Source organism: Podarcis tiliguerta (genome assembly GCF_965153285.1).
Source record: "Podarcis tiliguerta genome assembly, chromosome: 2".
NCBI classification, from domain to species: domain Eukaryota; kingdom Metazoa; phylum Chordata; class Lepidosauria; order Squamata; family Lacertidae; genus Podarcis; species Podarcis tiliguerta.
The window spans coordinates 11341868-11595558 of record NC_139535.1 but is presented as its reverse complement, the minus strand read 5'-3'; the positions used below and the strand labels follow the sequence as shown (position 1 = coordinate 11595558).

Here is a 253691-nt window from a genome sequence, read left to right as displayed (position 1 = left end):
CACAAAGAGGACGCCGTATTATTTGCCGCGTTTCTTAGTTGCTGTGTACAGAAACTTGGCTCTTGGAGAGGTTATATCGGCTAAAATCCAGGTGTAAACACAAAGCAAAATCGCTTGCGATAGGAAAGTCCTAAAACGCTCATCCGTCAACACAAATAAGAACAGGTTGCGGCCAATCGTGGGAAGTACTAAAAACGGCGTGGATGGCGCAGGAATTTTTGGGAGCTAGAAATCTGAACCCTTCATTTCATATACAGGTTTTCTATAGCTCACTCGGGTCGCGGAAAGAGACCTGCTGTCCCGATTCTTTTAAAGAATCGTCAGTGATGACCAGGAAGGACAAAACCGAGGCCAGGGGGGAAGAACCACCGTCATTCATCTTCCCATCACTAAATAAAGCCCACCCACACGTGTCGTGTACACGTGACGACATCCCCGCGCAAAGGGCACGGAAATGAACCCTCAGCGTTACGCGCGACCTTGTTGAGCCATAAATCTCGCTCAACTCCTTGATCGGGGTCTGCAAATGGGGTCGGAGAAAAAGATTACCTTTATTTTTCCGAAATCGGACAGAGCAGAGATAGGGAGCAAATGAAAGAGAGGGGGATATCACAAAACTAAAAGCCATTCACACGACCGTGTACACGTATCTTCCGCGCAACATGCTAGGAAAGGGTCCTGCCGGGTGAGGCGCTCCTATAGAGCAATGAATCTCTCTCACCTTAGAGATCTTGAGGGACGAGATCGGTGAGCAAAGCGGATCCGAGCCGGAGATTCCTTCCGTCTCCACGTCCGGCCAAAGCAGGAATTCGTAGCGCTCCTAATCCGGCGGAGAGAGGAGCAAGGCGACCCCTTTTTGCCCGATCCGGAGCAGTTCAGGTGAGCAGCAAGAGGAGGAGCCGAATCAGCAGGCAACGAAATCAAAATCGCCGCCGCGAGAAAAGGAGCCAGTCAGAGACTGCAACTCTGTGGATGAATGGATAATGGTTGTGAATGGAGAAGCGGAGGCGGGCCAACGCCGCTTCACTTGGCAGCCAATCAGCTCTTGAGGGGCTCCAAAATGCAGATCTGCGATTCTTATCTCTATATATGGAGAATTGAGGCAACTGTAACCAGGGAGCCAATCAATTCAGGCAAGGTCGCATCCCTGCTCTTACTCTGCATTCAAACAGGGGTGCGTGTCTGCATTTCAGAAAAGCATTTTATTGCATGATGTTCACATATAATAGATATAATTAAAAATGCAATCAGAAACAACCCTAGCTTCTGGTTATCATTACTTTGTGGGGAGCGGGAGCGGAACAGCAGCTTAAAGTTAGAACCGATAGTTCAGAGCATGCTTATGGGGTTTGCAGCCCAGAATTTCGTTGTCAGCAATATGCTGATGACACTCAGCTCTTCCTGTGAGGCAGCGCGTGTCCTGGACTTAGAAATGGACTGGATTAGGTAAACCCCGACCCACATAATCGATCGCGCGAAACAGCACGCGCACACCATTTGAAGGGCAGCGTCCACCAACTTTGGGGCTGGCCGCCTCAAATATTCTATATTTTATAGGACTTGGCTCCTATGCCGGAGACAAACTTTGCAGATTTTGATCTTATCAGGCTGGGACTCCCTTAGGCATTGGGAGAGGCTAAGCATCTGCAGCCCTGGAGGCATCCCCGCCCCCCTTTTTGCAAAAGCATTACCCCCGCGAGTGGGACTATGATTGGATCTTCTACTCGTCAACAAAGCCACTTGCAATTGAATGAGATACGCTTATCTCTTGCATGAAGCGACTGCCTTTCTGTCTTGCCTTGCAAGAATCGCTGCCCTGCTCCAAAGGGTGTGTCTAAATGAAGGGAAGGGAGGGCTAGGGGTTATTGTTCTAATGTAGACAATGGAGATAAATTTTAATTTATTTTTTTAATTGTCCAGTAGCACCTTAGAGACCAACTAAGTTTGTCCTGGGTATAAGCTTTCGTGTGCATGCACACTTCTTCAGATACACTGAAACAGAAGTCACCAGACCCTTATATATAGTGGGAAGGTGGGGAGGGGGTGAGTGGTTGACTCAGTGGGTATGGTAAACCTGTTGACTACTGTTAACGACTGCAATTACTCCTACAGGAAAAAGCAAGGGATAGTATAAAGGTAAAAGGATCCCTGACCATTAGGTCCAGTTGCGGACAACTCTGGGGTTGCGGCACTCATCTCTCTTTACTGGCCGAGGGAGCCGGCGTACAGCATGACTAAGCCGCTTCTGGCGAACCAGAGCAGCGCGCCGAAATTCCATTTACCTTCCCGCCGGAGTGGTACCTATTTATCTACTTGCACTTTGACGTGCTGTCGAACTGCTAGGTTGGCAGGAGTAGTTGCAGGAGCAAGTCGTGGGGATTCAAACCGATGACCTTTTGATCGGCAAGCCCTAGGCTCTGTGGTTTAACCCACAGCGCCACCCGCGTCCCAAGTCCAGTAGCACCTTAGAGACCAACTAAGTTTGTTCTTGGTATGAGCTTTCGTGTGCATGCACACTTCTTCAGATACACTGAAACAGAAGTCACCAGACCCTTATATATAGTGAGAGGGTGGGGAGGGGTATTACTCAGAAGGGTGGTGGGAATGGGTGATTAGCTGGTAGGTGTGGTAAACCTGTTGAGGACTGCAATTGGTCTTACAGGAAAAAGCAAGGGGTGAGATGGCTAAAAATAGCTTTATCATGTATAATGAGATAAGAATCGAATGTCTCTATTCCGACCAGGTCTCTCCATGGTTTTAAGTTTGGTAATAAGTTGCAATTCAGCAACTTCTCTTTCCAGTCTATTTCTGAAATTCTTTTGTAATAAGACAGCTATGAATCGTTCGAATCCCTGCAAAGGGGTGAGCTCCCGTTGCTTGATCCCTGCTCCTGCCAACCTAGCAGTTTGAAAGCACGTCAAAGTGCAAGCAGATAAATAGGTACCACTCCGGTGGGAAGGTAAACAGCGTTTCCGTGCGCTGCTCTGGTTCGCCAGAAGCGGCTTAGTCATGCTGGCCACATGACCCGGAAGCTGTACGCCGGCTCCCTCGGCCTGTAAAGCGAGAGGAGCGTGCAACCCCAGAGTCAGTCATGACTGGACCTAATGGTCAGGGGTCCCTTTACCCTTTACCTTTAAGATAGCTACAGTACTTTGAGATCTTGTATAGAATGTCCTGGGAGATTGAAGTGTTCTCCTACTGTTGGTCCAAATCTTCCGATGTGAGCAACCCTAGAATATATGCATACAGCATCCTTGGTTGGTTGGACAATACTAGGATCAAAATATTTGAAATCTCAGGTGACTCTGTAAACAACTAAACCAGCCTGGCGCTCAGTTCCATGTCTGTCTATTTACAACATGACCTACTTTTATAATGTTTCGATCCAAGCCCTGATGTTTCATCCACAAGGTCATTTAAAGTCACACTGTGTTGTGCACTTTCAAACAGCGGACTTGCACCTGCAGGTTTATCTCATTGGTTTTCTGCATTCTGACTGCGACTGCAAGAGATTTTTGTGGGCTCTAAACATTACACTACACTGGCTTAGAGTCTTGTCCTCTGGGCAGCCACAGCTGCTGCCCCTGTTCTCTGAGCTGCCCCCCTGCCCCATGGAGAGGTGCCTCCTCACAAGCACCCCCTTGGCCAGGACCTGAGGCACCATTCGCCTGGGGCGCTTGTAGCCAGGGCTGCCTACAAAACAACCCCTAGGCACCCTCTTCCCTTCTTTTAGACCAGGGATAGGCAACCTAAGGCCCGTGCCTTCTCAATCCAGTCTGGGAATCAGTGTCTTTTCATATGAGTAGAATGTGTCCTTTAACTTAAAATGCATCTCTGGTTTATTTGTGTGGGGAAAGGAATTTGTTCTTGCAAGGCATGCCAGAAGGCAGTTGCTTCATGCAAGAGATAAGCGTATTAGATTCAATTGCAAATGGGCTGTTCAAGAGTAGAAGATCCATTCCCACTCCCGCTGGTAATGCTTTTGCAAAAAAAGGGGGAAATGAGTCAGCATGGGAACCAACTCCTATAAAATATAAAATATTTGAGGGGGTCAGCCCCCCACCCTAAGTTGGTGGATGTTGCCCTTCAAACAATGTACAGTGGAACCTCAGGTTGCGAACGTGATCTGTGCGGGAAGCACATTTGCAACCCGCAGTGCCGTGTCTGTGCGGGTCACAATTTGGAGTGTCTGCGCATGTGCGAGCGCCGAAACCCGGAAGTAACCCGTTCTGGTACTTCTGGGTTCGGCGCAGTGCGCAACTCAACAACACGTAACCTGAAGCGTCTGTAACCCGAGGTACCACTGTACATGTGCTGTGTCATGTGATCAGTAATGTGGGTCAGGGTTTACCTAATCCAAGTCCATGACATTTGCTGCCTCACCTGCAGATGCTGTGTATTATCTTCTTTCTTCTTCTTTGGCGACCACCTGTAGCCGAGTAAGATTGTCTTCCATGAACACGGCCTTAACAGTGAGTCTGTAAGGGCCAGTTCTGGACCCACACGTCCTTCCACAGTGGGGACCTAGGTTTCCGGGCGGTAGTTGATCACGGTGAGGGTTTGCCAAGTGTGCCTTCCTTTTCCCAAGTGTGCCTCCCTTTTGTCCTGAGTTTGATCATCTTCAACCCCATGACACCTTTAGTAGAGGCTGTTCTCCAATTGCAGCGCTCACAGGCCAGTGTTTCCCAGTTGTCAGTGTTTATACTACATTTTTTTAGATTTGCCTTGAGTACTGTTACATTGCAACAAGAATAAGACGAGCAATGATGACAGCAACGGAGTTAAAATTGCAAACATCGAAGGAACGATAATAAACAGTAGTGACATTTGAATTGAATCCTTAAAACCTTAAAAGTCGAAACCTGGTCATAAATATAAGTACCAATTTTGTGATTCGGCCATATCTCCACTGTTATCTGTAGTACAATAGTACTTATATTGTCATATTTTATTTTATAAATTGCTTGCTGGTCACTGACCGTATTAAAGATATTTGATTTGATTTTGATTTGCCTTGAGAGAGTCTTTGAACCTCTTTTGTTGACCACCAGCATTACACTTTCCACTTTTAAGTTTGGAATAGAGTAGTTGCTTTGGAAGACGATCATCAGGCATCCGCACAACAGGACCAGTCCAACAAAGTTGATGTTGAAGAATCAGTGCTTCAACACCATATTGCTGTTGAATCATCATATTACTGTTGAATCAGCATATTGCTGACAACGCGCTCCAAAACTCTGGGCTCCAAACCCCATAAACATGCTCTTTGTTCTAACTTCAAGCTGCTGTTCTGCACCCCGCTTCCCCCAAAGAAAGGACAGACTAGCAGCTATGGTTGTCGTTGATTGCAAATTATGTTTTTTATAGGCAGTGCTTTTTTCCTGGGGGGACGCATACCCCTATACATTTTGTGAATCTAAGTTTGGCCTCATTAAGGGGCAGTATTTCAATATGAGTAGGAAAGTGAGAGTACCCCTAAACATTTTTTTAAAGAAAAAAGCACTGATTTTTGTGAAAATGCAATAAAATGATTTTCTGAAATGTAGACTCGCCCCCCCCAAATGCAGAATAAGAGCAGGGATGAGACATGCGCTGCCTCACCGGCAGATGCTGTAAAGGAGACCCAGAGCTGGGTGTCATCAGCATATTGCTGACAACGAAATTCTGGGCTCCAAACCCCATAAACATGCTCTGATCTAACTTTAAGCTGCTGTTCCGCTCCCGCTCCCCACAAAGCAATGATAACCAGAAGCTATGGTTGTTGCTGATTGCATTTTAAATTATATCTATTATATGTGAACATCATGCAATAAAACGGACAATTTTTATTTTTCAAAATTTCTATTGATTTTCCAAAATTTTAAACAAACAAACAAACAAACAAACAAACATAAATCATAACTGAAATTGATCAATCTTAGTAACATTGTTAAATGACTTCCTCAAATCCCCCTAGCTGAATTTCAGTGTATATCACTGTAACAGTTTTCCAAAACCAATTTTTCTCGTAATATTAACTTATTCACTTAACATCTTTCTTTCTTTCCATTTTGACTTTAAACATATTATTCTCTAACATCACATATTTAAATCCTAAGCCTATCTGATATTTGCCAGTTTTTCCAATTAAGTTATCTTAACATATTTAAGTGAATAGTCTTTAAATTTCATCCATTCTTCCTGGTACTCCTCCTCCTTCTGGTCTTAGACTCTTCCAGACAGGTCGGCTAGCTCTGAAAAGTCCATCATCTTCATCTGCCATTCCTCTAAAATGGACAATTTTTAAAATAAAATTTTGATTTATTTCCACTGTCTACATTTCAACTATAACCCCTAGCCCTCCCTTCCCTGCATTTAAACACACCCTTTGGAGCAGGGCAGCGATTTTTGCAAGGCAAGACAGAAAGGCAGTCGCTTCGTGCAAGAGATAAGCGTATCTTATTCAATTGCAAGTGGCTTTGTTGACGAGTAGAAGATCCAATCATAGTCCCACTCGCGGGGGTAATGCTTTTGCAAAAAGGGGGGCGGGGATGCCTCCAGGGCTGCAGATGCTTAGCCTCTCCCAATGCCTAAGGGAATCCCAGCCTGATGGGATCAAAATCTGCAAAGTTTGTCTCCGGCATAGGAGCCAAGTCCTATAAAATATAAAGCATTTCAGGCGGCCAGCCCCAAAGTTGGTGGACGCTGCCCTTCAAATGGTGTGCGTGTGCTGATTCATGCGATCGATTATGTGGGTCGGGGTTTACCTAATCCAGGCCATTTCTAAGTCCAGGACACGCGCTGCCTCACAGGAAGAGCTGGGTGTCATCAGCATATTGCTGACAACGAAATCCTGGGCTCCAAACCCCATAAACATGCTCTAAACTATCGGATCTAACTTTAAGCTGCTGTTCCGCTCCCACTCCCCACAAAGCAATGATAACCAGAAGCTATGGTTGTTGCTGATTGCATTTTAAAGCATGCAATAAAACATCATGCAATAAAATGCTTTTCTGAAATGCAGACACGCACCCCTCTTTGAATGCAGAATAAGAGCGGGGATGCGACCTTGCCTGAATTGATTGGCTCCCTGATTAAAGTTGCCTCAATTCTCCATATGTAGGGATAAGAATCGCAGATCTGCACTTTGGAGCCTCGCAAGAGCTGATTGGCTGCCAAGTGAAGCGGCGTTGGCCCGCCTCCGCCTATCCATTCACAACTATTATCCATTCATCCACAGAGTTGCAGTCTCTGACGGGCTCCTTTTCTCGCGGCGGCGATTTTGATTTCCTTGCCTGCTGCTTCGGCTCCTCCTCTTGCTGCTCACCAGAGCTGCTCCGGATCAGGCAAAAAGGGGGTCGCCTTGCTCCTCTCTCCGCCGGATTAGGAGCGCTACGAATTCCTGCTTTGGCCGGACGTGGAGACGGAAGGATTCTCCGGCTCGGATCCGCTTTGCTCACCGATCTCGTCTCTCAAGATCTCTAAGGTGAGAGAGATTCATTGCTCAATAGGCGCGCCTCACCCGGCAGGACCCTTTCCTAGCATGTCGCGCGGGAGATACGTGTACACGGTCGTGTGAATGGCTTTTATTTTGTGATACCCCCCTCTCCTTCCTTTGCTCCCTATCTCTGCTATGTCCGGACTCGGAAAAATGAAGGTAAATTTATTCTCGGACCCCATTTGCAGACCTCGATTAAGGAACTGAGCGTGATTTTTTAAAAAAATTAATTGTTATTTCCAAAGCAAAAAAGAAAAAGAAAAATTACAACCATCAAATTCAGCATTCATATTCGTTTCCTAACATAATGGAGTTGAGCGAGATTTATGCCTCAACAGGTTCCCGCGTAACGCTGCGGGCTCCTTTCCGTGCCCTTTGCGCGGGGATGTCGTCACGTGTACACGACACGTGTGGGTGCGTTTTATTTAGCGGCGGGAAGATGAATGACGGTGGTTCTTCCCCCCTGGCCCCGGTTTTTTCCTTCCTGGACATCACTGGCGATTCTTTAAAAGAATCGGGACTGCAGGTCTCTTTCCGCGAGCTGAGTGAGCTATAGAAATGAAGATGAAATGAAGGGTTCAGATTTCTCAGAAATTGCTGTTAAGTTAGAAAGAAAAACGGGGCGGGGTGGGGGGGAGAGGCAGATGAATTTCTCAAGAAGCCGGAACTTCAATGTGTGTGTCCGTCTTCTCTCATCTGCTTTGCGTGCAGAAGGTCCCGGGTTCGAATCCTGCCACCTCCAGGTGCGGGTTTTTGGGGCGCGCGGGTGGGGGAGTTTAGCTCCCAAAAATTCCAGCGCCATCCACGCTCTTTTTCGCACTTCCCACGATTGGCAGCGACGTGTTTGTGTTGCTGGATGTTTGTGTTATTTGTGTTGCTGGATGAGTGTTTTAGGACTTTCCCATTGCACGCGGTTTTGCTCTCTGTTTGCACCTGGATTTTAACCGATTTACCCTCTCCATCTTTTACCTTGCTAGTTGGATAGGAGCGAAGTTTTTGTACACAGCAGCTAAGAAACGCGGCAAATAATACGGCGTCCACTTGTAATCTACATCATGGGAACCATCCTCATGATTTAAAAAAATGAAGTTAAAAGTGCCTCTCTCACTTCCAGCCCCCGGTTTACCTCCTTTCCCATGTCGTTTAAACATAAACCTTTATTGTCAATTGCCTAGAGATTTTATTTTAAAAAGTGGTGTGTGTGTTAAATAAAATAAAATGCAAACGAAGCTGTTTCTGGACCAGGGATTTTCCAACAAGCTTCAGTGGCAAGCTTAAAAATATCCATGTTGATTTTCGATTGTATTTTGTGAATTACTTGGAATGCAAATGGCAAACATTAAAATACCATTCAAGAAAAAATATATATGAAGGAACAAAATGCAATTGAAAACCATTGAACACAGGAGGAATCTGTCCCCCTTTGTGATGAGATCTGCCTTTCCTAAATACTTGAGGGAGCGTGATCTTTCTTTCCAGGATGTAGGAGATGCATTTCCAGGTGCGGGTTTTTGGGGGCGCGGGTGGGGGAGTTTAGCTCCCAAAAATTCCAGCGCCATCCACGCCCTTTCTAGCACTTCCCACGATTGGCCGCGACCTGCTCTTATTTGTGTTGCCGGGTGAGCGTTTTAAGATTTTCCTATCTGTTTTGCTCTGTTTGCACTTGGATTTTAGCCGATTTAACCTCTCCATCTTTTACCTTGCTAATTCGATAAGGGCCACGTTTTTGTACACAGCAGCTAAGAAACGCGGCAGATAATACGGCGTCCTCTTGTGATCTATATCATGGGAACCATCCTCATGATGATTTGTTTAAAGGAAATTAAATGTGCCTCTCTCACATCCAACCCCCGGTTTACCTCCTCTCCTATGTCCTTTAAACATACGGTAAATCTTTATTGTCAACTGCCTAGAGACTTTATTTTAAAAAGTGGTGTGTGTGTGTTAAAATAAAATACAAAGGAAGCTGTTTCTAGACCAGGGTTTTTCCCACAGGGTGACAAGCTTAACTGATGTGGCCACTATTAAATATCCATGTTGATTTTCGATTGTATTTTTTAGTGCTGTGTTTTTTACATTTTTATTGCATTAAATGTTGAATTACTTGGAATGCAAATGGCAAACGTATTAAAATACCACGCAAATATATATATAAGAAGGAACAGAATGCAATTCAAAACCATTGAACACAGTCCATTGTTAAAACAAGCAATAAAATAGAATCGTAGAATTGCAGAGTTGGAAGGGACCCCAAGGGTCATCTAGTCCAACCCCCTACATTGCAGGAATCAAACCAAAGCAAATCATTAAGTGGTCTGCCAAGACCACCGGCAATTTTGCAGCTGTCCATAGGGGAAAACATTGGGCAATTGCAGTTCAGGTTGCAGACATGGGTCCCTCCCAATCCTTCCTGGAGATTTTAGGAATTGAGCTAGGACCTTTGGTCTACAAAGCAGACGCAGGACAAAAACCTTATACGGAAGGAAGACGGGAAAAACCGGAACAGCTGGCACGCGGCAAAGAGGAAGTTCCCCAGCGTTGTCCTGCCTTAAATAGGGCAGGCCACGCCCTCAGAACCAGCCGATTGGCTGGCCAGGGGGTGATGCTGCAGGGAATCCCCCCAATCGCGCGGGGGCTGTGATACCCACTGAGGAACAGACCCCATGGCTGTTCTGGGGAGGAGGAATCTGTCCCCCTTTGTAGTTCTTGTGATGAGATTTGCCTTTCCTAAATACTTGAGGGAGCGTGATCTTTCTTTCCAGGGTGTAGGAGATGCATTTCTTTGATCCCACATATAAAATGTAATAAAACGTCAAACATTAAAAGCTTCCAGATACAAGGCTGGCTTCTGATGTCTTCTAAAAGTTGTGTATTTCTTTCATCTCCTTGGCATCTGATGGGAGGGCGTTGCACAGGGCGGGTCCCACTGCTGAGAAGGTCCACACGGATGGGGCAGGGCTTTCATTTCCCATTTCAGATTAAAGTTCACAGGGATCCTAACTCTGCTCCATCTCCCTTCCAGGTGCGGCTGCTTCTGGAGAAGGAGAGTGGTCCCTCACAACAGGAGTGGAGCCATGGCTGATGGGAGGTACAGGAAGAGGATCCGGAGTGAAGTCACCTGCTCCATCTGCCTCAGTTACTTTACTCGTCCGGTGGAACTGGGCTGCAGGCACAACTTCTGTGAAAGCTGCATCTTGAGCTGCTTGGAGGAGTCTGGTGAGAAAACCAGATGCCCTGAGTGCAGAACGGTTGTAAAAACAGACTACAAGCGAAACAGGCTTCTCACAAATATGGTTGGAATCATCAGTGATTGGGATCATTCTGAGGAGAGAGAGGCTCAAAGGAGGCGCTCAGAATGTCAGAGGCACCAGAAGACCCTGGACCTCTTTTGCCAGGACGACGAAGCCCCCTTCTGTGGGGAGTGTGACATAGCTCAAGGGCACAGCGGCCACAGGGTGGTTCCTGTGGAAGAAGCCTTCCAAGACTACAAGGTAAGAATGAACCATTAATAGAAACGGCTAGTATATATGATGGGAATTAAAATCATAGAATTGTAGACTTGGAAGGGATCTTGAGGATCATCTAGTCCAACCCCCTGCAATACAGGAATATGCAGTTGTCCCATAAGGGGATCGGACCTGCAACCGTCATGTTATAAGCACCATGCTCTAACAAACTGAGCCATTCAGCAATCAAGGTTAAAGGCTGTCCACAAACCACTGTCTCCTCCGAGTGAGCGTTTATCCCTCTAATCCTAGGTGTGAGGGATGCAGCCTGCTGTCAACTGACTCTGCACATGCTCAGGAGGCCTCTCATCTAATTATATTTTACACATCCTTGGAAAGATTCTGGCTTTTATGGGACTATGGCTTCCTATGCCTCATAAGACTCTATTGCATATGCATATTAGCTATGATCATGCACAAAAATAAGAGCTGATCTGGAAAGATTGAACGCTGTTAAGGTGGCCTTTCTAGGAAAAATAAATGCAGCTCAAATGAGTACAAACTGAATTTCCCCTTTCAAAATCTGATAATACTAATAGCAGAGCAAGCATTGAAGAAATGGAAAGAATTAATACCGGCACATCAATTTATTTGGGATGGAAAGAAATGTACAATTGCTTTTAAAAAGGCAAGCAAATAATAAAACCTAGAAGGCTGATGTTTTGGGCATCTCAGAGATGCTTGCTGTTTTAAAGGAAAAAATATATTGTGATGGCTCAGAGGTGAAGTTTTCCCTTCTTGGTTGTATTTCCATGTCAGTAATTCTATTTATATATACAAGTACTGCCCTTCAACAACAACAAAAAAAAACATTAGAGGCATAAAACAACCCTCCTTACTCTTGTTGCCAGCCCTAAACTATGCAAAGAACTCAAGAGTCATGAGTTTTAACCCAATTGTGTTAATGTAGGACTGCCACTGGTGTTTGATCTTAGGCTTGTAGTGCAAGCGGTGTATTCCAACAGCTTTAACCAACCCCTACCGGCCCCAATGCTGCAACAGTCAACTAACCCCCACAATTGCATTCCCTAAAAAAAACAACCCACAGGGTCTAAGACCTTCTAGCAATCCTAGACTGCAGGGTTGTCACAAACTCTTCCACTCCCTGCATGTTAGAATATCAACAATGCTTTCCAGGACAAACATGACTTAACACTTTCTCAGCCACAATACCCACCCTGCAGTACAGTTTCATTTATTTGCATTAGTGGGCAACTTGTTTGAATGATAATTTAAAAAGAAGGAAATCCAACCTGTGATAGAAAGAGAATGACATTTTCTGGAAATGGGGCTTTCTGGGTCTTTTCTCAACATTTCTCCATAACACTCATCAGTTGCATCTGTCGTAGGCTCAATACTCTGGATGGCGGAAGCAGGCTCTGCAGTCTCAAAACCGGGGGAACATAATTCAACTGTCCTCTCTCTCTTGTTTTCTTCTCTCTGTCTCAATGATGATTTTGATTGTTATCTCCAAGAAACCTCTCACCAGGACCCAAATGACAACTTTGGTTTTTCTTTTCAGGATCAGCTCTGCGGGTTCCTGAAGACTCTGAGGGAGGAGGAGGTAGAAATTTGGGCGAAAAAATCATGGACAGGAAAGGAAAGTTTATCCTTGATTGTAAGTGTCGCTCTTACTGGGAAGTAATCAAATAAGAGAAAGAATTAATGCTTGGGAGAGAATTAAAATAACATCCTGAAGCCATCAGGCAGCTCCACTCTTTTAGATGTCTATTTGTTTGGGGACGCCTGTTCTGACTGGAAGGAAAATTTTCCTTTGCTTGAAAACTGACGCATCCTCTGTGAAAATCTAAAAATTCAGAAGCACCCGCCCTGTTCCCCTGCAGTAATACTCAAACCCTCTTTATGCTGCAGAAGGAGTGGCAATGTTGCTAACAGCCTGTTTTTCTTTCCACATGTTTCTTGCAGAGAAAAATAATATCAGGTAGGGAGAAGATGAAGGGTGAGTTTAAGCATCTACATTTGTTTCTGGAAAAATGGGAAAAGCAGCTGCTGAAGGAGATGGAAGAGGTGGAGAAGGAGATTACAAGGAAATCGAATGAGCAGCTGGGCTTGCTCTCCAGAGAACTTGACTCTCTTCAAAATATCATCCGGGAGCTGGAGGAGAAGCTTCGGCAGCCCCCCAGTGAATTCCTGCAGGTAATAGAGTGGCATAAGCAGCCCAAGCTTTTCTCCAGGTCAAGGCCACGACCAGCCCAGTCTCTGCCTCTATCATTATTCACAAATCACGTTGCTTGGTTTTGTGGAGCTGGTAGCTGGTTCTCTTATGTTAGGTGCAGGAGCATCTAAGAGGACAATGAAAGAATGCTCACCTTAATTTGTTACTTAACGATGATGGAATCAGATGTTTTCTGCTCTTGGCTGGTGGTGGGTCTGCTGCTGGCTCCCAAATTAGCGATGTTGCCTTACTGGCCTGCTTGTGGACTGGGTGGATCCCTTGGCCTGATCCCTGCAATGAACAGAGCCCTATTTTGTGCCTTTTAAGGTGTGGGACAGTTTGTCATTTCAGGGCTTCTTTTAAGAAGTTTTCCCTTCTGTGGTTATATTACCTGAGTTGGGCTGAAAATAGGTGGACCCTTGGTCTGATCCCTTACTGGTCCTCTTTTGTTCCTGCTCAGGGCTTCATTTAAGAGGCTGTGTTCTGATTTTATGACATTACCCTGCTTGGACTGAGGCATGGGGTGTGGGCTTCGATGTATGGCCAGTCGTGGATGCTGAGTTCTCTTCTTTTTCTCTTTCCCCTGCAGGATATTAGAAGCACTTTGCAGAGGTAAGCAGATCCCTCTTCTGTTCCTTTGCGCTTTGTGGTTCTGTGAAGGATATGGACTGCAGGAAAAACACCCGTTGTTCCCAAGGGGACAGTATGGGTCTTTGTGACCGCCCACTTTTAACAAATCAATAGGGGCCCACTTTTTCTAAAGTTCCTATTTTCACTTCCAAACTTCCTTTTCTCAGTTTCTATCTCTCGTTTAATTCTGATTCTCTTTCCTTTCTTTCTGTTTCCACCTGGTAGTCTCAACCGTCTTCCAAAACAGGGATGTATCTAAGAAAGCAACAAACCATTGTTCACACTTTTATTCCCTGCACTGCTTATTTCAATATACGTTTCAGCTGTCCTCTTATTATTCACCTTGAATCTGACCAGCCAGTTTTTTGAGACCTTTGTGGTCCTCTCCCCTCTCCTCCTATTGGTTCCTTTGGGAATTTGGGGTTGGATGGAGAGCCAGCTGGCATACTTAAACCTTTTATTTCTCCACAGGCATGAGGAGAGACAGACATTTGAGCCTCCCCAAATTTTCCCTCCTGAATTGTTGTGGAAAGTTTGGGACCTCCATGATATGAATCCATTTCTGGAAGCTGTCGTAGAGCAGTTCAAAGGTAATGGCTGCAAGAATTCCATGCTAGATATTTAATTGGTGCAAATGGGGTTGAGGAAAAACTCAAGGTGTCCTCCGTAATGCTAGGAGAGCCAGAAAAATTGAACTTGAGGGTCAGTAGGGAACGTAACTTTAAATTTCACTGAGGGGGAAAGGAGGTCCTGCAACCACAGCTCAAAATGCCATTTGCTGAGACTGCCTCTCTCAGCCTGGTGCCTTCTGTTTGTTTTGGACTCCAACTCCCATCAGCCCAGCTGATAATTAAAGTCCAGCTTCCTCCTCTCTGGTCTACATCATCTAAGCATGAAGGCAACATGTTTATTTCTTCAGCAACAGTGTCTCACCCACAAGCAGATTTATGCAGGGACACTTGAAAAAACTCACACACTTCTGTGGCTGAAGCTTTGTATGACTTAAGGCCCAACCGGGGTGGGGTGGGGGAGTGCAAGAATATAGTGAGTAATATAATGATCAGTTTGGTGATTTTTATTTTTTGTAAATATTTTTTATTCATTTTCCAATAAAGAGGGGGGTTCCATATTAATAAAGAATCAAGCCACATCTTACCACATTCAAAAACAAAAAACAATACAGCCAATTATAGAGTCCGAATTACTTAATTTCAATTGCCCATGTTCTAGATTTCAAGACCTAAATGATCAGTTTGGTGGTTTCAGTGACACTATGTCATAACACAAGTTTGGCCAGGCCTTAGTCTCCAACGCTTTAAGGCAGTAACCTTAAGAGGCAGATTTCCAAAAGCAGGTAGTTGTTGTTGTTTAGTCGTTCAGTCGTGTCCGACTCTTCGTGACCCCATGGACCAGAGCATGCCAGGCACTCCTGTCTTCCACTGCCTCCCGCAGTTTGGTCAGACTCATGTTTGTAGCATGTTTGTAGCTTCAAGAACACTGTCTAACCATCTCGTCCTCTGTCGTCCCTTTTCTCCTTGTGAGTAGGTAGGTAGTAGTTATCTTCAATTTACAAGAAAGGGGATTATGACTATAATCTGCTGACCCCTTTTCTGTACTATAACATTCATTAACAGCAGGATGGTGTGATGCTTAATCTCTCCTGCTTTCCCTTTCACAGGCACTCTAAGATCAGGACTCTCTCTGCAGAAAGGTAAGCTGAGGAACCTCCACCAATCAATCATAGTTATCCGTCGGGGGGGAGCTGTTGCGGCCAATGTACCGATAGCTGGTGGGACCACAGTGGACAGAACCAGAGTCCAAAGTCACTCCTTTTCTGAGATCCCAGCTTTTTTATTGCTCTCCTCCTTCGTCCTTGGCCAGTTGGCTATTGGGAGAGAGAATGGTGGCTTCAAAGAGTTTTTGAAATTGGACAGAGGGCCACAGTCCAGTCAATGATCCCTGGAGTGGATCTAAGCTCACAATGTCTATCCTCCCAGCTGATTCCTCTTTTCTTTTCTCTTCCTTTCTCTCCTCGCAACGCCAATAGCAAGTGTAACTCTGGACCCGGACACCGCTCATCCCAACCTGATCGTGTCTGAGGATCGTCGAAGCGCAAGGTGGGAAGAGGCACATCAAGAGCTGCCGGACAATCCCGAGAGATTCAGCGGACGTCCCTTCGTGCTGGGGTGTGAGGAGTTTACAGCAGGGAGGCACTGCTGGGAAGTCACCATAGGAACTGACGACATCTGGGGTGTGGGGGTCGCCCGGAAGTCTGTTAGGAGAAAGGGCTTGGACAGCTTTTACCCTGGTGTAGGCATCTGGGGAATGGGGCAGACAGGTGGCGAGGACAGGTCTGCCCGCCGCTCTCTGCCGCCTCCTGCGCCAAAGCTGAGGAGGTTCCGGGCAACTGTTAACTACGCAGGTCGCCAAATTCTCTTTTTTGATGCTGATACCGGAGAATTACTCAAGACCTTTGCAAACGCTGAATTCTCTGGGGAGCCCCTTCTGCCCATCTTTTGCATGGGACCAGAAACTTGCTTTGAACTGCCTCCGGTGACACACTAGCCTGGCCACCCCTCCAGAAAAGGAAGAGAAATGTGTGGAAAAGTAACTCGCAGATCGTTTCTTGATTTTTTAAAAAATCAAAGGATTGTGTGCGCTTCTGTGTGTAGATGGCATTAAAGAGATGACAAGTGCTAGAATGTGTCAGATTTTTTTATTTTTCCATTGTATATCTGCTTGGCTTGCCTCACCTCATGATCTAGGTGCTTGAGGCTAAATCAGGCATCCTCAACGACTTCTGGCCTGGGGCACCTTTGGCAATCCTGGAAACCGTGGCAGGGAGCACAAATTACCAATTTCACAAAACAGAAATATTCAGCTTAGATATATAAGCGAATCGCCAAATGTGACCTATGTTACAGTCACCACAATGGAACGTATGGGCGCCATTTTGGGAGAGGCAATGACATTTATTATTATCGATCCTATTCATTTTGTTTCTATACCGCTTTATATTTTAAAGAAAAAATCTCAAGGAGGTTTACAGCGCATTAAAACATTGATAGATAATCTCTTTTGCATACCTCCTTAAGAAAGCTAGAGTGGCCAGAGAGGAATGGCAAATTAAGCTGTTATAATATGCCAAAATGGCAAAACTGACCGGAAAGCTCAGGAACCAAGAAGACAATAATTTCAAGAAAGAATGGGGAAAGTTTATAATTTATTTAGGGGGCCACTGTAAGCAGATGAAAACATTAGCAGGATTTTAATAACACCTGTAATGTAACTAATATGATTGATATTACGGACAGATAGAAAATATGGATTATGTAATTATATGTAGTTGAAAATGTAGACAATAGGGCCGATGGAGAGGAAGGTGGGAAGTCGAGGGATTCAGAGAAATCTCTCTATTTGGTAATGTGATAATCTTTTCTCTTCCTTAGTTTTTATTTGATTTTACAAGTTAAAAAAAATAATTAAAAAGAAGAAAACTAGCTAGAGAGGCCATCCAGAATTCACATAGTCACAATTGGACCTGCGCCAGTTGCAAAACCTGCCTGGGGGATTTCTAACACTGCAAACGGGATGATCACACAAACCCCCAGAAGGAGGGGAAATGCCTAGAACATTCTTATTTTTCAAGAGACAAAAAAGACCCTGGGCACCCCCTCTCAAAATACAGGAAGCCCCCCTCCCCATCCCATTCATTAAAATAGAATAAAGTAGGGGTGGTTGTACCCAGGGGTGTGTCACTGGGGACTGCAGCACCAAACTGTTATGTACTGAAGTTCTCACCCTGAGCCAGCAGGGGGATACTGTAGATAGTTACGCAAATGAAGGGTCGAAAGTGACGTTCAGTGATTGGATAGTTTTAGAAAGTTGCAACAGTTACTTTGTTCTGGAGCTCTACATAAGCAGGCTGACTGAGCTCTTCAGTTCAGTTCTGTTCTGGCCTCAGAATAAACAAGAGCTGCTTGAAGAATCACTGTGTCGTCTGATATGTTCACCCACAACTTAACACAAACGACAACCCATAAATCTTGTCTTTTTAAAAAAGAGACAAAGCAAACCTTGGCAACCCCCTCTTGGGGGTGCGTAGTATTGTGTATCCATTTACAGTGGTGCCTCGCAAGACGAAATTAATTCGTTCCGCGAGTCTCTTCGTATAGCGGTTTTTTCGTCTTGCGAAGCAACCCTATTAGCGGCTTAGCGGATTAACGCTATTAGCCGTTTAGTGGCTATTAGCGGCTATTAAAGGCTTAAGGGATTAGTGGATTAGCTGCTAAAAGGCTATTAGCGGTTTAGCGGCTTAGAAAAAGGGGGTGGGGAGTGAAAAAAAATCTCAAGACTCGCAAGACATTTTCGTCTTGCGAAGCAAGCCCATAGGGAAATTTGTCCTGCGAAGCGCATCGAAAAACGGAAAACCCCTTCGTCTAGCAGGTTTCCCGTCTTGCGAGGCATTCGTCTTGCGGGGCACCACTGTATTTCTGCAACAATATGAGAGATTTTACTGAATCTTCAAACAGCGTATGGGGGTGTATAATCTGTTGTAGGAAAAGGTGCTTCAGACCCCAAACCCAGCCGGATGGGTCGTGTATGAATAAAATTATTATTGTTATTACTACTATTAACTTAATATTTAACTGTACCCCCCGAAAAATTGTTTCTAGGCCTGAGCGTATTCAGGTTTTTTGTTAGGCTAGCAGGTCTTTTGGGGGGGGGGGCAGAAGCTCTGTTTGCTATGTATATTTACCCTGCCCCCCTTGGCTACACCCATGCTTCTAGGACTCATTCATTTCCAAGTCCTAGTGATACTGACAAACAGGTGCTTTCAATTTCTGTTTCTGCTTTATAGACCAGAAGTGTTTTCCTCTCCTTCATAATCTCCAAGCGGCTGCTGATCTGTTCATCAAAACAGTCATGTAGAGCAGGAGGTCTGTGGAACCATTGGCCCTTATTTATTAATTAGGTTTACATACGGTTTTCCCAGTAGTGATGTATGGAAGTAAGAGCTGGACCATAAAGAAGGCTGATCGCCGAAGAATTGACGCTTTTGAATTCTGGTGCTGGAGGAGAGTCTTGAGAGTCCCATGGACTGCAAGAAGATCAAACCTATCCATTCTGAAGGAAATCAGCCCTGAGTGCTCACTGGAAGGACACATCCTGAAGTTGAGGCTCCAAGACTTTGGCCACCTCATGAGAAGAGAAGACTCACTGGAAAAGACCCTGATGTTGGGAAAGATGGAGGGCACAAGGAGAGGGGACGACAGAGGACGAGATGGTGGGACAGTGTTCTCAAAGCTACAAACATGAGTCTGACCAAACTGTGGGAGGCAGTGGAAGACAGGAGTGTCTGGCGTGCTCTGGTCCATGGGGTCACGAAGAGTCGGACACGACTGAACGACTAAACAACAACAACCACCCTTTATCAAAAGATCTCAAGGGACTCCCTTCAGGGGCCATTAAACCAAACTCCCATTGCCAATGCTTGCTGGGAATTATGGGAATTGTAGTTCTATTCATTCATTCATTACCCCACCCTTTTCTCCAACAAAAACCCTGTGATGTAGATTAGGCTGAGAGGCAGTAAGTGGCCCAAGGTCACCCAGTGAGCTTGAAGGCTCAGTGCGAATTTGAACCTGGGTCTCCTACTCCAGTACAGTACCTCGGGTTACATACGCTTCAGGTTGCAGACACTTCAGGTTACAAACTCCGCTAACCCAGAAATAGTACCTCAGGTTAAGAACTTTGCTTCAGGATGAGAACAGAAATCATGCTCTGGCGGCGCGGCAGCAGCAGGAGGCCCCATTAGCTAAAGTGGTGCTTCAGGTTAAGAACAGTTACAGGTTAAGAACGGACCTCCAGAACGAATTAAGTTCTTAACCCGAGGTACCACTGTACTCTATCCACGACACCACAATGGCTTTCAGCATCAGGAGGGTTAAAGATTCCTCTCACTTAGTCTAGAGAATGGGTAGGCAACCTAAGGCCCGGGGACAGGATGCAGCCCAATCGCTTTCTCAATCTGGCCTGCAGACGGTCCGGGAATTGGCATGTTTTTACATGAGTAGAATGTGTCCTTTTATTTAAAATGCATCTCTGGGTTATTTGTGGGGCATAGGATTTCGTTCATTTCCCCCCATATAGTCTGGCCCCCCACAAGGTCTGAGGGACAGTGGGCCGGCCCCCTGCTTAAAAAGTTTGCCAACCCCTGATCTTGAGAGAGAAAAGCTGCAGGTGAACAGGTCCACGGAGGGAGGGAAAGCCAAAGGCTTCATTGCAAAGAAAGAGTTCTGTGGAGATGCTGAAGAGACTTGGGGAAGATGGAGGAACCGCATAAGCCTGGCCCTGAGCCCTGCTCACACTTCCCTGCAGTTTGGGGGCCTGCTGCCTCTGTCAGGGAAGGGAGAGTGCAGCCATGGTAGCTTTTGATCATGTTCTCTGTGAAGAGAGCAGGGCCTGAGGCAGGGGTAGGCAACCTAAGGCCTGGGGGCCGGATCCGGCCCAATCGCCTTCTCAATCCGGCCTGCTGACGGTCCGGGAATCAGCATGTTTTTACATGAGGAGAATGTGTCCTTTTATTTAAAATGCATCTCTGGGTTATTTGTGGGGCCTGCCTGGTGTTTTTACATGAGGAGAATGTGTGCTTTTATTTAAAATGCATTTCTGGGTTATTTGTGGGGCCTACATGGTGTTTTTACATGAGAATGTGTCCTTTTATTTAAAATGCATCTCTGGGTTATTTGTGGGGCCTGCCTGGTGTTTTTACATGAGAATGTGTCCTTTTATTTAAAATGCATCTCTGGGTTATTTGTGGGGCCTGCCTGGTGTTTTTACATGAGGAGAATGTGTGCTTTTATTTAAAATGCATCTCTGGGTTATTTGTGGGGCTGCCTGGTGTTTTTACATGAGTAGAATGTGTCCTTTTATTTAAAATGCATCTCTGGGTTATTTGTGGGCCTGCCTGGTGTTTTTACATGAGGAGAATGTGTGCTTTTATTTAAAATGCATCTCTGGGTTATTTGTGGGGCATAGGAATTTGTTCATCCCCCCCCAAAAAAAATATAGTCCAGCCCCCCACAAGGTCTGAGGGACAGGGGCTGAAAAAGGCCCACGGCTGAAAAAGGTTGCTGACCCCTGGCCTGAGGCACACAAGGGAGAGATGGCAAAGATAATTTGCCCAGGGCTAGAGTTCAAATTCAAGGGGAAAGGCCCAGGCAACTGAAGCATGCTGCCTGGGCAGGGTGTAATGTGGCTCCTGCGAAGCGAACTGTGTCTTTCCACGCAAGATAGCAATAAATAATATTAAGAGGATGCCAGAGTTACTCTGTATTTTCTGGGCAGCCTTGAGTGTGGACTACAAACTGAGGAGTGAAGTAAGCTCACCCCTCAGACTGATGATGCCCAAAGGACTTTATATTTATGGTGCTGTTTGGTGGTGCTGGAGTCCCCAGTGACGCCCTCCTGGACACAACCACTCCTTCAGACACCTTGTTTCATGCTTTTCGTCCACCACGATTATATTCTATTTTAATGAAGGGGGGGGGAGCATCTGTGACGGAAAAGTTTGTTTACTGAGCCGGTTGAGTCACCTGGTGTGTTTTTTCCCCCTCCCTGCCTGCAAGGTTGCCTAGCAACAGCTCCTGATTGGCCAGAGTTCCAAGGGAGGCAGTTGGAGTGAAGTGAGAGAAGGTGTGAGGGATTCATGGGGTCTTTGAGAGGGATTCTTCTTCTGACAGGGGGTAGAGCTGAGGAAAGCCAGATAACTGACAGTATATGTTCACAGGTTCTGAATCACAGAACACTTAAAATAGAAAAGACACCGTCCCACGGTGTTTACAGGAAAAAGGGTCCTCAGAGGGATGTGGCGTAGTGGTTAAGAGCGGTAGCCTCATTATCTGGGGAACCAGGTTCGCGTCTCCGCTCCTCCACAAGCAGCTGCTGGGTGACCTTGGGCCAGTCACACTTCTCTGAAGTCTCTCAGCCCCACTCACCTCACAGAGTGTTTGTTGTGGGGGAGGAAGGGAAAGGAGAATGTGAGCTGCTTTGAGACTCCTTAAAGGGAATGAAAGGCGGGATATCAAATCCAAACTCTTCTTCTTCTTCTTCTACTCTGACAGGAAAGGGCAGTCGTGATTCTGAGGCAAAGGAGGATTTGGGGGTCTGTAAGGAAACAGTCCAGTCGAAATCCTAAATTCCTGAACTGTGTGGGGAGAAGTCTGATCTATGGAAGATGTGTAAAAGAAAGTAACCTTAAGCCTGAACAGCATACAAAACGTGAAACCGTACTCATTTTCATAAAAAACAGCAGCACTGGTTGTTACACCCTTGTTTGTAAACTCCTTGTTTACACCTGTTATAATCAAGTTTGTTTGCAACCTGTTTTCCCAAAAGAAAAGCCCACTGTCGCTCGTGATTCGTTCTCTACTGGGGATTTCACCTGAGGGAAAAGGAAACAGAGGGCTGGCCTAGGGAGAGAAAGTGCCGTTGCTCCAGTGCAGTTTCCTATATTTTGAAAGGGGGCTGCCAGGTGTTTTTTCTGTTTTCTGTTTGTTTGTTTTTGTCTCTTAAAAAGAGAGAGAACGTTCTAGGCATTTCCCCTCTCGTTGGGGGTTTGTGCGATCATCCCGTTTGCAGTATTAGAAATCCCCCAGGCAGGTTTTGCGACTGGCACAGCTCCAGCTGTGACCATGTGAATCTTGGGTGCTCCTCTAGCTATAATAAATTATTATTATTAATTCTACCCTGCCCATTTGCCTGGGTTCCCCCAGCCACTCTTAAGCTTTCTTAAGGAGGTATGCAAAAGAGGTGATTTATCAATGTTTTAATGTGTTGTAAACCTCTTTGAGTTTTTTTTCTTTAAAAAGCAGTATAGAAATGAAATGAATAGGAATAATAATGATAACGAATGGCATTGCCTCTGCCAAAATGGCGCCCGCACATTCCACTGTGGTGACGGTAACATAGGTTTAAGGTGCCATTTGGAATTAGCTTATATATCTAAGCTTTCTACCACTGTGTGTTTCTGTTTTGTGAAATTGGTAATTTGTGCTCCCTGCCATGGTCTCCTGGATTGCAAAGGTGCCCCTAGGCCAGAAGTCTTGGGGGATGCCTGCTTTATCCTCAGGCACCAAGACCATGAGGTGAGGCAAGCAGATATGCAATTGAAAAAAAAATCTGACACATTCTAGCACTTGTCGTCATCTCTTTAATGTTGTTTACACACAGAAGCGCACACAATCCTTTGATTTTAAAAAAATATCAAGGAACGATCTGGAAGTTACTTTTCCACACATTTCTCTTTTTTTTCTGGAGGGGTGGCCAGGCTAGTGTGTCACCGGAGGCAGTTCAAGGCAGGTTTCTGGCCCCACCCAAAAGATAGGCAGAAGGGGCTCTCCAGAGAATTCAGCCATTCTAACGTAGGATGACTTGCCTGTATCAGCATCAAAAAAGAGAATTTGGCGCCTTGCATAATTGACAGCCACCCGGATCCTCCTCAGCTTCACAGCAGGCAGGCTATGCAGTTGCCTCAGTCCCCAGATGCCTTCCTCAGGGGTAAAGTAGAGCATGCCCTTTCTCCTCACAGACTTCCGGGCGACCCCCACAGCCCATTCACCCGAAATGTCCATGGTGACTTCCCAGTAGTGTCTCCCTGCTGTTAACTCCTCACACCCCAGCACGAAGGGATGTCCGCTGAATCTCTCGGGATTGTCCGGCAGCTCTTGATGTGCCTCTTCCCACCTCGCACTTCTACGATCCTCAGACACGATCAGGTGGGGATGAGCGGTGTCCGGGTCCAGAGTTACACTTGCTATTGGCGTCGCGAGGAGAGAAAGGAGGAGAAAAGAAAAGAGGAATCAGCTGGGAGGATAGACATTGTGAGCTTAGATCCACTCCAGGGATCACTGAAGAAGGGGGTTACTTTCCTGACTGGACTGTGGGCCTCCTTGCGGCTTCACTGCTAGGCTGCTAGGCCCAGCTTTGGCCCTCTGTCCAATTTCAAAAACTCTTTGAAATTCTCTCTCCCAATAGCCAACTGACCAAGGACGAAGAAGGGGAGTAATAAAAAGGTTGGGATCTTAGAAAAGGAGTGACTTTGGACACTGCTTCTGTCCACTGTGGCCCCACCAGTAATCGGCACATTGGCCGCAACAGCTCCCCCAATGGATAACTTTCCCCGCTATCCTTAGTTAATGCAGTGGTGGTTTCAGAGCCCGCTAGCAGGGATGATGGAAGCAGAAAGCTTCCTGATAGAGCACACATTCCCTCCTGGTTCTCTGTCAGACCATCTTGACCGTGAGCCCTTGAAGACCTGCTCCCTGCCTTGCAAGCCTATTCCCCCTGGCCAGGACTGACTCCAGCTACAAAAGCTGAGGCTGTGAAACAGACTCTTGGGTTTGGGCATCTGTTAGGGCTTTTGCTGCTATTATGTTACTTCTTTATTTTAGATCTTATGATTTAGGTGGAAGTTGTTCAATTTGTTTGTGTACTTTTTAATGTTTTATTCATTGCATATGACTATTTTGTGTTATTATGTAATTATTTATATGTCACCAGCCCCCTTGAGCATGGGCTTAACTTTGGAAAGGGGAAGTGCAAAAAAAAAGGATTGATTGATTGATTAATTGATTGAGGCTCCTCAGCTTACCTTTCTTCAGAGAGAGTCCTGATGTTAGAATGCCTGTGAAATGGAAAGCAAGAGAGATTAAGCATCACACACCTTTGTGGTGTTAATTAATGTTATAGCACAGAAAAAGAGTCAGTTTGTCAGGGAACTGCCATCAGTGTCCAAGGGAGAGAGCAAGCTCCAAAGGGATCCCAGAGAACGTCCCGGCAGCCCGTCTTCTGGGGAGGAGAATCAACGTGGCTCCAGTGGAGAAGGGGGGCAGATGGGGAAATCGGCGAGGTGGTCCCATGATTCCTTGCCAGGAACCAGCGGGGAGAGGAAGGGTCCTCCGCTGCCTACGCCCTCCTTGCGCAGAAGGCTTCCGCGCAGGGAGAGTAGGAGGTGACTTGGCGTCAAAGAGCTTCTTTGCTGGAAGAAGTTTAAGAAATGCCCACTGACGGATTCTGCCAGCGATTGAGACAGCCACGGGCGAGTGGCTGCCCGGACAGGAAAGGTTCACTCAGGTAACCCAGCCAGAGGTTGGGACAAGCTTACGCACGAGCGACCCCTAGAACCATTACACAGTTGATATCATGGTTTGAGTCCTACCCTCCAGAGCAGGAGAAGACAATCTTACATGCCCTTACATATTTGAAGATGGCTATCATATCGTCCTCTCAGTCTGCTTTTTTCCAGGCTAAACATGCCTAACTCCCTCAACCATTCCTCGATTTCCAGAACCTTGTTTGGCTTTTCACTTGTTTCCAAATAATCACATTTGACTTCTGCTTATGACACCTTTTGCCTCTCAGCATATGCAGGGATAGCTGCTGTCTGCTTTTGAAAATCTTAGCAAGCTGCCTCTTAAGGTTATTGCCTTAAAGTGTTGGAGCCTAAGGCCTGGCTAAACACGAGTTGTGACAGAGTGTCATTGAAACTACCAAACTGATCATTAAATTCACCACAATATTCTTGCGCGCACACCCCCCCCCCCTCACCAAATTCAGTGGGCCTTAAGTCATACAAAGCTTCAACCACAGAAGTGTGTGAGTTTTTTCAAGTGTCCCTGCATAAATCTGCATGTGGGTGAGACACTGTTGCTGAAGAAATAAACATGTTGCCTTCATGCTTAGATGATGTAGACCAGAGAGGAGGAAGCTGGACTTTAATTATCAGCTGGGCTGATGGGAGTTGGAGTCCAAAACAAACAGAAGGCACCAGGCTGAGAGAGGCAGTCTCAGCAAATGGCATTTTGAGCTGTGGTTGCAGGACCTCCTTTCCCCCTCAGTGAAATTTAAAGTTACGTTCCCTACTGACCCTCAAGTTCAATTTTTCTGGCTCTCCTAGCATTACAGAGGACACCTTGAGTTTTTCCTCAACCCCATATGGACCAATATCCAGCATGAAATTCTTGCTGCCAATACCTTTGAACTGCTCCCCAACAGCTTTCAGAAATGGATATATTTCAATAATGTCCAAGATTTTCCACATAACTTCAGGAGGGAAAATTTTGGGAAGCTCAAATGTCTGTCTCCCCTCATGCCTGTGGAGAAATAAAAAGGTTTCAGTATGCCAGCTGGCTCTCCATCCAACCTCAAATTCCCAAAGGAACCAATAGGAGGAGAGGGGAGAGGACCACAAAGGTCTCAAAAAACTGGCTGGTCAGATTCAAGGTGAATAATAAGAGGACAGCTGAAACGTATATTGAAATAAGCAGTGCAGGGAATAAAAGTGTGAACAATGGTTTGTTGCTTTCTTAGATACATCCCTGTTTTGGAAGACGGTTAAGATTACCAGGTGGAAACAGAAAGAAAGAAAATCAGAATTAAACGAGAGATAAAAACTGAGAAAAGGAAGTTTGGAAGTGAAAATAGGAACTTTAGAAAAAGTGGGCGGTCACAAAGACCCATACTGTCCCCTTGGGAACAGGTGTTTTTCCTGCAGTCCATATCCTTCACAGAACCACAAAGCGCAAAGGAAAAGGAGAGGGATCTGCTTACCTCTGCAAAGTGCTTCTAACATCCTGCAGGGGAAAGAGAAAAAGAAGAGAACTCAGCATCCACGACTGGCCATACATCGAAGCCCACACCCCATGCCTCAGTCCAAGCAGGGTAATGTCATAAAATCAGAACACAGCCTCTTAAATGAAGCCCTGAGCAGGAACAAAAGAGGACCAGTAAGGGATCAGACCAAGAGTCCACCTATTTTCAGCCCAACTCAGGTAAGATAACTACAGAAGGGAAAACTTCTTAAAAGAAGCCCTGAAATGACAAACTGTCCCACACCTTAAAAGGCACAAAATAGGGCTCTGTTCATTGCAGGGATCAGGCCAAGGGATCCACCCAGTCCACAAACAGGCCAGGATTGGAAGGCAACATCACTAATTTGGGAGCCAGCAGCAGACCCACCACCAGCCAAGAGCAGAAAACATCTGATTCCATCATCGTTAAGTAACAAATTAAGGTGAGCATTCTTTCATTGTCCTCTTAGATGCTCCTGCACCTAACGTAAGAGAACCAGCTACCAGCTCCACAAAACCAAGCAACGTGATTTGTGAATAATGATAGAGGCAGAGACTGGGCTGGTCGTGGCCTTGACCTGGAGAAAAGCTTGGGCTGCTTATGCCACTCTATTACCTGCAGGAATTCACTGGGGGGCTGCCGAAGCTTCTCCTCCAGCTCCCGGATGATATTTTGAAGAGAGTCAAGTTCTCTGGAGAGCAAGCCCAGCTGCTCATTCGATTTCCTTGTAATCTCCTTCTCCACCTCTTCCATCTGCTTCAGCAGCTGCTTTTCCCTTTTTTCCAGAAACAAATGTAGTTGCTTAAACTCACCCTTCATCTTCTGCCTATGAGACCCTAGTTTCTCCTACAAGAAAGATGAAAAGAAAAACAGGCTGTTAGCAACATTGCCACTCCTTCTGCAGCATAAAGAGGGTTTGAGGATTACTGCAGGGGAACAGGGCGGGTGCTTCTGAATTTTTAGATTTTCACAGAGGATGCGTCAGTTTTCAAGCAAAGGAAAATTTTCCTTCCCATCAGAACAGATGTCCCCAAATAAATAGACATCTAAAAGAGTGGAGCTGCTTGATGGCTTCAGGATGTAGTTTTTTATCCCCCAACCAAACAATAGTTCTTTTGATTATTTGCTTACTTCCCAGTAAGAGCGACACTTACAAGCAGGTTTTGAACGGTGTCTTCTCTTCTTCTCTTATACCTCAGGTTTTCTGCCTTCACCCCCTTCAGAGTCTCCAGGCCCCTGCAGAGCTGATCCTGAAAAGAAAAGCCAAAGTTCCCATTTGGGTCCTGGTGAGAGGTTTCTAGGCAATAACTATCATAATCATCCGTGAGACAGAGAGAAGAAAAGGAAAGAGAGAGGACAGTTGAATTATGTTATTGTTCCCGTTTTTGATATTTAAGAGCCTGCTTCTGCCATCCAGAGTATTGAGCCTACAAGAGTTGCAACTGATGGGTGTTATGGAGAAATGTTGAGCTATCTCTAAATTTATTCTGGCAGGGGAAGAAAACCAAGAATAAAGTATAAATTGTTAACAAATACAGTGATACCCCGTTTTGCATCCACTTCATGTTGCGTCTTTTCAAGTTGCGTCCCACAGCAACCCGGAAGTACCAGAACGGGTTACTTCCAGGTTTCGCTGCTCGCGCCTGTGCAGAAGAGCCAAATCACACTGTGTGCCTGCACAGAAACGGCAGTCTAGTTGTGGTTCTTTCAGGATGCAGCTGGGCCTCCGGAATGGATCCCTTTCGTAACTGGAGGTACTACTGTACTAAGGAAAGATGTGGCTTCTCCCTGCCAGATTTGAGAATATACTATGAGGTGTCCTGTCTATGCTGGTTGCAGGACTGGATTGATTTAAAGAATGTGGATATTTTGGATTTAGAAGGTCATAACAACAGATTTAGTTGGCATGCATATTTATGGTATGAAAAGACAAAAGTGCATAAAGGTTTCCTAAACCACATGGTAAGAACATAGATCTACCAACTGTGGGACAAATAAAAAGAATATTGGAACAGAAACATCCTGGTGGCTCTCACCACTGGAGGCGTTATCTGTGAAAAAACTTAATGCAAAAAGTGAGTGGGTGACTTATAAAGAGTTGTTATTTGAAGTAGATGATCAATTGAAAATAAAAAATGGAGGACATTTGGTAACATACTGGCTGCAATGCCACCAACTAAATGATGTGTTTATGAAAGATAGAAGGAATGGTTTTAATACAGAAACTTCAAGGTTCAAAAAAGAATTATCTTAAATTTACGCCAGTATGCCAACTACTGCACAACTCCCACTTTATAACAGCAAGCATCTCTGAGATGCCCAAACTGCCATCTTCCTACATTTTATTATTTGCCTTTTTAAAGCAATTGTACATTTCTTTCCATCGCAAATAAATAAATGCATTAGTTATTTCCTGACTTGCAATGCTTGCTCTGCTCTTTGAATTAGATCCTGAAACAGGAAAGGCAGTTTGCAAAGTGCACTCATTTGAGCTGCATTTATTTTTCCTAGAAAGGCCACCTTAACATTGTTCAGTCTTTCTAGATCAGCTTAATTATCATTTTTTTACAGAATCATACCTAATATACACATCTAGTGGAGTCTTATAAGGCAAAGCAAGCCTCAGTCCCATAAAAGCCAGAATCTTTCCAAGGAATGGAAAATATAATTAGATGAGAGGCCTCCTGAGCATGAGCAGAGTCAGTTGACTCTGCATCCCTCACACCTAGGATTAGAGGGATAAACACTCACTCAGAGGAGACAGTGGTTTATGGACAGCCTTTAACCTTGATTGCTGAATGGCTCAGTTTGTTAGAGCATGGTGCTTATAACATGAAGGTTGCAGGTCCGATCCCCTTATGGGACAACTGCATATTCCTGCATTGCAGGGGGTTGGACTAGATTGTCAGGATCTTTTCCAAGTCTACAATTCTATGATTTTAATTCCCATCATATATACTAGCCGTTCCTATTAATGGTTCATTCTTACCTTGTAGTCTTGGAAGGCTTCTTCCACAGGAACCACCTTGTGGCCGCTGTGCCCTTGGGATGTGTCACACTCCCCACAGAAGGGGGCTTCGTCGTCCCGGCAAAAGAGGTCCAGGGTCTTCTGGTGTCTCTGACATTCTGAGCGCCTCCTTTGAGCATCTCTCTCCTCAGAATGATCCCAATCACTGATGATTCCGACCATATTTGTGAGAAGCCTGTTTTGCTTGTAGTCTGTTTTTACAGTTTTTCTGCACTCGGGGCACCTGGTTTTCTCACCAGACTCCTCCCAGCACCTCAAGATGCAGGCTTCGCAGAAGTTGTGCCTGCAGCCCAGTTCCACCGGACGAGTAAAGTAACTGAGGCAGATGGAGCAGGTGACTTCACTCCGGATCCTCTTCCTGTACCTCTCCTCAGCCATGGCTCCACTCCTGTTGTGAGGGACCACTTTCCTTCTCCAGAAGCAGCCGCACCTGGAAGAGAGATGGAGCAGAGTTAGGATCCCTGTGAACTTTAATCTGAAATGGGAAATGTAAGCTCTGCCCCATCCGCATGGACCTTCTCAGCAGTGGGACCTGCCCTGTGCAACACCCTCCCATCAGATGCCAATGAGATAAAAGAAATACACAACGTTTAGAAGACATCAGAAGGCAACTATTCTGGACAACAGCCATACAAGAAATATGTAAAATAACTAAGCAAGTAATAGACATCACCCCAGAATTGGCCCTACTAAACATCTTCCAAGACAACAATGCCCATTTACACCACAAAGAACTCATAACCCACCTACTCTCAGCAGCCAGAAACACCATAACCAGACACTGGAGAGACCTGTCAGGAGTAAGCATGGACCAATGGTACTGTTACGGTAGAATCTGGGTGCGAGGCTGCTCTGCCACCCAGCTCGTCGGACTAAGTCCGCGGGTCCCTGCGGAGGAAAATGAGCTCAGCCGGAGACAGGAGCAAGCTGCAGAAGATCCCAGTTTATTGCGCAACAGGTTCAAGGCGAGATTGAACAGCAAGAAAGGGGTGACATGAACTTTTGAAACTTCCCTCCATGTCCCAGAATACAGTGCAAAATACATCCCAGTTACATCATGAATACATGAAGAAGAGGTTGGGTTACACAGGATTAACATATGGAGGAGGGAGGGGGGAATATGCAGAGCTGGAGATATGCGCAGATAAGCACATCCTGAGCACCGGTGATGAGAAGACAATGGTCCATGTATGCATAGTCTGCCACCTGGCATTGCCCAGAGGAAAGGCCAGGCAGAGTGATTTGACAGGATTAGGGTCTTGGCACATTGCTTGAGGGATTATGGAGGACAGGGGAGGTGTCATGGAGTCCTAGAGAAATTGAGCAAATTGGCACGTTGATTTTCTATGAATTTTATAGATTTTAGTCCCTTTTGACATTGACAATTGGAAATAAATGGATATATTGTAGCGAAGAAGGAGGTGAAGAAGACATGCCCCCCCTTCCGTATCAGTACCAAATAGTATGGGAAACAGCCCTACTAGAAAAATTAACTAATAAACTGAAACTGACACGGGGACAAACAGAAGAAGACGCCTTCACCCCGGTATGGCTCCCCTTTATCACATACACAGCCCAACAGGACAATGGCAATAATCCACCAACAGCATACAAATCAATATCGCTAACCTGATCCAAAACACTCACCCACCTCACTCACACACGAAAACAAAGATCACCACAGCCAATCACAAGCAAACAATCACACCCTAGGCCAACCCCAACCTCTCTCACCACCAAAGGAACACAAGTGAACAACACAAGCAATGCTGACACCAAACTCTACATACATTAAACATAATAGAAACACCGCCACCCGACCCCACCCCCATCCATCTTCCCTCTCTCCATCCCCCTTTCTTTTTTCTTTTTTTTTCTTCTCCCCCTAATGCCTCAACAAATGAAATGGATTTGTAAAAATGTTACATGGGGGAAAAAAATACGAGGCATTACACTTACTTCTGTAAAACAAGAAAATCCTTAATAAAATATTTTTTTAAAAAAGAAGGCAGCCCTGTATTGGGAAGCTTTTAATGTTTGACGTTTTATTACATTTTATATGTGGGATCAAAGAAATGCATCTCCTACACCCTGGAAAGAAAGATGATCACACTCCCTCAAGTATTTGGGAAAGGCAAATCTCATCACAAAGGGGGACAGATTCCTCCTGTGTTCAATGGTTTTCAATTGCATTTTGTTCCTTCATATATATTTTTTCTTGAATGGTATTTTAATGTTTGCCATTTGCATTCCAAGTAATTCACAGAATACAATCGAAAATCAACATGGATATTTTTAAGCTTGCCACTGAAGCTTGTTGGAAAATCCCTGGTCCAGAAACAGCTTCGTTTGTATTTTATTTTATTTAACACACACACCACTTTTTAAAATAAAATCTCTAGGCAATTGACAATAAAGGTTTATGTTTAAACGACATGGGAAAGGAGGTAAACCGGGGGCTGGAAGTGAGAGAGGCACTTTTAACTTCATTTTTTTAAATCATGAGGATGGTTCCCATGATGTAGATTACAAGTGGACGCAGTATTATTTGCCGCGTTTCTTAGCTGCTGTGTACAAAAACGTGGCTCTTATCCAACTAGCAAGGTAAAAGACGGACAGGTTAAATCGGTTAAAATCCAGGTGCAAACAGAGAGCAAAACCGCGTGCAATAGGAAAGTCCTAAAACACTCATCCAGCAACACAAATAACACAAACATCCAGCAACACAAACACGTCGCTGCCCATCGTGGGAAGTGCGAAAAAGAGCGTGGATGGCGCTGGAATTTTTGGGAGCTAAACTCCCCCACCCGCGCGCCCCAAAAACCCGCACCTGGAGGTGGCAGGATTCGAACCTGGGACCCTCTGCACGCAAAGCAGATGAGAGAAGACGGACACACACATTTAAGTTCCGGCTTCTTGAGAAATTCCCCGCCCCGTTTTTCTTTCTAATTTAACAGCAATTTCTGAGAAATCTGAACCCTTCATTTCATCTTCATTTCTATAGCTCACTCAGCTCGCGGAAAGAGACCTGCTGTCCCGATTCTTTTAAAGAATCGCCAGTGATGTCCAGGAAGGACAAAACCGAGGCCAGGGGGCAAGAACCACCGTCATTCATCTTCCCATCGCTAAATAAAACGCACCCACACGTGTCGTGTACACGTGACGACATCCCCGCGCAAAGGGCACGGAAAGGACCCCGCAGCGTTACGCGGGAACCTGTTGAGGCATAAATCTCGCTCAACTCCATTATGTTAGGAAACGAATATGGATGCTGAATTTGATGGTTGTAATTTTTCTTTTTCTTTTTTTGCTTTGCTTTGGAAATAACAATTATTTTTTTAAAAAAATCACGCTCAGTTCCTTGATCGGGGTCTGCAAATGGGGTCCGAGAATAAATTTACCTTCATTTTTCCGAGTCCGGACAGAGCAGAGATAGGGAGCAAAAGAAAGAGAGGAGGGTATCGCAAAATAAAAGCCATTCACACGACCGTGTACACGTATCTTCCGCGCAACATGCTAGGAAAGGGTCCTGTCGGGTGAGGCGCGCCTATTTAGCAATAAATCTCTCTCACCTTAGAGATCTTGAGGGAGGAGATCGGTGAGCAAAGCGGATCCGAGCCGGAGATTCCTTCCGTCTCCACGTCCGGCCAAAGCAGGAATTCGTAGCGCTCCTAATCCGGCGGAGAGAGGAGCAAGGGGACCCCTTTTGCCTGATCCGGAGCAGCTCTGGTGAGCAGCAAGAGGACGAGCCGAAGCAGCGGGCAACGAAATCAAAATCGCCGCCAAGAGAAATGGAGCCAGTCAGAGACTGCAACTCTGTGGATGAATGGATGATGGTTGTGAATGGATAGGCGGGGGCGGGCCAACGCCGCTTCACTTGGAAGCCAATCAGCTCTTGCGAGGCTCCAAAGTGCAGATCTCCATATATATGGAGAATTGAGGCAACTGTAATCAGGGAGCCAATCAATTCAGGCAAGGTCGCGTCCCTGCTCTTATTCTGTATTCTGCATTCAAGTGCGTGTCTGCATTTCAGAAAAGCATTTTATTGCATTTCACAAATAATGCTTGCTTTTTTTTCTAAAAAAAATATTTTGGGGTACTCTCATTTTCCTACTCACACTGAAATACTGCCCCTCAATGAGGCCAGACTTAGATTCACAAAATGTTTAGGGGTATGCGTACCCCTGCGTACTCCCAGAAAAAAGCATTGCAGATAATAAACATAATTTGCAATCAACAACAACCATAGCTGCTAGTCTGTCCTTTCTTTGGGGGAAGCAGGGAGCGGAACAGCAGCTTAAAAGTTAGAACCAGGAGCAACAGCAATATGCTGTTGAAGCACTGATTCTTCAACCTCCAACTTCGTTGGACTGGTCATGTTGTGAGGATGCCTGATTATCATCTTCCAAAGCAACTACTCTATTCCAAACTTAAAAATGGAAAGCGCAATGCTGGTGGTCAACAAAAGAGGTTCAAAGATTCTCTCAACTCCCATCTCTTCCAGGGGTGCAATTAGTGCCAGCATCGTCCGTTAAGAGTTTGGGTGTAATCTTCGATACCTCCCTCTCCATGGAGGCGCAGATTACAGCTATAACAAAGGCGGCATTTTTTCATCTCCGCCAAGCTAAGCAGTTGGCTCCTTATCTCTCTCGCCCTGACCTAGCCACTGTGATCCACGCGACGGTAATCTCCAGACTGGATTATTGTAACTCGCTCTACGTGGGGCTGCCCTTGAGACTGACCCAGAAACTCCAGCGGGTGCAGAATGCCGTGGCGAGACTCCTTACGGGGTCCTCGCTGCGAGATCATATTCACCCGGTACTATACCAGCTGCACTGGCTCCCAGTGGAGTAGAGGATCAGGTTTAAGGTGCTGGTTTTAACCTTTAAAGCCCTATACGGCCTAGGACCCTCGTACCTACGGGACCGCCTCTCCTGGTATGTCTCACAGAGAAATTTACGGTCTGCAAATAAAAACATCCTGAAGATCCCAGGCCAGAGAGAGGTTAGGCTGGCCTCAACTAGAGCCAGGGCTTTCTCGGCCGCGGCTCCAATCTGGTGGAACGCTCTGTCACAATAGACTAGGGCCCTGCGGGACCTGACATCTTTCCGCAGGGCCTGCAAGACAGAGCTGTTCCACCAGGCCTTTGGTCAGGGCGCAGCCTGACCCCCTCCTCTGGCAATCTGCACAGAATTTTGCTTAATGGTTGCCATCAATTTGATTTTAATTAATTTTATAATGAATGTTTTTAGAATGTTGGATTATTTTGATTGTTGTTAGCCGCCCTGAGCCCAGCTTCGGCTGGGGAGGGCAGGATATAAATAAAATTTTATATATATATATATATATATATAATTATTATTATTATTATCAAGGCAAATCCCCCCAAAAATGTAGTATAAACACTGACAAGTGGGAAACACTGGCCTGCGAGTGCTGCAGTTGGAGAACAGCCTTTACCAAAGTTGTCATGGGCTTTGAAGACTCTCGAACTCAGGACGCAAGGGGAAACGTGCTAAGAGGAAGGCATGCTTGGCAAATCCACACCGTGATCAACTCCCACCCGGAAACCAATGTCCCCACTGTGGAAGGACGTGTGGATCCAGAATTGGACTCCCATCTTACTTACAGACTCATTGTTAAAACCGTGTTTATGGAAGACAATCTTACACAGCTACAAGAGATCGCCAAAGAAGAAAGAAGATGACACACAATATCTGCAGATGAGGCAGTGGATGATCCCACCCACATAACTGATCACATGACACAGCACACGCACACCATTTGAATGGCAATTTCCATCCACTTTGTGGGGGGGGGGCTGGCCCCCAATAAATGTTTTATAGGAGTTGGCTGCTATGCCGGAGCCAAACTTCGCAGATTTTGATACCCTCAGGCTGAGATTCTGATAGGCATGGGGGGAGTCTGTGCTTCTAAAGCCTTTGAGGAATTGCCCTTTTTTGCAATAGCATTGCCAGCGGGAGTGGGACTTTGATTGGATCTTCTACTCAGGAAGGAACAAACCCATTTGCAATTGAAGTGAGATACGCTTATCTCTTGCATGAAGCAACTGCCTTCTGGCATGCCTTGCAAGAATAGCTGCCCTGCCCTGCTCCAAAGGGTGTGTCTAAAAGGGAAGGTGGGGTTGGGATTGTTGACAATGGAATGCGCCTCCAGGGGTGAAGCCAAAAACTGTTAATAACAGGAGCCAAGTGACTTCTGAAGGGCACAAGCCTGGGAAGTGTGTTTGGAGGTCCTGGGCTGCCCAGAGGATAAGAAACACACACCCCCTCTCGGCCTCACGGATGTGGTACAAAAGAAAGCAGAACAAGAGGTTTAGCACCAGCTGGGCTGCAGCAGTTGCCAAGGAGGTGCACAAAACAACATTCAATGTTTTAAGGATGTTAATATTTTGTTGGAAGCCGCCCAGAGTGGCTGGGAAAACCCAGCCAGATGGACAGGCTATAAATAAAAAAATATTATTATTATTATTATTATTAATTTTTTATTAAATACTTTTAGTTTGCTTCAAACAAATGCATATAAATAAAGACAATCAAAATTACAAAAGAAAATTCCTTAATAATAATGAAAAAAGCTAAAAAACTACAAAAAATATCAAAGTCTAGGTTTATCATTGCTTTCCTCCCAAGAAGCAGGCGTCTTTTAATTTCGTGACTGCTGTCACCATCTGCAGTGATCATGGAGCCCAAGAAAGTAAAATCTCTTACTGCCTCCATTTCTTCCCCTATTTGCCAGGAGGTGATGGGCCCACAAAGTACATGGCATAAAACATAAAACATTATGGGAAAGGAAAAAGGAAAAGGAAAGGAGGGGGGGGAGAGAAAAAAGAAAAAAGAGGAAGATGAGCCAAAACACAAAAAGGCTCATCTATTGTACGCTTGAAGGACAGATCGTGAAGCTGAGGCTCCAATACTTTGACCACCTCATGAGAAGAGAAGAGTCACTGGAAAAGACCCTGATGTTGGGAAAGATGGAGGGCACAAGGAGAAGGGGACGACAGAGGATGAGATGGTTAGACAGTGTTCTTGAAGCTACAAACATGAATCTGACCAAACTGCGGGTGGCAGTGGAAGACAGGAGTGTCTGGCGTGCTCTGATCCATGGGGTCACGAAGAGTCGGAGACGACTGAATGACTAAACAACAACAACAATTGTACGCTTCCATCAAGGTCACAACAGATCATTTTTCTTATCAATTCTCTCTATCTGCATTCCAAAGAATCCCTCATCTTGGTATCAGGGAGTATTTCTCTATGCGGTATCATTCTAAACATAACCAGGTCTTTCTTGATGAACCCTTGTCCCCTAGGTAATTATTTAAACATTCCCATGCTTCTTTCACCATCTTTTAAGGTTTATCTCTTATTGCATCTGTCAGCTTCGCGAGCTCCAAGTACTCAAGACAATTTGACTACCCATTCATCTTTAGTGGGTGTATTTTTAGCTTTCCAGTGTTTTGCCACTATAACCCTTGCTGCTGACGTCACATACATAAATAACCTGGTCTTATTTTTGGGAATATTCTTCTTCTTCTTTTCTTTTCCTGAAGATGTCCCGCAAGGCAGCAGAGGCTTAGTATCCGAGTTTTCCTCCTCCTCGATGGACTATTCCCAGGTGGAGGAGCTCCACCTGTCTCTTGGGCTAGGGATAATCTCGCAAATAATATGCAGAAACACAAACAGTAAAAAAAGCGAAGCAGCCAGATGGAATAGTTTGTGGTGAAAAACCGACACCTTGTGGCCAAATGTGGAAATCTAATGTTTTTTGTACACAGAAGGCAAAAACAGCTGATTGTAGCATGCAACCCTTTATTCCTAATTCCCAGTTACATTGGGTTACATAAGCGTCAGGTTACAGATGCTTCAGGTTACAGACTCCGCTAACCCAGAAATAGTACCTCGGTTTAAGAACTTTGCTTCAGGATGGGAACAGAAATCACGCAGCAGCGGCGTGGCAGCAGCGGGAGGCCCCATTAGCTAAAGTGGTGCTTCAGGTTAAGAACAGTTTCAGGTTAAGAATGGACCTCCAGAACGAATTAAGTTCTTAACCTGAGGTACCACTGTACTTATTTGACAGAGATGCTGGGGGGAAACTACAGCTTCCAAGATGCTTCAGGAAGGAGTGTCACACGCTTTAAATGTGTGTTAGATCCCTGGCCACTGACAATGCTGGCTGAGGCTTGTTTATTTATTTAAATTTACACCCAATAGTTTCCTCCAAAGGACCCCAGGGCTTTGGGAGATGGCAGTTCAATAGCATCCAGATCAGAGGGCATCCCGTTGGCTACTCCTGCACTAGACTTTAGAATGTATGGCTGATTGCTTACTCACTCAGGAGAGACAATGTCCCTGTGATTCTGGACAAATAGAAACAATAGAGCATGTGCATCTCCAGTGCCTATATTATAGAGACATCCATATCAGCCTCATCTCCCCACTACTCCATAAGTACCCAGGGCCCACAGGACAATTCTTGACCTACCTGCTGCTTTCATATACCAATCCTGCTACAACATACAACGTTGCCAGGTTCTGCATAAAAGGTAAAGGGACCCCTGACCATTAGGTCCAGTCGTGACCGACTCTGGGGTTGCGGCGCTCATCTCGCTTTACTGGCCGAGGGAGCCGGCATACAGCTTCCGGGTTATGTGGCCAGCATGACGAAGCCGCTTCTGGCGAACCAGAGCAGCGCACGGAAACGCCGTTTACCTTCCCGCCGGAGTGGTACCTATTTATCTACTTGCACTCTGACGTGCTTTCAAACTGCTAGGTTGGCGGGAGCAGGGACTGAGCAATGGGAGCTCACCCCGTCGCGGGGATTTGAACCGCCAACCTTCTGATCGGCAAGTCCTAGGCTCTGTGGTTTAACCCACAGCGCCACCAGCATCCCATAGGTTCTGCATAGCAGCGTTCAAAATTCATCGGATTATGACCTGTGCCACAAACTAGATTTAATGAACACTTATATCAGAGTGCTCTGTAAACTGATAAGCCATAGCCTTTTATATACACTGGGATCTTGGTTTACGAACTTAATCAGTTCTGGAAGTCCGTTTTTAAACCAAAACCGTTCTTAAACTGAGGCGCACTTTCCCTAATGAGGCCCCCCGCCGCCAGTGCCCTTCCACCATTCAGCTTCCATTTGTAAACAGAGGTAAAGTTCACAAACCAGGACACTATTTCCAGTTTTGCGGAGTTCGTAAATCGAATAGTTTGTAAACAGGGCTGTTCGTAAACCAAGGTACCACTATACTAACCTTTTATGCTCTTCCACATCCATTTAATGCTCCTAACCCTTCTTTAAGATTCTTAGTCTTTTATATATACAGTGGTGCCTCGCAAGACGAAAAGAATCTGTTCCGCTGGTCTTTTCGTCTTGCGGTTTTTTCGTCTTGCGAAGCAAGCCCATTGACGGAGTAGCGCTATTAGCGCTATTGGCGATTTAAGGGATAAAAACGGCTTTTTAAGGGGTGGGGGATTAGCGGTTTTGCTGCTAAAATGCTTTTAGCAGCTTAGCGATTCAAAATAAGGGGTTTTGGAGCAAAAAAAATTTCAAATTTTTCCGTCATTTTTCGTCTTGCGAAGCAAGCCCATAGGGAAATTCGTCCTGCGAAGCGCATTGAAAAATGGAAAACCCTTTCGTCTTGCGGGTTTTCCGTCTTGCGAGGCATTCGTCTTGCGGGGCACCACTGTACCTTGTTTTAATACTTTTTAGCTTTCCAAACTGTTTTGCGGATTTAAAATGATTGTACCCCACCCTACTTATGCTGGCCTATGGCCGTAATAAAGATTTGACTGATTGATCCAAGTGTGCTGAGGCAATGAATCATAATGACACCGTGAGCCGTGGGATGCAAAATCTCACCTCAGGCAGGAACTTTGATCCATTTTATATTATATGCAACTCTCTGGACTTTTAACAAACTATAGTTTCCAGGTTTCTTTGGGGAAAGCCACGGCTGTATGGTTCAGTTTTAAATGTATGGCGCAGACAGACATAGCTCAGTTATGGTTACCCAGTGGTGGCTGGTGGCTGTTGGAACTGGTAGGGTGAAAAGCTGGAGGCTAACAGTAGGTGGAGCTAGAGAGCCAATGACAAGGCCGAGCTTTTGCCCCCATCCTCTTCCTTGCTTTCTCCAAGGGCAATATTGAGACTAAGGAGGAGGCAGCTGGCAGTCTGTGCCAGGTAGGTGGGGGCTAGCTGAGGGGAGACTGGCATTGGTGGGGCAGTGCCCCATTCTGTGTACGCCTGTGCTATAGAGAGCAGGCTGAAAATATAACTTAGCCCCGTACTTTCATCATTCACAGATGACAGAACATTAGAACTACACCTCTGCATCCCTGGGTAAACAAAAAGCCAAGTTTCTAAAAGTCTTTATTCAATATGTTAGATCTTACGACACATCTGCAGCTAAACCAAGTGTTCTTCCACACAGCTACAAAAACAAACGTGCTCTAGAATTGATGAAAATGTTCGAAAAAGCAGATCTGGAAGTTGAAGTGGGTGGCAATTAGTCTTCAGACTATGAGATGAAGCTAGGAAATTCAAGCCCAGGAAAAGTTTGAAATATTGAAATGTATTCACAACAGCGCTGTTAAGTCCAATACTATAGATCATTGGGAGAAAAAAGATCACTGGTGCTTTATTAAATATTGCATGTATTATTTCTGTCTCTGGTGTGGGTTTCTGGGTCACGTCTGTGCCTTAACGTCTTCCGTATCTCGTGACACACCCAACCCTCACCTTTCTGATGCTTAAATAAAGTCTGACGAGCATGAGAAGCTCCTTTTGAGGCTTTTCAAACATAAAGGTAAAGGTAAAGGGACCCCTGACCATTAGGTCCAGTCGTGGCTGACTCCGGGGTTCCGACACTCATCTCACTTTATTGGCCGAGGGAGCCAGCTTCCAGGTCATGTGGCCAGCATGACGAAGCCGCTTCTGGCGAACCAGAGCAGCGCACGGAAACGGCGTTTACCTTCCCACCGGAGTGGTACCTATTTATCTACTTGCACTTTGACGTGCTTTCGAACTGCTAGGTTGGCAGGAGCTGGGACTGAGCAATGGGAGCTCACCCCGTCACGGGGATTCGAACCGCCGACCTTCTGATCGGCAAGTCCCAGGCTCTGTGGTTTAACCCACAACGCCACCCTCGTCCTTTATCTCATATGAATTTTTTCATGTCTCCTCAGGTATACTTGATTCTTGAAAGTTTTGCCACAGGTGGAACACGAGTGTGGCTTTTCGGCCGAGTGGCTTCTCTCATGTGAAGTAAGGCTTGACTTCTGCTTGAAGTTTTTCCCACAGGCCGAGCATGAATATGGCTTCTCTCCCGTGTGGATTCTCTCGTGGATAATCAGGTGCTCCTTCCGACTGAAGCTCCTGCCGCAGGCTGAGCATATGAACGGTTTCTCTTCCGTGTGCATTTTTTGATGCTCGGTATAGCTTGTCCTGTGCTTGAACTTTTTCCCACAGTGTGAACAAATATATGGTTTTTCCCCTGTATGTATTCTCCCGTGTATAACCACCTGTGACTTGTTACCAAAGTTCTTCCCACAAACCGGGCATGAATATGGTTTCTCCCCTGTATGAGTTCTCTCATGTCCGAGAAGATGCGCTTTACAATTAAAGCTTTTGTCGCAGGCCAAGCAGACATAGGGGGTCTTTCCCGTATGGATTCTTTCGTGACTGGTGAGATTTGACCTTCGCTTGAAGCTCTTGCCGCAGGAGGAGCATGTGAAAGGCCTTTCTTCTGTGTGGATTTTTGCGTGTGAAATAAGGCTACATTTTTGACTGAAGCCTTTCCCACAAACCGAGCATTTATGTGGTGTCTCACCCAAGTGGACTTGCTGATGTCTGATAAGGCTTACTTTATGAACAAAGCTTTTACTACAGACTGAACAAGCGTGTATTTTTTCCGCTGTATGCATTTGTTCATGTACAATGTAGTACGATTTTTCACTGAAGCTTTTACCACAGAAAGAGCATGTATACGGCTTCTCTCCCGTGTGGATTCTTTCATGGATAGACAGGTAACTTTTCCACATGAAACTCTTCCCGCAAACTGAGCACATGTATGGTTTCTCTCCGGTATGGATTATCTTGTGTCTAATAAGGTAATCCTTACGACTGAAGCTCTTCCCACAGACAGAGCATTTGAATGGTTTATCTCCTGTATGAGTTCTCTGGTGTTTAAGAAGATATGCTCTATCTGTGAAACTTTTGCCGCAAACTGAGCACGGGTATGGTTTTTCCCCTGTGTGGGTTCTTTCGTGGCTAACCAGATTTGACTTGTGGCTAAAGCTGTTCCCACAGATTGAGCACATATATGGTTTCTCCCCTGTATGAGTTCTCTCATGTTTAATAAGGTGTGTTCTGTCAGCGAAACTTTTACCACAGATTGTGCATGAAAATGGTTTCTCTCCGGTGTGAGTTCTTTCATGGCTAACAAGGTTTGATCTATGACTGAAGCTTTTACCACAGATCGAGCACATATTTGTTTTTATTCCCGTATGGCTGACTTTGTGGCTGTTGAGGTTTGATCTTCGTTTAAAACTTTTGCTGCAGAATGAACACGGGTAAGGCCTTTCTTCCGTGTGGATTCTTTCATGTGAAAGGAGGTTACATTTCTGACTAAAGCCCTTCCCACAGTTTGAGCATTTATACGGGGTCTCTCCTGTGTGGACTTGTTCATGCCTCCTAAGGCTGACTTTATGGATGAAGCTCTTATTACACACTGAACAAGTGTATGTTTTTTCTTGCGTGTGCATTCGCTCATGGACAGCACGGTACGACCTTTTGCTGAAGCTTTTACCACAGATTGAGCATGCGTACGGCCTCTCTCCTGTATGGATTCTTTCGTGGATAATCAGGTTACTTTTCCACTTGAAGCTTTTCCCACAGACTGAACAAGCATGAATTTTTTCTCCTTTGCGGCCTTTGCTCTGAGAAAGCAGGCAGTAGCTCCCATTCATTCTCTTCTCACAACCTAATTGTTTGTAATGTTTCTCTCCTGTTTGAAGAGTTCTCCCATACTTGTGAATTTTCTTTTGCATTTTGGTTTCACTTTTTTCACCTCCCCGACAAGGTAAAGCCCTTCCTGGTCTCTCTCCCAGGTCATTTCTCTGATGCCGCTCTTCTCTGCCTCGGTTCTCGGCGATATCTTGGTACTGCGAAACGCTCCCTTCGGTAATTCCTAAGGATATTTTGTTTGCTACCACTAGGTGAGCGCTTCCTGGAAGAACCTCTTCTCCTTTTCCCTCACACCTGCTGCCTATTAAGAGAAAGATAGCAGTACTAGTAATCACCATCATCATCAATGCTTTTTCGGGGGGGGGGGTGCAGGGGTACGCATCCCTCTAAACATTTTATGAATCTTTGTACAGTGGTGCCCCGCAAGACGAATGCCTCGCAAGACGGAAAACCCGCTAGACGAAAGGGTTTTCCGTTTTGGAGGTGCTTCGCAAAACGAATTTGCTATGGGCTTGCTTCGCAAGACGAAAATGCCTTGCGAGTTCCTGCGGGGTTTTTTCCCTCCCCCCCCCCTTTTCCCAAGCCGCTAAGCCGCTTAACAGCTGATCGCTAAGCCGCTTAACAGCTGATCCACTAAGCCCGCTAAGCCACTAATAGCCTTTTAGCAGCTAATCCGCTAATCCCTTAAGCCTTTAATAGCCGCTAAACTGCTAATAGCGCTAATCGGCTTATGGTCTTGCTTCGCAAGACGAAAAAAACCGCAAGACGAAGAGACTCGCGGAACAGATTCTTTTCGTCTTGCGAGGCACCACTGTACTTTTGTCCATTTACTGTATTTATTTTTCCCCAATTTGAACTATAAAATGGTGATTTTCGTGAGTCAAAATGAGAGCACCCCTAAACATTTTTTAGGAAAAAAGCACTAATTAATAATAATAATAATAATAATAATACATTTTATTTATATCCCGCCCTCCCCAGCCGAAGCCAGGCTCAGGGCGGCTAACAACAATCAAATAATCAAACAATCAAATAATCCAACATTCTAAAAACCTTTTAATTAAAAATTAATTAAAATCAAATTAATGGTAACCGTTAATCAAAATTCTGTGCAGGTTGCCAGAGGAGGGGGTCAGGCTGGGCCCTGACCAAAGGCCTGGTGGAACAACTCTGTCTTGCAGGCTCTGCGGAAAGATGTCAGGTCCCGCAGGGCCCTAGTCTCTTGTGACAGAGCGTTCCACCAGATTGGAGCCGCAGCCGAGAAAGCCCTGGCTCTAGTTGAGGCCAGCCTAACCTCTCTGAGGCCTGGGACCTTCAGGATGTTAATAATAATAATAATGATGATGATGAAGATGATGACGACGATGATGATGATGTATTATTTATACCTTGCCCATCTGGCTGGGTTTCCCCAGCCACTCTGGGCGGCTCCCAATAGAATGTTAAAAACACAATAAAACATCAAACATTAAAAACTTCCCTAAACGGGGCTGCCTTCAGATGTTTAAAAGTCAGGTAGTTGTTTATTTCTTTGACATCTGATGGCGTTCCACAGGGCCACAATTGATTGTGATTTTATGTAAACTGTGTTACTTTCATTGTTGTTAGCCGCTCTGAGCCCGGCTTTGGCTGGGGAGGGCAGGATATTATTATTATTATTATTATTATTATTATTATTATTAATGGTCTGTGGTGCTATAAGGCAACTCCCTACATTGCTTTAAGAGAATATGGTCTCCTTTTTTTTATTACAATCGGTGTGAATATCATTGGCCTGGAAAATGACAACCAAACTAGGTTCAAAACATATTGACTGTGGATCATGAGCTACTTGAACCCAGCTCTTACCTGGGTGCACTCCCAAAACAGATGTGCTTCCCACAAGTGTTTGGAGCACAGGGACGAAGGGTTCCTCTTTCGGCTCCACCTTTATTATCACACCAAGAAACCCTGAGTCAGAGGAAAGAGGAGAATGTGAGGTGTGACCATCTAGCTTTTTTTTTAAAAAAAAAAAAAGACACCAACTTTTCTTTTGTTGCTATTAGAACAGAGCGTGAGGCCCCATCTGCACTATATCCATTTGAAGCAGTATCATGTCATTTATAAAGTTGTGGCTTTTCCCAAGGAATCCTGGGAACTGTAGTTGGTTACGGGTGCTGAGAGTTGTTAGGAAGCCCCCGTTCCCCTCACAGAACTGCAATTCCCAGAATTCCCTGGGAAGAGGGATTGACTGTTAAACCACTCCAGGAATTGAAGATGAACTGCTCCCTCACCCAGCTGGTCGCCAGCAGCAATGGGCCGTTTCTCAGTTCTCTCATCATCCAAGACGCCTGATTCCTCTTCTCGCTCTTGCTTTATTAGAACGCCAGGAAGTCCTGAGTCAGGATAAAAAGAGGCGGGACAAACAGAGAAGGTGATGGCGTCATGTAGAACAGAGGAAGCAGGTAAAGAGTTTTCCTCCCTCTCTTTTAACACAAGAACTTGCGGCATCCTGTGAAGCTGAACGTTGGAAGGGTGTAGAAGAAGTAAAAATGGAGGCGGTGAGGAAAGTGAGGTGCAAAAACAACAAGCCGTGATCGCTGCGTTCCAAATTAAATATATGTAAATATAGATTCCCCCTGCGATCGCGGACACCGTCCAGTGGAGCACTATTAATTGTCCCCCATGTTTCGGAAGCCCGAGTGGCTTCAGCTAGGATTCGGACATTTAGTATTGCTGGCCCCATACTGTGGAACACTCTTCCTGCAGAGATGCAGCAGGCACACTCAATCTTTTTATTCTGAAATATATTTTAAAAATTTAAAAAATTGTCCCACTTGGTATTTGAACAAACTTAGTTGGTCTCTAAGGTGCTACTGGACAATTTTTTAAATTTTTTTAATATATTTTGACTGTGTCAGACCAACATGGCTACTTACCTGAATCTTTTTAAGTCAACAGGCCTATTCAGTGGTTTAAATCTTTTCAAGGTGAGCTGATCATCTTTATGCCTATTTTGTCCTGTTTTTATTGAATTTTGTATGTTATTCTAATTGTACATTTTGTTGTACACTGCTTTTTTTCCATGAAAGGGCAGCCTGTGAATACTTTTTCCAAAATAAATAAAAATGTTTACGAAATGGCTACAAAGCAGTGTGACAACACAAACATCCTGTTACAGTGGTACCTCTGGTTGCGAACGGGATCCATTTCGGAGTCCCGTTCGCAACATGAGCAGAACGCAACTCACGTCTGCGGGTCGCGATTCCCGCATCTGCGCGTGACGTCATTTTGCGCATCTGCACATGCGCGAGCAGCGAAACCCGGAAGTAACCCTTTCCAGTACTTCCGGGTTGCTGCAGGATGCAACCTGAAAAAACATATCATGAAGCAGATGCAACACGAGGTATGACTGTACTGGAATAATGTTGATAGCAACAACAACAACAACAACATTGCACAGGCTTCAGAAAAGTTAGTCTCAGCAGAAACAATATTGCAAAAAAACAAGAGTGTTGGGGAAATGTGCAGAAATGTCCCCTTGAGGCAAAATTACTTACAGCTGTTCATTTAACATGGAAAAAATCCAGACAGGTAAAGAAAGGTAGATCTTGGTACCTGCGAAGGTGTTGGATTCCTGCTGATTCAGGTTCCATGGACCCCCTTCTTCCTCCAGCTTTATTATCACATCAGGAAACCCTGATCAAAAGAAAAGTGTAAGAAAATTGGCATTCAGAGGCAAAGGTCATGCAAAGGTTGGCTTTCTGACCCAGTAAGAGAAGAACTAGATTTGGTACAAATCTCCGGAGTTTTCGCATGAATATATACTTTTTATGAGTTCTGTTTTTCATTCCCTCACCTGTGCTTTGTTCTGAGGGAGCCTCTGTCTCCTCCAAACCCAGCCGTTCTGCAGACCATGGCTCTTCCTCAAGCCAGGAGATCAAACCAGGCTTGACAAGTGGAAATCCTGATCAAAGAGTTTTTAAAAAGATGTTATTGAGTAGAATTTCGGGCTTTAAGTATAGATCCATGTTGTGCTAGTGATTCCTCCACATCAAATTCGTTGGACTGGTCGTGTTGTGCAGATGCCTGGTTATCGTCTTCCAAAGCAACTACTCTGTTCCAAACTTAAAAATGGAAAGTGTAATACTGGTGGTCAACAAAAGAGGTTTAAATACTCCCTCAAGGCAAATCTTTAAAAAATGTAGTATAAACACCAACAATTGGGATACACTTGCCTGCAAGCGCTCCAATTGGAGAACAGTCATGGGCTGTGAAGACATTCAAACTTAGGACGCAAGGGAGAAACATGCTAAGAGGAAGGCATGCTTGGCAAATCCACACCATGATCAACTCCCACCCGGAAACCAATGTCCCCACTGTGGAAGGACGTGTGGATCCAGAATTGGCCCCCACAGTCACTTTCGGACTCATTGTTAAAACCGTGTTTATGGAAGACAATCTTACTCGTCTACGAGTGATCGCCAAAGAAGAAGATTAATGGATGCAATCTCTGTTCAGATATTCCTAACAAAGGGGTCCTTACCTAAGGAAGCGACATGATTGTAATTCTCTTGCATGACTTCCCTGTACAAAGCTCGTTGATTCGGATCCAGCAAAGCCCATTGCCCCTGCGTGAAATACAAGGCCACATCTTCAAAAGTCACCAGCTCCTGGGGAAACATAAGCAAGCCGTGTCCAAGCACCTCAGATGCTTCACACACATTATGTCAGCAGTGTTTATACCATCCCGTTGAAGGTAAGCCTGGATTATGAACCACAACGGAGAGCTAGTGATCTAAGCAGAGATGTGAACTTTGACTTTGAGGAGGCCACAGCTCAATACAGTGGTGCCCCGCAAGACGAATGCCTCGCAAGACGGAAAACCCGCAAGACGAAAGGGTTTTCCGTCTGCAGAGGCGCTTCGCAAGACGAATTTCCCTATGGGCTTGCTTCGCAAGACGAAAATTGACGAAAAATTTTGAGGTTTTTTTTTGCTCCAAAACCCCTTTTTCTGAATCGCTAAGCTGCTAAAAGCATTTTAGCAGCAAAACTGCTAATCCCCCAAGCCTTAAAAAGCCGTTTTTAGCCCTTAAAGTGCCAATAGCGCTAATGGCGCTAATCCGTCAATGGGCTTGCTTCGCAAGACGAAAAAACCGCAAGACGAAAAGACTCCCGGAACGGATTCTTTTCGTCTTGCGAGGCACCACTGTATTAGTGTTCACTAGACGGAACCATTTGAGTTAAAAAGGATCCAGTGTAAGGTAACAGGGAAAACTGCCGCCTCAAACCCCACAGAGCTGTTTGGGATTGAAGGCCTGGAACCAACACAGTGAACTGATTTGGACTCCACAGCTGTGCTATTATTATTATTATTATTACTCTGGGAGGCGCCCCACAGAATTCAAAGCACAATAAAACATCAAACATTACAAACTTCTCTAAACAGGGCTGCCTTCAGATGTCTTCTAAAAGTCAGGTAGTTCTTTATCTCCTTGACATCTGATGGGAGGGCGTTCAACAGGCCAGGTGCCGCTACCGAGAAGGCCCTCTGCCTGGTTCCCTGTAACTTGGCTTCTCGCAGTGAGGGAACCGCCAGAAGGCCCTCGGAGCTGGACCTGGAGCTGTCCGGGCTGAACGATGGGGGTGGAGACACTCCTTCAGGTATACAGGACTGAGGCCGTTTAGGGCTTTAAAGGTCAGCACCAACATTTTGAATTGTGCTCGGAAACCTGGTTGGCCATTGTGTGAAATTGGATGTTGGAAGGGATAGGTACGTCTTATTTTTGAGCTGCCAGTCAGAGTAGACAATACTGGACCAGCCAAGGTGTTTTGGCACCTGAGGCTGAAAACTGAGGAAGGGCTGCAGTTCAGTGGAAGTGCCTTGTATGCAGAAGGTGTCAGGTTCAATCCCTGGTTATCTCAAGGTAGGGCTGGGAACGTCCCCTAGCTAAAACCCTTAACAACCTCTGCCAGTCAGTGTAGACATAATGGCTTGATAAACCAACGGTATGACTCGATATAAAGCAACTTCCAATTGTTCCTAGACTCCCACGAACAAGTCTCCCTTCCCCTGGAACTGAAAATGATAAATCAAATAATTAACCACTTGCTGCTCTTTCATGACACTGAAGATCAGCTGCCGGCAACGAGGGAGGATGTCTTTTGAGATGAAGGTAGCGCAAGAAAGAATGAAAGGCATCTATTTCTTCCTTCTGTTGGTGGTGTCATTAGTGGGTCAAGTGGGCTGCACTCTGACAGCTGGGAAACTATTAAGGACAATGGCACAGGTGTTGGGAAACTTGGCCTGCCTCCCCAGATCTTGCTGAATTTCAGCTCCCATCATCCCTGGCCAGTAGCCAAGCACTTCCCTCATATTCTTTAAGGGTGGAGGGAAATCCAAGCTACTAGAAAATGTTGGCAGCCTAAGAAATTCCAGCAGCTCAAAGAACTGTGCGTAGTATCAACTGGAAGATATTCTGATGCTCTAGGTGATGAAATTCAGCAGTTTATCTGTGGATATTTGTCACAGAATCATAGAATTGTAGAGTTAGAACGGACCTCCGAGGGTTATCTAGTCTGCAATGCAGGAATTCCAAAACGTGGTCCCCCATCCAGTTTGAAACCAGACCAGACCCTGCTTAGCTTGGTTTTATTGCTGCACATTCACAGTTCTCCCTCAAGACAGCAGAATGTCTTCTTGGGTGAGCCCAGCCTCCATCAACATACCTGAGGCCCCCCTGTCGCAGCCATTTCCACTTTCCAAGGATCTGTACATCTAGCAAGGATCTTGAATGTTGTGCCGTACTGAATACGGGGAAAGTGTGCGGGGCAAAAGTACTCAGGGCTTCAAGTCAGGATTATGTCCTTTACAAAGAAGAAAGAGAGAGAGAGAGAGAGAGGAGTTTGCAATCAGAGAGCAACAATGAGAAAGGAAGACGAAGGGACAACAAAATCGTATGAGGAGAAAGCAAGAGAATCTATGCAAGCCACTTTAGAAGTTCTATTCCAAGACAGCTACCATTTTAAAATACAATAATAATTTATTTATTTATTTATTTATATGCCACCCATCTGACCGGGTTCATAGAATCATAGAATCATAGAGTTGGAAGAGACCACAAGGGCCATCGAGTCCAACCCCCTGCCAAGCAGGAAACACCATCAGAGCACTCCTGACATATGGTTGTCAAGCCTCTGCTTAAAGACCTCCAAAAATGGAGACTCCACCACACTCCTTGGCAGCAAATTCCACTGTCAAACAGCTCTTACTGTCAGGAAGTTCTTCCTAATGTTTAGGTGGAATCTTCTTTCTTGTAGTTTGGATCCATTGCTCCGTGTCCGCTTCTCTGGAGCAGCAGAAAACAACCTTTCTCCCTCCTCTATGTGACATCCTTTTCTATATTTGAACATGGCTATCATATCACCCCTTAACCTCCTCTTCTCCAGGCTAAGCATGCCCAGCTCCCTTAGCCGTTCCTCATAAGGCATCGTTTCCAGGCCTTTGACCATATTGCTTGCCCTCCTCTGGACACGTTCCAGTTTGTCAGTGTCCTTCTTGAACTGTGGTGCCCAGAACTGGACACAGTACTCCAGGTGAGGTCTGACCAGAGCAGAATACAGTGGCACTCTGGGCAGCTCGCAATACAAAATAGTAAAAGCACAATACAACATCACACACTAAATCTTCCCTGAACAGGACTCCCTTCAGATGTCAAAATTGCCTAGCAGTTCAGAATCCAGCCACTTAAACGAAGCAGCCGGCTGAGTAAGAATGTGAGGTTTAATTTGGTGCTGGACTTTCTGGGATCTGAGGCTCACCATCTTCTTTTTTTAAAAAATCAGTATCAGCTCTGAGGCCTAGGAAATATTTATTTAAAAGTTTTATATCTCTTGCTTTAATATTATGTTTAATATAAATTAAGACAAACAGCAATGCACCTTTGGTAAAATCACAGGCACAGCTTTATAAAGTTATTCCAGGTGTGCCTCAAGTTTATAACCTGTGAATCGCAGAAACCCTCTGATTTTAATGATTTGTTGTTTTGCATTCGTCACAGGCTTATTGGGATCAGAGTTTTTGCTTTGATCTTAATAACCCCCCCCCCTTTAAGAATCAAAGCAACAGGAGCTCTTTATAAGGGTTCCTTTTTGTACTTCAAGTCATTAATCTTCAACTATTGGGTTGAGTTGCAACTTCATTCAAAGGTGGGTTACAGCAGCAGCATGCAAATATATATGTCAGAAAATGAACAAATGTTTCACCAGGTACATGTCTGAGTTACAGCTGTTAGAAATTCAATCAGGCCATCTTGGTGAGTATAGTTAGTACACACCAATATATTTTTATATTCTTCCTCTTTTCTTCTTCATTTACTGTTGTTCTACTAACCTGGCAGATTCCACAGAGCCTGAGAGAGATCCTAAACAGACTTTGATCCTGTTTCTCCTCCTCTTCTGCTCTTACCATTTATATTTTGCAAACTGCCAACGCTGGAGGCAGACCACAGAAGGGAGAAGAATCCCTCTATGTGAAGAGATGGAGAAGAGATGGAGAAGAATTGTTGTTTTTCAAGAGAGTTGAGAGCAGAACGCAAAAAACAAAAAGGGGAGCCTGAAGCCCTTTCCTTCAAAGCCAGCTATGCCATCTGTGCTAAAATCCTTTATTGTCTGGCCCTTTAGGGGTAAGACAGACAACCAAAGAATTAACGGTCGATTGTAAGAGAAGGTTTGTCCCTGATGTGTAAACACGTCCCAATTCTTCCCCTATTTTTCACTTCCGATAACATGGTAAAGGGAAAAGGTAAAGGGACCCCTGACCATTAGGTCCAGTCGTTGCCGACTCTGGGGTTGCGGCACTCATCTCGCTGACGTACAGCTTCTGGGTCATGTGGCCAGCATGACTAAGCCGCTTCTGGCGAACCAGAGCAGCGCACGGAAACACCGTTTACCTTCCCGCCGGAGCAGTACCTATTTATCTACTTGCACTTTGACATGCTTTCGAACTGCTAGGTTGGCAGGAGCAGGGACCGAGCAACGGGAGTTCACCCCATCGCGGGGATTCGAACCGCTGACCTTCCGATCAGCAAGTCCTAGGCTCTATGGTTTAATCCACAGCGCCACCTGCGTCCCGAGATAACATGGTAGTCTGCAGAATTTTGGGGGTGGGGTGGGGGAGAAAGAAGCATTTTCCAAGAAGAAGGAGAACCATCTCAGGTTCTACAAATGCTAGAAACTGTTGTTGTTGTTTTAATGAAGATGGGGGGGGGGCGCTAACTAGATCTTGCAGGCTTTTGTATCAATAGGGACCCCTGACCGTTAGGTCCAGTTGTGGCCGACTCTGGGGTTGTGGCGCTCATCTTGCTTTACTGGCCGAGGGAGCCAGCATACAGCTTCCGGGTCACGTGGCCAGCATGACTAAGCCGCTTCTGGCGAACCGGAGCAGCGCACGGAAACGCCGTTTACCTTCCCGCCGGAGCGGTACCTATTGATCTACTTGCCCTGGTGTGCTTTCGAACTGCTAGGTTGGCAGGAATCAATAAATCCCTGCAAAGCCTGTTTATCTAGAGGCGGCCAGTGGGACAAAACAAATCCGCGTCCCCTAAGAAATAAACCCTCCCTCCAACCACTTCTGAGCCCCAGATGCTTGTCTCAGTCGCCGCCGCCCCCCTTTCTTTCTTCCCCTTCCCCAGCAGACCCCCTTTGCCCGCTGTCTTCCCTGCCCAGGGGGCTCACTCCGCTTTCCCCACCTACCCTTCCTCTCGTCCCTGGATCTTTCTTCTCCAACTCGATCATGCACCATTTGCATCATATGCGCGAGAGGCGCTTTGGTTTTGGGGCTTCCTTTTTTTCGCCAACAGACCCGGCTCGACGTTGCACCCACCGCAGCTGCTATTCTCTGACGGTGGGGTTTGTGTGTGTTGGAAGGGGGCGGGGGGGGTGGAAGCTTTCCCCCCCACTTCCGCGTCATGTGACTGAAGTCGGGACCAGACTCCTGGCAAAAGGAGGCACCATCCTGAGTCTTGCTGCCTGAGCTCATGGATGAAAGGAAGGGAGAGGATGGATGGAGGGGGGTGGGGGGTGCTGTCTGGAGTCAGGGTCTGCAATCTTCCTCTCTCTCCGTTTCTTGCTTTCCAGAGTGAAGCAACCTCATCCCCTGAGACTGAGCAGACCTGGATATTCCTCCTTAGAAGGAAGTTGGCCACTAATAATAATAATAATAATAATAATTTGTTTATATCTGCCCACTGTAGGCGGCTTCCGATTTGTTTGCTTAGTGGGACTGAGTCATACCCCATAGTCACCTTTGACTGGACTTAACCATCCAGACAATGACAAACCTAGACAGCATCTTTAAAAGCAGAGACATCACCTTGTCAACAAAGGTCTGTATAGTTAAAGCTATGGTTTTCCCAGTAGTGATGTATGGAAGTGAGAGCTGGACCATAAAGAAGGCTGATTGCCGAAGAATTGATGCTTTTGAATTCTGGTGCTGGAGGAGACTCTTGAGAGTCCCATGGACTGCAAGAAGATCAAATGCATCCATTCTTAAGGAAATCAGCCCTGAATGCTCACTGGAAGGACAGATCCTGAAGCTGAGGCTCCAAGACTTTGGCCACCTCATGAGAAGAGAAGACTCCCTGGAGAAGACCCTGATGTTGGGAAAGATGGAGGGCACAAGGAGAAGGGGACGACAGAGGACAAGATGGTTGGACAGTGTTCTCGAAGCTACAAACATGAGTTTGACCAAACTGCAGGAGGCAGTGGAAGACAGAAGTGCCTGGCGTGCTCTGGTCCATGGGGTCACGAAGAGTTGGACACGACTAAATGACTAAACAACAACAACAACCGTCCAGAGGTCCTTTACCTTTTTACCTTAGTAGCTGAACCAAAAATACCATATAATAATAATAATAATAATAATAATAATAAATTTTTATTTATACCCCACCATCCCCGGCCAGAGCTGGGCTCAGGGCGGCTAACACTAGTAAAATTACAATAAGAACATAATAGGATAATAGGGGGAGAAAACAATTTAAAATACAGGTTAAAAATACAATTTAAAATGCAGCCTCATTTTAATAGTAGCCCATAGATCAAAACTATAAGGGTCGGGAAACATAAGGGTCAGGCTGAGTCCAAACCAAAGGCCAGGCGGAACAGCTCTGTCTTGCAGGCCCTGCGGAAAGATGTCAAGTCCCGCATGGCCCTAGTCTCTTGGGACAGAGCGTTCCACCAAGTCGGGGCCAGTACCTAAAAGGCCCTGGCCCTAGTTGAGACCAATCTTGGGACCTCCAAAATGTTGTCAGTTGTGGACCTTAAGGTCCTCCGCGGGGCATACCAGGAGAGGCGGTCCCTTAGGTACATGGGTCCTAGTTCTGTGTTTTCATTATCATAGATGAAAAGGAGGGAGAATCCCAGACCCTCCAAGTGCCCCTATTTTCCAGGGACGTCCCTGATTTAAACAAGCTGCCTGGTTTCTGATATGATCCTGGAATGTCCCACTTTTCCTTAGGACATCCCTATTTTCATTGGAGAAATGCTGGAGGGTATGGAGTTATCTGACCCCTGAGCCGTCTGAAGGCAATCCTGTATATATTGGGAAGGCTTTTTTAAACATTTAATGTTTTATTATGTTTTTATATATGTCGGAGGCTGCCCAGAGTGGCTGGGGCAACCCAGTCAGACGTGTAGGGTATAAAAAGTAGAATTATCATTATGGAATGGGACCTCCCTATTTTCATCAGAGAAATGTTGGAGGGTATGCAAGCCACAAATAATCAGGTCAAGAGGAACAGTTGAGGAGATGGGGCTGCTTAGCCTGGGTAAGAGAAGACTTAGAGGAGAGAGGATCTAAAGATTAAAAGGGCTGTCACTGGAAGATGGAGCTAGCTTATTTTCTCCTGCAAACCAATAGATTCAAGGAGCAAGAAAGGAGATTCCAACTAAATGCCAGGAAGAACTTTCTGACAGTTCAACAGTGGAACTGTCTCCCTCAGGAGGTGGTGGGCTCTCCTTCCTTGGAGGTTCTTAAGCAGAGGTTGGATGACCCTCTGTCATAGATTCTTCAGTCAAGATTCCTGCATTGCAGGGGGTTGGACTAGATGACCCTCGGGTCCCTTCCAACTCTACAATTCTATGAATCTATTCTACAGTGGCTGGATCACAAAACACATAATTGTCAAACACTTTATTTAATAAGTTACATAAGAGACTCCAAGATAGATTTAGTCAAAGTAAAACAAAACAATGCTGTTTTATAAACCCTACATCAGAATATTTTATAGCTAAAATAAAAAGCTTCGAGAATTCAGTGTTAATAAACAGGGCAAGAAGCAGGATTTGTTATTAGAAGGGTGCATACATCAAATAGAAATTTTGCTGTTATGGAACAGTTCATGGACCACAAATATTATCAGTCCTGAAATGTATGTACAATTACACTGTAGGCACAGTACTGCAGATCTCTTTGGGGGAAATTTCATTATTTAATATGGTATGTATCATTTCAGCATATGCCTTTTTCTGCATCCTGATTTTTCCTCTTCATACTTTGTCCTAACATTTGCTTTTTATTTATGGAACATGAGATACGGTTTTGAGATAAATGAGATTTATGGAACATGAGATACGGTTATGAGATTTGTTGCAAACCTTGACATTTTTTTGTATTTGCTCCAGAGCTAATGCTCCAAGTTGTTGCCAAAGAGGCAGGATGCGACTGATATTTTTGCCACAGCTGGGGCTCTTATATTCACTGGCCTGTGTCACACATAATGCCAAACTATAGTTTAGTGTTACGTGCACAAACTTTGGGGCTCACTGCTTTCCCCCACCCCTCTCCTCCGGAGCAGCCACAAGGAGAATCTGAGAAGCTTTCCTTCCATTTTCAGCTGAGGTAAAATTTGAACCCAAGTAAACTGTGGTTAATCTTAACTGGTTCAGGGAAATAAGCTGACCAAACTGTGGTTTATGATCTTGGCATATCTCCCTAAAAACCATAGTTAATATTATGCTAAGGACATAGTTAAGAGCTAACAGTTCTTGCCTTGGACAAATTAAGTAACTGTGGGCAGAAATAACAAACAAAACCAGAAGTGTAATTTTCCAAACGCTTTTTGCCGGCCACACAGACTCATTCCTATAGTGCTATCCTGTGGTTTAGAGTTACATATATATATATAATTTCTTTCTCTTTAACCATCTTTTACCAACTTCAATTTTCACTCCCCATATCGCCGCCCCACCTCCCATACTGCCTTATCTCGCATGGATTTTCTCATGTCTCCTCAGGTATGCTTTACTCCGGAAACTTTTATCACAGACGGTGCATTGGTGTGGTTTTTCTCCCGTGTGAATTCTCTCATGGTGAATAAGGTTTGATCGTCGATTGAAACTTTTACCGCAGACTGAGCATGTATGTGGTTTCTCTCCTGTGTGGCTTCTCTCATGTGAAGTAAGGCTTGACTTTTGCTTGAAACTCTTCTCACAGACTGAGCACGAATATGGCTTCTCTCCGGTGTGGATTCTCCCATGAATAATCAGGTGCTCCTTACGACTGAAGCTTCTGCTACAGACTGAGCATGTGTACGGTTTCTCCTGCGTGTGGATTTTTTGGTGTTCGGTGTAGCTCGTTCTGTGTTTGAATCTTTTCCCACAGACTGAGCAGGTGTATGGTTTTTCCCCTGTATGAATCCTCTCGTGTATGACCACTTGTGATTTATTACCAAAGCTTTTCCCACAAACTGAGCACGAATACGGTTTCTCCCCTGTGTGCGTTCTCATGTGTCCAAGAAGATTTGCTTTACAGCTGAAGCTTTTACCGCAGACTGAGCACATAAAGGGAGTTTCTCCAGTGTGAATTCTTTCGTGGCTCGTGAGGTTGGATCTTTGCTTGAAACTTTTACCACAGAATGAGCAGGCATAAGGCCTTTCTTCCGTGTGAGTTCTTTCGTGTGAAATAAGATTAGTTCTCCCGCTGCAACCTTTCCCACATACCGAACATTTATAGGGTGTCTCTCCAGTATGGACTCGTTCATGTCTAATAAGGCTTACTTTGTGAATGAAGCTTTTACCACAGATAGAGCACGTGTACGTTTTTTCTTGTGTATGAGTTTTTTCATGGCTAAGAAGATTGGATCTTTGGTTGAAGCTTTTCCCACAGATTGCACATATATAGGACTTTTCTTCCTTATGGCTTCTCTCATGGACAGCCAGGTAACTTTTCCAGTTGAAGCTTTTCCCACAGATAGAGCACGAATATGGTTTTTCTCCCGTATGGGTTCCCTTGTGTCCCAAAAGGCAGTCTTTACGACTGAAACTTTTCCCGCAGATAGAACACTTATACGGGATCTCTCCTGTATGAATTCTTTCATGCTGAAGGAGGCCGGAGCACTGGCTGAAGTTTTTACCACAGACTGGACATGTATATGGTTTTTCTCCCATATGAATTCTCTCATGTCTGATAAGGCTTGCTTTGCGACTAAAGCTTTTCCCACAGACTGAACACGTGTATGGTTTCTCTCCTGTGTGGGTGATCTTGTGCGCAACAAGCCCAGAGCTCTGACAGAAGCTTTTACCACACTCAGAGCACTTGTAAGGCTTCTCTCCCGTATGAATTCTCTCATGTCTTATAAGGAGTGCCTTACGACTCAGGTTTTTACCACAGACAGAGCATGGGTACGGTTTTTCCCCTGTATGGGTCCTTTCATGGCTAATAAGATGGGATCTTTGATTGAAGCTTTTCCCGCAGACTGAACACGTATATGGTTTCTCCCCTGTATGATTTAGCTTGTGTCGAATAAGATGGGATCTCCGAAAGAATCTTTTCCCACAGACTAAGCATGTATATAGTTTCTCTCCTGCGTGGCTCTTCCCATGGGTCATCAGGTAATATCTCCAACCAGATCTCTTATCGTCATCTAGGTATTTATATGGTTCCTCTCCTTTTTTAAGCATTCTCCCAGACTTATGGATTCTCTTCTGGAGTTTGGTTTCATTGATGCCGCTTCCCCCATGAGATAAAGTCTTTCCCACTCTCTTTCCAGAGGCATTTCCTTGGTGCCTCTCTGCTTGGCCTTCTTTCACAGAGACCTCGGCCTTCTTTGGATACTGGAAGATTCTCTCCTTGGCAGTTCCCAAGAGTGTCTCATCCGTTGCCACTTGATGAGTGCTTTCTGGTGGGAAGTAGCCTTCCTCTTTCATGTACCCATTGCCTGTTCGGATAAACAGAGAATTGTGATAGCAGTAAGAGATATGTTGCCTTAGTTTGTCTCCTGAGGAAAGAAGTCATCAACCAAAACGTGTGGAAATTCACTGTTTTGTTTACTTGATAAAGATATGTACCGTATTTTTCGCTCTATAAGACGCACCAGACCACAAGACGCACCTAGTTTTTGGAGGAGGAAAACAAGAAAAAAAATATTCTGAATCTCAGAAGCCAGAACAGCAAGAGGGATCGCTACGCAGTGAAAGCAGCAATCCCTCTTGCTGTTCTGGCTTCTGGGATAGCTGCGCAGCCTGCATGCGCTCCATAAGACGCACACACATTTCCCCTTACTTTTTAAGAGGGGAAAAGTGAGTCTTATAGCGCAAAAAATACGGTAATTTGGCTTCCATAAGGGACAACCAGACCAGTACTATTTTTATAGTAAAAGAGGTACCGGAACTCATCATGAACACCTCCCTTGTTTACTTATAATGGCAATGGTGCCCAACTGAGAGAAGCCAGAACCAAGTTCTGGCGAGTTCCAGCTGAAAGCAAAAGCCCCAAACCTGACCAAACAGGGATGGTTATGGATATCCTTTCTGTACAGCTTTTCTACACCTTATGAGCAGATCTTTAGAGAGAACCAGTTTGACTGGAGCTTCCAAGACAAAAAGGAGGTGGAATTCTCTCCCCAGGGAGGCTCACCTGGCACCTTCATTATACAGTCATACCTTGGGTTAAAGACGCTTCGGGTTAAATCTTTTCAGGATATGTCCCGCGGCGACCCAGAAGTAACAGAACGGGTTATTTCCGGGTTTCGCCGCTCGCGCATGTGTACGCGATGAAGGGTTGCATGAAAATTTAATAAACAAAGAAATAATAATAACAATAAAAGGGCATAGCAGATCTTCTCCCCTCTCTGCCTCAGGGCCCTGGCACCCAAAAGGGAAATGGCACAAGGATGGTATGTCACTTTAGCTCAAACTTTTTCAGCAGGGAGCCGGTCCACTGTCCATCAGACCTTGTGTGAGGGTTGGACTATATTTTGGGGAAAAAATATGAACGAATTCCTATGCCCCACAAATAACCCAGAGATGCATTTTAAATAAAAGCACACATTCTCCTCATGTAAAAACACCAGGCAGGCCCCACAAATAACACAGAGGTGCATTTTAAATAAAAGGACACATTCTACTCATGTAAAAACATGCTGATTCCTGGACCGTCCGCAAGCTGGATTGAGAAGGCGATTGGGCCGCATCCGGCCCCTGGGCCTTAGGTTGCCTACCCCTGCTTTAGCCTTTTATTCGTGTCCCAGGCACCGTCCTTTTATCTGGCAAGTGGAGACTAGCTTCCTGCCAAGGTTCTTCCTGTTTCCTGCTGTTGGCACTGTGGTTTGCCTCACCTGAAACAGTTGCCCTTTCCTCAGTTTCTTGGAAATCTTGGGCCCAGGTCTCTCCTTTCAGTTCCAGCTTTATTATAATACCAGGAAATCCTGTTTAGGAGGAAGGAGATCAGAGAAGGTATTATAATTTTTTAAGACTTTTATTTTTAAAAAATAAATTTTATTAAGGCTTACAGAGAAAAATACAAAACTTATTATTGTCCCCCTTTTTAAAAAACAAACCAAGACTTTTATCTAGATACAGTAAAATCACAAAAGGGGTGGGGGAGAGAAAGAAAAAGAAAGAAAATTTAAAAAGTAGAAAAGAGGGTAAAAGAGAAAGATAGGAGAATAAGATATAGAAAATAAAGAACTTCTTATTCTTCATCCGTCCGCTATGTAAAAACAATATTCACTTTGTCCAATCCAATATAAGACCCAACAAAGCCACTTTCTATAAACAAACATTATATTCAATCCTCATTGTCTTTTTCACACAAAAAGTCTAAGAGGCGTTTCCAATCTTTAACAAAAGTGCCTTTTCTCTCTGTACGCAACAACGGCAGCAAGAGTCTTAATAGCACAAGGATGGAAGAATGAGGAAATTCCGATGAAAGAACGGTGGCAAGAAAAACTGATGGACTATGCGGAATTGGCAAAACTGACACACAGACTACGTGACAAGGATAACTGTGATTTTAAAGATGAATGGGAACCTTTTATGAAATATTTGAAGAAGCAACAAAATGAACTGGACTCTGTGGCAGGTTTTGAATAAACATTCACAAACTCTTTATTGTAATATATAGATAGATAATTTGAGGATCTTTACAATTTTATAACATGCAGACAGAAAGATGTGTTGAGAAACCTAAATCTAAAGGAGTTGAGGGAAGTGGGGGTGGGGGGAGGTTGGGCTTTTTGTTTAGTGGGGGGAGGAAAATGGAGGGGGGAACCAATGTGGATGATGTATTTTTGTTAAAATTATTGTGTTGAAATTTCTAATTTATTTTTTTTAAGTGCCTTTTCTCTGATCAAAGACATCAGCTTCGCCATCTCAGCTAAGTCTGTCAGTTTTAACAGCCATTCTTACATTGTTTAGTAATGATGTGCCCTTCCATTTTTGTGCATATAAAAGTCTGGCGGCCGTGACTTTTAGATCAGGTTTGGTTCCTAGGCCAAGCTCCAGTCTGGACAGTCGTGCTGGCAGGGGCTGAAACATCTGGACAGTTCCAGGTTGCAAGGACCCAGCAGGGCCTGGTGCGAAAGGCAGTGGCGTAGCGTGGGGGGTGCAGGGGGGGCCGGCCGCACCGGCCGCAACATCTGGGGGGGGCGCTCGCACTCGCAGCTCTCTGCCCCCTGCTAAAATCCACGGGTTAGGGGGCGCAAGTTACTTGCCTTGCCCCGGGTGCTGACAACCCACGCTACGCCACTGGCGAAAGGGACTGTACCATCCCAATCTTTATGCAGAAAGTTCTCAGGTACAGTCCCAGTCATCCCCAATAGGTCTGAAAAAGAACCCAGGCTGTGGCCCTGGAGAACTACTGCTGGTCCAAGGAGAAAATACTGAGCCGATCTGAGTTAGGATCAGGGAGAAGCTTGCTAGGTTCCCATGATCGCCTTGTGCACCTGCAGAACAGGAGCGAGGGCCCTGGGGAGAAATGCCCACATGAACCCTTTGAAATTAAAGATCATGGAGACTTGGTGGTGAACCCAAATCAGATGAACTGTTACCACACCTGACTGATCTGCAGCAGCATGCGCATTTTTGTCAGCTCCTGGGTGTTCCGGGACGCATGGCTCCTCTTCCTGTTCCTGCTTTATCACGAGGTCGGGAAATCCTGAATCAAAGGGGGTAGGGAAAGGAGAGGTAAAACGAAGTGTTCGGGTGCATATTCCAACAGCCTACCTCAGATGTAGAGCACAACTAGAAAATCATAACAGAACTGTAGAGTTGGAAGGGACCCTGAGGGTCATCTATGTTGGGATATTGCCAGGGAGACAAAGTCCATCATGACTCCACGTCGTCTCCGGACGTCCATTGATCTCCTGTAGACACGCAGTATCAGCAATTAGCGACACGAGCTCCAGAAATAGCTTGCCACATTCCAGAACCGATGCACGCTCTATCAGCAGATAATGCACAGCGAAAGATGCACTCAGGAGAGCATTATTTACAAGTTTATTTCTGCGTTGATCAGAACAAAGAAAAACATGACTGCCTGCTTCAGTGTTCCGGCATAGAGAGAGAGAGACGAAAGCAAAGACACAACAGAAACATCCTGTGAAACAGGAAATACGCAGGCTGTGACACAAACATCCTGCTCCCTTTTAAGGTGGAACGGAAATATCCTAACAATCTAGTCAAGCCCCCCTGCAACGCAAGAGTCTTGTTCAAGAGTTACTTATCATTTGACTTATCAGATCAGTCCCCTGATTTGTAATCTGGTTGTAAGCTGCCTAGGGAAGTTCATCTTCCCCCTTCTCAACGCTGTAGCAGAAGGTCATCAAAACTTTCCAATTTGGCCTTTGGAGGATGGATGCAATTGCTATCTGCTTGGCAGGGGGTTGGACTCGATGGCCCTTGTGGTCTCTTCCAACTCTATGATTCTATCTTACCATAACTATTTGTGGTCCTCCAGGATTTATTTTTGTTTTTTAACGCTCACTATTTTATTATTTTTTAGGATATTGCTTATTGTGGTTGCATTATTATTATTATTATTGGTTTTCATAGGTGTTTGTTCATCTTAAAGGTAAAGAGACCCCTGACCATTAGGTCTAGTCGTGACCGACTCTGGGGTTGCGGCGCTCATCTCGCTTTATTGGCCGAGGGAGCTGGCATACAGCTTCCGGGTCACGTGGCCAGCAAGACTAAGCCACTTCTGGTGAACCAGAGCAGTGCACGGAAACGCCGTTTACCTTCCTGCCGACGCAGTACCTATTTATCTACTTGCACTTTGACGTGCTTTGGAACTGCTAGGTTGGCAGGAGCAGGGACCGAGCAACGGGAGCTCACCCTGTCGCGGGGATTCGAACCGCCAATCTTCTGATCGGCAAGTCCTAGGCTCTGTGGTTTAGCCCACAGAGCTACCCGCGTCCCTGTTTGTTCATCTTGCATCCTCTTTATTATTTGTATCTTGTTAAAGCAACGTGCCGTCTGGCCATCCTCTTGGTCCTAATTTCCACCCCTCACCTGATCTGGCAGTACCTGGGAAGGACTTTTGCCACTGGTGGTCCAGAACCCAAAGCTGCTCCCCCTCTTCTTCTTCTTCTTCTTCCAGCTTTATTATCACATCAGGAATCTCTGGTTCACAGGAAATATGTGAGAAAGAGTATGGTTAAGAGGGACATTTCATCACTCTAGACAGGAGCAGAACCCAAAATTGTGTTCCAGAGTTTAGCCAAATGTATACTGGATTCAGGGACGTGGGTGGCGCTGTGGTCTAAACCACAGAGCCTAGGGCTTGCCGATCAGAAGGTTGGCAGTTGAGCTCCTGTTGCTCGGTCCCTGCTCCTGCCAACCTAGCAGTTCGAAAGCACGTCAAAGTGCAAGTAGATAAATAGGTACCACTCCGGCGGGAAGGTAAACGGCGTTTCCGTGCGCTGCTCTGGTTCGCCAGAGGCGGCTTAGTTATGCTGGCCACATGACCCGGAAGTTGTACGCCAGCTCCCTCGGCCAATAAAGCGAGATGAGCACCGCAACCCCAGAGTCATCCGCGACTGGACCTAACAGTCAGGGGTCCCTTTATACTGGATTCAATGTGTATTGGGGTGGTGTCTCAGCTTCCCCACCTGTGTCAGGCTCCAAAATGATCTCCTTTTCCTCCACAATTGGCTGGTCTGGGATCCAAGGGTCTTCTTCTTGCTCAAGCTGGGAGATCAAGTTGGGTTTGACAACTCGAAAACCTGTCCCGGGAACAGAAGAAACTCGAGTAATATGTGGGGCTGCCCAGAGCATGATAGTCAGAACATATAACACCAATTTTGGCATGACTGAACGGGCTACCAAATACTTCCATATAAAAACTGACGAAAAAATAAAGAAGAAGAAATTGCGGGGAACTAAGGATTTGAAGTCAGCACAGGGCAAGTTCACTCAACGAGCCTGTATATAAAGCTTCTATTGTTTTTTATGAACTGTATCTTAGTAGATATTTTTTATATTACAGTTTATTATTTTAATGATTGTCTTTTATGTGTTTCCCCCCCAAATTGTTTTGATTGAATTTCAAAACATTAACAAATGCAAATAAGAAAAGTAAAAGTAAAAAAAAAGCAACTAAGAGCTCATCCACCCCCAAAAGATATATTTTCAGTGTTAGGAACTGAGTACAGTGGTACCTCAGGTTAAGAACTTAATTTGTTCTGGAGGTCTGTTCTTATCGTGAAACTGTTCTTAACCTGAAGTACCACTTTAGCTAATGGGGCCTCCTGCTGCCGCTGCGCCGCTGCTGCACAATTTCTGTTCTCATCCTGAAGCAAAGTTCTTAACCTGAGGCACTATTTCTGGGTTAGCGGAGTCTGTAACCTGAAGCGTATGTAACCTGAAGCGTATGTAACCTGAGGTACCACTGTACTAATACCAGACACATTATAATAATTTGCTTTCTATGCTGCAAGATATGAGTACCTCTCTCCTAGAGCAAGTCCCACACCATCAGAAGTGTGTGTTGAAATGAATTTCTGAATGAAAGGGGTGGAGGGGAGGGAAGAGAATTACATTTCTTATCAAAAGTTGAGAAAAAGGGCACTTACCTAAAGAGGCAACATGCCCATAATTTTCCTGCATGACGTCCCGGTACAAAGCCTTTTCATGTATGTCCAATAGAGCCCACTCACACTCTGTGAAATACACAGCCACATCCTCAAAAGCCACACAGCTCTGGAAAGAAAGGAAATAGCAACATTTAGGAAAAAGTGTGATGCAAATACTAAGTTCCCTGTTGCTACAGATAACTAAGACTTGGGATGCTTCTGGGCTAAGGTTACCAGATTTTTCTCAATGAATCCGGGGACACTTTTCAACTTCCTACTAAATAAGATGGATTTTGTCAGGAAACTGACAAAATTTGTAAATCTGGGGACTGTCCCCGGGAAACGGGGACATCTAGTAACCTTATTCTGGGTGGCTGCTATTTGTACATGGGATCCAATCACATACAGTCGTACCTTGGATCTCAAATGCCTTGGCTCCTGAACAAATCGGCTCCCGAACGATTGAAACCCAGAAGTGAGTGTTCCGGTTTTCGAACGATTTTCAGAAGCCAAACGTCCGGCACGGCTTCAGCGGCTTCCAATTGGCTGCAGGAGCTTCCTGCAGCCAATCAGAAGCCACACTTTGGTTTCCAAACGTTTTGGAAGTCGAACGGACTTCCGGAACAAATTCCGTTCGACTTCCAAGGTACTGGTAAATTCAGATTGCGCAATTGTAGTTGATTGGCAGGTCCTGCAGAAAGACCTGGCTTCGCCCAAAAGAACAGATGTTTTGTAATAAGGAAAAGGATGGGGAAAATACAGGAAAGTGTGGGATTACACTTGCTTTGATGGGGAATGCTCATTAAATAGCCCACGTTGTCTAATCTTGCAAACAGATCAGGAGGCATGCTTACTAAACAGGCTGTCTGGAAGCAACAAGTGTTGGTTGGTTTTCGAGATTTTTGTGACTTTTGCTTTAAATTGTACACCACACTGAAAGTCCTTTTGCAGAAGGGCAGCTTATAAATTGCCTAAATAAAAACAGCCAGGCAATCTATGTCCAATGGCCAATATCCACTGTTAGTCACACTCAGAGGAGACTGACTGATATCGATGGATGAATTCGCTGACTTGTACCCTCAAGATTGACTTAGTTTGGTTTCACCCATTTCCTCTGTAATCCTTACAACAACCCTGTAAACTAAGCTTAAGAAGAAGACAGACCGTGGGGTTTTTTGAGGCCACTGAGCATTCAAGTAGATATCAGAATAGCATGGCAGACCTACAACTGGGTCTCCTACAATTTTTAAAAAATGAGTGTTGTTGCCTGCAGCTGCCAATTTGGATCAGGATGGCAGTGCTGGGGGAAGGTGGGATTAACTCCTTAATGTCATTGTCCTAATATCACCCTGTCTCCCAAAGTTACCCTCAGGGCAGAAACGTACCAAACATTTTGAAACCCCTTCCCTCTGCCCCACGGTCCTTTATTTGGCATGGGGTGTGTGTATGCTTTGGCTGCTATTGCAACACACCCCAAAATCCAGCACAAGAATCTGTCTATGAACTGCCCAAAGCACATTTAGCTCAGCCCTATCCTGAGATTTTTGGGACACGGATAGCGCTGTGGGTTAAACCACAGAGCCTAGGGCTTGCCGGTCATAAGGTCAGCAGTTCGAATCCCTGCGACAGGATGAGCTCCTGTTGCTCGGTCCCTGCTCCTGCCAACCTAGCAGTTTGAAAGCACGTCAAAGTGCAAGTAGAAAAATAGGTACCGCTCTGGCGGGAAGGTAAACGGCGTTTCCGTGCGCTGCTCTGGTTCTCCAGAAGCGGCTTAGTCATGCTGGCCACATGACCCGGAAGATGTACGCCGGCTCCCTCAGCCAATAAAGCGAGATGAGCGCCGCAACCCCAGAGTCGGCCACGACTGGAACTAATGATCTGGAACTTTACCTTTACTTTAGCCTGAGATTTAAATTGGGGCTTTTATTTCCCGCTCTTATTTCAAACTTCTGTTACATGATCTCCAGCTTCCAGAAAACGAACAACACTTTGCTGTGGTCTTGAGCAATAAATCAAGTCAACATTGATTGATTGATTTTGCAGGAAGCAGGTACCAATTGCTGTCCCATCCTAGGCAAACCTGAGGCCAGTCCTACTTCTGCATCCCTTTGACTGTAAGAGATGCTTTGGAATTTGCCAAGGAATTTTGCTTCCCGGATGCTGAAGCTGAACGATGGCAACCCCCCTCTCAAACTCAGCCAGAACAGAGGAATCTGGGCCCTGAGCAATCTCAATACAGGAGTTGCCCCTCTCCCAGGTACCCCACACCCAGCCCCAGACCCGCCCCCCCCCCGTACCTGAGGCAGCTGTGTGTCCATTGCTGCTTCCGCTTCCCTCAGAGGTGGGGACGATGCTCCTGCGAGACCTGGAAAAGTGACAAGGTTACACAGGACTGTGCCCTCCCATAGATATAAAAGTGTCAACCCAAATGGACGGTGAGGAAAGTGAGGTGGTCGTATTGTAACAGGGACCTTGCAACAGGTGATGAGTCAAGCTTGAGTCCATGAGGAAAGGTGAAAACAACGGTCAGGGATTCTATTCCAAGGATGTTGGTTTTTTGAACCATGGCAGTTGGGAGCAGTTAAGGAGGCAGACCGCAGGGCTTCACTGGAGCCTGAGCTCACAGGTCTTCAGTTCCCGCATTTTGGGGGGGGGGGGGGCTCAGGCCAAGGATATATAGAGCAAGCAGCTATACATAGGCCTCTGTGCATGTGCAAAGCGCTTTTCATTCTTTAGTTGATGTGCTGTCTAGCGCCAACTTAAAAAAAATGAACACCAGTCAAGGTTTCTTCAGGGTTGGCAACCCCTGCCTTAGAGCATGGGCTCGGGCATAATACACACACACACACACCACACCACACATCTACCACAATGTGCCTCTAGTCTAGTCCAAAGTGGAAAAAATATAAATGCAGAGGAGGACATTTAAAATCCTTTTCCCCTTTGAGACAGAAGCCTCAGAAAATTATTTTTCCAATGCACAAATTTACAATATTGGGGGTGTCTAGATATGTGGATCTCTCCTCCCCCTCCCCCCCCCCCCCCGTCCACCACACTTCACCCCCTTTTCCCTCTCTCACCAGCAGATCACTCCCTGCTCAGCTTAATCCCTGCTCAGCCGGTCCCTCTTTTCTGTTTCCCCCTCCCTCCCCTTTCTCTCTTTCTTCCTCCTTCCTACATCTGCAGTTCCTGCTCTTCTCGGCTTTATGCCTTCCAGGAGGGTTTTTATATATATATATATATTATTATTATGCGGGCTGATGTTTTGGAAGTGCCCCTTTTGATGTTGCACCGTTTCTCCTTCTCCTGCCTGCTTTTCCGCTTCCCGCCATGTGACTGAGGCCAAACCAGATCCCTGGCAGTGCAAATCCATCTTCTGTGCGATGTCCTCAGACGGAGTGCCTCTCAGCGGCAAGGCTCATGCTAGGCACACATGCATTTATTTCAGTTACGAGGGGCTTCCCATGAAATATCCTGAAGCAATTAAATTTTTGTTTGTTCTTTTTTTTATTAAAGATTTTCTTGTTTTACAGAAGTACGTGTAAGGTCTCGTATTTTTTCCATGTAACATTTTTACAAATCAGTTTCATTTGTTGAGACATTGGGAGGGGGGAAGATGGGTGAGGGTGGGTCCTGAAGCAATTAATGATTTTTTTAAAACATACGTTTTATCCATCCATTTGTTTCATTTATGGGCTGCTTCCTATATTGCATCTCAAAGCGATTTCACAAGTCCATTAAAAACATATTTTTTAAGTATTACATATTGAAAATAATTGCATTTTTTAAAAAAATCATTACATCTATAATAGCAGTTAGAAACCAAAGGATCAACAATACAGTGGTACCTCGGGTTACAGACGCTTCAGGTTACAGATGCTTCAGGTTACAGACTCCGCTAACCCAGAAATTGTACCTCAGGTTAAGAACTTTGCTTCAGGATGAGAACAGAAATTGAGCGGCGGCGGCGGGAGGCCCCATTAGCTAAAGTGGTGCTTCAGTTTAAGAACAGTTTCAGGTTAAGAACAGACCTCCAGAACGAATAAAGTTCTTAACCCAAGATACCACTGTAAAAGCATATAATAGGTAAAGTGAAAAGGTAAAGAACCCCTGGACGGTTAAGTCCAGTCAAAGGAGATTGTGGGGTTGCAGCACTCATCTCATTTTCAGGCTGAGGGAGCCGGCATTTTTCCACAGACAGATTTCTGGTTCGTGTGGCCAGCTTGACTAAACCGCTTCTGGCGCAATGGGACGCCATGATGGAAACCAGAGCGCACAGAAATACCGTTTACCTTCCCGCCGCAGCGGTATCTATTTATCTACTTGTACTGGTGTGCGTTCGAACTGCTAGGTTGGCAGAAACTGGGACAGAGCAACAGGAGCTCACCCCATTGTGTGGATTCGAACCACCGACCTTCTGATCAGCAAGCCCAAGAGGACCAGTGGTTTAGACCACAGCATCACCTGCTCCCTTATATAATATATGGATACATATGGATAGCTCAGTTGATTAAAGCATGGTGCTGATAGTGCCAAGTTTACAATTTCGATCCCTGTCTGGGACAGCTGCATATTCCTGCATTGCAGGGGGTTGGACTAGATGATCCACAGGGTCCCTTCAAACTTTACAATGCTATGATTCTGTGATATAGAGGAATAACATGGAACAATGCAAACAACAAATAATGGGCATCAGTTACCAGGTACAAAGCAAAATGCAGTTGTGAAGTGCAGAAGGCAGAAAATAACAGGGTTCATTCTCCAAGAAGCTCAAAGCCAGCCTGGATTCGACCCCACTGCCTCTCTCTTTTTTTAAAATCTATTTTCTATTTAATCTATTTTTATCCTGCCAAGTCAGGATTCAAGGTGGCTTACAACATCAGTTATAAAATACAGAATAACAACAAACTGGTTAAAAACAATACTTAAAATGCATCACAGTATATCTAAAACCAGCAATTAAAATATAATTTGAACGGACAGCAGCCCAGTCATCAGCATCCTCTGCGCCTTAGTTTCCAAATACATATATTCTACATATATTTGCCAAAGTTAGGCTGGATGAATGAGAGCAGGTGGCTCTCTAAGTCACCTTTGCGCAAGAGCCAAGGAAGGGAGCAGAAAGGGGCGGGGGCAAAAAGATCAGCAACTCAATCCTGCGTGCTTTTACTACAAAGACTCACCGAGTTCAATGGCTTACTCTCGAGTAAGCGCGCAAAAGATTCGGGGCGCGGGCAGCCGTGAAACCCAGCCCTGTGCATTTGCCTGGGAGCAAACCGTCAACTCCAGAGTTTAGAACAGGGGTCAGCAAACTTTTTGAGCAGGGGGCCGGTCCACTATCTCTCAGACCTTGTGGGGGGCCGGACTATATTTTGGGGGGAAAATAAGAATGAATTCCTATGCCCCACAAATAACCCAGAGATGCATTTTAAATAAAAGGACACACTCTACTCATGTAAAAACAGGCTGATTCCTGGACCGTCCGAGGGCCGGATTTAGGAGGTGATTGGGCCGGATCCGGCCCCCGGGCCTTAATTTACCTACCCCTGGTTTAGAACCACGGAGTTAGAATCATAGAATAATAGAATTATAAAGTCGGAAGGGAACCCAAGGGTCATCTAGTCCAATGCAGGAATCTCAACTCAAGCATCCATCCAACCTCTGGTTAAAAGCCTCCAAAGAAGGAGAGTCCACCACTCCCATTCCACTTACTTCAGAGTAAGCCTGCATATATGATTGGTGGTGGGTTTTACCAAACAAACAAAATTGCAAAGCCGCCCCCGTCCGTCCCCCCCCCCCCCGGCAATGAATTCAAGCAGCCCCAAGGAATCAATTGCCAAGCGCATCCACCCTCGCTCCATCCATGCGCTCAGGTAGCCAAGGGGGAGGATTGAGGTTTGCCTTGCAAGAGGGTTTTCTGTGTGTGTCCCCCTCCCCTCCTCTCGGCTTTCCTTCGATCACATGGTGGGAAGCGGAAAACAAAGAGCAAAGCCGCCAGCTCTCCCCATTGAGCGATCTGGTGGTGGAGGAGAAAGGGAAATAGAAATAAAATAAAAAAGACAAGCGCGCAGGAGACGGTGGTGGTGATCGAGGAGACGCAGTAGGGATTCCTGGCGCAAACGCGAGAGAAAGAGAAAAGAGAGGGATCGGTTGAGGATCCCGCTTCTTGAAGGATTCCTGGTGAGGGTGCCTTTCAAGCCAGCAACGGGAGAGCAGAGAGACTGAGGATCCTTTCCGCCAGGGAAGCGAGCCTAAGCGTAAGTGCAACGCCTCCCCTAAGCAAAGGTGCCACACAATTGTAAAACGGTGTCCTGTAGTGGTTAGAGGGCTGAATTAGGAGCGAGGAGACCTAGATTCAAATTCCCACTCAAGGCATGAAGTCAGCCTTTGGACAGCCCCTTCTTTTATTTCATAAACCCTTGCAGGGTTGTTGAGAGGAGAAATTGGGGGCGAGGGTGCAATGTCGCCCGCCTTGAGCTTCTTGCAGGAGAGCAAGATTAGAGACCTAATAAGTAAATTTTGTCCTTTAGTCGTGTCCGACTCTTCATGACTCCATGGACCAGAGCACGCCAGACACTTCTGTCTTTCACTGCCTCCCGCAGTTTGGTCAAACTCAGACTGGCAGCTTCCAGAACACTGTCCCACCATCTCGTCCTCTGTCGTCCCCTTCTCCTTGTGCCCTCCATCTTTCCCAACATCAGGGTCTTTTCCAGGGAGTCTTCTCTTCTCACGAGGTGGCCAAAGTATTGGAGCCTCAGCTTCAGGATCTGTCCTTCCAGTGAGCACTCAGGGCTGATTTCCTTAAGAATGGATAGGTTTGATCTTCTTGCAGTCCATGGGACTCTCCCACCCACTGAAATGTCCACCTTATCTCATTTTCCATCATTTCTGTTTTTCTCTTCTGCGCACGTCTGCAATCTTTTATCTCTCTTCTGGGTGAAAATTATTAAAAAAAACACCTTTCAAGTTCTCACCACCTATTAATTTAAACATTCTCCCCTCTATCTTTTCTTTCATTTATTTTTTAATTGAATTTTTACACTGCCCTTCGTCGGTAAATCTCGGGGCGGTTCACAACATAAAAATACAAAGAAAACGATCATGTTAGCATAAAAGGCAGCTAGTCAAATTAAAATGCAACATATATTGAAATCACATTACTAACTAAAAAAAAACCCCAAACAAATTGGAAAACATCCAGCACTAAACGTTTTAAAAACAACTCAGGGCTTTAGTAAATAGACTGGTAGTAATAATTAAAAACAGCAGCATGTGAAAAGTCTGATAATATTTGGGAAAGTCATTCCACAATTGGCGTACCATAGCAGAATACTGGACTGTTGGTCTGATCCAGCTGGCTCTTTTATGTTCTTGCGTTCTTGTATAGAAACCAGCTGTATTCCTTCCTGCAGCTTGCAGAGGTCGAAATCTCTCTCCTCAGCACTGTCGTGCCCCCCCCCCCCCATCTTTCTCCTACTCAGAAGCTCCTGATCTGACAGAACAAGAGACGGTACAGTGAATTATAGGAATGGAGAATGGCAAGACTTCCTCAGCTGCCCACTCAGGTGAGAGACAGGTGCACAGAGAATGTGTCCTTATAGACCAATAGACCAGTTGTTCGGGGATTTGTTACAATGCTTCTGCTTAAAATCATTTTACCAGAGTAATCCTGTGGCTGTTTGATCAAAAGCTATTGTAGAGCTCCATTGGCAGCTGGTATCCATCTGATAGGGATGCGGGTGGCGCTGTGGGTTAAACCACAGAGCCTAGGACTTGCCGATCAGAAGATCGGTGGTTCGAATCCCTGCGACGGAGTGAACTCCCGTTGCTCAGTCCCTGCTCCTGCCAACCTAGCAGTTCAAAAGCACGCCAGTGCAAGTAGATAAATAGGTACCGCTCCGGCGGGAAGGTAAACGGCGTTTCCGTGCGCTGCTCTGGTTCGCCAGAAGCAGCTTAGTCATGCTGGCCACATGACCTGGAAGGTAGACGCCGGCTCCCTCGGCCAAAAAAGCGAGATGAGCGCCGCAACCCCAGAGTCGGTCACGACTGGACCTAATACGTTTACTTTATAATCTGCCTTTCGCCCAAAAGTCCCAGGGCAAGGAATGTTATACCACCCAAAGCAAAACATTTTTAAACCATAGGATTGAAACAGTGTAGGAAAAAAACAAAATACAGAATCCGCTTACAATAAAACCACCAGCAGCGACAGAAATTCAGGGGCTTCATCTCACCCACCCCAAAATCCTGCGAACAGAGATGCATCTTCACCGGCTCATGAAACGACAGCAATGTTGTGATGAGGTGTGCCTCAGAGGGGTTGGTGCTCCAATGGCAAGAGAGAGCCCTGCGCATGCGACTCCATCCCACAAGTGTCATTAGGTGTGTGGGCCACTAGCAGACCTTCCTCTCATACAGATCTTAATATGTGGGCAGCTCAGAATGGGAGGAGGCAGACAAACTGCCTGCCACTCATGATTGAACCATCCTCCTGTGCCTCACCTTCTGACGTTTTTCTCTTGATCAGAGTTCCCTGACGTGAGGATAAAGGAAGAGGAGGAACCATGGGCCCTGAATCATCAGACTTCTGAAGAAAAAAGCACTTCCCCAATTGCCCAGTCAGGTGAAAGATCTAATCGAGAAACTGGGACCCATTTAGCTAGGGTTGCCATTTTGTGGTACCTCGGTTTCTGAACGTCTCCGTTGACAAACATTTCGGTTTTCGAATGCCGTAAACCCGGAAGTAAATGCTTCAGTTTTCGAACACACACCTCGGAAGTCAAACATGCCACACGGCTTCCACTGAGTGCAAGATCCTGAGGCCTAGCTGTTGAGTTTTTTGTTTTTGAATGTTTCAGAACTTGAGCAGTCTTCCAGATTCAAAAACTGAGGTACCACTGTATTTCAGAAAGTGAACATACGGACCTTTTTTTGGCAAAGTTGTTGAGGTTGTTTTTTATTACAGTGGTACCTCGGGTAAAATACTTAATTCGTTCCGGAGGTCTGTTCTTAACCTGAAACTGTTCTTAACCTGAAGCACCACTTTAGCTAATGGGGTCTCCTGCTGCTGCTGCGCCGCCGGAGCACGATTTCTGTTCTCATCCTGAAGCAAAGTTCTTAACCTGAAGCACTATTTCTGGGTTAGCAGAGTGTGTAACCTGAAGCGTATGTAACCCGAGGTACCACTGTATTCTTTTCGGCCAAAGTTGTGCAAAAGCTCAAAAATGAAATTTGGCAAAATCTAGAGTTTTGACATATGTCCGGATTTCCCCAGCCATTTCAGTGATTTCTGCTTCCAACTGCTGTATTCCAGCTATGTCCGGGAAATTCCAGATGTATGGCAACCCTAATTTTCCCATCATCTGTGGGCAGGCCTCTTCCTGGTTTCCCAGCATTCCAGTGGGGTGGCCATCTTCATCTCTGGCAGCAATAAACAACAAAGGGTTTTGTGGCTCCTGGAACGCTGAAGGATTTATTGTGGCTTAAGCTCTTGTGGATCGAGGCCCACCCCACCCCACAACAACTCCATATGCGTAGCCAGCAGGCTGTGGGGCTTCCCACGAGACCCTTCACAAACTTTGGAGGTACACGTGGGGATTGAAATGAACACCCCTCTGGTGCATTTTGCATTATTCCCTACGTGATTACGTCGGCGTCTTCTGCACTTTAGCAGAAATTTCAGTTTTCAAGCCCGAGTGGGATTCCTGGATTTTAGTGAGGAGGAGAGGCGGCTTGGGTTCTGTAGCACAAAATAAAGAAGGGAAGAAAATGAGGCTCCAGGCCACACCACTGGTGAGGTAATGGAGAAGCCACCTCATTTGAAAGCTGTTGTGTACTGAGGGAGGTGAGAGGAATTTTTCCACAGAAAACTAGCTGGCACTCACCTGTTGCCTTCCCTGTATTTATCAGGATTCCCTGAAGTAATGGTAAAGATGGAAGAAGACGAACCTGATAGTGGAGGCATGGAGGAAGACAAGGCTGTTGGGGCTTCCTGCTCAGGTGAGGGGTGGATTCACAGGTGACCAGAAGCAGCTCTCCAAGTGGGCTGGACCCACAACACCAGCACCTCAGCAAGTGTGTTGTAGGGTGAGGTGGCAGGGGGGTTGGTGCTTTGTGGACCCACAGAAACACCGGATTTGCTCTGCCGTTGCGCTTGCCCTGCTGCCTTCTCCCCTCCCTCTCCCAGTGACTTACTCTGAATCTGCGGCACACCTCTTTTCTGTCGATCATCCCCAGGTTCCGCACATTCTCCCCAACCTTGAAACACCCAAGATTTGAACGTTGTGGGAAGAAAACCTTAATAAAGGCTGGCTTTGGCATTGATGTGTAGCTTTGATCCTTAGAGAGGAGGATAGCACAGGGGCAGAAACGAACACACACACCCCCGCCAGTGGTTCTGTAGTCTTGGAATGTTCTAGAAGCCAGGAGAATGCCCCATAGCGTTCTTCGTGTCTGCAGCCCCATTGTGTCTGTGATTCCAAAGTAAGCTTGTCTGCTGAGCTGGCCACCTCGTCTCCCCTCACATTACTCAATCAATCAATTAAATGTAGATGTCGATTTTTTTCAATTTCGTTGTTCTGTATGGGACAATGACAATAAAGATTATCGTATTGTATCGTTATACACCGCTCTACATCCAAAGATTTTGGAGCACTTCAAAAGATGAAAATACTGGGTGGAAGCACAAAACAAAAAGTTAAAACAAAACAATAAGCCACTCCCACAAACATATTTAAAGGCTGTAGAACAGGGGTGTCAAACTCAAATTCATCGGGGGGCCGCATCAGCAGTTTGGTCACCCTCAAAGGGCCGGTTGTATCTGTAGGGCTATACATCATATGTACTTACAGTACAGGAGAGAAGGGTTCAGGCAGCCGTTGGATCTGTCACATCACAGGATGGCATGCGCTCAATATAAAAACAAGTGGAGGTTTCCTGAATGCACGTAAAGTGGAGGTTTCCTGTGTAGAACGGCCGGCGCCACTAGAGGGCAGACGTTCTCTGGCTTGTAGACTGCCGCGCATGCGCTGAAGAGGCGGCTTTCTTGTGTAAAAAAAAAAAAAAGCGAGAATAAAAGGTGAAGGCTGGTGGCTGGCGGCAGCTACACGGGCCACATGATGAGGTCTGGCGGGCCGGATTCGGCCCGCGGGCCTTGTGTTTGACACCCGTGCTGTAGAATATTAATCAGCCTGGCTAAAGAGGAACAGAACCGGCTGCCCTGTGAAGGAAGAGACAGTCTGAATGCAAGGCTGTGTCTTAGAGGGAAACACAGGCAGCCCGCAACAGCAGAACCACCTGGTGGTATGTGTCTTATAATAATTGTTGCCCAAGATTGCCTTTTTTCCTCCTCCCTCTCAATCCCATTTCCTTTTGTGCCATGTCTTATGGAACACAAACCCAAGGTCCTATTTTCGGCTGAAGTGCAGGATTCAATCCTTAAAAGAAAGAATATGATTAAGACGAGGTTGTCCGGAAGATGTGTCTTTCCGGAGATCCTCTTAGATCTCTTTCCTCCCTCAGGGCTTCCTACGGTGACTGTGAAGGTGGAAGAAGAAGAGGAGGAGCCCTGGGAGTCAGATCATCAAGGCTGTGAGGAAGGTGAGGCCTTCCCAAGAGAGGGAAGAGTCTGGCTGTGAGATGACCCCCACATCTCCTCTCGCAATACTAAGAAGCAGAGTGGTGGGAGACTCAGGGTGGACAAAATGAGGAGGCCCTTCTTCACAGAGCACAAATTATGAAGTTCACAGCCCTTAAGATGTGATGGCTGCCAACTGAGCTGGCTTTTAAAAGGGGATCAGGCAAATCTGGCTATTGATTAATAAGGCTGTCAGTTGCACCTAAGCATGATGGTGATAGACTACTGCCTGAGTCAGTGCCAATACCTCTGCCCCTATCAAGTTATGACTGGGGGAGTCCAGAGGGTGCCCTCCAGATGCAGTTAAGACTACAACTCCCATCATTCCTAACTGTTGGCCATGCTAGCTGAGGCTGATGGGAGTTGGAGTCCAGCAACATATGCAGCCCTCCCCCCCACAGACACACTTTGGCAGTCCTTGAGCCAGAATTTCAACACCTGATCTTCTCCTTCTGCTCCTCCAGGATTTACTGGTGTGATAATAAAGGTGGAACCAGAGGAGGAGCCCTGGCTCTCCAGTCTCCAGGCATCTCAGAGAAGTGCGGCTGTCTCAGGAGTCCAGCCAGGTGAGGGATTCAGTGATGATGTAACGAATTCTTGGAGCACTTCCAAAGCCATCAAAATGGTGTACAAGACCCAAACACGAACACATAAAAAGACCCAAAAAACTATAAAAACAATAAAGCCATCCTCACAAATTCTAAAAACAACAAAATAGTTTTAATCGGGTATGGTATTATTCCATAGCTAACTGAGTCATCCTTCAGGGAAACCCATCTTAAAACAAAAATGTCTTCAGACGGCACCTAAACATCACAATACAGTGGTGCCTCGCAAGACGAAAAGAATCCGTTCCGTGAGTCTCTTCGTCTAGCGTTTTTTTCGTCTTGCGAAGCAAGCCCATTAGGGATTAGCGTATTAGCTGCTAAAAGGCTATTAGCAGCTTAGTGCCTTAGAAAAAGGGGGTGGGGAGCGGGAAAAAAACCCCAGAAATCGCAAGATATTTTCGTCTTGCGAAGCAAGCCCATAGAGAAATTCGTCCTGCGAAGCACCTCCAAAACGGAAAACCCTTTCGTCTAGCGGGTTTTCCGTCTTGCGAGGCATTCGTCTTGCGGGGCACCACTGTACTAGATGCCTAGAATATACTTTTCCCTGCTGGGCTGTATGCACGCACCTGGAGACTGTGCCTGCATGGAAATGTCCTCTGCTCATCCCTGTTCAATCCCCTTTTGGTTCTGGGAGACAGTGGTGCTGGAGAAGGTGGGAAAGCACCTGCCTCATCACTTGCCTCCTGACCTGCCTCTTCCTCTTCTTCCAATCCATCCTGGGTTCCACACTCCAGCTCTGAAACTTCCCCTGCCTCTGACTCTTGCCTCCTGACCGGAATAGTAAAGGTAAAGGGACACCTGACCATTAAGTCCAGTTGTGACCGACTCTGGGGTTGCGGTGCTCATCTCGCTTTATTGGTCGAGGGAGCTGGCGTACAGCTTGCGAATCGTGGCCAGTACAGTGGTGCCTCGCAAGACGAAATTAATTCGTTCCACGAGTCTCTTCGTCTAGCAGTTTTTTCGTCTTGCGAAGCAACCCTATTAGCGGATTAGCGCTATTAGCGGTTTAGCGGCTATAAGCGGCTTTTAAAGGCTTAAGGGATTAGCGGTTTAGCTGCTAAAAGGCTATTAGCGGTTTAGCAGCTTAGAAAAAAGGTGGGGAGCGGAAAAAAATCTCAAGACTCGCAAGACATTTTCGTCTTGCGAAGCAAGCCCATAGGGAAATTCGTCCTGCGAAGCGCATTGAAAAACGGAAAACCCTTTCGTCTTGCGGGTTTTCCGTCTTGCGAGGCATTCGTCTTGCGGGGCACCACTGTATGACTAAGCCGCTTCTGGCGAACCAGAGCAGTGCATGGAAAAGCCATTTACCTTCCCGCCTGAGCAGTAGCTATTTATCTACTTGCACTTTGAGGTGCATTCGAACTGCTAGGTTGGCTGGAGCAGGGACCGAGGAACGGGAGCGCACGCCGTCACGGGTATTCGAACCGCTGAACCTCTGAACCCACAGCGCCACCCTCGTCCCTTCCTGACCGGAATAGTTCACCACAAGTCACTGGCCCCAGCTCTCGAGTCAAACTCCAGCCCCATTTCCGCTGACACACACTTGTCAGCATCTTGCCAGTCCCTGCCAGGAACTTGTAATCAATACATGAAGCAGAAGAGTTTGGATTTTGGATTTGATATCCCGCCTTTCACTCCCCTTCAGGAGTCTCAAAGCGGCTCACAATCTCCTTTCCCTTCCTCCCCCACAACAAACACGCTGTGAGGTGAGTGGGGCTGAGAGACTTCAAAGAAGTGTGACTGGCCCAAGGTCACCCAGCAGCTGCATGTGGAGGAGCGGAGACGCGAACCCGGTTCCCCAGATTACGAGGCTACCGCTCTTAACCACTACACCACACTGGCCCACACTGGCAAATGAACGATCATTGCGCAGGAATTGATGTGCGGTGTCCTGATTTCCCTGTTGCTTCTGACAGGCAATGGTGGTGCCAAAGAAGAGGAGGATTTTCTGCCTGGGAGCATGAAGCCCACGGAGCCCACGAGGGCATCGTTGACGGCGGCCAGAGGGAGTGTTTTCCGGAGAGCCAGTCAGAACAGAGCAGAAAGGCAGCAAGGAAGCCAGGCAGGGAAGAGAGTTTGCAAGAAGCCCTACAAATGCTCCAGCTACGGGAAGGCCTTCGTCTGGAGAAAATACTTCCTCTCCCAGGAGCGAGGCCACGCAGGAGAGAAACCGTACGCCTGCTCCCACTGCGGGAAAACCTTCAACGGGCGCTCGTACCTCCTCGCTCACGAGAGAACCCACACGGGGGAGAAGCCCCACAAGTGCTCGCTCTGCGGGAAGGGCTTCAACGTGAGGTCTTACCTCCTCGCTCACTGGAGAACCCACACGGGGGAGAAGCCCCACATCTGCTCGTTCTGCGGGAAGAGCTTCAGCGGGAGGTCCAACCTCAACCGGCACCAGAGGAGCCACACGGGAGAGAAGCCGTACGCCTGCTCCGCCTGCGGCAGGGGCTTCAGCCACAAAGCGCACATGACCCGCCACGAGAGGATCCACACGGGCGAGAAGCCCTACAAATGCTCGCGGTGCCCGAAGAGCTTCGGCCAGAGCTCCACCCTCACCTCCCACGAGAGGACCCACACGGAGAAGCCCTACAAATGCTCGCACTGCGAGAGGAGCTTCGGCCAGAGCGCCAAGCTCGCCGCGCACGAGAGGAGCCACACGGGCGAGAAGCCGTACGAGTGCCCGGCTTGCGGGAAGGGCTTCAACCACCGCTCCGACTACGTCATCCACGAGAGGACCCACACGGGCGACAAGCCGTACGCGTGCGCTGTCTGCGGGAAAGGCTTCAGCGGGAGGTCCAACCTCACCAGGCACGAGAGGAGCCACACCGGCGAGAAGCCGTACCTCTGCTCGGTGTGCGGGAAAGGCTTCTGCCACAAGGCCCACCTCCTCCGCCACGAGAAGATCCACACGGGGGGAAAGCCCTACAAGTGCTCCAACTGCGGCGAGAGCTTCAAGCACCGGACGGACCTGATTGGCCACCAGAGGAGCCACTCGGGAGTCAAGCAGTACACCTGCACGGCCTGCGGGAAGAGCTTCAGCGGGAAGTCGAACCTTAACAGACACAAGAGAAGCCACACGGGAGAGAAGCCCTACACCTGCCTGGTCTGCGGCAGGAGCTTCAGCCACAAGGCACACCTGATTCGGCACGAGAGGATCCACACCGGGGAGAAGCCCTACAAGTGCTCGCACTGCATGAAAAGCTTCAACCAGAGTTCCACCCTTACTGCTCACGAGAGAACCCACACGGCAGGGAAGCCGCGCAAAAGCTGAGCTCGGGACACGGCAGGCGTCCGTTTCGGAGTGCAGATCCTAAACGAGATTGTGTAGTGATTTGTGCGTGGTGTGCTTTTGAAGTTTGTGTGTCACCTCAGTCTACTTTCAGGAAAAGAGGGTGTGGGTGTGTGTTTTTCATTTCAGTCGTATACAGTGGTACCTCTGGTTGCGAACGGAATCCGTTCCGGAGGTCTGTTCGCAACATGAAAAGAGCGCAACCCGCAGTGGCACGTCTGCGCACGCGCGGGTTGCGATACGCCGGTTCTGCGCATGATGTCGTTTTGCGTTTCTGCGCAAGCAGCGAAACCCGAAAGTAACCCTTTCTGGTACTTCCGGTAACTTGAAGTGGACGTAACATGAGGTATGACTGTGTATGTGTGTGTGTATGTGTGTATATATATATATATATATATATATATAAAATTTTAGTCTCAGAATGTGAGGGGCACATGGCAGTGGCACTCCAGGATTTCTATGAACTGAGGATTTTCCTTCATTCTTCCCTCATTATCGATTTGGGAGAGAAAAGAATACAGTGGTACCTCTGGTTACGTACTTAATTCGTTCCGGAGGTCCGTTCTTAACCTGAAACTCTTCTTAACCTGAAGCACCACTTTAGCTAATGGGGCCTCCCGCTGCCGCCACGCGATTTCTGTTCTCATCCTGAAGCAAAGTTCTTCACCCGAGGTACTATTTCTGGGTTAGTGGAGTCTGTAACCTGAAGCGTATGTAACCCGAGGTACCATGGTACATAATCCTCTCCCCCTCAGCAAAAACAGAATTACCTGTCATGAAAGAAGATTGTAGTGCAGCGATATAGCACTTAGCTTGCTGACAGAAGTTTAATCCCTGGCATCTTCATTTTAAAAAGGGGCGAGGACAGTCACAATGGCCGAGGGACTGCCCAGAAAGCTCACAGAAAGGCTTTTTAGATTATAGAAAAGGCAAGTAAGACAGGGTGGGAAGACATGATAAGAGGTCTGTAAGTTTATACAGTATGGAGAAGGTGGTTGGGGAGACGTTTTTCTTGCTCTTCTCATCATATTAAAACCTCAGGACACCCAATGAAGCTAGAGGGCAGGAGATCTCGGACCAGCAAAAGGCGAGGCTGCTTCGCAAAGGGCATGCTTAAACTGTGGAACTCACTGCCCCATGATGCAGTGATAGCTTCCAACTTGGGCAGCTTACGGTGGGTTAGACAAATTCACGGACGTCAACGCTATCAGTGGCTACTAGTCATGATGGATATATACTACCTACAGTAGCAGAGGCAGCCTGGGAGAGTGTTATTGTGCTCTCAGAAGCATCTAGCAAACCTCTGGGGGAAGTAGAGAAAGCCGGGCTAGAGAGACCTTTGGTTTAAGAGGGTGAGAGACACTCACAGAGGTGTGCGAAGAGCCAAACAGAACATCCATGTACAGAGGCATTGTATCTGAATATCAGGTGCTGGGGTCAAGTATCCCTCTGTCTGACAAAAATGGGTCCTGGACCATGAAGATGAATGTCACAATAAATCTGTTGGCCGGACATTGTGGATTTTTATTTTATTTTAACTGAATCCAGACTAACGCAGCTGCCCCCCCCGCCCCCCAGACCCATGATGAAAAGAAAACACACACAGTGCAGTCCTGTACACATCTAATCAGACATATGCCCTATTGAGTTCAATGAGATTTAGTATGCAGTCCTGGAAACTACAACTAATCCAGAATGCGGCAGCTAGACTGGTGACTGGGAGCGGCTGCCGAGACCATATAACACCAGTCCTGAAAGACCTACATTGGCTCCCAGTACGTTTCCAGGCACAATTCAAAGTATTGGTGCTGATCTTTAAAGCCCTAAATGGCCTGGGCCCAGTATACTTGAAGGAGTGTCTCCACCCCCATCGTTCAACCCGGACACTGAGGTCCAGCTCCGAGGGCCTTCTGGCAGTTCCCTCCTTGCGAGAAACCAAGTTACAGGGAACCAGGCAGAGGGCCTTCTCGGTAGTGGCGCCCTCCCTGTGGAACACCCTCCCATCAGATGTCAAGGAAATAAACAACTATCTGACTTCCAGAAGACATCTGAAGGTAGCTCTGTTTAGGGAAGTTTTCAATGTTTGATGCTTTATCGTGTTTTTAATATTCTGTTGGGAGCCACCCAGAGTGGCTGGGGAAACCCAGCCAGATGGGTGCCATATAAATAATAAAATTATTATTAGTAGTATTAGTATTATATGCACTTAGGCCCCTTCTACAGGGTACATTCAAAGCAGGATCATGCCACTTTAAAAACATGGCATCCCCAAAGAATCCTGGGGCCTGTAGTTCCAAAGGGTGCTGAGAGTTGTTGGGGGGACCCTCTCTTCCTCTCACTGACCTACAATTCCCAGAGTTCTCTGGAAAGTGGGCCAGGTTGTTAAACCACTCTGGGAATTGGTGGGAATTGAGAGCCAGTGTGGTGTAGTGGTTAAGAGCGGTAGACTCGTAATCTGGTGAACCGGGTTCGCGTCTCCGCTCTTCCACATGCAGCTGCTGGGTGACCTTGGGCCAGTCACACTTCTCTGAAGCCTCTCAGCCCCACTCACCTCACAGAGTGTTTGTTGTGGGGGAGGAAGGGAAAGGAGAATGTTAGCCGCTTTGAGACTCCTTAAAGGGAGTGAAAGGCGGGATATCAAATCCAAACTCTTCTTCTTCTCTTTTTCCTCACGACTCTCTCCTGAGGCCATTGCTTCCCTTTGCCTAATGACAGGGCCAGCCCTGCTCACCTGCCCCACGGCTCTACCGCCTGTGATTTGGAAAGTTAAAGAACTTGAGGCTCTGGGAATCAGCCTGAGTACACACAAACCTGTTTGTAGTAGCACAAAAAGTCCCTGTCCTCAATCCAGAACCTTTCATGCTTGTCCTCAACACACTGCTTCCAATCTAGATTGATTCTAGATCCTGCCGTCCGCAGGGGTGGGTGAGCTTAATTAATACAGTGGTACCTCGCAAGACGAAAAACTCGCAAGATGAGTTTTTCGTTTTTTGAGTTGCTTCGCAATATGAATTTCCCTACGGGCTTGCTTCGCAAGACGAAAACGTCTTGCAAGTTTGTTTCCTTTTTCTTAAAACCGTTAATACCCAGGGTGCATTGCTTGAAGAGGTGCAGTTGCGACTTGACTTCGAGGAGCAACTCATAGCACGTGGTGTGGTAGCCTTTTTTTAAGGTTTTTGAAGACTCTGGTGATTTTTGAAGCTTTTCCAAAACTTCTTTTGCAGCCATTTGGTAAGTTAAACTTTTAAAACTTTTTTGGGGGGGTTTGGATTTTGGGTTGGGGTGTTTGGAATTCAAGGACTTGGTGTTGGGGAGGGGTTTGCAAGAATCTGGAAGCTTGTGTGCTTTTTTCTGCATTTTTATGATTTTCTGTGACCATTGGGGCACTCTTCTGTTGTTGAAAAAAAAGATTTATGGGTTTGGATTTCTGTGTGGTGGGTGGCTGGGGGGTTCAGGGAATTGTGTTTTCTGGGAGGTTTAGTGCTTTTGAATTTTTTGGATGTGAAGCACTGATTTATTTTTGGGGGGGTTGTGAAGGTAGGAGCTGTGCTGCCATGGGGCCCAAGAAGACTGCTGCTGCAGAGGCCGACGAGAGGAAGAAGGAGAAGGTTACAGTGGAAATGAAGAAGGAGATCATCCGGAAGCACGACAGTGGAATGCGTGTGACAGACCTCGCCAGGGAGTACGAGAGGAATCCATCAACCATCGCGACCATCCTGAAGATGAGGGAGAAGATCCTTGCGACTGACGTAGCCAAGGGAGTCAGCAGGATCGTGAAGAACCGCCCAGCTGTTCTGGAGGAGGTGGAGAAGTTGCTGCTCATCTGGTTAGAAGAGAAGCAGCGTGCAGGGGACACAGTGACTGAGGCCGTCATTTGTGAGAAGGCCAAGGTCTTGCACGCGGACCTCGTCCGGCAACAGCCAGGAACCTCAGGCGAGCCAGAAGTCTTCAAGGCAAGCAGAGGCTGGCTTGACCGGTTCAAGACGAGATCTGGAATCCACAGCGTGGTCAGGCATGGAGAGGCTGCCAGTTCTGATGTTTCTGCGGCTGAAGACTTTGCAGCGGAGTTCCTGGAGGTTGTGAAGACGGAGGGCTACGTTCCACAGCAGGTCTTCAACTGCGACGAGACCGGGCTGTTTTGGAAGAGGATGCCCAAAAGGACTTTCATCACTCAGGAGGAGGCCAAGTTGCCTGGCCACAAGCCCATGAAGGACCGTCTGACCCTGCTCTTCTGTGCCAACGCAAGCGGCGACCTGAAGATCAAGCCCCTGCTGGTGTACCACTCGGAGAACCCATGGGCCTTCAAGAAACGCAAGGTCGACAAGGAGCAGCTGAGTGTCATGTGGCGATCCAACAGTAAGGCTTGGGTCACACGTGTGCTGTTTGTGGACTGGGTCAATCTTGCTTTTGGCCCTGCTGTCAAACAGTACCTGCTGGACAACGACCTGCCGCTGAAGGCTTTGCTTCTGATGGACAATGCTCCTGCTCATCCTAAAGGCCTTAAGGAGGACTTGTTGGAGGAGTTCAGCTTCATCAACATCATGTTCCTGCCACCTAACACCACGCCACTGCTCCAGCCGATGGATCAGCAGCTCATCGCCAATTTCAAAAAACTCTACACCAAGGAGCTTTTCAGGCGATGCTTCGAGGTGACTGATTGCACCAACATCACCCTGCGGGAATTCTGGAAGGACCACTTCGACATCGTCACCTGCTTAAAGATGATCACCACGGCCTGGGACGGGATCAGCCAGAGAAATTTGAATTGCGCTTGGCGCAGCCTGTGGCCGGACTGTGTGGCACCAAGTGACTCTGATGCACCAGAGTCAACAGTGGTGCAGGACATTGTTTCCTTGGGGAGGACCATGGGCCTGGAGGTCACAGAGGAGGACGTCCGCGAGCTGGTGGAGGAGCACGACCACGAGCTGACCACCCAGGAGCTGGTCGAACTGCAGGCAGAGGCTGCGCAGGAGCAGGCCTTGCTGGAAGAGGAACAGCTGTCCTCCAAAGAACTGAGGGACATTTGCCAGAAGTGGAAAGATGTGCAGGCTTTTGCACAGCGGCACCACCCTGACAAGGACCTGACACATGACCTTGCGAACACTTTGGATACGAGGGTCATGTCGTCTTTCAGGGAGGTGCTGAAAAGGCGAATGAAGCAGCAGACCATGGACAGGTTCTTCAGCAAGAAGCAAAGAGTGGAAGAGGAACCTTCTTCGAGTTGTCCCCCAGGGTCTTAGAAAATGTACAGTACACTTTGGTGATTTTTAAATGCTTTTCTGTCATGTTTAGAAACTTACATTATTATTCCTTCAATTTTTGAAATGCTCTTTACAGTATGTGTGACTTTAAAGAGCACTTAATAAACTCTTCTTGTACCAAATTTGGCTTTGTTTGGACTTTTTTTGACCATAGGAACGCATTAATTGATTTTCAATGCATTCCTATGGGAAACCGTGCTTCGCAAGACGAAAAATTCGCTAGACGAAAAAACTCGCAGAATGAATTAATTTCGTCTTGCGAGGCACCACTGTGCATGCTTGAAAATCCTTGATTCGGTTTCCTTTTCCTCCCTGCACATGCCCCAGGTGAGTGAAGTAGGAAGTGGTGATTGCAATCTCGGTACTGAAATAAAAAGAATTGAAGTCTTATATATAATAAATGTTCATAATCTACCAAGCAAACACGTACATAAATATATAAACCACATGTCTGAAGCAGCACAGGAGAACAGCCACGAAGCCATTTTTGACTCCCAAACAGACCAGGTGTTTTCTCTGCAAAGTCAAATGGAAAAGTCTCCCATTGTCTTTTCCTTCACAAATCCTGTCTTAAGGGTATGTCTGTGTGTGAATAGGGTGTGAGCCTGTGACTTGGCTCAGGAACTAAGTACAGTATTTACCATTGCAAAAGACTGGCTAGGCTCCCCAGGGTATCAATCCAGTAAGCATTAACAGGTAACTTGCCAGACAGGAGGTAAACAACCCACTCAGATTTCTGCTGTAGATCGCCCTTTCTGTGATGTATGTATGATGTTTCTGGGGGTGGTCTTGAGCTCTAGGGCAGGGAATTTAAAAGGTCTATATAAGGGCAGGCACACCTTGGTTCTGGGTCCCCCACCATCCTCCTGCGTGTGAAGGGGGCACCCTGTTGCAACAGTTCAGTAAAGATCAGGCTTACAAGGTGCTTTGCTTCTCAATATTCTCTGGTTGGCCTCTGTTCTTTCCTCCGACCGATGGAGAACCTACAAAGGACTCCATGAGGGCTCTTGTGTCCCCCATAAGGGAATAAGGGCAGGTTTTCGTTTATTACAGGATGTTGCTTTAGCAAGAAGACCCTTTGCATTTCCCTGCTCTCTGGAGCCCCTGTGTTTGTAACCCCACCGACTCCCTCTTCTTGCACCAGTCATGGGGCGGGTGTTCTTTCTTCTACCACCCCAGACCCTTCAGATATCCCCTCTTCTGCTACCACACACCCACTTTGTCCAGCCCCTTCCGGGGGCCAGGATCTGCAGCCCACAATTGCACCAAAAAGGCATTTCTCCCTAAAGGGGGAGGGACAGGAAAAAGCCTCCTGCTTCGTTCCTTTCCTTTCCCTCTTTTTTATTATCGCAGCTACCCAATCACACGTTTCCTGCTTTCTCTCTCTAGGAATTCCAGCTCTGCTTGTTTAACCGTTTGAGCATCTTTTCCTCCCCCCAGGGAACTGAGCGTGTGAACAAGGTTGCCAAGTGGCTAAACAAAAAACAAAAAAACGCACCGGCTGACCTGCTGCTGTATCTTTTGATCTGGGTGTGTGTGGGCGTGTAATGCCTTTTATATGACCTGGAGCTGGAAAGAAACGCTCACTCAGGCGATGCAAAAAGGATAGGGAAAGCGCCCCGCGCAGTTATCCGAAAGGGTGGGAAATATGATGGGCGCTTTCCCACGGTGATGGAGGAGGAGGAAGGAGGAGTTGGCCTCGCCTTCTTCAACTCGGTCTCTCTAGGAGCCTGCGATCTCTCTGGCCAGCTTTCAACCCCACCCACCTATCCGAGAGAGAGAGAGAGAGAGAGAGAGAGAGAGAGAGAGAGAGAGAGAGAGAGAGAGAGAGAGAGAGAGAGAGAGAGAGAGAGAGAGAGAGAGATCCCTTTCCTGCGGGGAGTGACCTGGAGGCGCCCGCGCGCTGGACCTGCGATGCGCGGGGGGCGCACAAGGTTGGGGAATCTCGCCAGGTAAAGGTGAGTGGAGGAGCCCGGGAGGGAGGTGGGACCCCCCCCCCCCCAGCTGCAGCAGCAGCAGGAGGGAGAGGGAGAGGAAGCCGCCAAGCAGGAAAGCCGTGGCCGTGGACGGATGGAGCTGTATCGGCCAACCACCCGGGCTGGGGACTGTCTCCAAAGAATTCTTCCCCGTCCTCCTTTCCCATCCGCGGACCGTGCAGCAGAGCAAGGTGCACGGATGGGCAGAGAGAGGGGAAGGCGAGGGGATTGGTTTGGGGCGAAGAATCGCGGGATTGTAGAGTCGGAAGGGACTCCAAGGGCCATCTAGTCCAACCCCCTGCAATGCAGGAATCGTTTGCCCAAGGTGGGGCTCGCACCCCCGAGCCTGAGGTTAAAAGTGTTCTGCTCCACTGACTGAGCTGCGCACGGATATTTCATAAACGGCCCACCCTGGTGCGTCTTTACTCCGAGGCAAGGCTGCCAGCCCGAGCCTGCTCACATGGAACCAAGCCCCGTTGAATTCGGTAGGAGTAGACTTGTGCTGCGAAAGATGGAGGGCACAAGGAGAAGGGGACGACAGAGGACGAGATGGTTAGACAGTGTTCTCGAAGCTACAAACATGAATCTGACCAAACTGCGGGTGGCAGTGGAAGACAGAAGTGCCTGGCGTGCTCTGGTCCATGGGGTCACGAAGAGTCGGACACGACTGAACGACTAAACAACAACAGACTTGTGCTGCAAGGCACTGCTTGGTGCTGGTCAGCCTGCATAGGATTGCAGAAGCGCCTGGGGAGCCCGCCATTGAGTTCAATGAGACTCACACAGGGTGCGTTTGGTGGACTGCAGCCCATGTACTCATCTGCCTGGGAGTAAACCCATTGATCTCAGTGGGGTTTCCTTATGGGTATGTGTGTATGGATGGGGTGAGAGAATTGACTTACGGTGGTTTTGTGGTTGTGCTGAGTGGTGGATTTCCTCCCCAGCCACCCGCCAGGGAGAACCAGCCAGTTTTTCAATCCCTGCTCTTAGCCACAAAGCTCACAGGGCCAGTTGCAGTCACTCAGCCTGACCTACCTTGCAGGGTTGTTTTGTGGGTAGGACCTGAACTCTTTGGAGGCAAGGCAGAATAAAAACGTACTAAATGGGGAATATGATTGCGAAATGGCCTCCCCCAGAGCGGCTTGGCTGGCTTCTTCTCTGAAGCCTTTTCTGCGCCAGGCAAAGACATTATTGCCCTAACCAACTGAGCTAGCCAGCCAAAGCCATTACTTCAATAAAAAGAACTGGTTAGGCAAGTTTTCTCCTTATAGATTCTACCCCACAGATACAGGGCTGAAAGGGACCTGGGGATACCACCCAGACTGTTCCTCCCTGCCCCAAACATATAACAATATACAGTGTGAAATAAAATCACATCTTAAGATACGGGTCATGTATACTTATTCTTATATAATTTATTAACAATAAACCCCCCCTCCCATCTCCGCCCCTGCCCCCAATTTGACAGTGCCCTGAGGCCAGACTAGCTAATTTTCCAGCCAGGCAAGTCTTCCCCACAGGGTTGCAGAACAAGCAGGGGCAAGTTTGGGTGCCAGCCTACCAGGAGTGGGGGGGAGGAACCCAAAACTGGTTGGACTGGTTATTTCACTTTCAGGCTACTTGAAAGGAAAGGGGCAAGGCTGGCTCCCCCCACCCCCATACTTCATAGTTTTACCTGTACACGGCAGGCAGATTTTGCACCAGGTTGTGTCCCAAGCATTGCCAAACGCAGCTGTTTTCTGCGTCTCTCCCCTTCACCCACAAACAGGTTCTGACATTATATGTTTCAAGAATCGGAAAACCCAATTTACAAGGTAGCGTGTACGATTGAATTCGGGAGACTTCATTCCCAGGTAAATAGGAGACTTTGTGCTCCCATTTTTGGCACAATTACTACTCAAGTAGTAAGTATTTTGCTGGGCTCAGTGGGGCTTACTCCCAGGCATGGGCGTAGCCAGGGAGGGGTAGCTACCCCAAAAATAAATAAATAAAAATACATAGCTAGCTGATGTTCTGCCCCCCCCCCAACAAAAATCCTGGCTACGCCCCTGAGGGGGGGGGGAGTAAGTGTGCATCTGGGTGGGTCGAGTCCCAACCCTGCGTGGCTACGGAAGTGGAAAACAGCTCCGAAAAGGATACTCCTGAAAGCACATTAAAAACCGTAGCAAGGCACAGCAGCTCCTAAGAGTTATTTCTCTACTCCTTGCACTTAATGGAAATAGTTTGCATTATTCAGAACTGAGTAATGACAGCCACAATGGCCTGGGACTTGCTTATGAAGGTGCCAATCAAAGGGCCATGAGCTGTGATAGCCACCTTCCCCAACAGTCAGTCAGCATTCCATGGCCTCTGAGCATGTTCAGAATTCAGCGGAGTATTTCAGAAGTGTGCTTTTTTCCACATCCTTTTTTTTTAGCTGCCTGAATATTTTCGAACCATTTGCAAACCTTGGGGTTTCCTCAAGCCTGCCGATATATATTTTGGGCTACGTAAGGATTGACACTTGTGCTTTGAACGTTGGGAATAGAAGGCGCAATGGCTGAATGGAACCTCCATGGGGAAGTGGGAGGGACGGACGGCGACAGCAGCGAAGTCCTGTCATATAGCCGGCCTTTGCCGGGAAGAGAAGCTCTGGGCCAAATGGACTCTTGGTTCGATCCATTTTGTGGGTGGGTGGGTGCTTTTATTTGATTCTCATTTCAACTTCTTTCAGGACAGGGTGCACGGCCAGGAGTAAAAGTGGCGGACCAGAACGTCGCTTGTGCCAGTTCTAGGGGAGAAAATGGAGGAAGGAAGAAGAGACCCTCGTCTTGGCCAGGCTGGGAGGTTTCTGTCTGGTGTCGGCACACAGCTGGTTAAAGGGGAGCTAGATGAAGACTTGGTCCAGCACTGGGAGTGGCAGAAATCCCAGGAGGGAACTGGCTTAGAAAGAGACAAATCCCAGGTGCCTGGATTTGTAGGCCGGGACGACGCAGCATCGCTGAAGGCCATCGCCGACGGCAACCGTGGGCCAAGAGGAAAGTTGGAGTCTCAGACCTTGCTGGGTCTCGTTGGGAAAGTCCCCAGAAGTCAGGCTTCTTCACTGAGCGTGGAAGGAGGGGTTCTGGAAAAGGAGAGGCAACGCCAGCGATTCAGGCAGTTCTGCTACCGGGAGGACGAGGGACCCCGGGAGGTTTTGCGGAAGCTCCAGGGCCTGTGCCGCCAGTGGCTGAAGCCTGATTCTCGTACGAAGGAGCAGATCCTGGAGCTGGTGATTCTGGAGCAGTTCCTGGACATCCTGCCCTTAGAAATGCAGGGCTGGGTTAGGGGCGATGGCCCTGAGACCTGCGCCAAGGCGGTAGCCCTGGCAGAAGATTTCTTGCTTTGGAAGGAGGAGGTTGAAATGCAGGAGCGTCGGGTGAGGAAATTTTGTTAACTTTGGCCGTCCCAGGTGACTCTGACGAAACGCCGGCAGCTCTGCCTTCTTTGGTGGGATAATAATAATAATAATAATAATAATAATAATAATAATAATAATTTATTATTTGTACCCCACCCGTCTGACTGAGTTTCCCCAGCCACTCTGGGCGGCTTCCAACAAGGATTAAAAATACATCAAAATGTAACACGTTAAAAACTTCCCTGCCTTTAGATGTCTTCTAAATGTCAGGTAGTTGTTTATCTCTTTGACATCTAGTGTGAGGGTGCCACCACCAAGAAGGCCCTCTGCCTGGTTCCCTGTAGCTTTGCTTCTCGCAAGGAGGGAACCGCCAGAAGGCCCTCGGCGCTGGACCTCAGCGTCCGGGCAGAATGATGGGGGTGGAGACGCTCCTTCAGGTATGGAGTGGCATTGCTGAAGGTTGGGTTTTCTATAAAACTTTGAACCAGAACATGATTTCAGGGAGGAGAGGGCTATCGATGGCGTCTAGCCAAGATGGCTATTGCTTGCTGATTTCTCACAGGCATCTGGTTGGCCACTGTGAGAACACGATTCTGGACCATCGGCCTCATCCAGCGGGCTCTTCCTGTGTTCTTATGGCCTCCCTGTGTCTCATTTATTATTATTATTAAAAAGGATTAATTGCTTGCTACCTTCAAAGACTCCAAGTAGCTTACCTCAAGATACGTAGGCATAAATTTATTTTACCACAGAAAAGAAAATTCATGCAAAACCCATGCAAGGTGTAATAGCCCACAATACAGCCCCGCCCCCTTCCCTCTTAACAGCAATAGAAAACTTTGGCGATGCACTAATGATCAAACCGCACTTCCACCCACAAACCAGCAGCTAAAAGAAGCATGGGAATGTTTAAATAATGACCTAGGAGACAAGGGTTCATCAAGAAAGACCTGGTTATGTTTAGAATGATACTGCATTGGGAAATGTTCCCGGATACTAAGATGTGGGATTCTATGGAATGCCTCATCTTCTTTTTTTCTTCTTTTTTCTTCCCCCCTTTTTTACTTTTTCTTTTTCTCCCCCCCCCCTTTCCTTTTCCTTTTTTCCCTTTTTTCTTTCTCATAAAGGCTTATGTTCTGTGCCATGTACGTTGATATTTTTTGTAGTTTTTTAGCTTTTCCATTATTACTATTATTAAGGATTTTTCTTTTGTAATTTGGGTTGTTTATCTTTATCTGTATTTGTTTAAAGCAAAATAAAAGTATTTAAAAAAAGAAGAAAAGAAAGAAAGAAGCAGAACTCAAACACCAACACTCCCCTCCCTCGCCTGGAAGTCAGCCATGGCAACCCAATGATTTTTTGTTGCTTGGTTTGATGATGATAATAAGAATAAGAATAATTTATTATATATACCCCTGGGCTTCCCCAGCCACTCTAGGCGGCTTGCAGAAAAATATTAAAATACTGTAATACATCAAACATTAAAAGCTTCCCTAAACAGGGCTGCCTTCAGACTTCTAAAAGTCTGGTAGTTGTTGTTCTCTTTGACATCTGGTGGGAGGGCGTTCCACAGGGAGGGTGCCACTACCGAGAAGGCCCTCTGCCTGGTTCCCTGTAACTTGGCTTCTCGCAGGGAGGGAACCGCCAGAAGGCCCTCGGAGCTGGACCTCAGTGTCCGGGCTGAACAATGGGGGTGGAGACGCTCCTTCAGGTATACTGATCTTCCAACCCAGCCAAACGGCAGCTGCTACAGATAAGGGCAGAGGGCAGGAATCAAAGCTAAGGAGCCTCTCCATCCTCTGCTTATAAACATCCCATCAAGGAGAGCTCACCCGTTTAGCTGTCCTTGTTGCTGCTGTTTAGGATCCTAACCCACTTTGCTGACTACTGCTGAGATCACAATACTACTAGGTCTCACGGATTATGGTCCTAATCCAGGAAGGCCTTTCCCCCCCCAAACAGTCTTAAGTCTTCCAGATCTTCTTACCATGCCCTGCACTGTGTTTCAGATTTCGGAGCCATTTAAGAAGGCAACCGGTCCCCCCAAAGCCAAACTCGCCTCTTCGGAGATTACGAAGGCACAGCCCTACATGGAAGTGCAGCCAGTGGGTGATGGAGCCCCCCACCTGCCACTAGGTAATGCTTCAGAGCCCCCACGCTGCTCACCTGCCCACCCCCTGGCATCACAAGGATGTCCGGTGACCCATTTTTGCTTACATGGTCTGAATTCGAATCCTGCTGGCAGAAGGCATAGCGTTTTGCAAGTGCCAACAATCAACGCCTGTGGATGGGTGGGGAATTGCAGGGGATGCCAGTCAGCTGATTGGTGGTGTTTGCAAACCCACCCCCTTATTGGCTCAGCCGTGTCTTTCCCCGCCCACACCTGATGTCAGGCATGATGATGCGTGCAGGGCAGGTGGGTGCAGCTTGGCCCAAACTGCCTGATGGGTCAAAGGAGGAGACCTCGTGGGCCTGATCAGGCCTGCAGGGCAGAGGTTCCTGACCACTGGCATAGGCTTTGATTGTAACTGGAGCACCCGGTAAAGTACGTTTATTTATTTATTTAAGGCCGCTTAATTATTGGCATTTCTAAGCAGTGTGCACAAAAAGCAATAGACAGAAAATGGGGCGATCAAACAATAAAAATGTTTGAAAGAAGCAAAAACCACCTTCAAATGCCTGGTTAAACAATAAAGTAGTAGTAGTAAAGTTAAAGGGACCCCTGACCATTAGGTCCAGTCGTGGCCGACTCTGGGGTTGCGGCGCTCATCTCGCTTTACTGGCCGAGGGAGCCGGCGTACAGCTTCCGGGTCATGTGGCCAGCATGACTAAGCCGCTTCTGGCAAACCAGAGCAGCGCATGGAAACGCCGTTTACCTTCCCGCCGGAGTGGTACCTATTTATCTACTTGCACTTTGACGTGCTTTCAAACTGGTAGGTGGGCAGGAGCAGGGACTGAGCAACGGGAGCTCACCCCGTCGCGGGGATTCGAACCACCGACCTTCTGATCTGCAAGCCCAAGAGGCTCTGTGGTTTAACCCACAGCGCCACCCAGTAGTAGTATTTATTAGTCATGCACCTGAAGTTCAGCAGGAAGCATAAGAAGATAATAGAAGAAATCATTAAACAGGGAATGAATTAGCAGTGGAGTTTTTGGAGACTGGTGAAGGGGGACACCTTGAATGGGGAAGACAGCTATGTCTGCCCTTGTACTTCCTCAGCACCCTTGCTGATTGGGCAATCTGCAGTGGCAGGAAGCAGTAGTGGGTTCTGGGAGTTGTGGTTTGTTAAGGGTGCTGAGAGTTGCCAGGCGATCCCTATTCCCCTCACACAGCTACAATTTACAGAGTGGCTTGACCATCCTTCTTCACAAGGAACTCTGGGAATTGTAGTTTTGTGAGGGGAATATGTGAGGGAAAATGGTCTCCTAACGACCCTTAATGGACTACAACTCCCAGAATTCTTTAGGGAAAGCCATGGCTGTTTAAATTAGCATCATAATGCGTTAAAGATAGGGTGTGAATATGGCTTCCACAGCAGTGTCACTCATGTCAGATTACGTTCTCTTTCTGTCAGGGGACAGGCAAGTGGCCAAAAATGAGGAGAAGCCTCTTGAGCCAGGAGCATCAACGCAGGCGGAACTTTCTGGTGACTCATTGGACAAAGCCAAATGGGATTTCCCCCCATTTCCTCAAGTGGAAAATGTGCCGAAAAGTCAGCAAAGGGCAGACAGGAAGGAGGGAAGCTACCCAGGGCGGAGAGGAGGAGGAGGAGAAAAACAGATTTGGGAGAGAGATGGTAACAAACTCCTAAATCACAACACCTTCCAGGAGAGAGAGCACAAGGACAAGAATACGAGGATGAACCCTGGCTGTGGAAAAAGCTTCAGCCAAGCCCTTGATTTCCAGAACACACAAACTGAGAAAAAGCTATGCCAGCGTACAGATGGTGCAAAAAGTTGGACATCGACCCCTCAGCAGGAGAAGGTCCAAGCAGGAGAAGAGTTGTATATGGATTGTGGAACCAGCTTGGGTGGGAAAGCACATCTTAGTGATCCTCAGAGAATCCCTGCAGGAGAGAAACCCTATCAGTGCTCTGAATGCGGACACAACTTCAACCAGGGCTCTGATCTTACTGGAGACGGTCTTCATATATGTTCCAGTTGTGGGGAAAGTTTTATTTCCAGCTCAGCCCCCAGAAAACAAGAGGGAGCCCAGACCAGAGAGAATCCGTCTAAATTCTCAGAAAGTGAAAAAGAATTCCCACAGCCCGCCGATCCTCAACAGGAGGAGAAGCCGTATGTGTGTACAGACTGCGGGAAAAACTTCAGCTTTAGGTCAAGCCTTGTTCGTCACCAGAGGCTTCACACTGGAGAGAAACCGTATAAGTGTTTAGACTGCGGGAAGAATTTCAGCCAGAGCTCGAACCTTCTTAATCATCAGAGAATCCACACGGGAGAGAAGCCATACAGCTGCACAGACTGCGGGAAATCGTTCAGCAACAGCTCGAGCTTGACGTCGCACGAGAGAACACACAGAGGAGATAAACCTTACAAGTGCTCCAGCTGCGGGAAGAACTTCAGTTGCCACTCGGTTCTTAGGATCCACGAAAGAATTCACACGGGCGAAAAGCCGTACGAGTGCCCAGAGTGTGGGAAAAGCTTCAGCCGCAGAGAATTCCTCATCGGCCACCAGAGGACTCACACGGGCGAGAAGCCGTACGAGTGTCTGGAATGCGGGAAGAGCTTCAGCCAGAGATCAAACCTTATTAATCATCAGAGAAGCCACACGGGAGAGAAACCGTTTGAGTGCACAGACTGTGGGAAAAGGTTTAGTCATAAAGCATCCCTCCTTAAACACGAGAGGAACCATCTACATGGTCTGACAATGGAAAGGGGTTCAGCCAGAGTCGAAGCCACCTTGCACATGGCAGAAAGCACATAAGGAATGGAATCATATACTTGGTGAGGCAGAAATGAATGCAGGAGAGATTGTGAGAACTTACTACTTCAGTTTTAGGGCAGGTCCAACCTGAGAGAACCTGTGTAACTGCTTCGACTAAGAGAGAGCATCGCTGATGGGCCACAGAACTTCGCCTCACACTTTCTTTTTTCTGTTGCTGTTCACATCTTCACAACTTAAGGCCCAGCCTTCCCAGTTCCACATCTACCCTTCCTAATCTCTTCAACATATTATATCATGGGTAGGCAAACTAAGGCCCGGGGGCCGGATCCAGCCCAATCGCCTTCTAAATCCGGCCCGCAGACAGTCCGGGAATCAGCGTGTTTTTACATGAGTAGAATGTGTCCTTTTATTTAAAATGCATTTCTGGGTTATTTGGGGGGTCTGCCTGGTGTTTTTACACAAGTAGAATGTGTGCTTTTATTTAAAATGCATCTCTGGGTTATTTGTGGGGCATAGGAATTCATTCATTCCCCCCCCCCCCCCGCGCCTCAAAATATAGTCTGGCCCCCCACAAGGTCTGAGGGACAGGGGACCGGCCCCCTGCTGAAAAAGCTTGCTGACCCCTGTATTATATTCTGGCGTCGTTCCTTAATGTGATCAGCACCTCACACAGATTCCTGCAGATCATTGGCCTAAGATATGTCGCTCAAACTGTGGCTGCTGTCGCCACACAAGGTGTTCATTTCGTGGTGTAGTGTGGTGGTTGCAGCCACAATTCTGCAACCAATTCACATGGAAAACAAGGTGTGCTCTTTAGAAAGGGCCATGACTCGGTAGTTGAGCATCTCCCTTGGGCACAGAAGGTCTTGGGCTCAATCCTTGGCCTGTCTAGGGATCTGAAACCCTGGAGAGCATCAGTGTCAATAATACTAAGCTAGAAGCACAAATGTTCTGACTCGGTATAAGGCAGGTTTTCATGCCCCTGCAAAGTAAACCAGCCTGGCCTTACACATCCAGCCAAGACAAGGCCTCTCCTTATTTTTCTCCACAAGCATCTTTCTTTCCCAAAGCACATTTTAGGTGCTTTGATAGTGCTTTAAGCTGTCATGGCTTCTTCCAAAGAATTCTGGGAGCTGTGGTTTTCTGTGGGTATTGAAAGTTGTCAGGAGACCCCTATTCCCCCCTCACAGAACTACAATTCCCAGAGCGGTTTCATAATCCCTCTTCACAGGGGACTGGGGCCTCCTAACAACACCTTTAACAAACTACCGTTCCCAGAATTATTTGCGATGTGACTAGCCTGTACTGTGTCCTTGCCAGAGCCTCGCCACACACAAGCCCTCCTTTCAGTGCAGCCGAGGATTGCAGCTGTAGGATTTTCATTTAATTACGTTTTCCTTAGCCTATCATTCTTCCAATGAGCTCTGGGTGCGAGTCATGTCTCTCTTCTGCACCCTTCCCGTTTCAGCCTTGCAACAGTCCGGCGAGGTAGTTTGGTCTGAGAAACAGCAGCTGTCGCAACAGATCCCCCCATTCCAGCTTCGCCTCTGCCACAGATTCACTCAGTGGCCTGAGGCAAGCCATTTATTCCTTCATCCTCGACCTGCCCTCTGCTGCCACATTCAGTGCAGAGGGCGATAACACCGACCGACCTCACAGGATCGTAAGGTTGACCAAGAAGTGCTTTGACTACTAAAAGCACAGATTTAGGTGCCAAGTAGCTCAGCGTAGCCAATCCAGAAATTTCTTTTTCCTCCTCAAGAGTGGAATGGGGGCAAGTTCCTTTCTTCATAGCCTTCTTCCAGCTTCTGGCAAGAGAGCAATGGACCAACTCAGTACAGTGGTACCTCAGGTTACAGACGCTTCAGGTTACAGACTCCGCTAACCCAGAAATAGTACCTCGGGTTAAGAACTTTGCTTCAGGATGAAAACAGAAATCGTGCTCTGGTGGCGCGACGGCAGCAGGAGGCCCCATTGGCTAAAGTGGTGCTTCAGGTTAAGAACAGTTTTCAGGTTAAGAACGGGCCTCCAGAATGAATTAAGTTCTTAACCCGAGGTACCACTGTACATTAACCAAATGTTGCTGAGGAACACACACAGTGAGAAGAAGCACTTTTAAACATAAAACAAGTGAGCATCAGAACGTTATATTCTGGGCCACACTGGCTGTAGGCATCCAGAGAATTTAGGCTTACCAAGTTTCTAGTCCTTCAGAGATTAGGATTAGTCTAAGTTGGTCGCACTGAGTGAGATTTCAGGGCCCTCCAATGTTTGGTGCAGCGACTTGAGTAGCTCTTTGTCTCTCCCACCAGCTTAGTGGAGGCGGAAAAAATTGTGCAGACTAGCAAGAGTTTGCGAGCTTTTTGGGGGTTGAACTGCAAACTCGACCAACTTAAACTTCACTTACATTCATCACCAGGTGCCAGTGTTTATCAGGCAAATACAAATTGCTAAAGGGGCTTGGAAATTTTTTGGAAGCAGTTTTCATTCTGTTGTATTACTGTATCTGTGAATGAGAAAGATTAAACGTCGTATTTCAGCAGTGTCCTAGCTATTGCTTATTAGGCTGTAGACTTTGTTGCATTCAAAGGCACCCTATGAAGTCAGTACGGGTGATATCCAACAAAGGTCCCATCTGTACTGTACCTTTAAAGCAGTCTTATGTCACAATAAACAGCCATGGCTTCCCCCAGATTATCCCGGGAGCCGTCGTTTGTTTAAGGGTGCTGAGGGTTTTCAGGTGTCTCCTGTTACAATTTTTTCCAGAGTAATTTAGCAATCAACCCCTCTGCCCATGGAATTGTGTGGGGTTTGGGCGCATGAAGGTCCCCCATCCGTAGGAAATACCAGGCTGGGTGGATCAGTGGTCTGATTCGATGTAACGCAGACCCTCTTCATTTACAAACACGAACCTCTTCTTTTACCCCGCCCCCCTTTTGCACCTTCAGGAAGTCTGCACTGCCCAGTATAGAATTATAGAATCATAGAATTGTGACCTTTTTTGGAGAAATACACCTGTAAGCTTGGATATTGTCGTCTTTTTGCAGTGTCAAACTGATGTGGACATTGACTGTATGGGCTACAGGCAGGCTTAACCTCATTGTTGCTGTTTGTTAAAAGATCCAATAAAAACTGATTTTTAAAAATATGAAGTTATGTGCGTATTTTATATAACACACAATTGATTTTTTTTTTTAAAAGCACCATAGAATTGTAGAGTTGGAAGGGACCCCACGGGTCCTCTAGACCAACCCCCACAATACAGAAATCTCAGCTAAGGCATCCATGCCAGGTGGCTATCTGACCTCTGCTTAAAAGCCACCAAGGAAGGAGAATCCACAACCTCTCAAGGGAGACACTGTCAAACAGCTCTCACTGTTAGAAACTTCTTCCTGGTGTTTAGCAGGAAGCTTCTCTCTTGTAACTGGAAGCCATTGGTTCGTGTCCTACCCTCCGGAGCAGGAGAGAACGAGCTTGCTCCTTCTTCCATGTGGCAGCCCTTGATTTATTTGAAGATGGCTATCCTATCTCCTCTCAGTCTCCTCTTTTCCAGGCTAAACATACCCAGCTCCCTCAATCAACCATTTCTCATAAGACTTGGTTTCCAGACCCTTGATCATCTTGGTCACCCTCCTCTGCATGTTCCAGCTTTTTAATACAGTGGTACCTCAGGTTACATACGCTTCAGGTTACAGACTCCGCTAACCCAAAAAATAGTGCTTCAGGTTAAGAACTTTGCTTCAGGATGAGAACAGAAATCGTGCTCCGGCGGTGCGGCAGCAGCAGGAGGCCCCATTTGCTAAAGTGGTGCTTCAGGTTAAGAACAGTTTCAGGTTAAGAACGGATCTCTGGAACGAATTAAGTACTTATCCTGAGGTACCACTGTATCCTTCTTATTTTGCTTTTTTCCCCCTGCTGTCATTGCCCCACTTTGCCAGGAGGGGGCGTGACAGGGGGGAAATGTAGCTGGCAGTCCTCTTTTCCCTCACTACAACTTGTCTAGGACTGCGAACAGTTGCAGCACTCTGTTCCCTTAACTCATTAAGTGCCTTTCTGGGTCGAGAAAGTGAGCGGAGGTGGAGGCTATTTGCAGAGGCAGAGTAAGGGCATTCTGGCCATTTTCAGCCTCATCTGGGTGCCTGGTCTGGGTGCAAAGGAGGGCGCCTAAAAGCAATGCACCTGAAGAAGCGTTGCATTTCCAAAAAGGGTGCAATTTTCCAGCTGCAATTGCTCAGTTTTTTAGTTTCAGATCTCTGCTTGGGCAGGCTTGGCTCCGTATGCAACTCAAGCAAGGAGCTCTGGCTTTGCTTCGGTCAAGGGATATGGGAAGCGGATCAGACCGAGGAAAGAGAAGTAGCTTGAACCAGACCGCAAACCTCAATATTTATCTAAAAAGCTGCTGCCATTATTGCACGCTAGGGGCTGGAGGAAAAGTAAAGAAAACTCGCAGGAGTGAAGGTGTACAGTCTTTATTTATGTTCAGCCCCACAACAACCCTGTGAGGTAGGCTCCGGGGGGGGGGGGGGCTATTCCCATTTTCCAAATGGGTTAAATGAGGCTAACTTGGACAAGACAGAAAGGCTACATATGGGCAGGACATGAAGCCAGAACGTCCACACCCAAATTAAAGCCTCTTATCTACTGAGGCATCCGATACAACAACAGAGTGATAAGGTTACTCAGAAAAATTAACGTTCAGGCTTAAAAATTAAGGCTAGCACTAGAATTTTGAAAAGGGTGTGATACCGTGATTAAGAAATAGACTTGAAAGGCCTGAGTCGATGCACGCTTACTCATGAGCAAGTCCCGAGGGTGGAAAGTTAAATGTGCATAGGACTGCCACCTTAAATGAGTTTAAACAAATAGAAAGAAAATACCAGTGTGTGCGTTAATTTAGGTCTCCCATTTGCTATAAACAGGGGAGGACTTTTTTGTTTACCAAATAATATTCTTTACGTGTATAAACAAAGATGTCTGCTAGCATTTCTAACCGAGGCAACTAAGAATACTTTTAACATGGCAGTGATCACCTCCATCTGATGTCGCCTTGTGTTTAAGAGCTTACCTGGTCGCCACAGGCGAGCAGGAATTCCACGCAGGCAAACAGGCAAACTGGAGAAGGGACAGATTGCTCCACAGAAAGGAACAGAGCAATTCATACCTTCTCCGCTAGTCCACTTTGGTGCAATAATAAGAAACTTAGGTTTCTATGTTGACCATGGAGGAGGGAAGAAACCTAAGTTTCTTATTATTGCACTTCCCTCCTCCATGGCCAACATGGACTTGCAGTCTACTTGCTTTTAAGTAGGCATATCAGGTCCAGCCTGAGCCATTTGGGCTGCTTAGGGTGGAACAAATGGCAGCCTCTCAGGTCACGGTGCGTAAAAAGACAACAGCATAAAACCATTTGCTACACTTTCATGACACCCAAAATTAGTTGCCTGAGGCAGCCGCCTCACACTGCCTAACGGTTTGGCCAGTCCTGAGGTAACTTCTGTGGTTTTTATTTACAAGGCTACTCTAAGAACATAGAAGATAACAAAACCCTTTACTGGACCAGGAAACTGATGATTCTCTGGTTCAAATCGCCTGATCGTTCCAGCAACAGGTTCCTGCCTCGCTCCTCCAGGTTCTCGTTGGGAAATTCTCTGTTGAGTAAGGAGCAGTTGCCTCGTTTTGAAAGTTTTCTCCCAGGAGGGAATCCTCCCATGTACAAAGAGAGCTAAACATCAGAAAACCTTGCCGCCAGGCCTGCAACACACACCAACCACAGCCTGTCAACAGTGGCGGCCATTTTGTCAGCCTTGTGCGGACTGTGAGAGCAGTGGACTTTTGACTAGTATCTAGCTAGGCGTCAGGGTCCAGAGTTGCGCATGGCCTGAACCAAACACGTGCGGTATTAGACGTGGGGAAACCTATGACTTTCCTAAAAGTTGCTGAACTCCAACTTCTTCCACCCCCAAAGAGTCGGAGATGGCAGACATTGCAGCCCAGGAACTCCAGAAGGGCCGCAGCCCCACAATTTCTGACTTCGCACGGTTTCAGCGCCAACGAGCTTCATGCCTTTCGACCTTTCCTCAACGGAGCAAGGCTTTTTCACAAGGCCTCGCCGACGTGGGCTCTCACGGCGTCCAAGCGCTTGCTGGGCTCCGGGGGTTTTGCGAGGCTATTCCTCGCATGGGCTCGCTCGTGCTTGAGTAGGCCCGAGCTCTGCTTGAAGCGCTTCCCGCACTGGGGGCACTTGTAGGGCTTCTGCCCCGTGTGGTTCCTCTTGTGCCTGGTGAGGCTGGACTTGTTGCTGAAGGTGTTGCCGCACTCGGCGCAGCCGTAGGGCTTCTCTCCGGTGTGGATCCTCTCGTGCTTCACCAGGTTGGAGCTCTGCGAGAAGCGCTTGCCGCAGACCGAGCAGCTATAGGGAGTTTCCCCCGTGTGAGTCCTTCTGTGGACCAGAAGACTGGAGCTTTGCTTGAAGCTCTTGCCGCACGCCGAGCAGCGGTAGGGCCGGAGCCCCGTGTGGTTCCTCAGGTGGCGGATGAGGCTGGAGCTCTGGCTGAACCTCTTGCCGCAGTCGGGGCAGCTGAAGGGCTTCTCGCCCGTGTGCTTCCTCTTGTGCCGCGTCAGGCTGGACTTGTTGCTGAAGCTGTTCCCGCACTCGGCGCAGCCGTAGGGCTTCTCCCCGGTGTGCGTCCGGTCGTGAGTCAGGAGGGCCGACCGCTTCTTGAAGCCCTTCCCGCACTCAGAGCACTTGTAGCCTTTGTCACCCGCGACAGGCCTCTCGCGGCTCGGCGTGCCGCCAAAGCTTTTGGCGTAGAGGGGGCAGTAGCGCGGGGTCTCTCCCGGGTAGATCTTTCCGCGCTCCTCGCTGCCTGGAACAGAAAAATGGGCCGTCAGGTGTCAGGAGCAATCGGGCAGTAAAATCACACCCTGCAAGTTCGTCGTTAACTCTTTACAGTAGTACCTCTGGTTGCGAACAGGATCCGTTCCGGAGCCCCGTTCGCAACATGAGCAGGACGCAACCCGCGACTGCACATCACGATTTGCTGCTTCTGCGCATGACATCGTTTTGAGCATCTGCACACGTGCGAGCAGCGAAACCCGGAAGTAAGCCTTTCCGGTACTTCCGGGTCGCCGCGGGACGCAACCTGAAAAGATTTAACCTGAAGCAAACGTAACAAGAGGTATGACTGTATTAGTAAGAATGTGATCTGCACAGACCAGGCAGTGTGTCAGGCCTAGTGAGCACAGCAGTCCATCCCTGGTAGGTCTTGCCCCCATGGATCTGTTGCCCAGACTGAACCCCCCCCCCCGTCTCCCCACAGCTAAGTCTCCTCCTCTCCAGAGTTTTCCCCAAGCAATCAGAGACTGCGCCTGCATGCAGCCAACCTCTCCTCCGCCCTCTTCAGGCCTAGACCTGCAAGGCCACTCCAATCGTCTGGGCATTTTATCTATGGCACAGCACCCTACAGAATATCATAGGGCGGTGACCCAAAAATGGGCATTTTTCACTATTACCCCAGGACTATGGAATGACCTTCCCTGTGCTAGACATGAAGCAGCCACCGTCAGTAGCCTATTTTCCCCAACTGACTCCTCAAAACCTGCTTTTATTTGCCAGAGTTCCCTGAATTAATTTTTTATGCTACAGCTTTACTGTTTTTTTGGTTTTAGAGCTGTTTGACTGTGGAACAGCCTCAGGAGGTGGTGGACTCTCCTTCCTTGGAGGTTTTTAAGCAGAGGTTGGATGGAGACACCTGTCATGGATGTTTTAGTTGAGATTCCTGCATTGCAGCGGGTTGGGCTAGATGACCCTCTGCACCCAGGATAGTAGCCAAGCAGGAAACCAGAGAGAGGAAACCCCTTTCCCCACTTCTTTGCCTGGCACAGAAATGCAGCATGAAGCTGTGTGTGTGAGAGAAATTAGATCGTTATAACAAAATAAAAATATCTCTATGGAAAATCGCATTTTCAAATTAACTGCTCTCTGGCGCCATCTGGTGTTGCATGTTTATAGTGCATTCAAATCAGTGTTTCTTTACTAATGTACCGTATTTTTCGCCCTATAGGACGCACCGTCCCATAAGGCGCACCTAGTTTTTTGGGGGGGAAATAAAGGGAAAAAATTATTCCCCCCCCCAGGCGCGGGGTTGGGGAAGCTCGAGCTTCCCTCGACCCCAGCCCCCAAACAGGCAGCTCTCTGCAAGCCGTGGGAGCCCAGTGCTGGCTCCCGCTGCTTGCGGAGAGGTCCGCGAAGCCTGGACGCGCTGAGCTCAGCGCGCGCAGGCTTCAGCATGCAGGCACCTCTCCGCCAGCAGCGGGAGCGCTCCCGCTGCTTGCGGAGAGGTCCGCGAAGCCTGGACGCGCTGAGCTCAGCGCGCGCAGGCTTCAGCATGCAGGCAGGTCTCCGCAAGCAGCGGGAGCGCTCCCGCTGCTTGCGGAGAGGTCCGCGAAGCCTGCATTCGCCCCATAGGATGCACACACATTTCCCCTTCATTTTTGGAGGGGAAAAAGTGCGTCCTATAGGGCGAAAAATACGGTAGCTAAGTGCAGAGATTCAGGTCTTGGTTGGCTACTGTGAGATCAGGATAATGGACAAATGGAAGGCCTCTGGCCTGACCCAGCAACGCTCTTTTTAAGTCTGGAGGGACGGAGCTCTTCGCCATCTCCCAAACAGGATAGCAGAAAATGAAATAAATGGCAGGCTAGTAACTTTTGTGGGCTCGTTTACACGGGCTATTTGAATGTTTTAAAAGCAAACACCGTAAGGACAAAAACATACAAGCAGAAAACCCACACGCACCACAAGCAAGCATGCAGCTGATGACAAATATTATAAAGAAAGCCAGGGGCTCTATCAAACGCATCCTTACCCAACAAGATGGCGTCGCCACCGTCATCTGCCTGCATGGTGTCTCCCGATACAGCTCTTGGATATGAATCCAGCAAACTGACTTGCTCCCCTGGGAAGGGCAGTCACATCACCCACATGGAGAAAAACAAAGTTAAAATATAATATGTATTAGTCCATTTGGGGAAATGTTCTGGGTGGGTTTGAGCATGGAGTCTTCACTGGCCAGGTTAAAACTGCACCAGCCAACACTTTACCTCCGCACTCAAAACAGGGTTTTGTTTTTCCTTTCCTCTCTCTGTATTTAGGGTATATGCAGCACCCTAACCAGACAGGGGGACACTTCATATATCTGATAAAGTTGTCTTAGAAGCCCAGGGAGCCATCTGCAAGGAACAGTCACAGATAGCGCATGCTGGCATTAGTAAGGTGCTTAACGCATGCTGTATAATGTTTAAAAAATCCTTTGTCTTGATTTAAACCACAAGGGACAGCACTAAGCATCTTGATCAACATCTTGATTTTTATTGATGTTAAAATCACCAACCTGCTGAGGCACATTTGAGCTTAATGTGTGGAGAAAATGGATAGAAGGGGCTCTTTGCAAGCTTTTAGCTGCTATAAGATCCGCTATCCTGTAATATTACATATGGTATGTAAAGTTGTTTATGGTTTTTTATATCAATTTTGCTGTAAACATGTGTGAGATTGCGATATTGTATTTATTTGCATTACCTAGAGCCTGTTCTACTGATGAAGCATAGGATGGCGAAACAAGGCTAATATTCCGGCAATCCTTGTCTTATCGACTCTGCAAAAGGATTCTGTGGAACTGTAACAACCCTTCATGTGGATTGTTGGACTCTATGAACAGACAGGTGGAATAGACACTTACACATATATGGACCTTATGCATGAACTGACTAGAGAATGAACTGATCCACCGGGTCTTCTGCTTTTTCGTTGAACTTTATGAGACTTCCGTTGAAATCTACAATTTGATACAATGGATAATATATCTTATTTATTCAAAAGTACAGCCGGTTACGTCTCGTGTGTTTATTGAGTATGTTTTACGTAACCATAGGTTTGTTGTTGTTGTTTTGCTAATGTTAATACCAGAGCAGGAATTTCAAGCATGAGAGGCAGTGGGTTGGCAGAGAAGGGAAGCCATCCCTCAACTCTATCTCTCCTTCTCCAATCTCTTTAGTAGAAGGCTTTATATATATATATAATTATCCTGTAAAGAGGCTGAGGCTGCAATAGGAACCCCATTTACCTGGAAGTAAGCCCCACCGAAGGGACGCAGGTGGTGCTGTGGGTTAAACCACATAGCCTAGGACTTGCCGATCAGAAGGTTGGCGGTTTGAATCCCCACGACGGGGTGAGCTCCTGTTGCTCGGTCACAGCTCCTGCCAACCTAGTAGTTCGAAAGCACATCAAGTGCAAGTAGATAAATAGGTACCGCTCCGGCGGGAAGGTAAACGGCGTTTCCGCGCGCTGCTCTGGATCGCCAGAAGCGGCTTAGTCATGCTGGCCACATGACCCAGAAGCTGTACGCCGGCTCCCTCGGCCAGTAAAGCGAGATGAGCGCCGCAACCCCAGAGTCGGCCACGACTGGACCTAATGGTCAGGGGTCCCTTTACCTTTACGTTAAGCCCCACCGAATTCAATTGTAGTGAGTAGGCTTAGAACTGTGCCACAGTATGTATTGTTTTATTTAACAGATATTTATGTTGCTTTTCAGGCCCCAAGGTTCTTTCAACGCACCCTCCAATTTAAAAAAACCCTAATAAAAATAATTGCAAACCAGCACCACAGTCTTATCAGTACATAATTTACATGAAGGAAGGTCCACTCCCTTTTCTATTGCAGCTGGCATAGAAAAGCAGAATGTTAGCCTCATAACAGGCCAGTTTTTTGTTTTTTTAAGGCAGGTAACCTTTGTAGCCTTATTTACAAAGCTAGGTTGCACCTGGACACTGATGCATGCCTCCTGCAATAAATTTCTGGTACTTTGAACTTTATTGCCCATCTGCCTTTAATATACCTACATGGTGGGGGACGGGACTTGCACCTTTAGCAAGCTACACCTGTGAAAAATTATCAGCTCTAAAGGTAAAAGGCAAAGAGACCCCTGACCATTAGGTCCAGTCGTGGACGACTCTGGGGTTGCGACGCTCATCTCGCTTTATTGGCCGAGGGAGCCGGCATACAGCTTCGGGTCATGTGGCCAGCAGGACTGAGCCGCTTCTGGCGAACCAGAGCAGAGCACGCTGGAGCGGTACCTATTGATCTACTTGCACTTTGATGTGCTTTTGAACTGCTTCGGCAAGTCCTGGGCTCTACACATCTCTTAAATGCAAGAGTAGGAATGTGCCTTATAGTGAATCAGATCATTGGTCCAATCGACACGGGCTGGCAGCAGCACTCTAAGGTTTGAGGCAGGTGTCTCTCCCAGCCTCCGGGAATTGCACCTGGCGCCACTCCATCGCTCTTCTTACCTGTTCAGACAGCAGCCTCTCGGGCAGATTTCTTCTTCTCCTCGACCAACAGCTCGTTGACACTCTTGACTATCACACGTACTTTCTACCCCGCGTCAATCAGTTAACACGAATCTCCGGCACGCGGCTCCATCCTCGCCGCCGTCCAGGTGGTGCGCACATGCATTCATTTGAAAGAACCGCGGCTGCGTGCTCGGAATGCGGAGCCCGCCAAGGGAGGCAAGCAGCCCTGCAAAAGCGTCCAGACGGGGGCCACTAATCCGAATTAAGGGAGCTCCGGCGAGCGCGCGCGCCCGGCAAAGCAGTTTATGGATTGAACGAGGGCGCAAATGGAGCTTTTTTTTAGGAGCGGGTGGCTGGAGGAACGCAAAGAAGCCTCGCTCAGCTCCCCCTTATTGTTGTGCTGGGTTTTGTGGGTTGCTATTTCCACCCCTCCTCCCGCTTCCAAAGGCGGGTTTTCCTTTTCTTTCCGCTTCCCATCATGTGGTTGAAGCCAAGCCAGAAGATGGGCAAGGCGAAGCCCTCACCAATCGGCTGTTTGAGCGCATGGATGAGGGAGGCTGGAAGGAGGTTTTGAAAAGAGATGCCTTGGGAAAGACTGTCATCCTGGTCATTGCCACATATATATTTTTATTCACCCATGCTTATCATTTGCTTTCTTTATATTTAAGCGGTGGATACAGCATGTTAAATTCTAATACAAAGCAGCCCTTCCTTCTGGAATAATGCACTTTACAACAAACCGCCAAGGGCTGCATCTTTCAAACAAACGTGCTCCACTTCTCAGTAAGCAAATTATTTTGCTTCCGACCCTCGCTAGCTCTTGTTATTTTTTTGTTTTTGTTCTTTTCATTGGCATGTCTTTATTTCACACTTCAGAATCTGTTAAACTCTTGGAACAGAAGTTGAGTCCATCTGCAAAATAACTTATATTTTCTGGCAAAAATAGAACAGAAGGTACTACAGTGGTACCTCGGGTTACATACACTTCAGGTTACACACTCTGCTAACCCAGAAATAGTGCTTCAGGTTAAGAACTTTGCTTCAGGATAAGAACAGAAATCGGGCTCTGGCGGCGCGGTGGCAGCAGGAGGCCCCACTAGCTAAAGTGGTGCTTCAGGTTAAGAACAGTTTCAGGTTAAGTACGGACCTCCGGAACGAATTAAGTACTTAACCCGAGGTACCACTGTACATTAATTGGACTCAATAGTGCTCCCAAGCAAGTAAAGTGAACATGATGAAAAGAAATGTTCAGGTAAATTGTAGCCTCTGTGTTTTCTCTAGTCCTTCACTCACGATGCTGATGCCTCCAATTGATTTAATAGAAGCTGCATTGCAGATAACATCCCATGAAAATCAACGCAGTGATGAACCAATTCATTTGGTCATAAAGCAAGAGGGAAACTCAGACTTCACACAGATCTACTTCATTCACATCGTTTCTGCTATGTAGGAGGCTGTGGTGCCATCAAATCGATGTCTGTTAATTTTCTAGCTACCCAAACTCCCACTGCAAAGAGACCCAGGTTAACTATGATGTTCCTGTGAAAGTCACTGCCATCTGTGGCAAAGCGGTAGGCGCCCCAGATCCAGCCCCACAGCCCCTCGGGCGTCACCACGCTGGAGCTGCTTCCGCCACTTGCCCACCCCGCTCCATCGTCGCTGCTTCGGAACCTCCTCACTCTTCTCAGCTCTTGTTATGTTAACTTGCCCATATACCGTATATGCTACGAACCAGAATGCCACAGTCCACGGGAGTTCTGTGTTTATGCTTATTCAGGGGTGTTTTTGTAAAAAGGAATAGGATTATGAGTCTATAATGCTAAACACTTGCGTGTGCCCCAGAAATGCCAGCAGTGGACTGTGCGCTGTGAGAGGCGTCGACAGTGAGTCCTTGGGATAGCAAGGTTGGGACGCCTTTGGAGCAGAGGTTCTCAAAGAGAGGATGGCAGGAGAGGTTGGCAAAGGTGGTGGCAAAATTCAAGGACAATCAAAGGAACATTTTAACATTTCAGTGTAGCATAATAGATATTTTTATATCTTGCAGAATACAAACCTCTCATCTGTTTGGTGAAAAAGAACCAGCTGGGTGCATATCTGTTATTTATTTTCTTAAATATCTATTCTGCCCTTCCTCCCAAAGAAGCCCAGGGCAGCAAACACCAAAACTTTTTTAAAAAATTACCGTATTTTTTCGTGTACAGTCATACCTCGGGTTAAAGATGCTTTAGATTAAATCTTTTCAGGATGCGTCCCACGATGACCCGGAAGTAACGGAACAAGTTCCTTCTGGGTTTTGCCGCTCACGCATGCACACACGCTCAGAATGACGTCACATGCATGTGCAGACATGGCGAATCGCGACCCGCGCACACACAGATGCAAGTTGCATTTTGCTCATGATGCGAACGGGGCTCCGGAACGGATCCCATTCGCATCCAGAGGTACCACTATATAAGACTATATTTTTTCCTAAATTTTTGAATTTTAAATTAGGGGTTCTCTTATACATGGATAGCGCATAGTGCATTTTCTTAATTTTGAGTCCCCAAAAATAGGGGGCATCTTCTATATGGGGGCGTCTTATACATGGAAAAATACGGTATATACAAAGTGTATTTTAAACATTTTTTAAAAAAATTTGAAAACCTGGACACATTAAGATTAAAAAAAACCTGCATGCCCTCATAACGAATAATTTCAAGGTTGCCAAGCACATTATCTTTTGACCATCAAATACCAAGGTGAATAACCATATTCTGACTGAAAAGTAGAATCACTACCACCTCCTTATGCTCCCAGACTCTCAAGCAGGAGGCAACTCGGAACTGCAGGAATGAAACTGAGGAGGGAAGTACTATTAGGAAGTCACCTGGTTTCTCACAGGAAAGGAGCCATACCTGTGGTTTACCTCTCCTTAAGACAGGGATGGGGAACCTTTAGCCTTCCAGGTCTTGCTAGGACCAAGAGCTAGTACAAACCCTCCAACATTTCTCCGATGAAAATGAGGCCGTTCCATTCCATAAATGATAATTTTACTATTTATACCCCACACATCTTACCGTGTTGCTCCAGCCACTCTGGGCAGCTTCCAACGTATATAAAAAACATAATAAAACATTAAACATTTTTTTAAAAAACCTTCTCTGTACAGGGCTGCCTTCAGATGGCTCGGGGTCAGATAGCCCCATACCCTCCAACATTTCTCCAATGAAAACAGGGACAACCTAAGGAAAAATTGGACATTCTGGGATCAAATCAAAAACCATTATGGCTTCTCAAAATCAAGGATGCCCTTGGAAAATAGGGACACTTGGAGGGTCGGCTAGTAACCTTGGTATTCAATTCTTGCAGTGTCTGCTGTGTGGGGCTACTTTTGTGCCTGGTTAGGAGGTGTCACTGGTGGAAAGCACTGTGGATAGACCGTTGATGGAGGTAGAGTCTTGCTGGCACATCACTCTGACATTCAGAAGTCCGCAATGACCACCAACATGCTGCCGAGCCAGGTTCGAAGTTCTTCTATTGATCTACAAGGCCCTTATCAATTTGGGTCAAGTATCTGCTCCCTTACCTGCTCATTGAGGTTTTTGGATGCTCACAGAAGCCATGCGCTCAGGATTGTGAGCTCAATTTTATGAAACACCCTTCCTGTTAATTTAGATCTGAATTAAATGTGTGGACACAACTCTGTTGACCTTCTGGTGCCTATTGAGGACTTTTTATTTTATTTTTTATTCCAGCAGGTATTTTAACTTATGTCTGGTTTTAAAGTTTTAACTGATTTTTATATTTGTGGTTAGGTAAACCTCTTAGAGATGCAGGTGGCGCTGTGCTGTTAACCACAGAGCCTAGGACTTGCCGATCGGAAGGTTAGCGGTTCGAATCCCCATGACGGGGTAAGCTCCCACTGCTCGGTCCCTGCTCCTGCCAACCTAGCAGTTCGAAAGCACGTCAAAGTGCAAGTAGATAAATAGGTACCACTCTGGCGGGAAGGTAAACAGTGTTTCCATGTGCTGCTCTGATTTCGCCAGAAGCGGCTTAGTCATGCTGGCCACATGACCCGGAAAAACTGTCTGCGGACAAACGTTGGCTCCCTCAGCCAGTAAAGCGAGATGTTGACATGAGCCAACCGTGTGACGCGGCAGCTAAAAAAGCCAATGCAATTCTGGGCTGCATCAATAGGAGTATAGCATCTAGATCAAGGGAAGTAATAGTGCCACTGTATTCTGCTCTGGTCAGACCTCACCTGGAGTACTGTGACCAGTTCTGGGCACCACAGTTCAAGAAGGACACTGACAAACTGGAACGTGTCCAGAGGAGGGCAACCAAAATGGTCAAATGCCTGGAAACGATGCCTTATGAGGAACGGCTAAGGGAGCTGGGCATGTTTAGCCTGGAGAAGAGGAGGTTAAGGGGTGATATGATAGCCATGTTCAAATATATAAAAGGATGTCACATAGAGGAGGGAGAAAGGTTGTTTTCTGCTGCTCCAGAGAAGCGGACACGGAGCAATGGATCCAAACTACAAGAAAGAAGATTCCACCTAAACATTAGGAAGAACTTCCTGACAGTAAGAGCTGTTCAACAGTGGAATTTGCTGCCAAGGAGTGTGGTGGAGTCTCCTTCTTTGGAGGTCTTTAAGCAGAGGCTTGACAACCATATGTCAGGAGTGCTCTGATGGTGTTTCCTGCTTGGCAGGGGGTTGGACTCGATGGCCCTTGTGGTCTATTCCAACTCTATAATTCCATGATTCTATGATTCTATGAGCGCCGCAACCGCAGAGTCGTTCATGACTGGACTTTACTTTTAAACCTCTTAGAGATTATGATAAATAAGCGGAACAGAAGTTGTTTAAATAAATGAATGAATGTTCCTGTCATCCCTCGCCATTGACCATGCTGATTGGGGCTGATGGGATTGCAAGAACAACTGGTAGCCAACCAGGGACACCATCCCTGCCCTAAAAGTTTGTTGTGTGATCCAAAGGGAAAGAATCAATCCGCAGGCTAGGTAAAAGATCAGTCAAAGCCAGGGTTCAAATTAACAATAACAACAAAAATGTTTAATGAAGTTCATTTACGGTTCCAAACATAATTTATAGAATCACAGATTCTGAAGGGACTTTTGCAACGCAAAAAAACCCCCCACCTCAACACAAAATCCTTCATTCAGTTTGAAACCATACCAGACCTTGCTTAGCTTTGCAAATGTACTAGAAATTTTATTGCTGCACTGCTAGGAGGACATGTTGTTGTTGCCCTGAGCAAAATGAAATTCATGTGGCACCCAGTGTTGCAGTTATGGGCAACTTCAATTACCCTCACAAAGCCATCTTCACACAATACACTGAGAGCACGATGGATTTATTTAGGGTTGCCATATTTCAAAAAGTAAAAAAACGAGGACACCCCAAATTGTTGAGCTTCAATTCCGCCTTGGAAATCCCAGTAATGTCCAGGAAAATCCAGACAAATGCCAGCCCTAATTTATTAAAATCGTTTATATATCACTATTAAAACCAGAAGTTACCAAGGCGATGTATAACAGCGTAGCTTAAGGAAGTCCACCAAAACACCTTTAACACTCTTAAGACTATAATAACATACACCTGCTGTATCTAAGGAACAATGCAAACTTCTTCTCAGCCTTGGGTTTTGTAATCTCAGAAGGAACTTCTCCAGCTGTAGTCTTCTGCAACACTTGTGCCTCTTGTAGGGCTTTCCCTTTTGCGTGGATTCTCTATTTATGAAGAAGGCCCAGCCTTTTGTCACACACATGTCAGTCCCAGGGCTCTCTTTCCCATGTGGCTCCCATGAGGCCTTGCCAGGCTTAGCTCCTAGCAAACGGCTTTTCATGCTTAGCGCTGGAGTGCTTCTTCCTTGAGTCATGGGCTGCAATGAGAAACAGATTGCAAATTACTGAAATCAAAACAAGGGAGAAAGAAACGAAACCTCTGTCACTAGATGTCAATTGCTGGCATCTATTGTTCAAGGTGCTGGTTGTTGTTGTTATAATATTTGTATCCCACCCATCTGACTGGGTTGCTGCAGCCCAGAGGCACCAACTTCTGTTAATGATTAAGAAGACCTGCCAAGATGTTCTAGCGTCGCACGTGCAACAACCCACAACATCCTGGTGTCCTGTGCATGCTAAACACCCTCAGAACATTGAACATTGAGAAGGACCTCCGGACCCCCAATTCCCCTCACAGAGCTACAATTCTCAGAGTGGTTTAACAGTCAGTCCCTCTTCACAGGGAACTCTGGGAATTGTAGCCGAGAGGGGAATAGAGGAGCCTCCTAACAACGCTCAACACCCTTAACAAACTACAGCTCCCAGAATTCCTTGGGGAACGTCATCCAAAAATAGCTTAGGCCTACCATTGCCTTTGTAGTTCCATCATCCTTAACTGGGTGGTATAGGAGAATGTTTGCAGGAACAGCCCAATAAAGGATCTCAGGTAAGAGGGCCCAGGAAAGAGTCTCTACCTGAGCCTCTGGAGATCCACTGTCAGAGTAGATCATGCTGAGCTAGCTGCACTAATGGTCTGATTTCATTATGAGACAGCTTCAGGTATTGTGGAGTGTCTCAAGTACCTCAAACCAAGAATAGATTTTTCTCTCACACATCCACTCCATGTTTTTGAAACATTTGGGTACGCAGTAAGACATTTACCAAATACTGAGGATTAATAAGTTCTCACCTCTGTGGGTTCTCTGGTGTCTGGCAAGGTTAGTTTGTCGAGCAAAGCATTTCCCACACTCCAAGCATTGAAAAGGTTTCTCTCCTGTGTGGATTCTCTGGTGATCTGCAAGGTTTGTCCGCCGAGCAAAGCATTTCCCGCACTTGATACATTTAAAGGGTTTCTCTCCTGTGTGGACTCTCTGGTGTCTCATAAGGACTGAAAGATACGCAAAGATTTTCCCACACTCTGGGCACTGGAAAGGTCTCTCTCCGACACGTGCTCTCTGGGGATCCACAAGCTTTGCCTGTTGAGCAAAGCATTTCCCACACTCCAACTCTTGAAAGGGTTTATCTCCCATGTGGATTCTCTGGTGTCTTGCAAGGTTTGTCTGTCGAGCAAAGCATCTCTCGCACTCCAAGCACCGGAAAGGTTTCTCCCCTGTGTGGACCCGTTTGTGATCCACAAGGTTTGCTTGTCGGGCGAAGCCTTTCCCGCACTCCAAGCACCGGAAGGGTTTCTCTCCCGTGTGGCTTCTCTGATGTCTGCTAAGAACTGACTGATAAGCAAAGCACTTCCCACACAACAGGCACGGAAAGGGTTTTTCTCCTGCATGCACTTTCTGGTGCAGCCCGAGGTCTGTTGGGCGAGCAAAGCATTTCCTACATTTGGTGCACTGAAAGGGTTTTTCTCCTGCGTGCACTCTCTGGTGGAGAGTGAGGCTCGTCTGTCGAGCAAAGCACTTCCTACACTCCAAGCACCGGAAGGGTTTTTCTCCGGTGTGGATTCTCTGGTGTCTCGTAAGGGCCGAGCGATAAGCAAAGGCCTTGCCACACTTCAGGCACTGAAAGGATTTTTCTCCTGTATGCACACTCTGGTGTAACGCAAGGCTTTTTCGGTGAGCAAAGCATTTCCTACACTCCAGGCACTTGAAGCTTTTCCTTCCTGTGTGGATTCTCCGATGACTATCAAGGTGCAACGGATGAGCAAAACGTCTCCCACAGTCTAGGCACGGAAAAGGTTTGTTTCCCGTGTGCGTGCTTTGGTGTAGAAGGAGGTTTGTTTTTTGAGCGAAGCATTTCCCGCACTCTGGGCATTTAAAGGGTTTCTCTCCCGTGTGGATTCTCTGAAAACTGTCAAGATGGGACCGCTGGATAAAGCCTTTCCCACCCTCCAAGCCCTGGAAGGACTTCTCTCCTGTGTGGATTCTACGGTGGCTCACAAGGTCCGTTTGATTAGCAAAGCATTTCCCACACTCTAAACACTGACAAGATTTCCCTCCTGTGTGGATTCTCTGGTGCAGCATAAGGGTCCGTTTCTGAGTAAAGCATTTCCCGCACTGAAACGGCTTCTCTCCTGTGTGGATCTTCAGATGCCCCACAAGCTGCGAATTGCGAGGGAAAGCTGTCTTGCAGACCAATGGTTTCTCCCCTTTGTGGACTCCCTGAGGTCTAGGGAGACGTGATGTTTTCGTAAAATGTCCCCCAAGCTCTGAGCAAGGTTCCTTTCTTGTAGAGTTACCTGCTCAGGGAAAATAAAATACGGGCAGGGTTCACTCCTGTGAGCACAGAAAAGAGTATACACACTCACCCAAACACACATATATGCACACAGGTGTGTGCGCACACCCCGCCCACCTCCATGTGGCAAGTATATTAAGATGCGTGCTGGTAGAAGCATGAACAGTTGTGAAGTTCCCAGGGGATTTTCTTCGCCTCCCCTCGTGGTTTAACAAGCTGCTCTGTGAAGCCGCCTCCCCTTGCTATAAAAGTGAGTGAAGTTTGGGGTGAACTGTAAGGGGAGGAGAGGGGCTTAGGGCGAGTTGTGAGGGGATTGGTCAAGGTGTAGGTGAGGCATAAAGGGAGAGGGGTTTGGTCAGCACATCCTCAAGGGCCCCTATTTTCCAGGGACAGCCCCGGATTTACAGAAGCCGTCCCGGTTTCTGATTTGATCTCAGAATGTCCCGCTTTTCCTTAGGACGTCCCTATTTTAATCGGAGAAATGTTGGGAGGGTATGGAGTTAGCTGGCCTCCAAGCCATCTGAAGGCAGCCCTGTACAGTGGTACCTCCGGTTGAGAACAGGATCCGTTCTGGAGGCCCGTTCGCAACATGAAAGGAGCGCAACCTACAGCAGCGCATCTGCGCACTTGCGGGTTGCGATTCGCTGCTTCTGCGCATGACGTCATTTTGCACGTCTGCACATGCGCGAGGGGCAAAACCCAGAAGTAACCCTTTCCAGTACTTCCGGGTTGCCACAGGACGTAACCTAAAAGAATATAACATGAAGCAAACGTAACATGAGGTATGACTGTATAGGGAAGTTTTGTTTAATGTTTAATGTTTTACTACGTTTTTACAGTATATATGTTGGAAGCCGCCCAGAGTGGCTGGGGCAACCCAGTAAGATGTGTGAGGATATAAATAGTAAAATTATCATTATGGAATGAGACGTCCCTATTTTCGTTGGAGGGCATAGGTCAGGTGTGGGCGAAGGGCACTTGGCAAAGGGGTTGGTGGAATTGATCAGTGAAGCAAGCAGGGCTGGCAGCCCCTCATATTCAAATATTTTAATATCATACTTAGATTATTATTTTTATAAAAAAGATGCTTTCAGGCAGTTCATAATTATGTGCTTGCAGATGGTTTGCCAATAACAACAACAACAACAATAATAACAATAACAACAACAACTTTTATTTAAACCAAGGCCGGGCTCAGGGCAGCTAACAACCAATAATAAAAACATGTTGAATGAATACAACTTTAAAAAAAGATTAAAATACAACATTAAAAAATTCAAATGCAGCCTCATCCCAGGTGGAGAAAGGAAAAAAAAGAGAGGGGGAGGGAATCAAATTGACAACTCTGTCTTACAGGCCCTGCGGAAAATGCACAGGCATGTACAGGCACCTAAGATACGCCTCTTTCTTTTACCTTGGCCTGATGGGGTACCAGTGACCCCCCAAAAGTCTGGCACCCATGGCTCTTCTCCTCGTTCCAGCTGGACAATGAGGTCAGGCTTGGAGACTGGAAATCCTTTTAAGGAAAGACAAATAAAAGGCAAACAAGACTGCCAGCAGGCAATTGGTACTTCCAAGTCCCTTCTCCAGGTCCCCCCCTTTACTGGTTTAGCTGACATAGCCCAAAAGATGCTCTGCGGAAGGACGATCTTAAGATCGCTTCACCAATATTTTCATAGTTCCGTGTCATGGAGTGGTTTGACACAGAGGAACCAGCTGGGGAACCCCTAAGGGAATAAAGCTCAGGGCCCAGAAAGTGGTGGCAGGACGATGATGAGCGGTCAGAGGGAGAAGACTGGGAGGAGGAGCTAGGTGTAACAGGGCTTAGTGAACTGGGAGAGTGTGGCAGAGACAAGTTCAGGAGCCGAAGTGGAAGCAGGAGAGGAGAAAGGCCAAGAGGCAGAGAGGAGTCAGGTTGGTGAAGAAGCCAGGGGGTCTCTCCCTCCTGCTGAGACAAGCTCCCCGTTCCCCTGGTCTCCCAGAACCAGTAGAGGCGTGAAGAGGGCAGAGGAGAGGTTGGCTTCATGCAGGCGCAGTCTCAGATTGCTTGGGGGTAACCCTGGAGAGGAAGGAACTTAAAGACTGTGGGGAGGTGGGGACTTTCAATCTCACCAAACTGATTCATGGGGCAAGACCACGAGGAATGACCTGCTGCGCTCACTAGGCCTGATGCTCAGCACATCTAATAAAGAGGTAGCTCAGGTGGCTGGCTGGTTCCTGCTACTCCGTTTTTGATTATTATGATTTCAATATTTCTGAAAACACAAGGGACTTAGGGTGGGGTGGGGGGAAGCATAGCAGGACCCTTGAGCATCCAATGGTTCTCACTCCAGTTAATAATAATAATAATAATAATAATAATAATAATATTTTTTATTTATACCCCACCCTCCCCAGCCAAGGCCGGGCTCAGGGCAGCTAACAAGCAATACTAAAAACAAGTTGAATGAATACAACTTAAAAACAAGATTAAAATACAACAATTAAAATATTGAAACATTAAAATATTAAAATGCAGCCTCATCGCAGGAGGAAAAATGAAAAAGAAAAAAGAAAGAGGGGGAGGGAATCAAATTGGCACCAAGCCAAAGGCCAGGCGGAACAACTCTGTCTTACAGGCCCTGCGGAAAGAAATCAGATCCTGCAGGGCCCTGGTCTCATGAGGCAGAGCGTTCCACCAGGCCGGAGCCAGTGATGAAAAGGCCCTGGCTCTGGTTGAAGCCAATCTAACTTCCTTAGGGCCCGGGACCACTAGGGTGTTGCTATTTATGGACCTTGAGGCTCTCCGTGGGGCATACCGGGAAAGGCGGTCCCGTAGGTATGAGGGTCCTAGGCAGTTGAGGAAGAAACGTTCTTACCCAGCGAGGCAACGTTCTTGTAGTTCTCCAACATTACGTCCTTGTACAGCTGTCTTTGTCTGCAGTCCAGCAGAGCCCCCTGGACCTCCGTGAAATACACGGCCACATCCTCAAAGGTCACTGGCCTCTGTGAGAACAAGGAGCCCGTCCTTCAGTCTCTCAGGAGGTGACAGTGACCCTCTCCCCAGGGAAAATAAAAGAACCCTCGATTGAGAGACACAACCATTTTGCCTAGGAACATTCTCATGCATCCCACAGAGGAGAGAATCCAAGGACAAGCCCCAGAATGCAGAATCAAATGGTTTATATCCACGGGCATCCAAAAGGGGGTGGGGTAGGGGGAAGAAGGCAGGTTTGTCCCCCACATGCTGCAGCGAAACCTCAACTCCCTGATTCTCAACTTTCGTTGTGAGGCAAAGAGCAAGTTTCTAGCATTTGTTGAACCCTGAGATGTGAGACAAGAACATACAGTGTTACCTTGGTTCTCAAACTTAATCCATTCTGGAAGTCCGTTCCAAAACCAAAGCGTTCCAAAACCAAAGCACGCTTTCCAATAGAAAGTAATGCAAAAGGGATAAATCCGTCCCAGACTTTTAAAAACAACCCCTAAAACAGCAATTTAACATGAATTTTACTATCTAACGAGACCATTGATCCATAAAATGAAAGCAATAATCAGTGTACTGTACTATAAAATATTTTTTGTTTAGGGAAGCCTATCCACACATGTAGAATGCTTGACACGTGTTTTAATCTGTTTTTTGCCGTATAATTGATTTTTATTACTTTTTGAATGTTTTAAACAGTTTTTGACTTTTTTTACTGATAATTTTATTGCTTTATTCTTTTTGTAAAACATTTTGAGGTTTTATTACAATTGTAAAGGTAAAGGTACCCCTGCCCGTACGGGCCAGTCTTGACAGACTCTAGGGTTGTGTGCCCATCTCACTCAAGAGGCCGGGGGCCAGCGCTGTCTGCAGACACTTCCGGGTCACGTGGCCAGCGTGACAAAGCTGCATCTGGCGAACCAGTGCAGCACACGGAAACGCCGTTTACCTTCCCGCCAGTAAGCGGTCCCTATTTATCTACTTGCACCCGGGAGTGCTTTCGAACTGCTAGGTTTGCAGGCGCTGGGACCGAACAACGGGAGCGCACCCCACCGCAGGGATTCGAACCACCGACCTTTCAATCGGCAAGCCCTAGGCGTTGAGGCTTTTACCCACAGGCATATAAATTTTGTGAAGCTAATTAAGTAAAGAAATAAACAAATCTTCCAGCTGTTACCTGGTAACTTCCTACCTGAAATGGTTCCACCGCGCCCCATTTCTTTGTCCTAGAAGGGAGGGGCAATAGGGACTGATTCCTTGTTGGCATTCTATGCAAAGTCCTTCCGCACGTGGGGGGGGGGGACAAGGAGGGGAAAGAAAACGAAAGGGAGAACATTTCAGTAAAATACGGTACATTTTCAGCAACAGATTGTATCCGAGAGGCAATGTGGTGTAGTGGCTAGAGCGCTGCGCTAGGACCTGGGAGACCAGGGTTTGAATTCCCACTCGTTTATGAAGCTCGCCACCTTGGGCCAGCCACAGTCTACCTCACAGGGCTGTTGCGAGCATAAAAACGGGGTAGAGGGAAAACCACATATGCCGTCGCCTCGAGCTCCTTGGGGAAGCTGGGGTAGAAATCTAATAAATAAATGAGAGGCTGTTTGAGATCGCCTGGCGTGAAAAGACTGAGGTGAGGGAATGACACTGAATTAGCAAAACGATTGAGGTTTTAAATGACAGTTTTAGGTTACATTTTAGTGATAAAGATTTAATATATATGTTTAACTGCGGCTATATCTGAATTGTCTCTGTTATACCCAGTTGCAATTCAATGTATTCCTGTTGTGTTTTATGATTTTCCTGATATTGTAAGTGAGCCGGAACTGGTCTGTGACCGTAATAATAAAATTCATTCATTCATTCCATTCATAGAATTGCTGAGATTCAAAAGCAGCTCCAAAGGGAAGGCGCTGGGCTGCCGCCGGAGCATGGCGAAGGCTAAATCCAGCTGAGATTCTTGCATTTCAGGGGGTTGGACTAGATGACCCTTGGGTCCCAACTCTCAAGATTCTATTATTCTTTCCTTTACCGCCGAGATCTTTTAATTATACCCTGATGAATTTTGAAAAAGCAGACTAAATCGGTAACCAAAACGGCCCTCTCTCATTTGACACCCCGCTTTCTCCCGCTGCCAAAATGCAAAGCGCACCTTTCCTCCTCTGCAACGAAGCGTGCAAAGCGAAAACAAAGGAATCCCCCACTTCTGGCTGTCAGACGCGCGCGCTGCCGGGGTTGCGTTTCTCTCCCCCTTGCAAGACCAGCCGCCCGCCGCGCCTCCTTCAAGACCCATTAAACCGCGCGCGCGACCCCTGCGCCCACCACCCACCCCCTTCTTACGACAGGGAGGCAGCAGGCAAAAAACCTCTAGCGCAGCGGGGAGTTGGTGGTCCCGCTTTCGCCTTTCCAAAACGCAAAGGCTTGTGGGCGTTGTAGTTTTCTGGATGGTTGCCGCTTTGTTCAAACCAAGGGGGTCCCCGCCCCTTCAATCGCTGCAAGGGATGGCAGGTAAAACTCCAATTGCATAGCAGTGGTTCTCAACCTGTGGGTCCCCAGATGTTGTTGGACTACAACTCCCATCATCCCTGAGCTCTGGCCTTGCTAGCTAGGGGTGATGGGAATTGTCGTCCAACAACATCTGGGGACCCACAGGTTGAGAAAGGGTGGCATATGGGCCAACGGAGATGGCAAAAGCTGGGAATGTTTTGAGTGCTGCTCCCTATGGTGTGTGTGTGCGCACAGAAACTGTCATAAAGAAAGTCCTTTTAATTTTTCTTCTCTTCTATTCTCTCCCCCTTTTCTTCTTTTTTTTGGCATTGCTTTGGTGTGTGTCCCCCCCCCCCTTTCTTCGTTTTGGTTTAGTTTCTTTTATTTTGTGGTATTATGAAGACAGGAGTGCCTGGGGTGCTCTGGTCCATGGGGTCACAAAGAGTCGGACATGACTAAACAACAACAAATTAAAATCACATTTTTTATTTTAAAAACTGACCTTTTTGGAGAAATACACCTGTAAGCTTGGATATCGTCGTCTTTTTGCAGTGTCAAACTGAGGTGGACATCGACCGCATGGGCTACAGGCAGGCTTAACCCCAATCATTGTTGCTGTTTGTTAAAAGATCCAATAAAAACTGATTTTTTAAAAATATGAAGTTATGTGTGTATTTTATATAATACACAATTGATTATTTTTTTTAAAAAAATAGCACCATAGAATTGTAGAGTTGGAAGGGACCCCACGGGTCCTCTAGACCAACCCCCGCAATACAGAAATCTCAGCTAAGGCATCCATGACAGGTGGCTATCTGACCTCTGCTTAAAAGCCACCAAGGAAGGAGAATCCATAACCTCTCGAGGGAGACCGTTCCATTGTCATACAGCTCTCACTGTTAGAAAGCCCTTCCCAATGTTTAGCAGGAATCTTCTCTTGTAACTTGAAGCCACTGGTTCAAGTCCTACCCTCCAGAGCAGGAGAAAACAAGCATGTTCCCTCTTCCATGTGGCAGCCCTTGAGATATTTGAAGACGGCTCTCCTATTTCCGCTCTGTCTCCTCTTCTGCAGGCTAAACATACCCAGCTCCTTCAACCGTTCCTCATAAGGCTTGGTTTATATTGCAGCCCACCATTTGTTGCTGGACTGCAACTCCCATCACCCCCAGGCCATTTATGCTGACTGGGGGCTGATGGGAATTGGGAGTTTATATGTGTGTGTACAGGGACGCGGGTGGCGCTGTGGGTTAAAGCCTCAGCGCCTAGGGCTTGCCGATCGAAAGGTCGGCGGTTCGAATCCCCGCGGCGGGGTGCGCTCCCGTTGTTCGGTCCCAGCGCCTGCCAACCTAGCAGTTCGAAAGCACCCCCGGGGGCAAGTAGATAAATAGGGACCGCTTACTAGCGGGAAGGTAAACGGCGTTTCCGTGTGCGGCTCTGGCTTGCCAGAGCAGCGATGTCACGCTGGCCACGTGACCCGGAAGTGTCTTCGGACAGCGCTGGCCCCCGGCCTCTTGAGTGAGATGGGCGCACAACCCTAGAGTCTGTCAAGACTGGCCCGTACGGGCAGGAATACCTTTACCTTTACCTTTATGTGTGTGTACGTACACAAACACACACAGAGGGAAAGAAAGGGAGATCCCTGTCTTATCACACCAAAACATGACAAAGTTGCCCCATTTTTCTATGGTTTATCTGCTGGTTTCTAAACAAGAACTTTTTTTAAATCTCTCCAGCGTTTTGTTTTGAGTGTTGGCCTAAATGTTGGGAGGCCAGGGGTCTAACCCAACCCCCAAGGCATGAAGCTCAGTGGGTGGGCTTTAAGCAAACCCAGCCTTAACCTACCTCAAATGAAGATAAAATGAGGAAAGGGAGAACCATATACATACACTAGTAGTCAAAATAGTGGAAACCTTTTGGAAAAAGTGTATTTCTGAGGTTTTATTGCTCACCCCCCCACTTTTTGGGGGGTAATACCATAAAATTATATATCAGTGGAAAGATAATTTAATGACATGTAATGCAACAAAGTTTGTTCAATGATCTGTATTTTATCAAAAGGGATGTGGGTGGCGCTGTGGTCTAAACCATTGAGCCCCTTGGGTTTGCTGATCAGAAGGTTGGCGGTTCGAATCCCCGCAACGGGGTGAGCTCCCGTTGCTCGGTCCCTGCTCCTGCCAACCTAGCAGTTCCAAAGCACCTCAAAGTGCAAGTAGATAAATAGGTACCACTCCAGCGGGAAGGTAAATAGTGTTTCCGTGCGCTGGTCTGGTTTCGGTGTTCAGTTGCTCCATAAGTGGCTTACTCCTGCTGGCCACATGACCCAGAAAAACTGTCTGTGGACAAACGCCGGCTCCCTCGGCCTGTAAAGCAAGATGAGCTCCACAACCCCAGAGTGGCTGGGCTTAACTGTCAGGGGTCCTTTACCTTTACCAATAGTTATAGCCAAATAACCAGAAAAACGAAACACAACTTGCTTAGGTTGATATGCAGTAGCTTTAGCCAATGAGCATGAGTGTTGAGAAAGCCAATCAGGTGTTATGAGCCATCAAACCTTGGACAAAGCACCGCCTTTCGGAAATCCCCACCCCCACCCCCCACGTCCAGGAAAATCCAGACATATGGCAGCCCTACAGGAGAGAAAGGGTTAAACTCTCTCTTTTTAAAAATGATTTTATTAAATGTTGCGTTTTAAAATCTCAAATAAACATTTTACATACTTAAGATATCAATGTCTTCCTTTCTTCTCTTTCCATGGTTCATTTTGCATATCTTATATCCCTGCATATTTTTTTAAAAAAGATACCAGTCAGTTTTCCACGATTACATCCATCAAAACTTATTTACAGTTGTTCTTGAACGTTTAAGGCAGCGTGAAAGTTGGCCAAAAATCTTCTCCCACATCCTGAACAGTCATGGGATTTATCTCCTGGATGGGATCTCTCGTGCTCAACGGCGTGCGATCTTGCGGGAACCTCTTCTGTAGGGCTTCTTCCTCGCGTGGATTCTCACATGTTGAAGAAGGTTTCCTCTGTCGCCGAAGCTCTTCTCACAGTGGGGGCATTCATATGGCTTCTCTCCTGTGTGTATTCGCTCGTGTCGCTCAAGTTTACATTTCTGTATAAAGGCTTTCCCGCACTCTAAGCAAACGTAAGGTCTGTCTCCTGTGTGAATCCTCTCATGAATCATCAGCGCTGACCTGCGGTCATAGCTCTTCCCACAGCGCAAACATCTGTACGGCTTCTTACCTGAATGTCTTTTCCTGTGGTGATGTTGAAGGGCTGAGCTTTTGCTGAAGAGTTTCCCGCAGTCTGAGCATTTATTCTTATGCATTCTCAAATGCTTAGCAAGGCACGATCTCTGACTTAAACGTTTGCCGCATTCGGGGCACGGAAATGATTTTTCCGCTCTGTGGGTTCTCTCGTGATTTACGTGGGCCGAACTGCAACTAAAGCTTTTCCTGCAGAATGAGCACTGATAAGGTTTCTCGCCAGTGTGGATTCTCCTGTGCAATTTAAGATCTGAACGATTTCGGAAGCTTTTCCCGCAATCTGAGCAATTATGCGGTTTCTCTCCTCCGTGAGTTTTCTTGTGCCTGATATAGTTAGACAAACAATTGAAGCTCCGGCCGCAGTCTAAGCATTTGTAGGGTTGCTCTCCCGTGTGTGTCCTCTTGTGAACTGTAAGGTGCTCTTTCGCTCTGAATCCTTTCCCACACTCTGAGCATTGGAACGGCCGCTCATCTTTGTGGATGTACTCATGCCTAGCAACGTGTGCTTTGCTGCTGAATTTCTTCCCGCAGTAGGAACACCCGTGTGGCTTCTCTCTGGTGTGGACGCGTCTGTGTTGACGAAGGCTTCGCTTGTGTATGAAACCTTTCCCGCAATCTGCGCACGAGTGAGGCTTCTCTCCCGTGTGGATTCTCTCGTGCGAGCGAAGGTTTGACGGCGAACTGAACATTTTCCCGCAATCCGAGCACTGGTACGGCTTTTCTCCCGTGTGGGACCGCTGATGTATAACAAGGTACGTGTTGTTACAAAAGGTTTTCCCACAGACAGGGCACTTTTCCGAGTTTGCTACTCCACGTCTTCTGTTCGGGGCTTTAGGAGGAGTGTTTTTCTTTGGTCGCCTCTTGATTTGTGTTTGCTCTTTGCTCTTCCGAGCAGGAACGGCTTTGGCCTTTCGATTCCCAAGACGCTCTCTCTGAGGCCGCCCAGATCTGTGGCAGGTCTGAGAGCTCTCCCCATTTCTCTGGCTCTCTTCAGCCCTTTGTATCTCTTCTTGGTTCCCCAGGGTGAAACTTTCCGGCTGAATAGGTTTCTTTGTGTTCTCACTCACCTGCTCATCTCCTGTTGGAATGAGACAGAAAACGGTCAATGTGTATTCTGAAAGGAGCTACGAACACTGTAGGAGGAGCAGGAAAAAATCAAGGAAGCTTCTTGGGAGTCATGGGCTACTCACAGCTAACCTATGATTTATGCATGGTGTGGGGAAAGCAGAAAGGGGGCAAACTGCGGACCAAACCCTTCTGGCATCCCTGCCTACATCACAGGGTTGTTGTGAAGATGCTACGAGGGTAGAGGTGGTATACACAGCCCAGATGCCCTGTTCTCACATGGGACTTGGAGCAATCTTCCTTCCAAGGGACTACTGTATTTTTCGCTCTATAAGACGCCCAAGACCACAAGACTTTTTTAGTTTTTGGAGGAGGAAAACAAGAAAAAAATATTCTGAATCTCAGAAGCCAGAACAGCAAGAGGGATCACTGTGCAGTGAAAGCAGCAATCCCTCTTGCTGTTCTGGCTTCTGGGATAGCTGCACAGCCTGCATTCGCTCCGTAAGACGCGCACACATTTCCCCTTACTTTTAGGAGGGAAAAAGTGAGTCTTCTGGAGCAAAAAATACGGTAATTATCTCCAGACCTGATTTGCTTCCCCACCTGATACTGCCAGGCCACATTTGGGGGGCCCCAAACCAAGTGTGTTAAAATAACAACTATTATTATTATTATTGAAGCAGAAGTTTCTAAACAGTCTTTAGAAACAGCAGCATGTAGGGCCCCTGACCAAAATCTATTCCGGCTAGAGCCGGAATGCTAAAAGTGTCAGTTTGCATTTCTTAGTGAAGAAAGTATTGATCTGATGTGTAGAGATCTTTCCTATTATACTTAATTCTGCAAGCTTCTCTGTGTGAAAGAAACAAGCAGGTGGTCCATGATGTTTGGGTTATTCCTTCCAAGAAGCTGAGTGAAGTTGGCTTAAACTGGTTCTCTTATCTCTTCTGCCAAGGTCATGCTGACTATACAGTGGTAACTCGGGTTACATACGCTTCAGGTTAAAGACTCCGCTAACCCAGAAATAGTACCTCGGGTTAAGAACTTTACCTCAGGATGAGAACAGAAATCGTGCTCTGGTGGCGCAGAAGCAGGAGGCCCCATTAGCTAAAGTGGTGCTTTAGGTTAAGAACAGTTTCAGGTTAAGAACGGACCCCCAGAACGAATTAAGTTCTTAACCCGAGGTACCACTGTAATAGTAAAGCCAGAAGGAGCCTGGGTTTCACTTTCTCTTTCTATCTCTTTTCCTTCCGGTGTGGTGTTCTGTATATATATAGTGTTAAGGTTTAGTCTTCTAATAGCTTATTGTAAGTTTAAGTTAAGTCTGCTGCAACTGGATTTCTTATGGACAGTGCCAGTCCTGAATGTATTGGATTTGTGCCCATTATGCTCATTTGCCTTCAGTAGCAATAAAGCTCTGACGGATGAAATACAATTGCCTCTTCTTCTATTTTTTGGGAATCCTGCAATGTGTTTAAGTTTTTACTCTTAGCATTCTTTCCCTCCCGGTGAGGGACACGTTGTGCAAAATGAACACATAAAGGCTTGCATAAAGATCTAGCGTGGCACTGTGATTGGCCCAGCTCCAAATGGCTCCTTGCCAGCCTCTGTTTCGAAATGGCTCACCTGAGCTACTGCCTGGTGGGATCTCATGCTCCTTGTGTTCCTGCTGATCAGGTGCCCACAGCATTTCCTGTCGCTCCAGGGCGGAGATCAGGTCTGGTTTCGAAGGGTGAAGTCCTGCTCATGAGAGGAAGGAAAAACAAGAGCGTGGGGGAAAAAAAATTGCCTGTTTTGGTATGTTACCGGAAAAAAGAACTCCTATTGTTAGTTAGATTTCTTAGCCTTCACCACAAGGTTCCCAGGGTGAGTTCAAACCACTTTAAAATGGTCGAGGGCTTCCTGCAGATACCATCTTATCAGGAGATAGGTAAAGGTAAAGGGACCCCTGACCATTAGGTTCAGTCGTGACCGACTCTGGGGTTGCGGCGCTCATCTTGCTTTATTGGCTGAGGGAGCCGGCGTACAGCTTCCAGGTCATGTGGCCAGCATGACTAAGCCACTTCTGGTGAAACAGAGCAGCACCTTTTACCTTCCTGCTGAAGCGGTACCTATTTATCTACTAGCACTTTGACGTGCTTTCGAACTGCTAGGTTGGCAGGAGCTGGGACCGAGCAACAGGAGCTCACCCCACGGGGATTCGAACCGCCAACCTTCTGATCTGCAAGCCCTAGGCTCTGTGGTTTAACCCACAGCGCCACCCACGTCTATCAGGAGATAAGATATAGGAATTAGACCTTTAGTGTGGTGGCACTTGCCCAATGTTCAGCCCAGATGCAGAGGTCCAGCTCCAAGGGCCTTTTGGTGGTTCCCCCACTCTGAGAAGTGAAGTTACAGGGAACCAGGCAGAGGGCCTTCTCAGAAGTGGTGTCCTATGGAAAGCCCTCCCATCAGATGTCAAGGAGATAAGTATTCATACAACTTTTAGAAGACATCTGAAGGCAGCCCTATATCAGAAGGTTTTAATGTTTGATAATTATGTTTCTGTTGGAAGCCACCCAGAGTGGCTGAGGCAACACAGTCAGATGGGGAGGGTAGAATTATTATTATTACCCTTTGAAATTCCCTCCCGTTAAATGGTAAACAGGGGCTGTAGTCTTCTTGGCACTCTACTGAAGAACTTACTCTTCCAACAAGCCTTTTCAGTAAGTCGAACGGAATCCATTCTGGAAGTCTGTTCGACTTCCAAAACCTTTGGAAACCAAAGTGCGGCTTCCGATTGGCTGCAGGAATTTCCTGCAGCCAATCGGAAGCCGCGGAACCCCACCCAACGCTCAGGTTCCAAAGAACATTTGCAAACTGAAACACTCACTTCCGGAATTGCGACGTTTGGGAGCCAAAATGTTTGACTTGCAAGGCGTTTGGGATTCAAGGTACGACTGTAGATATATTTCCCAGTCTGCATCTGTGTATTGGAATTATGTTTAGATGTTCACATTTCTTATGATTTTTGTGCCTGCCACCCTGGGATCCTTTGGTGGGAAAGGCAGGAAATAAATGTAATAATTATTACTATTGATGATGATGTTATTGTTTAAAGCAGGGGTCTGCAACCTTTAAGACAAAAAGAGCCACTTGGACCCATTTCCGAAGAAAAAAAAACTGGGAGCCGCAAAACTCGTCATTATAAAAATAAATTTGTTGTCACTTTTTTTTATTATTTCTTTGTTTGACCCCTCAGAATTACTCCTCCTCATAGAAATAAACGTTAAATTAACAAGTTACCTTTTTTTGTGTGTGTGTTCTTCACTCCCCTTCAAAACAGTGACCAACGTACATGCCCCCTTTCAATGCAGTGACCAGCGTACATGCCCCTTACAATGTAGCGGGCGGGCGGGAAGGTGACGTCGGGACGGTGTGTGACTAACACACGCACGGCCCCCATGCGACGTCACAGCCAGTACAGCGCCCGCCACAGCGGGGAGTGTCGGGGCACACAATGCGCCTCCTCCCCTCGCTAGTATCCGCCCCGGAGCTGCGGCAAAGGTGTAAAAGAGCCACATGCGGCTCTGGAGCCACGGGTTGCAGACCCCTGGTTTAAAGCATCAGGCTCATGCAGGGTTCAATCCTATGGCTCCGTTATGGAGACCTCCACAGATCATGGGTAACCCCCACTGCACAAATGCACCATTTGCAAGTGTTGTGACACATCTGCCTCCTAATGTGCACATGGGATCACCTATTGCTGCGAAAAGGAATTTTATAACCCCTGAGATCCAACCAGCCCACCCTTGCCAGCTGTTGCAAGGCAAGGGTCAAGTATAGGAGTCCACATCCTGGACCAGCTATAGTTTCCAGATGTTTTTCAAATGCAGCCACCTTTAGATCATATCACAATAATCCAGTGGTAGCACTGCAACACCTGCCCTCCTCACCAGCCTCAAGTGTTGTTGTTTTTAAGCAGAAAGGGAGGGCATGTTTCTGTGGCCAGATCTATTGTTTCAAACAAGGGATGCTCACCCACGGAAGCCACATTCTCATAGCTCTTCAGCATGACGTCCCTGTAGGTGGCTCTTTGCGTTGGGTCCAGCAGAGCCCACTCTGCTTTTGTGAAATACACGGCCACATCCTCAAAAGCCACAGGCTCCTAAAAGAAGAAGGAAACTTTTAAAGCAACTGCCGACTGGGGCCAAAATTCAAATCTGGAAGATGTGCAATGGATTTTCTGTAGTTTCATCACCATTTCAGCAACCTCTAGAACATGGGTAGGCAAACTGAGGCCTGGGGGCTGGATCTGGCCCAATCGCCTTCTAAATCCAGCCTGCAGATGGTCCGGGAATCAGCGTGTTTTTACATGAGTAGTGTGTGTCCTTTTCTCTAAAATGCATCTCTGGGTTATTTGTGGAACCTGCCTGGTGTTTTTACATGAGTAGAATGTGTGCTTTTATTTAAAATGCATCTCTGGGTAATTTGTGGGGCATAGGAATTCATTCATCCCCCCCCCCAAAAAAAATATAGTCTGACCCCCCACAAGTTCTGAGGGACAGTGGAGTGGCCCCCTGCTGAAAAAGTTTGCTGACCCCTGCTCTAGAAGGCCAAAGGCTCCCTGCAACTGATCTGGGAGCCAGTTGTGATATCATGGTTAGAACGCTGAACTAGGACCAGGGAGATCGGGGTTTGAATCCCCACGTGAAGCTCACTGGGTGACCTCAGTATGTCACTGTCTCTCAGCCTAGCCTACCTCATAAGGTTGTTGTCGTCGTCAGATATTTGTGGCATTTGAAACCACCACAAATCCATCGCCCAACAGCACTTCCAGCAAAGTAAAAAAAAATCCAGCGCCAGCCAGCAGAATCACCCAGATGGGGTGACAAATGACTCAAGCACAAAAGTGTCCCAGGCATTTAATTATATTGCCCGTAATGAGCTTAATGGTTGCAATATATACCATTAGTCTAAAGGTTTTCAACATTTTTGAGTCCACGGCTTCCTTAACTGACTACAGTGGTACCCCGCAAGACGAATAATAATAATAATAATAATAATAATTTTTATTTATACCCCGCCCTCCCCAGCCAAGGCCGGGCTCATGCCTCGCAAGATGGAAAACCCGCTAGACGAAAGGGTTTTCCGTTTTTCGATGCGCTTCGCAGGATGAATTTCCCTATGGGCTTGCTTCACAAGACAAAAATGTCTTGCGAGTCTTGAGGGGTTTTTCCGCTCCCCACCCCCTTTTTCTAAGCCGCTAAACCGCCAATAGCCTTTTAGCAGCTAATCCGCTAATCCCTTAAACCTTTAATAGCCGCTAAACCGCTAATAGCGCTAATCGGGTTGCTTCGCAAGACGAAAAAACTGCTAGACGAAGAGACTCGCGGAGCGAATTAATTTCGTCTTGCGAGGCACCACTGTACATTCTTTCTGCGGCACCCCTGTGGGGCTTGGGAGCCCAGTTACGCCACCTCTTGTCTGCTGAGCTGGCAGCCTCTCGCCCTTTTTTGAACACTCCCCCTTGTGGGGTATTCCCCCAGCCTCCTCTCCTCTCCCCTCTCCTTGGGAGTCCTCCGGGCAACTGGTTGGTGCTACTGCCCCTGGTCTCTGATCTGCCCCCCTGCCCCAAAGAGGGGTGCCTCCTCACACTGCCCCACAGGGACCTGGGAAGAGGATGCCCCCAGCTTTAGTGGCCTAACGGAGTCTGGCCAAAGGTGAACATGAAGCCAGCGCCTTACCTTGGGAGGCAGCAGTGGGCATTGCCACACCTGCATGGTGGAAAGGCTCCCCTTCAGCTCCCAGGCAGGCCTTGCGCCAGCCTCCCTGCCCAGCCTCCCACTTGTCTGCCCATTGGTCCTGGTGCTGACCTTTAAAGCCCTAAATGGCCTCGGTCCTGTATACCTGAAGGAGCATCTCCACTCCCATCGTTCAGCCACTGAGGTCCAGCTCCGAGGGCCTTCTGGCGGTTCCCTCATTGTGAGAAGTGAAGTTACAAGGAACCAGCCAGAGGGCCTTCTCGGTAGTGGCGCCCGCCCTGTGGAATGCCCTCCCTTCAGATGTGAAGGAAATAAGCAGCTATCTTCTCTTTAAAAGACATCTGAAGGTAGCTCTGTTTAGGCAAGTTTTTAATACAATGGTATCTCGGGTTACATACACTTCAGGTTACAGACTCCACTAACCCAGAAATAGTGCTTCAGGATGAGAACAGAAATCGGGCTCCAGCGGCGCAGCGGCAGGCCCCGTTAGCTAAAGTGGTGCCTCGGGTTAAGTATAGTTTCAGGTTAAGTACGGACCTCCGGAACGAATTAAGTACTTAACCCGAGGTACCACTATATTTAATGCTGTACAGTGGTACAGAATGAACACAGAATAAAAAGGATTTCTGGAGGGCCCCTGAGATAAGTGCTGTTTCCACTTTCCAACTTGCTGTGAGACTCATCGTCAGCTATCTCAAACAATTCTCGCACCTGGTTTGTCTCCACCGCAGCAGCCATTCTTTGTCAAGCCAATGCAGCGGAAGGCTCTGGGAACCAGGCACCTCCTGCGGGAGGAAGAAAGTTAATTCAGAAAACATTGTGACCCTTTTTCTCTCTCTCTCTTATGGCTGGGCCCCTTACCCCCCCTCCATCTGTCTGTCTGTCTGTCTCTTCCTTCTATCTATACAGTATTGCAAAGCCTTCAAGTAGCCCTTGTGATAGGAATTTTGAGGTCTTAGATATATGTTAAATGTTCATAAGTGTACCAACCAAGCACGTACATAGATCAGCACAGGAAGACCGACCTGAAACCATTTTTGATTCCCAAACTGACCTCAATTATTTCTCTGCAAGGTCAAAGTGGGAAACCTCCCCATTGTCTCTTTCCTCACAAATCCTGTCTTAAGTGCACATTTAAGATATGAATAGGGTGTGAGCCTGTGACCTGGCTCAGGAACTAAGTATTTATCATTACAAAAGACTGGCCAGGCTCCCCAGGGTATCCAATCAAGAAAGCATTAACAGATAACCTGGCAAACAGGAGGTTAACAACACACTTCAGATTTCTGCTGTAGGCTGCTGGTTCTGTGATGTAGGTATGATGTATGGGGGTGGTGGTCTTGAGATACACCCCTTCTGTGATGTATGTATGATGTTTCTGGGGGTGGTCTTGATCTACAGGGTGGCAATTTCAAAAGTCTATATACGGGCTTGCACACCATTGTTCTGGGTTCCTCCTCCCTCCTGTGTGTGGTGAGTGAGGAGCCTATTGCAACAGAGCAATAAAGATCAGGCTTACTAGCTGCTTTGCTTCTCAATATTCTCTGGTTGGCCTCTGTTATTTTCTCCTACCAATAGGGAACCTACATAAGGACTCTATATGGGCTCTTGGATACCCCATAAGGGAAAAAAGGCAGATTTTTGTTTACAACACCCTTCACCCATCTCCAAACACCAGGAGATCTCTTATCATCTCCAGAAGCTCCTGGAGAATCCTGCCCTAACTCTTTACAATCTAAATATAATTTGAGTGGGTGGAAGATATAGGGTTATGGCATGGCATTCTAGATCAGACTCCTAGGAACAAACGGAGCCCTTAGAGAACCATAGAATTCTAGAGCTGGAAGGGGGACCCATAGGGTCCTCTAGACCACCCCACCCCCCGCAATGCAAGAATCCTGCCCACAGCCGTCCCTGAGCGGGATCAAGCCACAAATCCTCTTGGTTAACAGCCGGGCACACGGACCCCCTTGTGCCACTGGAGGCTTCTTAATATCCCCAATAAAGTTTCAGGGTAGCAAACTATGCCAAGTTACTAATTGCATCAGTTATGCACGCAGCTTTATACTGCAGCCACATATTTTCTCTGGAACAAGAGCAACAAGAAATGCAAAGAGGGAGGAGAAGATGGAAGGAACCCAGAAAACAATTCCCACCAACTTTCACTAAAAAAAAGTTTGCATAGAAAGACAGGAATGAGGCCCAATCCAAGCAAGGAATTGGCTCCCTAGCAAAATCAGCAAACCTCAGCAACCCCCCATTCCCCTTTCCTATACAGTACCAGTAGACGCCTACCTCTGCCCACCGAGAAGCAGCCCCGACGACAAAGAGAGCGAACCGTTTTGCAAAGGAGGATTTGCTTCCTCCAGGCGCGCGCGGGTACACCTAGGCAAAGACCAAATGCCACTGCGCATGCTCAAAGGGAGTGTGCGCGTGCTCAGTAGCAACAACCGAAGCCTTTCTCCGCCCTTCTCACTCCCCCTTCTCTTGCCCTCACTTAGAAGCAGAGCCTCTTCTACTCCATAACGTGGGGGAAGACAAAGAGCAGAGGAGGCTCGCCTGCAGGGTGTCCGGTTAACAACCTGACAGGGCTAAGATTTGTAAGGGTGGGGAAGATGCGGGCACGACTGCACGTGTGTTGTGGCCGCTCTTTACTCGCTGGTGAAAAGTTGTCCCCGGTGTCAAACGCGGGCGCGGGCAGGACTTGAGTACCTGCTGTAGCTGCTTGGTTAGAGGGGATAGAGGGGCTCTATGGTGGGTCACCAAGCACTAAACATGCCCTTGTGAACTCGCTTTTGAATACGGAGGAGAAACAGGAGTAGCATCTCTTCTACATTACCCCAGTTCCAACTTCAATAGAGCAGAAGGGGTATTGGGGTGAGCCCTGGTTCAAATCGTTGCTCTGCCTCAAAAGCAACACAGGAAAACAGCCCTGGAACCATTTTGACTCTCAAACTTACCGAATGTTTTCTCTGGAAGGTTGAAGGAAATGGAAAAGCCTCCCCGTTGCCTTTTCATTCACAAATCCTGTCTTAAGGGTATATCTGTGTATGAATAGGGTGAGCCTGTGACCTGGCTCAGGAACTAAGTATTTATCATTGCAAAAGACTGGCCAGGCTCCCCAGGGTATCCAATCAAGTGAGCATTAACAGGTAATCTGCCAGACAGGAGGAAAAATAAACGCACTCAGATTTTTGTTTTAGACCGCCCTTTCTGTGATGTATGTATGGTGTTCCTGGGGGGTGGTCTTGGACTCCAGGGCAGGCAATTTAAAATGTCTACGTAAGGGTGGGCACACCTGGGTTCTAGGTCCTCCTTTCCTATGTGAGAGGGGGGCACCCTGTTCAATAAAGATCAGGCTTATGAGCTGCTTTGCTTCTCAGTATTCTTTGGTTGGCCTCTGTTATTTTCTCCAATCGATGGAGAACCTACAAAGGACTCTATAAGGGCTCTTGAGTTCCCCATAAGGGAATAAGGGCAGATTTATTTATTACATGCCTATCTGGCTGGGTTTCCCCAGCCACTCTGGGCGGCTTCCAACAGAACATTAAAAACACGATAGAACATCAAACATTAAAAACTTCCCTTAACAGGACTGCCTTCAGGTGTCTTCTCAAAGTCCGATACTGTAGTTACTTATTTCTTTGACATCTTATGGGAGGGCAGTCACAGAGTGGGCACCACTATCGAGAAGCCCTCTGCCTGGTTCCCTGTAACTTCACTTCTTGCAGTGAGGGAACCACCAGAAGGCCCTCGGTGCTGGACCTCAGTGTCTGGGCTGAATGATGGCGGTGGAGACGCTCCTTCAGGTATACTGGGCCGAGGCCGTTTAGGGCTCTAAAGGTCAGCACCAACACTTTAAACTGTGCTTGGAAACGTACTGGGAGCCAATGTAGGTCTTTCAGGACCGGTGTTATGTAGTCTTGGTGGCCACTTCCAGTCACCCTTCTAGTTGCAGTTTCCGGGTCACTTTCAAAGGTAGCCCCACGTAGAGCACATTGCAGTAGTCCAAGCGGGAGATAACCAGAGAATGCACCACTCTGGCGAGACAGTCTGTGGGCAGGTAGGGTCTCAGCCTGCATACCAGATGGAGCTGGTAGACATCCGCCATGGACATAGAATTGACCTGCACCTCCACAGACAGCTGTGAGTCCAAAATGACTCCCAGGTTGCGCACTTGGTCCTTTTGGGGCACAGTTACTCCATTCAGGACCAGGGAGTCCTCCACACCTGCCCACCCCATCCCCCCAAAACAGTACTTCTGTCTTGTCAGGATTCAACCTCAAGCCAGGCATGTCCTCTAAATGTGGCCCACCTCTCAGGGTGGTTGTGAAGACAAAAGCAGAGGGCGCAGGGAATGTACAGAAAGATTGTAGTGTGTTGTTTTTTTAAAAAAAGTAGTTGAAAGCAGAGAGGTATCACTGCGTACATGTTTATAGGTCTGCTAACTACTGACCTACTTGAATGTGAAGTGCTTTGATAAATTTATGGTGATAAATAAAAGTCATGCTTTTGTAGAAATACACAGGACAAATCTAAAATATTCATCTAAAACAAGTTTAATAAAAATTGTCAGGGGCGAAAAACCCCAAGCCTCTCTTTAATGCCCTGTATTACAGATCAGCCCACAGAGTCCAGACTTGTGTGGTGAAAGAATTGCTTTCTTGGAAGACAATATATTTCAATACAATTCTAGAAGCAGGTTTAGAAAGGAATGCAGAAAATCATTAACACTACAAAATAAGTGAATTACAAGCAGCATCTTGATGTCCTTGACAGAGCAGGAATATTGCAAGAATAATAGAGGGAAATGGGCATGAAAATACCATCTTCCATACCCATTATTCCCCATTTCACAATATAATTAGCTGTCTGGGGTGGGGGTGGGGAAACAGTTTAGCAACTGACCTGTTAGTGGTTCAATGTAATGTGTGAATGTGCCTAATGCAAAGGGATTTATGTAAATAAAAGTGAAATGATTTATCAGAATTTTTGTTAACATGAACATTCAGAAGGCTGCAGATTCTCTATCCCTGAACCGCACAGGTCAGTTCACACATTATCCATTTGGTACCCAGAAAGGCTTTTAACACAGGAGGTACATTATTAACGAGTTGTAATCAGTGCCAGTCCTACTTGACACAGACCTATTGAAACTGATGGACAGTCCTAACTTAGGTGTCTTAATTTCACTGGGGCTACTCTGAGCAGGAGTTGTGTTGGCAATAACCCTATACAGTGGTACCTCTGGTTAAGTACTTAATTCGTTTTGAAGGTCCGTTCTTAACCTGAAACTGTTCTTAACCTGAAGCACCACTTTAGCTAATGGGGCCTCCTGCTGCTGCTGCGCCGCCAGAGCACGATTTCTGTTCTCATCCTGAAGCAAAGTTCTTAACCTGAAGCACTATTTCTGGGTTAGCAGAGTCTGTAACCTGAAGCGTATGTAACCTGTAGCGTATGTAACCCGAGGTACCACTGTACGCAAAGATCACACATGCTTATGCAGTATAGTGCGGTATTTACATAGGGTGTGCATGTGCTGGAGTCATTCACACAGCCAGATGCTCAAACAATCATATGGTCCTCTCCTGGGCAACTTAAGTACTAGCAGTCTAGGAACACCTTAACCATCTCTTCCACCCTTGGTGTAAACTAAGCAATAGTTTCCCCTGTGCATGTATCCTGTGTCTAGCAAGAAATGATGCACAACGGGAAGTCTCCCTGCCATAGGTTTCCTCCCCGTCTGGGTTCTTTAATGTGCAATAAGGTATGTCACAGAATATTCATAAGGTTTGTCTCCCGCATGACTTCACCGGTCTGTAATACAGCGTGAGAAGGCTGTGTGTTTATACCGTTTCCCTCAGGCACAGATTCACTTGGGTTCGAGATGGCCAGATTCTGAACCAAAGTTTCCTCTTCAGCATACGGCCTCAGTCCTGCGTGAGTCCTCCCGTGCCTGACAAGGTGCGACCTCCGATTGAAGCTTTTCCCACAGTCCGGACAGCAGTACGGCTTTTCTCCCGTATGGATTCTCTTGTGCCTAACAAAGTGCGACTTCCAGTTAAAGCACTTCCCGCACTCAGAACACTTAAACACCTTCTCCTCCCTCCGGTTGCCCGCGTCCGTTGTAAGGAGCGAGGGGCCCTTGTGGCTCTCATCGTTGCCACTCCGGCATTTATATGCTTGACCTCCCGCAACGATCCCCTCGTGGGCATTTGCGCTGGTTAGATAAAACGGGCCACCGCGGCTGCAGTTCGTGTCATTGTCCGCGGACCTGTATGTTTGTTCTTGCGCATGGATTCCTTCTTGTGGACTGACGCTAGTAATGAGAAGGGAGCAGTGACTGTAGCTGGTCTCCGTGTTTGGCCATTCGTACAGCTGGCCTTCTATATGCGCTTGTCCGTGCGAATTCATGCCTGCGACGAGGAGGGAGCCACGACCACAGTCCTTCTGGCCCTCTAAGCATTTATAGGGCTGGTTCCCCGCATAGAACTGCTCGGGTAGATTCACGTTTGCCACAAGGTGGGAACCGTTTTCGTAGCTCGCTCCACCATCTGGCCATTTGAAAGGTTGGCCTCCGACGTGGGTGGCCCCGTGGGTGTTCAGGTGTGACCTCCGGTTGAAGCACTTCCCACAGATGGCGCATTTATATGGCTTCTCTCCCGTGTGGATTCTCTCGTGTCGGAGGAGCTCAGAGGTCTGGCTGAAACTTTTCCCGCAGTCGGCGCATTTATATGGCTTCTCTCCCGTGTGGATCCTCTCGTGCCTCATCAGCTTTGACGACTGGTTGAAGCTTTTCCCACAGCTGAAACACGTAAACGATTTCTCTCCTCTGTGGGCGGTCTCGTGCCGAAGGAGGTTGGAGCGGATGCTAAAAATTCTCCCGCACTCTGCGCATTCGTAAAGTTCTTTTTCCAGATGGGTTCTCTGGTGTCGATTCAGTTTCGACTTCTCGATGAAGCTCTTCCCACACTTTGCACACTTGTACGGTCTCTCCCCTGTGTGGGTTCTCTTATGTGTGACAAGGTGCGACTTCCAGTTAAAGCTCTCCCCGCAAACGGGACACAGGAAAGGCGTTTCTCCAGTGTGGAGTCTCTTATGTGCTAGAAGGGATGAGCTCTGCGTGAAGCTTTTCCCACAGTCTGTACAGGAATAGGGCTTTTCTCCTGTATGGATATTCTCATGTCTAATCAGAGTGGAGGCGTGACTGAAGCTTTTCCCGCAGTCCGAACATTTATAGGGCCTCTCTCCTGTATGGGTAATCCCGTGTCTAATAAGGTCCGATCGGAAGCTAAAACTTTTCCCGCAGTCGACACACTGATATGGTTTCTCTCCGGAATGGGTCCTCTGGTGCCTGTTACGATTGGACCGTTCGGTGAAGCTTTTCCCACAGTGCACACATTTATATGGCTTCTCGCCTGTGTGGATTCTCTTATGTGCCAGAAGGTTCGAGGCCTGAGCGAAGGTCTTCCCACACTCATTGCACGTCCTTGGGCCCTGAGATCTGCGTCTTCGCTTTCGTGCTGGGCCTTTGCAGAGATCCTGGGCGCCACCCCCACTAGCAATGGCGCTAGCCGTTCTCCTTGATAGGTGGTGGTCCACCTGCCTCTCAGCCCTGCGATGATTTAGCACTGTCTCTCTTCTCTCAAGGCACTGGGAAACTGCTTCTCCTGCTAATCCCGGTGATGGTTTGTCTTGCTCAGAAATTTGCACCTGCATATCCTCTTCGTTCACATCTGCCTGCCCATCACCTGTTAGAAGAAACAGATAATCATGACCTGATGCTTATTCAGAAATGAGTCAGGAGATTTGGGAGGGAAATAACTGAATGGTTTATAACTAGTGGTAGGTCTCCAAAAGTAAACAAACGTATTTCAGTTATTGGCGAAAACTTAAATCAAAACTATTTGCCTGGTCCAACCTGTCTATCATATTATTAAAGGTAAAGGGACCCCTGACCATTAGGTCCAGTCGTGACCGACTCTGGGGTTGCGGCGCTCATCTCGCTTTATTGGCCGAGGGAGCCGGCGTACAGCTTCCGGGTCATGTGGCCAGCAAGACTAAGCCGCTTCTGGAGAACCAGAGCAGTGCACAGAAACGCAGTTTACCTTCCCGCCTGAGCGGTACCTATTTATCTACTTGTACTTTGACATGCTTTCGAACTGCTAGGTTGGCAGGAGCAGGGACCCAGCAACGGGAGCTCACCCCGTCACGGGGATTCGAACCGCTGACCTTCTGATTGGCAAGCCGTAGGCTCTGTGGTTTAACCCACAGCGCCACCCATGTCCCTCATCCTATTATTATGTGCTGACAAAAACACACCATTTGTATTATACCCTCTCAAGATCCGGTTCTTCTTTTTCTAAATATTGTACTTTGCTTAAAGTTAGCAAAATGTTTCATAATTGCTTTCGTAGTAGGAAGCCAATAAAATCAAATTAAACGAAGACAACAGCAGAAATGAGTTGGGAGGATACAGCTGTAGCTCTCGAAAGCTCATGTCGCAATAAGTCCGTCATCACACACACCCCATACTTCGCTGGGAATAAGCCTCAGTGAACACAGTGGGAGTTACATCCAAGTAAATACGCACAGAATGGCACAGATCACTTTCTGAGTCACCCAGGCAACTCCTAGTGGAGCTGTTTAGCACCTTCTGTTCATAAACTGTCCTGGCTTGCTTCCCAAAGAGTGTTGGCTGCTACCGCACGGCACATTTCATGCGCTGGGTTTTAAGTAAGAGGCATTAAATGCCCCACAGATACTTCTGTGATAACACAGGTGCCTTGGACTACATTATAGCTGAGCACTGACCAAGTACCTAAATAGTTTGATACTCTCTTATGAGAGAACAAGGCTGGAACATCATTATGAAAATATAAAATAAATCTAGAAAGGTGACATTTGACACCTGTGTTCCTATGATTCCAGAAGGCAAGATGTATTTAGGGGATGGGGAACCCTGGGCCTCCGGAGATCAAATGTGGCCCTTCAAGCCCTCCTATCTGGCCCTCAGGACCTTCCCCAGCAACTTCCCCTCCCTTCACACACTCATCAAGCGTTTTGTGTCCTTAAACTCTTGCCTGCCTGGCTAGAAGATAAGGGGGGATGTGGGAATTTACATCTATTGCTGTGTCCGCCTTTGCCTCTGGCCCCGCCCACCCCTGAGATGTCCCCACCCCCACCTCAAACGATAAGCATTCAGGGCTACTGAGCATGCTGGGTTGTTTTGGGGTCCCCTCCTCAGTTGACCTACCCCCAATGCCTTTTTCTCTGCAAGTCTTGGGGGTCCCCTGAGCCTGCCGATAGCTCCTTCTTGTTTGCAGTGCCATTTTGGCTGCCCTAAGCGTCAACACACCCACACCCACCACTGAACGTTGCAAACAGAAGTAATTGTACATCTAAGACTACCCAGATATCTACTGAGAAAGGATGAAGGGCTCTTTACCCAGAAAGGCCAAATTCCGATTGTTCTCCGGCATGATGCTGTTGTGCAGGATTCTTTGATCTGGATCCAGCAGCAGCCCTTGATCGCCGGGGAAATGCACCGCAACCTCTTCGAAATTCACTGGCATCTGAAAGACAACATTGCTGTCCGGTCAGGCTTTGTGCAACGCCTGATTTTCAACCAGCTTTGCTTGCAGGGCTAAAATGCGGTCTAGCTCACACCAAGCACACTTACACAGCATTAGAAACTCACATATATAAGCTGGGCACCAAATGGCTCCTTAAACCAAGGTTGAGGTCGCCAAAATGGAACGTCCAGTTGCCATTATGGGGCAAGACGATGCTAAAGTCTTATTTTCCAAATGATGGACTGATTGTGATTGATTCCCAGTTAAACATCTGGCTAGTTGCCAGTGTGGTGTAGTGGTTAAGAGCGGTAGTCACGTAATCTGGGTAACCGGGTTCGCGTCTCCGCTCCTCCACATGCAGCTGCTGGGTGACCTTGGGCCAGTCACACTTCTCTGAAGCCTCTCAGCCCCACTCACCTCACAGTGTTTGTTGTGGGGGAGGAAGGGAAAGGAGATTGTTAGCCGCTTTGAGACTCCTGAAAGGGAGTGAAAGGCGGGATATCAAATCCAAACTCTTCTTTAGTTCAGATGACAACCTTGACCTAGGGCTCTACAGCTTTGAGAACTTAAAGAAGAAAAGCCTCTTGATCCATTGACAGTCCATATACATATATTGGCCTATTCCAACCTCTTTTTCTTAGTGGTGACTGCTCTTGCTCAGGCTGCACAGAAAAAGCCATTTGCTTCCAGAAATCCATTCTGCTTGTGCAGATAAAATATAACTGATAGAATTCTACAGGGTGCGGGTATTAGTGTGTGAAAACAGCCCAGAACCAAGAATTCCCCAGATAGTGGAGATGTCAGGCACCATCCTGACGCCCAGGCATCTTCACCTGGTTACGAGTGGTGAAAAGCCTGGTGCAAAATGTGCCCGGCGCCTGGCTGATTTCAAACTGGCTGATTTCAAACTGCAAACTGCTTATCGTAAGCAGTGTTTGAAATCAGCCAGGCGCCGGGCGCATTTTACTTTGAGGTTATCAAAGTAAAAAGCAACAATTTGGCAATGTGGAGTGCTCCTGTTCAAGGTTCTAGCCAACCTGCCAATTTCTTTCCCAGGATACTCCATTCCATTCCCAACAACAATAGTCAGTATTCCACGGAACACGCTAAGTCCTCATTGAGGTGTTTGTGGGAGGCCTTAATTTCATTTCATTTTGATAACTTATATAACACTTAAAGCAACAAAAGCCCCAAGCAGTTTACACAAATGAGCACAAGCAAAAAAATCAACACCCAACATCAAAATACAATAAAAATCTAGCAAAACATTAAAACAGAAACACTGACATTATGTCTGTGTGCTGCTAACAATGTTTCGAAGGAAAGACCCACAGACCCTATAGGATCACTGGCAGCGAAAGCAATATGCAGATGGGAGGACAAAATGTATTCTCTCGAGGCAGCTTCATGTGTTCCTTTCATGGCATCATTTAAGGGCATTAATTTGAGAACTACAAATTTGAGGAGTCCTCCCTTTATTTAAGTAGTGAAGTCTTTCCATGAAATACTGGGCAGAAAAAAATGACTCATTTCTTAGATTCCAGCAAGTCCCTTTCTCCAAGTTCCTACCTCGTAAAATTTATTTTGTGCTTCTGAAAACCTTGGTGTTCACCCAAGTTGGCTGAAAACCTCCCCCTTGAGTGTACAGTGGTACCTCAGGTTACATACGCTTCAGGTTACATACGCTTCAGGTTACACACTCCCTTAACCCAGAAATAGTGCCTCAGGTTAAGAACTTTGCTTCAGGATGAGAACAGAAATCGTGCTCCAGCCGCGCGGCGGCAGCAGGAGGCCCCATTACCTGAAGTGGTGCTTCAGGTTAAGAACAGTTTCAGCTTAAGAACGGACCTACGGAACAAATTAAGTACTTAACCCGAGGTACCACTGTAGATGCTACTGTTTTGGCTACATAAGAATCCACATTTGGGGAATGTGTTTGCCATGGTTGTTTGAGACTTAGCGCTAAGTAAGCCTGTCAGCACAAGGGTTTCTGCTTCTGCAACAGGACTCCCCTCCTCACCTCGCTTCCTTAAACCTGTTACAGGGGTTTACCAGCCAACCCTCCTGAGCAAATATGGGGAGGGGGAAGAATGGGGGGGGAGTCCCCTTGTTCAAGCAGAAATCATTTTGCTGTGGGGCATGTTAGCTGGACACCACCTTATTTGCTTACAAGATAATGCTTAAAATTGCAGGCATAATGCAATCAATCACTCTCTTTATTTCCATCAATGACCAGTACAGTGGTACCTCGGTTTAAGTACTTAATTAGTTCCGGAGGTCCGTTCTTAACCTGAAACTGTTCTTAACCTGAAGCACCACTTTAGCTAATGGGGCCTCCTGCTGCCGCCGCAGAGAGCACGATTTCTGTTCTCATCCTGAAGCAAAGTTCTTAACCTGAAGCACTATTTCTGGGTTAGCCTGAAGCGTATGTAACCCAAGGTACCACTGTATTGGCATGGTGCAACTCAAATCCCCAGGATCAGATAAAACCCAACTGAGGAAAACAACAGCCACAGAGCTAAATACAAGCTGCAGTTGCCATGGGCTATAAGAGTTCATTTATTGAAATAAGCCCAATCAATGGTGAGGGATGATGAGCATTAGAGTCCAAAAACATGCCAACGGCTATAGCTTTCCCACCCCTGACTTAGCATAAAAAAAAATATAAATCTGTATTTTGATTGTGTCTTTAGTCTATAATACCATTCAGCATTTTATACATAGTATTTTAATAGCTGGATTTGGTTCGTGAGCTTATGTTATGGGATGCCTATATCACCTCAGATTATAAAATACATTTTTTTTATTACTGCATGAATTTCCTTTTGCATAAACCTTAGGGCAATTTACAAGCATATAATTAAAGCAACCTAAAATAGGTTTTAAAAGAAGACAAATAAACACCCAAGGCAGAGACCATATATATCTATATCTATATCTAGCTGCGAAAGCTTGTCGAGACAAAAATGTCTCCGATTGTTTCCAGAAACTACAAATAGTTGGCACCTGTCATCTCCAGACAGGGGTGTTCCCCAAAAACAGAAGCAGCAGCCACAGTGGGAACCCTGCTCCACGTTGCTTCTGCTATTTTCAGAACTTCTCTCCCGTCGAATTTAGTGACCCCATGTAAGGCGTACGGCGGTCTCTCCATTAGTAAACAAAAACAACAAACAGCTCGCATCCCACTTCGAGATCATCAGGTCCAAACGTTCCCAACAAGGACCGCCCAGCTATCCATCCATCCGCAGCCCTCTTCCGCCTTGACCCACAAAGACTGTGCGCACCCACCGTCCGTTTAAAGCGCATGCCACCCAGAAAACAAACAAAAGAACCCTGGAAACTGTAGTTGGCCGAGATGCTGGGAACTGTAGCTCTGTGAGGGACACCTCTCGGGATTCTTGGGGGGGGTGTGTGCTTTAAATGGGTTCGCAGCCAAAGAAAGGCAGAGAGCATCACCCTGAACGCGCCCCGCTGGCTGGTTTGCACGTGGTCTCTTTGGAGACCCTGCGCCGCGCCGGAAAGAGCGCACCGTCTCCGGCGCAATGGAGTCGCTGGGAATAGGAAGGCCGAGGCCCCCGCTCTCCCCTTTCCCTGCCCACCTACCCAAGTCCCTTCTCGCTGCCTTGCTCCATGCTGGCACCCTCTGTTCCCACGGCAAAACAAAACAAACCCCTCCTCTTCCTTCGCCTTTCTTTCTTTCTCACCCGCATCTAAAGTACTGATCCAGCTCAGATCCACTCACTGCGTCCTGGAGAGCGCGCGCCAGTCTGGATGCAAAATAAGTTCGGGAATCGAGGGGTTTCTTTCCCCTCCCGGGGATCTGTTGTGTCTTTGCTCTGGCTCTGTCCCTATAGGAAGCTCAACCCCGCCGGGTTGAGCAGAAAGGATTCCGGAGGGCAAACTCCTCCCCTCTCCTCGGTCCCAAGGCAGGAGCTGGGGACCATCTGGTCATCCACGGCCCCAAAGACTTCTCCGCCCAACAACCCACCGCCTTCTCAGCCGACCAGCGCAACCCTTGTCTGCATCTAGGACAGCAGCCTAACAGGAGCGGAGGGTGTTGCGGGTGAGAAATCGGAATCTGATGCGCAAAACTGCAGCAGACCCTCACCCAAGTTCAGAATGAGAAAGGAGGCATTGCCTTATCAACGGGAGCAGGAAATGTTTGAAAGGCCAGAGGCCAGGTCTGTCAGCAGCTAGTACAGTGGTACCCCGGGTTACATACGCTTCAGGTTACAGACTCCGCTAACCCAGAAATAGTACCTCGGGTTAAGAACTTTGCTTCAGGATGAGAACAGAAATCGTGCTCTGGCAGCGTGGCGGCAGCTGGAGGCCCCATTAGCTAAAGTGGTGCTTCAGGTTAAGAACAGTTTCAGGTTAAGAATGGACCTCCGAAACGAATTAAGTACTTAACCCGAGGTACCACTGTAAAGGTAAAGGACCCCTGACAGTTAAGTCCAGTCGCAGACGACTCTGGGGTTGCGGCACTCATCTCGCTTTACTGGCTGAGGGAGCTGGCATTTGTCCGCAGACAGTTTTTCCGGGTCATGTGGCCAGCATGACTAAGCCACTTATGGCGCAACGGAACACTGAAACCAGAGCAGCGCACAGAAACGCCGTTTACCTTCCCGCCGGAGCGGTACCTATTTATCTACTTGCACTTTGAGGTGCTTTCGAACTGCTAGGTTGGTAGGAGCAGGGACCGAGCAACGGGCTCTCACTCCGTCGCGGGGATTTGAACCACCGACCTTCTGATCGGCAAGCCCAAGAGGCTCAGTGCTACCAGAAGAAGCCAAATGGAGCCTCCAGGGCCGGTGACAGTATATCTCTGAATTACCAGATTGCAAAGAATAGGGGATGTTCTGTTCCACAGGGGTCACCCAGATACATATATGAAGCACAAACATGACCTGTACATTCCCTAGTGTGAAAAGATCCAGAAGCATTACCTTAGCTCCTATTATTATTATTATTATTATTATTATTATTATTATTATTATATTTATTGATCACTTTCCACAAGATGGCTCAAAGTGACTCACAGATCTACAAAATACAGAACAACTTGATCATTGATTAAAACAATATTTTTACACAGGAAAAATGCAATGAAAAAAATATATCCTAAAAGTGCTCATCTAACAACCATAATAAGGACAGGGGGGTTGGGCTAAAATTACTCTCGAGGTCCCTTCCAAGTCTACAATTCTATGATTCTGTTAAATCCTACCTCACCTTACTAAAAGATGAACACCACACTTTCTAGTTTACAATAAGCCATAGTTTGTGAAGCAGGCTATGGTGTGGTGCAGTCAAATGCATGCAAACTTGGAGTTACATAATTAACAGTTACTTGGGATATATTGCAAGGACTTAGCTTTTTGCCCAGGCTTTTCCTGACCCAGAAGACTGGACCTTGTTTTATGTGCTTGAAACCCCCAAGCCTGATCCCTGAAACGTAATGTAAATTGCAGGCTTACTATACTTAAAATATCAAGCAGTATATATGTATTAATGTGTGTACAGGACTGGAGCCTGCCACTCATAAAAAGCTGTTTTTCCTCCAATATATGGTAATGACCCAATAGTTTGTACACATCCGAGAACCTCACACTGAGACTTTTCATGATTTATTGAAGTCCTGGAGTCTGGGCTGTTCTCACCATAAAGCAAAATGAAGCATCATTTGGGGGAGGAGGTTCAAAGGAAAGTTAATCTCTGTGCCTCATTTTTTAAAAATCAGCTGGAAGATCGGAAGCCTGCCTTATGCAAAGTCATGTTTCTTTTTTTATCCACCTAGCTAGGCCTGAGCGATGGGGCCCTTCCATCTCTACAATCGTATGATTCAGTCTTTCCCTTGTCCTTCCTGGGTGAATAATAATAATAATAAATTTTTATTTATATCCCGCCCTCCCCGGCCAGAGCCGGGCTCAGGGCGGCTAACACCAGTAATATTACAGAAAAACCCCACAAAACCCCAATTTAAAATACAGGTTAAAATATAATTTAAAATGCAGCCTCATTTTAAAAGTAGCCCATAGAGCAAAACCATAAGGGGAGGGAAACATAAGGGTCAGGCTGAGTCCAAACCAAAGGCCAGGTGGAACAGCTCTGTCTTGCAGGCCCTACGGAAAGATGTCAAGTCCCGCAGGGCCCTAGTCTCTTGGGACAGAGCGTTCCACCAAGTCGGGGCCAGTGCTGAAAAGGCCCTGGCCCTAGTTGAGACCAATCTAACCACCTTGCGACCTGGGACCTCCAAGGTGTAGAATTGTAGATGCCACAAGAAGCAGGGAGACACTCTGTGTTTCACCACAGAGGGATGGCCTTTAACAGTGCAATGAAAGACTGCAGAAACCCCCTATCAACTCCACCACTTCTACAATTTATTAAACTTATATATACCACCCTTCCTCCCTGATGAGCCCAGGGTGGCAAACAAATGATAAAACAATAAAAACATATTTAAAGCAATTTCAGCATACAGAGGCAAACTGGGGAAGATCCCAGCTTAAAAGGTCTGATTGTCCTAACAAGAGAGAATTGGGATTTCAGGGCTTCCTTCAGGCACCACAACTTTCATATTTATTTATTTTTTGCCGCGTTGCACACCTAGAGAGGCGGGGACTGCTGGCTCCGCCAATCAGAACGATGGGGTAAGTTACAAAGGAACTTTGCAAATTCCCACAACAATCCTGCCGCACCACGGAGGGGTGGGTTGGAGAGAGAGAGAGAGAAAGAAAGAAAGAAAGAGAGAGAGAGAGAGAGGGAGGGAGGGAGGCCTGATGGGAAATGCAGTCCAATGCCCCTTTAGGGACCAAAGGACCTACCCAAAGGAGAACTACATTGTGCGGGAGCATAAGGAAGGAATAGTTTTAAAAATCGAGGTGTCAGATTGCACCCCTTGGGTGCAATTGGAGAGGTCTCGTTTCCTCTGTCCCCTAAATCTAGCTGGGGAAACAAGGAGCGGGGGGAGAGGAATGCCAGACAAGAAAAAGAAAAGCTGATACTGAAATGGGATGAACTTGAAGCCTAGCCGCTAGTCCCTACGAATGTGAACGGCTCCCCCCACCCCCAATCTGGCTCCTAAAATATATTTTGTCCTGGTCTTTTCCAAATTTCACTATAGGGAGGGTTTTATTGTTGCAGAAAGGAGCTTGTTCGATTGATGCGCCCCCGAGTTTCCCAGGCAGCTGAGAGCTGGGCGCAAAATGGGTTTTTGCTTGGGGAGTCTGTACCTTACATCGCGGTGTTTGCGGCGCTATTCCGGGCAGCTCCAGCCAAACGGGGGTCCCCTTTTGGAGAGGTCACAGAGACGACGAAGAAGACAGACCAGATAGAGTGAATAAACTGCAAATCGGGGGGAAGAGAGAGGAGGGAGAGAAATTTTCCTGGCTCTTATTATGATACAGGGACGTGCCCCCACGCTCCTGGCACGAGCATGCGCGCTCGCAACCGGCGAAGAGCCTCTTGTGCCCTTACTTTGCCCACACTTGCCTTTTGTGATGTTGCGTTCGGGGTGGGGGGGTGGGGGGAGGTGGCCGCATTTGTGCATCGCCAAAGAGGAAATTCAGCAACACACACACACCCCAACTGGGAGGAAAGAGAAGGACAAAAGAGGGTACAGATTTGCAAATACTAATTTGCATGGGTAAATGGAAATTTGGAAATCATTGCTGTAATTTGAATAGGGCAGTCACAGTGGGGGAGATTTGTGGCCTGTGCGGCTCCATGGTCAAGCCCTGCTGCTCAGGGGAATTTCTTCTTCTTCTCCTTCTTCTTCTTCTTCTTCTTCTTCTTCTTCTTCTTCTTCTTCTTCTTCTTCTTCTTCATCGCCACCTGTCTGACTGGGTTGCCCCGGCAACTTGCTTCGACCTTAAAAAGGCAGAGACCCATCGATGGAAAACCACTGAACAACTATCTCACATTAACAAGACATCTGAAGGCAGCCCTGTTTAGCGAAGTTTTTAATGACTGATGTCTTAATGTATTTTTAATCTTTTGTTGGAAGCCGCTGAGTGGGCGGGGTATAAATAATAAATTACTACTACTACTACTACTACTACTACTGGATAGCTGGCCTTGGTGAAGATTTGATGTTTTCATCCCCCAAAAGTTTTTGATTTGAGTTTCTACTGAAATGAGGCTGCATTTTAATGTTGTACTGTACTTTAATCTTGTTTTTAAGTTGTATTTTAATCAATTGTTTTATACTTGGTGTTAGCCGCCCTGAGCCCGGTCTTGGCTGGGGAGGGCGGGGTATAAATAAAATTTATTATTATTTATTATTATTACTACTACTACTACTACTGAGATTCCAGATCTCACTGTGTTACAGTTCCCACCATTGCTGATCATAAGCTATGATTGTTGGGGTCCTTTCCGACTCTACAATGGACTATTCCCAGCTTTGCTTGCATGATGCAAGACCAGCCCAACCCCTAGTCGGAGTAACATCTGCCAACCTTGTGCCTTCCAGATATTTTGTACTACAGTTCCCACCCACCCCCTCTTAGCCTCGGAAGCTATAATGGCACGACCAGTTTGGATACTGTGCTCCTTAAAGTGGGTGATGGTGGGGAGGGCACCACTTCCCACTTCAGCTCAGGCATCAAAATGTCTCGATCAGTTGCTGCAAGAGAAAACCACAACTCCTATATTGGGATTTGTCACAAGAATGTGCCAAAATAAAACACATTATTTTCTATATGGCCATACCACCACTAAGGGGTGTGCATTGTGGATTAGGAGATGCACCCTCGATACAACCTGCAGTTGGGAGTCCAAATTTTATTTGCATTTATGGAATCAGAGAATCGTAGAGTTGGCTCCCAAACTTTTTTGAACCACCGCCCCCCCACCCCCGCTTCTATAAACTTGTTCCCACTGGTCCCCACCCCACCCCAACCGTATAAAAAGCGTTGTTAGGAATAGCTGTTTGCACGACCCACTAAGGAAGACAAATAAAAGCACAATAAAATTCACAGCAGCAACAATTAATTGCACATTTATTCCAAATCCAAATTCAAGTATTTAATAAATTCAACAAAACTGATGGACTTGATACAGCGATACTGCCTGCTTTGGGAACCCCTGCTTCAAAACAATAGCATAATGTTCAAATTAGCATCTGTTCTGCTTCACACGCAAGTGTGTAAACTGGTTACTTCGTCATGGCCAGGGAGAGGTCCTGTTATGTTGAGATTCTGTTGCTGGGGATGATCAGAGCTTCTCAAAGTCGAAGCTCATCAAATAGACTTGCGATCTACCGCGGCGGATGAGAGGCTCACACCACTTGCTCCCCTACCCATCGAGTATGGCATTGTCTAAAACCTCAACCCCTCAGGCACGACACTGCTGCTTGGAGGTTTCCAAACAAAGGTGGGGTGGCCATCTGTCAGCGATGCTGTAGCCGAGATCCCTGCATTGCTATTCTATGATTTGCACAGGCCAAAGTTTGAAAAATAGACATTCTGAGCAGTGGCAGCGCTCTGGGCCACGCAGAACCACCACAGATTTCACTAACGTTTTTGTTTCGTTTTGTCTCTTATCCTTTGGTAAGCATTCTTTATTTCAGAATATCCACCATGCCTGGTTTAAAAATAATGAAGAAAAAAGGTCTCCGACTGACCTCATACAGCCAATGCCCTTATTTTATTATTACAGCAATTATACAGTATCCCAAGCACTAAGTGCTTCTTAATGTTGCCTCAGAGTAAAGCTGTGTTCCGCTGGTTTTTACCTGGTGCAAGTGGAAATTGAAACATACTTTGAAGTTAACTGAAGGGAGGCCGTTCTTGTAGGTGGTAAACCAAAACAGTCTGGATAACCTTGGAAAAACGAGGTTACACGCACTTTGCCTTTTGCTGCCCTATTACTATCTATCTATCTATCTATCTATCTATCTATCTATCTGTCTGAGTTATATACGACCTTTATAGCAGCATATCTCTATTTCCTCACATCCAGAAACACAAGGGCTTTTACTCTTGCTAGAAGCTCAGCCTTGCCCTCACTGTTTCTGAAAGGCTCCTATAGAAGAGTCCCATACACACAGAGACTTTGCACCTGCCCATTAGGGGAGATAGGAAGCCTTGAACATATATTTTTTAGATGTCCTTTTTATGTTGAGATTCGTAGACACACCATTGACCCTTTGCTGAAGAGGCTCGCCGATCTTTCAGACAAGTCTAAACTTAATTCTCCCCTCTTAGGCAAAGATCATAAGATGACCTGGCTGGTGGCAAGATTCTGCGCCCAGATTTGTAGGCGCAGATCATCCTCTAGAATAAAATAGCTTACTAGGGAAATGCTGAAGTTGCCCTCTGGGGTGCCTCAGGGTCAATTTTTTATGGTAGCCCAAATCTCAGTTGTACGGGTGTATGTATATATCTCAATTTTAACTCATGAGCTATTATTGCAATCTGCTCCGATTGTATATTTTATCGTTATGAACGCTGTTTTTATTGTGTTATGTTATGTGAGCTGGTCTTTGACTGTAATAAATTATCTACCTCTCCCACTTTTATCTTCCAAGGAGTTCCTCCTCCCCATTTCACCCTCACAACAACCCTGTGAGGTAGGTTAAGCTAAGAGATGGTGACTGGACCGTGGTCACCCAGTGAGCTTCATGGCTGAGCGGGGATTCGAACCCTGCTCTCCCAGGGCCTAATCCAAGACTCTAACCATTACGCCTGGCTCACTGCAGACGGTACATCCAAACAGGCCCTGAGCTCTGCTTGCCTTCCCCTCCCCCAGCTTGGTACCAGAAGGAGGTCATCAGATATTTAATTACGCTTTAAACAGCTGGAGCATTAAGGGGTTTTTCAGCAGAGGTTGGATGACCACCTGTCATGGATACTTTAGCTGAGATTCCTGCATTGCAGGGGGTTGGACTAGATTGTTAGGATATTTCCGTTCCACCTTAAAAGGGAGCAGGCTTTGTGAGTCACAGAGTCTGCATATTTCCTGTTCACAGGAAGTTTATGTTGTGTCTTCGCTTTTCGTTTCTCTCTCTGTGCTGGAGACACTGAAGCAGGCAGTCATGTTTTCTCTTTGTTCTGACCAACGCTGAATAAAGTTGTAAATATGCTCTCCTGAGTGCATCTTTCGCTGTGTGAATTCTGCTAATAAGAGCGTGCACCAGCTCTGGAATGTGGCAAGCTATTTCTGGAAGCTCGTGTCGCTAATTGAATGATACTGCGTGTCTACAGGAGGTCGATGGATCGCAACGGAGACAACGTGGGGTCATGATGGACTCTGTCTCCCTGGCAGTATCCCAACATAGATGACCCTGGGAACCCTTCCAACTCTACAATTCTATGAAAACACACGTAACAGGAGAAGAACAACTGTGGATTGTCACGCTTTCAGTGCCACCAGTGCTGGCTCCAGGATTTGGGGGTGTGTGTCCTCAGAACAACACCCCCCAGGAGCTCCCCCCTTCATCTGGAGAGACAGGACATACAAACTGGGAGTTCTGTTCTTTTTGGAGACAGTGGTACCTTGGGTAAAGAACTGAATTCGTTCTGGAGGTCTGTTCTTAACCTGAAACTGTTCTTAACCTGAAGCACCACTTTAGGTAATGGGGCCTCCTGCTGCCGCCGCACCGCCGCGTGATTTCTGTTCTCATCCTGAAGCAAAGTTCTTAACCTGAGGTACTATTTCTGTGTTAGAAGAGTCTGTAACCTGAAGCCTCTGTAACCTGAAGCGTCTGTAACCCAAGGTACCACTGTACTCTGCGCAAAGTAGAAATAGTAGACCTGTTAAGCAGAGGGACCTCTGGTCCTGGGGCCTAGCAGATGCCCAATCTTGCCACCCTCTGGAGCTGGCCCTGAGTGCCACCACTAAAAAGGCCCTGTCTCTTGCACCTGCCTCCCACAAAGGCAGGATAAAATGCAAGAACTCTGAGGCTGGTCTTAAAGTTTGGGCGGGGGGGGGGAGTTCTTGAGGTATCACAGCCCTAGTTGTGGAAGAGGCTTGCCATCTCTCCTCTGTGGTGGGTTCTCTCGTGAACAAGAAGCTGAATTCGTTGAATGAAGCTCTTGTTGCAGTCCAGACATTTGTAGGGTTTTTCCCCGGTGTGGGTTCTATAATGATTAAGAAGGTGCTCTCTCCGACTCAAGGATTTCCCACAGATATCACATCTATACAGTTTCGCTCCAGCGTGGATTCTCTGATGATTAAGAAGATTGGATTGATCGCCGAAGCTTCTTCCACAGACCGCACACTGATACGGTTTCTCTCCTGTGTGGGTTCTCTCGTGCGTACTGCAGCACCATTTGTTAACAAAGCTTTTCCCACAGATTGAGCACGGATAGGGCCTGTCTCCCGCGTGGTTCCTCTCGTGTCTAATAAGGTGGTAGCTCTCCCTGAAACTTTCCCCACAGACAGCGCATTTGTAGGGCCTCTCCTCTGCATGGGTTCTCTTGTGCCTCGCCAGCTTTGAGCTGTCGACAAAACTCTTCCCACAGTCTGAGCATTGGTACGGCTTCTCACCAGTGTGGCTTCTGTGATGTTTCATGAGAGATGACGTGTGGCCAAAGCATATCCCGCAGAGAGAACGTATGGCTTCTCGCGCGTGTGGATTCTCTGATGTTTAGCAAGGCATGATGTGTTGCTGAAGCCTCTCCCGCAGGAGGAGCAACTATAGGGTTTCTTCCCTGTATGGCTTCTCTCATGTACGACAAGGTGAGCTCTAGCAATGAATTCTTTCCCACAGGTGGAGCATGAATATGGCTTTCCCCCTGTGTGGATTCTCTCATGTATAGGGAGGGTGGACAGTTGTGTGAAGGTTTTCTCGCACCATGAACATTTATAGAGTTTCTCACCTGTGTGCATGGGCATGTGTCTAACAAGGTGCGACCTCCACTGGAAGCTTTTCCCACAGTGCGAACACTGGAAGCCATTTTCCTCAGTGTGACGCATCATGTGCCTAAAAAAGGCTGATCTCTGGACAAAGGTTTCCCCACAAGCTGCACATTCGTATGGTTTCTCGCCTATGTGGTTAGGCATGTGCCTAACAAGCTGTGACCTCCGCCTGAAGCTTTTCCCACAGTGCAGACACTTATGGCCTCTTTCGCCCGTGTGGCGCACCATGTGCCTGAGAAGCGCCGAGCTCTGGATTAAGGTTTTCCCGCACACGGTACATTTATAGGGTTTCTCTCCTGTATGGGTTTTCTCGTGGGTGGTGAGGTGTGACGCTTGGCCAAAGCTCTTCTCGCAGACAGCACAGCGATAGAGCTTCTCTCCCGTGTGGATCCTCTCATGCCTGGCAAGGTGGGATCTCCAGGTGAAGACTTTCTCACAGCAAGAGCACCTGTACTCTTTCTTCCCTGCATCAGCCCCCCTTTTGCTCATGTTCTGCTGGAACACAAAGAAGAACGACACAAAATTAGGACATGACTGAGTGCTCACTTCCATTATATCCCCACACAAGTCTGACCGCAACCTGTGTGCTGTGGCCAGTTCTGGGCAATGAGCTGTAAGGAGAATGGCAGACCCATCGGTATGGGTTTAAATCAGGGGTAGGGAAACTGTGACTCCAATTCCCGCCATCCCTTGTTAAAAATAATGATTTAATTCCTTGAAATGGGAATGTTTACTTATGTTAAGTTACAGTGGTACCTCTGGTTAAGAACTTAATACGTTCTGGAGGTCCGTTCTTAACATGAAACTGTTCTTAACCTGAGGTACCACTTTAGGGAACCACTGAGGTACCTGTTTAGAGAAGCTTTTAATGTTTAACAGACCACTGTATTTGCTGGAAGCTTATTATAGCTAATGGGGCCTCCTGCTGCCGCTCCGCCACTGGAGCATGATTTCTGTTCCCATCCTGAAGCAAAGTTCTTAACCCGAGGTATTATTTCTGGGTTAGCGGAGTCTGTAACCTGAAGCGTCTGTAATCTGAAGCGTCTGTAACCCAAGGTACCACTGTACTGTGTACTTTTAACATGGGTTTTTTTCTTCCTCTGGCAGTAGCTCTCATGTGATTGGCTGACTGTGAATCACACGAGAGAGGCATTCCTTTCTGTTGTGACTGTTATTCCAGTAACTGTCATTTTTAACGGCTTTTCTGTTCTCTCTCTGTGTGAGAAGGAGAATGGCTGCTGAGAGAGGCTTCTCAGGATACCGGGGAGGACAGTGTTGTGTCCGTGACACCTGTCTGAAGTGAAACGGACAGAGGAAGATCACTAAACGTTAATAAGGAGAAACCTGTGCAGGGGGTCTCTGTAAGGAAGAGTGAGGATCTACCTCAGGAACAATCCATCAGGGAGGAGACCAGCAGTGCCTCCTATTCTCTAAGAGGTCGCTGAGAGGATATGTTGAGGCAGCAAGACTGGCCTTTAAGGAGTGTGCTGCAGCCATTGCTGCCACAATGACACCAGCAGCAGGCGATGTATTCCTTGGAAGGCAGATCTGCTGCCACTGTAGATGCTGTCGCCTGAGGTGGTTGACTCATATTGCCTCATGGGAGGGCCGGCCCTGGCTACACCTACTCTAGCAGATGAGTGCCGTCGAACAATTCAGAGTTCCTACCTAGCAACCTGGCTTCCCCAACATCCTCCTGTGTGGTTTTCATGGAAGAATCAAACTCTACAGCGGCATCTGATGTAGGCTGTTCTGCCTTGAAGGAATTCGCCACCATCTCTTCAAAAGGTACCAGTGCCTATATAAGAGACATGCAAACAAAACGGAATTTGCTGCTACCAAGTAGAAAACTTTTAAGTAGTCGCTGCCTAGTGGAAGACTTTAAAATAATAAAAAAAACAGTGCTTCCAAGATAGAAGGATTAGGGCTGCCATATTTCAAGAAGTGAAAATCAGGGCAAAAACAAATTGTTGAGCTTTTTAAAAGAAAATCCCCGGACATATGGCAACCCTAAGAATGGTTCAATAAAATATGAACAGTGGTTAAAAGTGAGAGCTACAATTCCCAGAGTTCCCTGGGGAAAGCGTTTGCTTGTCATGTCACACTGGGACTCGTAGCTCGGTGGGGGGATAGATATCTCCTCACAACTCTCAGGACCCTTTATAAACCACTTCCCAGAACAGTTATGGACCACAGGTATGAAATTCACGGCATGTAATGCCCTAAGAGAAAATTTAATGAAAATGATTTATAGGTGGTACATGACACCAGTCAAGCTTGAAAAAATTTATCATTTGCCTGACAATAAATGCTGGAAATGTAAAGAGACTGAAGGTACATTCTTTCACCTTTGGTGGACATGCCCAAGGATTAAGACATTCTGGGAGATGATTTATAATGAAATGAAAAAGGTATTCAAATATACCTTCCTGAAGAAACCAGAGGCCTTTCTCCTGGGCATGGTCGGCCAATTGGTGCCAAAGAAGGATAGAACTTTTTTTATGTATGCAACAACAGCAGCAAGAATACTTATCGCAAAGTATAGGAAAACACAAGATCTACCCACCCGGGAAGAATGGCAGATGAAGTTGATGGACTATATGGAACTGCTGGAAATGACTGGCAGAATCTGAGACCAGGGAGAAGAGTCGGTGGAAGAAGACTGAAAAAAGTTTAAAGACTATTTACAGAAATACTGTAAAATTAATGAATGTTGGAAGAATGTTGGAATGAAGTTATATGGCTTTAGTAGAAATGTTATAAGGATTTAAGTATAAATAGATTAATAGAATATTAAAGGAAAAAATAAGGTTAGAATGTGTTAAGATAATTATAGGATAGAAAACAGAGGAAGATGGAAAGGAATTGCTGAAACAATTGACAGAAGTGGAATACAAAAAGGGAGGTGTGAGGAGGTCGGTGAAATAAGTGAATGAAAGATAAGATATTGAAATTGTTTGAGGTGTTTTAAACTGTTCTTGTTTGGTTTTGTCAGTTTAATGTGTTAGTGATATGTAGTGTTTTTGTATTGTATTGCATTGTTCTTTTTTTGTTTTGTTTTTGTTTTGTTTTGTAGTGTTTAAATTGTTAGAAAAGTAATATATATATATATATATATATATATATACCACTTCCCAGAATCCTTTGGGAGAAGCTCAACTGGCCCAGCTGCCCTTGTCTTCTGTGGAAATAAAGGAAGAGTTTCTGGACCAGGGCGACGCTGCTTTGGATGTGTGGCGGCAGCGCTTCAGGAGCTACTGCTACACATGTGGGCAGCCAGTGACTTCTCTTCCTGAGTGAGGAGATGCCACAGCCCTGAGGAGAAGAAATTGCCAGTGGGCTTCCCAGCGCTACGACACTTAACTGGGGGGAGAGCTGGTTGAGAAAGAAACTCCTTCGTGGCCCCATCTTGAATGACCTGAGGGTCTCTGATTCCTTTGAGCTGCCCTCCTGGAACTGATGGTGTTGCGTGCATCACCTCCATTTTTATTCCTGGCTATTGTATTAACGCTGGGAATTGTAGTTTACCCCCCACCCCAAGAGCTAAAATTCCCAGCAGGCCTTAATGAAGTGCAGTGCTTTGAGATGCAGCTAGCCACCCTATAAGCAAAGTAAAAAAATATGTCTGGAGATAGCTCAGAGAGTTGGGAAAAAATCCTGCATTGTAGGGGGTTGAATCATTAGATGGGCCCTTGTGATCCCTTCCAATTCTACAATTCTATGATTTAGAAAGAGAGATGGGGAGACTTGAGGTTCATTCTCCTCTGAACCACCCCGACTTTTAACCCTTGAATTTTGCTTGCTTAAGGTTTCATTCAGCTTTGGGGAAATCGCAGGTGTCCGTTATGCAGTTGGATACTTCATTATATAGCTTTTGGTGAATTCTGAAGACTCAGCCTTTCCTTTCGACACCTGAGATAGTGCTGATTTTTGTAAAATATAAATTTTGACAGTATTTTTCAAAGTCTTTAAACTGTATTTTGGATTGTTGTAATCCAACTTAGAACCTCAAGTTGAAAGGTCGGTAAATAATAATAATAATAATAATAATAATAATACACCACAGAGAACACTCATTCATGCACTTCCCAGCCGACCCCTCCTTCTCTGCCCTGTCTCTGCTTTCTCTACTAAGCAATTCTTTTCTTTTACATTTTCTTTTAATTTTAAATTATGCGCAGGTTTCCCCGCCCCTTTCTTCCCCGCATGATTACGCAACCGCAAGAGCATTTGCGGCGCGCTCAGGATTCGAACCCAGCGCCCGGCGGAGATGCAATCGGCTGGACTTACTTGGACGTTTCTGCGGACAGCTGCTCTCCGTTCCCTCCCCGTGGACTCAAGGGGTTAAGCGGAGAGAGCGCCTGTTCCTAGAGAGGATCAGATAAAGATATGAGAGATGGGGAAGTGCAAAAAAAATCAAAAAGCGAACCTCCTTCCTGTGTGTTCCCCCCTCCCCCGCCCCTTTCTGGATTTGGGGGGATTTAACGCCGCCTTGCAGAAATTTAGGGTTTGCAAGATTCGCAGAGGCTGCAATGCAAAGGCTGCAAGGAGCGGGTGAGTGAAAGAGAAGAGGGAGAAACTTGCATTTTAAGGGGGAAAGAGAAAGAAGAGGTAGGAGAGATGAGTTGGGGGGGGCGGAAAGCAAACCTCTCCCCCCACAAAATCAAAGGGTTTTCCTTTTGCAGCGCATCCTCGCAAAGGCCCCTGAGCCCCGCTCCCCTTCCCCACTACCCCTGTTTAGATGAGCTGCAGACAAAGAAATCGAGAGGCAGGAGCGGGAGGATAAACGCCTCTCGTCTAAATGCGGTGAATCTGGAAACAAAAGCGGTGTGCATATTGTGCACCGAGAAGATCAGAAGTGTGGTGGTGCTCCAAAAATCACAGTCCTCAAATAACACTTGGCATTTATTTATTTATTCATTTACTTGTTTGTCCATTCGCTTGTTTATTTGTTCATCATATTGTCAGTATTTGCATATACTGCCCTCGCCTTCCCCTGCTGTCGGGAAAACGTCTGACTTACTTTCTGCCTGACAGCTTTAGTCTCTGTTGTTGTTGTTGTTGTTAGAATTTATATACCACCCTATACCTTGGGGGGGGGGGTCTCAGGGCGGTTTAAACAATCTTAAAACATCAATGTCTTCCCTTCTTCCCTTTCCATGGTTCATTTTGCATAACATAAATCCTTGCATATTTTACATAAACTACAGCCATCAAAACTTATTTACACTGTTGAATTTATTCTTAATGCTGCCAGCGTTTACAGCTGTCCACAATTATTTTCCATCTATTCAATAAACGTTTTCCAGTCCTCTTCAAACGTGGCTTCTGGTTTTCATTCATATTCCTATTGCTTTTTTAGCTTTCAGAAAGCCGCCTTGGCTGCTCTTGCTTTGAGCAGGATGTAAATTGGGTAAATGATTCATACCAGTCTACCTTACAGGGTTGTTGCAAATAATAGTAGTAGTAGTAGTAATAATAATAATAATAATAATAATAATAGAATTTATGTGCATAAAGTGAGATCGCAATGAGGGAACTGCCAGAAGGCCCTCGGAGCTATAAATGTGCAAAAGCAGAATTCTGGGTATGTGTGTCTCCAAATATCAACAGTCTGAATATGAGCTAACATGACTATGAACACAAAAAATGTTGCTTCTGACTGTCCACCTCTTTCCTTTCCCCTCAGCCTTTTCTCTTCCTGAACCTGACATGTTCTCTCGACTTGCCCCTGGAGAAGACCCATGGGTTCCGGATCTTTCCGCCAAAAAGGAGAGGGAGATGCCGTTGGACGGTGGAGAGGGTGAGAGAGCTTAAACAAGCTAAGTGAAAAGAAACCATTTGTCCTGGAGAGAAACCCCAAAATCGACTCCCTCCACCTTCTCAGCCTCATTCCCTTTTAATATTTCTTTCTCAGAGTTTCCTTTTTCAATAATATTTTTTATTAGTTTTATTAAATACTACAAGGTAAATAGAAAAGGAAAATCGAAAAAAAATCCATACATAACAATATAAACACAATTGTCTACATATTTACCAAATGCAGACTAAAGAAGAAAAAAGACAACAAATAAAGGAAAAGAAAAAAGAAAGATAAAAGAAAAGAAAAAAGAAAGAGGGAAAAAAGAAAGGGGGGGGAAACTACTATCCATCAATAATACCAAATTTATACTTTAAACATTACATTATAAAAATCCTAATTAAAATTCACCACACGTCTCTTAATTTCTAGTTCACCTTTACATCTGTTCTTTGTTCACTTCCTTTCCTTAAGTTCTTTCATAGTCCATCAATTCTTTGTGTTCTTTATATTCTTCACAAGGTTAGTCTAAGCACAACCAAACTTTCGTATTTGAGCCCTGCTTGTGTAAATATTCATTTAGACAATCCCATTGTCTCTGTACCATAATTTTGGATTTGTGCCTTATTAAGTCCGTCAATTAACTCCAGATACTCACATAGCTTACTTAACCATTCTCTTTTTGTTGGAATAGTATTTCCTTTCCGTTAGCTGGCTACCAATATTCTCGCTGCTGTTGATGCGTATAGAAATATGTTAATTTTATCTTTGGGGATATATCCTTACCCAAAATTCCTAATAAGTATGCTTCTGCCCTTTTGTTCTATGAAACCTTTATCAATTTTTTAATCTCTTCATGGATCATATCCCAAAAATGTTTAATCTCTGGACATGTCTCTTTTTCAGAGTTTCCTGATGTGATCATAAAGGTGGAACAGGAAGAGGAGCTGTGGCTTCCGGAGAAATCGGAACAAGGAGCGAATCCGCTGAACTCCTCTCTCCAGGAAAGAGAAACGGTATCCTCGGGTGAGGAGCAGCCTTAAACCTGCCTTTATAATTCAGGGGCAGGGAACTTTTCCCACCTCCGAGGGCCACACTGCCTCTTTGAGAGCCTTTGAGGGGCCACCTGCCAGCGATGGGAGGAGAAAGGAGAGAGGAGAAAGTGGGCAGACTAGTGGATGCGACTGTTATCATAGTACAGTAGGCCACGTTCCGGCCACGCAGAAGTACATTTGCTGTAATGTGTGGGATAACGCTTCTTGTTAGTCTGGACGGAGAGATGTGTGTGGGTAGCTGTGGAGACCTCAGAATATTGTTTGGCTGGAATGTAGCCTAAAACAGAAAGGTAAGAGTCACACCTGTTGCTCCACCCACTTTTGCCTTTGGCCCCGCCCACCAATCTCAGGCCCCACCTTCCCCAAAGGTCACCCCCACCCCAAGTGAAATTGGCTCTCAGAGAGCCAGTGTGGTGTAGTGGTTAAGGACGGTAGACTCGTAATCTGGTGAACCGGGTTCGCTTCCCCGCTCCTCCACATGCAGCTGCTGGGTGACCTTGGGCCAGTCACACTTCTCTGACGTCTCTCAGCCCCACTCACCTCACAGAGTGTTTGTTGTGGGGGAGGAAGGGAAAGGAGATTGTTAGCCGCTTTGAGACTCCTGAAGGGGAGTGAAAGGCAGGATATCAAATCCAAGCTCTTCTTCTCAGGCCCTTGGATGGTTGCCGTGATTCTGTGGTTCTTTGGCTTCCCAATGGTTAATATTTTCACAATGTTGTGTCCCATCTTGGGTGAGGAATGGGATAATCCGATTCATGAGATGCCCTGGGATTTGTGGGAGAGGTGAAGGGGTCTTCCTGGAAACCCGTTGTTGGAGGTCAGGATATGATTCTGCACTTAGGACAACTTGCACGGTGTAGGGAAATCCTGGTTTAAATCTCACCTCTGCCATCAACTTAGTAGCTGCCCTTAGGCAAGCCACTTGTATCCCAGCCTCAGTCCTCCCATCTGTTAAAATGGGGGGGGGGGGGCTTGTTGGGCTGTTTGTAAAGATTGCAACTAGATGATGCAGGGGAAGTGCTTTGAAAATTGAAAGTCCCATACTGACATTAGCATACTAACAAGTGTCTTCCCCACCAACCAGGGTTTTCTGCTGTGATAATCAAGAAGGAAGAAGATGACGAGCTTTGGGTGGTGTATCACCAGGGCTCTGAGGAAAAGGAAACATCCCCACCTGCCCACTCAGGTGAGAGGTTTATTTAGCTAAGATCCTATTAAAATAACTGTCAGTGAGACAGGTCAACAATACCTACTGATATATATGCTTTTGCAAAATCGAAACAGCATTTGTGTCTTGATTTTCAGCAGCAGCTCTCTCTGCCCCCAACATGCAGGAAAAGCTGGAAGGATAATGTCCAGTGACAGCTGCCTGTAGTGGCTGTTGGAACCAAAGACCACTACAGGCACAGAGAGGCTTCATAATGAGCAGCACGTTAACTGCCCCTCAGATACTCACAAATGTCTACTCTTTTCGCATCATGCTCGCCCCATCCTCAAAGTGAATCTAGATTTACACTTTGCTGTCAGGCACAACTTCTGTGTTTGCTGGAAGGGAGTGTATTTGTGTGGAGTTGTGCACATGTGTCTCCAAAAACAACAGCAGGGAAGAAAAAGTGTGATCCTCCTCCAGGCTCTGTGGAATAGCTTTATTGTCTAGTTAATGACAAGTGACCACTATCTGCACTTTCTGGAAACAATTGAAGACATTTCTATTCCAATGGGTTTTCCCAGTTGAATGAATGGGCCCCTGCCCTGGATGTCTGCTTTGTTTTGGATAAATAGATCTGTTTGTCTGTGTGTTGCTTTCAACTTTTAAAAGTTGTTTTTATTGTACATTGCCTTGAGACCCATCTGTGGAAAGGGATAATAATAATACAGGCGTACCTTGGATCCCAAACGCCTTGCGAGTCAAACATTTTGGCTCCCGAACGCCGCAAACCCGGGAGTGAATGTTCTGGTTTGTGAACATTCTTTGGAACCCAAATGTCCAACACGGCTTCCATGGCTTCTGATTGGCTGCAGGAAGCTTGGAAGCTGCGCCTTGGTTTCCAAACCTTTTGGAAGTCGAACGGACTTCTGGAACAGATTCCTTTTGACTTCCAAGGTACCACTGTAGTAGTAGTAGTAGAAATAATAATAATAATAATAATAATAATAATAATAGTAGTAGTAGTAGTAGTAGTAGTAGTGTTGGAAGGTACTTTGAGGACTATCTAGTCCAACCCCCTGCAATGCAGGAATATGCAGCTGCCCTATACAGGAATCACACCTGCAACCTTGGCGTTATCAGCATCACACTCTAACCAACTGAGCTATCCAGGCTATAATAAGAATCCAGGGCCCAAGTACATATAGTTGTCTCTAAAAATTTGACAAAGGGCCCTGAATGCAGGAATCTTTTGCCCAAGGTGAGACTCAAACTCGTGACCCTGAGATGAAGAGTTTTATGCCCTGCCAACTGAACTACCTTGTTTGTTGAGCAAGTAGGCGTTCCACTTGCATGACAACATAAGTAGATTCATACCCATTGTTAAGGTAACACATTGTACATTTTCCCTTCCCAGTCAAACTTGCTTGTTCACTCGTTTGCTTTCCCTTTATCCCGACAGAAGAGGGCCATGGGAAAAGATGCACGGAGGAGAAAGAGAACAAATGCTCAGACTGCGGGAAAAGCTTCACGCAGAGGTCTAGCCTCGTGCGACACGAGAAGACGCACACGGGAGAGAAGCCCTACGAATGCGCAGAGTGCGGGAGGAGCTTCAGCCAGAGGTCGATCCTGACCCGGCACGAGAGGACCCACACGGGAGAGAAGCCGTACAAATGCTCAGAGTGCGGGAAGAATTTCCGCCACAAGTCGGCGCTTCTGAGGCACGAGAAGATGGAGGCCGGGGAGAGGCCGTACGAATGCTCTCACTGCGGAAAGGGCTTCATCCAGAGGTCCAACTTCCTCATCCACGAGAGAATCCACACCGGCGAGAAACCGTACCTGTGCTCAGACTGCGGGAAAAGCTTCGTCCAGAGGTGGCACCTGCTGGTACACGAGATGACGCATAAGCCCGAGCAGCCCTACCAGTGCACAAAGTGCGGGAAGAGATTCAATCACAGCCTCAACCTCGTCGTCCACGAAAGGAGCCACGTGGGGGAGAAGGTGTACCCGTGCCCAGACTGCGAGAAGAGCTTCACGCAGAGGTCGAGCCTCGTACGGCACAAGAAGACGCACACCGGGGAGAAACCGCACCGGTGTGCCGAGTGCGGGAGGAGCTTCAGCCAGAGGTCGATCCTGACCCGGCACGAGAGGACCCACACGGGAGAGAAGCCGTACAAATGCTCAGAGTGCGGGAAGAATTTCCGCCACAAGTCGGCGCTTCTGAGGCACGAGAAGATGGAGGCCGGGGAGAGGCCATACAAGTGCTCGCACTGTGGAAAGGGCTTCATCCAGAGGTCCAACTTCCTCATCCACGAGAGGACCCACACGGGCGAGAAGCCGTACAAATGCGCCGAGTGCGGGAAAGGCTTCGTTCAGAGGTCGCACCTTCACGCCCACGAGATAATGCACAAGGAGGAGGAGTCCTTTCAGTGCTCAAAGTGCGGGAAGAGGTTCAACCACAGCTTGAGCCTCGTCATCCACGAAAGAAGCCACACGGGAGAGAAACCGTACCCATGCTCTGCCTGTGGGAAAAGCTTCGTTGACAAATCGAGCCTGGTCAGACACGAGAGGGCCCATCGAGGAGAGAAGCCATACGCGTGCTCCGACTGCGGGAAAAGGTTCAGCTATAGGTCAGCCCTCCTCAGGCACAAGAAGACCCAAGCGGGAGGGAAGCCATATTGGTTTTCGGCCTGTGGGAAAAGCGTCATCCAGAAATTGAAGCGCCTCGCGCACGAGAGAACTCACAGCGGAGAGAGCCTGTACAAGTGCGCTTACTGTGGCCGGGCCTACAACCTGAAGTACAAGCTCCTCATCCACGAGAGAGCCCACACCAGGAAGAAGCCTTACCAGTGTTTGGAGTGCGAGAAGAGCTTCGGCCAGAGATCCAACTTCATTGTGCACCAGAGGACCCACACGGGGGAAAAGCCCCACAAGTGCTCTGACTGCGGGAGGTGCTTCAACGACGGGCGCAACCTCGTGAAGCACAAGAAGACCCACACGGGAGAGAAACCTTACCGGTGCCGCGCCTGCGGGAAAAGCTTCACGAACAAGTCGAGCCTCGTCGTGCACGAGAGGACTCACACCGGAGAAAAGCCTTACGGGTGCTCCGGTTGCGGGAAAGGCTTCACCAGCAAATCGAGCCTGGTTAAGCACGAGAGAACTCACACGGGGGAGAAGCCTCACGCTTGCACGGACTGTGGGAAAAGCTTCGTTCAGAGGTCGAACCTCCTCAGGCACGAGAGGACCCACAAAGGGGAGAAAACGAACCCGTCCTCCGACGGCGGGGAAAGTTCCGGCGGCGACTCAGCCCTGACAAGATACGTAGGGGCCCAGGCGGAAGAGAAACCCTATAAATGTTCCGAGTGCGAGAAAAGCTTCCACGAGAGACGGAACCTTGTTGTTCACGAGAGGACGCACACGGGGGAGAGGCCGTATAAGTGCGCTCACTGCGGGAAAACCTTCACCAACAAAACGACTCTCGCCGTCCACAAGAGAACTCACACGGGGGAGAAGCCGTACGGATGCCCCCGCTGCGGGAAAAGCTTCCCGTACAAGTCGAGCCTGATCAAACACGAGAGGACCCACACGGGAGAGAAGCCCTACAAGTGCCCCAGCTGCGGGAAAGGGTTCAACCAGAGCGCCAACTTGCTCGCGCACGAGAGGACCCACACGGGAGAGAAGCCGTTCAAATGCTCGGACTGCGGGAAGAGTTTCGGTGACCGGTCAAATCTGATCAGGCACCAGAAAAGTCACACCGGAGAGCAACTCTAGAAAGACTCGTGCTTTGGTAGGGTAGGAAGAAACCTCACAGCGAATTATTTCCTGCTAGGTGCCATAGGAAACAATGCAGAATATACCATGACAGGCTTTATTTTCCCGTTGGGTCATGTGATAGAGCTTTTTCTGGGCTGTACAATTTTACACTGCTGTGGGGTATTCACATAGTTGAACATTCCCTAATTTGGGGACAGGATCTTCCTGCACATAGAGAATTAGCACATCAATAAAAGGAACTTGGGCATGTTATGTTTCTATCTACGGGGAATTTTGCATATTGAGGATTAGCACACACACACCAGGCCTCTAGCAGTCCTGTCTAGTGGAAAAAGCACTAATTTCCTGGTGGCTAGTTAGTGTGATCTTCAGTTCCTCACCCCATAGACCTCATCCTTGAGCTCTGCGTTCTCAGTACGTACGTCCCCTTACCTTTCGCTTTTCTCATTTTACTTCATTTCAGTACTGCACTTCAGAACAAAAACTTTTTAACTCTTGCAATGTTCCCACGGGGGAATTAATTGTATGGGTAAAAGCGAAAGTTCACGGAGAACGCTTGGTTTGGCTGGCTACATCAAACAGCATGGGAAACTATTACAACAGTCCATTCTTGCAGATCTGAAATTAGATGTTTTTAGGGCAAATCCTGCTCCTATTTTGCAATTGCCGGTCTTTTGCCATCTGGAAGGTGCATGCGCAGTCTGGGTCTCCCGGGCCGGCCAGTGGCACAAAGTCTGTGCCACCATCTGAAAGCGAGGGAAGCCATTCAAGTCATAACAGGGTTTCATCAAAGAACCACTTCCAGATGTGGTTGAGGTGGCCTGTCCCCATGGTCAGATCCTGCCTGCGAGGAAGTGATGGACAGTTGCACTAGACCCCCACTTAATGCGTCATTGGTGTGTTGGTGTGGAATCCCACAGATCTGCTCTGGGACAGATCCACTTTCAGAATATTCTCTGCTAAAGTAGATCCACTTTGAGGGTGGGGGGTTGATGACGGTGGGGCCAACTGAGAATATGCCCTTTCAAATATTTGAACTTTCTTTTGCTGTCCATTGATATAGAACAGAAGCTATTCTGAATACCTGGATTTGAATTCAGTGTAACAGTCGGGGGTTGTGTGTATGCCACAATTCCTGAGAACTACATAAAAAAAATGCCAGCAGTCTCTAGAAGCATCCAGCTTTCACATTTTGGGTGTTGCTGAGGTTTATTTTGTTGTTGTTGTTAAGCTGGTATTATTCTCTGCTCTATATTTGATTTGTTTTATTGTAACTGGAAGCTGCCCGGGCAACTATGTTAGTGGGCAGCTTACGAGTTTTATTGCTCAAATAAACATTTTTTTAAAATAGAAAAATAAGTGCAAGTTACTAGCCCTTATGGCTTTGAATAACACTTTGGGAAGTGTTTGCTGAAATCTCAGAAGCTATTTCCCTTGGTTGATGGCAAGACTACAGGGACTCAAAGCTCCCTTGACTAGCTAAACAAGAATGACGCAAATAATTTTTTAGGAATTATGCATTGTATAAATTGTATAAATGTAGATTTGGAATGCATTGACAATTATTTTTTAATGTCAAGGTCACCATACAGATAATCCTCTAAACAGTCTTATGCCTAATGACCTCAGGTTGCAATTCTATGCATGCTTACCTGGGAGTAAATCCAATTGAAATCAATGGGACTTCTAGGTAGAAGTATAGGAGTGCATTTTAATTTCGAATCCATGGCCCTCAAGATCTCTTTGGTCTACAGCTAAAATCAATGTTGGAGGTTACACCACCCAAATGGGATTATACTATTTGCCAACAGAATGCCTTGGCCCAGTATACCTGAAGGAGCGTCTCCACCCCCATTGTTCAGCCCGGACACTGAGGTTCAGCGCCGAGGGCCTTCTGGCGGTTCCCTCATTGCGAGAAGCAAAGCTACAGGGAACCAGGCAGAGGGCCTTCTCGGTAGTGGCGCCCACCCTGTGGAACACCCTCCCCTCAGATGTCAAGGAAATAAACAACTATCTGACTTTTAGAAGACATCTGAAGGCAGCCCTGTTTAGGGAAGTTTTTAATGTTTGAAGTTTTATTCTGTTTTAATCCTCTGTTGGGTGCCGCCCAGAGTGGCTGGGGAAACCCAGCCAGATGGGCGGGGTATAAATAATATAATTAGTAGTAGTAGTAGTATTACCCTGCCTATCTAACTGGGTTGCTCCAACTGAGTGGCTTCCAACATAATACTAAAACACAGCAAAACATTTTAATGTATGATGTTTTTAAACTTCCTGATACAGGGCTACCTTCAAAGAGTTGTGTAGTTGTTTATCTGGTCCCAGAACATGGAGTGTTGAGGAGGCAGGGAGAAATACAGTGGTACCTCGGGTTAAGAACTTAATTTGTTCTGGAAGTCCATTCTTAACCTGAAACTGTTCTTAACCTGAGGTACCACTTTAGCTAATGGGACCTCCTGTTGCTGCCGCCGCGCTGCCAGAGCACGATTTCTGTTCTCGTCCTGAAGCAAAGTTCTTAACCCGAGGTACTATTTCTGGGTTAGTGGAGTCTGTAACCTGAAGCGTCTGTAACCTGAAGCCTCTGTAACCCGAGGTACCACTGTAATGGAATAGAACATATCCTCATAAAGGAGAAAATGGCTGTTGACTACAAAAAAAGTATACCTGTACACTGCAACATTTTGTTGCAGAGCCTGCTTGTCACCTCTTAAGTGAGGTGAAAGTTATCTTGGACATAGACAAGAAACACACAAGCATGCAGTGAGTTGTTTTCCCCACCATATTTTAGAAAGCTTACCGTATTTATTAATTAACTTTATATCCCACTTCTCCTCACAAGGGAGCCCAGCTAATGAATGAGTAATGAAACAATAAAAGCACCTTGCAATACAGGTGCAGTTTGGGAAAAGATCTTAGCTTTAAATGCTTGTTGAAAGAGGGCTTCAGTAGGTGCTGAAATGAGACACGCCAGTTTAGTATTTAGCAGGGAGGAATTGCAAAGAGGGATTCCTCCACTCCATGGAACAGACCTGCCAGTAAGATGGAATCTGCAATAGGCCCTCACCTGCTGAGCACAGTGATCAACTGGATATAGAAGGCGGCTGAGAATCTTACAGGTATCCTGGCACCTTTGACTTAGCAATGTGTCTGCAATCTCCTGCCTCACCGATTGTGCATCATCTACATCTGGAGCAACTTCAAGGGCAGGCCCACAAAGAGCACATTGCAGTAATCCAGCCTGCTGGGCTCTCAGCCTCTTCACTCTGGCCCTTTGGGTATCGCTGGACCAGAACCCAGCATCCTGTTTCTAACACGGGTCCAGGCAGATGCCTCTCAAAAGTTAATGAGGAGCACCCAAAGATAACCCTCCCCTCTTTGTTGTTTATTCCCTAGCACCTGTCACTGGTAGGGAGACCACCACTTCACCTGAGCTGCCATAGTGAACTACTTGAACTTGCTTTTCCTCCTCTGCTCCTGTTCCTGTTTCCTTGCGTGCCATGTCTTTCTAGATGGGCCCCTCCACCTCTTAGGGCAGAAAGATTCCATTGGGCGAATTGGCCACTGCCCAGTTCCTGGAAGGCTGCTCAAACACAACAGAAGACCAAAATAATTATAGAGAGACTATTTGTTTATTAGGATGTCTACTTGCGTCTTGCTACAGATGCATAAATTGCTTCATCATCACACAAAAGAACCTTCCTCTGCCTCAAGACAGCTTCAAAACGTGGCTTTTATTTTTAAGGCTCCGCAGAGGAATTATCAGCATGCAGGATAAAAGAATCGGGGTGCAAGAGGGGTGCCGTATCCATGCAAGAAGATATGCTGGTATTGTTGAATGGGGGACACACATCATCTTTAAAGAACATGGCTTCCCCTGAAGAATTCTCGTTCACAGAACTATAATTCCCAGCACACTACAGTTCCCAGGATTTTTGTGGCGGGAAGCGGTGTAATTTAAATAACCGTTGTGGATGTGACTGCCGTGGGAAACTGTTCCACACCAGGGGTAAGTAGAGGGTAGACTGGGGTTGCCAGGTAGATCATTGGATACTTTGCGATGCATGTTCAGGAGTCGTTGGGGGCCAACGGTTTAAATATGGCAGCAATGCAGGCCAAAGGCACGTCTAAGTCAGAATCCTGTTCTCACAATGACCGCCTAGAGACCTATGGAAAGCTCACCCGCTTACCCTCATCACAAAAAACCCCCAAATCCCTGATTAGCACTAACTCAAAGCTATAAAATTGCAATTGTATACACAGGTTGCTCCAGTGTGTGGCTCATGAAGTGCAGCTGGTAATTAGCTACACCTCCCAAGCCGCCATTTTGTATGTGGCCTCTACTTCCATATTTTGTAAAAAAAGGTAAAGGAGCCCTGGACGGTTAGGTCCAGTCGAAGGCGACTATGGGGTTGCGGCGCTCATCTTGCTTTCAGGTCGAGGGAGCCGGCGTTTGTCACAGACAGCTTTTCCGGGTCATGTGGCCAGCTTGACTAAACCGCTACTGGCACACAGAGGACGGTGACAAGTGACAGAGTGCACGGAAATGCCGTTTACCTTCCTGCTGCGGTGGTACCTATTTATCTACTTGCACTGGTGTGCTTTCGAACTGCTACGTTGGCAGGAGCTGGGACAGAGCAACGGGAGCTCACCCCGTCGCGGGGATTCAAACCGCCGACCTTCTGCTTGGCAAGCCCAAGAGGCTCAGTGGTTTAGACCACCTCGCCACCCGCATCACCCATATTTTGCACCTGGATTTAGTTGGTGAGGCTCAAGGTTGAAAGTAAGGCCCCCATCTACATTATAAATTTAAAGCCGTATCGTACCACTTTAAATAGTCACGGCTTCTTTCCTCAAGGAATCCTGGGAACTGTAGAGAGGGATGGACTCTCAGATTTGGGGAACAGGGGTCTCCTAACAATTCTGTGTTTACGTCACAGAGCTGCCATCTTATGAGTGGTTTAACAGTCAAGCCCCCTTTGGTGGGAATTCTGGGAAATGTAGTTTTGTAGGGAAAATAAGGGTCTAAAAAACAAACACAGCATAGTTCCCAGGATGCTCTGAGGGGAAAGTCATGTCTGTTTGAAGTGATAAAATACTGCTTTAAACGTATAGTGCAGAAGAGGCCTAAGTCAGTGTTGGGCAAGCTAAGAACCCAACTCTGAATACCAAGGTGAGGGGAAATGGGCTGTTTTGTCATTTATATTGAAACTCCATTCCTAACAAGCAAGAATCTCCTAAATATAAACGTGGATTATTTAATCTGTTAACAGTAAATGCCCACTGACTCCTTCCCACAATCCCCAGCCCACAGCCCTCCCTTCAGTGCTAATACTGTAATGCAGAAAGTATGATTACCCAATTATTTCTGCATGTACTATTTTCTGTATTTAGGCTTCTGTCTGTTTTTATTCTCTGCTATAGATAGCCTTTTAGATGGATTTTTTTAAAAAAAACAAAGCTCATGTAATAATAATAATAATAATAATAATAATAATTTGAACCAGCAAGCCTGAAGTCTGCCTATACCTGGTACTGAGCCCCTCGCCCATTTCCCTCCCCCAACACAGACATTTTCCCCACCCTGGAAAAACATGAGGGTCATAACCCATCTGACGTTGGGGTTGAGCATGTTCAGCTCACTGTAATCAGTGAATTTTAATTAGGCCTAATTCTGTGTTGGGCCACAGCCCAGGTGTGAATCCACGTCCCAAAGGTTGGGAGAACTGGCTCGCCTACGGTGACCTGAGATCACGACAGAGGCGATCTCACCAAACCAGGGACTTCTTGTTTCACAGCTGCATCGCTACCACCGTATCAGTCCTAACAGTCTCATTCCAGTGGAGTTTCTTCACAGCTTAGACGACCCGAGCCCCGTTCGCAGTCCAGGCCTTCTTTCACTGCTTCTCCTCAGTGTGGGTTCTCTCGTGCTTGTTGAGAATCGTTCTCCGGATGAAGCCTTTCCCGCAGTCCGAGCACTTAAACGGCTTCTCCCCTGTGTGGGTTCTCTCGTGGACGATGAGGCTCGAGCTCTGGTTGAACCCTTTCCCGCAATCCGAGCATTTATAAGGTTTCTCTTCCGTGTGGATCCTCTCGTGCCGGATGAGGCTCGACTTGTCGCTGAAGCTTTTCTCGCAGGCCGCGCAGCTGTAGGGCTTCTCTCCCGTGTGGATCCTCTCGTGCTTGATGAGGCTCGACCTGTCGCTGAAGCTTTTCCCGCAGTCGGAGCACCTGTAGGGCTTCTCTCCCGTGTGCGTCCTCTCGTGATTCGTCAGGTTGGACTTCCGGTTGAAGCTCTTCCCGCAGAAAGAGCAATCGTAGGGCTTCTCGCCCGTGTGAGTCCCCTCGTGCCGTATCAGATGCGAGCGGCTGCTGAAGCTTTTCCCGCAGTCTGAACATTTGAACGGCTTCACTCCCGTGTGGATTCTCTCGTGTGTGAGAAGGTGCGACCTCCGGACAAAGCTTTTCCCGCAAGTGGAGCACTTAAACGGCTTGTCCCCTCTGTGGGCTCTCTCGTGTTTGTTAAGGCTCGATTTGTCGCTGAAAGGTCTCCTGCAGTGGGAACAATTGTATGGTTTTTCTCCGGTGTGGATTCTCCTGTGTATGACAAGGCTCGAGTTCTGATTGAACCCTTTCCCACAGTCTGAACATTTGAACGGTTTCAAGCCAGTGTGTTTCATCTCGTGAATGAGGAGGTTTGATCTCTGAACAAAGCCCTTGTCACACACGGAGCAGCTATACGGCTTTTCACCCCGGTGGATTCTCTGATGTGCAAGGAGGCTCGCGGTCTGAATAAATCTTTTGTCGCAATCCGGACATTTAAAGAGTTTTTGTTCTCTATGGATCCTCTCATGTCTGACCAAGGTCGAACTCTGGTTGAATCTTTTACCACACTCTAAGCATTTGTAAGGTCTGTGCTCAGTGTGGCTTCTCTCGTGCCTGATAAGGCTGGAGCTCTGATTGAACCGTTTCCCACAGACTGAGCAACTGTAGGGTTTCTCGCCCGTGTGTTTCCGCTTATGCCGAATAAGGCTGGATCCGTCGCTGAAGCTGTTCCCGCACTCGGAGCACCGAAATGGCTTTTCTCCCGTGTGGATTCTCTCGTGTGTGCGAAGGTTGGATCTTTTCATGAAGCTTTTAGAGCAGCAGGAACACTTGTGTGGTTTCTCTGCGGGGTGTTGGCTCTTGTGTTTGATAAGGCCTTGTTTGTCGCCGAAGCTTCTCCCAAAGCCTGAGTAATATGGCATTTCTCCCATGAATATTCTGTCGCGTCCATCTCCTATCAGAGTAAACAGAGCGCTTTAACGTCTTTCTTTACGAAGTCAATGACAAAAAGAACTTGCAGACAGACTTTACAGCAGGGCCAAACAAGCCCCACAAAACCACTCTCCCAAACACTGCCAACAGACATTTCCCATGCAGAAGGTCTCATGTTCAAGACTGATCACAGAATCATAGAACTGTAGAGTTGCAAGGGACCCCGAGGGTCATCTAGCCCAACCCCCTGCAACGGAGGTATCTCAGCTAAAGCATCCATGGCAGATGGCCCTCCAACCTCTGCTTAAAACCTCCAAGGAAGGAGAATACAACACTTCCTGAGGGAGTCTGTTCCACTGCTGAACAGCTCTGTCAGAAAGTTTTTCCTGATGTTTAGTCGTAATCTCCTTTCTTGTAACTTGAAGCCATTGGTTTGAATCCTACCCTCCAGAGCGGGAGAAAACAAGCTTGCTCCTTCTTCCATGTGACAGCCCTTGAGATATCTGAAGATGGCTGCTATGGGACCTTCTGCTTGGGAAACATTCTCTGCCACAGTCATGGCACACTTGCTGTCATATTATCCATACCGAGACAGAACCCTCATGTTCAAAAGCAGTGTATCTGTAAGTGCGCCTCATATATCGGAAACAAATAGCAAGGGGAAGTTGGGAGATTTTGGGTCCTGCTTGTGAGGTTGGCCACTATCGTGAGGAGAAACTGCATATTCAGTTATGAGGCTAATGAAGGTCCCAAGAGCAAGGTAGTTTGAAGCTCACTCACCTGAGTGGGCCGCCTGGAATGTCACACTGGCCTCCGAAACCGGGCGGCAGGGAACGTACGGCACCTCTTCTTGTTCCAACTTAATTATCACATCCGGAAGCTCTGCTCGGGGAATGAGAAGAGAGGAGGGCGGCTGAGGAGCTGGCTCCTTGACAGGCAGAAGCGGGCACCAACCTGTCCAAATCCCAGAGCTTTCCCCAATAACATAGAGCCAGGCTACATGTTACACTTCCCCATCCACAGAAAAGCTGTCCAGATCCTCCTGTTATGACCTTGGAGGTATCTGGAACGGGCTGGGCCTTGCGCTCCTCTGTTTATGTCTCTACAACTCCCAGCATTCCTGTGCATCGGCCATGTTGGCTAGGGGCTGATGGGAAATGGAATCCCGACAACATCTGGAGGGACACACAAGTACTCCCAACCCTGATGTGTCACACTGTTGAGTCACCCTTCCTCTAAGAAGTTCGCGATGGTATACATGGTTGGCCCCCATTCTACCAACATTTTATCCCGACTGAATGAGGATTTGAACCTGAGTCATCCAAGTCATCGTCTAACACTACCCATTGCACCACACTGTCTCTCAAAGTTATGAACAGGCAAGAGTTTCCACGTTCTCTTCCTGTCAAAAGCCTAGGTTGATTCCCAAGGGTTTGCCCAGATCTTTCCGCTTACCTGAGCCGTAGTCTGCTGGGATCTCTTTCTCCTCCAAAACAGGCTCTGGGATCCAAGGATCTCCCCCATGGACCACTTCAGTTTTAGGAACAGGGAATCCTGCTGAGGGGAAAAAGTGACCAATGTAATCAGAAGGAACCAAGGTAACAGGTACTTGTCACATAGGGCTTTGTTTACCAACATTGGGACCAGGATTCCTAAAAGATCATCACATCCCTGTATCCCCAATTGATCACTGAGCTTGGCAGGAGAGGGCCTCCTGTAGATGGTAGTAATAATAATAATAATAGCACATGGAAAGCAAGAAACACCTGAAATAGCCTTTGATAAAATAATTTGATGTAACATATGCACTTAGCATTAGAACAACCTTCTAAGTCAGCCTTTCTCAACCTGTGGGTCGCCAGATGTTGGGTTGAAATAAACAACAGACGAGTGACAAGTGTTATACGGGAGGCATCTCTCGAGCATGTCTCAGAGAGTCCCTTTTATTGAATATTACAGCATTGCCACGTATGTGCTTGTTGCTGATTGGTTAACACAAAGACAAAGCAAGGGTTGCATATAGGCATTAATCATCAATAGATTAAAGGTTGGGAAAGGAACACAGAGTTGGACAGGTCTGAAAACTAGTGATTGATATATAGCAAACCTTAAAAGGGCATAACCATTGTATTCCATAGATGTGGTCAACCATGCATTAGGAACAGGTTACCAAACATTCTAGGGTGGGTGAGCACGGAATGCTTCAGCTCAGCATGTGCAGAAACAAAACTTCCCATCACCCAGATGTTGTTGGACTACAACTCCCATCACCCCTAGCTAGCAAGGCCAGAGTTCAGGGATGATGGGTGTTGTAGTACAACATCTGGGGACCCACAAGTTGAGAACCACTGTTCTAAGTGAAGTCCTTGAATTATCCCCATACTGCAGCTGGTGGGGAAGGAAAGTGGAGGCTAAGCATTAAAGCTTGCCAAAGGCTGCCCAACAAACTCAGGGCTGAGATCAGAGGTAACCATTATGGGCATCCTGGCTAGCAGCTCAGCTATTTCATGCCACTAGTTCTCATGAAAGGTGTCAGCCTTTGTTTTTCTATCCACCAGAATCGGCAGAAAGCGTGGTGTGGGCAACCTGAAACAAAAAATTATCTATGAATAATTATATATGCATCACACTGTTTAGCTCAACCAATCCACCACCTGAGCGGTCGCCTGGGAAATTCTTAATATCCTCTGATCCCTGGTTATTCGGGAGCCATGGCATCTCATCTTCGTCTTCCAGCTTTATGGTCACGTTAGGAAACTCTAATCAAAGAGAAGAGGAGACGGGTCTGAGATGTCTGGAATTAGTAATGTCCAAAACTGTTAAGCATGAGGAATGTAGTCGGTAGATTTTAATAATAATAATAATAATAATAATAATAATAATGTATTGGGCTGGGGTATTGTTTGTGGGGTTTTTGATGCTATTGATATTCATTTTTTGTCCTTTTATTCTGTGAACAGCTCTGAGACGTGCGGGTACCGGCTGGTATATAAGTTCAATAAATAATAATAGAGTGGAACCTCGGTTGTTGAACATAATCTGTTCTGGAAGAATGTTCAACTTCCAAAACGTTTGACAACCGAGGCGCAATGAGCGGTCCACAGAATCTATTGAAAAAATGGAGAAACATGCCTTGGAAGCCAGTCGACTTCTGAGGCATGTTTGAAAGCGGAAGCATTCGGCGTTCAGGTTCCAAATCGCCAAATCGTTCGGCTTTTGAGACGCTTGAAAACCAAAGTTCCACTGTAATAATAATAATACTTTTCTTATGTTTGCAATTATGTGATTCCACCACCCCCGTGTTCCAACCAGTTAAAAAATGAGATCTGCCACCAACAAGGGACATTCATTATTTTAAAATATTTGCAGTAGGGCGGGGGACGACGACCCCTAATTTCAATAAAATGCCCTTTGTTTTCTGAAATCTGGACTAACCAGTCTTATTCAAAGCACATTTTCATTCACACAAAGGGCAGGGGTAAAACCAGCACTGTAATCTCCAAGCACAAATCTTCCATGAATACTGGAACTGCCGAAGACAGCCCTAGGCTTCTAAGCCTCTCAGACGTCTAACACAAAATTCAGAAAGGAATCCTTACCCAGAGAAGCCATATTCCTGTGATTTTCTTGCAGGACCACCCGGGATAGAATTCATCTGTCTGAGTGCATCAGATCTTCATCACACTTCCATGAAACTCACACAGCCACATCTTTCTTGAAACGAAACAACAGCACCTGTCCACTTTTGCTACAGAAGAGCTAAAAATCCACAGAATTTTTATTACCTGCCTTTCAACACAAGGCTCAGAGGCAGGTTACAATGATAAAATATATATATATATACCTGTGTAAAACAAAAGAGTTACAATCATAAATATAAAAATGGTTCCAAATATACAAACAATGTCAACATCTGAAAATAATTCGGTATATAAAAATAGTTGCAGTGAAGATGTAAAGGTAAAGGGACCCCTGACCATCAGGTCCATTCATGACCGACTCTGGGGTTGCGGTACTCATCTCGCTTTATTGGCCGAGGGAGCCGGCGTACAGCTTCCGGGTCATGTGGCCAGCACGACTAAGCCGCTTCTGGCAAACCAGAGCAGCACACGGAAACGCTGTTTACCTTCCCGCCAGAGCGGTACCTATTTATCTACTTGCACTTTGACGTGCTTTCGAACTGCTAGGTTGGCAGGAGCAGGGACCGAGCAACAGGAGCTCACCCCGTCACGGGGATTCAAACCGCCGGCCTTCTGATCGGCAGGTCCTAGGTTCTGTGGTTTAACCCACAGGGATAAAAGGCTCTGTACTGTATGCAGCCCTCACAACAACGACCATGCAACATGAATCACAATTATTTCAATTTTACAGATAAGTAACTGAGGCTGACATGGCAAATGGTATCTAATCAGACCCCCGTTTCATCTAGCCCAGGGCTGGGGTTTCTTTCTGGCAGCGGTTTTCCAGGGTCTCAAGCGTAGAATCTTTCCTAGACAGGAAACTGTATTATACAAAGTCGCAACTAGCTCAGTGTTGTTTACACTGACCGACAGAGGCTCTTGCGAGTTTCAGGCAGGGGACATTCTCAGCTTGGTATACCCAGAGCTGCCAGGGTTTGGAATGAGCTGCAGCCCTTCTCTAAATGCCAAGAGGGCGAATGAACCCTGCCTTGCAAACTATCCTTCAAAAGCTACCAGCCTTTGCAGAGCCATTTCAGCAGCTAGCTAGCTCTTTCCACAGTGTACCCTGGAAATTGTAGCCCTAAGGAATTTAGGAGGGAAGCCAAGACTGTTTAAAGTGGAATCTCAGCACATTAAATGTGAACGTGACTCAGAGGCCACTCATTGAAATTAATGACCCCAAGTCAGTCACATCTATTAACCTCAATGGGGCTCCTCTGAGCATAATTCTAGAATTGTAGAGTTGAAAGGGAACCAAGGTGTCATAATAACAATAATAGTAGTAATAATTTATTTATATCCCACCGTCCCCTGCCGAAGCCGGGCTCCGAGCACCTGACAACAGTAAAATAATACACTTTACATAAAATCACAATCAATTAATTTAAATACATTCTAAAATCAATTCATAATCAAATTCCTGGCAACCACTGGGCTAGAGGTCTGTGAGGATTGCCAAAGGAGGGGGTCAGGCTGTGCCTTGGCCAAAGGCCTGGTGGAATAGCTCTGTCTTGCAGGCCCTGTGGAAAGATGTCAAGTCTCGCAGGGCCCTGGTCTCTTGTGACAGAGCGTTCCACCAGATCGGGGCCACGGCCAAAAAAGCCCTGGCTCTGGTTGAGGCCAGCCTAACCTCCCTGTGGCCCAGGATCTCCAAAATGTTTTTATTTGAAGAACGTAACTTCCTCCGTGGGACATACCAGGAGAAGCGGTCCCGTAGGTACGAGGGTCCTAGGCCACATAGGGCTTTAAAGGTTAAAACCAGCACCTTAAACCTGATCCTGTACTCCACCGGGAGCCAGTGCAGCTGGTATAGCGCCGGGTGAATGTGATCCCGCAGCGAGGACCCCGTAAGGAGTCTCACCGCAGCATTCTGCACCCGCTGGAGTTTCTGGGTCAGTCTCAAGGGCTGCCCCACATAGAGTGATCCAGTACAAGCCCCTGCAATGAAGGAATACAGTAGGGCTGGCACTGGCCAGTGTGGCATAATGGTTAGAGCAGGCTTTCCCAAACTTGAGTCCCCAGCTGTTTTTGGACCACAACTCCTACCACCCCTAGCTAGCAGGACCAGTGGTCGGGGATGATGGGAACTGTAATCCCAAAACAGCTGGAGACCCCAGTTTGGGAAACCCCGAGCTAGAGGGTCGGACTATGATCTGCGAGAGCTGGGTTCGAATCCCCGCTCAGCAGCCATGAAGACGGCCCGTTGGCGTCTCTCAGCCTAACCTCCCTCACAGGGTTGTTGTGAGGCTGGAATGGAGAGCAGGAGATCCTTGGAAGATAAAAGCAGAATATAAATGTAATAAATAAAGCCCTCAATGATATCCCTGTGGCAATAACAATAAAAGTGCTCAGCCAGCACCTATATTAAGAGAGACAGAGCGAGAATGGGTGCCTTAGGCCTGAATATAGCACTTCAAAGGTCATGCAGGAAAACTACGTGGCTTGCACCAATTGGGGCGAAACAATAGCGGAGAGAGGCTCTTTGCTGGTCGGGAGAGAGCAGAGGTTGCTCTGAACCGATTTAGCAGCTAACTAGATCTTGCAGCTTCTCCGCTTTCCTGCAAGCCCAGCAATTTCCAAGGCGCCTCCCCAATGTCAAAGCCCAGGAAAGTCTGACCCTTTCGGCTGCCCGAGGCCAATGAAACCCCGACAGAGCAAAACACACAAAACGAAAAAAGCCCAGGATCTCAAGCGCGGGTTAGGATCCCCTCTTCACCCAGCGGCACGCGTTGGTTTATTTTTATTTCAAGCGCATACGCCTTATTGCACGACCTTTAAATTTACCTTTCCCACCGCAAACACGGCCGGGCAATGGTCCAGCCTGCACGAAGGGGGCCGCTAATCCGCATTAAGGCTGCAATCCTGCGCACACTTACCTGGGAGCAAACCCCACGGAGCTTGCTCCAGAGTAGACCAGCCTAGGATGGCGCTGCGACTGATCTTCAGCATGCAAAACTGATCGTCAGTGGAAAGGATTCGAATTAAGCCTTTTTTTAAAAAAAAAATGAAAAATAAGGGGGGGGGACTTGCATTAAATGCCTCTCGGGCTTCTCCTTGCTGCTTATGCGGGAGGCTTTTCCTTTGTTTTCCGCTTCCCATCATGTGACTCGCTGAAGCCGAGCCCGACGACTGGCAAGTCCAGCCCGACCAATCTGCAGTCTGAGCGCATGGATGGATGGAACTGCTATAATTGTAGAGTTGGAATGGGGAGCCAGGGTCATCTAGTCCAACCCCCTGCAATGCAGGAATATTTTGCCCAACGTGGGGCTCGAACTCACAACCCTGAGATTAAGAATCTTTTGCTCTACTGACGGAGCCCAGGTCACAAACCAGGATTCCTTTCTGAAGTGAACCCAGGGCCCTGTACATCTATTTTGTGGTGCTGTGGTCTAAACCACTGAGCCTCTGGGCTTGCCGATCAGAAGGTTGATGGTTCGAATTCTTTTTACGGTGGTGAGCTCCTGTTGCTTTGTCAGCTCCTGCCAACCTAGCAGTTCAAAACCAAGCAAGTGCAAGTAGATAAATAGGTACCGCTGTGGCAGGAAGGTAAACGGCGTTTCTCTGTGCTCTGCCTTCCGTCACGGTGTCCTGTTACGCTAGAAGCGGTTTAGTCCTGCTGGCCACATGACCCAGAAAGCTGTCTGTGGACAAACGCCGGCTCCCTTGGCCTGAAAAGCGAGATGAGTTCTGCACCCCATAGCCGCCTTTGACAGAACTTAACCTTCCAGGAGTCCTTTACCTTTACTATTTTGTTTCTTTCTTTAAGTAGGATTTTTCTACGGCATCAAGAGAACTAGAGACTTGGTTGCTCTATTTTGAGATGCAACCATAAAATTTAGAAGAACTGCAACCCGTGGCGTTCCAGGTGTTGTTGAGGCACAGATCCCATCACCCCTGGTGTTTGGCCAAGCAGGCTGGGGCTGATGGGAGATGCAGCCGAACATCTGGGTGGCTACACCAGCCCACAGAGTACAGTCATACCTCGGGTTACAGACGCTTCAGGTTGCATTTTTTCAGGTTATGGATGCGCCGAAACCCGGAAGTACCGGAACAGGTTACTTCCGGGTTTCGGCGGTCGCACATGTGCAGAAGCGCTAAATCGTGCTTTGCGCATGCGCAGAAATGCCGAATTGCAACCCGCATGTGCGCAGATGCACCACTGCGGGTTGCGAACGTGCATCCTGCATGGATCATGTTCACACCCCAAGCGTCCACTGTTGTTGCAATCGGGGGAAGAGGGTACGGCAAGTAATACAGTGGTTTCCGTTATAAAGCATTGGAAAGTTTCTGAATGCTAAGCAACTGCAACTTTATGAAGTTGTGGGTCCTAGGCACGCTTGCCTGACGCATTGCACACAGCGGAACTGCCTTATGAATCAACATGTATAGGATTGCACAGGACGGTGGGGGATGGATTCTGCACCGAGAGAAGATCCATGGAGAAGTTGCTCTTTCAGGTGGGTTTGGTTGACTTCGACATATCTGAATCCAGCTTCTGTGAGGAGGAAGATACTCTTGGGGCTGCCATACATCCGGAATCTCCCAGACATAGCCGGGACTGGGCCGTCAAAAAAGGCGTCTGGGCGATTTCCGAAAGTTGCTTAAAATGTCCGGGAAAATCTGGGCGTATGGCAGCCTATATTGGAAGCGTTGATTTTGTGTGTGTGTTAAATTCCTTAAAAATAGCTTAAAAACTGAACAACTTCACCAAAAAAAGTTCAACAACTTTTGTGTCCGGATTTTCACTTTTTGAAATATGGCAACCCTAGATACTGTGGAGTGGGACACGGGTGGCGCTGTGGGTAAAACCTCAGCGCCTAGGACTTGCCGATCGCATGGTCGCTGGTTCGAATCCCCGCGGCAGGGTGCACTCCCGTCGTTCGGTCCCAGCGCCTGCCAACCTAGCAGTTCGAAAGCACCCCCGGGTGCAAGTAGATAAATAGGGACCGCTTACCAGCGGGAAGGTAAACGGCGTTTCCGTGTGCTGTGCTGGCTCGCCAGATGCAGCTTGTCACGCTGGCCACGTGACCCGGACGTGTCTGCAGACAGCGCTGGCTCCCGGCCTATAGGGTGAGATGAGCGCACAACCCTAGAGTCTGTCAAGACTGGCCCGAACGGGCAGGGGTACCTTTACCTTTTAGATACTGTGGAAGAACTAGTGGGAGAGGGACCTGGCCAATGTGGTGCCCTCCAGCCATTGTTGGATGACAGCTCCCATCATCCCTCTAGTCTAGTACTTACTGAGCTGCCAGTCTGTTCCAGGGCAAAGTACAAGGTTTGGGCCCCAGATAGCTTCAAGTCAGGCTACCTAGACACCCCTTTACTCCTTACGCACCCAAGGCTTTCCTTGCAATCCCCCCCCAAAGCCAAGCCCAACCTATGCACAGCTACTCGAGAGTAGGACTTTCAGTGCAGCAGCTTCAGGTTTTGTGGAACAGCATCCCTATTGAGAGATGACAGGCAGAGACACTTTCCAGAAACAACTGATGACATTTTTGTTTCGACAAGATTTTCCAGCTTTTTTTTTTTTTTTTGTAAAACACCCTCTGATCCTCAGATGAAAGATTGTACAGTGGTGCCCCGCAAGACGAATGCCTCGCAAGACGGAAAACCCGCTAGACGAAAGGGTTTTCCGTTTTGGAGGTGCTTCGCAGGACGAATTTCTCTATGGGCTTGCTTCGCAAGACGAAAATGTCTTGCGATTCCTGGGGTTTTTTCCCCGCTCCCTACCCCCTTTATCTAAGGCACTAAGATGCTAATAGCCTTTTAGCAGCTAATCCGCTAATCCCTTAAACCTTTAATAGCCGCTAATAGCCGCTAAACCGCTAATAGCGCTAATCCGCTAATGGGCTTGCTTCGCAAGACGAAAAAACCGCTAGACGAAGAGACTCACGGAACGGATTCTTTTCGTCTTGCGAGGCACCACTGTACTGTATTGAAATTTAAATACATACATACATACATACATACAGGTCTCCACCTTGGCTTTTTATTTGTATTGTTTTTAAACCCATGTTCAGTATGGTTCATAGCTGTCAACTTTTCCCTTTTCTTGCGAAGAATCCTATTTGGAATAAGGGAATCTCCCTTAAGTTGACAGCTATGAACCACACAGCTATGAACAAACGGGTTGGCCAAAGTTAATTGCGTCTATTAACTTAAATGGACCCACTCTAAATACAACTAGCCATGGATACGTTGGGTGCAACGGCAGGCAAAATATCACCTTGTGTTATCAGTTTCTTATGAGTCTGGGGGTCAGTCTGCGGGAGGAGAGATGGGAGTCCTGCTTCTCCAGCCGGGCATCCGTATCCTGGGAGGGTACCCACCTCCTGAAGCTCAGCCTGACACATGTCACCCTCCCGTTTCCCCTCCTTGTCCACCTCAGCCGGACACTCCATTACGCCTGAGCCTGGCGACCCCTCTGTTAGGATATTTCCGTTCCACCTTAAAAGGGAGCAGGATGTTTGTGTCACAGCCTGTGCATTTCCTATTTCACAGGATGTTTCTGTTGTGTCTTTGTTTTCGTTTGTTTCTCTCTCTCTCTGCCGGAACATTGAAGCAGGCAGTCATGTTTTTCTTTGTTCTGACCAACGCTGAATAAACTTGTAAATAATGCTCTCCTGAGTGCATCTTTCGCTGTGTGCTTTATCTGCTGATAGAGCGTGCACGGCTTTGGAATGTGGCAAGCTATTTCTGGAGCTCGTGTCGCTAATTGTTGATACTGCGTGTCTACGGGAGATCGATGGATGTCCGGAGACGACGTGGAGTCAAGATGGACTTTGTCTCCCTGGCAGTATCCCAACACCCCCAAGACTCAAGATGGCAGCAGAAAGAATGAACAGGCAGAGGAAACAAAACCAGGAAGCAACGCTTTCTTTTTAATGAATAAAATTGCCATTTGAACAGTGCAAATACGTTGTAAGGTGCTGCACGCGAAACCAAAAATAAAAAAGGTTAATGCCGAGAACTTTTTGGACAGGACTAGGCCGGTATTTCTCATTCGGCTAATGGCTACCCCTCGTCATCATTCACAGACAGAAATTGCTGTTTGAACTTGTAAACGTAGCTGATGTTACGCAAAGAAAAACTGTCGTTTTAAATTCAGGTGAGAATGCCCGTTTTGTTCAAATATGCTCTGGGCATACATTTTCCTGTTGCTATGGAACAGACACCGATTTTAAAGACACACACTGTAGGCAGCCCTCTGCCATTTTGGCCACATATTCCTGTTATTTCTAAGTGGCTCTGTGGGCTCCCTAGAAATTAGCAGCCAGAATCTCGTGAAAAGCATTAAAAAGGCCAGGCACACTCTCAGGCGCAGGGGTCCCCCGTCAGCAGGCTGAGCGAGGCCCCCTCCCAAATGTAGCAGAGCTGATATATCGTACTTGGAAGCGACTCCACTACAGAGGCCAGAGTTCTGGTGCATCTAAATGGGGGGGGGGGGAGCGCAGGAGACATGAAGCCCCTTCTGTGGCTTAGACCCGGCAGCCGCTGACAGCAAAGGAAGAGATGAATGACTGGAGCTGGGAGCAGGTGTTGCGGTGCTGTGTGGCTCGGCAGCTCTGGGACTTGGGCAGCTCCTCTATCCAGGAATTCATATCCATCAGGTACTGGGGGCTGCGGAGAAGACGGGTCAGCGTGTAAAAAGCCAGGCATATTCACCCCCTTCCACAAAAAATGTACGCAGGAGAGTTTAATCTGGAGCTGCCTTGGCAAAGATGCTCTCCAAAACAGCTGCATTTACAGAGAAGGAGCGTTTGAGGGAAGGGCCGTAGCTGAACGGGTGAGCCTCTGCCTTGCATGCAGGAAGAAGAAGAGTTTGGATTTGATATCCCGCTTTATCACTACTCTAAGGAGTCTCAAAGCGGCTAACATCCTCCTTTCCCTTTCTCTCCCACAACAAACACTCTGTGAGGTGAGTGGGGCTGAGAGACTTCAAAGAAGTGTGACTGGCCCAAGGTCACCCAGCAGCTACATGTAGAGGAGCGGAGACGCGAACCCGGTTCCCCAGATTACGAGACTACCGCTCTTAACCACTACACCACACTGGCTCTCCAGTCCCCAGAATCCTCCAGGGAAGGCTGGGAGTGCCCCTTGCCTGAAACCATGGAGAGCTGCTGCCAGTCTGTGTAATAATAATAATAATAATAATAATAATAATAATAATAATTTTTTATTTACACACCACCCTTCCTGGTTCAGAAAACCGGACTCAGGGCGGCTAACAACAAATTTAAAACACTTAATTGATGCAACAAAAAACAGCATAAAATACAGTATAAAACGTGAATAACAATAAATTCAGAATTCAAAAATCAATTTATAGGGAAAATCCATCCAATAAACTTTGGATGATCACCGAGGCTAGCTGGCTAAATTAGTCCTATTTGGGCCAGCGAGGAGATCAGGGGAGAATTAGCTGTGGGATCCCAGAGCGGGTAATCTTCATAAAAAGGGGAGGGGGAGGGAAGGAAGGGGAATAAAAGATCAGACTAAGTTCAAATTGAAAGCCAGGTGGAATAGCTCTGTCTTACAGGCCCTGCGGAAGGAAGTTCAATCCTGCAGGGCCCTGGTCTCATGGGGCAGAGCATTCCACCAGGTCGGAGCCATCACTGAGAAGGCCCTGGCCCAGGATAATCTGACATCCTTAGGGCCCGGGACCTCTAAACTATGATTATTCATGGACCTTAAGGTCCTCTGCGGGGCATACCAGGAGAGGCGGTCCCGTAAATACGAGGGCCCAAAGCCACATTGTGTAGACAATACTGAGCTAGATGGGTTCATCATAAGGCAACTTCCTAAACTGCCTCTGAATTCGGCACTGGCGTTGTTATTGTTAAACATTTGTGCCCCACCTCTTCTCTGCTTCAGCAAGTGCCTGACCGTTGCCCCAAGGATGGGGAACTTGTGGACCACCAGGTATTGCTGGACTACAATTCCCATCATTCCCGACTTGCTGGGGCTGATGGGACCAGGAGTCTAATAACCTCTAGAAGGGCCACAAGTTAGCCACCCCGTCTCAGCAGTTGATCCCTAAGCATGACTGGTGTTATGTACTGAGTTGAATGGGATCCCAAAGGCAGCAGTCTGATTGGATCACAGGAGGCACCCAATCCAGCTCCAAGTGGAAGTGAATCCGCAACCTGATTGGCCTACAGGTGAATCCCGGAATTAGCCAATCACATGGGGCCCATTGTGTAAATAATGTATATAAAGCAGGCATTCTGGGGGAACTTCCATTCCTCCTCACCACCATGAGCTGAATAAAGAGCATGAAATCCACTCTTGACTCTGAGTATATTTCAACTCCCTTCTCTCAAAAAGCCCTGAAGGCCAGTGAACTCTGTTTCTGGGTACCAGTTCCTACTGGGCCTTCTGCCCGCCCCCCAACCAGCCCACTGCACACCTGAATCCCCTCCCCGCCTCAACCTACCGTCCTTCGGCATCCCGGGTCTCCCCGTCACGTCCCATCAGCAGATACTCCTGGCCGGTGACCAAGCGAGTCCGACAGGCAGAACGGACCACGAAGCGCCTGATCTCGTTCTCAGAGATCCCAATATCTGCGACTGGAGAGGAAGAGAGAATGGGAGTCAGGGGGTGATGGGGGGGACAGTGAGAATAATATAAGAGGAAATGAGGTGAACAGGGCAGGTTAGTTTCATTGCGGAATAAAGGCCTCAATAAAAACTTACAATTGTTTTGTTTCATTTTTAAGATAATCGCCATCTAGTGGCGTAGGAAGCGGGTGGGGGTCACCCTGGGTGTCATCCCTGAAGGGAGTGACAAAATGCATATGGGCTTTGTGACGTGGTGGCTTGGCCACCTGCAGGCTCCACTCTGCCCAAAACGGCAGGGAAGCTTTTAATGTCTGATACATCACTGTATTTTAATATTTTGTTGGAAGCCGCCCAGAGTGGCTGGGGAAGCCCAGCCAGATGGGCGGGGTATAAATAAATTATTATTATTATTATTATTATTATTATTATTATTATTATTATTATGGTACCTTGGGTTAAGTACTTAATTCGTTCTGGAGGTCCGTTCTTAACCTGAAACTGTTCTTAACCTGAAGCACCACATTAGCTAATGGGGCCTCCTGCTGCCGCCGGAGCACGATTTCTGTTCTCATCCCGAAGCAAAGTTCTTAACCTGAGGTACTATTTCTGGGTTAAAGGAGTCTGTAAACTGAAGTGTATGTAACCTGAAGCGTATGTAACCCGAGGTACCATTGCATCCGCCCGCCGCCTCTCCCTCAGCCACCCTACAGCTGGGGGGTGGGTTGCGCTGGCGAGGCTCGATGCAACGCACCCTGCCCCAGCTTGCCCCGCCCAATGGGTGGCTTGCCCCGCCCCTGGGCGGAGGGCACACGCGGCACTCCAGGCGCCTGAGCTACGGTGCTGCATTGGGGGGGGGGGGCAGCTACAGGTGGCAGACAACAGGAGCAAAGCCTAGCAAATGGGTCTGCAACCAACTACCCCTCTAAGAAGGCTTCAGCTGGGCAATTTGGAATTGGCAGCAAGCAGAGGGGTGCTGTGGGTGCCGTGGTCCCGGGCCCAATTTTGCTGTTTGCGACACCACAGCAGGCTCTTTCATTGGAGCCCGACTCATAGCTGTCAACCCTCCCTTTTTTCACGGGAAATTCCCTTATTCCAGCGCTGTTTCCCGTTGCTATCCCAGATTGTTAGATATCCCGTAGACTGTCCCCGGGACAGGTGAGGCTGCTGATCCCTTATTTTCAAGGCTGCTGATCCCTTATTTTCAAATCTGAAAGTTGACAGCTATGGCCTGACTCTGCACCAGCAGGAGCTGTGCTTCAGCTGCGGCGCTTGTGCCCGGCGCAGCTCCATGGGGAGGCCTGACCCCAGGAAGGAGATCAGGTCAGTGGGCGGCAGCGCTACTGCCCACAGTCCTTGGCTGCGAGGCACCTCCTCTGTTGCCAGGTGTGCTGCCAGGTCAGACCAGAGCAGGAGGAGTGTGGGCAGCAGTTTCCCGCCCCTCTCCTAACCCTGAACTGTGACCTGCGGAGGGCGCCCTCTGTGCCCCGGCCCCTTGGGGCATACGCTCCTCCGCTGCTGTCACCATCTCCATTGCCCTTTCAACTCCTGTTGATGTCCTTCTGCTTCCAACAAGCCATTGAAGTGGAGATTTTTAGCCCAGCCAGTGTCTGTGTTGGATCTGAACCCGTTTTTTATACATGCAATGGCTGTAATGGCTTTTATATGTCAAATTATTTTAGGTTTTGTTGTTGTTGCTGTCGTCGTCTTTATGGTTGAATCTCTTCAGGGTATTTCCTAGGAAGCGATTAGTAAACTTAAGAAAATGAAATAAGCATCGCTCACTGTACTGCAAGGGCTCCAGGATGATAACTTCGTAGACACGGAAGGCACTTTCTTGGGTCTCGCGCTCCACTCGAACTCGGAACCCTTAAGGTGGGAGAGAAGAAGAGGAGCTTGGATTTGATATCCCACTTTAACACTACCCGAAGGAGTCTCAAAGCGGCTCACATTCTCCTTTCCCTTCCTCCCCCACAACAAACACTCTGTGAGGTGAGTGGGGCTGAGAGACTTCAGAGAAGTGTGACTGGCCCAAGGTCACCCAGCAGCTGCATGTGGAGGAGCGGGGAAGCGAACCCGGTTCCCCAGATTACGAGTCTGCCGCTCTTAACCACTACACCACACTGGCTCTCAGAGAAAAGTGACAATAGCCGGGAAGGTACATGTCAGCAACCCACAAGACAGGAGCTAATTTCAGACCATACACTGCTTGACAAAGAAAACGAGTCTCCAAAACCAACATATAAAAGGAATAAAGAAACAAAGGGCACCTTCAGACAGTCAATCATTTGCAGGAGGAATTTAGTCACACACCAGAAGTTTAGGTTTATGCAGTTGAAGTGGATTAAAACATTTCTTTTCACCCAAGGGCAAGAAATCTCACTAAAAAACAACATTTTGCAGTTTGGTAAATGACAGACAGGGAAAGTATGGGAGATGAATAAATAAGTGACGAGAAGATATGTAAATATCCTGCAAGCAACCAGAGATGAATGAAGGACGAATGCTCGTTGTCATTGCACCTCCCCATAAAAATATCAGAATGAATATTCAAGAAAGACCAGGCTCAGTCTAACTACTGTGTAAGCGTTGTGCAAGCAAATCAGGGTGATTTCTCAATACACAGGTTGTCAGGAAGCGCCCACTGACAAAAGGAGACAAAACCCCACAAGCCTCTGGAGGCTGTTAAGTGCACTGGACTAGGAACTTGAACTTTTCCAAGTATTTCCTTGTTGGAAATGTGTGCTATGTATGAAGAAGGGAAAGGGAAAGGGATTTTCAGTGGCGGCCACTCCAATATGGAATGCCATTTTCAAAGAGGTCTGCCTAGTGCCAAAAAAACCTCCCTCCGTCCCTGGTTAAGTCATTTTATATTTTCCCATGCATTTTGTGTCAGGCCTGAAAGTTTTTAGCTGTCAGCTCATTTGCTTGTTAATGCTGTGGCTTTAGCAGCCATGAACCCAGGTGTTGCTTGGGAAGTCTAAAAAAATCAGTGGAGTTCTGAAACCAGTTTTTAGAATCAGTGCAATTTTGAAATCAGCAGTTTAAAACCACTGCAATTTTTTTAAGGTTCAGTCTGTCTTGTTGATTCAAGAATGTTGCATCCAAGCACGGAAAGAAATCTGCTGCCTGATCTCAAGGACCACCGTGCAAAATTTGGTGACGATACTTTAAGAGATGTACAGATGCACAGCAGACAAACAAAAAACTCTCCAACTTTCATGTTGTTCGCCACCGCCCTGAAATCTCTCAGAGGGCAGAATGCAAGTATTTTCAACAAAGACATAAACGTCAGACCTCAGCTGGGTCTGCAAGTTGGCTACAGAGCTCCATGTGAACCATGAGCAGAAAAGATGCAAAGTCTGAAATTATGCATCACAGAGGCTTTGAAGGTAACCCGGAAACTACAGCTAAGCCAGCTAGACTGGTAACTTAGAGCGGCCACCAAGACCATATTAACACCGGTCCTGAAAGGCCTACATTGGCTCCCAGCACGTTTCTGAGCACAATTCAAAGTGTTGGTGCTGACCTTTAAAGCCCTAAACAGCCTTGGTCCAGTATATCTGAAGGAGCGTCTCCATCCCCATTGTTCAGCCCGGACACTGAGGTCCAGCACCAAGGGCCTTCTGGTGGTTCTTTCACTGCGAGAAGCCAAGTTACAAGGAACCAGACAGAGGGCCTTCTCGGTAGTGGCACCCGCCTTGTGGAACACCCTCCCACCAGGTGTCAAAGAGAACAACAACTACCAGACTTTTAGAAGACATCTGAAGGCAGCCCTGTTTAGGGAAGCTTTTAATGTTTGATGGACTGTTGCATATTAATATTCTGTTGTGAGCTGCCCAGAGTGGCCAGATGGGCGGGGTATAAATAATAAATATTATTATTAGGGGTTAGAGATGGTGAGACATCAGTGGGGCAAGAGCCAAAAGAGCCGGGCTGGAGAGGCTGCGGGGTCTCTGATCCCTCCCCTAACCCCTTACCGTAATGCACACGGGGACTATAGCATGCAAACTCCATGCGTGCTTGCTCCGTAATGGCCTCGTCGAGGGTACGCTTCAAACGCGGACAGGCACCTGTGCAAGTGAGCGAGGAGATAAGGTCAGGTTAACTAGGCGTAAGGGAATGGTTTGGATCTGCAGATGGGGGAATGCAGTCGCAGGCAGACCACCTTCTCTCAGAAGAGGAGGGGGAGTATTTGCCCCCCCCTTCCAGTGTTTTCAGAAGAGACAGGCAGACACAGAAGCTGAACAGATTAGGGAGGAGATACCCAGCTACGAGATAATGGCAAGAGATCCAGAAGGGAGGGGGCAGTTGGGAGACATCAGTTGGGAGTGTGGGGGGACCCCCCTCCCCACGGACTCGGAGGTCCGTACATATCAGAGAGCAAAAGAGGCAGAGGGGGGGGGAACTTTATGTTGGCGTGCTCATTGCTGCGGAGGTAGGGAGTCGGATTCAGAAGGGGCAACTGCCCTCCTTGCGGAGAGCTGTGTATTTTGTGACCGCAACATGAAGTTTTAATAAAAGAAGAAGAAGAGTTTGGATTTGATATCCCGCTTTATCACTACCCTAAGGAGTCTCAAAGTGGCTCACATTTTCCTTTCCCTTCCTCCCCCACAACAAACACTCTGTGAGGTGAGTGAGGCTGAGAGACTTCAGAGAAGTGTGACTGGCCCAAGGTCACCCAGCAGCTGCATGTGGAGGAGCGGGGAAGCGAACCCGGTTCACCAGATTACGAGACTACCGCTCTTAACCACTACACCACACTGGCTATAAATATCAACTGCTCGTTGATTCTTATCTATGGAGTTACCGAATGGAGGGGAGTATTCTCCAAGCTTGACACTACGTTCCCCTGGCAGGGAAGAATGGATGGTGCATGAGTGCAAGGCTGGGTGCTGAGATGCTTCAACAGAAGTGGGCAGCGAGGTGGAGTTTAGGCAGTCCAGGTTTGTAATGGGAGAGGTGTAGGGAAAGTGAGCACAAAACTGGGACCAGCATTTTAGTGCAGCTTTCTCCTAACGTATGCATTTTTGCAAAGCAAGTCCCCCTAAAATAATGTGATGTGTGTGTGTGTTTGTACGTTACTTTCACTAACATTTGTGTTTTTATACAGTCCTGATTCCTGGTATGCTGAAGAAGTTTCCTGAGGATTTCATATATGTGTGTGTGTGTGTGTGTGTGTGTGTGTAAAGGTAAAGGGACCCCTGACCATTAGGTCCAGTCGTGGCCGATTCTGGGGTTGCGGCGCTCATCTCGCTTTATTGGCCGAGGGAGCTGGCGTACAGCTTCCGGGTCGTGTGGCCAGCATGACTCAGCCGCTTCTGGCGAACCAGAGCAACCCACGGAAACGCCGTTTACCTTCCCACCGGAGCGGTACCTATTTATCTACTTGCACTTTGACGTGCTTTCGAACTGCTAGGTTGGCAGGAGGAGGGACCGAGCAACGGGAGCTCACCCCGTCGCGGGTGTTCGAACCGCCGACCTTCTGATCGGCAAGCCCTAGGCTCAGTGGTTCACTCACAAATGGCTGCAGAAATGCAGAGAAGCAGAATCTGAGAGTTGAAAAACGAGAAAAGGGGAGAAAACAGACACTGGCACCATCTCTCCATCCCAACTCCCAGGTAGGTGGGGTTTGAAGCACAGCCTAAGAAGATCCCTCAGGGGGCCACCAGGTGGCGCGTTGGAAGATGGCCGACAATAACATCTCTCTGACCCATACGAGGTAATTAAGGGGCTGCTATGGGAAGTATGCAGTCTTCCTACCCCCCCAGGAGACGGGGGGGGGGGGCGCTGCCTTGCCAGCGGTGTTCACAATGCACCCCCTGATCCGAGAGATGGGGGTGCCGAACACTTGGCACGAGCCCTCGGTGAAGTCAGATCCTCAGATCCTGCTGTTGGGATCCAGCAAGCAAGAGCCTTATGGTCGCATTGCCTTAGGGAACCTCAACCCACCATCCAGGCGAAACGAAGGAGGTGGTGTGTTTGTGCTGCGGGAGGGATGCTCCAGATTTCTCATCACCCCCAGCGGAAGGCCGCCCAGGCAACCTCACCTTCGGCGCATTGGCAGACGTCATCGGAGCACAAGGCGGACACGTACTGAGGCTTGTTTGGGGCGCCATAGAAGATGCTGCAGCGCTGGTCTGAAAGGCGAAAGGAGAACATTTAGAAATTGTGTGCGACATAATGGTGACATGATCCACATGTGGTGGACGTGTGAAAAGATTAAGATTTTTTGGGGGGGAATATACGATGAATTTAAAAAGATGATGGGGATAACTTTTACAAAAAAACCGGAGGCATTTCTATTAAGTATTTTAGATAAAGAGATCCCAAAAAATCTAAGAGAGGTATTATTGTATGCAACCGCAGCGGTTCATATACTTGTGGCCAAGGGATGGAAAGATCACGAGGCTCCAAAAATAACAGATTGGCAAATCAAATTACAGGAATTGGTGGAGACGGCTCAATTGGCTAGTAAACTCAGAGGAAACTCAAAGCAAAGATTTGCGGAAAAATGGGATGGCTATAGAAGATATGTTCAAAAATACAATAATAGTTTTGACTCTGTGCTAGCATCGAGTGATAAAGGAACTAAAAGGAGGTGGACAACAATTAAGGATTTATTATGTTTTCAGAATGTATTGGAAAATTTATATAGAAAGGTTTACTGTTTTGTGTACATTCGATTGTAAGATAAAATATATGCAAATGGACTTGACAGGAAGTCAAAGTTGAAGAAAAGATTTTGTAAGATAAAAGGGGAAAAAATATTTACTTTCATTATTATCAATTCGTGTGGGTGTCTGCACATATGTGTGTTTTTGTATGGAATGTTTGGGAGGAAATAAGACGGTAAATAACAAATGACAAACTAAATATTGATGTATGTAATTTTTATTTCTTAATTATATTTAGTGGTCGTATGGCTGTATTGTTTTTTGTACCATAAAATCATTCAATAAGAATTATTTAAAAAAAAGAAATTGTGTGTGAATGTGCATGCATGTGTGTGTATATATTCACACCCATGCACCCTGGTACTTCCAGACGGATGCTATTTTCAGGTGGACTCAGCCACATTCTGACAAACTCAGGCCGCTCTATTAAAGCTGATTGGGAGGTCTTGAACAACAAACTTTCTTCCCCCAAAAGATCAGGCTTTTCATGTTATGTTTCCACCCCCATCTGTCTCTTTAGTGCAGAGCCAGGTCATCGAGCCTGGGTGAAATATACTCGGAGTCGAGTGTGGATTTCATGCTCTTCATTCAGCTCATAGTAGTGAGGATTGGAAGTTCCCCCAAAACATCTACTTTATATACATTATTTACGCAATGGGCCCCACGTGATTGGCCCATTCAGTAGGCCAATCAAGTTGAAGATTCACTTCCACCTGGAACTGGATTGGGTGGCTCCTGTGGACCAATCAGACTGCTGCCTTCTGAATCCTATTGTTCTAGGACCAATCAGACTGCTGCATTTTGGATACTATTCAACTCAGTACATAACACTGGGCTTCCACAGCCAGCACCTGCCATGAACCACTTTTGGCAGGTCTGGTGGCAACAGCAACAGATACGTCCTAAGCTTAGGATAATATTTTATTCTCTTGTTTGTTATGCTGCTTTAAATATGCATTTTATATTTGACTTGCTTTTGTCTGAAACGCTTAAGGTAAATTTTTTGTTTGTTAACTTTGTAAAATGTGCATTCTGACCTCCTTTGTAATGGTCTTTTTTTCATTCTTTAAGATGGCGTTTGAGTTTCCTGTTAATTACGTTGCATTTAATGTATGTTTTATATTTGACTTTATTCAGTACAGTGGTACCTCGGGTTAAATACGCTTCAGGTTACAGACTCTGCTAACCCAGAAATAGTACCCTGGGTTGAGAACTTTGCTTCAGGATGAGAACAGAAATTGTGCTCCGGTGGCACAGCGGCAGCAGGAGGCCCCATTAGCTAAAGTGGTGCTTCAGGTTAAGAACAGTTTCAGGTTAAGTACGGACCTCCGGAACGAATTAAGTACTTAACCCAAGGTACCACTGTAATGTTTCAGTCTGGATTGTTTTATTTGATGCTTTAATGTGTTGTAAACCACTTTGAGATTATTTTTTAGAAATATAAAGCGATATAGAAATAACAACAACAACAATTTTGTAATAAGCTTTTGTGAATGTGATCCAGGTTCAAAGTCCTTCCGTTAATTTGCAAGTCCAGAGTATGTCAGGGAACATAAACCATTATATCCCACCCTGATCTCTGTGATTTGCCATTGTTATTCCCCAAGTTGGTTAGGTTCATTTGACCACAACAAGAAACCAAGCCTTTTAGCATCATCAGCCCAGGATTGTGGATCTGCCAACAGAGATCCAGCCGCTGCCTTCTGTTTCAAGTTTTAAACGCCTGTGGACAAGTCTTCTATTCCACCACCAGACCCATACAGGCAATCAAGAACGCATATTTCCGAAATAGTCAGCTGCTTTCTTATTTTAACTATTTAATGTTTTGTTTTATTTTATGGAGTTATGTACAATTGTTGCAAACTACTCTGATGGGTGGTGGTTTTTTTGCGAATACAGTGGTACCTCGGGTTAAGAACTTAATTCATTCCGGAGGTCTGTTCTTAACCTGAAAGTGTTCTTAACCTGAGGTACCACTTTAGCTAATGGGGCCTCCCGCTGCCGCGCGATTTCTGTTCTCATCCTGAAGCAAAGCTCTTAACCCGAGGTACTATTTCCGGGTTAGCGGAGTCTGTAACCTGAAGCGTCTGTAACCTGAAGTGTCTGTAACCCGAGGTACCACTGTAGTGGTATAGAAAATTTTTTTATTATTATTATTATTTTTATTTGGAAATATTTGGAGTTTATTATGTATTGGTATAATTTGGAATTAATGTGATTTGATTGGTTTGTTAATAATTTTTTTTTTTTTAAAGAGAAGAACTGGCTCTGCATTCCATACAAAATGTTGTTGTGCCTGCTGTTTGCTACAGAGACTGAAGATTCCTCCCCTAGAAATATTTTTATAAATAAAAGAAAATACATTTGCTTATCACCAAAACCTCAGCATAGTCAACTTTTTTCAGAAAGTGAATGAGGTTATTATTAATTAATTAATTAATTAATTAAATTGTATACCGTCCTATGCCTGCAGATCTCCGGGTGGTTACAACATAAAATCACAAAAACAAAAAATACAAAATAGAACCAAAAGCAACCCAATAATCTCTCCCCCCCCCCCCATAGCGCTTTCCTTCCCTATCTTCTCACTGAGTTACCCCACAAACCTGCACTGGAAATTCTCCCAATGCCCCAAAGCAGATTTAGGGGTTGTGGCAGCACACAAAGGGAGGCGAGAATCTTGTTCCATGAATTCAAAAACTCATTTGACTCCTGCCCAGAGCCAACCTCAGTTAATCCCCTGGATAGAAAATATCAAACTTCTCCAGAACATTTAATGCATGGAAAACACTCTGGCCTAATTCAGAGATAGAACCTCTCTCTCTGCCTAGGTTTTAAGCTGCAAGCAACTCCTGTTAAAATTAACCTGGGTAGTTTTGCATGTGGTAATTCAATTACAATCTCAAACTGAGGAGAATGTTGTCATGTCAGGTTACGATTTAATAAGCAAAAATTATCCCTTAATTGCCTGCTACAGCCAGCGAAGGCAAAGTTCTCCTTCTCCCTAAGGCCGCAGCTACGAAACCTTTGCCCCACCAGAAAGATGCAGTCTGCTTCCCCCCCCCCCCGGCCCTGTGACCTGTCAATCACTTACCTGGTTCATAAAAATCATAGATGGTGGCACTGGCTGGCTGGATTTTCCCCACAGGCACCAGCTGCTTTGCTGTAAATGATACGCATTCGCGTCCGGATGCTGGCACCTATAGATGGGTATATTTAAGAACGTAAGAAAAAACCCTGTTTGCTGTATTGATCTAATGGCCCATCTTGTCTAGCATCCTATTCTCACAGTGGCCAGTGGGAGCTGAGCACCACTTCTACCTCTGAAATAAGTAAACAAAGCAGCCGACCAACTAGGTAAAGGTAAAGGTACCCCTGCCCGTACGGGCCAGTCTTGACAGACTCTAGGGTTGTGCGCCCATCTCACTCAAGAGGCCGGGGGCCAGCACTGTCCGGAGACACTTCCGGGTCACGTGGCCAGCATGACTAAGCTGCTTCTGGCGAGCCAGAGCTGCACACGGAACGCCGTTTACCTTCCCGCTAGTAAGCGGTCCCTATTTATCTACTTGCACTTAAGGGTGCTTTCGAACTGCTAGGTTGGCAGGCGCTGGGACCGAACAACGGGAGCGCACCCCGCCGCGGGGATTCGAACCACCGACCTTTCGATCGGCAAGCCCTAGGCGCTGAGGCTTTTACCCACAGCGCCACCCGCGTCCCTAGCCGACCAACTAAAAGGTAAAGGTACCCCTGCCCGTACGGGCCAGTCTTGACAGACTCTAGGGTTGTGCGCCCATCTCACTCAAAGAGGCCGGGGGCCAGCACTGTCCGAAGACACTTCCGGGTCACGTGGCCAGCGTGACATCGCTGCTCTGGTGAGCCAGAGCCGCACACGGAAACGCTGTTTACCTTCCCGCTAGTAAGCGGTCCCTATTTATCTACTTGCACCCGGGGGTGCTTTCAAACTGCTAGGTTGGCAGGCGCTGGGACCGAACAGCGGGAGCGCACCCCGCCGCGGGGATTCGAACCGCCGACCTTTCGATCGGCAAGCCCTAGGCACTTAGGCTTTAACCCACAGCGCCACCCGCGTCCCAGCCGACCAACTAAACCACTGCAAAAAGCAACTGAAAAAGATCAGAGGCAAAAATCCAACACAAAGCCCAGAGGGCGAGCACAACAATAATGTAAAGGAAACATATGATGCTTCCTTATATTGGATCAGGCTGCTGGGCAATCTCCCCCAGCTTCCCCCAACCTGATGCTCTCCGAATGGTTTGGATAACTATCAGCCCCGAGGTAGCACAGGGGTCACTGGTACTGATAATAATAAATAATAATAATAATAATTTTTTATTTATACCCCGCCCTTCCCGGTTCAGAAAACCGGGCTCAGGGTGGCTAACAACAAATTTAAAACACTTAACTGTGATACAGCAAAAAACAACATAAAATACAGTGGTGCCCCGCAAGACGAATGCCTCGCAAGACGGAAAACCCGCTAGACGAAAGGGTTTTCCGTTTTGGAGGTGCTTCACAAAACGAATTTCCTATGGGCTTGCTTCATAAGACGAAAATGTATTGCGAGTTCCTGCGGGGTTTTTTTCCTCCCCCCCTCCTTTTCCCCAAGCCGCTAAGGCGCTTAACAGCTGATCCACTAAGCCGCTTAACAGCTGATCCGCTAAGCCGCTTATCAGCTGATCCGCTAAGCCGCTAATAGCGCTAATCCACTAATGGGCTTGCTTTGCAAGACGAAAAAAACCGCAAGACGAAGAGACTCGCGGAACGGATTCTTTTCGTCTTGCGAGGCACCACTGTACAGTATAAAAAGTGATAGGGCAGGAGGCAGGGAGGCCGCCAGTAGGTGGCGCCAGAGCCAATGGCAGGCACAGGCAATGCGTTCTCTCCTCCTCTCTGCTGAGTTCTATAATGGCAATGCTGAGACCAAGGAAGGAGGAGGCTGACAGCCAGCGCCACCCGCTGGATGGGATGTAAGTAACGTGGCAGGCTGGAGGCAGATCGAGGCTGGCAAGGCCTCCACTGAGCCCAAAACATCAGAAGGGCACAGGTGTGATTGCCAAGTGCCGTCTATGCGAAGTGGAAGCAGTCCTCCAAAGGCAAAAGCCCTGATAAGTAGAGATGTGAGGGACCAAATCCAGGGCCTCCTTCATATCATTTCAGTAAGAGCTGTTCGGAATTTGCTGCCAAGGAGTGTGGTGGAGTCTCCTTCTTTGGAGGTCTTTAAGCAGAGGCTTGGCAACCATATGTCAGGAGTGCTCTGATGGTCTTTCCTGCTTGGCAGGGGGTTGGACTCGATGGCCCTTGTGGTCTCTTCCAACTCTATGATTCTATTATTCTATTTCAGAGCTGGTTTTGTGCTGTAAGCAGGGAGATCCGAGTTCGAATCCCCACTCAGCCATTAAGCTCACTAGGCCAGTCACTTCAAAAGGGAGGCGACTCCAGCTGCTTGGCTGGAAGGTGGCCTCGAACTCTTGCTTCTTTGGGTGGAGGATAGAGAGGCAGGTGTCAGAGTGCGTAGAAACTAGCCTAGTGTACAAGGCAGTGGCGTAGCGTGGGGGGTGCAGGGGGGGGCCGGCCACACCGGGCGCAACATCTGGGGGTTAGGGTTAGGGGGCGCAAATCCACGGGTTAGGGGGCGCAAATTACTTGCCTTGCCCCGGGTGCTGACAACCCACGCTACGCCACTGGTACAAGGACAGAATTGACCTTTGTTGCTCCACCCACTTTCACCCCTTGGCCCCGCCCACCTCGGGCATGCGGCCCCCAGAATGTTGCAGAGAAGCAAAAAGGTTTAGTGCCATATAGTCCAAAGGCAGGTTGGGTGGGTGCCATCCTGGCCTCTTGCACATTACAATGGGGGGGGGGGAGTTTATCTGAACTCCTCTGTGCAGCTGCCCTTCCTCCCTGCCCCCCACTGCCTCCGTTCTCGTGGCATAATCCTGCACGCATCTCTCTCACCGAGTCAAAGTAGAGCAGCAGCCGCCGTCCTTGGATCTCCCAATGGCTGATGTATTGATCGGGGAGAGTTCGCAGCTGGGAGATAAAGGAAAGAAACAAGGAGGTGAACCGGCAAACAGGAGAGGCGTAAGAAGAGCTGGCTCTGGTGCAGAGTTCTGTTCTTGCAGCGGCCAACCGGACACCGCCATGGAAACCCCGAAAGGAGGGCCTGAGGACAGAAGCCCTACTCTCTCCCCACCTGCAATTCCCGCCCACTGGAATTGAAGGCTCGTCCAAAAAGGTTCCCTCTCGTCCTGCGCTTCTTAGACACAGGTCTGAGCAGCTTCTCATGTGCTCTGCCGCTTTCACCTCAGGAAAAGTCACTCTTTAGCACTGAATTGGACCCAGTGCCAATGTTTGCTCTGCTTCAGCGCTAAAGATCAAATTTCCCTGGGGGAAAGTCGCAGGAAAGTCTGCATGAGCTCTAAGGGGCATGCATTAATTAATTAATTAATTAATTAATTAAAAATTAAAATAAAATAAAATAAAATAATAATAATAATAATTTATTTATTGCCCACCCATCTGGCGGGGTTTCCCCAGCCACTCTGGACAGCTTCCAACAGAATATTAACATACAATAATCTATTAAACCTTAAAAGCTTCCCTAAACAGGGCTGCCTTCAGATGTCTTCTAAAAGTCTGGTAGTTGTTTTTCTCTTTGACATCTGGTGATGCCCCCAACAGCAGAGAATATGGCCATTGTGGCAATAATAATAATAATAATAATAATAATAATTTTGGAAAACTGTTAAAATGATATACAATGAAATTCCACCAAGGGGATTTGAGGAAGTCACTTAACAATGTTATTAAGATTGGTTTAATTACGGCTAGGATTTATGTTTGTTTGTTTGTGTTAATTTTTTTGGGAAAATTAATTTTTAAAAATTGAAATAATAATAATAATAATAGCCATTGAGGCTACTAAGCAGGATAAGGCTCTCATAGCTGAATGGCATCGCCACAGTCCTTTGTCCTGATGAGGCTCTAGCAGATAAGGCAACTCAGTCAGATGGGCTGGGAATTATTATTATTACAGCAGACTGACTGGTGGCCCATAATACTAGGCCAGGCCCAGCCGTTTGTTGGAGGGCTGGTGTGCTAATGGACCAGGCTCCAATTGCACTGAGGCATATCTAAAGGCCCCATGGGGAAGGGAACTCGATGGGGCTTGGTGGGGTCTTGGCAGGCCTAGACCCTGAGCCTTGTCATATGCCAAAATGGCCGCACAGCCTCTGCTCACCTCCTCAAGGTAGTTCTCGTCCGGATGGAAGCCGCTCAGCAGGGTGATGTCCACGATAACCATGCCAGAGACATGAGCCCCTGGCTGTCTCCTGTACGGAGGAAAGAATTGAAAACAGAAAGGCTAGGGAAAGGATATTCTGTTTTTCAGGTAGCGGCAATATTGCGCAATGGTTAGAGTGTTGAGCTATAGAGTGTTGGGCTAGCATGCCACTACTGGACCCAGGCAAATACAGTGGTACCTCGGGTTACATACACTTCAGGTTACGCACTCTGCTAACCCAGAAATAGTGCTTCAGGTTAAGAACTTTGCTTCAGGATAAGAACAGAAATTGGGCTCCGGCGGCGCAGCGGCAGCAGGAGGCCCCATTAGCTAAAGTGGTGCTTCAGGTTAAGAACAGTTTCAGGTTAAGAACGGACCTCCGGAACAAATTAAGTACTTAACCCGAGGTACCACTGTACTTACCATCCCCTAAAAGGCAGTGCCCAAAGAGAGGAAGGGAGTTCTTTCCTCCTCAAAATGGCCCAGTTCTGGTTAGAACCAGAATATTATGCCCGTTCAAGAAATGTCCATTCATCAAACCTTACCAGAAGCACACATTGTAGGTGACCTCCTTCTGTGCCTGCCCAGGGTCTTTGGCTTCCCTCCTGCGGCGTCGGCGGGCATCAAAGACTTCGATCGGTGACAACGGCTGGTCGGCGGGGTCTGCTTCCGGCTCAGAATCCTCTGGACCGTAATCTTCATATTCATAGTAGTAGTCTAACATGTCGGCTGTTGAAAATGGTCAAGATGGTTAAGAGGAAGGAGCAAATTCCCTACTGGCAACAGTTGTGGCGTCTGAGTTTGAGTTTAGAGGCGAGTTGACATAATAGAAATTTATAAAATTATGCAGTGGCTGAAGAAAAGTCCCCCCCCCCCCCCATTTCTCTCATAACACTTGAACTCGTAGTAGTAGTAGTAGTAGTAGAAGAAGAAGAAGAAGAAGAAGAAGAGGAGGAGTTTGGATTTGATATCCCGCTTTATCACTACCCTAGGGAGTCTCAAAGCGGCTAACATTCTCCTTTCCCTTCCTCCCCCACAACAAACACTCTGTGAGGTGAGTGGGGCTGAGAGACTTCAGAGAAGTGTGACTGGCCCAAGGTCACCCAGCAGCTGCATGTAGAGGAGCGGGGAAGCGAACCCGGTTCACCAGATTACGAGACTACCGCTCTTAACCACTACACCACACTGGCTCACATAGTGATGAATGCTGGAAGATTCATGACAGATGTATATATAAAGCATTTCTCCACCCACTCAAGAAGGCTGTGGATAATTCAACGCCAAAGGCCCAGAGGAAAGAAATTTCTGCCTGGAGCCTAAAGACAAGTAACGAAGGTCCCAGGCGAGCCTCCCTGGGGATAGCGTCCCCCAACTGAGGAGCCACCACTGATAAGGCCTGCTCTTGCATTGCGGCCCTCTGAACCTCTCGTGGAGCTGGCTCACAGAGAAGGGCCTCAGAGGGCAATAGTGGAGCCCGCGGTGGTTAATGTGGAGAGCGGCGGTCTCCCTGACCGCAGAATTCCAGAACTGGAATCTGAAGCCCAGACTTACGTGCGCGCTGAAAGGAACCACTCACGTCCACCTGCAGCCCGAGAGTCTGGCACGAAGTATTTTGCACAGCCAAGACGTGGTATTGCTTCAGGACCTGGAAGGGAGCAGAGACAGAAGAGGAGTGCTTCTCCTTGCTCTCGAACTGTTGACTCGCAGTAGCAACACTGGAGTAAAGGTTTGTTCAGAGCCCAGGAGTCGCAGCTTAAGGAGGAGGAAGCTGGCAGGCTTCAGGTAGAAAGGGAGGCAGGGTGTGGGGCTGTAGTAGTAGTAGTAGTAGTAGTAGTAGTAGTAGTAATAATAATAATAATAATAATAATAATTTATTTATACCCCGCCTATCTGGTTGGGTTTTCCCAACCACTCTGGGCAGCTCCCAACAGAATATTAAAAATAGAATCAAACATTAAAAACTTCCCTAAACAGAGCTGCCTTCAGATGTCTTCTGGAAGTCAGATAGTTGTTTATTTCCTTGACATCTAGTAGGAGGGTGTTCCACAGGGAGGGTGCCACTACTGAGAAGGCCCTCTGCCTGGTTCCCTGTAACTTGGCTTCTCGCAGGGAGGGAACTGCCAGAAGGCCCTCGGCACTGGACCTCAGTGCCTGAGCTGAACGATGGGGGTGGAGACACTCCTTCAGGTATACTGGACTGAGGCTGTTTAGGGCTTTAAAGGTCAGCACCAACACTTTGAAGTGTGCTTGGAAACGTACTGGGAGCCAATGTGGGTCTTTCAAGACTGGTATTATGTGGTCTTGGCGGCCGCCCCCAGTCACCAGTCTAGCTGCCGCATTCTAAATTAGTTGTAGTTTCCAGGTCACCTTCAAAGGTAGCCCCACGTAGAGCACAGTGCAGCCCTTCCTGAATATAAAGCTTATACAAATGAGAGAGAATCAGTTGGTATTAATTAAAAGCAAAGCAGACAAATTATGAAGCTACTCACAGTTAGAGTCCCTTTCCCCTTCCCTTCCACTTTCAGATGGATGTTACTTCCCATGGAAAACTGAAGGTGGGGAAAAAAACAAGGAGGGAAAGTGAACGGCCAGACCAAATAACACTGTAATACCCACACTGTGACATCAGCCCCCAGGGTTTGCCTCATGAAGGGGACTGTGTGCCTATGGATTCTGAAGTGATCCCATGATCCACCCCAGGTCGGGCTGATCTGCCCAAATCGAATCAGGCGAGTGTCCGGAATCCTAGTTTGGCAGGAATCCCTACCCCGAACCCTCACCTGAAGTTCTTCCTGGATCGGATCATTCGACCGCCCAAAGGTAAAGGACCTCGGCAAGCTTTTCCCAGGGATCGTGAGGGTCACTTTCAGCTCGTTGTCCTCCTCCTCGAAGGAGCTGATCCAATAGCGGGACAGAGCTTCTAGCGCCACCACCGTGTCCTGAAAGGAGAGAGAAGTGGGCCAGTTTATGAGAGTTTGAGGGGGGAAACACAGTCTGCACTGGGCTAGTCCCCGGGAACTTGAGAAATGAGGGCCAGCAGCCACAAAGACTACCCTCCATGCATTTGTCAAAGCACCCTTGAAAGCCACCTGAGCTGGTGGCCATCCATAGTCCCTCCGTTTAGTAATCATGGACCAGTGGTAAACAGCCCTACTAGAAAAATTAACCAATACAGTGGTGCCTCGTAAGACGAAATTAATTCGTTCTGCGAGCTTTTTTGTTCTACGAGTTTTTTCGTCTTGCGAAGCACCAATGTGTATTGATGGTTTCCCATAGGAATGCATTGGCAGTTAAAAAAAAAAAGGCGCAAGACGTTTCGTCTTGTGAAGCAAGCCCATAGGGAAATCCGTCTTGCGAAGCAACTCAGAAAACGGAAAACTCTTTCGTCTTGCGAGTTTTTCGTCTTGCGAGGCATTCGTCTTGCGAGGTACCACTGTAAACTGAAACTGACATGAGGACAAATAGAAGAAGACGCCTTCACCCCGGTATGGCTCCCCTTTATCACATACACAGCCCAACAAGACAACGACAAAAATCCACCAATAGCATACAAATCAATAGAAGAGTTTGGATTTGATATCCCGCCTTTCACTCCCTTTAAGGAGTCTCAAAGCGGCTAACATTCTCCTTTCCCTTCCTCCCCCACAACAAACACTCTGTGAGGTGAGTGGGGCTGAGAGACTTCAAAGAAGTGTGACTGGCCCAGGGTCACCCAGCAGCTGCATGTGGAGGAGCGGAGACGCGAACCCGGTTCCCCAGATTACGAAACTACCGCTCTTAACCACTACACCACACTGGCTCTCAATATGGCTACCCTGATCCAAAACACCCACCCACTCCACTCACACATGAAAACAAAAACCACCATAGCCAACCACAAATGAACAACCACACCCTAGGCCAACCCCAACCTCTCTCACCACCAAAGGAACACAAGTGAACAGCAGAGAACCTGCACAAGCAACGCTAACACTAAACCCTACATATAGTAAGTAAAATAGAAACATCGCCACCCAACCCCACCTATCTTCCCTCCTCTCCTCCTCTTTCACCCCTTTCTTCCTAATGTCTCAACAAATGAAACTGATTTGTAAAAATGTTACATGGGGTGGGGGGTGGGAATAGGAGATAAGAGACATTGCACACACTTTTGTAAATCAAGAAAATCTTTAATTAAAAAAAGTCCCTCCGTTTTGTAAACATGCCCTGCAGGAGACCCTACCTGGGTCGATTTGAAGCCTCCCCCATAGTTCCTCTGCTCCGTCAGCCACCGAGCCACCTTGCCTGCTGACGCAATGTCGTTTTTCTGCAACAGGTAGAGGAGCCCGTATGCGGTGGCCTCCACCGAGATGGCTGAAGCAGGGGGCACCCGGTCAGCTTTCTTCTCATTCTGCCGCCGGTCCTTCTCCTCCACTGCCCAGAACATCATGGTGTTGTCTGGAAGAAACACGAGAGGACAGAAAGTAGGGGCCATGCAGATGCGATGTATGGGGTGTGGGTGTGGCCAGAGTTATATTGGGATTGAGGGCGATTACTTTTGTCCTCTGTAGCGAGACTCTTCAGGCGGACGCCGGCACTCGCGATGGCTGACTTGTCGTCGGAAGCGATCGACAGGGCGTAGCTGGTGATGGCGACAGGGTATGGGCCCAGGGACTGATCCTCCAGCTTGCGGGAAAGGAAGGCAGTCGCCCGAGCCAGGCCGTCTCTCTGGAAGAGAAGGAAAAGCAAATATTGATTGATCCGTATTTGAGTGTTTGTAGCTTACAATTTCCCATAAGAACACAGCAAGGTGGGACATGCAACAGTACGGTGATGTCAAGGGAGGAGGGAAGGAAGGAGGTGGGGAGCCTTGCTGCCTGGGCAGGAAGAGGCAGGATCAGCCAGGAGTCAGGTGCCATGAGCGATAGAAACTTGATTGTGTTTTTTTTTTAATAAAAAAGTTGGAAATGGAGATTCTGGGCCCGCTGGATTTCCATGTCCAGCATATTACCTGGCTCTCCAGTGGTTTCTTAAAAGAAGAAGAAGAAGAAGAAGAAGAAGAAGAAGAAGAAGTCACATAGTTGTTTATCTCTTTGACATCTCCGGCCTGGTGGAATGCTCTGCCTCATGAGACCAGGGCCCTGCAGGATCTGATTTCTTTCCGCAGGGCCTGTAAGACTGAGTTGTTCCGCCTGGCCTTTGGCTTGGAGCCAATTTGATTCCCTCCCTCTCTTTCTTTTTTCTTTTCCTTCTCCTCCTCCGATGAGGCTACATTTTAATATTTTAATGTTCCATTATTTTAATGTTGTACTTTACTTTTGTTTTAAGTTGTAATCATTCATCTTGTTTTTATTATTGCTTGTAAGCCGCTCTGAGCCCGGCCTTGGCTGGGGAGGGCGGGGTATAAATAAAAATTATTATTATTATTATTATCTGATGGGAGGGCATTCCCCAGGGTGGGAGCTACCACCGAGAAGGCCCTCTGCCTGGTTCCCTGTAACCTCACTGCACATATTTTCTGCTTGCCCCACCGCCGCAGGCTTCCCTTGCTTCTTACCAGTCGGCTCAGCTGTTCCTGCTTCGCTCTTTCCTGCTCTGGATCCGACTCCTCCTCTTTGTACACAGCCAAGGCCTCCTGAAGCGCAATGGTGATGTACGCGGTGAGCGAGACGCCTCCATGAAGGCCGCCAACGCCACCCTGGGGAGGAAAGACAAGGGAACGCACGGCTGACGGAGAATCGATTCACCCTTTCCGAGCCACAATAGAAACCAAAACTCAGCCATCCTTTGAAATTTGCACTCACCCGAATTTTGTGATGCAGTTCTCCAAACAAAGTTTACAATAATAGTGGGCGTAAAAATGAAGATATTGGTGAAATGCATTATATTATGGGGAAAGTGTTTGCGAAAACGTGTACATAAACCAATGTGTTAATTAGGAGAAATTTGCATGAAAACGCCGGTGAGTTTTCATTAGGTTCGATTTTTTAATGGTTGCTCAGGAGCTCACCTGCATCTCTCGATGATAGACAGGATGTGGGTCTTCGAAGGAACCATCCTCTTTTTGCTTATTCAGCAGCCACTGCACCGTCTCACGGATCTTGGCCTCATCCACCTCTTGGTACTCGCGGCTCAGAGTCAAAACCTTTGTCACGAAAGCCGTCAACCTAGAGGGAAGCAGAGTGGGAGGACAGGCGAATAATCAGACACAGGTGTGGAGATGGCATGCACATGCACATCTGAACACTCGCATGCGCATCCGGGGCCCTTAATGGGAGCTCGTATTTAAAAAGGAGGCACTGAACATGGCTGCAGGGACTGCTCTGCTGACTTGGGGTGCCTCCAAGCGGTCAGAATTATGTTGGAGGTTTTCAAGCGCATACCTTAAAACTCAGAGGCCACAACATTCCTTTTGATGCTGCTAGATCAGTCAAAAGCAACTAATGCTGTTACGAAAGTCAGGTGCCTGCCCCTCTCTCTGCCGAGCAGTCATAGCTGTCAACTTTTCCCTTTTCTTGCGAGGAATCCTATTCAGAATAAGGGAACTTCCCTTTAAAAAAGGGAAACGTTGACAGCTATGCTAGCGGTGGCAAGAGCCCATGGCATCCCAGGCACACACACAGGGTTTGTGTCCCTTTGGAGAATAAAAGACAGTGGAGACTGTAGTGCTTTGAGAAATAGGGCTCATTTGCCCATTTACACCTTCAGTCTGCACAGAGGGAGTCCAGATTTTATGGCATGGCCCAAAAAGCATTGCAGGCAACCTTGCCTCTTCTCACCAAGATGGATCTCAGCCCTGCTTACTCCCAGAAACCCTTGCTTCAAACCTCCTTTTTCCTGTCCCCTCAAACACACACTCCGTCACCTTGGTAACAGGATGCTAAAGGATTCCTCACCTCAAAGGCCCTTCATCGCCTTTTTGTAATTGCTCTTCTCCCCACAGGCAGCCAGATTGGTTTGCATAAGCCAGCCCAGGATTTACCTGAATTCCCTGCCTGGCATAGTTCTGCACTTTCATCCATATCCCAATTAATCAAAATCCTAACGTTAACAATGAATCATTTTACCCACATGTAGGACAATATGGTTTGTGCCTGCAAGTGCTTGGGGGCTGCCAAACCACTTCCTTTCCAGTATACCTGAAGGAGCGTCTCCCCCCCATCGTTCTACCCGGACGCTGAGGTCCAGTGCCAAGGGCCTTCTGCCCTGTGGAACGCCCTCCCATCAGTTGTCAAAGAGATAAACAACTATCTAACCACATAACACCGGTCTTGAAAGATCTATATTGGCTCCCAGTACATTTCCAAACACAATTCAAAGTGTTGGTGCTGACCTTTAAAGCCCTAAACGGCCTCTGTCCTGTATACCTGAAGGAGCGTCTCCACCCCCATCGCTCTACCCGGACACTGAGGTCCAGCACCGAGAGCCTTCTGGCGGTTCCCTCACTGCGAGAAGCCAAGTTACAGGGAACCAGGCACAGGGCCTTCTCGGTAGTGGCACCTGCCCTGTGGAACGCCCTCCCATCAGATGTCAAGGAGATAAACAACTATCTGACATTTAGAAAACATCCGAAGGCAGCCCTGTTTAGGGAAGCTTTTAATGTTTAACAGAATATTGTATTTTAATATTTTGTTGGAAGCCGCCCAGAGTGGCTGGGGAAACCCAGCCAGATGGGCGGGGTATAAATATATTATTATTAATTATTATTATTATTATTATTATTATTATTATTATTATTATTATTATCTGAGCAACAGGGCAGGCCTAATGCAGCAAATCCACTTTTTAATAAAAGAACTGGACTTCTTTGTGATTTGAAAAGTGACATGGAAAGGCCTTGAAATAAGGGAATGAGGGGGATGAATAATGGGAAGACACGTAAAACACCTTGCAAAGCAAGCAGAATGCAAGACAAACGCTCACTGAGAGCCAAGGCCAAATGAAGACCAGACATGGCCTAACCACGCAGTGCAAGGGGATTGGGATAAAGATTGATTAAGCAGGTCTAGTATGGCACCATCCCAATACTCGCACCCAGAACCTCTCCTCCCACCTCCTTCGTAGTGCTGAGTCTCACCAGACACTGCTGGGGTGGGTGATCCAAGCTCCATAGGATCCATCCGACTTCCGGAAAGTGAGGATCCGCTCATAGCCTGCAGTGCAAAAGGCAAGAAAATCCCACATCTATCATGGCTGCTTTGCTTCCTCTCTGCAAAACGTCCATAAGGATTTCCTCATTTTAGTTTTAGTTTTGGCGGCATAGGGGTTAAGGAAGAAACAGGCCAGGAGCCTTCAGGGGCCATGCGTGAGTGATGGCAGATCCTTAAAAGGAACCAATGGATGCTGATTAAGTGGGAGATCCTCAGCTGATCCATGCTCTAGGGAAGTCTCTCTGAGCTTGAGGCCAAGGCCAAATGGCCCTCCTACTTCCCTGCCCACCCCCCAAATTGGCCTGCTCCAATTGGCACATGGAGATAGACTGCAAGGCAGAATGGGGAGGTGGAGTTGTGGCGTCACAGGCACCAGCCAATCAGTGCTGCTGCCTCCTTGGGCTACTGAGCTGTTAGCTAAGGATGAACATGGCCAGTCTGTTTATATATAATTTTACAGTATGCTTTTTCCTTGTGAAAATTGCAGCTGTGTAAATTACCGGGGCGTGTGCAGTAATTTGTAAGTTAATACAGCTCAGCGCATCCCCTTTGTGTCTCCCAGCATGCATCATGGCCCATCACCTGAACGGAGGTTTTCCAGTGCTTTTTCCTTGCTCTCTGGTTTCAGGTGCAGCCACTGCTCTGTCTTGTCCAGGTACTGCATGGCATAGACTCCGGGGGCCAGCAGGACCATGGTTTGCTCCCCGCATCCCTGGGGAACCCTCAGCAGAGACGAGAGGCCGTCCGGGGTCAGGGAACTCTGAAGGACGTCAGCAGGCATGGAGCCTGGTGGCCCAAGGCAAAACAATGGTTCAGAACACGGCACGGGCCAGCGAGGGAAAACAACAAAACTATTTCCCATCTCCCCCCTACCACAACCCCGGCCAACTTTTGTGCTTTTAAAACAATGTTTGCACAAGGCCCGGGCCACAGCAACACAGCCCATTTAAAGCACTGTGGCACCACCTTGAACTGTCATGGCTTCCTGCAAAGGATTATGGGAGGTGCAGTTTGCTAAAGGAGATTATTCCCCTCCCAAATTTCCCTGTGAAGAGGAACTGATTGTTAAGCCATGCTCTGGGAGGGGAACAGGGGTCTCCCTTAACAAACAGAAACATAGGTGGTATTATTATTATTATTATTATTATTATTATTATTATTATTATTTAGTTTGTTTAAGGTGCTGAGAATTCTCTGTTGGAGACCCACAGCGTTCCCTCCTTGCTTGATCCAAACCGGTTTAAGTCTGCCATGCCAGTGTGCCGCTACAATCTGGAAATCTTTTAACTGCCAGCTGGAGTACAAGTGAAGCTAAAGGAAGGTTTGGCATCAAGATTCCTGCATCGCAAGGGCTTCCAACTCTACAATTCCATGATTCCCTCTCTGGCTTGTTCCTTGCACCTGTCAAACGGACGCTCATCTTGAAGTCGCTGCCGGGAATGGCGTTGGAGGGAATCTCGCCTGAAATCTCCACCGTTCTGGCGCGCCCATCTGTCTCGAACGGGGAAAAAAGAAGGGAAAACATTGGTAGCTCCTCACCACTCCAAGCCAACAGCTTCTGCAGCCCTTCCGAATAATTTAGGGATCTGGGATTCGCAACCTCCTCCCTTTGCCAGTGCAGACTACCATGGTCTGTCTACTTCCTGGAAGCATCAGGCAGCCTCCCCAAAAAGCCTGTTTGAAATTTCCTTACTGCAGCTAAGTTCCTGTACGTAAAGAATGTGAGAAGAGCTCTGTAGCAGGATCAGGCCATGGGCCCATCATAATGTAGCACCCTATTCTGACAGTGGCAACCCCAGATGCATTTTGGGTAGCCCTATAATGGAACAGTGACACTCCTCGTGTTCTAGCTCACAAGACATCTCTGTTGCTCTCTAATCCTTTCCAATAGCCAAGCATTCGGATGATCCTAGATGTAATAAATCATAATAATTTGGGAGATTGCCACTATACACTATACACATAAGCCCTTTGTAGCTTAGGGCCCTTGTATCTACGGGACTGCCTCTCCTAGTATGCCCCGCAGACGACCTTAAGGTCCATGAATAACCATAGTTTAGAGGGCCCGGGCCCTAAGGAAGTCAGACTATCCTCCACCAGGGCCAGGGCTTTTTCAGTGATGGCTCCCACCTGGTGGAATGCTCTGTCCCATGAGACTAGGGCCCTTCAGGATTTAACCTCCTTCTGTCGGGCCTTTGGAGACAGAGCTATTCCACCTGGCCTTTAATTTGAATTCAGCCTGATTTTTATTTCCCTTCCCTTCTCTTCCCTCCCCCTCCCCTTTTATGAAGATCACCCGCTCTGAGACCCCCCAGCTAATTCTCCCCTGGCCTCCTCGCTGGCCCAAGTAGGACTAATTTAGCCAGCTAGCCCTGGGGATTATCTCATACTTATTTCCCCTAAATTGATTTTTGAATTTTGAATTTTATTGTTAATCACATTTTTATACTGTATTTTATGCTGCTTTTATAATTAAGTGTTTAAAATTTGTTGTTAGCCACCCTGAGCCCGGTTTTTGAACCAGTAAGGGTGGGGTATAAATAAAAGTTTATTATTGTTACTATTATACTGCGTATGCTACTCTGCAAATAGAGGCAGGCAAGAGTGCAGGCTCTCTGCTCACAAGCTCCCATCTTCCAAACAACAAGTACAAGAAATATCATCAATACTGGAAGGGACTCTTGAATACTAGCCATGCTGGCGGGGGGGGGGGGTGGCGGCACATCTGGAGGGTCTCAGGTGCCCCCTCCTTCTCTGACTTCTCTTTTGAGGTTGGGGGTTTCTTTTTACTTTCTCCATTTTTTAAAAGAATGCTCACCTGCTATCAACCTATGGGTGCCAGGGGGAAATAACCCATGTTATTCTTTGGGTGTGGTGTATGTATGCGTGTTCCGTATTTACAGTATTTTTCGCTCTATAGGATGCACTTTTCCCCCTCCAAAAATGAAGGGGAAATGTGTGTGCGTTCTATGGAGCGAATGCAGGCTCCTTGGCTTCAGCGATAACAACGTAAAGCCTCCGAAGCGCAGAGGGAGAGCTCCCCCCGCGCTCCGGAGGCTTCGCGTTGCTTTCGCTGAAGCTTCCTGAAGCCCCTGGAGCGCAGGGAACTCCCCGCTGCGCTCCGGAGGCTTCCGGCAGCTATCTGCAAGCCTTCGGAGCGCAGCAGGAGTTCCCGCTGTGCTCCGAAGGCTTGCGGATAGCCGCCTGAAGCCCAGAGAGCGAGAGGGGTTGGTGCACACGATCACTATTGCTCTCCAGGCTTCGCTTCGCTGGAGAGGCGCTGAACAGTTTTCCCTCTCTGCGCAGAGCCCCTTCAGTGAAGCACGAGGAGAAATGGAAGGGGCTCTGTTTCTCCTGCCGCTTTGCTGAAGGGGCGCTGATCAGAGAGGGGGAGAATTTTTTTCCCCTGTTCTCCCCCTCCTATGGTCCGGTGTGTCTTATGGTCCTGTGCATTCTATAGAGCGAAATATACCATAAATGCCAAGAGTTGTTTCTGCATCACCCACCCTCAGGAACTGGGTTTCAGATCTGTGTTCAAGTCTCCTACCTTTACTATCCAGGGAAACGGAATATTCCTCCACCTGGACGGCACCCTCTTTCTGCAAATGAAGAAGAATTGGAGTAACGCTAAGAGGACCTGGAATTTAATTTAATTGGAAGTATAGTTGCTCATTTATCTTCAGTTGGACAGAAGGATGAAGGGAGTCTGTGAACTTGCCAAGCAACTGATAAGGTTCATTATTGAGTCATCTGCAATTCAACAGACCACTCCTCTTCCCAGGCTGAGAGGGGAAATGGTGAAAACAGGTTATTCACTGGGACAGAGGGATTTTTGCAGCTGTTGTTAAAGTTGCTAAACAACAGAGAAATGGAGAAATTTCTGAAACAACCATGGGATATCAGCTTCGCCCAAGACATGATGGATAACAGCAACAACGGGGGGAAAGAAGGACATAACATCTTATGAGGACAGGAATAAATACCACAGAAAGAATAATTGCCACACACAGGAAGAAGAAGGATATAGTTTGAGTTCCTCACTTGTAGTTTTATAAATCATTTACTGTGTCAACACGAATAGAAGTTATTAATATTGCAGTTGCTGAATAAGGGATTATTATTTTGAAAGGAATGTAATGGAAATTAAATAAGATTTTGGAACGCAGAAATAATCAAGCCATCAATTCTAGCACGTGGGGGACCACCTTATCTAAATTATATAATTGGGTATTTGAACTATTGGAATTGTATTATAAATGAGTATTGTTATAATTAGGCTATTATTCGATTGTAATCAAAAACTAATAAAATTATCAAAAAATGAAGAAGACTTGGGTGCATGTCACCATAAGAGCCAGAGAGGGGCAGATGGCTGGTCTCCAGCATGGAAAATCCAGCTTCGAATCCTTGCCTAGCCATGAAGTTCCTTGGAAAGCCTGAGGGGTGGGGAATCTCTTCTCACCTCCCGCAACCACACCATCAGGTGTTGGTTCTGGCCTGCCCTGTGGAACGCCCTCCCATCAGATGTCAAGGAAATAAACAACTATGTGACTTTTAGAAAACATCTGAAGGCAGCCCTGTTTAGAGAACTTTTTAATGTCTGACGTTTTATTGTATTTTGAATATTTTGTTGGAAGCTGCCCAGAGTGGCTGGGGAAACCCAGATGGGTGGAGGTATAAATAATAATATGGCAACTACTCTATTCTGAAATTAAAAATTGAAAGTGTAATGATTCTTCAACATCAACTTTGTTGGACTGGTCTTGTTGTGGTCTTCCAAAGCAACTATTCTATTCCAAACTTAAAAATGAAAAGCGTAATGCTGGTGGTCAACAAAAGAGGTTCAAAGAATGTAGTATAAACACTGACAACTGGGAAACACTGGCCTGCGAGTGCTCCAGTTGGAGAACAGCCCTTACCAAAGGTGTCATGGGATTTGAAGACACTCGAACTCTGGACGTAAGGGAGAAACGTGCTAGGAGGAAGGCACCACTTGGAAAATCCACACCGTGATCAAGTCCAGCCCGGAAACCAATGTCCCCACTGTGGAAGGACATGTGGATCCAGAATTGGCCTCCACAGTCACTTACAGACTCATTGTTAAAACTGTGTTTATGGAAGACGATCTTACTCAGCTATGAGTGATCGCCAAAGGAGGAGGAGGAGGAGGAGAAGAAGAAGAAGAAGAAGAAGAAGAAGGTGGGCCCAGAGTGGTCTTGGGAGTGGAAAAACATCCCCTGCGATGAAAGGCCTCTTACCTCGACCCTCAGTTTCTTGGAGACTTTGTCCCCTCCCCCGAAGCCACCAAGGGCGACGACCGTGATGGGGATGTCAGCCGCTCCCATGGGAACCAACACAAAGGGGATGGGGACCGCCGAGTTCCCGGGCACCTCCACCCGCTGCTTCCGTGCTGGGCCTACGGTGGCAGGAGAGCAGAGGCCGTCATGGGGCTCCAGGTATACTGACACCTAGAAAGGGGACAAAAGAAAGAATCAAGAGGCAGAAGAATCCGATCAAGCACCATTCAACTGAGTTTTTTTTACTCAGGGCTTACCTTCCGAAACTGACATGCCTTGCTTTTCAGTGGGTTTTCTCCAAGTAAAAATTACCGTAATTGAATAGACCGTGGATACACAGGTGGAGTTTATTTTATTTTTTCAAATATAGATTCTGAAAGGTGCGTGTGCACGGCCTGCTTTCCTTTCTGGTAAACAGGTTTCGCAAGTTTCGGTAACGTTTTGAAAACCTGCAATGCCTATTTTGGCCACAGGCAACGGCGGGATGACATAAATAAAATGAACCACAGCCAATGACAGGCAGTGCCACCTCCTGATTGGTTGAAAGTAAGAAGGCAGGCAGGTGGGAGCAAGCGGAGGTTGGTGGGGCAGTGATCCTTTGGCCTCAATGCTTAGCAGCCACAAGCCCTTCTTATTTGCCCTCTCCAGCTACTTCATTGCAAGGCCTGCCCAGAAATCTTCTGTGGAACCGGCGCCACTCTTTCTGTTCCTGCCTCATGCTGCTTGCCTTGGCTTTTTTGGGCTGACAGCAGTTCCCAGGGACTCACATAGGAAGCTGTCAGGTCACCTCAGTGTTGTCTCCACTGTCTGGCATCAGTTCTCCTGGGTTTCCAGAGAGGGTATGGTCACGGTCCCTAGCAGAAGCACTAGGTAGTGAACCTGGGGCCTTCTGCACCCAAAGCAGGTGACCTGTGCAGGCACAGGATCAGCGGAAAGTGGAGGAGATTGTGGGGGCTTTGCTTACGCTGATGGGCTCAGGCTGGTAGTTGTAGAGAACCGGCTGAAGCTCGATCTGTTCAAACTGCTTCACGGAGTAGGGCAGCCGGAGAGAGATGTGGAAGTTCTGGAAGACTCTGACCCGAACGGGTTCTGAGACGCAGATGCCTGAGAGAACGAGAACGAATGAGCCCCCAGAGAAGGAGGAAGGAGGGAGAGAAATATGGACAACCGGATAACCAGAGGGAATGACGTTTCCTGGTTGTATTTTTTTTGCAGGAGACACAGGATTAAGAAAAGATCAGAACAGCAACACAGACTTTCAGAACTGAGCTGAAAGCTGCCATTTTGCTGGCAGGTCCCTGGCACAGATATTATTTTATCATTGTCCTTATTATTAATTGCTTGCACTGGGACCCTAAGGTGTATATTTTCCGAGCACAATGTCGGTGCTAACCTTTAGAGCTCTAAATGGCCTCGGACCGGTATACCTGAAGGAGCGTCTCCACCCCCATCGTTCAGCCCGGACACTGAGGGCCAGTGCCGAGGGCCTTCGGGTGGTTTCCTCACTGCAAGAAGTGAGGTTACACAGGGAACCAGGCACAGGGCCTTCTCGGTAGTGGCGCCCGCCCTGTGAAATGCCCTCTCATCAGATGTCAAGGAAATAAACAACTATATGACTTTTAGAAGACATCTGGAGGCAGTCCTGTTTAGGGAAGTTTTTAATGTTTGATGTTTTATCTCTTTTTATTATTATTAAAATTCTGTTGCAAGCTACCCAGAGTGGCTGGGTAAACCCAGCCAGATAGGCAGGGTATAAATAATAAATCATTTTTATTATTTTTATTTTTATTTAGGTAGGTTCTAAAAATATGCACCTCAAGGTAAAGAGGTGTGCCTCCCACATTCACCAAAAGCTGTATAATGAATATGCCATGCCTTCTCCTGGATAACTCACTCTAACTACAGAATTCAAGGGCACAACCCCTACTTGCCTACCACTGGTTGCCACCCCGCATGAATGTGTTCAATTTGTGCCATGTGTGATGCCATGTACACCTGAAAATGCACCTCTGAAGCTTTACTGAGGTGCCTGTCAATCAAGGAGGCGAGACTGGTGAGCACACAAACGCGGGTCCTTTTTGGTGGTGGCTGCACCGTTGCTGAAGGCAATTTCATTGGACATCCGGCAGGCCCTGAGAATTGTGGCTTTTAAAAAGGCCTTAAAGATTCATTTCTTTGCTGAAGCCTTCAGTTAATTAAAGAGATTTGAGCTGCATGATTACTATTTTGGACAGTTTTTCTATATTTTGCTGGCATAATGCTGGCTTTTGGGTGTTTAGTACTGTTTGCAATGCTGTTTTGTTCAGTTATAATTTTTTTAAAAAGTCTATTTCACCGCATGCTGATATCAGATTGCGAACTGTTTTGAGAAGATGTGCCATTTGTAGAAAGCAGTAAATAATAATATGGGCTTATGAGGCATGGCAGAATGGGTTGGGTGTTATGATGGGTTTGTGTAGTCAGTTGAATGAAAATGGATGAATTAAACTCTGAAAGGGATAAATGAGTATTTAAGGTGCCAGCAGCTAGAGAGTACAGTGTTTTGGTCCAAGAAATACAAAAACGCCCAGCTCACCATTCGTATTAGACATGCTAACAGCCTGGATCTCCCAGGTGGTGATGGAATCAGGAAGAAGCACGTTTGTCCTGTGGGAGACAGAAATGGGGCCTAAATATACTGTGAGAGGCAGGAAGGGACCAACATGGTGGAAGAGTAAGCCAATCACGTGGGGCCCATTGTGTAAATATTGTATTTAAAGCAGACATTCTGGGGGAACTTCCATTCCTCCTCACTGTTGAGATACTGCCAGGGAGACAAAGTCCATCTTGACTCCACGTCGTCTCCGGACGCCCATCGATCTCCCACAGACACGCAGTATCAGCAATTAGCGACATGAGCTCCAGAAATAGCTTTGGCACATTCCAGAACTGATGCACGCTCTTATCAGTAGAGTTTGCACAGCGAAAGATGCACACAGGAGAGCATTATATAGAAGTTTATTCAGCGTTGATCAGAACAAAGAAAACGTGACTGCCTGCTTGAGAGTTTCCGGCAGAGAGAGAGAAACGAAAGCAAAAGACACAACAGAAACATCCTGTGAAAACAGGAAATACGCAGGCTGTGACACAAACATCCTGCTCCCTTTTAAGGTGGAACGGAAATATCCTAACACTCACCACTATGAGCTGAATAAAAAGCATGAAATCCACTCTCGACTCCGGGTATATTTCAAGAACCAAGCCTCAGATGACCAAACCCAGTCATCTTAGACCTGCCACACCCACACAATGTATTGAAAGCACCCTTATTCTACTTGTGGAGATTCCTGGGAACTACAGCATGTAAAAGGATGTCAGGAACTGTAGCTCTGCAAAAGAGCTATAATTTCCCCAAATTCTTTTGGGCATTATAGGGAGAGAGTTACCTAAACGGAATAGTAACTTATTCATGTGTGCAACTACGGCGGCAAGAATGTTGCTCGCCCAAAAATGGAAAGAAGCAGAAGTCCCAGCAAAAGAAGAATGGATAGATAAACTAATGGAGTATGCAGAAATGGTGAAACTTACCAGAAGAATAAGAAATCAAGACAACAAACTTTATCAAAGAATGGAAATGGTTCATTGAGTATTTACAGATAAATTGTAAACAGATAAGAACGTTGGAGGGATTCTTGTAATAACCTGCAGTTTCATAAGTATATATTTAAAGAAGATGAAAAATGAACAAATTAAGTTAATTTGGATAGGCAGAAGATATTAAAAATAAATGTAAGGAACTGCAGAAAGAGGAGGAAGTCAAGTTTTGAAATGATAAAATGATTGTAAAATTAATGAGATGTATAAACCTGAAAAGCATAAATAAAATAATTAAAAAAGGAATTGTAGTTCTGCAATGACAGCAAGCCAGTAGTTTCGGGGGGCAAGGCATCACGGGGGATGATGCTGCAGCATACGTACTATACGCCACAACAGCTACCGTGGGAGTCAGATTTCATTGCTGATCTACTGGAAATCACTCAGAGATCTATCTGCAGATCCCGGTCTTCTGTCTACCTACCTTCCGTTCCCAGGATGCCTTGAGGCCCAGCTCTCTGACCTACTTACGTGAAAGTCCGCTCCACATCGTACGATTTCCAGAGCCAGCTCTCGGGGAAGACGCTCCGCACTTGAATGAACTCCTCATCGAATAAGTCCTCTTCCAGCTCCTGGGTTTGTGCTGCACGGAAAGAGGAGGTTCCATGTTGAGAGCTGGGCTGAGGACAGAGTTTGTACCCCTTCTCTGCCTTCCCTTCTCCTGAAGAAATCTCACAAGGCAGCAGAGGTTTTGGATCAGAGACTTCCTTCTCCTAGATGGGCTACCTTCTTAGGTGGATGAGCCCCATCTGCCCCTACGCATAGCTGTCAACTTACAGATTTGAAAATAAGGAACCAGCAGCCTTGAAAATAAGGGAACAGCAGCCAAAATAAGGGATTTTAGTCAACCAGTTAAAAGGGACCAGATAATTTTGGAGAGCAGCGCCGGTTTTTAGCCCTACGTTTCCAGAGGTTGCTGCTCAAGACACCAGCCGATGAAACACTGCAATTAAATAATTACAAGCAGCAACCACTTTTTGCGCAAAACAAAGTCCAAGCTACGAAGATGCTGCTGCACTTCTGTATCTTTTCTCTTGTGCTCCATCTGCAGCTCTCAATTCCATCAGGTGGGGCGGGAGGAAAGGGGGGGGGAATAGCGCAGATCAGACCATCTATGCTAGTCTACCACTACAAATCTATGGGAGAAGTGCTTGCTGTCCTTCCCTTGTAACCCTTGGAACACCTGCCCGCGCCTCCGCATCCTCCTCTTCCTCCTCTCTCTGAACTGCTTTCTCTAAGGTTGCCCTTGCTCTCCTCTCAAGGCTCCTCATCAATTCATAGACCATGGCAGGCTGCCCATCTCATTTGGGTCCTTCAGCGGCACAGCAGCAGTACAGCCTAGCGGGAGCGGCGGTGACGGGCAGAGGGGAGGCCCCAGGCAGAGACGCTCAGTTTGGCGGCCGCGAGGAGGATGGTGGCGGAAGGGCCCAAGGCTCCCACCAGTCCCGGTGGGGAGGGGTTCCCGGGGGCTGAGGCTGGCGAGAGGAGGCCGGAGGGGGGCAGGCCGTGCAGCCAAGCAACACAGTTGGAGCCTCCCTCCTCCATGGCCGGCAGGGAGGGAGGGAGAGGAGCTGCTTCCTTTGAAACCCAGGAAATTTAAGTGACATCCATCAATAAGGGACAGCAGTGGGACACGGCACTGGGATAAGGACTGTCCCTCCAAATAAGGGACGCTTGACAGCTATGCCCCTACGAGAAACTTTGATAATATGGCACCCTGAGTGAGGCCACAATTTTGCAACCCCCAATGGATATTCTAAGTTATCAATCTTCTCAATTTTGTGCATGCCCCCCCAGCTCAGTGCCTTGTGTGGGGGAACTGCCCGTGCCACCCTAAATCTGGCTAGGCTCCCAATCTCTCGACTCACTCCGTCCAAGGCTGTGGGATCCCCAGGATTTTCGCCGTAGGCCTGCAGCAACTTTGCAGCAATCCAGGAAGGCTTGGCGACACTGCTGGGAGCCTGGGCCCTGGATCCGCTTGGCACGGTCCTCGCACGTCAGCTTTTGGCGCAGCAACACCATGCCCCCCTGGCAACACCGCCGAAGCTCTGGGGTTTGGTACTTGGAAACTGCAGAGAGGAAAGGAGGACCAAAAAGCAGCTGAATGAGTGGATGGGAAAGGAAAGCCTGGAGGTTGGGGGGCCGGGAGAGAGAGAAACCAAAATAAACGCAGCCACTTGTTCAGGCCTCTTTCACATTATTGCAAGGACAGAGGGGTTGTACGTGGGAAGGAAACTGAGGAGGAACTGATCTGTGTGCTCCAAAGCTAAGCATTTAAAGGTAAAGGTAAAGGGACCCCTGACCATTAGGTCCAGTCATGGACAACTCTGGGGTTGCGGCACTCATCTCGCTTTATTGGCCAAGGGAGCCGGTGTACAGCTTCCGGGTCATGGGGCCAGCATGACTAAGCCGCTTCTGGCGAACCAGAGCAGCGCACAGAAATGCCGTTTACCTTCCCGCTGGGGCGGTACCTATTTATCTGCTTGCACTTTGATGTGCTTTCGAACTGCTAGGTTGGCAGGAGCAGAGACCGAGCAATGGGAGCTCACCCCGTCACGGGGATTCGAACCGCCAACCTTCTGATTGGCAAGTCCTAGGCTCTGTGGTTTAACCCACAGCGCCACCGTGCTGAAAAGACACATGGTGCTTCATTTTCAAGAGAATGGCATGCAAGTTCTGTTACGTACAGCAGAACTTGACAGGAAGCACAAGCCCTCCAAACCATTTGCCCAGATTACAAGCGCAGAAAACAGTAGAACTAGCTGAAAGGCAACACATGGAGATCTACATCAATGGTTGCAGCGCATCTCTAATTATAATTCTTGCATAATTATGATATTATTGTACAATCTTAGAAGGTTGCATCATCTTGGAAGGGTGAGTGGCTGTGACAGACGGATGTCAGACTGACTGATGGGTGTCAGATCCACCAACGACATCAGCAAGGACTTGCTGGTCTTAACTGTTGTTATAATAATTGTCACTTTAAGAAACTTGTGCTTTCTTTTCCCTCCTCCCTCCGCTTTCTTTTTTCTCGTGTGTCGTGTCTTTTTCGACTGTAAGCTTTTTCGATCTTCACTCCGAGTGCCCCTTGGGCTAAATAAATGGACAATAAATAAACAATAGCAAACACATGATTAAAAAAAAACAGGTAGTGTGTTTCAAAGCCGTTGGAGTGTGTACCTCAGTTGAATCTGACTTCAGCGCTGGCAATGGGGCAGCATCCTATGCCACACCTGAGGGGAGTAGACTGGCATTGGGGCACAGGACTGGCCACATGGGGGACACACACCTCTGTCCCCAACACCTTGCCACCACTCCTGGCCCTCCTGCATCTGTCACCTGAGGCAGCCGCTTCATTATGCCTCAAAGTAGAGCCGGCCCTGGAGGCGTCCTCCATTTCCCACCCCCTCAGGGTTATCGCCCCTCTTCCCTTGCGTCACTTACGCTTCTTCTGGAGCTCTTTGTGGAACTCCAGTGAACGCTTCTTCCGGGAAGCACCAGTGCTGCACCCATGTGCTAGAAGAACAGAAAGAACAAGGTGCTAATGGAATTGTAGGTGCCGAAATCCCAAGGGAGCAGAAAAGACTTTTAATGTATGCGACGACAGCTGCGCGGATGCTGTTAGTTCAGAGTTGGAAAGAAGATAAAGTCCCTACCAGAAAAGAATGGCAAATGAAGCTATTAGATTATGCTGAAATGACAAAACTGTCCAGAAAGCTCAGGAAAGCCACTTCCGCCTAAGGAGGAGGTGGGGTTGCGGGCTTCACGGCCCCTCCCACATGCACGGCGGGCGGAAGCCAGCCCCGCGTGATTGGGGGGATTCCTGGCCGCATCATCCCCTGGCCAGCCAATCGGCTGGCTCGCGGGGGTGTGGCCTGCCCTATTTAAGGCCTGACGCAGCCAGAGATCTCCCTCTTTGCCACCCGTCAGCTGTTCCTGCTTTTCCCACCCTCCTGCCCTATAAGGTTTTCGTTCCTTGACCTTGGTTGGTCGCCGTTGAGGGACCTGGTAGAAATTTTTCCTCTTGGCAAATTGGCACCAGCCACTTGGTTTTCGCCTACCTCATAGCAAATCGTCACAACTTTCTGGGTATTGGCGGTTAGGGCTTGGTATTGTTCTGTAGACAGAAGCGGGGAGGCAGTGCCTTCACCTGCCCCACATATTGAAGGGCAGTCCGTTAAAGGATTCCGGGGTGTGTGGCCCTTTCTGAAGCCTAAGGAGGTTAGGGCCTAAGGCACGCCCCCTATCTGTGACCCCGGGGGAGTTCCTAGTTGATGTGCATCAGCAGGACTCCCCCTACTGGTGGTTAACCCTTCTCGGACTTCGAGCAGACGGGCTGGAGTTGGATATAGTCAGTTAGGACCAAAGCCTAAGCCAATACTGCTCTTCACCTGTAACCAATAAAGTTGTGGCCTTTTTTTAGCCCATTTACCTTAATAATTGTGTCATGTGTCATTATTTCCACTTGGGGGGGTCGGGAACTCGCCACGCAACCAGGAGGAGCAAAACTTTCATATGGAATGGGGGAAATTTACAATTTTCCTTAAGGACCACTGTAAGCAGCTGAAAACATTAGCAGGACTGCAAAAACACTTGTAATGTAACGAGAACTATGGATACAATGGAATTATAGAAAACTTGGCTTATCTAAAAAAAGATGCAGTAGAAAAGGTTTAATAAAAGAACCCATGGAGGTGGGAAGTCCAGAGATTGGAGGGAATCTTGTCATTTCGGATGTGTTGTGGTGTGAATATAAACTTAAATATGGAAAACCAAATAAACAGTATACAAAAAAGAAAGAAGAAGGTGCAATGGTAGAAATGAGATGTAAGTGAGTCAGTCAACAATGCTCCCCGCTCCCCCAAACTCCCTCTCTGACCACATCCTTGTTTTGTGCTCCTCCTAACAAACTCACCTTTCCGGAGGGGGCTCATCAGCTCGCCAGCCCGAATGGAGAGTCCGGCATCCCCAAAAACACTGAGGGTGTTTTCCCCACTGCCGGCCGTGCAGCCCAGGTCGTAGCTTCCCATGGCCTGGAAGACCTGTTTTCCAGAAAGGATTACAGAGATGGGTCAGTGCAACGGTGCACATGATCCAAATGTGCAAGGAATCAGTCCTTCAGTGCGGCGGCGGCAGCACTGACACTGGACAGGTGTGTTTGCTGCCCCGGTCTCCATGACTGCTCAAAACTTTTTTTGTCTAAGCAAGCCTAACCTGACACTGTAAATTTGGTGTGTATTTTAATGTGTGATTGTATTTCATAGTGTGCCTAATTTTATTTTGAAAACTTGTCTCTGACATCCTTTAACATAACATCCGTTAATACCCTTTAATGTACATTTCACATTTCACAGGCTTTGGTGAGGTACACTGCTACCTTGGGTTAAGAACTTAATTCGTTCTGGAGGTCCGTTCCTAACCTGAAACTGTTCTTAACCTGAGGTACCACTTTAGCTAATGGGAGCTCCCGCTGCCACCGCGCCGCCACCGCGCGGTTTCTGTTCTCATCCTGAAGCAAAGTTCTTAACCCGAGGTACTATTTCTGGGGTAGCGGAGTGTGTAACCTGAAGCATCTATAACCTGGAACGTCTGTAACCCGAGGTACCACTGTATGTAAATATTGATAAATAGATAAGATGACCCTGCTTGGATTACACCACTGGCCACTACAGTCATATCTCGGAGGTCAAACGGAATCTGTTCCAGAAGTCCGTTTGACTTCCAAAACGTTCAGAAAGCAAGCACGGATTCTGATTGGCTGCAGGAAGCTCCTGCAGAAAATCAGAAGCCGTGGAGGCTTCCGGGTTTGCATTGTTTGGGAGTCAAAACATTCAACAGTTTTCAACAGTTTCTAACCAGGTGCCTCTGGTTAGGCAAGCCCACAAGCAGGCCAAAAGGAGCAAAGAAGGAACACAGAGAGGTACCTTCTATCATGTCAGACCACTGGGCTCACCTCTCTCAGGAATGTCTCTACACTGAGCCGTAGCAGCTTTCAGGAGGTTCAAACAGATGTCTCTCCTACCTTATGGTCACCAGATTTTTTTCAATGGATCTGGGGACCCCTTTTTTTTTTTCCCCCTTTTGAAGCTGAGTAGCAACAGGGAGTCAGTAGTGGGGATGGTGAGGCAAAAGACCCTGGGCCCAAGCACACATGGATATAGTATAAAGGTGTGAAGCCCTCCTTTCGCACCCTGTGAAACATAAATGCCCTGAGTTTTTAAAAAACTGGGCAACGGCGTGCCACCTGCCGGTGACTCCTGAGCCTCCCCCAATCGCCTTCCCCCTTTGTTTTGACTGATCAGGGGAGGCTTGGGAGTCGCGGGGTTTCCCAGTTTTTAAAAAACTCTGCGCATTTATGTTTCACAGGGTGTGAAAGAAGGGCTTTGCACCTTGCCTGGCAGAGAAACCGCACGCCTTGCGCCCCTCCTGGGCAACGGCCGCCTGCCTGCAACTCCTGAACCTCCCCCAATCTGTCAAAACAAAGGGAGAAGGGGGTAGGAGATCTGTACTGCTGGAGGTCCCCGATTCCGCTTTGGCAGTGGCGGCGGCAGCAGCGAGCAGCTCCTGAAGCCAGCCAGAGCCAACTGCGCTACCAGGCTGGCTCCTTGCTGCTGAGGCTGCCGCTGCCACGTTTCCTGGGGACAGATTTGCAAATCTGGGGACAGTCCGGGGACAGATTTGCAAATCTGGCACTGTCCCCGGAAACCGGGGACGTCTGGTAACCCTATCCTAGCTGTACCCAGAGATGTCAGGAATCGAACCTGTTACCTTCTGCATGCAAAGCAGATGCTCTATCTACTGAGCTATGGCTCTTCCGTGTCACAACATGAGGGTGGTAGCAGAATTTATCTATGCACAGGCAATCCTCATTTTGCACCGGGGTTATGTTTTGGACCCTCATCCGGGTTCGGAGCTATGCACACATGTGTGATTGTGCCTCATTTGGACACACCTAAACTGGTCGCTGCCTGAATGTATTTATTTAAAAGGGTTCCTAAAAGGTTTGTTTATTTATTTATCAAGACTGATACAGTGGTACCTCGGGTTAAGTACTTAATTCGTTCCGGAGGTCCAGACTTAACCTGAAACTGTTCTTAACCTGAAGCACCACTTCAGTGCCGCTGGAGCACAATTTCTGTTCTCATCCTGAAGCAAAGTTCTTAACCTGAAGCAATATTTCTGGGTTAGCGGAGTCTGTAACCTGAAGCGTATGTAACCCGAGATACTACTGTATAACGGCTTGATTGTAAACCAAACAAACTAACTAAAAACCCCACACATGCAACCATCATCAAAGCAGTTTACAGATCATATCTTTAACTGGCATTTTAAAAAAACCCCAATAAAGCAGCATTGTAAAAACTGAAGTGCTACTTAAAACACACACACACACACACCTGTAAAACAGTGTAATAAAAAGAGCTTGCAAACAGGAATTTTGTCATAAAAGAGACCAAACAGTGTAAGTTACCGTATTTTTTGCTCTATAAGACTCACTTTTTCCCTCCTAAAAAGTATCGGGAAATGTGTGTGCGTCTTATGGAGCAAATGCAGACTGCACAGCTATCCCAGAATCCAGAACAGCAAGAGGGATTGCTGCTTTCACTGCACAGCGATCCCTCTTGCTATTCTGGCTTCTGGGATTCAGAATATTTTTTTTCTTGTTTTCCTCCTCCAAAAACTAGGTGCGTCTTGTGGTCTGGTGCGCCTTATAGAGCGAAAAATACGGTAATTAAATCACCTGTTTGGGCTCCGCCATGATTGTCATTACTGGGTACATGGACTGACAACATGGAAGCTTGTCTGTCTAAATCAATTTTGACAATGGATGTTAGCTGTAGCTAGGATTGAAATAGCTCAGCAGTGGAAAACCTTGGAAAATCTACATTTGTCTTTGTGGAATAAGGACTTGTTGGCTATGGCTGTTGCAGAAGAAGTTATGTACAAACTGCTTATTTCCGGGGGTGTGGGGGTGGTGGAGGACCCAGAACATCATCTGCTGAGGTTTTATTTCCTATTCTTCGGACTTAGATGCTAAATATTCACCATCCACGCCAGCTCAGGAAATGCGGATGTTGTGATTTATACTTGTGTATAAATACTTTCTTTTCTTTATTTGTTTATTGCTTGTTGGCTTTAGCATATGGAACGATGCCATACTCTGCTGCTGCACTTTTGGGTTGTTAGAAATATTAGCAATAGAGGAAGTTTTTTAAAATTAAAATAAAATGAAAGTGACCAAAAGCAGGGGCCAGGGAGAGCCTAGGCAAAAAGATATGCCTTTGAAAAGGCAACCCCAATGACAATAACCTGTGGGAAGTTATTCCTGGGGTAGCCAAGGAGCCAAGAAACAAAGGGCTGTCTCCAACTAAGTTCTACTCAAGAGTAGACCCTCAAAATTAATGGAGATGAGTTCCACACATCCGTGAATTTCAGTGGACCTCCTCCAAGGATGACTGATTACTGATTACAACTAAAAAAATAATAATCACAAGAGACTGAGGAGAAATGTGTGTGGCTGTACCTTGTCTTGTGTGAGGCGATTCTTCCGGTTGAGGGCATAAACAGCCGAATCGGTAGCAGCCAGAGATACGTAGGCTCTCGCATCGGTCTCTATGGTGAGGCTCAGGAAGTCCTGAGGCTGCAGATCAGTACTTGACGTCCGGAGTACCAGCTGGAGTTTGGAGGGGCACAGACATTAGGGGCAGCCATTTTAACGCCCTGCATTTTAACACCCCCAGTGCCCTTGTAAACCTCCGCTCTGTTCAGGAAAGGTTCCAAGAAGGAGAATTTTCACAAATTTTTTTTTTGAGAAGGCCTTACCTTCCCCTCACAGCTGTCAATGACATCCACCCAGATAGAGTTGGCCACGACTTCGTCCCCGAGGCGATAAAAGGCCACAAATCGAAACGTGGGCATCAGGCTGGGGGTGATGGGAACGGAAACGACAGTGTAGGAGCCTTGGGCCACGCTGTTGACAGAGACAATGTCTCCCTTATTCAACACCTGGAGGGAAAGGATCAGTTCAACGAAAAGTGCTTCAGCACGGGAATATGCAGTGATTTTGAATGTTCACGTTTCATATATGTTGCCTTAGCACTGAGGTGGCCCTATAACATGAGTGAGGCAGCCGCCTTAGCGCTGGTGATGTGTTTGAGGACAGAGCCGTGACGGCTACACAGTTTCCCCCGTGTCCCACAGTCTAGTCTGCTTCAGGAGGGCACTGCCCTAATTTTAGGCCACGTTGCCTACAAAAGTGTGTTTCTTAGGATAAATCCACACCCAAATGCTTGATGAATTTTCGAGACAATTTTAAATAGAACCAACGCAAACCGAAATGGGAATGCGGAGAAATGAACTTAAATCTGGAAAAACGAAAAACCAAGGGAAACCAAAAATTGATTGGCCCATCTCTGTCCTTAACCCATCTTTTCTACATCCTAGGAAGGTTAGGGCCCCTTATAACACCCCGGGAAGGATTCACCATGTAATAGAATTGGGAGAAGGCAGTTGATCCAACGCTTTTCAACCCTAATGTAAGGGTCTCTCCAGGGTTCAAGCCTTGATATTTGGGGCTTTCGATGATCAAGTAGTTTCCTCTCGGGGAGTCCATGCGTTTGGCAGTCAAGGTGACCTCTGCTGGAGACTCTGTTCCGACTCTTAGCTGTGTGGGTGACAAAGGCACACAAAAACACAAAGTCACATATTTGCTTCTCGGACCCAGAATAGACCACTGGAGTGCTCTCTACACAGCCCTACATTTAAACACAGTTTGGAAACTTCAACGGGTACAGAAGGCATCTTTTAGAAGGCCAACAGGAGCTAGATCGCTGGACAGCCAATGTAGGGGTTGTTGGACTACAACTCCCATCACCCTTGACCATTGGGCTATGTGAGCTGGGACTGATGGGAGTTGGAGTCCCACGACATCTAAAATGCACCATGTTGAGTACTTATCATGGTTGGATGCAGAGGAACAGTGGGAGGAACTACCAGGGGAAGAAGGCTCAGAGCCCGCGCAGAGGTGGCAGGACAATGATGAGTGCTCAGAGGGAGAAGACTGGGAAGAGGTAACAGGGCTTAGTGAGCTGAGAGAGTTTGTGGCAGAGAGAAGTCCAGAACAAGAGGCAAAAGCTGAAGCAGGTGATAAGGAGAAGGGAGACCCAGAGGTAGAGATGGGTCTGGCCGGTGAAGAGTCATAGGTGTCTCCCCCTCCTGCTGTGACAAGCTCCCTCCTCCCTGGTTTCCCAGGACTAGGAAAGGGCTGAAAAGGGCAGAGGAGAAGTTAGCTTTGTGCAGGCACAGTCTCAGATTGCTTGGGGAAAGCCCGGCAGAGGAGGGGACTTAGGCAGCTATGGAGAGGTGGGAACTTTCAGCAACTGATTCATGGGGCCAGACCTACTGGGGATGAGCTGCTGTGCTCATTAGGCCTGATGCTCCACCACAAGTCTGCAAAGATCACCTTTGTGCTAATAAAGAGTTAATTCCAGCTTTGAACAGTATGATTTACTGCCGGCTGGCTGTTTGACAGAACCCTTTGGCTATACGGTTTATGCATATCCGATTTGCAACAGTTGCATTGACTACCTATTCTTGTTTAGATAAGTCTACCCAGATTCTTAGAAAGCTGAGGTGATTTTAATCTGTTTTAGTATTTTAACTTTAGTATGCATGGAATTTTCCTGATTTTGCTGTTTTGTCTTTTGTAAATCGCTTTGCGCTGTTTAAACAATAAAATAAAATAAAATAATGTATGAACTCGATGAAATAAACAAATGAAATAAATGAGTGCTTTTGGCTAGCTCAAATGCATCCTTGAATTGTGAACCACTCTGAGATCTTTGGGTGAAGGGTGGCATACAAATTTAATAAGTAAAATAAATAAAATAAACTTGCTTGCCTCTGGCCCCACCCAACACTGTCATGTGATACACACACAAATCCAGAAGGTTTGCCAAGAAAGAAGGTAGCCCTCGAGTACTGAAAAAGGGTATACTGCCTCTGCCTTAGTGGTGTGGGACCTGGTTATTAGAAGGCCCACATTCACTCAGAACTGCTAGAAACTAAGACTGGCCTTGGAGTCTCTGCTGTATGACTTGCCCCACTGAGAAATATATATATATATATATATATGCAGGTTTTGGTGTCCTCGGGTGTCTTCCCGTGTAAAAGTTGGGGTGTCTAGGCGACGTTTCGACGAGGTCTCACTCGTCATCTTCAGGCTGGTGCTTTCGGCTTCTTGTTACTGGAACAGAGCAGGATCTCAGTGTTTGAGTTCCTATAAATACTGTTGAGGAGGTGTGGTGTATAGCCTCCAATGTTCTGGGCAGAGAGGAGGTTCCCAGGCTAGTGTGCCTTTTCTTCTTTTGTTCCTTAATTACTTGAGGGATATCTTGAGTGATTTCTTGAGTGATTTCCTGAATCCCACTTAGGTGGGTCATTAGGTGTGGATTAGTTGCTAAAGCCTTCGTGTCTTGAACTCTTGAACTTTGTGAAGAGTTTTTCTGAGAAGATGGCTGTACTGCACTTGGTTGTGCTCTGGCTTGGCTTCGTGTATAGGGGCGAGCTGTGGTTTTGTGGCCTGTGCCAGCCAGATCTGTGTAGGGATTGCAGGGGGGTGCAGCATCCGGAGGTGCCACCCTGGTTTGGCTACTGGATGGTGTCTGTAATTTATCTGTGGAGAGGGTCTGGGTTTGGGTCTGGTGTGGTTGATTGGTGATGGCGTTCTGTGTGCCTCTGGATCTGGTGTCAGATTTTGTGGGGAGGGCTAATTTCCAGATGTCTGGCAAGCGGGATGTGTCGTCACGCTTGTTCATGTTGTGAGGGTGTTTCTCTATCTCGATGGCTTCCATGATTATTCTCTTGTGGTGATGTTCCATGTTAAAGAGCAGTTTGGAATCTGCAAAATTAATTTCGTGTCCTGTTTCTTTCATGTGTTGGAAAAGAGAGGAAGTTTTTTCTTCTTTTTTGACGGCATTCTTGTGTTCTGCGATCCGTGCATTTATTCGTCTGTTTGTTTGTCCAATGTACGTGGCTGGGCAGACTTTGCAGGGTATTTCATAGACCCCTTGGTTTTCCAACTGAATTTTATCCTTGGGGTTTCTGAGGATATTGGCTATTTTTTGGTTGGTGCAAAAGGCTGTTTTGATATTGTGTTTATGGAGGATTTTGCTAATTTTATCTGTAGTGCCCTTGATATAAGGAAGGAGGGCTATGCCATTGTTTTCTTCTGTGTCTTGGTTTTTGGGGGGTGTTTCTTTTTGGAAAATCCCCAAGGATAAAATTCAGTTGGAAAACCAAGGGGTCTATGAAATACCCTGCAAAGTCTGCCCAGCCACGTACATTGGACAAACAAACAGACGAATAAATGCACGGATCGCAGAACACAAGAATGCCGTCAAAAAAGAAGAAAAAACTTCCTCTCTTTTCCAACACATGAAAGAAACAGGACACGAAATTAATTTTGCAGATTCCAAACTGCTCTTTAACATGGAACATCACCACAAGAGAATAATCATGGAAGCCATCGAGATAGAGAAACACCCTCACAACATGAACAAGCGTGACGACACATCCCGCTTGCCAGACATCTGGAAATTAGCCCTCCCCACAAAATCTGACACCAGATCCAGAGGCACACAGAACGCCATCACCAATCAACCACACCAGACCCAAACCCAGACCCTCTCCACAGATAAATTACAGACACCATCCAGTAGCCAAACCAGGGTGGCACCTCCGGATGCTGCACCCCCCTGCAATCCCTACACAGATCTGGCTGGCACAGGCCACAAAACCACAGCTCGCCCCTATACACGAAGCCAAGCCAGAGCACAACCAAGTGCAGTACAGCCATCTTCTCAGAAAAACTCTTCACAAAGTTCAAGAGTTCAAGACACGAAGGCTTTAGCAACTAATCCACACCTAATGACCCACCTAAGTGGGATTCAGGAAATCACTCAAGAAATCACTCAAGATATCCCTCAAGTAATTAAGGAACAAAAGAAGAAAAGGCACACTAGCCTGGGAACCTCCTCTCTGCCCAGAACATTGGAGGCTATACACCACACCTCCTCAACAGTATTTATAGGAACTCAAACACTGAGATCCTGCTCTGTTCCAGTAACAAGAAGCCGAAAGCACCAGCCTGAAGATGACGAGTGAGACCTCGTCGAAACGTCGCCTAGACACCCCAACTTTTACACGGGAAGACACCCGAGGACACCAAAACCTGCATTCCTGTACCCGTGAAAATCTACGAAAGCATATATATATATATATATATATATATATATATTTAGCCAGCAACAGGGACAGAGTCTTTTCGGTGGTGACCCCAGCATCTTTGGTGTTATGTACTGAAGTTCTCACCCTGGGCCAGCAGGGGGATACTATAGATAGTTATGCAAATGAAGGATCAAAAGTGACGTTCAGTGATTGGATAGTTTGTATGCAAATGAAGGATCAAAAGTGACGCTCAGTGATTGGCTAGTTACAGAAAATGGTTACTATTGCATTCTAGTGGAGCTCTATATAAGCAGGCTGACTGAGCTCCTCAGTTCAGTTCTGTTCCAGCTTACAAATAAAGAGCTGCTTTGGAAGAATCGCTGTGTTGTCTTATATGTTCGCCCACAACTTAACATTTGGAACACCTTGCCCCAAGAATTTCATTTGATCCCACCTTTGGTGGTTTGTCTACTCCTCCTCCTCCAGAGGAAACTGAAGGTTGAAATGAACTCCCTCTTGTTTAGGACAGGCCCAGTTTGTAGTTCCACTGCCCTCAGAAATTCAGACGGCCCCCTACGTTATGGAACTCTCTTTCCACAGAGCATGTGGCAAATTCGCTGCCAAATTTTCGTTGCATGCGGAAGACGAGCCTCTCTGTGCGTCTCAGCATTTGATGCCTGAGGTATACACACCCTATTCACGCAACGGTCATTTGTTTTGGACTGTTTTCAATGTCAATGTCGCATTTTTAATTGTTGCGACTTGCCCTGCGCGTGAAGGGCGGATATTAAACAAAACAATAACAACAACAACATACCAGGATAGTGATTGAGGTGGCACCAGCGGGAACGTTGAATCTGTGTGTCACAATTCCACGATCATTGCTTTCTATTTGGGCATCGGCTGGCGACGAGCCTCCCGCTATCTGGGTTGAGATGTGGACTGGGAGGCGAGGGGCAGGTGCGCCATCTGGGAGTGAAATAGTAGCCTGGAACGAAACAGCAACATAAAAAGTTTATGACGACATCCAAACTAGGTGCCATTGCTTGCAAATCATGCCTACCCGGCCCCTCCATATCCTCAAAGCTCATTCCAGGCCACACAACCCTTAGCGGCTCCTTCCAGCCCCACACAGCTCCTCTGTGGCCCTGCTTTTTTCAAACCTCTGCTGTTGTTTAAAACAACCGTTTTAAAACCTGCCTTCTCCTTTGCTCCCCTCCCTGCCCCAACAACATGCAAACCCAGGAGTGCGACATGAGCTTCTTTGTTTTCCTCTACCCTCCCCAATTGCTTTTTTTTGTGTGCTGTGTCTTTTGGATTGCAAGCCTGAGGGGCAAAGGACCGTCCTATTATAGTGGTACCTCGGGTTACATACGCTTCAGGTTACAGGAGGAGTCTGGATTTGATATCCCGCTTTATCACTACCTGAAGGAGTCTCAAAGCGGCTAACATTCTCCTTTCCCTTCCTCCCCCACAACAAACACTCTGTGAGGTGAGTGGGGCTGAGAGACTTCAGAGAAGTGTGACTGGCCCAAGGTCACCCAGCAGCTGCATGTGGAGGAGCGGAGACGCGAACCCGGTTCACCAGATTACGAGTCTACCACTCTTAACCACTACACCACACTGGCTCTCCTAACCCAGACTCTGCTAACCCAGAAATAGTGCTTCAGGTTAAGAACTTTGCTTCAGGATGAGAACAGAAATAGTGCTCCGGTGTCACAGCAGCAGCAGGAGGCCCCATTAGCTAAAGTGGTGCTTCAGGTTAAGAACAGTTTCAGGTTAAGAACGGACTTCCGGAATGAATTAAGTACGTAACCCGAGGTACCACTGTAGTAACTTTTATCAGCCTCTTTGGGAGCCCTAAAATGGATAAAATCTTGGAACAAACCAACAAAACGGGAAATACGTAAACAACAGGAGACGCAATATACACACCAGCACTTCAAAGGGTGCCCCGGGCACAAAATGGTGCTTGGTTTTGGATAGGTCGACCGAATATGGAGATTCCACAAATTTCACTGAGGCCAGCTCTTGCTCCTCCAGCTCACCACCTATGAGAATGAAGTGAAAAGACAGTGAAGAAACGGAAACCATTGTGGCCTTCGCTCTCTGAAGGCCCTTCCAGATCAGTGTTTTATTATGGGTTTATATTCTACAATGTGTTTTTGGCACAGTCATGGTGCAATCATGGTGGACCGATCCTACTTTATTAGTTGTTCTGCGATGCTCCTTATTATTATTATTATAGTTGTACCTTGGAAGTCGAACGGAATCCGTTCTGCAAGTCCGTTTGACTTCCAAAACATTTGGAAACCAAAGCGTGGCTTCTGATTGGCTGCAGGAAGCTGCTGCAGCCAACCGGATGCCGCCAAAGCCCTGTCAGATGTTTGGTTTCCAAAAACAGTTCACAAACTGGAACAGTCACTTCCAGGTTTGCGGCATTCGGAAGCCAAAACATTTGAGAACTAAGCTGTTTGAAAACCAAGGTAAAGGTAAAGGTAAAAGGACCCCTGACCATTAGGTCCAGTCATGGCTGACTCTGGGGTTGCGGCACTCATCTCGCTTTATTGGCCGAGGGAGCCGGCGTACAGCTTCCGGGTCATGTGGCCAGCAGAACTAAGCTGCTTCTGGCAAACCAGAGCAGCGCACGGAAATGCTGTTTACCTTCCCGCTGGAGTGGTACCTATTTATCTACTTGCACTGGTGTGCTTTCAAACTGCTAGGTTGGCAGAAGCAGGGACTGAGCAACGGGAGATCACCCCGTTGCGGAGATTCAAACCACCAACCTTCTGATCGGCAAGTCCTAGGCTCTGTGGTTTAACCCACAGCGCCACCTGCCCTTGAAAACCAAGGTACGACTGTATTATTATTATCCTGCCTTTTCCCCAGACCAGGACTCCAGACAACTCACGCTAATTGAAACAACACAGCTAAAATACAAAATGCTAAGAACATATAAAAGATAATTGCTAAAAAGTAAATAAAATCTAATAGAATTAAAACAATTTTTAAAATAAAAATCTATTAAAAAATAGATAACAAAAACAGCACAACACTATTAAAAGACCTTCCCTTGAAAAAAACCAGACAGTTCCCAAAGGCCTGTTAGGATAAGAAGGTTTTCATCTGCTGGCCGAAGACAGCAAGGAAGGAGCCAGTCTGCTTCTTCAGGTAAGGAGTTCCAAAGCATGTGAGAAGCCACCACTGAGAAGGCCTTGTCATGCGTCCCCACCAAGCAGGCCTCTGAGGGTGGTGGGACCGAGAGAAGGGCCTCCCCCAAAGATCTCAAAACCCCGGGCACCTTGTATGAGGTGATATGAAACTACATCTCCCAGAATTATTTGGTAAGGGAAAGCCATGTCTAAAGTGGTTCAGACATGTCCCATTTGCAAACTTACTTGCTTTCTCTATCACAGTGGCTGCGATGTAGAGCGTCGTCCCGGCTAGACTCCTCAGCGGACGTCCCAGTTTCTCAGAGAGGAGGCTGGGTTTTAGGATGAGTGAGCCGTGACCATCCGTTACCTGAATATGGAGGGAATTAGGTCAGAGGAGATGGTAGCAGAGTGGGATATAAAATTTGTTGTACCGTGCTGATATTCAAGCAGGACACATTCAGAGACCTGTGTGGTGTAGTGGTTAGGGTGCTGGCTCAGGACTTGAGAGACCTGGGTTCAAATCCCAGCTCAGCCATAAAGTTCAGGGGTCAGTCTTTGGGTCAGTCACCATCGCCCAGCCTCACGTACCTCAGACGGTCATTGTGAGGATAAAGGATGGGAGGAAAGAACCATGCGTGCCAGAAATATAAATTATTATATATTTATATATAAATAGAATTTATTATCATAATATATAAATATTTATATGTTTTATATATAAAGCAAAACAAACCACAATTCCCCTAGGGCCTAGGCCTTAACATAACGAGAGACTAGAATTTCATAGCTGAGTTTGGATTGAGGAGGGTAGAAGAGACCCTAATTTTGTGGCTCAGATGGAGGGCCTTAAGTCATAAGGGTATTGGAAGAGTCAAACAGTATTATTATTATTATTATTATTATTATTATTATTATTATTATTATTATTACCCCACCCATCTAGCTGGGTTTCCCCAGCCACTCTAGATGGTTCCCAACAGAATATTAAAAACACGATAAAACATCAAACATTGAAAACTTCCTTAAACAGGGCTGCCTTCAGATGTCTTCTAAAAGTTAGATAGTTGTTTATTTCCTTGACATCTGATGGGAGGGTGTTCCACAGGGCAGGCGCCACCACTGAGAAGGCCCTCTGCCTGGTTATTACTTTATTTTAGGCCTGCTTTGCTATATTACAGCAGCGGTGAGGAGTTTGTTTTTAGGCCCACTGGGCCAGATCGTTATCTCATGGCTCATCACCATCATCATCTATTTATTTACATCCTGCCTTTTTCCCTGACAGAGACCACCTACCTATCAATCACCGGACATCATAATAATGCCAGGTGAATGACAGGTTGGGTGGTCCTGCCCATCTGCCAAAGCTGGCCCTAATAAAGGAAATAGTGTGTTTAAGCATGTGCAGAAAACCTTGCTTCACTACGGAATCCATTCCACACACGTGGACATCTGGGAGCAGGGTTAAAAGTCTCCAGGTATCCCACCAGCGCTCCTGAATTTAGGAGCTAAGCATCAGATGGATCACTTAGTTACAAGGGGAAACTAGGAGGGCTCGACTCCATAGATAAATTATTATTATTATTATTATTATTATTATTATTATTATTATTATTATCATCATCATCATCATCATCTCTGGAAAGCCAGCAGGAAGGCCTGTGAGCTGATGAAGGGCAGGGACGTTTCTTACCATGACTTGTTGCTCCAGTCCCGGGACGTACATTTTGCCCCCGTCTTCATCTGTCACTCCGAAACGCACGTAGGCCATGGCAGTCACTCCCTTCCCGTAAAAAAATCTGTTGGGAGAAGAAACCGGGGATAATTCAAAGGCGAGGAGTTGGGGTGAGCAAGCAGGGTACATCTCCCCACTGCCTGCATTTAATAGTCACAATGAACCAGGGTGGACCTAGCTTCTCCTTCCCTCTCCTGTGTGGCTAAGAGGCAGAATTGCAAACGTAAGGAGATTCTTCTGGATCAGGCCAGTGGCCCAAGTAGTCCAGCCTCCTGTTCTCACAGCGGCCAGCAACCAGGACTCAAAAGCTTCCCTGTCTCCAGCTGTGAAGGCAGAATGTAGGCATCTTGCCGAGTAGCCATTGGTAGCCCCTTTTTTCTGGTTTCTACTTTTGGCTAATCGCAGCTTCCTGCGTTGTCCAAACCAGAAACTGTGGCTAACTAAAGTGAATTTCAACATGTCTCAGATCATGGTTTGAAGGTGGCTTGGTAGAAATTAACTATAGTTGGTGATTTTGTGATTTATATTTTGGTTTTATTCTGTGAACCGTCCCCAAGACCTGCGGGTATAGAGTGGCATATAAATTAAATTAACAACATCACAACAACAATAATAAATTTTATTTATACCCCGCCCTCCCCAGCCAAGACCAGGCTCTGGGCGGCCACCTCCAAGAATAAAAACAATTGATTAAAATACAACTTAAAAACAAGATTAAAATACAACATTAAAATGCAGCCTCATTTCAGTAGAAACCCCATTTTTGGGGATGAAAGCGTCAAATCTTCACTAAGGCCAACTATCCAGACTGGTCCTATGTGGGCCAGAAAAAAGCCAGGGACAAATATAGAAATAACCAGTTAGTTTTAACCGTAGTTTGTTGTACTTGACGACACAAGGCAAAACAAAAAACTTCCAGACCCTGCCCTCCACCCAGTCAAGTCGCTACACTAATGTGGCTATATTTCTTCACATCATGCTAAACAGTGGTTTAGCGTGACACTGGAAAACTATTTTACTGTAAAATAGTAAATGGGTCTTTAACCCAGAAATGCAAAGTTCCTTTGTGCATGTGTGTGTGTTTGTAAAGATGGACTGTCTGCCCTCTGGTCAAACAGGGGTCTTGTTTGAGGCCTAAAGCAACAACCACACTACAGCAACAACGGTGCTGTTTTTTTGCAATATAATATAAAATATATCCTAGTGTGACCTCTGCTGAACCAAACCAAAGGCCCACTTAGTAGGGGTGTGAACAAACCACATTTGATTGGGACCTCGATTTGGGGAACATTGAGAAAGGTGTCCCTGGGTTATAAACATTCCAAATATCAGACAAATCGGTCCAGGGGCTTTTGTGCTAGGCACCTTTAAAGTTTATGTTTAAATGGTGAAGGGTGGCTTATAAAATGTTTCAAATTAGTTAATTACAGTATATCAGAAACGTCCCAACCCGTAAGAGGAACTTACTTAGCCTGAAGGTCAATACTCAAGTCGGAGTTCTGCTGGGGTGAGGTCAGGATATATTTCCGTTCCGGGACGATCGTCACCTCAAAATGAGGCAGCACTGAGGAGAGAAAGAAAGGCTGAAATTCGGTAGGTGGTGCGCTAATCAGCGTTATGGTGCAAATGGCCTGTGCCATGTAAGATCTTCTGGGAAAGCTCTGGCCTACGTAGCTTTCATGTAATGCAGTTGGGAGCGGGGCCTTGTCTGCGATGGCCCCCCGGCTTTATGGAATGGGACTCGCTGCCCAAGTAGGCAGCCTTTTGAAAGAGGGTTTTTGGGGGAAAGCATCCGTCTTCTGACATGATTGAGGGTCACAGAGCCAGAGACAAACGTGGAGGATAAAATCATGATATGGAATTATGAAAACATCGATGATAAGACGTAGGACTATGATGTGGAAATCGCTTTCGAAGTCAGACCATGGGCAGTCAAAAAAAAAATTAAGATTACAATTTGGAAGACAATTGGACTTTTTTTATTTTAGTTTTTTATTTTTATTGGATTTGATATGATATGTTAATTAGATGTTCTTATTGGAAAATTAATAAACACTTTTTTAAAAAAGAGGGGTTTTGGGTTGCCTTCTGCTCCACAGAGAGGTTTCATAGCTCGGTTGGTAGAGCATGAGGCCCGTCATCTCGGGGGTTGTGGGTTTGAGCCACACGGTGGGTGAAAGATTCCTGCACTGCAGAGGGTTGGACTAGATGACCCTCAGGGTCCCTTCCTACTTTATGATTCTACATGTGCTGGCTGTGGCTGATGGGAGCGGCTCTGTAGAATTTCACACATGGGTCTCTCCGAGTACCTACTCAGAGATGCCTGGGACTCATTCTGGGAGCTCCCTAGGCTTCTGTATTCTCTCACCTGCCCTTCTTGTGCAGGAGGGTAGAATATTGCATTTTGCAATGTTTGGATGCCCTGTGTACAGTGTTGGAGTGAGGCCTTTGCTAGTCTTTGAGATCCTGGGAAGTGCCTAATCTTAGCCCCCTCAGCTGCCAGCTTTGTAAAGCTGCATTTTTCCAACTCATACCATTCCCCTCAGCCCATCAGCAGCACTCAGGTTTCTGTTACTTGAGATATGGCACCAAAACACCTGGCAGCCTAATAATTGGGTGGTGCTGTGGGTTAAACCACAGAGCCTAGGACTTGCCGATCAGAAGGTTGGCAGTTCGAATCCCCGCGACGGGGTGAGCTCCAGTTGCTCGGTCCCTGCTCCTGCCAACTTAGCAGTTCGAAAGCACCTCAAAGTGCAAGTAGATAAATAGGTACCACTCCTGCGGGGAGGTAAACGGTCTTTCCGTGTGCTGCTCTGGTTCGCCAGAAGCGGCTTAGTCATGCTGGCCACATGACCCGGAAGCTGCACGCCGGCTCCCTCGGCCAATAAAGCAAGATGAGCACAGCAACCCCAGAGTCGGCCACGACTGGACCTAATGGGGTCCCTTTACCTTTTAAGAATGTACCGCTTCCTCACAAAAAGGGAGGGTGGGGAGAATCATATTATCAGGTTGTTTCAACAACCGCCCCTGTTGAGCTGCTGCCTGTCACACACAGCTCTCAGAAAGCCCTCTGCCTTAGCAGAACATACCATATTTTTTCACCTCGAACTCAGTGGTCGTGTTGTAACCCGGAGTGGTGGTGAAGTGGGCCGTGATTCGCCAAATGCCAGGCCTAGGAGGAGGGGAAGGCAGAAAGAACAGGAAGAAAACTCGAGCCAGGCCATAGTAATGCAAAGAACCAGGGAACTAGTTTTGCATATTAAACAGCAGTTGCACCCCACCTCACAAAAAGCTGAGTGGCAATGTATATCTAGTTTGTAACGCTTCCTAGGGGTCTATCACTCAAATGAGAAAAGCAGGTTTTTTTGTTTTTGTTTTAAATCCTCCCAGATGAGCACAAGCCCTAAACCAGACCTTTGCACCCTGGCCTAAAAAAACAGTTGCCAACTTCTCTGCCACTCCATGCTCCAGTGCCTTTACAGGCTAGGTGTCCCAGTGGCTTGATTCAGCTTGAGGCAGCAAGCAACGTTTGCCTGCCATGAAACGGTTGCATGCAGAAATCCAACAGGTAAAGCTTTCGTCACCATTGTTTCCTCATGAAGCCCGGGCTAAAATCCTGCCCAGCACACCGCTGCTAAAGTACAATATTTATTCCTTCTAGAATGAAAAAGGTTACTTCCTTATTTCAAGGCATTTCCGCCCTGTGGAACACCCTCCCACCAGATGTCAACAACAACTACCAGACTTTTAGACGTCATCTGAAGGCAGCCCTGTTTAGGGAAGCTTTTAATATTTGAGACATTACTGTATTTTAATATTGTGGTGGAAGCCGCCCAGAGTGGCTGGGGAAGCCCATCCAGATGGGCAGGGTATAAATAATAAATTATTATTATATATTATTATAGGTGCTTGGGTCATTACGAAGAGCTGTCAACACCTTCACTGCTCACATACCCTCCAACATTGCTCTGATGAAAATAGGGACATCTCATTCCATAATGATAATTTTACTATTTATATCCCCACACATCTTACTGGGTTGCCCCAGCCACTCTGGGCAGCTTCCAACATATATAAAAACACAATAAAACATTAATATTTTTTTTTTTATCTTCCCTATACAGGATTGCCTTCAAACAACTCGGGAGTCAAATAACTCCATACCCTCAACATTTCTCCAGTGAAAACAGGGACATCCTACCATACCCTCTAACACTTTTCTGGTGAAAATAGGGACGTCCTAAGAGAAAGCAGGACATTCTGGGATCAAATTAGAAACCTGGGCAGCTTCTCTAAATCAGGGGCATCCCTGCAAAATAGGGGCACTTTTAGGGTCTCCACCCTTGAATTTCTGCCACCTCTCGGATTCACCTGGACCTGATTGACATACCACTGGTTAAACTTACTCAGAGATATCGGGGATTGACAGGTGATCATTTATCACAAACTGGACCGGCACACGCTCGACTTTCCGCACCTGTATACCTCGCGGGTTCTGGTGGAGACAGAGAGACAGGAAGACACCCATGTTTTGACAACAGGTTATCATGGCTACATCTACAATGTACATATAAAGCAGTTCAGGGGTGCTAACTTGAATACAGTGGTACCTCTGGATGCAAACGGGATCCGTTCCGGAGCCCCGTTCACATCCTGAAGCGAAGCAACCCGCGTCTGCGCGTGCACGGGTCGTGATTCACCACTTCCGCGCATGACATCATTTTAAGCATGATGCCCCTCCAGCAGATATCATGCACATGCAGCCCACTACCAAAATCAGCACAATCACTTTTGTGACTTTTGTGATTTGTCCCCACAAAAGACTTCATCACAGTTTCTTCCTATCTATTCAAAGGGCCTTTGCTGCACGATACCAAATGTAAGAATTCACTGATAGATGTATCTATGTACTGGCTCACAGGGAAAACTTCAGAAATTCATATAGACATGTGAGCTCAGCTACTCAGCAGCCCCTCTGCCTGAGTGATAATCCCTGGCATCCTGATACCTGAATGCCAGACAGGTAGCCATTCCAGAAATAACAAACCCAGATGAAGACAAAAGGGTGTGATTAACTTGGCTGGGAAACAGGGAAATGTAAAAATCTCTTTTGTTACACTTGATGGGTGTTTGGTGGAGGGGAAGGGGAACCATGGGGCAGGGTCCAGGATGCTCAGATTACTGCCACCAGACCTCCCCTTTCATGATGTAACCGTGGTGGTGTATTAGTGATGTAGTGGGGGGGGGGGATAACATGGGGATTAGCAGCTAATAAAAGTTTGGGTTCTCTTTTGTTCGGGGCTTCCATCTTGTTCCACCTTGTGGCAGGTGGGAGTCCTGTGGCGACAGTCTTCAGTAAAGACCAAGCCTACTGGCTGCTGTTTTGCTCTGGTATTCCTGGCTGGTGTCCTTGCTTTTTGTTCAAGGGAGCCCTCAGATTTCTCCGTTAACATATGTTATGGGTGCTGAGGCTGTCTGTTCCCCTCGCAGCGCTACAGTTCCCAGAGTTCCCTGGTAGCAGGGACTGAGATAAATTCACCCTGGCTACCAATCAAGGTGGTGATGTTCCACCTCCACAGTCAATGGCAGGATGCTTCTGAATAACAGGGGCTGGAAGTCACAAGAGGGGACAGTGCTTGTGTCACACTAAAGTCCCGCTCGCAAGTTTCCCGCAGGGATCTGGTCTGCTGTTGCGAGAACAGGATGCTGGGCTATGGATTGTTTGATAGGGAGTGTTAATTTCGACCTCCCACACCTTTGTATTTTGGAACAACGCTCTCAGTTACCTGCACAGTGACGACCACGGATTCGGAAGTTGGCCTCAGTTTGTGATCCAGGACAAAAACTCGGAAATTCACTGCAAACAGAAGAACCAAAAATGGAGTGTGAGGAAGAAGTAGGAAAATAATAATAATAATAATAATAATAATAATAATAATAATAATAGTACCCAGTGATCTTTTACTAGAAAAAGAGGTTCTGGAACTCACCATGAACGCCTCCCTTGTTCTCTTATGATGGCAATGGTGCCCGCTGAGAGGTGGCGAATTCTGGCTGAAATAAAGCCCTGTCTGTATCCCACCCATCTGACTGGGGGTGGATCTACACTCATGGTTTAGAACATTAAGGAAGGGTTTTCATAACATCGATGAACACATTACGTTCTACTTTTAACGTTCACAATGCGTCATTAAAATGTGATAACAGAGAGCGCTGCAGAGCAACCAGGCATTGGCAGCAAGAAAACAATGTTTTTACAGAGAAAACAAGGTAAGAAACACTTTTAATTTACAAGTATGCCCTGTGACGTTTTAGAACGATATATCTAATATTGTTCTAATAAATAGGTCGCTGTATATCCAGCCTTGGTTGCCCCAGCCACTCTGGGTGGCTTCCAACACATATAAAAGCATAATAAAATATCAAACATTAAAAACTTCCCTATACAGCAACACAAGAGGGGGAAGAAATCTCTTTGTGGCTATAAGGATGGCATTGCACATTAAACTGCTTAATCCTACTCTAAAGTGTAGTTGCTTTTGTATCCTAGTTACATTGATAACTTAAGCGGCTGCCTTTGCAGAGTATTATGTACTGGCTTCGGCCTTGGCGGTTACTTGGCAGCCACATTCCCTGTGTGTGTGTGTGTGTTTGTGTGCAGGTGTGGGACTCCGCTGGGCTTTGCTTACAAAGGCTGAGAAGCAATTGAGCAGGGTTGGGCGTGCAACGCGAGGTGCGGAGCAAACCGGACTTTGCTATTTCACCTTTGGAGCCACGTAAATAGACGTTGCCATGTACGCGAAAAGGACAATATTGAGTCAGGCTATGGGTTTTGGCAAAGGATTCTGCGAGATGGGTCTTTGTTCCCCAACCCACGTGCTGCGATAGAAGCGGTTCTCTTACAATGCCGTTTTGGATAAGGCAATAAGGAATCACAAAACTGTAGAAAGGGGGTGTCTGGTGGGGAGGGGGTGGGGCCCGAAGGCAGCCATAGTTGTGCTGGCTGGGGCTGACCTGGGAGTTCAAAACATATTGAGGGCACCAGGTTAGGGAAGGCTGCTCCTCCTCTAACTACAGAACAGCAGCATAGGCAGTGGGATCCTCGGATGAGCCCCATATGTACGCAGCACACTTGGCTGCTGTTCCAAGGCTGCACGCCAGGCTATGAATTTCAAGGAATCTCCCTCAACCATAAGAATCCTGGAACCAGAGCAGTCTTTCCCATAGGGCTTAGTGGTTCGTTGCGCCAGGGCGCCGGCTTCTCAGGAGCGGCCTAGCGAGTGGAGGAGCTGCACGGCTTTGCCCCTTTCCCTGCATGCCCGCCAGCTGCGCCACGCCAACTCCCGACGCTAGAGAGCATGTCCACCATCACGTTTTCCTGCTTGATCGCCGCGGCCACCGAGGGGATCAGGGCGGTGGAGAAGGCAGAGGACATTTTCCACTGCCCCCTCCCTTGTTTTGGAGTTGCCAGGGGGCCACCAGAGAGATCTTTGCCCCATGGCACCGGATAGGCTTAAGACAGCCCTGCCTGGAACCCATAAGAATCCCTAGAAATGGACAAATTGACTGGAAAAATTCGGAACCAACGCGACCAGAGATTTTCCGAGGACTGGAATAAATTTACAGAATATATCAAAAATGTATGTGAGGAGCAACTAACGCTTGTTGGCTTTCAAGAAGCTTTGTGAAAAAGATTGACTGAAATGTTGCTTGAATGATATGATAAGATTAAGATTGGTAAAGTGCAATATAAATTTAAGAAATGTGAGTAGTAGTGATAATATGGAGAATTGTCAGATAGGCTAAGGGAAGTTCAAAAGATGTATATGTAAAAGGCAAATGTAAAATATTGATGGAATGTATACTGGAAACTGAATAAAAATAAATTATATAAAAAAAGAACCCCTAGAGTTCCCAGCACCCTTAGCAAACTACGGTTCCCAGGATTTTTGAGGTGGGTGGGGGAGAATGTGTTTTAAATATTTGGTGTATGCAGCCTTGGGCACTCAAAGCACACTCTTAATTGGGCAGCTCAGATGGCTCCAGCGTGGTGCTGATAACGCCAAGGTTGCAGGTTCGATCTCCATATGGGACAGCTGCATATTTCTGCATTGCACGGGGTGGACTGGATGATCCTCGGGGTCCCTTCCAACACTATGATTCTATAGTATATCTATGAGCTTTCCCTCAAAGAATTGTAGACGCTGTTGTCTTGTCCCTCACAGAGTTACAATTCACAGCCACCGGTAACAGATGACAATGCCCAGAATTAACTGTGAGGGAAAAGATGGGCTTTATAGTGGCTAGGGAAACCCAGCCAGATGGGTGGGGTATAAATAATTTATTTATTTATTTATTTTTATAATAAAAAACGAAGATCATGGCCATTGGGCCCATCACCTCCTGGCAAATAGAAGGGGAAGAAATGGAGGCACTGAGAGATTTTACTTTCTTGGGCTCCATGATCACTGCAGATGGTGACAGCAGTCACGAAAATAAAAGACGCCTGCTTCTTGGGAGAAAAGCAATGACAAACCTGGACAGCATCTTAAAAAGCAGAGACATCACCTTGCCAACAAAGGTCATAGAATCATAGAATCATAGAATCATAGAGTTGGAAGAGACCATAAGGGCCATCGAGTCCAACCCCCTGCCAAGCAGGAAACACCATCAGAGCACTCCTGACATATGGTTGTCAAGCCTCTGCTTAAAGACCTCCAAAGAAGGAGACTCCACCACACTCCTTGGCAGCAAATTCCACTGTCGAACAGCTCTTACTGTCAGGAAGTTCTTCCTAATGTTTAGGTGGAATCTTCTTTCTTGTAGTTTGGATCCATTGCTCCGTGTCCGCTTCTCTGGAGCCGCAGAAAACAACCTTTCTCCCTCCTCTATGTGACATCCTTTTATATATTTGAACATGGCTATCATATCACCCCTTAACCTCCTCTTCTCCAGGCTAAACATGCCCAGCTCCCTTAGCCGTTCCTCATTAGGCATCGTTTCCAGGCCTTTGACCATTCTGGTTGCCCTCCTCTGGACACGTTCCAGTTTGTCAGTGTCCTTCTTGAACTGTGGTGCCCAGAACTGGACACAGTACTCCAGGTGAGGTCTGACCAGAGCAGAATACAGTGGCACTATAACTTCCCTTGATCTAGATGCTATACTCCTATTGATGCAGCCCAGAATTGCATTGGCTTTTTTAGCTGCCGCGTCACACTGTCGGCTCATGTCAAGTTTGTGGTCAACCAAGACTCCTAGATCCTTTTCACATGTACTGCTCTCAAGCCAGGTGTCACCCATCTTGTATTTGTGCCTCTCATTTTTTTTGCCCAAGTGCAATACTTTACATTTCTCCCTGTTAAAATTCATCTTGTTTGTTTTGGCCCAGTTCTCTAATCTGTCAAGGTCGTTTTGAAGTGTGATCCTGTCTTCTGGGGTGTTAGCCACCCCTCCCAGTTTGGTGTCATCTGCAAATTTGATCAGGATGCCCTTGAGTCCATCATCCAAGTCGTTGATAAAGATGTTGAATAAGACCGGGCCCAAGACAGAACCCTGTGGCACCCCACTAGTCACTCTTCTCCAGGATGAAGAGGAACCATTAATGAGCACCCTTTGGGTCCGGTCAGTCAGCCAGTTACAAATCCACTGAGTGGTAGCATAGTCAAGACCGCATTTTACCAGCTTCTTTACAAGAATATCATGGGGCACCTTGTCAAATGCCTTGCTGAAATCAAGGTAGACTACATCCACTGCGTATAGGTGCGTATAGTTAAAGCTATGGTTTTCCCAGTAGTGATGTATGGAAGTGAAAGCTGGACCATAAACAAGGCTGATCGCCAAAGAATTGATGCTTTTGAATTATGGTGCTGGAGGAGACTCTTGAGAGGCCCATGGACTGGAAGAAGATCAAACCTATCCATTCTTAAGGAAATCAGCCCTGAGTGCTCACTGGAAGGACAGATCCTGAAGCTGAGGCTCCAATAGTGTGGCCACCTCATGAGAAGAGAAGACTCCCTGGAAAAGACCCTGATGCTGGAAAAGTGGAGGGCACAAGGAGAAGGGGATGACAGAGGATGAGATGGTTGAACAGTGTTCTCAGAGCTACCAGCATGAGTCTGACCAAACTGCGGGAGGCAGTGGAAGACAGAAGTGCCTGGCGTGCTCTGGTCCAGGGGGCCACGAAGAGGCGGACATGACTAAACGACTCAACAACAACAACTATTATTATTATTATTATTATTATTATTATTGATATAGCGTGTGCACAGGCTGAGCTTTTGTTTCGGGTGCCTCGTGGGTTTTTTAAGGGTGCATGCCTGCAAATGGAAAACGTCGGCTGAGCAAGGCCAAAATGCTCAAGGCGTTGGACTCACCCTTTTGCCGAGGGGTGTAGATTGGCTTGTCGGTCTGCAGAAGCAGGTACCCTTTCCGGGCCGTCCACCGCAGGTTGAGGCTTTGAACCCCGTTCGTGGTCGGGAGCTGAGGGCTGCGGGCCACAAGCTGGATGTAGCCTTCCCGCCGAAGGCGAGTCAAGCCACATTGCCTAAAAAGTTCGGGGGTCACCTGAGAAAACGAGAAAGGGGTGAGACAGTGGGGAGAGGCAAAAGGTCTTGCTTGTGCAAAACACCGGGCTCTGCCTCTTGTTGGCTCTGGCTCCCCCTAGTGTTGGCATCCTTGCCTTTCGCCCAATCAGTTTCAAGGGGCTCCAGGTAGCTCTAGGAGTTGCCGGTGTTGATGATTGCTTAGAACCAGGAATTATCTCCCGAGGGCAGCAGCATCTCTTACCTTCAAGGTCACTTTTTGTATATCAGACCCGACCCGGAAGGGCACCTCGTGGGAACATGTTGTCCTGGTTTTCTCATTCTGGAAATAAACGGTGCCTGACAGCCCGCCTGAAGGGGCGTCTTCTACCTGAAGGGCGATCGGCACCTCCACTCCCACCGTCACCACGCTGGGCGCTACCATCAGCAACCTGCAAAGTGGGCAGAGATATAGTAACAGAGTTGGCCCCACTATTTCCTTCCTTTAAGCCATTCTTCATGCGGCTCTGAAAATGCCAGACACTTCTGCAAGCTGCGACAGGCGAGAAAAGGCTCTGAAGGGAGGGAGGAACAAACCAGACCATATACAGATGCATACTGTTGGCATGTATTATTTTTTTTCTTTTTCAATATTATTATTTTTTAAACAAAATATTTAACAGAATTTAACAGCAAAAACCCCTGAGCAGCTTGGCCACTGTGAGAACAGGATGCTGGACCAGGTGGGTCATTGGCCTGATCCTGCAGATTCTTCATACGCTCATTTATATATTATATGGAATAGACTGTGAATGTGAATGACAGCCTGGGCAGGCAAACACATGACTGGCAGAGGGAAGCAAGTTCTATTTGTGGGGGGGGGGGGGAGAGAGAGAGAGAGAGAGGAAGGAAGGAAGGAAGGAAGGAAGGAAGGAAGGAAGGAAGGAAGAAGGGAGAAAGGGTATGTATGCTAAGACTGCCATATGTCCTGATTTTCCAGGACATGTCCTGGAATTCGCCTCCGAAAATGGCGTCTTGGATTATTTTTCCGAAATCAGGCAAATGGCCTTGGAAAACCAGCAACAGGGGTTAAATCACACCAAAGATGCCTTTTAAAAACTTCAAAACTCAAAAATTATTGTACCTTCAACTTAAAAAAAAGCTAAACAACTTTGGTTCCCCTTTTTTAAAAAAAACAACCAAAAGGACCTCAACAACTTCGGGCAAAAAAATAACTAAACAACTCTGTCCTGATTTTCACTTTTTGAGATACAACAACCCTAATGTACGCATGTGTCTCTGGGAGGGAGGGATGTGTGTTCTTCCTGTGTGTGTTTATGGAAAGCATAATGCTGGTGGTCAACAAAAGAGGTTCAAAGACTCTCTCAAGGCAAATCTAAAAAAATGTAGTATAAACACTGACAACTGGGAAACACTGACCTGCGAGCACTCCAGTTGGAGAACAGCCTTTACCAAAGGTGTCCTGGGCTTTGAAGACACTCGAACTCAGAACGCAAGGGAGAAACGTGCTAGGAGGAAGGCACGCTTGGCAAATCCACATCGTGATCAGCTCCCACCCGGAAACCAATGTCCCCACTGTGGAAGGACATGTGGATCCAGAATTGGCCTCCACAGTCACTTACGGACTCACTGTTAAAACCGTGTTCATGGAAGACAATCTTACTCGGCTACAAGTGATTGCCAAAGAAGAAGAAGAAATGTATGTGTGTGTTTGCGAAAGAGAGATACAGATCTCCGTGTCCTTATTTTCAGGGACAGTCCTGGATTTACAGAAGCTGTCCCGGTTTCTGATTTGACCCTGAAATGTCCCAGTTTTTCTTAGGACATTCCTACTTTCATCAAATAAATGTTGGGAGGGTATGGTAGGACGCCCCCTATTTTCACTGGAGAAATGTTGGAAGGTATGGAGTCATGTGACCCACCCCAAGCCAAGGAGATACGTAACTATAAACCTTTAGAAGACATCTGAAGGCAGCCCTGCATAGGGAAGTATTTTAATGCTTAATGTTTGATCGGTGCCCAATATTATCAAATAGGATGTCCCTATTTTCATCAAAGAAATGTTAGAGGGTGAGGAGACATAGGAGCATAGCTGTCAACTTACAGATTTGAAAATAAGGGACCAGCAGCCTCAAAAATAAGGGATCAGCTATAAGGATTTAAGTATAAATAGATCAATGGAACTTTAAAAGTAAAATAAGGTTAGAATGTGTTAAGACAATTATTTGACAGATAACAGAGGAAGATGGAAAGGAATTGCTGAAACATTTGACAGAAGTGGAATACGAAAAGGGAGGTGTGAGGAGGTCGGTGAAACAAGTGAATGAAAGATATTGAAATTGTTTGAGTGTTTTAAATTGCTTTGTTTGGTTGTGTTTAGTTTAATGTGTTTAGTGTTATGTAGTGTTTTCTTTATTGTATTGTATTGGTTTTTATTTTTCTGTTTTTGTTTTTTGGTTTTGCAATGTTTAAATTGTACAAAAAGGAATAAATATTATTTTTAAAAAAATAAGAAGGGATCAGCAGCCAAAATAAGGGATTTTGCTTAGCTTATACATAAATCCGGCACTGATGGAGCCATGCTGCTTTTGCAGTTATGAAAGAGTTATGAAAGGGATGCAGAGGGGGAAATCACTACATTAAGATGCTGCACTGGTTGAAGGGTATGCTAAGCAGCACGTCGGGGCTGCCATCGTCCTGGCGCGAGGAGTTCCATCAGCCCTTCCCTGCCCGAGAGAGAAGGGGGGAGGGAGAGAGACTCTCGCCCGTGAGCCCAGCATGAGGCGGTTCCGGCATCGCCGTGGCCGCTGAAGCGCGGCCCTTCTGCATCCCTCCCCATCCCCTCCTCTTTCTCCTCCCTCAGGCCACCTCCTCAGCAGCCGCCGCCGCTGCTGCTGCCGCCTCCGGCTTCCCCTGGCAGCGTGGCAGAAGGCTCGCAAGAGAGGGGCTGCCTGCCCGCCCGCCACCACCCGTCTCCTCACGATGTGCCCCCGAGTGGGAAAAGGGAGAGACGGAGACGCGGCAGCTCATGCGCGCGCTCTCGCGGCGGAGGACCCCGAGCCACTGCTTCTCCCCTGAGCCGGGCGAGCATGAAACCTGGGAAATTTAAGGGACATCATCAGTAAGGGACAGCAGCGGGACACGGCGCTGGGATAAGGGAGTTTCCCGCCAAATAAGGGACGGTTGACAGCTATGCATAGGAGCCAACTCCTATGAAGGGGGCCTTCAGCCCCCACAATAAAATATTCAGGGGGCTGAGTCCCCACAAAGTTAATGGGTATTCCCATTCAAATAGTGTGGGTGCACTATGTCATGTGATGGATTATGTGGGGTGGGCCTTACCTGACCCACAATATTTTATTCAAGTTGGCACCCCTGTATGGAGATAGAACCTTAAGGGGAGGGACTGCGGTGAAAGTGGGTTTCTTGTGCGGAGTAAGAAAGTAGAGTCGGCCAAATTCGTTGTAGAAGGAAGATTCATGATAGAAGTATCAGAAGCATAGTGCTTACTCCCAGGAAATTGAGCATAGGGCTCCGACCCGACCCCCCTTAGTTCTGTTTGTGTCCGAGCTTCTGGCCCAACCCCGTTCCTTCCCTGATAAATAATCAAAACGCAAGCAACAAAGAAGAAGATTTCAGAGTGGGAACAAATTTCCACTCTTTCGCAATATTGATATTGGCAGCCTTCCACAGAGTGTTGTTTCCTTAACGCCATCTAGATTATAACGAGTTGGGGAATTCCCGAGTTGAACAAACTATCACTTTTAAAAGAAAACGCTTAAAATAATAAAAGTTTGTGTGTGTAAACAGCACTCTTTTTTTGCTGGTTCTGCAAAAGAAAAAAGGGCACATACCAATCTGCTGATGGCTCTGCACAAACCGATGCTTTACAAACCACAAGAAGTCAGGTTCCCCCTTTTTAACAGGATGCGTTGCTCTACAGCAACAGAGCTTATTAATCCACTTTAATGGTGCAGACCTAAGGTTTATGTCCAGTCTGGATAGCTCAGCTGGTTAGTGTGTGGTTCTGATAATGCCAGGCTTGCAGGTTCGATCCCCGTATGAGACAGCTGCATTTTCCTGCATTGCAGGGGGTTGGACTAGATGATCCTCAGGGTAGCCCAAATCATAGCTGTCAACTTCTCCCTTTTCTTGCAAGGAATCCTATTCGGAATAAGGGAATTTCCCTTAAAAAAAGGAAAACGTTGACAGCTATGGCCCAAATCTCAGTTGTACGGGTGTAGGTATATATCTCAATTTTAACTCATGAGCTATGGCTGCAATCTGCTCCGATTGTATATTTTATCTTTATGAACGCTGTTTTTATTGTGTTATGTTACGTGAGCTGGTCTTTGGCCGTAATAAATTATATCTCTCTCTCTCTATCTCTATCTCTCTATCTATGATCCTCAGAGTCCCTTCTGACTCTACAATTCTGTGGCTCCAAGTGCTACTCAGAGTGCGCCCATTACTAAAGGTTAGTCACCTTCATGAATTTTGATGTGTTTACTCTGAGTAGCACTAACACGGAATATCACCCTGAACGCCCCAGCATGGGCTTGGATTTTTTTCCACAAAATTCTGACACTCTGGAGGCACCCGAAAAGAATTTAGCTAAGCTGTAACCTTTCCCACGGTTACTTGAGATAAAATCCCATTGAATTTAGTGGTGCTTCCTTCTGAGTAAAATGCCCAAGACTGCACTCCAGAGCCCTCAGAGTTACATACTATCATGTGAAATAAATCTAATCACAAAAATTGACAATAATGTATTAATCAAAGTTAGCAATACTTGACAAGTTTGGAGGGGAAACAAATTATTTTCCATATTCGAGAGCAGTCGATGCTTAGATAACACTATTACATGACATTTTCCCCACCTCCCTTGAAGTTCAGCATATTTTACATAAAACCTTATTTGCTGCATAAAAATGGCATCAAATTATATCATGCACAAAATAGTGCATTAACACAAAACCAAATCCTTCATAATCAATCCATTTTAAAGAAGAGCCAGCGGCTTAATCACTGGCAATGCATGCGAATTAATATTTATTTCCTGCGATTGTTAACAACTTGTCTTTCTCCATTGAGGACCAATAACATGCCAATAGCAGCCCAGTCGGTCAGGTAAGGGAGCATAGAATTGCAGCCTAAGACTGCGACACAGTTAAAATAACTGAAACAAGCAGACAGCAGAATTACTGAGAGCATGCAGATGCCTTTGAAGAGAGCAAGCATTGCCACTTTTTCTGTGCCTTTGACACCTGGGCAACAGGCAGAACTGGGCAACAGGTAACTGGGCAACAGGTAACTGTTTGCGAAGCAAGGACCCAACACACCCACCCCACCCTTCACCACTTGAACTTCTGTTTGCCAGGTCGTTCTTAAAGCCCATCCAGAAAAACAGAAGCTATTCTTGAGACAGGAGTCAGAAAGGGGACTGGGGACTGGCAAAGCCACATCCCTGCCCAACATATTCACCTTGGAGCGCCATGGCTCAGAGTCACCAGAGCCCCGAAGCATGCCAGCCAGAGAGGCACCCTCTTCCCAGATGCCATCTCTGGGCTGCAACCGCACAGAGTGGACAGTTCTGCTGCTCTGCCTGAGGCTGCAAGGGGATGTTGCAATTCAGTCTCGGGGCTGGACAGAAGAGGCGGGGTTAGAGGGGGAGTGATGTGCAGCTGCTATGAGCACCATTCATGGCCCAAAGCCCTGCCCTCCAGCGAGTTAAGACAAGGTATTTTGCAAACAAGTCCAGGGAAAAGGAAAACTTAATAGGGACAGAAAGGGAGAGATAGGGATGCAGGGCACAGAAGTTCAATTCCCTTCACGTTTTATTGTTTATAATCTTTTTTTGTTCAGTTCTACACTACACATTTGAATTCAAACACTAGTCATAACCATCAACATTTAGGCTTTCCTGAATCCTTAGGTTTCCCTCTACCATAGCTGTCAACTTTTTCCTTTTCTTGCGAGGAATCCTATTCAGAATAAAGGAATTTCTCTTAAAAAACGGGACAGGTATGCCCTCCACCCTTCCAAGGTTTCCAACTGCATCATATATTTTCAAACTTTTCCAACTGCATCATATATTTTCTCTATTTTTCTTAAAATAATCCATTTCTACCTCAGTTTTTAGTACATTGCAAGCGTTACTCAAATCCTGCCAAAGTTTTTAGTTGCTTAGAGTGTTCTCTTAGGTAAATTGTAATTTCCCCCATTCCTTATTCAAGTTTCTCTCTTCCTGGTTTCTGATTTTCCCAGTCATTTTCGCCATTCTGGCGTAGTCCATCACCTTCATCAGCCGTTGTTCTCTGGTCGGGATTTTATCTTCTTTCCATCTCTGGGCCAGTGTTATCCACGCTGCTGCCGTCGCATACATAAATAATCGTCTCCGTTCATGTTTTGAGGCAAATCTACCTCATGGCACTTTCCATTTTTTAAAAAAAATATAATATTTATTAGATATTTTATAGTTACAAAAAGAAGAAAGGTAAAAAGGGGGGGGGGGAGCCAATACAAAAATTCAACAAACAATACATCAAAGATAACAAAAAAAAAAAAATACAACAAAATAACGAGAAAAAACAAAAACATTTAAAAACACATCCAAATTTCATATCTTTATCTTTCATTTGCTTGTTTCCTCGACTTACCTCATGGCACTTTCCAAAAGGGTACCGCAAACACAGCCATCCTTCGAAATTGGCGCCCATCCGAATTTTGCAATGTGGGTCTCCAGCCGAGTAACAGGTACAAAAAAGGCAGTTGTCTGAGAATACATAGTCTAGTACAGTGGTTCCCATAGAACACACCCGGGGGGGTCCGCGGCACCATCTCTTCCCCCCGTCCCCCAGGGTTGCCATACGTCCGGGAAAACCTAAACATGCCTATTTGGGTGGATTTTTACATCTTAAAAGGAAATGTCTGGGTTGGGGGGGGGGGGCAAAAAGCACAACAGGTCTCCATCATGTTTTCTATTCTCCAAATGGACACAGACCCTGTGTGCATGCCTGGGACCCCATGGGTCCTTGCCACCATTCATCAGAGAGAGGGGCAAGCCCAGTGGCGGGGGAACCCAGGGTGGCACAGCCTGCATGGACTACGCATGTGCAGCATCCTGCGCATGTGTGGCATCCTGTGCGTGTGCACTCCATATGGAATGCAGCCCATGTGCAGTCCGTATGTGCTGCTGCTTGCATGGCAACCGTATGGACTGCGCACATGTGGCACCCCGTACGGTTGCCGTGCTAGAGGCAGTCCGTACAGACGGCACGCATACAGACAGCCATCTTGTCACCTCTTCCAGAGTGGCACCTGGGGCGGCCTGCCCCCTGCGCCCCCCCCCTTCCTAAGCCACTGGGCGGGCCCCTGACTTCTGTAACAATATCATACAGAAATGCATATTAGGGAAAAGATAAATATTAGGAATAAATTATCCTCAGGTTCCCTTCCAGCTCTATAATCCAGAATTATAATCATAATTCTATGATTATTATTTCATTTTATAGTAAATTTATGAGTGGGTGGTATGCATTTAGGTACTCAGCCAGCAGCTCACCTTTACCAATAATGCCCTAATACAGTGGTACCTTGGGTTACATATGCTTCAGGTTACAGACGCTCCAGGTTACAGACTCCGCTAACCCAGAAATAGTACCTCAGGTTAAGAACTTTGCTTCAGGATGAGAACAGAAATCGTGATCCGGCGGCGCGGCAGCAGCAGCAGGCCCCATTAGCTAAAGTGGTGCTTCAGGTTAAGAACAGTTTCAGGTTAAGAACAGACCTCCGGAACGAATTAAGTACTTAACCTGAGGTACCACTGTACAGAGTATCACATTCAAGGCGCAAAATTGTTTTTACAACCCCCTCGCTTGATAAATGCACAGCGAAGGTATAACAACAACAACACAACAATGTGGCTGGTGGCCGTTTTGGCCCAGCAAGATTTGGAAAGCCACAGGTTCCTTCTCCCTTCGCTAAGGGTAAATAAAACCCTGTTTGCGGGGGGTGTGGGGTGTGTGTGGAGAGAGCAGTGCCGCTCTGTCCTCGTATTCTCTCAAAAGGCCCACCCCGCACCCCCGTCTCGCACACTCAAAAACTAGACCTTGCCCTCCCTGGGGATTTCTGGTTGCTTCTCTTCCTCTTCGCATCCTCCCACTGCTGGGAACTGGACCCACGTGATTTACGAGAAATCCACTTGCCTGTATAAACAGAAAGTTACTCCTGGTTGGAAAGCAGGGAAAGTTCTGCCCTTGAGAGAGTGAGTGTGTGGGAATGAGTCAGGATTCTGCGGGGCCTTGGCTAAGCCTATTTAAAAAAAAGGTTCGTGTTGTGATAGGAATTTTATGATATTAGAAAAATGGTAATGTTCATAACTGCACATACACAGATCAACACAGGAAGACCAACCTGGAACCATTTTCATTCCTAAACTGACCAAATCCTTTCTCTGTGGAAAAGCCTCCCCATTGTCTCTTTCCTCACAAGATATGTCTGTTTGAATAAGGTGTGACCTGGCCCAGGAAATAAGTATTTTAACACCACAAAAGAATGGCCAGGCTCCCCAGGCAATCCAATCAAGTAAGTTGCCAGACAGGAGATAAACTGTGACAAGGAGAAAAACAACATTTAAATTTGTGATGTAGGTGGGACCTGAGGGGTGGTCTTAGGTTACACCCCTTCTGTGATGTATGCATAATGTTTCTGGGGGTGGTCCTGATCTAGAGAATGGGATTTTCAAAAGTCTTTATAAGCTCTGGCACAGCAATTCTGGGGGGTGCTCTTCCTCTCCTGCGTGGGAGGGGAGTACCCTGTTGCAACAGATCAATAAAGATCAAGCTTACTAGCTGCTTTGCTTCTCAGTATTCTCTGGTTGGCCTCTGTTATTTTCTCCTACCAATAGGGAACCTATGTAAGGACTCTATATGGGCTCTTGGATACCCCATAAGGGAAAAGGGCATATTTTTATTTACAACAGATGGCGACCACGAAGGGACTTTTGGTTACCCGGATTCTGGGAGCGAGGAAGGAATGGTTATCCAGCGCGCACCAGGCAGTTTGCCAGGAGGAATAACCAGTCCTCCATCGATCCCAGGGTCTGGAAATAACTGGAGGTTCAGCGGGGCTAACCAGAGGAAGCAACGCCTGATCAGGCCGGCCTTAAACAACCAGTCAAGAGATCCCAAGATCACCAGGACAGCGCCTGCGAAGTGAGTATAAGCAGGAAAACGGGCAGTGGGGTGGGATTCTGCAAACCACAGCAAACCTATACTTCTCAAATCCTTACTTCTTTCCTCACTTTAACTCTTGAAAAAATTGCCTTCTCCTTTCTGTCCTTTTTCTGTTCTCAACACCAGCCCTAGCCCTTCGGAGTTTGCCCAGG

The 253691-nt window shown here is 47.0% G+C and overlaps 12 protein-coding genes and 2 long non-coding RNA genes across 36 annotated transcripts; 4 read left to right on the top strand and 10 right to left on the bottom strand.

The window, feature by feature from the left end:
* Positions 1 to 6054: 6054 nt before the first annotated feature.
* LOC310671138 lies at positions 6055 to 12424 on the bottom strand. Its single transcript, XR_014507820.1, has 2 exons — positions 12237 to 12424; positions 6055 to 6266 (listed from the first exon to the last, which is right to left on the bottom strand). It is a non-coding gene; the product is annotated as an uncharacterized lncRNA (long non-coding RNA).
* A 9924-nt stretch (positions 12425 to 22348) lies between these two features.
* LOC310670829 (E3 ubiquitin-protein ligase TRIM15-like) lies at positions 22349 to 28665 on the bottom strand. The gene is made up of 6 exons (XM_083426613.1): positions 27577 to 28665; positions 27038 to 27268; positions 26402 to 26424; positions 25826 to 25944; positions 24444 to 24476; positions 22349 to 23606 (listed from the first exon to the last, which is right to left on the bottom strand). Exons 2-6 carry the CDS (start codon positions 27239 to 27241, stop codon positions 23122 to 23124), a joined length of 864 nt encoding a protein of 287 aa, XP_083282739.1. The 5' UTR covers positions 27242 to 27268; positions 27577 to 28665; the 3' UTR covers positions 22349 to 23121.
* Positions 28666 to 39831: 11166 nt separating this feature from the next.
* LOC310670334 (zinc finger protein 621-like) lies at positions 39832 to 52936 on the bottom strand. 5 transcript variants are annotated; one of them, XR_014507560.1, is made up of 7 exons: positions 52176 to 52926; positions 49152 to 49289; positions 46969 to 47095; positions 46282 to 46389; positions 46041 to 46121; positions 44292 to 44818; positions 39832 to 42744 (listed from the first exon to the last, which is right to left on the bottom strand). XR_014507560.1 is itself a non-coding variant. In XM_083425526.1 (7 exons), exons 3-7 carry the CDS (start codon positions 49173 to 49175, stop codon positions 44610 to 44612), a joined length of 549 nt encoding a protein of 182 aa, XP_083281652.1. In that variant the 5' UTR covers positions 49176 to 49289; positions 50815 to 50949; positions 52176 to 52927; the 3' UTR covers positions 44421 to 44609. The 5 variants fall into 5 exon arrangements, 4 of the variants coding, with proteins under 4 accessions (XP_083281650.1, XP_083281651.1, XP_083281652.1 ...); XM_083425526.1 differs by lacking the exon at positions 39832 to 42744 and adding an exon at positions 50815 to 50949 and having other exon boundaries at positions 44421 to 44818; positions 52176 to 52927; XM_083425527.1 differs by lacking the exon at positions 39832 to 42744 and adding an exon at positions 50890 to 50949 and having other exon boundaries at positions 44421 to 44818; positions 52176 to 52927.
* A 1664-nt stretch (positions 52937 to 54600) lies between these two features.
* LOC310670176 (uncharacterized protein) lies at positions 54601 to 74312 on the bottom strand. 4 transcript variants are annotated; one of them, XM_083424989.1, is made up of 9 exons: positions 73970 to 74312; positions 66073 to 66140; positions 63776 to 63902; positions 62813 to 62926; positions 62214 to 62324; positions 60757 to 60858; positions 59039 to 59128; positions 55449 to 57640; positions 54601 to 55263 (listed from the first exon to the last, which is right to left on the bottom strand). In XM_083424989.1, the coding sequence occupies exons 2-8, from the start codon at positions 66091 to 66093 to the stop codon at positions 55686 to 55688; spliced, it is 2520 nt and encodes an 839-aa protein (XP_083281115.1). In that variant the 5' UTR covers positions 66094 to 66140; positions 73970 to 74312; the 3' UTR covers positions 54601 to 55263; positions 55449 to 55685. The 4 variants fall into 4 exon arrangements, with proteins under 4 accessions (XP_083281115.1, XP_083281116.1, XP_083281114.1 ...); XM_083424990.1 differs by lacking the exon at positions 73970 to 74312 and adding an exon at positions 66856 to 67089 and having other exon boundaries at positions 62229 to 62324; XM_083424988.1 differs by lacking the exon at positions 73970 to 74312 and adding an exon at positions 66856 to 67077.
* Positions 71835 to 79562, top strand: LOC310670468 (uncharacterized protein). 2 transcript variants are annotated; one of them, XM_083425873.1, is made up of 5 exons: positions 71835 to 72398; positions 73685 to 73774; positions 75296 to 75373; positions 75875 to 75976; positions 77935 to 79562. In XM_083425873.1, exons 2-5 carry the CDS (start codon positions 73699 to 73701, stop codon positions 79290 to 79292), a joined length of 1614 nt encoding a protein of 537 aa, XP_083281999.1. In that variant the 5' UTR covers positions 71835 to 72398; positions 73685 to 73698; the 3' UTR covers positions 79293 to 79562. The 2 variants fall into 2 exon arrangements, with proteins under 2 accessions (XP_083281999.1, XP_083281998.1); XM_083425872.1 differs by lacking the exon at positions 71835 to 72398 and adding an exon at positions 72984 to 73267 and having other exon boundaries at positions 73472 to 73774.
* Positions 79563 to 82293: 2731 nt separating this feature from the next.
* Positions 82294 to 84693, top strand: LOC310671078. Its single transcript, XR_014507755.1, has 2 exons — positions 82294 to 82706; positions 84603 to 84693. It is a non-coding gene; the product is annotated as an uncharacterized lncRNA (long non-coding RNA).
* A 1403-nt stretch (positions 84694 to 86096) lies between these two features.
* LOC310670262 (uncharacterized protein) lies at positions 86097 to 97975 on the top strand. 3 transcript variants are annotated; one of them, XM_083425322.1, is made up of 4 exons: positions 86097 to 86523; positions 89261 to 89944; positions 91936 to 92062; positions 93502 to 97975. In XM_083425322.1, exons 2-4 carry the CDS (start codon positions 89330 to 89332, stop codon positions 94866 to 94868), a joined length of 2109 nt encoding a protein of 702 aa, XP_083281448.1. In that variant the 5' UTR covers positions 86097 to 86523; positions 89261 to 89329; the 3' UTR covers positions 94869 to 97975. The 3 variants fall into 3 exon arrangements, with proteins under 3 accessions (XP_083281448.1, XP_083281449.1, XP_083281447.1); XM_083425323.1 differs by having other exon boundaries at positions 86097 to 86529; positions 89266 to 89944; XM_083425321.1 differs by having other exon boundaries at positions 86097 to 86529.
* Positions 97976 to 99282: 1307 nt separating this feature from the next.
* On the bottom strand, positions 99283 to 119382 carry LOC310670815 (uncharacterized protein). Of its 3 annotated transcripts, none has more exons than XM_083426584.1 (3): positions 118523 to 119382; positions 103697 to 103786; positions 99283 to 101695 (listed from the first exon to the last, which is right to left on the bottom strand). In XM_083426584.1, exons 1-3 carry the CDS (start codon positions 118560 to 118562, stop codon positions 100926 to 100928), a joined length of 900 nt encoding a protein of 299 aa, XP_083282710.1. In that variant the 5' UTR covers positions 118563 to 119382; the 3' UTR covers positions 99283 to 100925. The 3 variants fall into 3 exon arrangements, with proteins under 3 accessions (XP_083282710.1, XP_083282711.1, XP_083282712.1); XM_083426585.1 differs by having other exon boundaries at positions 118538 to 119382; XM_083426586.1 differs by lacking the exon at positions 118523 to 119382 and adding an exon at positions 106179 to 106764.
* On the bottom strand, positions 111213 to 117186 carry LOC310670375 (uncharacterized protein). Its single transcript, XM_083425618.1, has 3 exons — positions 115795 to 117186; positions 112882 to 114381; positions 111213 to 112069 (listed from the first exon to the last, which is right to left on the bottom strand). Exons 1-3 carry the CDS (start codon positions 115997 to 115999, stop codon positions 112008 to 112010), a joined length of 1767 nt encoding a protein of 588 aa, XP_083281744.1. The 5' UTR covers positions 116000 to 117186; the 3' UTR covers positions 111213 to 112007.
* Positions 119383 to 122485: 3103 nt separating the features above from the next.
* LOC310670387 (uncharacterized protein) lies at positions 122486 to 132313 on the bottom strand. 3 transcript variants are annotated; one of them, XM_083425650.1, is made up of 6 exons: positions 132199 to 132310; positions 130615 to 130688; positions 128180 to 128306; positions 127047 to 127124; positions 125786 to 125899; positions 122486 to 124175 (listed from the first exon to the last, which is right to left on the bottom strand). In XM_083425650.1, the coding sequence occupies exons 2-6, from the start codon at positions 130639 to 130641 to the stop codon at positions 122776 to 122778; spliced, it is 1746 nt and encodes a 581-aa protein (XP_083281776.1). In that variant the 5' UTR covers positions 130642 to 130688; positions 132199 to 132310; the 3' UTR covers positions 122486 to 122775. The 3 variants fall into 3 exon arrangements, with proteins under 3 accessions (XP_083281776.1, XP_083281777.1, XP_083281778.1); XM_083425651.1 differs by having other exon boundaries at positions 132185 to 132233; XM_083425652.1 differs by lacking the exon at positions 127047 to 127124 and having other exon boundaries at positions 132199 to 132313.
* A 2133-nt stretch (positions 132314 to 134446) lies between these two features.
* On the bottom strand, positions 134447 to 152989 carry LOC310670237 (uncharacterized protein). Of its 5 annotated transcripts, none has more exons than XM_083425190.1 (3): positions 152303 to 152989; positions 139352 to 139478; positions 134447 to 137654 (listed from the first exon to the last, which is right to left on the bottom strand). In XM_083425190.1, exons 1-3 carry the CDS (start codon positions 152378 to 152380, stop codon positions 135676 to 135678), a joined length of 2184 nt encoding a protein of 727 aa, XP_083281316.1. In that variant the 5' UTR covers positions 152381 to 152989; the 3' UTR covers positions 134447 to 135675. The 5 variants fall into 5 exon arrangements, with proteins under 5 accessions (XP_083281316.1, XP_083281318.1, XP_083281320.1 ...); XM_083425192.1 differs by lacking the exon at positions 152303 to 152989 and adding an exon at positions 146711 to 147228; XM_083425194.1 differs by lacking the exon at positions 152303 to 152989 and adding an exon at positions 146716 to 147228.
* A 519-nt stretch (positions 152990 to 153508) lies between these two features.
* On the top strand, positions 153509 to 165474 carry LOC310670153 (uncharacterized protein). Of its 2 annotated transcripts, XM_083424922.1 has the most exons (6): positions 153510 to 154130; positions 156524 to 156896; positions 158032 to 158145; positions 159049 to 159168; positions 160282 to 160383; positions 161807 to 165474. In XM_083424922.1, the coding sequence occupies exons 2-6, from the start codon at positions 156875 to 156877 to the stop codon at positions 164113 to 164115; spliced, it is 2667 nt and encodes an 888-aa protein (XP_083281048.1). In that variant the 5' UTR covers positions 153510 to 154130; positions 156524 to 156874; the 3' UTR covers positions 164116 to 165474. The 2 variants fall into 2 exon arrangements, with proteins under 2 accessions (XP_083281047.1, XP_083281048.1); XM_083424921.1 differs by lacking the exon at positions 156524 to 156896 and having other exon boundaries at positions 153509 to 154130.
* A 2254-nt stretch (positions 165475 to 167728) lies between these two features.
* On the bottom strand, positions 167729 to 178112 carry LOC310670413 (uncharacterized protein). Of its 4 annotated transcripts, none has more exons than XM_083425740.1 (6): positions 177923 to 178112; positions 174972 to 175086; positions 174027 to 174131; positions 172828 to 172926; positions 172153 to 172254; positions 167729 to 171394 (listed from the first exon to the last, which is right to left on the bottom strand). In XM_083425740.1, exons 2-6 carry the CDS (start codon positions 174982 to 174984, stop codon positions 170013 to 170015), a joined length of 1701 nt encoding a protein of 566 aa, XP_083281866.1. In that variant the 5' UTR covers positions 174985 to 175086; positions 177923 to 178112; the 3' UTR covers positions 167729 to 170012. The 4 variants fall into 4 exon arrangements, with proteins under 4 accessions (XP_083281866.1, XP_083281863.1, XP_083281865.1 ...); XM_083425737.1 differs by having other exon boundaries at positions 172828 to 172929; positions 174972 to 175131; positions 177837 to 178111; XM_083425739.1 differs by having other exon boundaries at positions 172828 to 172929; positions 177923 to 178111.
* A 3801-nt stretch (positions 178113 to 181913) lies between these two features.
* LOC310670993 (complement C4-A-like) lies at positions 181914 to 250024 on the bottom strand. The gene is made up of 41 exons (XM_083426891.1): positions 249788 to 250024; positions 244548 to 244734; positions 244136 to 244325; positions 239549 to 239619; positions 238169 to 238257; positions 236852 to 236934; positions 235230 to 235326; positions 233721 to 233826; positions 232274 to 232397; positions 230811 to 230926; positions 229693 to 229863; positions 225133 to 225312; positions 224472 to 224654; positions 224173 to 224322; positions 220564 to 220690; positions 219093 to 219164; positions 217514 to 217714; positions 216117 to 216228; positions 214588 to 214658; positions 212977 to 213116; positions 211974 to 212183; positions 210263 to 210314; positions 208117 to 208206; positions 207298 to 207501; positions 206643 to 206718; positions 204576 to 204732; positions 204123 to 204263; positions 203122 to 203293; positions 202809 to 203023; positions 201367 to 201525; positions 201076 to 201135; positions 200138 to 200231; positions 199132 to 199315; positions 198545 to 198635; positions 197260 to 197334; positions 194381 to 194486; positions 190660 to 190749; positions 188590 to 188682; positions 186395 to 186478; positions 184489 to 184621; positions 181914 to 182672 (listed from the first exon to the last, which is right to left on the bottom strand). Exons 1-41 carry the CDS (start codon positions 249862 to 249864, stop codon positions 182531 to 182533), a joined length of 5175 nt encoding a protein of 1724 aa, XP_083283017.1. The 5' UTR covers positions 249865 to 250024; the 3' UTR covers positions 181914 to 182530.
* Positions 250025 to 253691: the final 3667 nt, after the last annotated feature.

Bases quoted from the DNA above. Each gene is read 5' to 3' on its own strand.
- LOC310670829 (XM_083426613.1), bottom strand. From the start codon at position 27,241: ATGAAGGGTGAGTTTAAGCAACTACATTTGTTTCTGGAAAAAAGGGAA. The intron at 25,945-26,401 runs GTAAGCAGATCC...ATTTCTCCACAG, and splicing joins GTTAGAAGCACTTTGCAGAG to GCATGAGGGGAGACAGACAT. The intron at 23,607-24,443 runs GTAAGCTGAGGA...CGACGCCAATAG, and splicing joins AGGACTCTCTCTGAAGAAAG to CAAGTGTAACTCTGGACCCG.
- LOC310670334 (XM_083425524.1), bottom strand. From the start codon at position 42,526: ATGCAAAAGAAAATTCACAAGTATGGGAGAACTCTTCAAACAGGAGAG.
- LOC310670176 (XM_083424989.1), bottom strand. From the start codon at position 66,093: ATGGACACACAGCTGCCTCAG. The intron at 62,927-63,775 runs GTAAGTGCCCTT...TTCCCGGGACAG, and splicing joins TGGGCATGTTGCCTCTTTAG to GTTTTCGAGTTGTCAAACCC. The intron at 60,859-62,213 runs GTGAGGGGTGGA...CCTTTGATTCAG, and splicing joins CCCAGGTACTGCCAGATCAG to GATTTCCCGACCTCGTGATA.
- LOC310670468 (XM_083425873.1), top strand. From the start codon at position 73,699: ATGGTAAAGATGGAAGAAGACGAACCTGATAGTGGAGGCATGGAGGAA. The intron at 73,775-75,295 runs GTGAGGGGTGGA...TTCCTCCCTCAG, and splicing joins TGTTGGGGCTTCCTGCTCAG to GGCTTCCTACGGTGACTGTG. The intron at 75,977-77,934 runs GTGAGGGATTCA...TGCTTCTGACAG, and splicing joins TGTCTCAGGAGTCCAGCCAG to GCAATGGTGGTGCCAAAGAA.
- LOC310670262 (XM_083425322.1), top strand. From the start codon at position 89,330: ATGGAGGAAGGAAGAAGAGACCCTCGTCTTGGCCAGGCTGGGAGGTTT. The intron at 89,945-91,935 runs GTGAGGAAATTT...ACTGTGTTTCAG, and splicing joins TTGAAATGCAGGAGCGTCGG to ATTTCGGAGCCATTTAAGAA. The intron at 92,063-93,501 runs GTAATGCTTCAG...TCTTTCTGTCAG, and splicing joins AGCCCCCCACCTGCCACTAG to GGGACAGGCAAGTGGCCAAA.
- LOC310670375 (XM_083425618.1), bottom strand. From the start codon at position 115,999: ATGTCAGCTAAACCAGTAAAGGGGGGGACCTGGAGAAGGGACTTGGAA. The intron at 114,382-115,794 runs GTAAAAGAAAGA...TTCCCTGAGCAG, and splicing joins TGGTACCCCATCAGGCCAAG to GTAACTCTACAAGAAAGGAA. The intron at 112,070-112,881 runs GTGAGAACTTAT...TTCTCATTGCAG, and splicing joins ACACCAGAGAACCCACAGAG to CCCATGACTCAAGGAAGAAG.
- LOC310670815 (XM_083426584.1), bottom strand. From the start codon at position 118,562: ATGGGGCGCGGTGGAACCATTTCAGGTAGGAAGTTACCAG. The intron at 103,787-118,522 runs GTAACAGCTGGA...TGCCCTTCCCAG, and splicing joins TTCAGGTAGGAAGTTACCAG to GGGAGCAAGTCAGTTTGCTG. The intron at 101,696-103,696 runs GTAAGGATGCGT...TTTCTGTTCCAG, and splicing joins TGGCGACGCCATCTTGTTGG to GCAGCGAGGAGCGCGGAAAG.
- LOC310670387 (XM_083425650.1), bottom strand. From the start codon at position 130,641: ATGGCTGCTGCGGTGGAGACAAACCAG. The intron at 127,125-128,179 runs GTGAGCATCCCT...TCCAATACACAG, and splicing joins TGAGAATGTGGCTTCCGTGG to ATGCAGACTGGGAAATATAT. The intron at 125,900-127,046 runs GTCGCAATTCCG...TCTCATGAGCAG, and splicing joins AAACATTTTGGCTCCCAAAC to GACTTCACCCTTCGAAACCA.
- LOC310670237 (XM_083425190.1), bottom strand. From the start codon at position 152,380: ATGGCTTCCAGTGTTCGCACTGTGGGAAAAGCTTCCAGTGGAGGTCGC. The intron at 139,479-152,302 runs GTGAGAAACTCT...GTTGTCTTTCAG, and splicing joins ACACATGCCCATGCACACAG to ATGCCAGTGAATTTCGAAGA. The intron at 137,655-139,351 runs GTAAAGAGCCCT...TTCTTCTAACAG, and splicing joins TCGGAATTTGGCCTTTCTGG to GTGATGGGCAGGCAGATGTG.
- LOC310670153 (XM_083424921.1), top strand. From the start codon at position 154,052: ATGGAAGAATCAAACTCTACAGCGGCATCTGATGTAGGCTGTTCTGCC. The intron at 154,131-158,031 runs GTACCAGTGCCT...CTTTCCCCTCAG, and splicing joins CGCCACCATCTCTTCAAAAG to CCTTTTCTCTTCCTGAACCT. The intron at 159,169-160,281 runs GTGAGGAGCAGC...CCCACCAACCAG, and splicing joins AAGAGAAACGGTATCCTCGG to GGTTTTCTGCTGTGATAATC.
- LOC310670413 (XM_083425737.1), bottom strand. The intron at 172,930-174,026 runs GTGGTGGATTGG...TTTTCCCCTCAG, and splicing joins TTTCCCAGGCGACCGCTCAG to CAGGATTCCCTGTTCCTAAA. The intron at 171,395-172,152 runs GTGAGTGAGCTT...TTACTCTGATAG, and splicing joins ATTCCAGGCGGCCCACTCAG to GAGATGGACGCGACAGAATA.
- LOC310670993 (XM_083426891.1), bottom strand. From the start codon at position 249,864: ATGGCATCTGGGAAGAGGGTGCCTCTCTGGCTGGCATGCTTCGGGGCT. The intron at 244,735-249,787 runs GTGAATATGTTG...CCCACTTTGCAG, and splicing joins CTGAGCCATGGCGCTCCAAG to GTTGCTGATGGTAGCGCCCA. The intron at 210,315-211,973 runs GTAAGAGGCCTT...CTTCATTTGCAG, and splicing joins CCAAGAAACTGAGGGTCGAG to AAAGAGGGTGCCGTCCAGGT.